Raw genomic sequence first — 287,142 nt, 5'->3', positions numbered from 1 at the left:
TTCTCCCCTCCGGATTGGGGTGAATGTCCTGAGAAACACGCCTGTGCCTGGAGCACAAGGGAAGAAGGGCCTGACCGTTCCTGCTGACGATCAGCCCCTCAGTGCCGGGAGCCAGGGCCGGAGCGCTGGGAAGCACTGGCCTCGCCCGCAGTGCCCGGGCTGTGACTGCGGGCCCCAGGCTGGGGGTGCCTCTGGGCCGGCCTAATGAGGAGCAGACTTTTGCACCCCAGCCTGGGGTGAGAGCCCTGCTCCTCACCTGGGGGTGCAGGCAGCGAGTTCCAGGAATACCTGCCGCACTCTTGCCCCAGCGCCCGTCCTCGGGTCCTGCCGAGGCGCCCGTGCACGCGGGTCTCTACCTTCCGTGGCCCTCGCGCTTCCATTCCCAGCTCAGCCGGAGCCAGGGCGGCCAACGCGGGCTGCGCCCCGGCTTAGAAAGAGGGGGACGTGGGGCGCGGCCGGGGGGGGGGGGGGGCGGCTGGGCAGCCGCTGCCCTGAGCTCCCGGGCCAGAGGGCAGATGAAGGTCACTCAGCAGCTCTCCATGCAGGTGCCAGGACGGCGCCTGGACATGCATCCCCTGTGCACGAGGGGAGCGCAAACCCTGCTCCCCCGCACGGGCTGTGAAATAAGCTGCTTTCTCAGATACCACAGTGCCAGCCACGCCGCTGCGTGAGCAACCAGCGTGTCGGGCACCGGGCGTGCCCTGTGGCGGTGGCCTGTGAGGTCGGGTGATCGAGTTCAGGTTACAGATGAGGAAACCGAGACTCAGAGAGGTCAAGCGATTTGTGCAAGGCTGCACAGCTGGTCTGTGACAACTGGGATGGAAGCCACGTCTTCCATGCGGCACGCCCTGCACTGCTTCGGCAATTCCGCACTCCCTCCCCGGCATCTCTGTGGCAGAAGTTTAAGTACTCTGGTCATCCACGCCCGTTTCTGGCAGCGGCCTTCAGGGAAAGCCTGGGTGCACCCCGGCTGGAGGAGCAGGAGGGAGAATGGCTCCCAGCCCCATGGGACCCCCGCAGCCTGTCCCCCAGGGCCTCTTCTGCCGGGCTGCCTCTGGACGCCAGCCGTTACCCGGGAAACCAGAGCCGGCTGCAGAGGGCAGGGCACCGCGCAAGGGAGCGGCCACCTGGGTTCGCCTGGGCAGGGCGACGTACAGAGAGGCGGCGCCCGAGGCTGCCTCGACGGCGGGTGTGGACTGGACTGTTCACTGAGCCCCGTTACAGGCGGAGCAGCCGTCGTGACCCCAGAGCGTGAAGAACGGAGCGCAGCCAGAGCACGCATTTCTGTGGTCCCAACATCTCGGCCTCCCCCACTGCTGCCCCCAAAGGCAGCCGCATGTGCGCACGTCCCCACCCCTCTAGAGCGCGTGCTCTCCCCTGCTGGGCCAGCCTGCAAAGGGGTGCTGACGCAAAGCACTAGAAGCGTGTTGGCTTTTAGGAAAGGTGCTTATGTGGGGTAGGAGCTTACAGAGCCAGGCCCTAAAGCATACGTCACTTCCCTCACCAAAGTCTATTTCCACATGTTGGAGCAAGATGGCTGCTGACATCTGCCAGGGTTCAGGCTTCCTGGGTTCCTCCCTTCCTGGGGTTCATTTCTCTCTGGGCTTAGCACCTCTGTTTTCTCCACAAAGCCAACTGTAGACGATCAGGCACACGGCTCTGTCTCTGCCTGGGGCCTCTGCTGTGTCTAAGGAGCTGTCTCTATTCCTCTGTGCTCTTCTCCTGTGTGTTCACTTCCTGGGCTCCAGCTCAAAACTCCAGCATCGAAAACTCCAACTCTCTTCTTCTGCCATGTCTTTTACCTGTGAGTCCCCACCACCTACCACGGGGTGGGGACTTATCGCCCTACTTACATGGCCCAATCAAAGCCCTAATCTTGATTTAATTAAGTGAATGTGACACTTCAGACAGACCAGTTTACAAATATAATCCAATATCTATTTTTGGAAGTCATAACGCTATCAAACTGCGACCCCTACCTGAAGGTAGGAAGACAGGACTTTGGCAGAGCCCCCTCCCAGGTGCTTCTGAGAAGCCCTGAGCCTGCTTACGTGTGTCTAAGAAGCAGGGCAGGAGGCTTCTCGCCAAATACTGCAGCTGCTGCCCGGGGCTCGAGGCCACCTTCTTGAGAAGAAGCAGCCCACGTGGCCTTGGTCCGGCACCGCTTCAGCACCGGGAGCTGGTGGGTGTGGTGACAGGCCTCTGTTAGGCGTACCTGGTTGGCGGGCACCTGCCTGGTCTCAGCTAGCGGTGCACCTGGAGTCACCGCCCTTAGCGCAGCCCGTGCTGAGGCTGGCTGACGCTCCACTCCTCTTTCTCTCAGGGATAACTCTATTTCAGGAAACCCATGGGTCCTCTTGACAGAACTGGCTTTTTCTGTTTTCCTGTCTGTCTATATGTAAACCTCATTAGTAAATAGGATTCAAGTCCTTTTGTCCCCCTTCCTAGTAGACTCTCCCACCCTCTTGCAAGTCAGTGGATAGAAATGGATATATGGGGAAAGGAATATTACCACTGTTTTTTTGTTTTTGTTTTCTGCCAGAAGCACCTGAAACAATAGTTTTTGCTCACCCAGGATCCCAAACACAAGAAAAAAGAACCAGTGCTTAGCCAAATGGGAAGCCTTTGATTAGAATCATAGATTTCTCTTTTTCAGGAGGGAACTTTCAGGGAACAATCAGTGGTTTTCAGCTTGGAAACACAGACCTGGGAGTCCGTGGACTATATCCCCCTAATCTAGAGGACGCCAAAGGCTGTCTACATTCTGGGTAAATGGTGCCCCTCCCACACACACAACACTATTTTTCAAGCCTGTATACCCCTGTTGAGATGAACAAACTATACATATACCTCAGAATAGTACCGAAGGCATGATAGTTTTTAGTTGCTATTTATTTTCTCCAACAACCAACGTGAAAATCATCTGCAATTATGTGGATGTCATTTAAGAAAATACTCGCTGTCCAAAAGGGCAGCCTCAAATTCAAAAGCATTTGTGAGGCTTTGCTCTCAGCCTGCATTTCCTAGAGCGAGGTCTTCGGGAAAATGGGTGGAAATCCCCTGGGAGTGCGTCTTAGTTTTGCTTGAGCTGCTAAAATAAGTACCACACGATAGGTTGGATTTAAAGAACGGGAATTTACTGTCTCACGTTTTCCGAGGATAGAAGGCCGGCTTTCTCCCAGAGTCTAGCCCTCCGTGCTGCTGCGGGCGGTCCTTGGCCTTCCTTGGCTGGGATCTCCGGTGTCTTCACATGGCGACGTCCTCTCCTTTCTCTTCCAGCTTCCCTCTGACTTCCCGCCTCTCCCCATGACCTTTTCTTCATAAAATCCTAGTCACAGGGCTAAGCACCATCCTGATTCCACTGGCCACAGCTTAACTAAAAGCAACATCTTATTTAACAGAGGTTATCTCCCACAGGATTGAGATTCAGATTATCACCATCTGGGGTACATAATTCACCCTGCCACAGGGTGCTTATAAAGTCTCTCCCGGATCGAGGAATCTGTGACCAACGGTGGGCCAAAGTGTAAACTGTAACGTAAACTGTATCCATGGTCAGTAGCAATGCTCCAATACGGCTTCATCAGTTGTAACAAATGTACCCCACTAACGACGGATGTCGTTAATGGGGGAAGGTTTGGGAGGGGCAGGGAGTGGGGCATATGGGAATGTCTGATATTTTTTATGTAACATTTATGTAATCTATATCTTCCTTAAACTAAAAAAACTTAATTATTAAAAAAAAAATTCCCACCCCGGGGAGTCCTGTTACATTCTCTGAGTGGCAAGAACCCCCGAGTACATGGGCAGTGCCTAATAAAAAGAAAACAGACCAATACGCCAAGCCCTTGAGAGTAACACTCCTACTTACGCACCTTATTCTTGTAAATTTGAAATGTAACTTAATAATATCCATTGTCCTAAGAGTTACCGCCTAAACACCTCCTTGTTACCGGAATAGAAGTGGGCTGACCAGAACGGAGGTCCTCACATTTCAGTGAGTAAAGCAGTCCCTGGAGACCCGACCTGAGGAAATAGCACCCTCTGACCACCTGAACACATACGCCACAGAGGTGCCCCGGGGCACCCCTCCCCACACATGCCCCGCCGCCGCCCCCCTGCACCAGCGATCCTCCCTGCCACGCTCAGGGCAACCTCGTAAGTGCACGATTCTTTCTGTTTTAATGACGAAAAAATGAGGTGCCCGTCGAATGTGACACGGGTGGCAAACCCAGGTTTGTGTTAAGTGCCCTTAACCACTGCCCATCATCACCGCCTCTGCTCTCGGACAGACTTGCTGTATCCAGAGTTTCCAAATCACTGGAGCTCAGGCTAGAGGATGAGGAGACACTAATGACAACCAGCAGATCTGGGGCAATTAGTGAATTTGTTGTCAGTAAGGGGGCTCAGGAATTACAAAACAACATCGGGCTCTGTGGGCCGGAGCCCCAAGCTCTCAGCCGGCTGTGCAGAGAGCCAGAGCTGGTCACTGATGAGGGGGTGGCGTGCTGACGTGCCTTCCCACCCATCCATCCTGGAGCCCCTTCTCCAAGGATGGTTCTGTGGCCAAGGCAGCGGGAAGGACTCGGATTTTTTTTTAAGCGTCCTCAGGGCTTCTCTGCCTGACTCACTGTGTGGTTTTGTGCCAGTGACTCACCAGCTGGTGACTTAGTTTTCACGTCCCACGCCGCGGGGCTCAGAGCCCGACTACCAAGCTCCTGGGAACGGGTTTCGAGGGAGGTGGTGTGAGGTGGTGAAGTGCCGGAGCCCCCGGCCACGCCTCTCTCCTGTGGCCCATGAGCGCCCCTGGGCCGAGATCGAGGCACCTGGAGGGCCCCCCCGCGGGGCCCCTCGTTTCTGATGACGCCGCCATGTGAAGGCCGGGTGGGGACCCTCCCCCCCTGCAGGGGCCTTCTATGGCCACGGGAGATCAGGGTGCAACTATGTTCTGTAGATGAAGAAATCCTCCAGGTGAAAATGGATTCACTTCAAACCTGTACATTCTCAGCGGCACCAAGAAGACTCATCCGGCTTCCTCGTCTCGATCCAGGCCCCCGGAAACCCCTCCCTGCCGCCTCCAGATGAACTCTGGGGTGAGAAAGTTCCCTTGGGATGTGAGCAAGGAACTCAGAGAATCAGCTGATGAGGACCACAGACTCAATCTTGGGAATAAAAGGACCTTCGAGGGTCCCACTCCTCTGCTTCCGAGTTAGGCCGTAGCTCAGCTGAGCCTCCTGGGAAGCGTCCTGTTCAGAATGGGCTGCCATGATCACGGGGCATAGCAGGGTGTTAGAATGGGGGTCTTCTTTCCACTAGACCAACAGAGACACAATATAAAGACATCAAGGTTCAAAACGGGAGGCGGACTTGGCCCAGTGGTTAGGGCATCCGTCTACCACATGGGAGGTCCAAGGTTCAAACCCCGGGCCTCCTTGACCCGTGTGGAGCTGGCCCATGCGCAGTGCTGATGCGCGCAAGGAGTGCCGTGCCATGCAGGGGTGTCCCCCGCGTAGGGGAGCCCCACGCGCAAGGAGTGCGCCCCATAAGGAGAGCCGCCCAGCGCAAAAGCAAGTGCAGCCTGCGCAGGAATGGCGCTGCACACACAGAGAGCTGACACAGCAAGATGACGCAACAAAAAGAAACACAGATTCCCAAGCCGCTGACGACAACAGAGGTGGACAAAGATGACACAGCAAATAGACACAGAACAGACAACAGGGGCAGATGGGGGAGGGAGAAAGGGGAGAGAAATAAATAAATGAATAAGTCTTTTAAAAAAAAGATTCAAAACGGAGTCTGACAGCACACCCACAAGCAGATTTTCACAGGAAAGCGCCCATGAACCTTCACTCCCGGGCCTCCACCAGACCAAGGGTAGATACAGCCGTCAGGGAGAGCAGGGTGTTGAGAAGATAAGAGATGTTGGAGAGAGCTGTGACCACGGGCTCTTCCTTGGGGTGCGGGCAGGGGAAGGTACTGTAGGAGAACATTACAAGGTATTCCTTGCAGGAGGGAGACACAGAGAATTAGTGCCTAAGTCACACCTGAGAAAGCAGCTGTGACTGCACCCAGCTCCTGCCCCAAGAGATGGAGGAAGACAGAGGAGTGACGTGCATCTTGGGGACAGGAGAGCACTGCTGGGGGGGGTGTGACTCCAGAGTCTTTCAGGGGAAGGGATGCAGTCGTGTGCTGTGCCCTAGAATCGTCAGGGGGTTGGGCCATCGTGCATCTTGCTAAAAGTGCCTCCTGGAGGAGTGAGGGGGTTGGGTCAGGAAGGCTGGAGATGGGCTGCCCCCGTGCCTCAAGTGGCACCATGAATAGAGATGCAGCTGTCAGGGTCAGAGAGGAAGGCAGAGGGGTCGAGAGGAGGACTTTGGGAGAACCCTCGACATGGCCCCAGGAGAAGGCAGTCCTCTCTTCGCCCACGCATGCTCCTTTCTTGGACCAAAGGCCAGGCTTGGGTCACAGCTGCCCTATCCCCCGCCTCACCTCCCTTGCATAGCTTTGATCACGATGGTTCTGAAACAGCAGAGAGAGAGGAGGAATAAAAACTAAAGTTGCGTTTTGATGATGCCACGAGTCATGCTTCTCCACGTTATTGATTTTACAACACAGAAAAGCTCCTGCCTGGGTTTTGTTTGTGTTTCTTTGCTCAGCTACAAATCAGCCTGGGCAGCCTCCTCTTGGAGCCTGACCTCACGGTCATCTTCCGTTCCTTATCTGCATATCTCATAGTATTTCACCGAGCCCTCTATCATAACACGCCGTCTCGTTGTCTAGCTGCCTGCCACTGTTTTTCACATTGACATGTGTGTTCCTTGGGGACAGCACCTGCATCTCATTGCTGTGACTATTCAGTGATGGCGTATGGCTGGTGCATAGTCAATTCTTGGTAAATAAATGGCTAAAGGAAGGACTGGGCCAAAGGGAGATCTGTTTGAACCTGTAGGAGTTCCTCCAATCCCACCAGCTGGACGGTCCCCAGGGCTCCCACTTGCAGCTCCTATCGTGTTCCCTGAAGATCTTTGGCCCATCTGGACGGCTGAGAGGAAGGACAGCTAGAGCCAGGAGACAGCGTGTCCCCGCGGCGGGACGGGGGTGCCGAAGAGAACAAGCGCCCATCAGGGCAAGTGAAAAAAGGGGACGGAGCCACGCCCGCCGGGTTCCAACAGAACCCCCTTGTACGGGCAACAGTGGCGAGATTGTTCCCCCGTCTCGTTCCTGATGGAGCTGTGCTGACGGCACCGGCCGTGTGGGCTTTGATTCCCTGCCCCGGCAGGGGCTTGGGCGGGAGGCGCGGGGCGGGCCTGTGCGGGGCGAGCCGGGCGCTGGGGAGCCTGGCGCTCCGTCCTCCTCAGCGAGGGACCCCTGGCGCCAGGCGCCCACCCAGCCCTCGCCCCGGGCTCCTCTGAGGACGCGGCTCCTCCTGGAGCCCCCACGTCCCGGGCAGAAGGACGCTCCGAGCGGGCCCGAGGGCCCGTGCCCCTGTCTTTGGCTCGGTTCCTTGGAAGGGGAAACAGAGGCCCCCGGGCTGTGACACTCAGGGATCAAGGGGCAGGCGGAACGAGCGGCGGAATGCACCGGACCCCGGGTCCTCTCCAAAAGGAGACCCCGGAGAGACCCCGGAAAAGGCACCGACGGAGCCAAAGCTGGGCCAGTTGCTGTCTCGAGGCTAATTTTAAAAAGGTCCTTTTCCCTTGGAATTCCATCCCGGTGACTCATCGCGCTGCAGGCCAAGATTCTGAAGCTCTGAGTCAGACGCGCCTGGGAGCAGGAGCCCAGGGGGGTTTTACCTAAATAAAGCCGCCCGGGGCCTGCTGCGAGCCGGCCTGGGGGGTGCTCAGTCAGCGGCCCGCGCCCTGGCACCTCGGCCGGTCCCGGGTGCCCTCCAGGTCCCGGGCTGCGGAGGGGCCCGGCTTCCCCTGGACCCGCCCCTTTGGCTTGACCCCTCCCTTGACCACGACCGTACCTCCCCTGCTAAGTGAGCCCCTTCCCCGCAATCCAGGCGGCCCTGCGAGGAGGTGCTTTTGGATACTTATGGCCGGATCAGGGGTGATGAGAAAGTGCCCATTGCAGAAGGGATCCCGGGCATGGCCCTTAAATTTGGATCTTGAAATATCAGAGCAGGAAGGGGCTTCAGCCCCTGCTGCCCACCCCCTCAGTACATAAACAAATGCTCCAGGACTGGGAGGCGTTGACAGCTCCCCAGGTGACGCGGCCAGCTAGGAAGAGGGTCCAGAAGCCCGGCAGCCCCCCAGGCCCTCGGCCACTCTGCCCCTGCTTGGGCCGATGGACCAGACTCCACAGCAGCCACGGCTGGCTCTCGGGGGAGGCGAGTCCTCGGCCCGGACGACAGGAGCGAGAGGGGAGCCGGCGCGCAGGTGCCCATGGGGCCCTCCACGTCGCCGGGATGTCTCGGTACCTGACGGGGCGGGCGACAGCCGGACCCGCGGCAGCAGAAGGCCTGGGCCGGGCCGCGGCGTGGAGCCACGGGGCTGGAGGCCGAGGCGGGCTCTTTACGGAGGGCCGGGCAGGCCACGCGGACCACAGCGGCGGCGACGGGGTCGGAGCCCGTGGGCATCTCCGGCGCCCGCGGTGGCTGCTTCTCCTAAACGAGGAAGGCCGCGCGGCGAGCTCCAGCGTGAGGCTGGGGCAGGCAGAGCGCTCTCAGTGGAGAGGGTGGCCCAGGCGACCGAGGCCGCCCGGGAACTCAAGGACAGACGGCCGCCATGGTACGGCAGGACCTCCTCAGGATGACAGCAGGACAGCCGGGGACCGTCCCGCTCTGCGACTGCGCCCCGCCCCCGGCGTCCCCCCTCCGGCTCTTCCTGCTCGCTGCTCCTCTGCATCGAGCCCCTCTGCCGCCTGCACTTCTCATGTCAGTGTGAACCTGGCCCGCACGCCCGCCCCTGTACCAGGCCCCCCTCGTGGCCACCAGAGTCGCTGCCTGTGCTTTCCCCTGGTTCTGAAACCACAACCGGGAGCCAAAGCGGCCCAGGTGGCACCGTCGAGATGGCAGGGCCCGCCGTCGGGCTGTGGCCGCCCGTGCTCCGCGGCCCTCGGGGCGGGCGTCCAGGCTGTGTCCCGCTGGCTGTGGCCACGGGGGCAGCATCTCCAGGCCACACCCAGCCCGCAAGGAGCAGCAGGGCAGACCGTGGAGGATGCGCCACGCTCAGGACTCCCAGAGAGAGGTTCCGGCTTTGCCTGAATTTGGGGAAGGGTCTTTACCCCCTGCGCCTCCGTTTCCTCATCTGCACAACGGGGGCGCAAGGCCCAGCTCACAAGGCTGTTGAGAAGATTAGACGGATGCAGGATGCCGCGCTCCCACCCCGTGCCTGTGTGTGGAAGTCCTCAGTGAGTGGATGCGGTTACCCTGAACTGCTTTCCCAGGACCAGACTCAGGCACATGAAGCACGTCCTGGCACGCGGGCTTTTGAACCTCTCTCTCTTTCGTCTTCCTTCCTTCAGAATCTTTTCTTTCCTCTCTTGATGCTTCTTAATTTCCCCCTTGTTGTCAGTGCCGTAACCCAAGGCTTGAGCATTTCACAACAGGAGGCTCTGAAGGCCATGTTTTCTCCTTGGATGTGACTTACGTACTCCGCACTGCTATTGCCAATGAGATGGAAGGGCTGGAGGGTGGGGTTTACTGCACTGAATAATGCCGTGATCTGTTTTGTTGAAAGCTGCTCCAACAAAGGAAGGAAGTTGTCTATGATGACACTGCTGGCTTTTATAACATAAATATGAAGCTCTGTGTTTTTGTTTGGCAAAAATCCCAAAATCTCCCTCCAAGAGCTCAGGACAAGTTGAGAACTAGCAACAGAATGCAGAGACACATTTAATAAAAGATGAAAATTGCTCCAGATGCCAGAAATTATTGTAAACAAATACTTTGCCAAACATACACAGCATTCTCTCTCTCCCTCTCTTTGGGTCCGCTCTCTGTACACATTGCAAAGCGGCCTGGAAGGCTGAGCGGGTGAAATGTGTCGATGGGTGAAATGTGTCGATGAGAGGGCCAGGTCTGATGATTGATGTGGGGTGGGGAGGGCAGGAGGTTAGTAGGGCCTTGGGAAATTAGAGACCAAGCTCCGAATGGGCAGAGGGTCACGAGGCTGAGGCCAGGTCCTTTCACAGCCGTGGCAAAAGCAAACCTGTTCCAGCTTAAGCAGGAAGGTGTGGTGCAAGAGCCCAGGGCAACTTTCTGGTGAAAATCTGTGTCATTCCAAAATTTCCAGTTAAAACTGGGTCTGCGTCACAGGCATCTGACCTCTCTCGTGTCATCAGGCCCTGTGCTGAGAAGGATTTCATACTCTGTTCTCACCTTCTTGAAATTCTTAATAATTTTTTGAAGAGACCCTACATTTTCATTTTCCTTTTTTCAGGAGGTACCAGGGATTGAACCCAGTACCTTGGACATTGGAAGCAGGTGCTTAACCACTGAGCTACATCCACTCACCAATGAGAGTTGGTGTTTTTGCTTTCTGTTTTTTAAGTTTTATTATTTTTTATTTTTTTAAAGATACTTAGATTGTATTGTTTTTAGGAGGTTCCAGGGATCAAACCCGGGACCTCGTTCGTGGGAAGTAGGCACTCAACCACTTAAGCTACATCCATTACCCTCTACATTTTAATTTTATATTGAGCCCTGAATATTATATAGCCGATTCTGGCCAGGGAAAATAGAAGCAAAGACTCATTTCCAGAATGAACTTGGAGGAAGAAGGAGAGAAGCAGGCAGGTGACCTCTCCTGGAATTCAGGGCAGGGATGCCATCAAATGATTGGGAGCCTGAAAGGACCAGGGAGAGGTCACTGACCCAGCGTGGACAAGTACAAGCTGCTGGGCAACGAGCCCCCTGGGAGCTGTGCCCGAGGGGTGCCTTGGGGGGCGGCCAGCTCCCAGCCCTGGCCTGCCCAGGGGATTGCCCTCATGCCAGCTATCGGTCCTGATCCAGCCAGCTGTGGTCACAGGGGCCAGGTCTCCAGGCCATGGCCAATCAGCAGGGAGAGAGAGAGAGCAGCACCTGCAAAGGAGGATTCTGGACTCACACAGACCCAGGTTCAGATTTCATCTTTTGCCGCCCACAGCCGTGTGGTTTTGGGTGAGGCTCCTTACTTCTCCCAGCCTTAGTTTCCTCATTTGTAAAATGAGGAAAACAATACCTACTTCACGAGTTGTGGGGAAGATTAGGTGGATGCAGTACATGAAGCTTCTACCAGGATGCCTGGCACATGTAAGTACTCAATACGCTGTTGCAGTTATCGATTAATACTGATTTAAGAGAACCACAGTGAAGAAAAGCAGGCTCTAAGCCCCCTGACATGGCATCTGACCTCGGGCAAACCGCTTCACAGCTCTGAGCCTCCTAAGTCACAGGGAGATAATAACCCAATGCCTAGGCCAGCGCCTTGCAATACTAGGTACTTAAAATATTTATCACGCGAACGGATGACGCATGCACCTGCCTTGCTGCCACGAGGGACTGAAGTCTATTTGCAAAGCTGCAAAGGGCTTTCTAACTAAAATATTATCTTTCTGTTGATTTCAGACAAGCAGAGTTATTACTTTTGGAATATAAGGACCAAACATGTTTGAAATCACTTCACCCTGAATATAAAAGGACTCTCCAAGCATTTGCCTGCTCGGGGATTTGGGTCAATCTTTTATTACCGGCATCAGTGCGTAGTTAACTAATCCAAATGCAACGAAACTGAGCTGGAAATTTTTTTTTGCATTGCTTTTTTAATTCCCCAAAGCTTTTCTTTCCAGTGCAAAGGGGAAATGCTGTTATCACATGGGTTACCACTAATCGAATAGCACAATGAACGACAAGACATTTAACATGCACGCATGCCTGGGGTGGATGTAGAGCGTGTCGTTCCTTTTCATTATAGCACATGAGGCATGAAGAGTGTTTAGGGAGGAAAAAAAGAGTCTCATTCATTAGCCTCAGTGATACCAAGAGGGAAAATGCCAAGTGTACGAATGTCATAAAACACATATTTTTCTTGTATTGAGTTTACATATCCCCTATGGATTCAAAGCAAACCCAAGTGTCACCACCACACCAAGAGCCTAGGGTGAGAGGAGTTCCAGGCTTCAGGGGTAAAATAACAGCCTGGACACTGGGGTCAAAGGTCAGCCTTAGCAAAGGGGTGTGACCTCGGGATCGAGTAGATTCTTAACGTTTTCCACCGGTTTCTGCATCGAATGAGGGCAGTGCAGTATGGTTCACAATTGCGACTGAGGCAGAACTCGCCAACCGAAAATCTGTTTTCCTCCTTCCGGGGTGTAGAGTTGTGGTTTCTCAGCCATGACCTGTTTTTTCCCAGGCCCCTTGCATTCGGTGTGGCCATAAGTGCCGGTCCTAGACAGTGACCGGAAGTGATGTGTGCCATTTCTATGCTCGGTGCATAAAAAGCTCCCTCCAAGGACTCCTTCATTTCTCTTGACCCTTTCCCAGGTGGATGGGGAGACCTCAGAGCCGTGTGCTGGACACCACAGAGGTTCTGCCAGCCTGGGTCCGCAGGTGACCGTGTGAGGAGAGTTGCCTGCCTCCTTCTTACAAGGAACAAATGCAATGAATTTAAGTGAGCGAGAAACAAACCCTAGGTGTTAAGCTGCTGACACGTTGGTGGTCTCTGTCTTACACCAGTTAGCTTCTCCTACCGCAGCTACCATATTTTGAACACTTACCACATACCAGCCTAAGCGTGATACGTATATTATTTAACCCTCATGGTTTTGGAGATGGGTAGTGTGGCAGCCATGACAAGGCCCTCCACAGACCTCCAACTAGGGGAGGTGCCGTTGACCAAGGGCTCCATGTGCTTAGCTTCAAAGTTTAACGCTTTCCTTGCTCAGAAGCCGTGCTCCCCACGGGCTGCTCACGGTCAATGACCGAGCACAGCCGGCTCTTAGGAGACCCACGACGCCTCTGACTGCTGACTTAGGCCAAGGACTCCCTGAGGCCTTAAAAGACTTCCTTTAGACCTTACCCCAGTCTGATACCCTCAGCCCAACTTTATCCTCTCTCCACCATACTCAGGGTCGGGGCTGCATGGGGGTTTGACAGCCTTCCCAGCATGTCTAGGCGCCATCCCCACTTTCTTTGCACCTTGATTCCATTTGATAGTCCATTTGATAGAGGAGCCTGACTAGTACAGGTAGGCTTTATCCTAATTTCACAGATGAGAAAGAAGGGCCGAGAGGTTAGGCGAGGTGCTTGAGGTCATATAGCTGCTAAAGAGTGAACGTAGCACTTTATTTCTGGTCTCCACAGGGTGCATTGCTGACGTCCGTGACCTTAACCATTACATTTCAGAGTGTGGGAGTTAGAGACACGGACCTGGTTGCAAATCCCGGCCCCATTATTTATTAGCCTTGAGAACTTGGGCCAGTGTCTAGTCCTCACCAGGCCTCGGTTTCCTCATCGGGAAAACCTGGGTAAGAACAGAGCCTCAGGTGATGGTTGTGAAGAACAAAGCAATCATGGAGGTGGCGCATTTTATGGACTATAAAGATATATGTACATGTAAGCTGTTTCCAATATCACTAAAATAAGTAATGTGCATACCTGCCTCCTTTCCTGAGCTTGTTAGGAGCTGAGGGCAGGACCTGGGCACCTCTGCATCTGTCCATGTTTCTAGCAGAGTGCCTGGTCCTTGGTGTGGCCTCCAAAGACATTTGTCAAAGGAATACATGAGTGAATAAATAAATGAATGAACTGAGGAAGTTTGCCCTGTTTCTTCATTTGCATAACAGGGAGAGTCAGAGAAACTAAAGTTAGAAGAGATCTTAAAGAATTAGACCCACCCCCTAACTTTCAAGATGGGAAATTTGAGGCCCAAAGTCACATGGATTCCTTTTCAAGTCAGGACCAGAATCTCTCATCTAGCCTTTCCAGCTGACTTTGTCAAAGGTGTAATCAAAACAGCCGCAAAAGGGGCGGTGGACTTGGCCCAGTGGTTAGGGCGTCCATCTACCACATGGGAGGTCCACAGTTCAAACCCCGGGCCTCCTTGACCCGTGTGGAGCTGGCCCATGCGCAGTGCTGATGCGCGCAAGGAATGCCTTGCCACGCAGGGGTGTCCCCCGCGTAAGGGAGCCCCACGCGCAAGGAGTACGCCCATAAGGAGAGCCGCCCAGCGCGAAAGAAAGTGCAGCCTGCCCAGGAATGGTGCCGCCCACACAGAGAGCTGACACAACAAGATGATGCAACAAAAAGAAACACAGATTCCCGTGCCTCTGACAACAACAAAAGCGGACAAAGACGACGCAGCAAATAGACACAGAGAACAGACAACCGGAGTTGGGGGAAAGGGGAGAGAAATAAATAAATAAATCTTAAAAAACAAAACAAACAAAAAACAGCCACAAAAGAAATCGCAAAGCCCTCAAGATTTACTTTGCAAAAACTCAGCTCAGCAGATTACTCTTTATGAGAGGTGCCCCCGCTAGGGGCAATAAACAAACAGAAATAGGTATAACTAACTAACTAAAGTGAATACTTAAATAGATTTTAAAAAGGAAATTCTGAGTCCAAACACTGAATTCAAACACCTCACATCCACTCTTTGAGTTCCACCCTGCACATGGGCAGATTAAAGCTGTGTAAATCATTAACCTCTTTATTCCCCAAATATTTTATCAGGGAAACCTGGTTTTTTTTCTCTCCATCCACATAGACCCTTTTCACTTTCTATGAAATTACTGTCCCATTTAACAAACTTTGGGAAACGCCATTCTAGTTTGTTGTAGAAATTGTAACTGGGTGTGCTCTTTCTTTATTGGCATTGATTAAAATTTTAGGTTTACCAATCCTTGTGCATTTGTCTCCTGCCAGGCATTAATGGAACTAAATAGCTGTAGGCAAAGCTCGTGCCCATGCGTTCCCCATCAGCAGTCTCAGGGCATCGCCACAAACGACACCTAAGAAATCAGCTGAAGTTTTGTTTCTTATCACCGAGGGCACACAGCTGGCGTTAGTTACTCATGTGGTCCTCTGGCATGTTTCATCTGTGGGTTGAAATCTACTCCCAACCCCAGGCTTTCCCTAATATTTTAATTCAAATAACACTAATTGAGCATTTACTGCAAGCTACTCACTTTCACAGGTGTTTTCTCACTGAGTTCTTTATGCCATTGACGTGTAATTGATACACCATACATTTCACTCTTCTGAAGTGTCCAAGTCAGTGTTTTTAGTATATTCACATCTACCACCTCTACATAATTCCAGAACGTTTTCATCACCCCAGTAAGAAACCCCACACCCACTAAGCAGTTGTTCCCAGCTGCCCCCTCCCCATAGCCCTCTGGCAACCACTAATCTATTTTCTGTCTCTTTGGATTTACCTATTGTGGACATTTCATATCAATGAAATTACACAGTGTCAGGCCTTTGGTCTGGCTTCTTGCACTTAGCACAGTGTTTTCAAGGCTCATCCATGCCATAGCATGTATCATTACTTCATTCCTTTTCACGACCATTATATGAATACACCACTTTTTAGTTGTCCATTCCTCAATTGGTGGGCATTAGGATTATTTCCACATTTTGCAATTATGAATAATGCTGCCATGAACAATTTGTGTGCAAGTTTTTGTCTGAACACACATTTTCATTTCTCTTAGAAATATACCTAGGAGTGGACCTGCTGGGACATGTCACAACACTATGTTTAACCTTTGGGGGAATGAACAAACTATTTCCCAAACAACTGCATCATTTTACATTCCCACCAGCAACATATGAGGATTCCAATAGCTCCACATCCTGGCCACCATTTATTATTGTCATGTTTTCTTTTGTTTTTAATATAGCCATCCTGGTGTGTATGAAGTGGTGTCTTGTGGCCTTGATTTGCGTTTTCCTAATGACTAATGATGCTGAGTATCTTTTCATGTACTTATTGGCCATTTGTATATCTTCTTTGGAAAGTTTCCTTTGCCTACTTAAGTTGAGTTATTCACCCTTTTTATTATTGAATTGTAATAGTTCTTTATATATTCTGGATACTAGCTCAAAGAAACACATTCCTTGAGGTCAGAAATATCTATATCCATAATACTCATTGCAATAAATAGTTAACATTTGTATACTATTATAGAATCTACTCTGTGCCATTTCTCATCTATTGTGCTATTTCATTTTCAACAAAATCCTGTGGAAAACTGGTACTTATGGATCTAGAAGCTTGGAAATGTTAATTCATGCACAGATAACAGCATTCATAGGAGGCAGATTACAAACATAACATCATGCACCTGATTCCAAATGCTGTGATTTCTGTTCAGCATATTTATCGTTACAGTGTAGGTGAAATGGAGCACTTTAAAAATAAGTATCATTCTTTCACTATGTGTTCAAAAATATTTATTTTCTGTTATGTGCCAGACATTGTGAAAAGTGCTAGTGATAAGTAGTGAGCAAAATTAGACCAGATCCTTCTGCTCATAGTTCTTGCAGTTTAGTGGGATACATGGATATTAGTCAAGTGGTAATACAAATAAATATAAAATGACAACGGTGTTAAGTAGTAGGAGAACTGCATCGTAAGGAGTGACTAACAAGGAGATCTGACTGGAGAGCGCGCTCAGGCAAGGCTTCCCAGGAAAGAGTGCGTCAGCTGCGATCTGAAGTAGGAGCTAGTAAGTGAAGAACGTGGAAGGCGCATCATTCCAAACAGAAACAACAGCCTGTGTAAAGATCCTTTTATCCAATCCAGGTGTTCTGTCTACTCCATTTGAAACATTGTAGTGCAAAACCAATGTGAAAAATCACAACCGAAGAGGAAAGCAATGCAATGTAAGAGAAAGGCAAAGTTAGTTCTAGCTTCTTCCAGGCCTGGGTTATCCACCACTCTGCTTACAGGCACCTCCATCAGACAAGGAAAGAATGAAAAAGAAGATACGATTTAGTAAACACAAATCTGTGCTTGTTACTCCTCTGCTTTTGATGGAAAAATTCTGCTAACTGATGGGGTGATGGTAGCACAACATTGTAAATAAAATTAACAGCCCTGAAATATATATTTGAAAGTGGTTAAAAGGGGGGAATTTTAGGTTGTATATATGGTACTAGAATAAAAAAAATTTTAAATCCTTGCAACTGTACAACACAAATAATGAACCCTAAATTAAACCATGGGCTATAGTTTATAGTGCAAGTATAAAAATATGCTTTGGTCAATTGTAAAAAATGTACCATACCAATGCAAGGTGTTAATAATAGAGTGGTAGGTGTCAATCCAGTATTTAAAAACAAGTCAAAACAAACAAAAACCCTTCATTTCTTTTTCACTCTCTCTTCATTGCCTACCACAAGGATTTTCTACATGAACAAGGTGGTTTTAGGTAGTAGAGGGCTGAACAATTCTAATTTTAATGGTAATAGTTTATTTTAACATGTAATAGAAATTACACTAGTGATTTCTCATACATCTTATACATTATTTCTTAGGGGGAAGCTCACATTGTTAATTCCATGGTGATTCACTTTACAAAGTTGACATGACTTGCTTATGCATTTTCTAGCCACAGCCAATAATATTTTTAAATGTTAATAACCAAACCTCTGCTCTACCGTTTGAGAGCATAGATTATACAGATGATCTGGCTTGCTAGTGTGGATTCTTACACCCTAAATTTCTGTGTGCATCATTATACTTTTTTTCAGTCTTACATCAAAATGTCTTTCCAGTGGTGCTAGAATAAGAGCCAACAGCTTTGACTTCTTGCCAGGCACCGTCATCAGCACTTGACACGGCACAGACTGAGTCCTCAAAACAGTCCTAGGAGGTATGATCTCCATTCTGCAAAGAGGAAACCAAGGCACAGAGAGGTCGGGGAATTTGTCCAAGGTTAGATTGCCAGTAAGTGGCAAGGCTGGAGCACATATCCGGCCTGCCAGCCCCAGCACCCCCATTCTTAACCATGAGAGAGAAGGCTAAAATGGAGCACAGTTGGGAAAACAGTAGAAAACCACAGAATGGAGTATAAATTCCTTCCCAGAGAACAGAAGCCCTCTTCGACCTTTCTAGCCTCATTTCCTGCCCTTCGTCTCATGCCCCTCTGGACTCCTCGCTTCTCTCCGCTGTGCAGCACCCACCCAGCCCGAGGGCTCCCTCCCTGGGGCTCTGTCCACCTTCAGGCTCTCAGCCCCGTGAAGACTCGACTCTGCCCTCCCACTCACTGGGCGTCAACAGTCTCCAACGCAGAGCTCCACACACGGAAAGCCTTGTCCAGTGCTTGTCGAACGAAAGAACGTTAGGGCCAGAAGAGACTTCAGAAGCCGTTCAGGCCCGTTCCATCACTTTTCAGGTCACAGGCAGGCGGGATGGGCTCCAGGAGCTTCTTCCCACGCCGAGAACGCCAGCTCTCAGGTATGATGCCGGCCGTGCCAGTGTTTGTCCTTTCCAGCATCACGAGGAAAACACCTTTTATCAAAAAAGAGCTGGAAGAGAGATAGCCAGGACGATGGGCACCTGTTTCAGTGCTTTTATCATCTTCCCCACACTCCCATGTATTTCAACATGTCCTGGAGACCCCAGGAGGGGCCTCGACGTCAGAGGACCCTGGGAACGCCGGCTCCCTGCTGCTGTGGGGCATCTCTTGGACTGAGTCACAGCAATGGCAGTATTTACACCTCCCAGCCCTTCATGAATGAATCCGTGAAGCATCCTGGGAGGACAAGAAAGGTTCGCTCATGCCAAGGAAAAAGTCTCCAGACTGAAAGCGGGTGGGAACTCACAGGCCGGAGATTAAGCCACAGGCACCCTCTAAACTGGCTGCACATGACGACCCACCAATCCAGCAGTGCAGCAGGGAAGACTGCTTTCAGGCGTTCACTATTCCTTCCTCCTCCAACACTCTGGCGCGACACCTGGTCTGCGCCAGGCCTGGGGAATCTGGACGCCTAAGCAGAAGATGGGAACACCTTCCCACAGCAACGCGAGTCCAGTGCCCGTGGGATCCTAGAGGAGGAAGTCGTTCTGGTGGAGGTCGCGTTTATCGGCTGGCTTGAACTCCTTCAATCCCACTTCCCGGCTCTGGGCCTTCGAGAAGTTACTTAGCAGCTCTAAGGCGCAGGTATCTCAACATCAAAACGGGAGGAGGGAATAACAGGATATACTGCGCCGGGTTGTTAGGAGGGTGAAAGAACACCCATACAGCTGCTGGAATCCTAGTGGGCTCATAAGTGCTCACTGAAGAATGTGTGGTTATCAGAGATGAACGTCTTCCTGGTCTACCTCAGCCATTTTACCCCAGCTGTCCTGCACCTCCTCTTCTCTAGGGAGCAGGATGTTCTACCAGAGGCCATCCTAGTCTTCAGCAAAGCAGCTAGCAGAAAGCCACTTTGGACTCACAGAGTATAGCCTCTTGTAGAGGAGTAGGAGTGGGGCACATTTGGGATTCTCCCTTGGAATAGAGTAGCATTTGACTCTCCACGACAGAGCTGTTTTAATACAAACGTGGCACGTTTTATCGCTGTTCACTAATATCTTGTTCCCTTCCCTGGGATGCTGACGCTTCCCTGTCTCCTTAAAGATATTCTTGGTGAAAGAATTTGTTTTGGTCCAAGGAGAGATGACTTGGTGCCACTTCCTAGCAGAAACTTATGAGCCCATTTGTTCGCTGTCATGCCACGGTCGCTGGCACTGTTCCCTCTGGTTCCAGCTCCATCAGACTTGCTCCCTGGGAGAGGACAACTACCCTGGGCAGAGCCTAGAGGGTGAGTGAAAAATAAATCTTTGATCTATAAGCCACTAAGATGTAGAGGCTGTTTGTTCCTTCAGTATAACCTTCACCAGCGATAGGTCAACTATAGCCCTTGGCCAGTGTTAGTCCCCAGTGTTACAATAAATGAAGTTTTCTTGGGCTAGAGCCACACCCATTCATTTACATCTTGCCTGTGGCTGCTTTTGAGCTAGGACAGTGGAGTCGGTTAGTTGCAGAAGTGACCACGTGGCCTGCAAGACGAAAACACTCTCTCTTGCCCTTACAGAAAATATTTGCTGACAACTGACCTAGACTGTTCTTTCTGATACAGTATATTTAAAGCTGTAGTTTTCCTTTTTATCTCTGCCTTCCCAACACCCCACAGACTTTGATTTGTAGTGCAATAATTATTATTCCTTTATAAATAGTTTGTAGTTCATTTTCATTCTATTTTAATTTGAAGGGTGGAATGAGTCTTCCCAGCTCCCCCTCCCCCTCCAAGAGCTCTAGCCTTTTGTTGCTAATAAAAATAAATGCTATTATACTGTGATCAGAGAGTGTGGTTTGTATGATTTCTATTTTTGGAATTTATTGAATTGTGACAAAATACATAGGCTATGTTTATAAACGATCCATATATATTTGAAAGGAATGCACATTCTCTTGTTAGATACTGAGCTTTTTCTCTGTCTCCGACTGTCTGGCTCTTTTTATATATATATTTAAAATCGTTAATAGTGTTATTCAGATCCATTTCACTCTTACTTGTTTTGTGACTAATTAATTTGGCTATTTTCAAGATAAATACTTTAAATTCATTTTTATAATTGTGAATTTGTTAATGCCTTCCTTAATTCTCTCATCTTTTCTTTAGATGTTTTGAAGCTATATCTTAGGTATGTAAGCTTGATGCCTATTATATCTTCTTGGTGACCTGTACCTTTAATGGCTATGAAGCATCTTTCTTTGTTCTCTTTATGCCTTTCTTTGATGCCTGGTATTAATACTGCTCTACCTGTTTTCATTTATTTAGTATTTGTTATGCTTCTTAAAACATGATAAACTTTTTTTTTTTTTTTAAAGATTTATTTTTATTTATTTAATTCCCCTCCCCTCCCCCGGTTGTCTGTTCTCTGTGTCCATTTGCTGCGTCTTGTTTCTTTGTCCGCTTCTGTTGTCGTCAGCGGCACAGGAAGTGTGGGCAGCACCATTCCTCGGCAGGCTGCTCCCTCCTTCGCGCTGGGCGGCTCTCCTTACGGGTGCACTCCTTGCGCGTGGGGCTCCCCTACGCGGGGGACACCCCTACGCGGGGGACACCCCTGCGTGGCAGGGCACTCCTTGCGCGCATCAGCACCGCGCTTGGGCCAGCTCCACACGGGTCAAGGAGGCCCGGGGCTTGAACCGCGGGCCTCCCATGTGGTAGACGGACGTCCTAACCACTGGGCCAAGTCCGTTTCCCAACATGATAAACTTTTAAATTTCTCTGGTTGCTGGTTGTTTGCTTATTTTAGGAGTGTCTTTGAATGGTGTATACTTGGACCTCTTTTTAAACCAAACTGGGAGTCTTTTAAAAAAGAATTATTCGAGTCACATTTGTTATTACAAATATGTTGGGGTTTGTTTTTTTATAGAGTTGTTCTCTGTTTATATTACTTTCTTTTTTCAGTGTTCTTTTCTGATTATACCGAGATTATTCAAGTTTTCTTCATTCCTTTTTCTTTTCTTCTAGTGTTTAGATTATATCTGATTCCAGTTCTATTTCTCTTAGTTATGGAAGTTAGAATGACACACCCCTTTTGAAGTGCATATGTCTCTATGAATCTAAGACCAAATGGGAAAATGGGACTTCCAGCTAATGCGCTGCTCAAAGTATTAATTAAAATTAGTAATTAATTAAACTAGTAAAAGTAAAAGAGATGTGATCAAATTTGTGCACCAAATTAATGGAAAGTTCTTTTTGCATATAAAATGGAGATAATAATCTTACCCGCTTTCCCTTTGTCACAGGAAAATAAAGAGATAAAAAGAGAAATGAAAGCCCAGTCTTTTCTGTTGCTGTTTGTTAGCTGGAATTGTATTATATTTAAACAAGTTACTGGAACTATCAAAGCCTTACCCTTACCTATTAGTTAGAAGTGATTAGATGAATTTCTAGTTCCAAGGATACACATAAACCTATCTTTAGAACAATATTGACTTTTCCATATTTGCAAAGTTTTTCTTTTTCTAAACAAAAGACCTCTGTGATGATAAAAATATGACAAGGTTAGCTAAAGGACAGAGTGTGGCTGCGTCCCTCGATGGCTCCAGGTATCTTTTCTAATGAAGACCCATGGGCAATCTCTGTGATTTCTTCTAAGTCAAAAGGGGAAAATCACACCTGTTTAACAGTGGCTTTAGGTTTTTGGTAACATTGCTCAAAATCTTATTTACGTAGCGGAGCTCTTCCCTTCTTCTCCTTTTCTTCTCTACTCATATCCAGTTTATTCTCTTTTCCTAATATCTCATCTCTCACATGTCTTTGATCGATGCATTTGCTCATTCATTTATACGGTCAAACCTTACTGAGTGCCTACAAAAATGGCAGATACTGGTGATCCAAAGATGAACAGAAGGTAATTCCTTCCCTCTAAGGTACAAGAGCAGGTCCTTAAAGGACGAATGGTTGACATTTGGTATAACTGGAAAGGAATGCCAGCAGAGAGAACGGTATGTACAGAACTCTTCTATCTCCATGGTTCTTTTCTTATGTGTCTGGGATGTCTGTGGGGTACTGGGTGATAGCAAGGGGAGATTCAGGAAGCTCCCCTACTGGGGAAATGGCAGGACATTCATCCATGAGCTGATCCTCAGTGTGGGAGAGAGCCCTCTGGGTTGGGTCATCTCCACAGATGGGCTGATGGTGCTGAAATCTGCATCAGAAGCATCAAAGAGGGTTAGGACAAAGGTGACAAGGAAGGGGGACAACCCTCAAACCAAACCGTTAGCTCCTGGCTCATCCAGAGAGGCTGAGCCACAGTCCTTTAAGCTCAACATTACTTTTTTATGCAGAGGTTAGACCAATTCATTTTGTGGAGCCTGATGATTATACAGTTTGGAGTGGTTTCTCTTTAAGAAAATGAAAACAAAATTACAAATCAAAAAGTAGAACCAAGGTTCTGGAAGGGGCTTGTGGCACGAGGAACCCTGATGCTTGACTTTATTCACTTTCCGGTTAATCTGCCTCTGTTCACAATTTTGTGCAAGGGAATGAGAGAAAACCCACGCTTGCCAGGAGCACCTGGGCTGTGAGGTCCCTGGGAATTGTCTTTCAGCATGCTTCACACCTTCATGTCATATCCTTTAGTATCACTCAACTCTATTGGGCATCCAAAGTTTTTGGAATCCTGGCCAATGCAATTGGTCAACAAGAGTGTTCGTTGAGTCTTACAGGGACTTCAAACCATGAGGCTCTTCTCTGGGCAAGTTGTTAGTTCCTGGAAGGACAGGCATCACCGTTCCCTCTGCGGTCTGAGAGGGCCCCGCAGACAGCACAGGAAGCTGCACAGACCTTCCCCGTCGGCAGAGCTGCCTCAAGGTCGGCCTGCCCTGCAGAGTGAGCCGCCTCACCTCTGTGGCGCCAGGCATGTTCCCACGCGTATCCGCGAGTTACCCAGCTCGAGTTCTGGAGCCCAGGCAGTGACTCACCTGCAAGACAGACTGTGCTGTTGGCACATGCAGGCACTTATGTGGCCAACTTGGAATCCAACCCTTTAAGAATTTAGAGGGGGAAAAAACTGACATATCGGAAGAAGGTGTCTGTCTCCCACCAATACCAAAACAAGATTAATCCTTATTAAGAAGGTACAGACCAACAATGGCAGGCAGCAAACGAATGTCTGGGGGCAAGAGCCATGAAGTGCTAATTTACTTAGTATCCTCACGCCCATTTTATTTCCTTCCTAACCTAGGAATATCTTGCCCGGGCTCTGTCATTTTGTCATGCTTGTCATGCAGCAGTCCAAGGCACTGTGAGTACCAAGCACGGATGAAGCTGGGGCTACCCGGACACCTAAGCTACCAGCCCGGCCATATAAGGAGGGGCCAGCAGAGCTGATCCTGAGATGTGCTTTAAAAATATCTATTTAAAATAGTAGGAGTGGATTAAATTAAATGAGCTCAGAGTGCAGGGAAGAGTGAAGACTAAAATTGTGGTTTTCCTACAAAGGACTCACATGCAAGCCTGAAGGGGCTCACCACAGAGTTTCTAACTTATCAGTGAAGGAATTAAAAAGTTTCTAAATTTACTAATAACAAACAAACAACTACACAAGTAAGGCCCAGAAAGATTGGGGATTTTTTTTTCCTCGTGTATCACTAGTCAAATGACTACAAAATTATAAGGTCATGGACTAGTCTTAGGAAAAGGAGAAAGTAATTTGGGTCAACTGACTAAAGCAAAACTTGCATTAATAATTATTACAGCTAACACTCACTGAATACATAATATATGCCAAATACTTGGTAAGCACTTTACTCGCTTTACCTTATAAAACCTTTGTCACAGCTCTATGGGTAGAACTCATATTAGCCTCCATTTTAAAGTTGAAGAAGCTGAGACTTAGTGAGGTGAAATAACTGTACATAATCCTGTCTGAATTCTAAACTAGGGAGTCAACATTTCTGATCTCTAAACGCAACGCAGGCTTCTGTGCATAACACAAATGCTTTCAAACAAAAGGTAAGAATGTAGACTGTTACAAATATTAACCTTCATACTGTGTGTGAGTTTGCATTGACTGCATATGGCGCTCTAAAGAGGTTTGCCAGCAATATGCTATATGCCAGTTTTGTCTACTAGTGATGGGACATAGTCCAAATGATCACATCAGTATCATTTCACAGTGTGGTAGACAGCTTTTGTTTTTAAGTAGCCACTGAGCACCACTATGGTAAGGGAATTCCAGAAAGAAAGAGGAAAACAACTAAGGAGACGTTTGGGTTTTTTGGGTTTTTTAAATTGGTTTGTTGTTTTTCATTAGGTGCTGCCTCCACACTCGAGAGATTCTTGCTACCCCTCTGTTTGAAAATGTAGCAGGACTCCCCAGAAGGTGAGATGAATATTTTCTTGTTTGTCGTGCACGTCTCCGCCCACTGAGATAACATACTACGACAAGATGAACGTATTCCTACTCCACAGAGGCATGCCCCAGGGCACCCTATCCGGCATAGCCTCCCCCCACCGACATCCTGCACCAGGGACCCTTCCCTGGCCCATTTGCCGAAAGAACATCCCACAATTGCAGTTTCAACCACAGAACTTCACCCCGCCCCCCGAGTTTATCCGCTCCTTCCTCCAGCCGCCCAACCCCAGTTCCAGTCCAACCCACTGCACCCAGCCCTGCTCACCCTCCCACTCCAGCACCATCGACCCCACCATATCACCCCCGTCCACTGCCAAACCACCCCCTTCCACCTTCTCATAGGTTCTGTCCAGATTGGGCACTGGCTCACCACGCTCTAGTAACCTATCTCCCAGACTCCAGCTCTGTGAGTCTCCTCAGTCTGCTCAGGTCCTAGCAGTGAGGTCCTGAAATATTTGTCTTCTAGTGACTGGCTTACTTCCTGCAACATAAGGTCTTACATCCATATTGTCACATGTGTCAAAGTATCATTCCTTCTTACGGCTGAGTAAGAACATATACAATACATATACAATATACACCATGTTTGGCTTATCCATTCATCTGTTGATGGACACTTGGATTGCTTCCAACTTTTGGCAATAGTGAATAATGTCACTATGAATATTGGTGTACATATATGTGTTCATGTTCCTGCTTTCAATTCTTCTGGGTATGTACTTAGTAGGAGGATTGCTAGAGCACATGACGAGTCTATACTCAGTTTCCTGAGGAACCGCCAAACCATCCTCCACAATGGCGGCACCATTTTCTCTTCCCACCAGCAGTGGATGAGGGTTCCCTTTCCTCCACATCCTCTCTAACACTTAAAGTTGTCTGGTTTTTTTTCTTTCTTAATAGCAGCCAGTCTAATAGGATTAAGATGCTGTCTGTATTGGTCAGCCAAAGGGGTGCTGATGCAAAATACCAGAAATTGGTTTGTTTTTATAAAGGGTATTTATTTAGGGTAGGAGCTTTCGTTTTCATTCATTTCAGGGTAGTTACTGATTTCTTTTGCAATTTCTTCCTTGACCTACTGATAGTTTATGAGTGTGTTGTTTAACTTCCATATATTTGTGCCTATTCTGATTCTCTACTGCTTATTAATTTCCAGCTTCATTCCACTGAGGTCAGAGAATTTCCTTTGTATAATTCAATCTTTCTAAATTCATTGAGACTTATTCTGTGATCTAGCATATAGTCTATCCTGGGGAATGATCCATTTAAACTTAAGAAGAATGTATATTCTTCTCATTTGAGTGTAATATTTGGTATATGTCTATTAGGTCTAGATTCTCTAACTTATTATTCAAGGTCTCTGTTTCTTTATTAGCCCTCTGTCAAGATGTGCTGTCTAGTGGTGATAATGTTATATTAAAGACCCCCACTATGATTGTAGAAGCATCTATTTCTCCCCTTAGTTTTGCTATTGTTTATCTTGTATATTTTGGAGCACCATGGTTAGGAACATAAACATTTATAATTGTTCTTTCTTCTTGACAGATTACCCCTTTTTAAAATATATAGTGTCTTTCTTTGTCTCTTACAATAGTTTTGTATTTAAAGTCTATTTTGTCTGATATTAGTATAGCTGCTCCTATTCCTTTTTTGGTTATTGTTTGCATGTAAAATCATTTCCAACCATTCATTTGTAACCTTCTTGCATCTGTAAGTCTAAGCTGAGTTTCTTGTAAACAGCATATAGATGAGTCATCTTTCCTTATCTACTCTGCCAATCTGTCTTGATTGGAGAGTTTAACCTATTAACACTCGATGTTATTATTGTCAAGGCAATACATAGACATTAGCCATTTTTTCTTTAGGTTTATATATGTCATATTTTGTTTTTATTTCTCTTTTTATCCTTTCAGTCACTCTTACTAACAGTTTTCCTTTCTACACTCTACTCCAACCCTCTCTCTCTTGTTTTTTCCTTTCAAGCTGCAGAACTCCATTTGGCATTTCTTTCAGGGCAGGACTCTTGTTGACAAACTCTCTCAATTTCTGTTTATCTGTTAATACTTTTAACTTTCCTTCATTTTTGAATGCCATTTTTGCCGGATACAGAATTCTTGGCTGGCAGTTTTTTTTCTTTTAGCAGCTTAATCATGCCATGCCACTGCCTTATTGCCTCCATGGTTTCAGATGAGAAATCAGCACTTAATTTTATCGAGCTTCCCTTATATGTGATGGATCTCTTTTCTCTTGTGACTTTCAGAATTCTCTTTGTCTTGGGCATTTGACAATCTGGTTAATATGTGTCTTGGGGTAGGTCTGTTAGGATTTATACAGTTTGGAGTGTGCTGCACTTCCTGGACATGTCCATTCATGTCTCTCCTATGAGTTGGGACATTTTCAGCCATTGTATCCTCCAACACTCCTTCTGCTCCCCTTCCTGTCTCTTCTCCCCCTGGAATGCCTAAAATGAGTATGTTTGTGTGTTTCATGTTGTCATTCAATTCTCCGAGGCCCTGGTGAGTTTTTTTCTATTTTAAAAATCTATCTGTTCTACTCTCTGTGTGATTTCAGGTGTTCTATCTTCAGTGTCACTAATTCTTTCCTCTGCCTATTCAAATCTGCTGTTATATGCTTCAAGTGTATTTTTAATTTCTTGCACTGTGATTTTCATCACCATCAGATCTGTTACTTTTTGTATATGTTTATGATTTCTTTTGTATATTCCCCCCAGTGTCTTCTTAATATCCTTTTTCTCTTCCTTTACTTCATTAAATTGATTCATGATATTTGTTAGGATATCCCTTATTAGTTGTTCCACATTCTGCATCTCCTCCTGCTTTTAATTTGTTCATTAGACTGAGCTATGTATTACTGTTTCTTAATATGGCTTGCAATTTTTTGCTGGTGTCTAGGCATCTCTTATCTAGATGAGCTTATTCAGTTGATTAGCTTTCTACTCTCAGGTTTTATTTTGTTTTGTGTTAAGGGTCCTCTTTGATACTTGGTTCCCCTTATTCTATATCCTTGTAGTTTTCTGTGTTCCTTCCTGCAGTTTCTGGAGAAGTGCCACCTGCCATTCTCTTACTCTGCCATCTTGGAACTCCTGCATCTTGGATCTCCTGCATCTTTTCTCATCTATAAAGTGATCCTTTTCTCATCCACCTGCTATCAAGCAGTCTTTTGGTAGAGACTAAGCTTTGTTTGAGTGTTCACCATCTCTTGGACTCGTGTGAAACAGACTTTTCCCCTCCTTGTGAGAACAATGGTAGGGTCAGGGAGAAGTTTTAAATTATGGATGACACAGCCAATACTAGTATAACACTATCAGTACATTATTAAATATTTACTATGTGCCCAACAATCTACTAGGTACTTGTCCTTATTGGGTTCAGGAACTTTCCCAAGAATCACAGCAACTAAGTATCAGAGCCAGGGTTCCAGCTTAGGTAGTGGCAGAAGAAGTTATATGAGCATCGATGGAGCATGTCTTGGGATGGGTGTGGTCAATTCAGTATGTTTATTTTGAATAAAGTATTTTAGGCCAGTTTCCCAGGGTTCATTGCTGCCCTATAAGAGAGGTCAGACATGAATCTAGAACCTCTGAGGGGCTCTGATTTTGACTTTGCACCACAAGAATTGCTGTATTTCCTGACCACAGAAAATGCAGGCTTTTGCAGCTCAGAGGCCCAGGGCTCAGAGCCACTTCCAAGAGTAGTTGCAAAGGACCAGAAAGTAAATAGTCCTGCAGAACGAAAGGGCAAATATAGCCAGAGGCATACGGAGGCTGGAAACTTTATTCAATACACAGAGCTAATGGCAAACACAGCAAAGCAAACATTACAAAGAGAAGAAAAGAGGAGGGTGGGGTGGAAAAAGCCTGCTGCTCACACACACACACTTGTGCACACACGTACATGCACAAATTTTATCAACCTGAACATCTGGTTCACTGTGAAGGGAGGCACCTGGGAGGCTGAGATCTGCCTCTTCCATACACTTACTGAACTAATTTTGGCTTAGCCTACAATTGGACAGTGAAAGCCATTTGGGGAGAGTTTTGTTTGGTCGTGTAAGTATTTGGCATCTAAGGTGACATCATCTTGAATGTTGACATTCTTCCCAGCTGGGTTAAAAACAAAAAGTCTAACACCAAATCAAGGTGCTCCTTACTGCTGAGACCCACAGGCAGTGTTCACGGTAACCTGCTCATTACCTGGACTAAGGAAAACGCTAGACGTTCCGTCCAGGAGAACTTCCTGGCACCAACTGTTAAAGGTACCAGAATATAGGTAAAGACTGCCTCCAGTAGTGGCACTATGAGTTGGGGAAAGGATATTCTCCCCACTGTTCACCCATGCACAATCTCCCAGAGATCTTCACACCCACTCAAACTGATAAAACTGTTAGTGCTCTGGAATGGCCTCTTCAGTGATGGTCAACCAACTGGTACTAAAATCTCGACTATAGTCTTGGTTGGTAAGAGATAGGACCCTCAATCCTACAGAATTCATGCTTACTAAAATAGAAAATGACATTGCCCATGGACTGGTCAATAACATTTTTGGCATACCTTTAAATGAAGATGAATGGTCAATACTACAAAAAGACTAATTATAAAAGTTACAAAGAGACAAGGTGAAGAACAATACACAAAACACTTTCTCACAGTGTTACCTGTCTCTTGGTCTGTGTTGAGAAGTAATAAGTCTCTAGGAAAGGGGAGTAACATGAATCTTTAGGAAGGGGGATAGGGGAAGTCAAGCATTTTGATGATATGTAAAATTGGACTTTAGGTACCCTGCCAGCTCAGAGATTCGGTTTTTCTAAATCTTTCTGAAAGCTTTCTTTTTTCTAATTTTTAATTCCCCCCCAAAATGGCTCCCCTATCTGTTTGCTCATTGTCTCCTCATTGTTGTCTGCTTGTTGTCTCTGTTCTTTGTGTCTGCTCATTCATCAGCTCGTTGTGTCAACTAGTTGCATCAGCTCATTGCATCTGCCCATCTTCTTTAGAAGGCATCAGGAACTGAACCTGAGACCTCCCATGTGGAAGGTGGGCACCCAACTGCTTGAGCCACATCTGCTTCCCTGAAATATTTCTTGAACTTTATGTTCAATTCATGGTGTTAGGTGCTGGGGGAATAAAGATGAAGACAAAATCTCTCCAGAAATGTACAGACTGGCTGGGGAGAAGACGTACACAAATGTGGATCCTTTCCATGTGGCATGCTCAACAGAAGAGTCTGCTTAGTCCAGGCTTGGGGGGAAGACAGGCGAGGGGGTCAGGAAGTGCCTCCTGGGAATGAGGTCTGAGCTGAGTCTTAAGGTATAAGTGGGAGATGGCCAAATGGAGATGGGAGGGAAGGTTTTTGGGCCAAGGAACAGCACGATCAAAGGCATAGAGACACATGAGAAGTGTATGGTCTTGCTGGACCAGGAGATGGGAGATTGGGGGGGCTGGTCTGGAAATGATGCCAGAGAGATAAGCAGGGACCAGGTCTTAGACAAGCATGTATGTAATACAGCTCATTGTGTCTGTTTTATAGATGACACAAGTAATGCTGGAAGAGGCTAGGTTAAATGCCTGGGCTTTAAAATCAGCCAGTCCTGAGTTCAAGTCCCGGGTCTTCAACTTAATCATTGATGGAACATCTGGCAAGTTGTTCATCATCCCAGAGACGATGAAATTACCCACCTTGTAGCGTCGTCATGAAGATCAATTAATCAGTGTATGCAAAGCACTGAACATGGTCTCTAGCCCAGAGTAAGCACTCAGTGATGATAGAAATTCAACTTAAAGAAAACATAAAATGGGCCACACAGTGTGGAGCTGATTCTGGGTCTGCAGTGGACGCTCGAGGCAGGGGTGGAAGACATCTTCCCTGGGTGTCAGCGAGGAGGGTGCACAAGACTGGTAGAGAATATAAAAACTAGAGTAAAACGGAATAAAACTCAGGCTGGTTTTTATTATTGCTAAGCATAGAGAATTCTAAACATCAGTAATAAAATACCCGTCCCCAGATACTTCTTGTTGAACTAAGAAGTTCTAAACAACTGCTGCATAATTACTGTTGAGTTTTTTTATCTGTTTTGTTTTTTGTGTTTTAGGAGGTACCAGGAATTGAACCCAGGACCTCACACCTGGGCAGCAGGCCCTCGACCACTGAGCTACGCCAGCTTCCCAACTGTTGAGTTTTAATGATGTATGTGAAAATGACCATCACTTCCCACACACATTGCAAACTAGAGCTTTCCCCTGGAGCACGTTCCGTTGAGCACAGTTCTCAAATGATCACTCTAGCTACTCTTTGTCCCTGTTTTAAATTTTAAACAGATAAAAATTCCAAATGCACACACAGATCGGCAGGCTTGAAGGGACTCTAGCTCTCTTTTTCCATCTTTTCAATGACCGTGTTATCACTGTTTATTCTGAATCTATTATTTTCACAAGGGAATATGTATTTCCAAAGGGCAACCAGAGGGTACTGGAAGGATTCTGAAACTTGGGAACATACAAGGAGTTCTCAGAATTAACTCCATGTGGGTGGGGGAGGTCTGTTAAGGGATAAGTAACAAAAATGGATTAATTGAAAGCTATTTACTGCAAATAATTTTTTGAATAGAAAAGGGTTTTATAAAATCATCGACTCGAGTGTAAAATATGCTCTTCTACCATGTTACCCCTAAGTTTACATTCCTCTTCCTTTGCCAGACAAGAGTCACACCACTCAAGTCTGCTGGTGCACCTGTGCTTGGTGCCCTCTTCTCCTCTGACTCCTGCAGGGCTCCAGCTGTCCCCACATCCCCAGATAAATAATATCTTAAAAAAAAGAGAGAGAGAGGTTTTGAGTGAAGTAGCCAAAACATTGTCAGCGGCATGCCTGTGATGTCTAGGCTCAGAGACCCTACACACCCTACTTGTTATAAGCCTGTGGGCGTGCCTGGCCTTCCAAGACTTGGATTTTAGGAAGAGCTTAATTAATGAAAGCTCACTGCATAGTGTACAGAACTACAGGGTACTTTTTTTTTTTAAGACTTATATTATTTATTTCTCCACCCCCCTCCACACACACATTGTTTGCACTCACTGTCTGCTTGTCTTCTTTTCTAGGAGGCACCAGGTGCCAAACCTGGGACCTTCCATGTGGAAGGGAAGTGCCCAATCGCTTGAGCTACATCCACTCCCTGCTTGTTGTGTCTCTCGTGTTTCCTCCTTAGGTCATTTCGTTGTGTTAGCTCACCGCACCAGCCGGTCACATCAGCTTCCTGTGTTGCTTTTCTTCTTTAGGAGGCACCAGAAACTGAACCCAAGTCCTTCCGTGTGGTAGGCAGGCCCCCAACAACTTGAGCCACATCCACATGCCTACAGTGTACTTTTGAGACGGTCAATACCACCTGCTCTTTTCACCGTCTCCTGATACAAACAGTTCCATCAATCAACCAGTCACTCTGTATTTGTTGAGAATTTACTTTGCTTCAGGAACTGTGCTTGACCCTGGGGATGAGGTTATGCAAAGAAAAACACAGTCCCTATCCTCATTAACATCTAGTGGTGGTGGCAGACCTTTAACCAATTGCATATAATAATAAATTAAATGATTGTGAGTGGGCAAAATGCTGTGAAGACGTACAGGGAGTCATGGGAGTGGATGGTCACTCTATCTTAGTTAGATTACAAAATGTTTGGCAAGGCAAGAGTAACACAAACTTAGAGGTAACATGGTAGAATCATACACCCACAAATGAAATTCCTCATGTTCACCAAGAATGGCTATGGAAAGCTCTTTGGCACTCTCAAACTAAAATATATTTAGGAGTAACACATAACTTTGTTTAGGAAACTCAACATTTTTTGATAGAAAGTAAATATCCAAATTGCACACGGGCAATCAATACACATGGCAGCAGCATGTGTGGTGGAAAAACCAACACTGGCCAAGACATTTTAATTAAGTACTAGCTAAAATTGGTGCTAGCCTAGGGGCCTAAGACCAGTCAAATTCATCTATGGTGAAGAAAGACAAGATGAGGGAAAAGACTTACCAGATCAGATAGAGGGGTGCTATTTCAGGGAAAGGATGGCAAGCAGCCTGGATCAACAACTTAGCACTTGAAAAATGGATACAACAAACTCAACAAATAATTGGGACAACATGCTAGAGGACAGAGATGGGCAAGAACTTGTACTAGAACTCAAGAAGGCTATTAAGGAGACTCATTTAAAGGGATGCCAAGGTAGCCTAAGGGAGTTGGCCAGGAATTTTGGCAACAGAAGCACAGGGAATAAATCTATGGGAAGCCTATCATTCCCCTAACCTGCAGCAAATCACAAACAGTGCATGCCATTTACATAGGGGTTCTTTTACTGCCAAGGCCCCCCACCTAAATAAAAATCAGATATACCCAATTACGCAGTTGGCAGGGTATAGGAGGTTTATTAAATTTGACTCAGTGTTGACCCCAAATGAAAGATGGAACTTAGATGAGAGAATGCTAGCTCTTTTTCCAGAAAAACCCAGATCCATCATACTTACCCTTCCTTCTTATCACTTTTCATAATCTGTGATTTTGTTTACTTTTTTCCTGTAAAATTCTTCCTGCTTTAGCATATTTCATGAAAACCAGGACCTTGCTTATCTTGTTCCCAGGTACAGCCCCAGCTTCTCACACAGCCCTTGGAGCAAAGCAGGCACATTGAAATAAGTATTTGAGGCATGAATGCATGAAATGACACCAAACCTGGGACATAATGAATGAACCAATTTGGCCAGACAAAAAGAAGCACATTCCAGGTAACTGATACAGTACGGAGACAAGTTTACTTTGCTCCAACCAGGGAAACTTCTCTTACTGAGCAAGGCCCACACTGCAGTTCTCAGGCTGAGCAAGCCCACATGCACGGGAGACGAACAAACATAACAGATGCTTCACCTTTGCAGAAAATACGCTGAACTTTACAGAAGACCAAAGAAAAGTCAGGAGTTGAGTTTTCAACAGGATAATTTTGAGATCGTCTATTGTCCATCCAGGTGTAGTTTATTAAGCAGGCAGTTAGATACACAAGCCTGGAGTTTAGGAAAAACGTTGTGTCTAGAGGTAAGATTTGAGAGCATCGATGACATTTAACTTAGCTAAACTGTAAGATCTGAGGAGGGGAGCAGTGGAAGCTAAATCTAGAAAGGTAGGTTAGGGACAACACATTAGAGGATCTTGAAAGGAAGGTACATCTAAGCCTTTTGGATGATGATGACAATGACGATTACAACAATATCAATGCATCAGGGATGATGACTTACCAGAACAGACATGAGGTCAGCACTTATGGTGTGGAGTAAGTGCCAGAGCCCCAGGCCTTCAGAGCTGGCATGTCCAAGCATGGGGACTCCTGCATGCCCACATAGCTGCCAACTCCCTCCCACTGCAACCCCTCTGATAGGAAAAGCACAGCGAGCAGCAGCAGTTCAATATGATAAAAAATGCCCAGACACATTCCCATGTAGGGTTGTCTCCTACGTGGAAGGGACTGAGTGTAAAATTAGTCATGTGAAAGCTCACACAGGTGCTCTTAAGGAGAGGAGACAACCTGTTTCTCAGTCCAAGTGAGGAGCTACAGGGCCCTGGTACCATTTTGTGTGCCTCCTGCTGTGACCAGATGCCAAGATAAATCAAGCATTGGAATTAGTGATTTCTTTGCTTCAGGTGTGGGTCAGATGTTGTTTGAGAAGTCAGATCACCAAGAATAATCTGCAGTGGTGGCACTGTCTCCAGAACTGCAGCAAAAAAATGATTCTGCAGCTGACTGAGAGCCTCCTAACGGGGCTAATTAAGCTGGTTCTGCGTGCCAGATCCTTCCTAAAAGGCATTGTTCTATTTGACTCCTATAACAAACATTTTCTGGTGGTAGAGACAGTAGATACACTTCAAATTAGAGTCACAACTCCATGAATGAACCTAAGGAGTACATCCTAAAAGGAGGACTCTAAGTTTCTATTTACAAAGGCTTAACATTTTTCCATTTAAAAAGTCATGTGTTTAAATTTATTGACAAAATCTAATCCTGCTGCTGATTCCATAACCCTAAAGTTTGCCTAAGTGACCCTTAAGTCTATGGAACAAAGAAATATGCATTTGAAGCTTCAGTGAAATAATTATAACCTTAAAGATGCACAAATGTTATTTTCATGATTTTTGACCCGCTTCTTCTTTGTGTGGGGGTAGAGAAGAACTGCGTGTTTTTAATCTTGTTGGAGTGCTAAGGAGTCTTCCTTTGATTCATCTGCTACACCACTAAAAAACTGGTTCTTATTTTAGTATATTTGTGAGAACTGAGCAAGCAGTATTTCTGACCAAGAACTTCCTCTTCTCTCTGTCTTGTGTATAATAGCAGTATTATAAGGAAAGAAGAATCTCATTGGTTTGCCATTTTAAATTTCATGATGGAACAAGGGCATGTCTGTTTCAGAGATGATCTTCTAAAAAGATGCAGGAGGGACGCGGATGTGGCTCAAGCAATAAGGCCTCTGCCTACCCTATGGGAGGACCTGGGTTCCATCCCTGGGGCTTTCTGGTGAAAAAGAAGAAGAGAAAGTCTGCCTGCCCGGCGAGCCAGTGCTGGCGCGGTGAGCCAAGTGTCCACGTTGAGTGCCCATGTGGTGAGCCAGTGTCCACACAGCGAGCCAGTGTCCACACAGCGAGCCAGTGCCCATGTGGTGAGCCGAGTGCCCACGCAGCAAGCCGAGTGCCCGCACAGTGAGCCAGTGCCTGCGCAAGTGAGTCACACAGCAAGATGATGACGAAAGAGAGACGAAGGGGAGAGTCCAGGAGAAGTGCAGCAGAGACCAGGAACTGAGGTGGCACAATTGACAAGGAACCTCTCTCCACATCAGAAGTCCCCAGGATCAAATCCGGGTGAATCCTAGAGGAGAAAGATGAGAAGAGAAGACAAAAAGAGAAGTAGTTACAGAAGATCACACAGCAAATGGACAAAGACAGCAAAAAATAGCAGGTCTGGGGAGGGGGAGAGAAAAGAAGAAAAAAAAAGACGTAGGAGTTTTAAACCCAGGCCCCAGGAAGGTCCATAAGCCTGTAAAATTGCACATGATACACTGTTTTTTTGTATAAGTACATTTTTCTAGGTTGAGTCCATCACTTGCACACGAGTCTCAAAGATGTTCTTGGTCCAACCAAAGGTTAAAATCACTGCTGTCCATAGAGTGCTCCAAAAAGCGGGGGAGTTACTATCAATAATCTTCAAGCTTGCTGCTCACGCACAGCAAAAGGTTTTAACTATCAGTTACAACTCCGGAAAATGGTCTTTGCACCCAAAAGGAGCTAGACTGCTCCATAATTGTGAGAAAGAAATCTGCTTTCTACAAGGGAAAATATAAATTGCATTTGCTATAACCAAAGTTCCTGCACTTTTCCACTCCAAATTGGAAGTGTCTAAGTCAGAAACCAAGAGAAAAAAACAGGAAAGATCAAGATGTCAGTGAGACTCTCTGTACCCGGTGAAAACTCCATGGTGGTTTCCTTCTCAGCAGAAAACATTTCTCTGGAAAAGACACCATTTTTTCTTAAAATAAAAAAATTTAATAGAGCTGATTGTCAGTTTTGTGTATTTACATGTACAAAGCAATTATATTTCAAAATTTTCTAATGTAATGTTGCCTTTTTTGAAATGTAAGAAATTAGTCATTGCATAACAAGAGACCATTTTTATAACTCCCTCTCTGCTCATAACACTGAAGCTCCAATTTGTATAAGAATTGACATCGAATTCCAAAGCTCCTAGCTGCTCTCAAAACTGATTCCCAGAGAAGCTTAGACATTTTTTTCTGAGCACTTCAAAAGTAGATCTGAACAAAAGTTTTAGTAAAAAGCGGCAGTTCTTCCAGACTTCAGACTTGCAGGATAGAGAGGAGCCACTATTATCAGAGTCCATTTTGCCAGCTGACACTGTGCTGTTGGGTTAATGTGTCAACTCAGCCAGGTAATTGGCCCAGTTGTTTGGTCAAGCAAGCACGGGGCTGATTGTAATTCAAGGGCATTTATGGATTTTAGTCACCAGTGAGTTTGCCGCCTAGATGGCTGATTACATCTACATCAACCAGGGAGATTGTCATCAGCAATGAGTGCCGCCTTATCCAATCAGTTGCAAGCCTTAAAAGGGGAAGTGATTCCAGCATTGAGAGAGAATTTCCCCAGCTCGTCTTTGGACAGCCAGCATCTCCCAGAACTTGTCAAGAACCTTCACTGGACTTTCAATGGAGCCCTGGTTTGCAGCCTGCCTGCAGCACCTGGACTTGTGCCTCCCCACAGTCACATGGGAGACTCTTATAAAATCTCATACTATTGACAGATAGGTCCAGTTGATTCTAGAGAACCTGACTAGTACAGTCACTAAGTGCAAAGAATTACTAGTGATTCTAAAATTCAACTATCAGACTTTTATCGTTCTATCAAGTTATTTATGTCACGCACACGAAAGCTTTTGACCTGTCCTATCCTTCTGATCCTGGAAACTCAAAAGACAAGACTCATTGATGTTGCCTGCTTTGGTTACCTATCTTTCTAACCATTAAAAAATATATATATGCCATACATGTGCCAAAAAAAAATCGATCACTGAAGAACTTTCTAGAGGCATAACTAACCAAAAATATGGGATAGAGAGACTCTCTCACTGTAGTCATTATATTTAACAATTGCTACACTCCTTGTACTCAAAAGAGTATGAAAGAAGTGACATGGTCCATGTGTCTTAGAAACTTTTTTTTTTTGTCTCTGAGGTTCTCTAAGTCCAGCCCTTTTTCCTAAATATGACCCTATCTACACCTTTTATATTATATAACAATGCTTTCTTTTGTTTGGTTCAATTGTGTGTAAAGGTGGCATTTTGATGTTTTCTCCCAATAGAGAGAACAGACTTCTTCCAACAAAACCACTCTCCCTTGTCAGTTCCCCCTGAATACCAGGAAGCAATTATTAGATTGCTGATCCTGCAGAACGATGGGTGTGTCCCTGAAAGTATCTGGGTGTACACATGATCGCTAATGTTGAAAAAATGCCTTCTATTTAACATTCAGTATGGAGCCCGTATAAATCTCAACTGCTGAGGGACTCCATCTTTGCATAGCCTCAAATTCAAAGAAATTCAGTCTTGCATTCAAAATACTGGAAGAGAAATGTACATTTTCACAGAAGTCTCTAGGAAGGCACTAAATGGGAAGAAATAAAAACACACATATTTAAAATTCTCTTTTCCTATCTCATGTGATTTCACCATCCTTCACTCATAGTACCTGCTCTAAAATATTTCTCCTTTTTGACTCCAAGCTCTCCAAAGTTTCCCCCAACTTTCATATTTCTTCCCTTCTCCCTATCTTAACTCTCTGTCATGTAGATCACTTAAATCTTCCTGGTTTCTTTCTTTTACTTGTTCTGTCATTACTCCAATTCTGCCACACACGCACACAAAAGCGGATCCAAAAGGCCTGGCTCCTCTGTGCAGGAAGAGAAGATAGAAATTTGCAGCTTGAATCATTTCTTTTATCCCTGACACCAGTGTAAAAAAAGATACCACATCATTTGAAATGTAAACTTAACTTCAATTTGGAGCTGTATCTTTCTAATTAGTTTGTGCAATTAAACTGTTCACACCTAGCTAATTGGGTAAAACAAACTGTTTACACACGTTGGTCAATACACAGTTACTTTGAATTACCCTCAACAAGAGAACATAGTTCTGTTTACTCACTGTACATCACACACACTACTCTTTTACTGTCTAGTTTTTCATTTTAATCAAATAGATCTCTCACTGTGAGTGCCTGTTTGAGAGCTTGATTCAGGAAGGAAGAGCTCTAAGCCCCAGGCAAATGGAAAGCCAATTTGCATAAAAGCATCTCTGCACCAGTGAAAGTTTGGCACATTCTAGATCCTGTAAGAATTTAGTCTCTCCTTTCTTTCACCATTAAACCTGGAAAACAGGCTCCAGGGGACACATCATGATGGGATGCGTGGAGCAAGGCAGGTCGGTAAATGTAAGTTTAAGGGGTAGTTTGTCTGTCTTTCCACAAGGAGCCCTTACATGCCACCTGACATGAGGCTGTGGACACACCAACACGTGGGCTTCAGAATGCGCCAGGCCAGCCTCCCAGAAGCCAGCGGTGGAAATCTAGTCCGCCCCTGTGGGTGCCGGGCCATTTGAGGCAGGCCCTTTGGACGAGGCTACTTCAGTTAAGGTGTGACTCACTGTCAGGGCTGTCCAGGGAATCAGAACCAACAGGAGGTATCTGCAAATATTTTCAGATCTTTATGCAATTGTCTCAGGCAACTGTGGGGATGCAGGAGTCCAAATTCCACAGGGCAGGCTGCAAGCTGGGAGCTCCAGCGAAGGTTTCCGATGAATTCCCCAGGAGAAGCTGGCTGAAGTAGAGACGGACATTCTCCCTTCTGCCTGCCGACATCATCACTTCTCCTTTCAAAGCCTTCAGCTGACTGGACGAGATGCCTCTCCTTGTTGAAGGCAGTCCTCTTGGTTGACTGTAGATGTAATTGCCCATAGATGCCATCAATTTACAGACGATTGAAGTCCACAAAATGTCCTCACAGCAACAGTTAGGCCAGTGCTTGCTTGACCAGAAAAAGGGCACCATTACCTGGCCAAGTTGACCCATGCCCCTAACCATCACACTCGCCTATTTCAGGATGGGACTTGATCCTATTACTGGAGTTCTTTCTAAATGGAATGGATACAGAGAGAGAAAGCCACGGGAGCAAGAAGCTGAAAGCCAGGACACCCAGAAGAGAGGGGAGAGACCAGCAGAGTGGCCACGTGCCTGGCCATGTGGCAGAGCGGCCCAGGATCGCTGGCAGCCGGTCTTCAGGAAGACAGCATCGCCTCCATGATGCCTTGATGGGGACATTCTCCTGGACTCTAGTCATGAGCAAATAATTCCTATTGTTTAAACCAAACCATTTCTTAGTATTGGCTGGAGCCGCCTAGCAAACCAGAACACGAGTAATTCCGGGAATGACTGACACCGGGCTGGGTTCAAAAGCAAGAAGAACTGCTAGGCCCATGGAACCCACAAATACCCTCTGGAAACCTCTGTCAGCAGTACAATGAACTGGAGATGTCGGTAGGGGCAGGGGGCTACTTGCTGGAAACCGTTGTCACCCATTGCCAACTGATCCCCATCACCCAGTCAGCGAGGGATTTTAGGGCACCGCGGAGAAAGCCACGGGGTCAAGGGAGAAGCAGCAGACTGGGAGCCGGAAGAGAACACTTTTCCTGGTTGGGTCAGCACTTACTTGTGTGGCTTTGACCTTGAAGATACTTCCAGCCCTAAGTCTCTGCCGCGAACACAGTCGTAACCCACTAATCAGAGCAAACGTATGAGCGAAAACTTTACGTTAGGGGGTGTGCCGTAAAGACAGTTCCTGGATCTGGGCATTGGATTCATTTGTAAAATGAGTGGGAGCAGAGGGGGAAACTAAATCATCTCTAAAGTGGCCTGTTTTCACGATGATGGAAGAGGTTGCTGATGTGGGAGGAGTGGGGCAGGGGGGCTGGGGGGTATACGGACCTCATATTTTTTAAATGTAAATTTTAAAAGAAAATAAAGGAAAAAAAATACCAAATGAATGGAAGAGTTAAGTTCTTTGTTTACAGGACTCCATCAACACCATAAAGATCTTAAAAATAAATAAATAAAATAAAGTGGCCTGTTTTTACAAATCACTATGTCAGAGCTTTGTGTAAAGAAACATTAAAACAAAACAAAAAAATAAGCGTCTGCCCACGGGGAGGTTCCAATATAGCTAGAGATAGAGATAGGGCATATGTGACAATCGAGTAATTTACAAACAATCATTTGAAACCTTGTACGCGTCCATATTAGCAAGTGTTTGATTGTTTGGAACAGGCTGCTCAAAATAACACGAGCATATTAAAAAGAGCTAAATGTGTAACAGAAACCAGGGTGAAAGACGGTAATCCTGGCGTGCCTTGCCTGGTTTTCCACCCTACTCTGCATCCGCTCTTCTTGAACTTTCTCAGGTGAATCCACATAGTCCTCACTCGCCTGTAGCCCCGAGCTCTGCAATACGTCCCCCTGGTTTAGGGAAATGTAAAATGCCATGGTGGTAGTTTAATTTTTCTCAAATGCTGCACGTCTTGCAACCCTGGACCCTGGACCTTGTACTGTCATTCATTCATTCAACAGACAAGCAAGACACTTTGTTAGGTGTTGGGAGTGCAAAGGAAAGTGAGTCTCAGTTTAAGTATCAACTACTCAAGGAGGCCAAAATGCATGACCGCTTGGTGTAGGCTTCCTCACCTCCCTGTGTCTCTCTTGAGGGCCATCCACCTTGTCTTGTGTATCAATGGGTTGTCCCTTTTTATTGCTGAGTGGTATTCCATGATATGGATGTTCCAGAGTTTGTTCAACCATTCTCACTGAATGACATTTGTGTTGTTTCCAGGTTGTTGTTTGTTGTTGTTGTTTTTTTGCGGTTATAAATAAAATGGCTATAAATATCCATGTACGGGTTTCTTGTGGGAAGAAAAACTTTCCTTTCTCTGGGATAAATTCCCAAGAACATGATTTCTAGGTTGTATGACAAATGTATGTTTAGTTTTGTAAAAAGCCAACAAAACAGTTTTCCAGAATTTTACATTCCCTCTAGCACAGTCTGGAAGATCTAATTTCTCTACATCCTTGCTGTGTCAACTCGGCCAGGTAATGGTGCCCCGTTGTTTGTCAAGCAAGCACTGGGCTAATTATAATACAAGGACATCTCATGGACTTTAATCATCAGGGAGTTGATAGCATAGATGGCTGGTTGCATCTACAGTCAACTGAGGAGATTGCCATCAGCAGTGAGTGACGTCTCATCCAATCAGTTGAAGGCCTTAAAAGGGGAAGTAGTTTCAGCCTTCAGGGAAAGGGTTCCCATCGCTCTTTAGACGGCCAGCATTTCCTGGGAACTCAGCGAGGACCTTCGTCAGAGCCCCCGGCTTGCAGCCTGCCCTGCTGAATTTGGACTTGTGCATCCCCATAGTCAATGTGAGACAATTTAATAAAATCTCATACTTTTTACATATACCTCCTGTTGGTTCTGTTTCCCTAGAGGACTCTGACTAATAAACTTGCTAACATTCAGCATTATCACTATTCTTTTATTTAATTTTAGAAGTTCTCATAGGTTTGTAGTGCTATTTCAATGTATTATAATTTAATTTACACTGCCCTAATAGTTGGTGGTTATGTTGGACATCATTCCACACACTTTTTTTTTTTTTTCCATTCATATCTCCTCTTTGGTGAAATATCTGTTCATGTCTTTTGCCCATTTTATAATTGGATAGTTTGGGTTTCTTTTACCTTCTGAGTTTTGAAAAAAAAATTTATATAGTCTATAAGGCCTTTGTCAGATAGGTGATTTGTGAATATTTTCTGTCAGTCTCTAGGTTCCTTTTCTTCCTCTATTAAGAGGACCTTTGCAGAACAAGGTTGTAATTTTGATGAATTCCAATTTATTAATTTTTGTTCTTTTATGGATCATGTTTTTGGTATCATGTCTAAGAATTCTTCACCTAGTCCTAGGTCCCAAAGATAGTCCCCTATGCTTTTTTTCCTAAAAGTTTTTAGCTTTACATTTAAATTCATGATTCATTTTAAGTTAATTTTTGTATACAAAATGTGATTTAGGTTAAGGTTCTTTTTGTCTTTTCCCCTAAGAATGTCCAGTTGTTCCATTTGTTGACAAGACCATCTTTCCTCCTTTAAATTGCCTTTGCACCAGCAATCGACATGTTTGGAAGCCGAGGGCATGCCCAAAGGGAGCTCGCAGCCTCCAGAGGGAAACAGCAGTAACCCCAGCACCTTTAGATAAAGGCAGAAGAGTGGGGTACACAGCGGGGGAACCTGAGGAGGCTCTGTCCTTGATGGATCGCCTCGACCTCCCTATGTCTGGGTGCCTGGGTCCCTGAAGTCTCTGCCTACACCTTCCGATATACGCGCCTACCTCTTCGGCTTTCCCTTTATATTACCAATATTACTACCTGTCTTGCCTCCCCTTTGGCCCATCCAATGTCACCTGAGCTACTGCATCCCAATGCATGTTTGGCATTGCCTGCCCAGACCAAGGATGTCAAAGACGGAAATGGAGGCTGACTCCAGATTAAGGAGACAATAGGAAGAGAAGGAGTATTTCTTACCAGACTGTACCTTCTCCTTTTGAGCTCATCCACCCTCAATGTGTTAAATGTAAAATAGTAGCAATAATAGTAAAAACACAAATCAATTGTGTGGCTTAAACTACCTGGAGTGCTGATTTATGTAGTTAATAAATTAGCTCCAGGACTATTTCATTCTCCCCATCTAGGGACATGTTGAGTTCTGGTTACATATAGTCATCTCTGCTTCACTACCTATGGCTGATCTCTGAATCAAAGTCCTTTAAGGAAACTCATCCTTGTAAAGACTACTGGTAGGAGCCCTGGCATGGAGAAGCTTCTCTTCTACAGCACAATGATGGTGAGGAATGCAGGGAAATGTGATTCATCAATTAAGGGCTAGATACACTGGCCTCTTTCATACCAAATTCTCAGAATGCTAATCAACCAGAATCATCCAATTTCCATGGCAGACTGGGCATATAGTCAAGACTTAAAAGGGAAATTCTGAATACAACCTGTTAACATTCATATAAGGTCTATCCATTAATGAAGTTTCTCTTGCCTTGGGGTGTGTACTAATTAGTCATAAATTAAAGAGTTAATCCCTGTTAAGGTAATGCTAGCAGCTATAACACATAAATTCCAAAATATTAATGGCTTAACAAAATGTACTTCTTTCTCAAAGTTCAAACAGATGTTCCTGCTTAATGGGTGATTCTGCTCCAAGTAGTAACTCAGAGACGCAAGCTCCTACCATCTTGGGGGTGTCACCTTTTCAATGTGTGACTTCTAAAATCATTGACTTGGGGGAAAGAGCATGGTAGATGGCAACTGGGTGTTTTTCTGGGTCTGCAAGTGGCTCAGATCATTTCTGCTCATATTCCATTGGCTAGAACTTTATTGCATGGCCATACTAAGAGTACCTGGAAAATGTGATAAACTCTGTGCCCAGGAGAAGAAGAAACAGATTTGGTGAATGCCTGGTCATGTCTGCTATACTCCCATCAATGATCTATAATCAGGTATGTAGTCCACAAAATACATGGTCCACTTCAGCGTAGCTTGCTGAACACAACAATGACAGTAGGGTTGCTGATGCAGCAGAATTCCTGAAGAGCCAGTGAGCTTACCACCAAAACCTGTTCAGTTGTTTTGCTTCTTTAAACCTGTATATGAGTGGATGTATATAAATTGATAAAATACCTTCCCTACCCTTGAAATTAAAGATGTGGTCATTAGCATAATCCTCATATCTTCACCCAGAATTAACACGCTGCCCATGAGTTAAGCAATTCTTTTCTTAGAGAGGGGATATAGTGCAGTGGCTACAAACAGTTTGAAATTATACCTGGGTAGGAGTTCTGGCTCTCTCATGTACTAGTGATATTAATAAAGGGTTTTAAATACAAGTAACAGGGAAACGGACTTTGGCCCAGTGGTTAGGGCGTCCGTCTACCACATGGGAGGTCCGCGGTTCAAACCCCGGGCCTCCTTGACCCGTGTGGAGCTGGCCCATGCGCAGTGCTGATGCGCGCAAGGAGTGCCCTGCCACGCAGGGGTGTCCCCCGCGTGGGGGAGCCCCACGCGCAAGGAGTGCGCCCATGAGGAAAGCCGCCCAGCGTGAAAAGAAAGTGCAGCCTGCCCAGGAATGGCGCCGCCCACACTTCCCCGTGCCGCTGACGACAACAGAAGCGGACAAAGAAACAAGACGCAACAAATAGACACCAAGAACAGACAACCAGGGGAGGGGGGGAAATTAAATAAATAAATAAATCTTTAAAAAAAAAAAAAAAAAAAAGAAACAATATGCAGCAAAAAGACACCAAGAACAGACAATCAGGGGGTGGGGGGAATTAAATAAATAAATAAATCTTTAAAATTAAAAATTAAAAAATAAATAAATAAATACAAGTAACAAACTTGAGCCAATTTATGCTTAAAAAGACAACTTACAATAAGAATATAGGATATCCCCTAGGACTTAGAGGCAGGAATATAGCTACAGCTCAAGATCAGATGGAAATCAGGGACTCTGTTCCTCACATCTGTTTCTTTGTAACTGCTTCCCATGCTTTTCCAACCACATTATTGGACTCTGCCTCCCCAAAGCTCTCAAGTCGACATGTTCCAGTTAGAAGTAGGGACTGGCCCTACTCTGAATCCCAATTTCAAATTTCTAGGAGAAAGAAGTAGATTGGCTCAGTTGGGTCGTGCATCAATCACTGGCCTTTGGAGAAAGAATCTGGTTGGCTCAGCTTCAGTCATATGTTCATCACTGGTCCTTGGAGAAGGAATCTGACTGGCTCAGCTCAGGCCATATGTTCTTCACTGGTCCTGAACAGTAGTGGCAGGGAGATAAGCTTCTATCCAGAAGTGTTTCCAGGGGCTGGATCCTGCGATGTGGGCTCATTTCCTGGGAGAGGGAGAGAAGGAACTCTGCTCACAAATTTCTGACCTCTCTGAGCTTCAGTTTCCTCATCTGTAAAATAGAGATAACACCACCTAATTCAAAGAGTTATTCTGAATGAGATGATACGTATAAAGCCCAGTATCTAGCACAAAGAAGATATTCAATAAATAACGCATGAGTGGAAGTATGTAAATTAACAATGCCACTCCATTTATCAGAGGCTACTGTTTGTATAAAAGCAGCATCAGGAGATAAAGCTGGATGAATAGGTAGAATTTTTGAGATAAAGTTTATTGGATTTCAGTTTTATGTAACCGCACGTTTCATATTGCAATCCTGAAAACCTGAGATTGTTGTGCATATACTATGAACATATTAGGGTCTTGAACCCTGAGATAGATTTGTAGCCTTGCCAAATTTCACATCTGAGCTTTTAAACAAGAAGTTATAGAAGCGTAAACAAGCTTATTAAAATAGGAAATTGTTATTACTAAGTCATATGATTTAATGTGCAGTGGATCAAGATGATGAAAGCTTTATAAAAACAATTCCTTCCCAGGCTTCCAACCTGCCACTTAGTTGCTAGTTCCTGCCCAGAGGCGGTCTTCTACGGACATGTTTATTACTCCGATCTTCAAGGCAAGCGCAAGGGGGTTTGAGGTGAAACTGGCTAATACTGTAGACATCCTAGACATTGCTCAGTGCCATTGGCTAAAACATGAGAGTTTCCTGGGGAAAATCAAAAGCAGTATCCTCCAAAACTATCCAAGCTTTGTTCACAGACATTCCTAAGTTATCCCTGCAGAGTTTTCAGGTTCATCATGCAATGTGAATGTGGAAAACACATTCCTCCCAAGAAATAACCGCTATCGTTCTTCCGTAAGAAGGTCAACTTTAAAGGTCACTTTCCAAGGCCTTTAAGGACGGTGCAAGCCATGGAAATGCCTTTATTGTGACTCCAGCCCCCAAGGAACTGGGGCTCGAAGTCTCACTTCCTTCCTACTTGCCTCCAACCTCCTCCAAAGAAGGTGCCTTCCTGCCAATGACACAACTGACACTATTTAAAATGAATAAATAAATGGGTTGGGGGGAGGGGAATTGCAGAATTCCAAAGAATTTATGTAGATTCTTCCCCCTCCAGGACGTGGAGCTTAATTTTCCGTCCTTTGAGAATGGAAGGTCTTAGTCACTCACCTCCAAAGAAGAGAAAGGAAAAAATAGTAACTTGACAATGGAGAAAGCTGTCCAGCCCTACCTTAGCCAAGATCAAGTTTAGCCTCCCCAAGGAGAAGGCATGTGGATATCTTCTTCCCCTGATGTGATGCCATGGAAAGGCCCCTCACCTCTGTGTGCCTCCAAAAGCTACAACTACAGTCTAAGGACAAGTTAAACATCAGACCTACCCAAACTGCAGAACACTCTACAAAATACCCGGTCAGTACCCTTCAGAACGTCAAGGTCCAAGGTCATCAGAAACCAGGAGAGACTGAGCAATGGTCACAAGTCCGAGTAGACTGAGGAGACATCATGATGAAATGCAATGTGGAATCGTGGACTGGATCCTGAAACCCCCATAAGCCTTCCTTCTGCAGAAAGACAGGAACTCCAAACCCCTTGGCTAGGCATTCCTGGCCTTTGGCAATCTGCTCCTGGGATATTTTTCTCATCTTCTTTCTTACAACTCTTCACTCAACTCCAGCAGGCTTCTTTCCATTTTCTAAACACTGTTCCACATTTGGACTTGACTGTTCTGCTCAGGCTTAACTTCCTGACTTAGACTATTCCACCTCCTTCTCCCTGTTTATGGGAATCTCATCCAGCTCATTTCAAACCTCAGTCTCTCCACAAGGCTTCCCGCGACCTTCTCAGATAGTAATTACCCTTCATCTGTCCAGACACTCATTATCTGCTGTGACAAATCAGTTGTTTGCATTAGCTTTAAACCTATTAAAATATTTAATATTATTAGAAGTTCACCATGTAATGAAAATGTCATTATACGTACTTGGATATGTTTATAGGGAAGGAAAATTCTGCAAGCCAGTGGCAAAATCCTAGTATGTTCTGTGGGGATACAAGACAATAAAACTTTGGACTAGAATATCTAAAAGGAATTGCAAAAGAAAGTTAGTTTGATGTTGGAGTTCTTATTTGCAATACCTGGTAGCTAGAAGAACAATATTTACAGACAAATTAGAAAAATATTATGACCCAAGAATCCTATGCTTATGAAGGTAGGGAGTACAAAAAAAAACAAAAACAAAACAACCCTGTTAGACATTCAGTGATTAAAAAGGTATACCACCTGTGTTAATCCAAGTGGGTTTTTTGGTTGTATTTAATTAATTAATTAATTTGTTCATTTATTTATCTATCTATCTAGCCCCCCACCCCACCGTTGTCTGCTCTCTGTGTCCATTCGCTGTTATGTTCCTCTGTGACCATTTCTGTCCTTATCAGCGGCACCAGGAATCTGTGTCTCCTTTTGTTGCGTCATCTTGTTGTGTCAGCTCTCTGTGTGTGCGGCCCCATTCCTGGGCAGGCTGCACTTTCTTTCGCGCTGGGCGGCTCTCCTTCCGGGGTGCACTCCTTGCGTGTGGGGCTCCCCTACGCGGGGGACACCCCTGCGTGGCAGGGCACTCCTTGCGCGCATCAGCACTGAGCATGGCCAGCTCCACACGGGTTAAGGAGGCCTGGGGTTTGACCTGCGGACCTCCCTTGTGGTAGATGGACGCCCGAACCACTGGGCCAAGTCCGCTTCCCTAATCCAAGTTTTAGTTGGATTTACAGAGAAACAACTAACATAATTCAGTGTCATGGATAAACTTCAGACATGGATCTAAAGGTTCCAGGATAACATCAGGTCTCTGTTTCATCATCTCCAAAACTATGTGCCAATAGATTTCTGTTGGTTTAAACCACCCCGTCTGTGGTGCTTTGTTACAACAGTCCTAAGACTCTAAGGCAGGCTGTTTATCAAAAACTAATTGTAGCAGTTTGATATTGTTCATGAATTCCAAAAATAGATACTGGATTATGTTTGTAAACTGGTCTGTACTGGGCATGATTAAATTATGATTAGGGCTTTGATCGGGCCACGTCAGTAGGGTGTTGAGTCCCTGTACCCTTGGTGGGTGGGAACTTGCAGATAAAACTACACGGCAGAGCACAGGAGTTAGTTCGAGTTTTGATGCTGGAGTTTTGAGCTGGAGCCCAGGAAGTGAACACAATGGAGAAGAACAAAGAGGAATAGAGACGACTTCTTAGACACAGCAGAAGTCCCAGGCAGAGAGACAGAGCCGGTCACCTGATAGTCTACAGCTGGCCTTGTGGAGAGAGGGAAAGCCTAGAGAGGGTCATAGTCTGCAGCTGACCTTGTGGAGGAAACAGAGCAGCTGAGCCCAGAGAGAAATGAGTCCCAGAAGAGAGGAACCCAGGAAGCCTGAACCCTGGTAGATGTCGGCTGCCATCTTGCTCCAACATGTGGAAATAGACTTTGGTGAGGGAAGAAACTTATGCTTTATGGCCTGGTATCTGTAAGCTTCTTCCCCAAATAAATACCCATTATAAAAAACAACCGATTTCTGGCATTTTGCATTAGCACGCCTTTGGCTGACTAATACACATATAAAAACAAAAATTCCAAAAAAGAACAATTTAGAAAACAATTAACAACTGATATGGCATGGGAATTGACCAATCAGAACAAATTTTCCTCATGAACAATTTTAACATAGCTGCATCAGTGAATATTAATTTCATATCAGCCTTGTCAAAGAAACATTGAAAAATGTATATGACATGAGAACCAAACAACAGAAAGGAGACAAATTTAATATCAGATAAAGTGTAATTGAATGCAAAAGATTCATAAGGCAGAATGGGATATTTTGAATGATAAGAAGATATAACTCCTATGTATCCTTAGTACTGAACAAAATAGGAATGAATTGTATAAGGCAAAAACTCTTCAAAATGGAAGGAGAATTTGACAAAATCACAATCAAAACCATATCAGTTTGTTTATCCATTCACCAGTTGATGGACATTGGGGTTCTTTTCCATTTGGGGCTATAATGAATAAATCTGCTGTGAACATTCAAGTAAATATCTTTGGGTGGACATATGCTTTTATTTATCTTGGGTAAATTAGAGTGGGATTTCTGATAACATGGTAAGTGTATGTTTAACTTCATGAGAAACTGCCAAACTATTTTCCAAAATGGTTGTGACATTTTGTATTCCCACCAGCCATGTATGAGTTTCAGTTTTTATGTTTAGTCAGTACTTGGTATTGTCAGCTTTTAAAATTTTAGCCATTCTGGTAAGTATAATGGCATCATGGAGTTTTTACAGATTTAATGAGATGTTTTTAAAGCATTTAGTGATATATCTGGCAAAATATGCACTCAATAAATATTAGCTAATAGAAGTATTATGTAGCAGGAAAAATGTTAATAGCCCTACAATGTAAAAAGTATCTATATATTATTAACAAAAGATAGCTCAGTGGAAAAATGGATCAATGAAGCAAACTGTTAATTTTTAGAAGAGAAATTACAAATAGATGATAAACATATAAAACCATTCCCATCCTCACTAGCGATGGGGATAGTAAAAGTGAAGACAATAATGATACATCATTTACCATCATCTTAACAAAAATAATGAAACAAAATATCAGAGTTTCATGGGTGTGGAAGGAAGGAAATCTGTTTGTATTCTATTGGTGGGAATGTAAATGGCTCTAACTTTGGGAACATAACTGGGCACTGTTTTCATTTCCTAGCTGCTAAAGCAAATGCCATGCCATTGGTAAACTTCAGTCACAGGAATTTATTGGTTCATGGTTTAGAGGTTAGGAGATACCCAAAACCAAGGCGTCAGCAAGTCACTGCTTTCTTCCAGAAGACTCTGGTGCTCTGGGACTGGCAGCTGGAGATCCCTGGTCTTTGGCTCTTCTGTCACATGGCAATGCACATGGTGGTGTCCTCCCTTCTCTCTCTTTGGTTGACTTCTGGGTTCTGGCTGCTACCCACGGCCAATTTCTGTCTGACTTTCACACTGCTCCTACAGGTCCCGTAATCCAGAGCAAAGCTCAACTGGTTCAGTCGGGCCACACCTTAACTCAGGGAACATCTTGAAGCGGTCTTATTTACAATGGGTCCATGTGCGCCAAGACCATGCGCGTGTGCAAACTGGGTGCACAATTCAATTCACCACGGGCGGTAACTATGAAACTTTTAAATGTGGACACATTTTAAATCAGCACTTCCCCTCCTAGGATTTGTATCATTTGGAAATAAAATCATGAGACCATCATAGTGTAATTTATAATAGCATACAATAAATCTCCTAGACGCCCATTATATTCGTTAGCCAAGAGGTGCTGATGAAAAATACAAGAAAACTGTTGGCTTTTCTAAAGGGTATTTACTCGGAGTAGAAGCTTACAGTCACATGGCCATAAAGTGTAAGTTGCTTCCCTCACCAAAGCCTGTTGCATGTGTTGGAGCAAGATGGCTGCCGAGGTCTGCCCGGGCTCAGCCTCCCTCTTCCTCCTAAGGCTCCGTGGTCCCAGCTTCTTCTGATCTCAGCTGTAGGCTGGGGTAAGGCTCCTCTCTCTCCCGGGGTTCGTTTCTCTTCGGGCCCAGCTGCTCTCCTCTCTCCACAAGGCCAGCTGTGAGCTTGCAGGTGAATGGCTAGTCTCTCTTCCTGGGGCCTCTGCTGTGTCCAATGGAACCGTCTCTCTTTCCTCACATATCTACTTCTCCTGCGTGTTTATTTCCTGGGCTCCAGGGTCAAAACCCCAACTCCTTTCTCTGTGGTGCAGTTTCTCTGTGAGTCCCTGCCCTAGGGGTGGGGACTCAACATCCTACTGATGTGGGTCAATCAAAGCCTTAATCATTATTTAATCAAGTAAGAGTGAAACCTCTGAATCCGAAACAATCTAACATGTCCAGGGGGACATATTACAAACATAATCCAATATCTATTTTTGGAATCCATAAACAATATCAAGCTGCTGCACCCACTTACGGTAGAATGGATGAATAAACTACGCCCAATCTTCCAGGGAATACTGTGTATACGGATTGTCCATCGACATTTATGTTACATATTGCTAAGCAAGTCACAGCGCAATATTTACAGTATGATCCCACTCAGCAGGAATCATCTTCATGGGTCACAAACTGAGTTGTGCAAAAAACATATATTGTCTTTATTTTTCGAATAGTGAATTTATGTTCAATCTTGAGTCCGCATGGTGATGATGATGAAAATGGAATCCTTTTTTTTTTTTTAATTAACTCATTTATTTATTTCTCTCCTTTTCCCCCCTTCTGCCCCGGTTGTCTGTTCTCTGTGTCTATTTGCTGCATCTTCTTTGTCCGCTTCTGTTGTTGTCAGCAGCATGGGGATCTGTGTTTCTTTTTGCTGCATCATCTTGCTGTGTCAACTCTCCGTGTGGGCGGCGCCATTCCTGGGCATGTTGCACTTTCTTTCGTGCTGGGCGGCTCTCCTTACGGGGCACACTCCTTGCGTGTGGGGCTCCCCTATGCGGGGGCACCCCTGCGTGGCAGGGCACTCCTTGCACACATCAGCACTGCGCATGGGCCAGCTCCACACGGGTCAAGGAGGTCCGGGGTTTGAACCGTGGACCTCCCATGTGGTAGAAGGACGCCCCAACCACTGGGCCAAGTCCACTTCCTGAAAATGGAATCCTAATCAATTAATTCAGAGTAAAGTCAGTCAATGCAGGTTCCCCCTCCTCTCTTCTCCCAGTTCCCTGGGGTAGGAGCAGAATTAAGGAGAATCAAGGCTTAGAAGGGTGCAACGGGGACAGGCACGGGTAACTGGTCCTTGGTCATCGCATGCTAGCCCTCCAGCTGTCAGAACTGCGTCCCCACTGACTGCAGTGCAAAGGGAAACATTCTGCTGTTCACTGGGAAACACTGAGGGACCTAAATCCCCTGTGGGGGCCCCTCAGGCCTGTCTGAAAACACCTCACACCGTTACTTCTAAGTCACTCTTCTCAACTCAGTTTCGACTGTGAGAGTCCATGAAACCAAACCACCTGCTGTGGAACAACCAAAAGAGCTGGGTAAATGTAAAAATCAACACAAACCTCTGTGTAGGCCTCAGAGAGCTCTAGGCAGCCGGCACTCAAAGGGAACGAGCAGGGAAACACGCTGGGGTGCGCCAGCGTACGCGCTGCCTTTCCTTTGCAGCATTTATTAGCTCGGAAGCAGCGAGTGTGAAAAAAGCTGAGCAGCAAACACCTAGAAGGCAGCAGGCTGGGTAGGTTTAGGAGGATCAAAAATTGGGTTAGGATTCCCAAAGCGCGCGGGGCTTGAGGGGCCGGGACCCTCGAGGGAAGGAAAGCTCGAGACGTGAACTCGGGGTTCTGCTCCTTCTTCCCCTTGAGACATTCGCCAGTTCCCACGTGGCCCCATCAGAACGCAGCTGACGGAAAGCCGAGCCGCCCCCAAGCCTCCTTGGGTGACAAATGAAAGACAAAAACAAGAGCTCGAGTCACTTTCAGGAGGGAGCCTGGGGACACTCGCTCCTCAGTTGAGGCCCCAAAGGGCTGTGTTCTAGGCAAAGGGTAAACTAGAAACAAGGTAGGCCTTTTTAAAAGGATGAAACTGGCCGCCGTCTTCTTTCTGATTTTCTTCTAGAACGCTGGGCCCAAGAATTTGTATCTTTTCTGTTGTGGTGAAACTTCACTTTGAAAGTATTCCTCCAAGGTTACTCTTTAGGTTTTAGGGAAAAGAACCATATTTTCTTGATTCTCTTTTCATTTCTGTCGCCATAACCTTACCCTGTGGACAACCTGCGCCAAAGATGTTTAAAGAGAAAAATTTGAGGAAGGGCACCACGTAAAGAGTTAAAATTGATTGTGGAGAAATATAAATTCATATGGGTTAAGTAAAAATGTTATCACAACACAGCACTCTTGGAAATAAAAAGCAAAACTATACAGCAAATATATTTTCTAGGTATGTGCAAAGAAAAAATGTTTTTAAAAATACACATCACATCATTGGTTACTTCAATGGGAGGAGATTTTGTAGGATGATGGGTAGGGAAAGATGATTAACTTTTACTTTATACACGTTTGAATTTTTTAAGTGTTGTAATGATTATAAAATACTTAAAACTGTTTTAAAGCTATTTGGGGGAAGTGGACGTGGCTCAAATAATGGAGCGTATGCCTACCAAATGGGAGGTCCAGCGTTCAAACCCATGTGGTGAGCTGACCCACATGCAGTGCTACCACATGCAAGAAGTGCCCTACCACGCAGGGGTGTCCCCTGCATAGGGTGCCTCCTGTGCAAAGAGAGCCACCCTGTGCGAAAAAAGCACAGCCCACCCAGGAGTGACACCACACACATGGATTGCTGACACAGCAAGATGACACAATCAGAAGAGACACAGATTCCCGGTGCTGCCAAGAATGCAAGTGGACACAGAAGAACACACAGCGAATGGACACAGAGAGCAGACTATGGGGAGGGGGAAGGGAAGAGAAATAAGTAAAATAAATCTTTAAAAAAAATAAATAAAGCTATTTGGAAGAAAAATAAAGTGATATGCTGCAGGTTAATGACCAAATCTTGGCATGTTTTGGGGATATCATTGAAAGAAATCAAACCGCTTCCAAATATAAATGTAGAAAAATATTTGAGAAGTCTTTCAGAAAATTATGCAGGACAAATTCCACGGTGAAGAAACAAGAGATCCATGTTCAGGTGCCTAAATGAGGCAGTGTAGTACAGTGGGTCTGTAGTGCAGCCATATAAACCTGGGTAGATTTGAGTCCAAATTCTGCCACTCACTTGCTGTGCGACCTTAAGCCAATTAATTTACCTTCCTAGACCTCACTTTAGCCTTTTCTATATGGGAAATATAATAATGATATCTCCATTAATATTGGGCAATGATTAAATAGTAGAATGCAAGTAAAATATTTACATTGATTAACTGCACAATTTAATAATTGATGCTCATCCTGTACACCCAGGAGAGAAGAAAAACTCTAAGCAGAATCACTAACTATGAAGCAGGGAGATCCATTTAGTACAGAGACACATTGACCCACACCTCTAAATAATACTTACTGAGCAACATTGTATTATGATCTAATGCCCTATCGAGATTAAAAATAAAAACCTCAACTACCAAGGAAAACTTAAATTATGTTCAGTATACTTTTAAAAGGAGAGCAGAAAAGTGTGTGTTATGTTGTTCAATATAGACTTCTCAAAATAGTTATAATTAGCAGTTCCCATGTTAAAATGATCTCCAGTTACATGGCAAACTCCTTTGCATAGAACTCTTCATCCCTGTTGATAGTGACTAAATAATCCTTGTTAAAATATTCTTTTCAAACCAAAAATGCCTACCGAGAGATGCTTAAACTCATCTATCCATAAGGAAAAACCAAAGAAAGTTTTCCAAAAATCATAAGAAAGATCTCAAGTCCATCTATTTTGCATTTAAAAAAAAAATCTAAATGTGACAGTCAACAATGAATTGATTCCAGAAGTATTTGATAGACTTGATCTATGATAAGATACACAGGAAGAAGTCAGGCTTTGGTTAAGCCTGTGTTCCCATTTTTTTCCTCTCAGGTATTTAATGATCTGAGAAGCCCACCTGTAGCAATTTGATATTATTGATGAATTCCAAAAAGGAGATACTGGATTATGTTTGCGAACTGATCTTTTCCTCTGGGCATATTTAGATTATATTGGATTCAGAGGTTTACTTGATTAAGTAATCAGGTCAACCTCTTGTGCTAATAGGGCATTGAGTCCCCACCCCTTGGTGGGTGGGGACTCACAGATAAAAAGCATAACGAAGGACAGAGTTGGGAGCTTTTAATGTTGGAGTTTTGATGCTGGAGTTTGATGCTGAAGCTGGAGCCCCAGGGAGAGAGAGACAGAGCCATTTGCCTGATAGTCTACAACTGACCTTGTGGAGAAAACAGAGGAGCTGAGCCCAGCGGAACCCAGGAAACTTGAACCCTCGCAGACATTGGCAGCCAGCTTGCTCCAACATGTGAAAAGGGACTTTGATGAGGGAAGTAAGTTATGCTTTATGGCCTGGTAACTGTAAGCTCCTACCCCAAATAAATACCCTGTATAAAAACCAGCCAATTTCCAGTATTTTGCATCGGCACCCCTTTGGCTGACTAATACACCACCTGATGTAAAAAAATGAATACCAAGATACTCTTAGCGTGGATGTTGAAGCTAGACAGACATGAATTGGGAACGTTGGACAAATCAGTTGACTATGTTTTCCCATCCATAAGATGGGAAGATTAAACCTGTGCAAAGCCTTTGGAAGATAGAGATAAGAAATATGTAGTGTCTAATTCAGTAACAGGCCCACAGTAGGATGGCAATAAATTACAACTCTTAGAATCCCCTCTTCGGTGGTGTTTCTATGACACTAAAGAGAGGCTGTGTTCTTCCCACACTCAGCCCAGTGCGTAGTTGGGAAGGCAGAGCACTAAAGGTGGCTCTAAAGCTTTCCCTTCAGCAGCTACTATTTGACATTGCTGATCTTAAACAGTTGTCTGTTGGCAATGTTTCCAGTAACCAGAACCTTCGAAGGTGCAGCAGAACTGAACAGAGCCGAGGTTGTGTAAAAGAATCGGTAAGGCTGGAGTTCCTCGTTTCTTCCTTGGCCTCCCCAGAACTTAGGGGTTTTCAGCAAGTAAAGCTGAAGGCTCCAAAGCTATTTTCAGCATTAAATAAAGCTTTGCAGAAACTGAATAGTTGCTTATCACAGCAGCTGAAATAAAAGGTCAGGTTCCTTTAGGCTGAAATAATATCAACACTGTGTTAACACCGCTTAGCTCATGCTCGTCGGGAGCTTTGATTGCTTGTTGATGACATTGTTGGAATTTCCAGGACACGATCAGTGGGTGGCATGTTATCACAGACAGCCTTTTGGTGATTTCAGTATTCCACCTGAACATGTCCAGGACAGGCACGACCCTGGACAAAAGTAGGGAGCAACAGCTGGCCCTAGGCCATTAACTGTCAACATCATGTTTTCCCTCGTTTTTATTATTAGTGCCAAAACCATATCAGGGACTCCTGTGACTGCAATTCACTACACTAAATAAAAACGGCATTATTGCTAGTTGCACAATAACTGTCCAAACAAAAAGCAGTGATAACACTGATTGAATAGATCAACTTTTTCTTGATAACTACTGGTGACCTGGGAGTTGCACTTCCTCAAAACATGAAATGTGTAGAACGGAGAAGGGGTCTTTGGGGGTGAAAATTGGGGAAATCACTGGCTTGAAACACAGAGCAAGGCCTTGAAAGATCCAGGGGTTCTGAGAGGAAAGAGGCACCTCCAGGCAAGGATTGAGGTAGGATGGCCTGTGAACTTGGCCTTTAAGAATGCTTATGATTTAGATAGCAGAGAGGAAAGGGTATTCCATGGGAGGTAACTGCTTGACTAAAGGTAAGGAGAGGCAATATGAGAGCATGGATGGGGAAATCCACGGTAGCAGTCCTCAGTTACAAACTGGGGGAGGCATTCCTGGTGTTCCTGCCTCAGAGAAGAAATGTTGAGAAATACATGTTCAACTACCCTTTCTTGTTGAATCTACTTTTCAGATGTCTTGAAAAATAACTGCAAAACTGTTAATGCCAAAGCAAGTAAAGAGTATATTATATTTCTTATTCTGTATCTTCTCTTTCTAAAGCACCAACTACTTTGGGCTGCTAATAATTTAAGATATACTTACAAGGAAACCAATAAAGAGGAGTAAAAATACATAACTTATTTATATATAATTTATTTATACATATTTAGATATGGTGTGTATATATAATTCTTAGTTTTTAAACACCTTGTTACCAAAGCATTGATGATTGTACTTGCTCAAAGAAAGAAGCAAGCTGTAATCCCACGTGATAGACATCCTTGGATTAAGTATTACCATTTGGTTTGGGTCTTTCTACCTAAGGTTGTATAACGTCCAAATTACCAAGTAACTGTTTGAATTTCTTAAAGAAGATCAGTGCTGTCCTCGATTTTCCAGCATAGAAAACCTTCCATTGCGGCAACCAAAGGTTTTAGCAGTGAGGCATTAAATGCTAGTCTCTTCTGCCTTACCATATTTGCATGGTATTGCATGTTGGCACTTATCACGTCCTGGCCGTATGTATCAGACAAGAGTCATGAACAGATCTGCTCTGGGCTCTCCAAGGAACCACGACTGCCTGGAAAAGGCTGAGCAGTCCAGGATTCTAGGCACCCAGTGGTTTTCATATCGCCACACGATGTTTCACCAGCAAGAGTGAGTCAAGAATCTCTGCCCTGGACATGCATTGTTGAACGTGATTCAAGCATGAGTCATATGTATAGGAAAACGTAATTTACATCTATGTCTCCCCTGCTCAACAGTCTTTCTTCATGCCCTGGTATCATGATGTAGTATGAAGGGAATGAATCTCAGATGCCTCCAGATTAAAACAATAGCTTTCACTTTCTTCAGAGTGGTTAATAAGTTAAGCCAAAGCTGTTGGGGTGACACCTCAAAACAGAGAGAAAGTTAGTAAGTCAGGCACTGTGACTTTCTAGTTCAGGTGGGTCATCTAATTAGTAGCACTCAGTCTGGGCTAAAATTCTCAGTCAGAAGGATGGCATTTGGTCCTTGGGAGACATACTTGATGCCTATGCTCCAATATTGCTTCATCCAGATATTTTTAAAAATATTCATTTTATTTATTTATTTCTCCCTCTGCCTCATTGTTTGTGCTCACTATCTGCTCCCTGTGTCCATTCATTGTGTTTGCTCTGTGTCTGCTCGTCTTCTTGTTAGGAGGAACTGGGAACCAAACCCTTTACATCCCATATGGGAGAGAGGCTCTCAATTGCTTGAGCCCCCTTCACTCCCTGCCTTGTTGAGTCTCTCATTGTGTTCCCTCTTTCCTCTTTGTGTCTCCTTGTTGCATCAGCTTGTCGCATCAGCTAGTTGTGTCAGCTTGCCAAGTCACCTTATCAAGTCAGCTGGCTGTCTTGCTCGTCTTCTCTAGGAGGCACCAGGAAATGAACCTGGGATCTCCCATGTGGTAGGTGGGCGCCCAAATGCTTGAGCCACATCTGCTTCCTTCATCTGGAATTTTGTGCATTGTGTATTAACCACTTCTTTGTCAGTTTTCCCTCTTACTAAATTCTCTGTGCCCTTCAACATCCTTCCCACCATACGCCCAAGTATCACTGAGAGGAAAGAAAAGGAGAATAGAGGTATTATTCCAAAAATAAGAGAATAGGGATAGCTGGACACCTGGATTCTTCCAGTTCACTCCAAGTTAAAATGGACCTTTTTAGGACTTCATGTCTTGTTGAAAGGGAATTAATCCACTTTTTTGTTTTTGCCTTGCAATAATCAAAAGTCATTAAATATGAAAGGAGATTGGGCAGAATGTGATAGAGTTCAGCCTTACTAGGTACTTTTTTTCTTGCTGACGCTGATATTGACTTGCTTTGTTGGCATTTCCCTTTCTTAAGAAGCTAATGCTGCAAAAGTTACTAAATGAGAATTCTCAGTATTAAGCTACTAGCTAATTGAATATTTGATCAGTGGTCACTGGCATACCACAGAGTTCTGTCCTTGAGCTGTCCTTTTGCACATTTCCATTAGGTAGTCCCAGAGGACAGTTTGCCACAGGTGTACGTGATACAAATCTATGGGTGAGAGTCATTTCATTGGCTAAGAAAGCCAACATTATGAAGACTGCAATAAACTGAAAATGAGCTGAAACGAACAAAACTACAATCCAAAGACAACAAGCAGTGAGGTATTTAGGTTAAATATTTTCCGTAATTGCAAACTAATCAGTTGTTCAAGGGCACAACTGCCTTCTCAGCAGTTCTTTTGACTTTAGGGGTTTCCATCGACAACAGTGCAACGTAGCCAGCAGTGTGACCGAGGTCTCAGAAATCTGGACTGGTATTAGGTTGCATTATTGGGGTTTTGTTTGCCTGAGGTAACTAATCATCCCACCATATTTTTCCAATCGGTCCACTTGAGGGTTGGTGGTCAGGCAGGTGGGGGTGAAGGTCTTGTAAGGAAAGGGTTAAGTTTAGTTTTCACAGGAAGGTGGAGGCTGGAGCCAGCTCTGCAGTTGGAGGAGGGAGGGAAAGGGGTCCTAGCGCTTTGGCGCCAAGAATTTGAAAAGTGGCGCCAAAGTGAGGGTGGGGCCAAAGCCAGGGCGGCCAATGGGGAGAAGTGAGGGTGGGGCCAAAGCCAGGGTGGCCAATGGTGAGAAGTGAGGGCGGGGCCAAAGCCAGGGCGGCCAATGGGGAGAAGTGAGGGTGGGGCCAAAGCCAGGGTGGCCAATGGTGAGAAGTGAGGGCGGGGCCAAAGCCAGGGCAGCCAATGGTGAGAGGTGAGGGCACAGCCAATAGTGACAGCGGTGCCAAGTTTGAAAAGCCCGGCCAGGAGTGAAAGTGGCTCCGAGCGGCAGGAATGTGGGAACGTGAGTGGTGACTCAGAGCAGGAAGGAGTAAGTTAGACCTCTTGGATAGGCTGTCACCTCTGAACTACCCAATCAACGGGGAGCAGGGGAGGGACCCGCGTGTGAGGTTAGGGTGTAAATGTCAGTGCTTCTCGCCATTTTATCCAGGTCTCACTCCCGTTCTTGCTAGATTGTTAATAAAATACTTTCCTCCTCCACAATCGGGTGAGCTTTTGTTCTCTTACAGGTGCAGCTTTCTTTCTAACAATCTGTTATTCAAAGAATTGCCCTTTTCACTTCTTCTCCTTCAGTGATTGGCATTTAGTACAATTTTATAGTTTGGATTTCCACGGATATTTGTCCCAAACAACTAAACCTTTCCTCATATGATATTCTCAAAGAACATACATTGATTAGCATGCTTCTCTTCTAAATTGTGCTTTTCTTATAAAAATACAGAGCTCTTATGTTAGAAAAGCATAAAGAACTAATATTAGTGGAAGACAGTATAGAGATAAATATTAATTGGATGTGCTGAGCTTATAGGATACAACAGGAAACCCCTGTTTTTTTGTCCCTTTTTCATCACTGCCTTCAATTATGCTTGGCCAGGACTCTCCTTTCAACCCCTTGATAAAATCTTATGTGGATCTCAAAACTTCAAAGTTACTTTCAGGTAATGAAAGTCTAGTGAAATGCAACTTAAACTTTCAATCTCTCATTCAATTCAAAATTTCTTCTCCCAAATTCAGGCCTATTTCACTTGGAGCAGGGATCGCTGGGTGGGAAGGGATACAGGCTAGTGCTTCCTTCTTTTTCCCCTTCACGCTGCTAATTCTGGTCCCTCTGGGATTGCAGGAGGGAAGGGGACTGCACACAAGAGGTACAGTGATTTGAATTATGACCCCCGAAAGACGCGTCCACACCCTAGTCCTCAGAATCTGTTGGATTCTTTTCCCTACTTGGGAAAAGAGTCTTTACAGTTGTAATTGTTAAGGATCTTGAGATGCAATCACCCTGGGTTATCTGGATGGACCCCAAAACTGATGATATATCCTTATAAGAGACACAAAGAGGAGGAGAGAAGGAGGAAGTGGGGAAACAGAGGCAGAGATTTGAGTGGCGCAGCCACGCTCCAAGGACCGCCTGGAGTTACCAGAAGCTGGCAAAGGCAAGGAACAGCCTGTTCCCCAGAATCTTTGGAGTGAAGCAGCCAGATGACACCTTGATTTTTGACTTCCTGTTGCCAGGACTGTGAGAGGATAAAATTCTGCTGTCTAAAGCCACCAAATTTATAGTAATTTGTTACGTAGCCCTAGGAAACAAACACAAGGGAGGAGAGAAAAATAAAAAGCTGCCGATGCTCTCCATGTGGTAAGTGTCCAAAGCTGGCTGTGTCATGTCACCAAAGGGCAGGTGTCCTCAAAGCCCCTAGAGGCACCTGACCTGGGGAAGAGTTCCCCGGCCGACTTCTTGTTGCTTTCCACTCAGTTCCTGACCCTGGGATAAACCCCACGGCCTCTTACTGCTACAGTGTCCTCCCCCCAAAAAACAGGCCGACCTCATGGATGTTGTAGCCTCCATGGCTCAAGCCCAGCTGTGTTCAGTGGTGCCCTTGGCCATCAGGAGACTCCCCTCCTTCTGGTCCTTGGGAAGAGTGGGGGTCACCCCACCGCACGACCGATCTCTCTCCTCTGCCCATCGTCACAGTCCACCTTCACTGCCCAGGCCCCCGGGCAGCCTCTCTCCCGAGCTGCCCCAAGGTGCTCTTCCGTGGTGTCCTCAGCCAGATGGCGGCTCGTGAAGCACCCACCCAGAGCCCGAGACACGAGCCCCCCTCCTTACGGCAGCCGTGCCCTCCACAGGGGGCTCCTGGGAGGCGCCACCAGCTCTTCTGAGACGCGAGCTCCAGCCTTGGGCTAATGGAGTGGTGGGGACGAGAGTCGGAGGAGCGTTTAGCCACTCCTTAGGGCACTGGTGGCTCCTTAGTTTCTTTGGGGACTAAGGGGACTGCCTACTATCCTTTGCTTGCGGCGCTAGCTGAAATCCCAAGGAAATAACAAAAATCCCATTCAATAGACTGTCGTGCAGTATATAAAACAGCAAGATTTAAGAAATGCAAACATATTATTCCAATTTGGTAACTTTTCTGCTAATTCACATCTATTATCAATCACTTCTTAGCCTCTCCAGGATTTATATCTTTATGGCTTGTTCAGAACTTTCAGTGCTTGCGATTAAATCAATAATTCCTAATTTAGAGTCTGTTAATTGCCATGAATTTTCTCTCTGTGCTAGCTCCATTGTTCGGCATCTGGATTATTTACCAAGCCAGTGAATAAAGGCTCTAAAATAAGCATTGATAAAAGCTGGAAAAAAGAGGGAAAAAATAAGGCTGCTGAGTCTGATCAGCCTTGTTTTAATCATAAGGGATGATTTTCCTTCTCGGAGGAAGGGTTTCCCCTATTTTACTGCTACCAGGTAGCTGAGTACCTTCTTGCATCCAGAAAATTCTTCCCAGGGAGCAAAGTTTCTATTCTTGGCTTAGACGATCTCTAAGGTCCCTTCTGACTAGAATTATGTAATTTTACATACTGTGTAATGAACAAGAATTCTAGAAATCTTCCCACTCAAGTGCAGTACTTCTCCTGATTTATAAAGAAACTCTCACTCCCCCTTCATTTCCGTCACACACGTCTTGTCAAAGCAAATGTTTTTAAAGCTCTGTGGCAGGGTGTCCTGCTGGATAGGAGCTCAGGCTCGGACGCAGGTCTGGTGAATTACACAGCTTCTTCCAGAGGTCCCCTGCGTGCTCTCACAAGACAAATGTCTTCAATGTCACAGGATGCTGTTTGGGCATGTCGCTGATTTGCCTGGGCCTGGAACCCCATGAAATCAAACATGAGCCTAGTTACAACTGGCGGATATACTTGTCTTTTAAACCTGATGGGCCTTGAAGCTGTGCTGCAGAAACGGAAAATACCTCCCATCTAGAAAAGGCGTATTAAACAAAGAGGCTTTGCAGGATTGTCTGGGTTGTGAAGCAGGGCTCAGGGCCAGGAGGGAGCAGAGGGTCCACGTAAGGCATGAGGTTGTCCTGGAATGCACTTTGCCTTCATCTTTCTCCCAGGAACATTTGTGTGCTCTGAGAAGGGGAGAGATGTGATCACTGGTATCCACAGCCCCATGCCCTTCTGCTGGGGAGCTGCCCTCTTCCAAGGCGGTGGTTAATAGGAAAGAACCATGTTGTTTTGAGACCTAGACCTTCACCTCTACCTCCCCTTGTCACCACCTAGAGAGCTAGACTCTAGAAGAGTCTCCAGCTGGAGAGAAAAAGTAGGAAAGCACAGAAATCCAGAGACAAGCAAAAAGAGCGAAGAGCTTCCAGCAGCTCCTGCTGAAAAAATTACCGCAGCGGCCTCGGAAGTTGCAGGGGTTGGTGCTTCTGCGTGGGGATCAGAGCACTTTCAGCAGTGCTCAGACGATAAAACCTTTCTCCCTGCTGGGCAGACTCCTCGATGTGCACACAGCTGGGGAGAGCAGAGGCGCTGACATTTGGCGGGCGGCGGGGAGGGACTGGGCTTAGAGCTAGCAATCATAAAGGCGTGGCACAAGGGAACTCACCTGTAGCACGAGCTCGGCGGGCCCGGGGGCCTTCATGGGGCTCCCATCTTCATGGAACCTGACATAGTATCGGAAGGGTTTATACTTAGAGTGTATATGTGTGTGCTAGGATAATTTAAATGTAACTAAAACTCAATGAATATTCAGCCTCTTCCTCTAGACAGTCCCTCCTTGGAGATATACCAACATTTCACTTTGGACCTTTGAAAACTAGAGCTTTGAAAATTCGGTTAAATTACATGTACAGAATTATTCGGTGGGAACGCAGAGGAAGTATTAAACTAAAGAATAGTTAATATTTATCAATGATTTACTGTGTGTTGGATATTTATTCCTCACGGCCACCTTATGATTTAAGTACTATTATTATCTCCATAGGAAAACTGAGGTTCAGAAAGATCAAGTAAATTCCCCAGGGTCACACCCTAGGGATGGCAGAACTGGGATCCAAATCCAGATTTATCTGACTCTGAAGAGAACACTCTCAGCCATTATACAAGAAACATGAAATTTATATTGGCAAAAACCTGAGATGATAATCCGAAGCAACACCCTCCATTTACGTGCTTAGTTTGTTGTGCAAACTGGAGTGTTAAACAAAAGGGTGATGGATCAGAAGCCTCAGAACCTGCTTTTAAACAGGAAGGCCAGGACTTTAAAAAAAGAAAAAGGTGGGGAAGGAATTATGATCCTGAAAAGCAAAAAAAAAAGTATTTCTCAAGTTCATACCACCTGGACGCTGTTTGATGAGTCTCCACTTCGACCCTTTGTAAGCCCGTGTTTTTGGACTTGATTGCAAGCTCAAAGTTCAAGCTAAGGAGAAATAAATCCATCTGCTCTCAGAAACGCCTTGTAGAGTCTAGAAGAGGTGTTGACCTGTAAGTGCCATATTCCCGATAGTGATTGGCCTTCGGGGAGCAATTGGTCGGACCTGCAAACATTCACAGCCGAGTGATAACATGCCATTACAGTAATGAACCACACAAGCTGAAGCTCTAAACTCCTAAATCCACAAAGGAAGCAAATTACATCTCACTGGGGGATGGCTCCATGAACCCAGGCAGAGGGATAAATGTAAGTTGAGGGGAGGGGGAGAGGGGCTAAATCTTGTGGGAAGAGAAAACCAAAGCCAGTGGAAGTGATAAAGAGGAGAGCCCGGATTCACCAGGAATAGCCCGTCTTATTTCATCAATGACACATCAGGGAAGCATGCTTTAAAACCCACTCAAAACAGCCCACACTCTAATGAAAACCTCAGGATTTCTCCAGAAAGCTGAAGAACTCTGTCCCGCTGAGCAATGAGACTGTCAGCAGGGAAAACAATATTTTTCCCTCTTATTGAAGTGCCCCGGGACCGTTGCAAAGTCAATTAGGAAGCGGGAGGATATGCTCGTTAGAGCTGAACGAGCCCGGAGCTGGGAAGGAGCCGGGAAGCAGGCGGTGGCAGGGGTCAGCTGGTCCAGGAGGACGCTGAATGGGCCAGATGCGCCGGCCACACCAGGGACAAAGAGTCTCCCCTTTCCCCGCTGGGCCACTGCCCCGACCTCCAGACAAACACCGGGGGCACAGATTCGTTCCCCTTATCAGCTGCTTAGCTCAGCAGCTGCTGCCACCCATTTCTCTTTGCACGTCTTGCCATTTCTAACAGTCGCCTTTTTGTCTAACTTCTGTATGAGGAGGGAGGAGGCCGCGGGGCTGGCAGCACAGTGGAGGGATGGCGCGGTGGCTGGAGGAGGACTGAGGGCTTGAGTAGAGTGTTTTAAGAGGGGCAGAAAATGGACTTTTCAACAACCTCTGGGAAAGTCAAGAGGCCTAGGAAGTACACCAGCAGTGCTGGGTACTCGTTCTCTCCAGGCTGGTCACTCTGATCGAGGACAACATTTTCTTCTCAGAACCCCTGTGGCCAGGCAGAAGAGGGGACATGTTTGGCATGGATTATAGGTTATTTGTGTTTAACCCAGCCATGAAAATAAGGACTGGCCCGCAGGCCAGGTCAGGGACGGAAGCTGGCCTGTTGAAAATTAGCCGCGGGATTCAACGCGCATCAGCCAGCGAGTCTGATGAGAAGTGCAATATGGAAACAATTACGCTTGGTACAGCAGCTACTTAATTAGAAGACCGAAGGAGTTTATAAGCAAAGATTTCAGTGTTTTTCTTGAAAACTCTCTATAGGGATAACTGAATCTGGTGGGCCACCTCCATGAGAAATGTGATGAGTTATAAGGCAATTATTTTCTTGAAAAAAGACCATGTAATTAAAAAATCAGGACTATGCAATCAGAAGAAGAGAAAAACAGAATGCAATGCAATAGAAAAATAGGGAATGAAAGATGTTTTCCTTCTGCTACCGAACTTAACTTCTGTGTCATTTTTCCCTGTGGCATTTTCAGAATGCCAGGGAACTCTTTATTCCCACGTAATAAATAGAAACACTGAAGCAAAAAGCTAAGATATAATGGCACAAGGCAAGGGTGGCAGAAAGATGGGAGAGGGATAAGAAGAGAGGAAGAGTCAGTTACTCTGGAAACAGCTCCAGGGAAGGGGGTCGGAGGGACAGGACGTGGAGGCTCTGCCCCCACTAACTACTCCACATCCTTTCCTAATCAAGCTCCTTCTATGCCACCTCATGCTCCCCTTTTCAGCTCAATAAAATTCAGTTCAGCAGGCATTTATTTAACATAACCCTGTTCTCAGCCTTGTGCAGGATGCAAGAGTGAAGAGTAACTGTGGGTGATGATGAGGATGACTGGACATGCAGAGCTCGCCACACTCCAGGATGGCTATGCCCTTGCGCATGGAACCCGTGGTGTCCTGCAGCCCAGCCTGGCCCCTGGAGCCTGGCCTTAAATCCCGGCCTGCCCCCTTCCCAGCTCTGTGACCTCAGATGAGTCCTGTAGCTCCTTGGTGTTTTGTTTCCTCATCTGTAAAATGGGGATCACAGATGTACCAGCCTGTTTCAGGGAGGACCCAGTCAAGAAAACAAAACCACAACCCTTATATCTCAATGTAATAGGGAGACCTGGTTTCACAGGCGCAGGACGGCTGGCTGAGAAGAGAGCGCGCACCAGGCGGTCGGTCACGCACAGCAGCTGGAGGATCCACCCTTCCCTCAGGCTGGAGAAGCAAAAGGAAGTGGCTGAGGCCACCTGAAACTGGACAGGGGAGGAAGCGAGCGGACCCCTGGGGAGGCAGGCGCTGGAGGTGGAAGGACGCAGGGGACTGGACTCAATGACCGATCCTGGGGAAAGGGCTGCTGTTGGGGTGTTGGCGACAGTGCCGGGCAGCAAGCCTTCTCCCCCATCCAGCCTCCCAGTCTCTCTCTAGTGTCCCCTCTTGGCATAAACTTACAGGAAGTCCCTGCCTAAGGAGGGCAGGCTTGCAGAGCTCATCTCCGGCCATCAACCAGAGGGCAGACGCCAGCACCCAGACGCCAGCGGGTCGTGCCCAGCTCAGGATTTTACAGGAGCAGCATGAGGTTAGGGGGTCGGTGCTTCCAGAGGGCTTAGCACAGTGCCTGGCGTGTGGGAAGTGCATTGTAAAGCTTCTGAAAGTAAGTAAATAAACCTGCCCCAAATCCCTCCGGGGAAGGCGTGTTCGGATCCCAGTTCTCCCGGGAGGTGGTGAAGCTTGCAGAGGGCACACGGAGTGACCACAGGCACACAGCTAGTCAGTGGGGAGGTCAAGACCGTCGAACGCCAAGCTCTTAGCTCCTGGATCCCCTTCGAGGCTCCGAATCTGAGAGAGGGGACGGGCACATCAATCAGCCACTGCACAGAGCCGCAGACTGCCAGAGTGCGTCGGAGAGACAGGTGCAGACGACGTAGCTGGAAGAGCCGGAGGGAGAGAGGGAGAGCTGCTAGCGGGGGACCTGGGGAGGCTTGCTCCAGGACGCGGTGTTTGAGCTGGGTTGTGAGGCGCAGGGCTTCAACCGGGAGCAGAGAGTTGGGGGCACATGTGAGGCGTGGAGGGTGGCGACTAAATAAAGGAAATGTTCCTTGCCATCGTTCTCTGCCATAAGAAAATAATAGAGTGGAAGTATCTGGAAATATTACTAGCAGCAATATGAATCAAAGAGTCCTTTCATGGCAATCATAAACATAACATGTTGCGTAGAATATTATAAATAAATTTGTGAAGAGGTGGCATTAGCTGAAAAATCATGAGTTATTAGCACACGTCCATATTTTAACCCATATAGAGGGTCAATAAAATCTGCGTCCAGAAGGCAAGTGATCTTGTTTCAAGATAGACTAAACTACAGATCGAATGAAGCACTTGGATACCCTTTTAACAATGTACCAATTTAATTTGAATCAGGAAGAGTATCATGAACAAATGTGATTCGCATCAATTTTATTTGACTGATGTGATTAATATGTGAAGTGATTGGCGTGATTGACTGTGCGAGGCACCGTCCCAGGTACAGGAGATGCAAGACTTGTAAGCGGGGGTTGCAGCCCGCAAGGAGCTCACGATTTAGTAGGGCAACAGCAGAAATGCAGGCTCTGGGATTGGAAGGGAAAAGCAGTGGGACTCAGTGCCCTGGGCCTACGGACACTCTAGCAGGGGGAGCCGGGGAAGCCTCTGGTCTTCTCTGGAAGCAGCGTTTCAACAACGGCAGAAGTGTCAGGGAGTGGATGTGAGGACAGAACAAATTATGGACACACCTTAGTTTTACCTAGTGCTGGACCACGGGGCTGGCGCGCTAAGGAAGGCAGAGTTCTACAGAACTGCGGACGTTCTGGAAAGTTTCTCATAGTTCTCGGTGTGGTCTCTGCAATCCCGTGCTCAACTCTAGAAGCAAGAAAGTTGCTGCGAAACCCAAACGGAAACCTCATGAGCCAGTAACAATCGCGAAGTCTCTGAGTACCTACTACAATGCATAGATGTATTTGCATCCATATAAAATGCATATTGTCTCTCGATGTCTAGTGACTAGTCCCCAGAAACCATTGTCTCTTTCCTCCTTTTGCTAACAGAGCTCTCTTCCCCACTGAGGTTTAATGTAGAGACAATATTTTCCCACCTTCCCTGTGACCTTGTGACATTCACCAACAGAATATGGGTAAAAGTAGTGTGCACTTTCCATGTTACTTCCCTAGAAGAGGATTTTGCCCCCCGATTGCTCTCCCCCTTCCCGCTGGCTGGGACACTGATGTCTTACTAGGGCTTCCCTGGGCAGCACAGCGGTAGGAGAGAGAGCATCTGGCTCCCTGCTCCATGCTGTGGAAAGAGAACTCACCCCTTCTCCCTACTCCTTTCTGCAGCGCACCCCGCCGGCCTGCCTCTAGCACCTCTCCTTGGCTCTGGCCAAAGAACACGTGTGCACACACGGGGTCGTTAGAATTATGGCTGGGTTAACCGAATACAGGCCACAGGTGAGGACAGGTGAGACTTTAGTATGTAAATGGTATGAGTTTTCATTGGATTTTTAAAAAGATTTGTGTTTTTTAAAAAATACATTTAATTGGATACATTATTTAAAAACTATATTTGCATGTTGGAAACCTTTGCTGTTTCCACCTGGCTTCTGGCTGAGTTTCAAATAACTGAGGTTACCTATTAAATGTCCTCCAGGTGAGGGAAAGGGCGCTGTATCAGCAAAGGAGACACCTTCAGCAAAATGCTTCCGAGAATTTGCTGGTGCCAAGCACCAAAGGTGTCAACGCACAAAGCCTGCCCTCAAAACGTCCACAGAACGGTCGCAAGATGTGCAGATACACAAAACATACAAAACAAGGTTAAAAGGAAAGTGCCAGTTAATACGCTTCTGGGAGAAGGCAATCGAAATCCTGACTCAGGCTGGTTTAAGGACAGGAAAACAAAAAAAGGTAGTTTATCGGCTTGTGTAAATCTACAGCCCAGGAGCAAACCTGCCTGCAGGTGTCTACACCGCCCTGAACTGGATGGGGCCTGGAAACCTGCGTTCTGCACACTCTCACCCCCCGCCACCCCCCACCTGAGAATTCCAATCCTTAGCCTGTTTTTGGAAAGAGTGCTTTTCATTTTTATTTTTCAAGGAATCAATTTTATTGCTACATATGAATAAAGCATAAATCCATCGAAAGTGGGCCATCAATGGTGTTGAGTACATCACACGGTTGTGCATTCATCGCTTCAATCATTTTTAGAGCATTTTCATTATTCCAGGACTACTACTACTACAAAACAAAAACCAGCCAAACAAACAAACAAGATCCTTCGCGTGGCCAAGTGGCAATTGACCGAAGAGGGGGAACTCATTTCCGAGGCAGATGAGGGATCCCTGGTCCCAGGCAGGGGCAGCCCCGAGCTCGTCATAGCCAGAGATGTCTGCTCTGTGCTGAGAACACTTGAGCGAAAAAAAAACATTTGCCAGTGTAACTTTTTAAAAGTTAATTATTATTATTAACAGCTGGTGCTCTATAAGCACTGCATCTAAACAGGGTCAGCTGCACAACTGGAACAATTGCTTCCCAAACGAAGGGAGGGCTTTTATCCCTCGTTTCAGACTCCCTTTGGACTCGAGACGGAAGCTGCGTATTTGAAGCTGAATTAAAAGGTCAAGAATGCCACCTGTGTATCTGCAGCCAGCCACACCAGCGGCGTGGCTCCTGTCCCTGCTGCGCCCAGGCCAGGGACCCACCTGGCGTCTCCTCCAGCGCCTGCAGCCTGCCCCCAAGTAGCAGAAGCAGCTCCACGACTGCAAGAATGCAGGAGGCTCGGGGCGAAGGCTCTGCCTGGGCCTGCCTGCCTGTGGCAGGGAGGGAGCGCGCCGACCTGTGTCACCAAAAAGAGTGGCCTGGGGGAAAAGGGGCGGAGACACGGCTTTCCCAGGGTTTCCAGGAGCTTCTTGCAGTACACTGGGGCACGTGAAACAAACTGGGGCTGGCAGCCCTCCAGCCCTGCATGACTCACCAGAGAGAGGCTGGCTGGGGACATGGCCGAGACCACCGCCCCAGCCCGCCCCACCCCAGCCCTTCTGACCCTGAGACCCGCAGCTGACGCTGCCTTTCTGGACCGCTGAGGACGCGGCTGGGGTGGGTGTGAAGGCGCATCAGGACATGGCTGTGCCATCTGCCTCGTGGTCCCAGGGCTGTCGCTGCCTTTCAATCCCTGAACAACTATTTATTGTGCAACTACGTACCAGGCGCTGAGCTGGGCAGGGACCACAGGCTCACAGGCAAAGAGCCTCTCAAGAAGCTTCCATTCTGGAGGAGAGACAGATGCTAAACAATAAACGATCAGGAAAACGAGCTGATTGCTGACTGCGTAAAGGTGTACGTACGGGGGGAAAAGCTCTGCTACGTCGCCATTAGCGGAGGTTGACATTGGATAGAGGGTAATGCCAAAGATAAACTGAGGCAATTAAAAAATAAGGGGGCGTGGGGTTATTCCTCTTGGGATAATGGAAACATTCTAAACCTGACTGAGGTGATGCCAGCACAACTCTGTGATGAAATGAGAGCCACTGAGTACACACTCTGGGTCCCTCACAGCATGGGACTGCATAACCCAGGGACTCCTGCGTGGAAGATGGGCTGTGGTTAGCCCAACAAATACGAGAGCACTCTCTTGTGAACTGTAACAAACATATATTCTAGTACAGGGCATTAATAAGTGGGTGAGTTGGGGGGAAAATGCACTAAATGTGAGATATGGGCTACAGTTAGTAATATTTTGACAATGCTCTTTCATAGTTTGTAACAAACGGTTCACAACAGTGTGAGGTGGTGGTGGGGAGACATGTGGAAGCCTTGCATGATATACATGTTTGTTTTATAAACTCACAACTTTTCCTACGCACTTGCTATTTGTGTATCTTAATGCATGAATATATACTTCAATAAAAAATGTTCTAAGTGAAAGAAAAAACCTTTTGTTAAAATTCATTTGGACAACAAACTGTGAATGGCCAGCACAAAACCAAAAGTGGTAAGGCACTCCCAGGAGGGCTGGGAAGGGAAGTCCGCATACAGCAAACGCCAGGCGAGTGACTGAGTGTTCTGATTGGCTGAGGTGACGTTTCCATTTTCTATGGGGCAGGGGCCTTACCAAGTGGGGAGCAGACATGCACCCATTACTATGGTTTTGAAGTGGGACCACTTCATAAGTCAGACACTTGGACACCCAGGAGGTATAAATTTAGAGAACCTTTATTTACGGCCGGGCACCGTCCACCACAAGTAGGTGAGGGGGCCCGGAACGCAGGGGAACTGGGGTTTTATAGGGGTCTACGCAGAGGGGAGGGGTCGTGTGCACGCCCTTAGAAGGAATTTTACTGGTTAAGTTTTGCTCTCTAATGGTGAGCAAGCAAGCAAGTCAAGCAAGTTACAGAAAGGAAACACTGGCAGTCAGCCGAGCTATAGGAGGCTAGGGTATTACAATCCAGCAAGTTACAAACGCAGTCAAGTTACAAAAGAGGAACACTGGCAGTCAGCCGAGCTATAGGAGGCTAGGGTATTACAATCCAGCAAGTTACAAACGCAGTCAAGTTACGAAAGTGGAACACTGGCAGTTAGCCGAGCTATAGGGGGTTAGGGTATTACAATCCAGCAAGTTACAAACGCAGTCAAGTTACGAAAGTGGAACACTGGCAGTCAGCCGAGCTATAGGGGGTTAGGGTGTTTGGGGGGGAGGGGGGAGTCTGGATGTATGTAGGGCTTTCAGATTGCAGGAATAGGCCCAGTTTTCTGTGTACTCTACTTTTTCTGCTTCAGATGTCCATTCTCACTGGCTCTCTCTTCTGGACCAGAACTAGTTTATCACTGGGTGCTGCTTATCCGCAGGGTGTGTTCCATTTTCTTGGCAAACCCATGTCTCTCCTGGAAAACCGTTTTCCAGAAAGGGGTCCAGCGGGCATTTTATTTTACCTGGTAGAAAAGGACTTCAGAGGACCGCTGCAAGGTCCCCGGCCAGGAGGGCGGCGCGCTTGGAGAGGCCGGGAGGAGCCAGGCGACGCGCCACTCGGGCCGCGAAAGGAGCTGGGCTCTCACTCATCACGCAGTGGAGTGGACGTCTGAAAAGGAATCTCCTGACTACCACGTGGAGAACATATGATTAAGTTCAGGGCTAAATGGACCTCAAGGTTCCCGCCTGGCTCGCACAACCCACGGCGAGCTCCACGGGGTCCCAGGAGCGTCCCCAGCACCTGCGGACTCTGTACCAGCACTGTCTGCTGGGACTTCAGGGAAATAAGGAAAAGCCATTAGCCACATTCGCTGCCGAACGTTTGAAATGGGGTTCCTGGGACTGAGGAGCGGAATGGTCGATATAATTTACGTTTAATTAATGTACACTGTCACAGGCGCTACCAGCTCTTGGACGGGACAGCGCAGCTCAACGCCGAGCCCTGGAAGCGGGGCGACTTGTCCTCCGAATCCCGGGCCAGGGCTTTCCCCCGACAGCGGCGAGGGTGCGGGGCATGCTGGCCGCGGGGACGCCCACCCCCGGCCCCCGCCCGGTGCTCAGGCCTGTCGAGACGCGGAGGCGCGGCAATCTGCCTCCTCTCCCGCTGGGGAGCCACGTGTCTGCGCTACGAGGCGACCCCCGCGCGTCCGCAGGGAAGGCCCGGCGCCGCGAGCCCGGGTTGCGGGACCGCTCCTTCCAGACCCAGCAGCCCCGCGCGCTCGCCGCCCCGGCGCGGGCCAGGCACGGGCGCGAGGGGAGCCGCGCCCCGCAGCGGAGCGCGCACACGCCAGCTCCGCGCGCAGCACAGGTGCGCCGGGCAGGAGGGGACCGAGGGGCCCCCCTCGAGCGGGACTGGGGGCTCGGGCAGCCCCGCCTCGCCGCCCGCCTCTCCCGGGCAGGCAGGTGGGCGGCGGTGGCGCGCGGCTGGCCCCCGCGCCCGATCTGCTTCCCGGGCCTGCTTTCGCTTTGCCCCCGGGCGCCGCCCGGCCTGGGCCCCGCAGCGGCGTCTCGGGCAGGTGGCCGCCGCGGAGGGGCGGGGGCGGGCCGCGCTCGCCGGCCGGGGCCTCCCCCGAGGACGCGCGTGGGCCCCGGCCGGCCGGAAGGCCACCGTGACCTTGGTCTCTCCCCGCCGCCAGGTCTGCGCGAGGACCATGGGCGCCGCGCTGCGCACGGGCGCGCGCCTGGCGGGGCTGCCGGGCCGGGCCTGCGGCGCCCTCCCGCGCCGGGCGCCCGCCGCCCAGCCCCGCGCCTGCCACGCCGAGGCCGGCGGGGCGCGCCCCGTGCTGCTGAAGAAGCGCGGGTACGACGTCACCAGGAACCCGCACCTGAACAAGGTAACGCGCCGGAGAGGCGAGCGCGGAGAGCGGGCTGGGCGGGTGCGCGCGCTCCGCCCCCTGGGCCCGGGCCCGTCCTGCCCTCCCGGCTTTGCCTTGCCACCCGCTCCGGGCGCCCGGGTCTGGCTCCCCCCCGCACCTCTCCTGGGAGAGGAGATCCGGAATGCCGGGAGCCTGGGGTCTGCTGCGGGAACCGCGCCTGGGGCCGTGGGTCTGAGATCAGGCACCCCCGCGGGTCTCACCAGGTCCCTCCAACCTTGGGCAGTTCCTTCAGCCTAAGTCCAAATTTCCTTATCTGTGAAAAAAGAGATGCTTGTCTCAGGGCTGTTCTGACCGTGTAAAGAGCTCATGCGGGTGTGAGAATAAATGTCCGCTAAGGTTATAATTATTATTATTACAGGGGAAAATTCATTTCAGAGCGGTACCAGGAAGGTCTGGAATTCTAGCACTTTCAGATGTTGGAAGGGCATCGGAGAGCCGAGGTCAGACCTCTCCGTTTACAGAGGAGCTAGGTAACAAAACAAAGGAGACCTGCCCAAGGTCACGGGCCCTGGCGCTGCCGCTGTGAGCCGGGCTTCAGTCAAGTTCAGCCCACGGGCAGGCCCCCCTGCGTTAACCTAAGAGCGCATGCATTTGTTTGCAGGCGGAGTTTAGTATCTTAGGTTCTGAGGATTAAGGTGGATAAAATTAAACCCAGAAAGCAAGAGACCTAGATTTGAGGCCAGCTTTTCCCCCAACCCACCCCAAGTTAACTTGGACATCTCATCTAACTTCAGGCTCAAGCTCTCCTGCCTAAAACGGATATTAAGATACATTCACCAACCCTACCTTGTTTGGTGACTGTGACAACTAAATGAACTATGGAATTTTAAACAATATTTAAAACTATATAAAGTGCTTGATAAATAGGTAATTACTGCAAAATAAAAATTTTAATAATTGCTTTGACTTGGGATTGTGAAAGTCAGGTAAGGCAATCTGTGTGGAAAAGGTTTGTTTTTTGTTTTGCTTCTTTTTTTTTGAGAAACAGGAATAACTATGTAGATACTGAGTGTTGTAGTTATTTTCTGCAGAATTAATAGAAGAAACTGGGGGAAAATCTTCCCACCTCCACTTATACTGATCCCCTGCCTTGCCCTAAAAAGACTCTAAATCCTTTGTACATTACTATTTTGGGTTATTTAGGTGTTTGTATTTTTTAAAAATTGCTTTGGTAGGAGAAAACTCAACTCTAACTGGTCTAAACAAAGGGCTCCTTTAAACTAAAAAAATCCAAAGGAAGGGCTGCAGGTGAGGCCTGACCCAGCAGCCCAAACCACCTCCCAAAGGGCACAGGCTCTCTGGCTCTCTGCTCTGCCCTTTTATTTTTTTTGAAATGAGAACATTCACTGATTTAAAATAAAAAAACAAAACCCAAAACAGTTTTATTCACATACCATACAATCCATTCACAGTGTCAATCAGTGGCTTTTGGTATAATCAGCGTTGTGTGTTCATTACCACAATCCATTTGAGAACATTCCCATTGCTTCAGATACCAAAAAACCCACACCCACACCCCTTACACCGCCCATTCCTGACCCTTAGCTTCGGTATGGGGCCCTTGTTACAAATGATGAAAGGAGGTTACCAGGTTACTATTACCTATAGTCTGCGGTTTGCTTTAGTTGTGTCTTTCCCCCTATCGCTCCCTCTTATTGACACCACGTACCACGTACCTTCGTTCTAGAATGAAAGGACATTCTTATATTAGTATTATTATCACAGTAATCATCCACACAGGGTTTCACTATGTCGTGGACCCATGCTTTATCCTCTAGTTTCCCTCTAGTGACAGACAAGACCCTCAGCTTGCCTTTCCAGCCTCAGCCACACCATAGTTCTGAGCTCTGCCTTGAGAAGGCAGCTGGGTCCTCAGGCTCTCCCTCAGGCTGCCACAGGCTCTCACCTCACCTTCTCCTACCATCCAGGGCGGGAGAGGCTTGTTTTTCTGAGGCGCTCCCGTGGAAATAGAAGTCTGCTTCTCTTTCTCTGAAGCCTCAGTGGCCACCCTTCTGTCTCACTGATTGAGTTCCCTTCCCATCCAACCCAAATGACCTCGAACAGAGGGCGCTGTCGTCTCCCCAAAGTAGAACCCGAGACTGTTGCCAGAGGCAGGGGGCACGGACGCCAGGAAGCAAAACAACCGGTTCCCACACAGGCTCCAAACGATTTTGGCAATATGGACTTAGAAGGACTGGCGTATTACCAGCCAGCATGAATTGCTTTGTGAGTAGCTGAGAAACTAAAAGGCGGCGTCAAAAGCCTTTTTTAAAACCCTAGACTTGTGGTCTCCTGAAAGCATTCTTGTCGTTGTCCCTTGCCCCTGGTGTAAATTTTTTCCCTCCCGAGTAATATAAATGGAATGTCATCCATAAGTCTAGGGGACCTGACCTTTCTGTGAGGATAAACAATCTTTTTAAATATCTCCCTGAAGTCAGTGATGCTGGATGGGGATGAAGGAACGTGTTTACAGTGATGCTGAGAGTTCCTTCTGGCAGCCTCCCCAGTCCACCGGCCGAGGGGAGGGGAAGCAACGAGCCAGGGCAGCACTGGCAGGGAGCGTCTGCGGATGCCCTTCCCTGCCCGCTGGAGTGCGACCCTCGTGCGCTCCTGCTGCCCTCCGGCGCCCGGCAGGAGGTCCAGGGAAGCCTCTCCGTCAGTCACCTGGGAGGCCTGCGCTGAGCTTGAGCAGAGCAGTGAGGGTATCGCTGAGCACGCAGCTTGGAAAGGGCCTCCGGTGCCGCCCACGGCGGGTCTGCCGGTGGATCTTTTCCTGCTAGACTACGAGCGGCTCCCGGGCAGGGACTGCTTTTCCTGCAGCCGAGGCTAGCACAGGGTAGATCCTGAAGAACCTGGCGAGGCCGTGCGTGTACAAATCAGCATGGAATGCTCGGAATGGGTTCACTAGATTTGCATCCCACTTTTGGCAGGTCAGGAGAGGCATTTAACTTGAAGCTCGGGGGCAGAGGGCGATCAGGAGGTGGACTTGGCTGAGTGAGGAGAACTGCCGAGCGGAGCAGGCATGGCCGCTCTCGCGCAGTGGCTGGCTCTGCTCCCTGCGCCGTCACGCCCGCGCCGTGGGACCTGTGGTGAATCTCATAGGCGCCTGGGCCATGTCACACCATTCTCGGGGGGCTCACGGGAGCTAGCGCTGTGAAGTCACTTGAAAATTGTAATGTGCTAAATATCAGGTGATCCCGTTGACGATTCCCAGAACCAGGGTCGGAAGGGATTACGATTATGAGTCCTGAACTGGGCCAGGAAATCAGGTTAGTGGGTCCAGGCAGCATCTTTTTAGAGAAATGAATTCAAATAGAATAGAAAAACATCAAATGCGTTGAAGTTAAATAAAAATGTTGGACTTGGTTACCATGTAAAATGCCTTTTTTCACAATGGGTTGCAGTAAAACAATGTTTTTGAAGAATGTTGTTCAAATCCAGCATCCTCGTTTTCAGAAGAAGACAGGCCGAGAAGGTCAGGGACTCCACAGAGATCCCGTTGCTTGTAGAGGGACAGAGGCAGCCTGGCTCCAGACTCGCAGTCCCCTGGGTAGAGATGATGGGTCTCAGTCACGTCCACTTTGACTGTTTAGGCATGTTCTTGTTGATGGCAACATTGGAACCAGACAAGGCCAAGTTCCCTTCTAAGAGTCTAGATTTTCTGACTGATGCAAATTCATCAATACATCAATTTCCACTCCTAGACATTTCTAGGAAGTTCTGTTTCTGTTTGTTTTATTTTTTAAGGATTTATTTATTTCTCTCCCCTCCCCCCCCCACCCCCACCCCAGTTGTCTGTTCTCTGTGTCTATTTGCTGTGTCTTCTTTGTCCGCTTCTGTTGTTGTCAGCAGCACGGGAATCTGTGTCTCTTTTTGTTGCATCATCTTGCTGTGTCAGCTCTCCATGTGTGCGGCCCCATTCCTGGGCAGGCTGCACTTCCTTTCGCGCTGGGCGGCTCTCCTTACGGGGCGCACTCCTTGCGCATGGGGCTCCCCTATGCGGGGGACACCCCTGCATGGCAGGGCACTCCTTGTGCACATCAGCACTGCGCATGGGCCAGCTCCACACGGGTCAAGGAGGCCCGGGGTTTGAACCGCGGACCTCCCATGTGGTAGGCGGACGCCCTAACCACTGGGCCAAGTCCGCCGTCTGTTTCTGTTTTTATTAATATTTGGGCTCTCTTCTAAAATTTACATGATGGCCTCTTTTATTGGCCTTGTAGGTTGTAGCCACAGCATACACATTGGATTACATCAGCCATCTTTATCTTTTTCATTTTTTTAAAAAGTCACTTTAGATATATAAATGTTATATCAAAAATATAGGAGATTCCTGTGTACCCCACCCCTACCCTTCCATACTTTCCCACATTAACAACATCTTTCATTAGTGAGGTGTATTTGTTACAATTAATGAACACACATTGAAGCATTATCCTAGCTAAGGACTATAGTTTACATGATAGTTTACACTTTGCCCCATGCAATTTTATAGGTTTTGACAAAATATGTAATGCCCTGTATCCGTCATTGCAATGTCATGCAAGACAATTCTAATATCTCAAAAATGTCCCCATGTTGCACCTATTTTTCCTTCTCCTTCCCCTCAGAAACTCTGGTGGTCACTGCCTTTATATCAACGATGCAAGTTCTTCTATTGCTAGAATAAACCTACTTCAGTCCATGGTTGCTTTCTACCCTTATGTTTGTTCATTCCTCAAACTTGAGGACTTTGGGATGGCAATGCCCATTCTGTCTCTGACTGAGAGAGGGCTTAGGTCCCATGGGGCAGATGGATAGAACTGTATTGCTTGCAGTTGCAAACACTCTTTGCTTTCTGGGATGGGTCTTGTCCATCATCATTCTTTTGTTAGTTGTCCTGGGTGAGTTGGATGAATTGGAGAGTAGGTGTTGCAACTCTGCTGAGATTCAAGGCTCAACCAGCATATATGAACAGACCAAAGATTTAAGTCTCTGGGACATATACTTAGCAAATATAGTGCTAATTATAGGTTCAAATAAAAGGGCCAGAAAAGCCATGCGTAGGGAAATTATAAATGAGTCAAACTCTGTTATATTGAGGAACATATATTCCAAAGTAAGGCCCAGTGACAGGGTGTTGACTTCCTGAGATAGTCTGCCGTGCCTAAAGTGTCTAGATGTCACTAGAGCTCTCAGGAACCCTGCTCTTTGAGGCACTGTTTACTGTGGCAGTCAATGAAATCCTGCTGATACATGCATAAGTATAACTTCTGGAATGACCTCCCAACTCACTTTGAAGTCTTAGCCATAAAAACTCATTTGTATTTAATATTTCCCCCTTTTGGTTATCACTCATCAGTGCTTGGTCATAATCCCTTGGTGCCAGGGAGGCTCATCCGTGGGAGTCATGTCCCATGTTGGGGGGAAGGTAGTACATTTATGGTGAGTTTGGCTCAGAGAGAGGCCACATTTGAGCAACAAGGAGAGCCATGTTTTACTTAAATTAAATAGGCAACTCACACCCCCATTTTATAGGGGTATTTCATCGGTAGGTATCATCCCCTTTTTATAATTATAGCGCATGGGCCCTTAAAATGTTTCTGGCTTCAGCTTACCTCTCACTTCCTTTTGGAAGAGCTGTCCTATTCCCCACCCCCCAAACAGGATTTGAGTCTCCTCCCACATATCTTATTGCTTTGGGTTTGCTTCCTTTTCTCACTGAGCACACTCTTGTAATGGCTGCTTGGTTTGTCTTCCTCACTGGACCTTGAGGGCCTTGAGGCCAGAGACTCTGCCTTGTCACATAGTATTCTCTGTGTCTGACTTGAAATGCACAGTAAATATTTGCTCTTTATTTATTTATTTTCCTCTCTATTTTTTTAAAATGTTACATTCAAAAAATATAAGAGGTCTCCATATACCCCCCACCCCCCTCACCCCACTCCTCCCAAATCCACAACCTCTTTCATCATCATGGGACATTCGTTTCATTTGGTGAGTACATTTTGGAGCGCTGCTGCACCACATGGATAATGGTTTACATTGCAGTTTACCCTCTCCCCCAGTCTACCCAGTGGGCCATGGCAGGACATACACTGTCCAGCATCTGTCCCTGCAGTACCACCCAGGACAACTCCAAGTCCTGAAAATACCCCCACATCATATCTCTTCTTCCCTCTCCCTACCCTCAGCGGCTACCATGACCACTCTTTAAATGTCAATTAAGGCATAATGCTTTCCTCTCAACTTTATCCTTGTTGCTCCTTCACAATTAGCCCAATGCTCTTATTGCCTAGAAAAATGCCTACATACGGCCTGTTTTGGAGGAAGTATACCTATTTGACCCTGACCTTCACAGACTTAAGGGCATTACACCAGAGAGGTGTGTTACTTCCTCGTGCCTCAGTTTCCCTGCTTGACCCTGCACCAACAGTATTTTTTGCCATAGTTCCACTGCCCCTTCACCAGCTTCTCTGCAGATGGTTTCTGGAGCTTGATGTTCAGGGAAAGGATGAACAAAAAGGGGACTTAGTCAAATCATTGTGATTCTGGATCTGCCTTCCCAATGGGCTTACTGAGTTTAAACCAAGGGCTTGGTGGCCAGCGCTTCAGCACTGGCTGAACATCTGGGGCTGCACAGGTTTCAGCTGAATCCTTTCTGATCTCAGTGCAGATTTATTAGACTCCCACTAGTCTAGGATTTGCCTTTGAATGAAGTGTTTCTTCGGTGCCAGCTGGGAACTTGATCCTGTTTCATTTTGGTGGGGCGAGTCTGTCACTGCAGACTTGGCTCATTAATCAATCAGGAGATGATTGTTGGGTTGTATAGAGAAGTAAGAGTTTATTGGTGAAGCTGTTTTCTGGCCTGAAGGCAGATAACATAATAAATCTTCCTGACACCTCTGGTTCCACTATGATGTGGAATTGGGCCCCTTTGATTTAAAGATAAGCAATGGGTTATTAAGTAAACAATAGTTCCATAAGCAGCAGTTTACTCTAGACCCGAGCTTTTTGTGACGTGACTCAGAGCATTGACTCTCAAATACTGTTCAGATATTTTAAGAACAAACAAGCAGAGGCAGACTGATCTTACATCCTTCCCTGTCTAGTAGAATCCAACCTTCACGGGCTGGTAATGATGGGCACTGGGATCTTGTGCTTGGGAACAGCTGAAAGAACGTGTTGGTTAGGCAATTTTAATAAAGCAAATCCAAACACAGAGACTTACACAAGACTCGTTCCTGAGAGAGAGATACACTTCTATCTTGTTGACATGTCTTTATTTAGAGTTCGCTTAGTTACAGTTGCTTTTGCTAAAATTCCACAATCTGGAAATTGCACATATCATTTCTACTCACATGCAGTTGGCCAAAACTTGGTCATATGCTGACCTAGCTGCAAGAGAACCTGAAAAATGTCATCTTTGGCTGGGCATCCATGTATTCAGCTATAAAATTTTCCAGTTTTGAAGAAAAAGAATGGCTATTAGAGAATTTGCCACAAAATATGGTTCTGAAACATTCGTTTTGTTAGTCTGTCACATTTTCCTTAACCTTTAAAATCCACCACTTGCGCTACATCCTCACTAACACCAGCCTTATTTATTCTGTCTTTTCATGTCTAGATTATGCAAGTGCCTCCTATTTGGTCTCCAAGCGTCTAGTCTCTTCTCTTTCAACCCACTCCTCCCCGTCCACGGATCACACCTTGAGAGCCCTGACTCAGGCTCAGACCTTGGACACGTCCTTGGCTCCTCTCTTTCTTTCAGACCCCATATCCCTTTTGCTACCCCTCCACCTTACTCTGCATCAACCCCCGGCCTCCCCGCTGTTCCTCGAACACTTACGGGAACACTTAGGCATGCCACGACCCGGAGTCTTTGCAAAAGGCTCTCCCCTCCTCCTAAAACTTTCCCCTAAAGTGATGAACTCTCTCACCTTCCTCAAGGCTTCTCACTTTTTAAAAAGACCTACACTGTCGTAAACAGTACTTTTGACTTTACTGGTCTCCATTAGCATGGTCTACTCGCACCCCCCACAGTATTTTATACTTCTTAACAGACTGTTTAATTTGCTACTTATTGTGTCTCGTTTTCTTGTTTGTGTTCATCCACCATAACGTAAGCCCCGTGGGGCAGGGAGTTTTGTCTGCATGCTCACTGGCATATCCCACTCCAAACGTTGCCCAGCTCGTAGCTGGCACTCCGTGAACGGTTATTCTCTCATTCCGAGAGACGTCCGAGAGGCTCCTTCATCTCCCCCTCCCTCCTCCTGCCCCTTGCCTCAGAGCCCTCATCTTTCATCCTGGGGCCGCTCTCTGCCCCATTTGTGGTGTTCAAAGACCCGAGATCCCCTCAGCTTGTCCCCGCAGCGTGGAGAGAAGCGCATCCCCCACCAGTCCTTGGCGTGCCCGGAGGCGCCGGTGGCTACGCAGGGTCAGAGTGAAGACACCAGTGGAGCACGGCCCAGAGGCCTCGACTCCCCGTCATCTCCAGCGTTCCCAGCACTAAGCAGAGCCTGGGAAGACAGCTCTGTTCAGAAGAAGCACGGGGGTGGGGCCGTGCTTGAGGCCCGTGGCAGAAACAAAGGAAGGGGACCGGGGGGCGGGGCCCGGCCACTGCCAGCTTCTCCCACGTCCTGGAACACCCAGCCCTCCACGTTGAGTCCTTGGGTCTCCCACGCCCGCTCTGAACCCCTCAGACCCTTATCCTGTAGCATCTCTGCCGAAGATAAGGAAAACCATCCCGGGAAGAGCCCTGTCTCTCAGGGGTCTGAAATTCAAGCGAGTGTAGGATGGGGTGTTAGGGGCACAGGAGAGGGATTTGCGGCTTCTGGAACCTGCAGTTAATACTCAAAAAGTGTTTTTTCATGAACCTGCTGTTATAAATGGTTGAGTTGTTCTACAAAGAAAGTCTCCTATTGGTTAAGTAAGCTTTTGGGTGATCGTTATGAAGACTCTTCAGAAATGCTGGCTTATGTTCATGAAAGTGTAATTCAAAATGCAAACTGCTAAATGGAATCTATGCCCATGAGTGTAACTACAAAAAGATGTGACCCTGCAATAGGACTGGAAGTAAATATATGAAAATGGTTACTCGACAGCAGTGGGGTAGTGTAAGACCTACATTCTTTTTATACAGTATCCTTTGATGTCCCATTGTCTTTTCAATCTTAAGTTACAGTTTCTCTTGAGAATTAAGTTTCCAGAGCCAGCTAAGCAACATTCAAGCTTACCTTTGGGACTTGACCTATCTGTAATATGTGGGTGGCATGCCTGTAGTGGAAATCCCTCTGTAACTGTCTTGTTTCAAGCTTTTCCCAGGTATAATTAGTTACCTCCTAGAGGCAATATGTTTAGTTTCATGTAATGACAAAGGGGAACTCAGGAAGCTGCTGCCTGTTCTAGAAACCAATGTAAACATCAATGTATAGCTGTGTAAGCAGCAATGCTGGAGGGGATCCCATACAGAAATGACATGCTGTCTGGTTCAGGCCTGCGCCAACTGGCGTATTAAGCTAGTCTAGATCTGGGCTCTATATCTGGAGTTTCTTGGGACAGTTTTTCAGACTCCTCTGTACTCGCCCTGTTTCCAGTTTCTCTTGGTCCTCTTTGGCCTATGTAAGCTCTGGGGTTTAGGGGTTTATTTTACTTTGCATTTTTGTCATTCCTACCAAAGGTCTCTTTAGTCATCTACTCTCTTCTTACCAAATGTCAGTCTTGTAGCGAGGAGGGAAAAGGCCTTTGGATGTGTAGGGGGTCATTGCAGAAAGATCGCTAATGTGCAGCACTTTTGTTTGCAAAAACATGAATTACAGTCCGCTTTAAAAAAAACCTTCACTTTGATGTATAAAAAGTGCATTGGAAAATCCTTTGGGGTGTTATCCGAAAGCCTCTTCGCTGTAGAGCACAAAAGCCGCTCTATGATTTTGCCATGAACATCTGACGGATGTCCTGCGACTGGGGGCCAGAGGCCAGTGGACAAACTCACGCGTTCATTCCGTGCCCACAGGGTTGCCTGGCAGCCTGGTTTAAACAAAGGCTTACACCAAAAGGATACAGTCAAGAGTAAAATATATCCATTTGAGAAGGATTTTTAATAGAAAGATCATCAGATTTTGAGGAATTTTAGTAAAGGAAAATCCAACTGCATTTTATTTTAACAGGGGTTATTAAAAGCAGGGGGACTGTAGGGTGAGTGTTGAATGGTTAGAAACTGAGAATATTATTATTTTACTAAGCATTTTGTCTATATTCTGTAGTTTTTGGCATAATTGGTCCTGAAACACACTCCCCTCTGGTGTAGAGCTCTGGCGAGGACGGGCTTTGCGGGCTCTGTTGTTTTGTTTAGCTTTGCTCTTTCAGGAAGCAGGAGCAGGGCGTCAGCATCTGCACAGACTAGGGTCTCTTCTGAGTTAAGGAGCTGCCCAGTGACTTCCCCAGCAGGAGAGAGGCCGTGGAGTCCCCAATGGCCAGTGTGGAGCAGTGTCTTCCACAGAGCAGACGGTCTCCCCAGGCTCCCCCTTCTCTAGATCCTGAAGGAGGCATCTGAGGAGCCCAGCCCACATGCCTGTTAAGCTGAATTTTTAAAATTTATTTTTAATTATTCTCCCCCCCCCCCCATTGTCTGCTCTCTGTCCATTCGCTGTGTGTTCTTCTGTGTCCGCTTGGATTCTTGTCAGCGGCACGGGAATCTGTGTCTCTTTGTTGCGTCATCTTGCTGTGTTAGCTCTCCGTGTGTGTGGCGCCACTCCTGGGCAGGCGGTGATTTTTTCACGTGGGGCGGCTCTCCTTGAGGGGTGCACTCCTTGTGCATGGGGCTCCCCTATGCAGGGGACACCCCTGCGGGCACAGCACTCCTTGCACGCATCAGTGCTGCGCGTGGGCCAGCTCCACACGGGTCAAGGAGGCCCTGGGTTTGAACCCTGGACCTCCTATGTGGCAGGCGGATGCTCTATCAGGTGAGCCAAATCGGCTTTCCTATGCTGAATTTCATTTAGCAGTGGAATGCCTTCTAGAGAAAAGGCAAGTAATCATTACAGTCGCTACCATTTTTTAGAATAAAATGCAATGTGCCAGGAATTTTTCTAAGCACCATATATATATATAAACCCATCTAATCCAATACCACAGCCTCTTCAGGCAGGCGTGCGGCACAGGCGCGCTGACGTGACTTGCCCGGGGCCATGCGGCTCATAGTGTCAGAAGCGGGTCTTGAGCTCAGGCCACCTGCTTAGGGCCCACACCCTCACTGACTCCTCGTGCCCGCTCACGGGGGCTTAGCGCGTGCAGTGTGACGCGCCATGCCCTAGCCAGGGTCCTCGCTCCCTGCTGTGGCCCCAGCCTGCCTGTCCTGCTTCTCTCACTGGGCGTTATCCCTTCATCTGGCTCTCAGAATCACAGTCTCAGAGTTTAGAAGGCACTCTGAAGATCACTGGATAGCGTCTCCTTGCCCTCTAAATATGCGTAATTCTCTTGTGATTTATTTGTTTATTAAATCTATTCAGCAGACATTCTCTGAGTTCCTGTTACGTTTTAGGCCGTGGAGACCCACTGGTGAATATGGTACTTCACCCACCTCTGGGGAGCTGACAGTATAGCAGAGTGGGGGCGGGCATCTGCCAGTAAGTGGGCCATTTCCCCTCGGTGGGTCCGTGCAATGGAGCTAGCTCAGCACAAGTGCTCCGGGAGCGCGGACGAGGAGGGGTGCGGGAAAGGCTGCCCGCCTGTGGTCAGAGCCGACGCCCCGCGGACGGGCCGGAGTTGGCGGGTGAAGGTGGGAGAGTAGCTTTCCAGATCAGACCATGAGAGAGAGTAGCATTTGCTTTGAGAATGGGCCACCCGTTACTTCAGTGGTTGAATGTGCCAGAAATTGAGCAATAGACCTATACTTTACAAGGTGCCCCATTTTCAAAAAGCTAAATAGCATTATAAAATCTGATTCCACAAATAGAGGTAATGGTGTATTTCCGGTGATTTTACACAGTTTGATTTTGTTGTTCTCCTTGCTTCTGTGTTGCCCAACTCCAGAGGGGCCATCCACCTTGGGCTCACTTCTGGGAAGCTTCAGCCTGCCTCTGCATCCAGCCTCTCCAGTGGCACCTCTGCCAGGCTGCCCTCCCTGATAATGCCCCGTGGAAGTGATTTCTTTATTCTTGACACTCCAATAGCATCTAGTTTATGTAGTTAACGTTTGGTGTCCGTGTGTGTGTCTGCTCCCATTATTTTAGGTCATCTTCAGAGCCAGGGCGCTGTCTTTTGCATCCCATAGCCAACACAGTGCCCCCGTCATGGTGCTCTCAATACACGTGAGCTGCATGGAGGACTTTCACATTCTTTCCTCCTGGACAGACCAGAAGCCACTATGGTGAAGACTGATTGTATACCAACCCCACTTCCCCTGTCTTCTGAGAACATGGCAAAAAGCTTGATGTGATCATATACATTATTTTGAGATTGCCTCATGGACTTGGAGAACTGTTAAAAGTCAAGAGAAACCTTTTATTCTAGCTGTTTAATAATGTACCCAGAATTTGGGAAAACATTTCTTCCACAGAGTTTCCTGTTCTGATGTCGTGCCAGGTACATGTCATCTAAGAATAGCACCTTTATGGTGAGATTATTTATTCTCAGCCTTGAGGCTATTTAAAGACATTAAGTTTAGACCTGCTGTAACTAGCAAAAGGTTAGAAGATTTGGGGGTGGGGTGGGTTGAGGAAAGTCGTCAGTTAGGATAAATTGTGATTCCCCAGAAGCACAAACCTGTGACCAGCTAATAGGCAGTAGAATACGTTGACAAAATCTAAGGATGTGGAGTCAGAAAAGCCCAACGTTCCAATCCCAGTTCTGCCATTCCCTATATGTGGGATCTTGGGAAGATCACTTCATTTCCCTAAGCCTCAGTTTCCTCATCTGTGAAATGGGGTGGTAATTAAAACTGTATCTAGGAGCATGTATAGCTTGGTGGTTGAGCACCTGCTTCACATACAGGGTCCCAGGTTCAATCCCCCGTACGTCCTAAAAAAAAATATATATATATATATATACACACACACACTTCATGTGTTGATAGAATGACTAAATGAAATAATGCATATAACGCACCTTTAAGTGTTCAGTAAATTCTCACATAAGTCACACCTGTAGTTTCTGTTCACTTCCTGGCATAGTATGAAGCCCTGTGTGGGCTGCAGGTCCTTGCCTGCTGAGCATCCAGTTCAGAAGGGGAGAGGAAGACTGTGGGCTCAGAGCTCCTTCTCCAGGGGCCTGGCCTACATCTGTTTCTTTCTTTTTTTTTTCAGGAGGTACCAGGGTTTGAACCCAGGATCTCACACATGGGAAACAGGTGCTCAACCACTGAGCTACATCCGCTCCCCAATGAGAGGTGGTTTTTTCGTTTGTTTTGTTTGTTTTTTGTTTTTAGGAGGTACCGGGGATGGAGCCTGGAACCTTGTACATGGGAAGCAGGCGCTCACCACTTGAGCTGTGCCTCTGCTCCTCTCCATCTGTTTTTAATTAATTAATTAATCAATTAATTTCTCTCCCCTCTCCCCCGTTGTCTGTTCTCTGTGTCCATTTTACTGTGTGTTCTTCTTTTTTTGTCCTCTTCCGTTGTTGTCAGCGGGACACGGGATCTGTGTTTTCTTTTTTTGTTGTTGCATCATCTTGTGTGTCAGTTCTCTGTGTGTGCGGCGCCATTCCTGGGCAGGCTGCACTTTCTTTCGTGGTGGGCGGCTCTCCTTACAGGGTGCACTCCTTGCGCGTGGGGCTCCCCTACGCGGGGGACACCCCTGCGCGCAGGGCACTCCTTGCGCGGCAGGGCACTCCTTGCACAGCAGGGCACTCCTTGCACACATCAGCACTGCGCGTGGGCCAGCTCCACATGGGTCAAGGAGGCCTGGGGTTTGAACCATGGACCTCCCATGTGGTAGACGGACGTCCTAACCACTGGGCCAAGTCCGCTTGCCTCCCTCGGCTTCCCTCCCTTCACCTGTTTTTGAAAGAGACTTGATAAGAGAGGAGAGTGCATCCCCTGAGGGGGAGGCAGCTGGCTGGAGACTTTCGTGCTACTTGCTCTACTTGGAGAGCTCAGGCCTGGCTGATCTGAGCCTCTGTCTGAAAGAACCTCAAAGACAAATGGCTCCTTACAGCAGAAAACTGGTATCGTTTGATGAGCTGGTGCTTCAGGAAATAATCCAGGAAATTGAGGCTGGTGCTGCCCAAAGTAGCTGCCGTCACCTTGCAGTTGCAGCCGTCTCAAAATTTTGTCCCAACGTTTTGGCACATTTTGACCAAGGTTTTGAAAACCAACTCTGAAAAAATAAATCCAAATTCAGCTGTGTGGCTGTCTGCCTGCCACCAACCTGCCGGTCACCACGGCATTCCCAGGGCCGTGAGATGATGTGAGCAAGACAAGAGGATGTCTGTTTGGGTAGTTTAGCATAAAAGTTAACACGCTGCTTCAGATCCAGTGAATGGGTCACGGTCAGGCCAAGCTCAGCAGACCGGCGGTCGGCTGCTAGGGGGGTTGAGATAGTCCTGCAATCTCCAGGCATGCTGCCGTGGGTAGTTAAAAGGTATTTTGAACATCTCTCCGCTGTTAGAACTCAGGGTGAGCATTCCCCCAAACACGACTAGGAGGGCAGCTTGACCAGCTTCGTCTCTGGACGTGCAGTGTCCAAACATGCCGGCCCGTACGGAGAAGAGGTCAGAGGCCCCTAGGGGTGGGACGTCCTGCCCGGGAAGGAGAGAGTAGAGGGTGGCTGGTACTGCCTGGGTGCTCGGTCTCCTGTACCGAACGCCTTTGAGAGTTCCCGTTGCCTGTGCTCCTGCAGTCGTGCCTCGCGGTAGACAGAGAGCTTGTGAGTCTGCGTGGAAGTGCCGCTCAGCGACTAACAGGGTCCTGTGCTGCCCGCCTGAGTACCTGCTGGTGTGGCGATTGCCGCCACTCCTCGGGAGGCTCTTTCTGATGAATGGATGTGCTCTCCGTGCCCACTTTCTTCGGGTTTTGTTTTTCCTTGCAGGAAGGTGATCTTGAGGACAGTCCACAAACTGTAGGACAGAGCGCTCGGCCCCCGGGTCACGCTCTCCCTGCTTATCGTTTGGTTTTATTTTTGGCCCTTTATTTGTTTTGACTGGTGAAATCCCCGAAGGCCTCACGGACAGGGGAGGGTAAGGCAGTGCTGCCGGGTGCGACAGGAGGAAAGGCGGGGCTGTGCAGAGAAGGCTGGGAGCGCCGATTTTAGAACAGGCTTTGCAGCCCGCCCGCCAGGGCTTCTGCAGCGTCCTCCCACTCCACGCGCTGGCAGGCCGGAGCCGCCTTTCCTTCCCGGCAGCCGCCTGCCGGGGCCCTGCGCCGCCTGGGCATTGACGTTCTGTGACCCTCTCCCCTCCCCCGGCGCAGGGGCAGCTGCGGCTCTGGGCCTGCAAGGGTTGGCGTGACAATACTAGAAAGAATCGTGGGGATGCTTCTGGAATGCCTGCCATGCCAAGACCCCCTGTGGGCGCTGGGCGTGTTTCCTCCAAGCAGAGGACACCTGGAAAGAAGTAGCCCTTGCCCGTAGTTCGCTGCGCCCTCTGCTTCCAGGGCCCCTTGGCCACAGATCTCTGTGCCAGGCTTGTCTCGAGGGTCTTCCTGGGACCCCTGGGCTGCCAGCCTAAGTGGACCTCTTCCCTTTCCTGGGCCCCACTTCCTGCCCTGGATCTCAGGGCTTCTTTATTCCTTCCCTGCATCTCCGTGCATCCATCTCTCCCTCCCTCCATCCTTCTGCTGGCCCAGCCGTCTACCCATCAGATCCTGGATGAGCACCTGCTGTCCACCAGGCACTGTGAGGTGCTAGGCATCACGTAGTAAACTTGACAGCTATGATCCGTCTCCTTACTCACATATGATCTAGTAGGAAAGGTAGTAGAGAAGTAAACAAAATAATAAAGATGGTTATTGGTGGTAGGGAAGAAATAAACTGGAGATAGGGAGAGCGTCACAGGGATCCACTTCCAATGCGAGCAAGGCCTTTCGAGGAGCTGGTACTTGAAAAGAGACCTCAAGAAAGAGGAGAAGCCGGGGCGTGAGTGTGCCTGGCAGACGAAACAGCTTGGACAGAGTCTGGAGGCACGAAGTAGCTTGGCATGGAAGGTTCTGGCTGCTGACCGTAGGCATCCACTAGGCATGTGATGGACATGGGGGAAATTGCATAAAGTCTGGTAGGAGGGCGCAAGGGGCTGGGCGTGCAGGCCTTGGCGTCTGGGGGGTGTGACTTGGGTTCCCCTCTCTGCAAAACAGGACAGTATCCAAGCGTTCTAGGCAAGGAGGTGACATGACCTGATTTACATTCATGAACAATCTCGCTGGCTGCTGCGTGGAGAACAGGTCAGAGGAGAGCAAGCGTGGGAGCCGAGAGGCCAGTTAGAGGCTGTTGCAGAAATGAGAGCAAGAGAGGGCGGTGGCTGGAAAGTGGAGAGAAGTCGTCGGGTTTGAAAGAGACTGTGAAGTAGAGTGGACAGGATGCCCCCCACGTCCTCTTTCAGATGCAGCGGAAGTCCAGCCGTGCCTTCCCTCCCAGTCCCCCACGGTTCCTGCCTCTGTTAGCTGCGGTCACTTCCCGTCCCTCCGCAGCAGGCCTAGTGGAAATGGAAGATCTGTGTTCTCTCTCTAGAGTTTCGGAAGCACTTCACAATGGCTTGTCTTTGTTGTGGAGGGAAGAGGAGACACGGGCAGAGGCTGAGGGGCCCGTGGCCTCCAGATAGCGGAGGGCAGCAGCAGGACCCAACAGCAGAGCCCCCATTCCTCCCCGACTTACACCAGCCATTTACTGAACAACTGTAGCGTTCCAGGTACTGTCCTAGAGATAAGGAGTGAGCCAGTCATGGCCCTCACTCTCAAGGAGCGTAGGGTCCAGAGGAAGAGCAGACACGCAAGCTTGTGAGTGTAAGGCGGTGTGATTGGCTTCCTCTTTAAAATGTGTTCTGGGAAGCAGCTGTGGCTCAAGAGATTGGGCTCCCGTCTACCATATGGAAGATCCTGGGTTCGTTTCAGGACCTCCTGGTGAAGGCGAGCTGGCCTGCTTGGTGAGCCGGCACAACAGAAAGAGACAAAGAGGGGAGACAATGAGAGACCCAACCAACCTTGGAGCTGAGGTGGTGCAAGCGACTGAGCGCCTCTCTCCCACATGGGAGGTCCCAGGACCGGTTCCCGGTGCCTCCTGAAGAGAAGACAGACAGAGAAAGCACACAGCGAGTGGACCCAGAGAGCAGACAGTGAGCACAGAAAACAAGGGGGGGGGGATAAATAAAATAAATCTTTAAAAAAACGTTCCAAATAATGTGTTGAAGTCATTTTTACCTTGTTGGGGAGAAAAGAGGGCAAGGAGTTTCTAAAGTGGATGCCCTTAAAAATACTTCCTTCTGTTAAATGTTAAAAATAACTTGCGGCACAAAATAAAAAGGAGCATCTCCTCTGCCCCCCACCCCTCCTCTCCTGAGGTGACTGCTTTCTTCTTGGCACACGTGGATGATAAGACTTAAAATACTTGCAGGGATTACGCAGGCAACAAGGTGGGGAAAGCGGCTCAAGCAAACAGAGCGAAATGGCGCAGAAGCGCAGGAGGGACGTGCGGGCACTTCTGCGCGGAGGGCGGACGGCAGTGCCCTGCGGGCTGGGGGCGAGGCAGGGGTCGGACGGGGGCGCTGCTGTCCGTGCCTGGCCGAAGAGGGTGACTTCAGTTTGGCAGGCGAGGGGAGCGCTGGAAGGTGGCACTGTGGGATCTGAGCGTTCGACAAATGGCTCTGACCCCAGGGAGGTGACCAGAGCAGAGGCAGGGAGACTAGTCAGAAAGGAGTTCCATTCCCAAGAGAGATGGGCAGGCCTGATGGGACGCGCGGCGGGGGGACACAGACGTGAGGAGTGAGGAAGCGGCCGTCTGCGTTCTTGCGGAACTCCCCGAGCTCTGCAGCAGCACGATGGGGTCATCGAGTTATTCTGAAGATTTCAAAAAACCTAATGGAAATCTTGTATTTATCCACCATACGACTATACACCTGAACCAGGATATATACTCCTGTGTCTTTGCCTGGCATGAAATAAAACTATTAATAGTGGCCATCTCATGCCCGTTGAAATCATGTGTGTCTTAAACATTGAAAAACACATTAATTATTAATAAATGCAAGATTTTCAAAACATGAAGTTCTTTAAGGGGTCCTTTGGGACTGGTGAAAATGTGAGGGATTACTTATTTGGGCCCTTTTTGAGAGTTTTAAGTGTGAACATTGGTGCCATTGGCCTTATCTAATGAACCCTATCCTTGCTCTGATTCTGTTCTCACAGAGCCACGCTCTGGTTATAACTTCCCCTCCCAAGGCATCAGTAGGACCTTAAGGAGAGAAGACCTGGCTCCTGAGCGCATGGTCTTTTTAGCGGGTAATTTGGTCATGTGGGGACGTTGCTCAACCTCACAGAGAGTAACTGGCATCACTGGCTCCCATCATGACAACACAGGAGAGGCAATATTTTAGCATCAGTAAGAGTTCAAGGCCCTTCCTTCCTTGGCTGTGTTTTCCCCCAGCCTTCTGTAAAAGTAATTCCTTACATTGAAAATAGAAAGAACGTTCATAGTTTGGAAAGTCTATTTTCCGGATTAGAATTTCCTTCTCTTTTTCTTTCCTTCTTTTTTTTGAGAAGACTTAGCTGCAATAAAAACAAGGATCTGGAGTTCATGCAATATGAACCCTTCGTGAGCAAAACATTGCCACTTTCTCCATTGGACTGAATATTAGCTTCCTTTCTCTTTTTTGGGTACCAGCTGTCCTTATGAACCATGAATCATGGAGAAGAAAAATAGAAGATCAGAAGCTTGCAGGAATGATTTACTTGCCTGGTTTGACCCAAAATCAGCCACATGGCTAAGTAAAAACCAGTTTAAAGATTTTTCTTAAGGGATGAAGTTTTAATAGAATCAGCAACAAGAGTATCATTGTAAGTCAACTCCTGTTTGTCATACTTTTTTGGATATCCTCTGGGCAAGGTGATCTGTCACATAATATGACTCTAATCATGAAGCAACGGACATCATGGAAAGTCCAGTGAGGAAAATGAATTTTCCAGACTGAAAACTTCTTGGGAGGCTAGTAGCCTTACAGTTCTTGCAAAATTACAACAGGTCTTTGATTTTAACCATGGATTTTTCAAAGCCTTTGGTTTTGGGGGACTCATTCTACGTAGTTTAACTGTAGTGTTTGTCTTTAATTCAACTCCTCTTCAAAAGAGTCCATTTTTATAATAGGTTCTAACACTGTAAACATTTCATCATATTGTAGCTTCAAAGAAGGAAGACTGTAAACACATTTGTATCCACTTAGCTGGTGGTTTCTAGATCCCAGGGACTCTTGAGTCCTTACTTTCCATGAGGGAAGCATTTGTTTCATTGGCTTTGCCTCTGAAGTGCTGTTTCCCCGTCAGCCCACTCAGAAAGTGCTACATTAGCATCTTTGGTCAAATAATCTGTGGGCTACTTCCCTTTGGTTTTGTGTTATAATTCCATTTCTGTCTTAAGTTATTTTGTTAATTTTGCTATTGTTTCATATTTTCCTTAACAAGTGAGTGAGAAGACTTTTCTCTTAATATCCTCTTTTTTGCTTGGTGTCAGGACATGGTATGTAGTCCAAAGAGTTGTTTAAGCGTTACTTAAAATGATACTTAGTTTAAATATGTGTTATGCATTCATTCTTTTGGGATCTATCCAAGTGTGCCTTTCAGTGACAACGTGGGTGGGACTTGAAGACGCCATGCTGAGTGAAATAAGCCAGACACGAAAGGACAAATACTGTATGATTTCACTTACATGAAATAACTAGAATATGCAACTTCATGGAGACAAGAGAGTGGAGCACAGGTTGCCAGGGACGGGGCTGGGCGGTGGGGTGGATCTCTTGCTTGATAGGTGAAGAATTTCTATTTTGGGGTGACAGAAAGGCATTAACAATGGACGGTGGTGATGGCAGCACAGCATTGTGAATTAATTAATACCACTGAATCGTATAGTTGAAAGTGGTTAAAGTGGGAAGTTTCATGTGTTCGTGTGCTACCACAATTTAAAAAAAGAAAGCTTTGAGCTCAGACCAGTAGAAAGCTGCGTTTCGGCAGTCGGCCCCGGGCCGCGGGTGGGAGTGCCTCGATGCGCGCTTTCAGAGCGGGACCTGGCTGGGCCCACGCGTGGGAGAGAGAAGCACTAGGACGAGGATTGGGGCGGGAGGTTTGTGTTGCAAGCCTCTGAGCACAAACTAACTAACACCGTTTAGTTTTCCTTTAATCCCTTTCTCTTCCTTCTCCTGTAAAATCCTGTGGAGGCAGATCATGTACAGTAGGGTGACTGGCATCCATATTCCCATTTGAAGAATTTACTTCTCCAGCTCCCTACTTTGGACTCAGGCGAGAACAGAAATCTTACTTTTTACAAAAATCTGGGGAAACCATTAACTGCTGAGGCGGGAGACCTCAGCCAGATGTCGGGAGGAGCGTGGCCGGGAGGAGAGACGACAGCAGGCTGCGCGCCCGCCCGGGCTCTGCGCAGGGTGAGCGGAGCGCGCCGAGCCGCGTTCTGGGATGACCTCTGAGGCCCTTCCAGGCGCACCTGCAGTGCGATACGAGGCGGGCACCCCGGCGGCGGCTCGGCAGCCAGCGCAGCCAGGCCCGGAGCCCCGCGGTCCTTTTCGATGAGGGGATGGCGGAGCAATGACATGTGAGGGGCTCAGTGCTGACGTCTGAGGCCCTGGGTCTGCCTCCTCGCCCTGCTACCTGCTGTGTGATCGGGGGAAGGCTGCTTCACCCCTGTGTCCCAGGCGCCTGTTTATGGAATGAGGCTGACAGGACCACCTCGCGGGGTCATTTTGTGGGTTTAGAGATTACAGGTACGTACGTGTTAACCTGCCTTTCTTGCTGGTTTACCATAGTACCTGGCACACGGTAGCTCCGCAGTCAGTGCTGGTCACTTCCCTCATCCTCCTGCCACGGTTGACATCACAGTGGCAAGAAGTCTGGAAATTTGCAATACAATGTCATCCACCCCTGTCCCTCACTGCACAACGGCTTTATCTTTCTTTCCCTGAGTAAGAGCTTCTGTTCGAACATGGGCACATTAAGCGGTAATGCCTTCCTTCGCTGTGTGCCGAGGGTTCTGAATTTTTTCATTTGTTGATACACATCGGTAGTAAGCGCCGATTCCCTCCCGCCTCGTTCGCCCCGACGGCCGTGCTGATTTAAAGGGATGACTGCGGAAACGACGGCCGCTCTCCGTCTGCGCTCCCGGGTGGGCTGTGTGGCCGCAGCGCTCCCTGGACCCACGTGGTCGAGGCGGACCTTTCCAGGACCTCAGCCTCCCGGCTCCGCTCGAGGTTGGTCTGGAGAGGAAAGTCCACTTGCGTTTTGCACAGCCTTGAAGGGGACAGGGCATAGCTGAGGTAGCCCGCTGGGGGCCGGAGCAGGTGGAGAGCTGCCTGCCCGCTGTGATTTGTGCCACGGAGCTCAGCAGACGCAGGGCCAGCTGTTCTGTGTGTGCGTCCACACACATGCGTCCTGTGCTCACTCACAGACTGAGCCACGTTCTTTCTCCGTCTGGAGCCAGGCCCTGCCGTCATCACTGATTCTGGGAGTGTAGGTGAGAGTTTCGTTTCCTGCCTGGACATTTTTAAATTTCCTTATCCCCAGGTTCTCCTATCGCTAACCCAACTTCTACTTTGCGACCAGCTGAAAATTCAAGGGCAAAGCCCCTCTCCTTCTCCAGGCTTCCTCGCGCCTCTAGTGCGGGGGTCAGAGCCTTAGCGCAGTGGGCAGGGCCTTGCGCCAGGGTGGCCTCGGTCTCCCCCCTCCAGCCTCCTCCTTGAGCCCTGCACAGGGCCTCCGTGCCCCGGCCCACCGCCCAGGTGGTGCACATGCACGCCGTGCCTCTTCCCCTCTCCGCGTCTTGTGCCTACCCTTCTCTCTGCTTCCCCTACTTCTGACAGCTCCGGTGTCACTTCCTCTGGAAATCCTCCCCTGACAGCTGCAGACCAAATATGGGCTTTTTCCATTGTCTTCTCCTTGTTTGTTCCACTCGTCAGTTGACACTGCTGTGATAAGGTTTTTGCTTTTATTTTTATCTCACCCACTGTCATCGGAAACTCCACTGGCAGAGGCTCCTCTGTTAATTTTTGTAGCCCCAAGAGCCTGGCTTGGTACTTTGTGCACCTAGTAAATGCTTCCTGAAAACCATGGATTGAATAAGTTAACGAAGACCCACTGGTGGTCATATGTAGGTATTAGTTGTATGTAAGATCCAGCACTGTTAGTCTTGGAACCCATTAGGGGTTCTGGACACAGATATCATTAGTGATTTGTTTATTTGTGCCTCTGTTTTATACTTCTTTTACTCCTTCCATAGATCCAAGAACGGTGGTAGGCAAAGCAGCACATCCTGGACACACCGTGTTCAGATCTCTAGCTTCTCCCTCTCTCTTGCATCCACTCCTGTGGCCTCACAGCATCGAAACATCTAGATTTTTATGCCCCACTCTGCTGGTTACCAGTTACCAGCTGCTGGGCAACTGTGAGCAACGCACTTACAGAAAAATCTAACGCAGCATTTTATGGACCCCTTCACACAGCCCTCCACACCCTGGGAGGTAGTCATTGTCACTTCATTTTTCACAGGGCAAAGAACCCGAGGATCAGAGAAGCTCAGTAACTTCTCCAAGATCACACACACAGCTGTGGAGAAGCCAGAGCGCAGGGCTCTGATTCCAGACCTTGGCATTTTCCCCCTTGACTGCTTTATCCTCTCTGAACCTCAGTTTACCCGTCTGCCTCACAGGATCGTGGGAGGGGCACACGAGGAACGCTGCTGTGCACCTGCTCTGCGGGTGTCACACGCTGTCCGTGGGTGGGGTGCATCGCCACCCTGTCCTCCCGCCTGGCCCCTCCAGCTCCTGTGCCAGGCCTTGTCCTGCGAGCACTCCACAGCCTCTATCTCATCTTACACTTCACAGAACCAAAGGGGCAAATGTAGACCTTAGCCCCATGTGGTGGATTGAAATGCTGAGGCATAGAGGGTGGAAGCAGTACCTTCCAATCTTACCCGAGATGGATTGCAGAAGCTCTCGGGTCGGACGTCCGTTAGCCTGTCCTGGAACTCTCTCCCCCGCCCCGGGAGCCTCCTCCTGTTCCTCCCACCCTGGGGAGCTCCAGGCTCCTGCCAGCTCTCCTCTCTGGGGCCCTGGGGTGTGGCAAGGGGCTCTGCACCTCTGCCTGACGCTCTGTAAACGCTGGCCCCCAGCCGTCCCAGGACACGGGGGGACTGTGCCCCAGAGAGCAGCCCCGAGAGAAGCAGGGAGGGAAAGAGGTGGAAAGCCAGGCTCCTCCTGGTAAACGCTACCACGGGGTGCCCCGTGGGGACATCGTGTTGAATGAAAAGCCAGAGGCAACAAGGCAGACACCGTGCGGGCTCACTTACGCGGCATACCTAGAATACGCCAGTCAGAGAGGCAGACGGCAGGCTTGGGGGTGGAGACGGGGGGAGTGGCTGCTGAATGGATGCAGGGTTTCTGTTGAGGGGATGAAAACTTGGAAAGATGGATGTTGGAGATGGGAGCACAGTATTGGGAATGTCATTAATATCACTGAATTGTGTACCTGACAGTGGTTTTTAAAATGAAACATTTTTTAGGAGGTACTGGGGATCGAACCCAGGACCTCATACACGGGAAGTGGGCGCCCAACCCCTGAGCTATATCCGCTCCCCAATGGCAGGTGGTTTTTTCATTTGTTTGTTTTGTATTCAGGAGGTACCCAGGATTGAACCCGGGACCTCGTACATGGGAAGCAGGCACTCAGCCACTTGAGCTACATCCACTCCCAAATGGAACATTTTGAGTTGCGCATATGTTACTACAATTAAACATGAAAAGGCCAGGTTTTAATCCTGACTGCCGTTTAGCTAGCTTGTGCTAATCACTCGACCTCAGTGGGTTGGTTTCTTTATCTGTAAGATGGGCTAATCGCATCGCTGACTCGTTCAGGGCAGGGACGCTGGTTGGGTGCTCTGTCAAGCCTCTGCCTTGGCCGTGTTTGTTGTCAGGATGGTAATGAGGAGGACAAAGCGGCGGGGGCTGTCACTCGGAGAGGGCAGGCCTTCCGGCTTGGAGGATAGAAGAGGGGTCGCTGCGACGCTCTCGTGCTTCATGCCCATGCGCAGGTCCTAGTGTTTGAAAAGCACCTGGTGACAACCAGGACGGAGCAGTGATGCAGGCTCACCCCCCAAGAATTGCCATTTGAGGGTTGTTTTCTTTTTAGTCCCATGGGAAAAAAAAACAATCAATAAAAATGAAGAATTCTGCCTCAATGACCTTTCCTTGATCCTTATCATCAACTGCAGTTTGTCGCGGGAGAGCAAGCCAAGGCCACTGTTCAAAGGAGCCTGCGGAAGGGTTTCCCAGAGGGACACAGTAGACAAACCAGCTGCTCTCTCTGCCCTTTCACTTCAGAAGAAGAACCCCAGAACTGTGTTCCAGCGTGCGAATGGCATCCTCTCTCCAGCCTGCACCTTCACGCACAGGAGACGGTCCCTGGGGCTGGCCCTGAGAAGCCACCAGTCCTCCTTTGTCCTCTGGACAGTTTCCTTTCGGAGGTACCAAGTGTCTTTCCCTCCACAAGCCACAGCTGTCCCGAGGCAGGTCGCTCGCGGGCCTGCTGGTGAAGTGAGCAAGCTGGGAATTGGGGGGCCGCGGGAGCTGGCTCGGCGTCGCCTTCGGATGTAGGCTGGGGCCTCGGGGCTGCTCAGGATGCTGGGCAGCGGGCGGCAGGAGGAGGTGTCCTGGCAGGGATGTGGACACCCCAGGTCGAGGCGTGTCCCCGGCCCTGCCCCTTCTCCCCGGCTCAGGCACTCAGGGACCCCACCTGCCTGACGGTGGCCACTCCGCTGGCCGCCTCCCCCAGGCTCCCCCATCCCCCTGCCCCTTCGTCCTCTGCCCCCTCCCCTCCTCGTGCCCTGGACACGTCTAGGTGGCAGGTCCCTGAACAGCTCCAGCCTCAGTTTCCCTCGATGGCGAGGACAGAACCACAGCACATCACCACGATGATCCAATCAGGCAGAAACGAACACAGCTCGAGGGGCTGAGTTGCCACCGGCGTGAATAATCCTCGGAACATCCCAGAGCCCATTCCCTGTGCCGAGGACTGTTCTATGCGCTTCCCCGTACAGTAGCTCTTTCGTGTCTCATAACAACTCTTGGAGGTGGGTACTAGTATTAAACCCACTTTACAGGTGGTGAGACTGAGGCACAGCGTGGTGAGGCACCTCGTGCCAAGGCCCCTGCCTGGCGGAGGGGGAAGCTGGGATTTGGACTGGAGCGTGGTAGCTGCAGAGTCTTTGTCCTTGCGCACCCTTCTGTGAACTGCGTCCACAGTCTACAAGGAGAAGGTGGGGGCCCTGGGAGCCAGTGCCTGCGTCCCGTCCTTGCCCTACGTGGACTCCCTTTGCCCACACACCTCTCTCCTGGGCGCTACCTGGTCCACCGAGGGGCTGGCACCTGCCCAGCTCCAGGGTCTCAGCCTTCGAAAGGAGACGTCACCTCCTCCCTGCCTGAAGCCCAGACGCCCAGGGCCGGTGGCTCGGAGCCGTCCGCTCCTGGCCCCTGTCTGCCCCACAGTTCTGTGGATTCTTCTTCTCGAGTCTGTGTCCTGCTTGGAGACTGCTGGTGTCACCCCCCCGCCCAGGCCTCGCTGCCTGTGGCCCTCAGCCCCCTGCCCGCCGCTCGGCTCCCCCTCCAGTCCACCGCACACCCTGTCCAAGACGGCCCCTGCAGGCCCTGCTCTGTCCAGGACCGCCCTGCCCAGCGAGGGTCAGCAGCGACCACTGCCTAGCCAGCAAGGCGCAGCCTCCTCGGCCTATCCTTCTGCGTCTCTCCACCCTGGCTCCCTGCGGCCCTCGGCAGCCCGAGACTCAGGACACCAGGACGCCTGGCTCCTGCTCGAAAATGCCATCGACCTTCTTGCCTCTTGGCCTGCTCTGCAGCCATTTCACCTCCCGGGAGGAGCTCTGCGCACTGCTAACCGCGCCCGTCTTTATTTCTGTAAGAAACCTTGGATCCTTGTGACTTCCGAGCCCTGTCACGTCTGCACCCAGCAGGCCTTCACTCTCCCTCCCTGGGCCTCTGGCCCCGTCCTCTGTCGCCGGCGCACTTGGGGAGGAGCAGGCGTTTGGGCGTGCGAGCAGCCTGCACTTGCACCCCAGAAATCCCGTGCCAGTACTTTCCTCTCCCTCACTCCCGTCCCGTCCGGGGCAACCCGGCCTCCATGTCCTCTCCGGTCCCCTCCCATTGCTCTTACTGTGTTTCTTCTCCGTGTCCTTATTCTCTGTTCTTTTCACTAGGCAGTGGAACAGGACGTTTAAGGGCGAGGTCTCTAGAACCAGAATTCCCCGGGCTCAGCTGTGCTTCCCCTCCTGTGGCCTTGGGCCGGTTTCCTAAGGCCGTGCGCACTCCCTAATCCAGGAGAGGGTGCTGGTGGCAGCGCCCCCTGTGGGTCGTGGGGAGGACGGCGTCCGCGTGCCGAGTGCCCCGGCGTCGGGCTGGCCCCGCGCAGCGGGCTGGTCCTGGCTCCCGTCTCTTGGCCAGCTGCCGGGGCTGGAGAGCAGCCCTCTGGTTCCTGTGGTCAAAGCGGTGAGACCCAGCCCCGGGGAGGCCGCACGGCTGTGCCTGGCGGCGACGCGTGGTCAGGCGAGGGCGCGCCGGGACCCGCAAGCGTTTTCCTAAGGGAACGCGACATCCTGGCTCCGGGTGCCGGGGGTGGTGGGCGCTGAGGGGCAGTGACTAAGTGTGGCCGTTGGTGTGGTGACTGACTCACGCGTGGGAGGGCGGGGGCGCCCAGTCTGCGAGGCCACGCCGCCTCGGGCACGGCCTGCCCAGCAGCTCCTCCCCGGGCAGGGCCCAGGGCCGGGTGGGGTGCGTGCCGGCCGGGGCTCGTGGGACCCGGGCTCACCCCCAAGGAAGGCGCTGCCGCACACGCCTCCTGTGCCCGCCCCAGGCCAGGGAGGCCGTTCTGCCCCTTTGCTCTCCCCGGACCCTTGTCCACGGTGGGTCAGCAGGCGAGCCAGACCTGTCCAGGGCCTCAGGGTGCGGGGCTGGTGGACCCCTGGGGGGCAGGGCGGGTCAGCAAGCGGGCGCAGACCTGGCCAGGGCATCCTGGTGCGGGGCTGGCAGACCCCTGGGGGGGGTGAATTGTGCATCAGCGTATGCGGGGCTGATGGACCCCTGGGGCGCAGGGTGCTCCTTGGTCTTGCAGGCTTGGAAGCCGCTGCTGGAGGAGGGAGGACGGCCAGCAGCGCGGGCGTGTGCTGCGTCCTCGGGGTTCTTTGTAGGAAGCCCTGTTAAAGTGAAAGAACTTGCCGTCCTGGCTCCGGGCTGAGGGACAGGCAGAAACAGGCGCGGGCAGTGGGTTCCAGGTCCGCAGCTCTGCAGAGCCCGCCACCCGGCTCCGCGGGGCCGCCCGAGCCGGTCCAGTACTCACCTCCAGTACTCACCTCCAGTCCAGTACTCACCTCCAGTCGGCTGCACGTCCTTGAAGAGACGGGAAGTGCCGTGGCTTCCCCAGCAGCATGTGGGCGTGAAACTGCCCTTCCAGAGGCGTCCTGCGGCTGCAGGCTCTTGCTCCCGACAACTGTCGAACACACCGCTCCATGGGGTGTCCCAGCCGCGCCCCGTGACCTTGGAGCCAGGGGTGTCCCAGCCGCGCCCCGTGACCTTGGAGCCGGGCACACCTGAGCCGGCATCTCCGCAGCTTTGTAGCCCTGGATGAGATCCTTAGCCTCTGTGGGCTTCAGTTCCTCACCTGCCGTTTGTCCAGCCAAGGCTCAGTGAAACCATGCCCACCTGCTCCTCAGAACCAGCTTTGGAATCGGTGTGCAGCCCACCAGCGGTGCCTGGGGTGTGGCAGTGTCACCTGTTACCTGGAAGACTTCCTCCGCTTGTCTTGATGCCTCTGGCATCACCAGCAGTAGTTCTGGACGTTTTTTTGAAGTCCACCTGGAGATTCTGACACTCGTTTGGATTTGGCACCACCAAACCCTCTTGTTGTCCACGGTCTCCCCACCTGGAGTGCTGCGCTAGTCCTTTCACAAGTGTGCGTTGCTTACAAATTAAAAATTAAACGCAGCTCCGTAGATGGACCGGCCTCAGCTTTGGGAAATCCTGAGTGAGGTCTCTAATTTATTACCCTTCTTAAGGAGCTACATCCCACCTAGACTTAGATGTGCAGAGAAGCGACGCTCTTCGCGACAGGCAGTAGCGCACGGGGAGGGCGAACACCGGGCTTTGGGATTGGAGATCCCTGTGTTTGAATCCAGGCTCCGTCGTTTACCAGCTGGGTGACCTTAGGAGGGTGACAATCTCCCAAGCCAAGCTCCAGGCTGTTCTAATGCGATTCAGCACCTAGCATCCGTCCCCCGGGCTGGCTGTTCCCTGGACCCTGTTCCGCAGGGCGCTAGGCCCTGGACTGGGCTCCCCTGTGCCTGGCCCTCCTTCTCCGCCTCTGCCGCCCCTGTTGGCACTAAGGCCCCAACGAGAACAGCACCTCTCGCCCTGCTCCTCCCTGGGTTCCTGGGGGTCCCAGATCAGGCTCCTCTGGGGGCTCCTGGTTGACCTTTGCTTCCTCTCAAACCCCTGCTCCCTCCCCAGTACCCTCAAGCTCGGCACAGACCGCCCAGGTGCCAACTTGGCCTTCGGAAATCTCCACTCAGGTCTCTAATTTATTCACGAGGAATAACTGCACTCTCTGAGGAGCCATGCTGGAGGTCAGCATTCCAAGAAGATGCCAAGAAGTGTGCTTTCTCCTCCTCTGATCACATCTGCTTCGTCTGGTTGCTTTCTCTTGGCATTTGGACGCAGCTGAGGCAAGCATGACACGAGGATTTGTTTCTCCCTGAAATCACAATTTTGCTTTTGGGCTTAGAAGCTCGTGTGTGAAGAACCAAGTCTCCTAAGCCAAGATAAGGCTGGAAACCATTCCAGGAGGCCTGTTTCAGTAGAACCTGGAGACAGCCCAAACGTTAACATGATGCAGGCCATGGGAGGCCACTGGAGGTCAGAGGCCTGCCCCGGCCACTGAGCCTGCAAAGCCCGGCTGTGTGTGTCACACACCAGAGTGCGTGCTTCTGCCGCCGGGTTGGCGTTTTTAATTGACAACAGAGGTGAGTTGAGATGGCACAAACCTTCTGTTCCCAAGCCCTCAGCATGGCCTGCAGTCTCCTCTGCAAAAGAGCTCGCTGGGGAAACCCTGTGCATGAAAACGATAAAGACACAGACGGCTTTGTTCAGGTAATTTAATCCTCCGGTCACTGTGGAACCGCGGAAGTCCCACAGGTTTCGGGGCCTGGAAACAAGTGCCTGGGTGGGTGTTGTCACGCCGTGCTTCCTGCTGCCTCGCTGTTGTGATGCAGGGTGCGCAGAATTAAACCCCAGCAGTTCAAACTGAGGTCGTCTGTTCCCTTCCTGCTTCTGTCACACCCATCGAAGCGGGCAGAGGCAGGTGAGGGTCAGGCCCACCCAAGGGCCAGGTCCGCAAGCCTCCTCATGAGGCGGGAACGGCGGCTTTGCTGGAAACGTCGCATGCCCGCGGCCGGAGCCGGGGGGGCCAGGTTTGGCCCCTGGAAGCCAACACGGGAACTCTAGGACTTAGAGCAGAGAGTCAGGACTGAGTGCGCCGCGGAGGACGGCGCAGACCGGCTGGCACGTCTTCTGTCAGCGCGGAAAACTACAGCTTTGCGTGGTTTCATCTTCACGCAGCACCGAAGGCTGCAAGTGACGGGGGAGCCCTGGTGGGTGACTGGCCGGCGGCCGCCCTGTACCCTCGGAGGGCGCAGAGGAGGGACGAGAGCTCTTAGCCAGAGCTGGGACTTTTTTTTTTTAGCCAAAGAGAATGTTTCCTCCCTTTATTAAAAAAAAATTGCTTTCCAAAGCTTTTTAAAGAAAACAAATAAATGAATACAAGCCCTGCATCTTTCCCTGAAAATGTGTTTTGAAGCCCCACGGACAAAGCGATGCCTCTGGGAAAAGCCCCAGCTGCTCTCAGTGTTATGACAAAGGAATACGCGTTCGGGGACATGAACCCGAGATGCTGGATGTTCTCATGACCCCCGGGAGAGAGATAGGAGCGCTCCGGTTTCCAGGCAGGGGCCTTCTTTCCCAGAAGACAGTCCTCAGCCGGGCCTGTGGAATTCTCCGTATCACCAGTCCCCTTGCACCGTCTCTCTTTGCAGAGACTGTTTCATTGCGTGTGTTAATGCAGCGAGGAAGAAAAGGGCACTCTCAGCTCACCCGCTGGCCGCCATGGTCATCCCAAATTCGCTGTTGGATCTAGAAGCTTCTCTCCACATGGAGTTTTTCCTATGGCCTTCCAGTCCTCTCTGTCAGTAGGACTGTGAACCTGAGACTCAGCCGTCCCTTCATTTAGTCGAGGTCCACGCAGCGGAGGGGTTGGAACCCTGCTCTGCCTACACCCCAAAGTCCGTATTTCCATTTCCTCATCTCCTTGCCTAAAAAGGAGCCGGCGTTCCAGTCTCATGACCCGAGCAGAGGCCCCGAAAGCTGCCAGGTGGGACTCAGTGGTTGAATCAAGGAATCTGGACCCAGTATCCATCGTTCACAAGGTCAGGGGCAGACCCACTGTGGGATAGTGGTTCTCAGCCTCGGCTGCACTTGATAATATCTAAGGAATTACCCCCCAAAAATGCTAATGACAGGTCCTGTCTTCAGTGTCTGGTAAAATTGGGCTGGGGTATGGTCTGAGCATCAGAATTTTTAAAGGGATTCAAATGAGCAGCTAAAATGGAGAACTACCGCCTAGAAAACGCGGAAGCTGTGCCCTCGAATGCAGGGCTGGAGCCTCTGAAATACACGCGACCCCGGGGCAGGGCCCGGCGGGGGTCCAACAGCCCCCGTGGTGGGGGGGGAGGCGGGGGCCGGGCGGGCAGCGGGGCTCGGCCCGGCCTGGGGGGCCCCGCTCCTCCACCACCTGCCCACAGCGCACCACCTGCCGCGGGCGGCCTCTTCGCTTGTAACTCTCCAAGTGGATCTGAAGCTCCTGCGGAGTCTGAGGTGCCGAGGGCCAGCCCGAGCTGCCGAGCCAGGCTGCCCCCACCGAGCTCTGCACTGCCGGGGGCAGGCGCTGTGGTTCTTCCTTACGCCCTCCCCGGTGCACCGCACGTGGTGTCCAGATGTGGGGGCGCTTTAGCCGAAGGCGTGGCCATCCCTGCACAGGGCCACCTTTTCATGCTCCTTCATCCCACATGCCCTTCTGCGCTCATGGGTGCAGCTGGGAACGTGCTTGCCCTGGGTCACCCCCTTCTCCCTTTCCTTGGGATCGCGGGCCCCTCCTCCCTTTCCTTGGGATCGCGGGCCCCTTGCCCCCAGTCCAGCCTCCAGCTCGTTCCCTCCGCGCAGGTGGGTGGGCTCCTGCCGCACAGGCCTGCTCTGCAGCTGCCCCGGTGAGATTTGACTGGAGGAGCTCAAGCAGGTCCCCTGGCCCCCCGGCACGGTGATTTTGAGGCTGATGCTACATCCTGCAGAGTGAGGAGAGCCGGCGGCTTCCTGAGTCAGCAGAAAAGCTGCCGAGGGCGTGCTGGCCGGAGGGCTGTGCGCGCCAGCCTCGGGACCTCAGTCGTTTCCCTGTGAGTCGGATCGCCAGCGACTTCTGCTTGTGGTCTCGGGCAAGGCACGGCTGAAACAAATCATGCAGCAAGTATTTGTGTGTGTGCGGGCAGAGGCTTTCCCGGTTCAAAAAAGTTGTCCTTCCAGAGCTGAAAATCACAAATGGCAAGCAAATTTGGTTGCGGTTTTTTCTGAAATCCCCCAACAGTTCTTGTGGGCACGGCACAGAAAGAGAGGAGACGTAGGGAATGGAAATTTGTTGAGCAGGTAAATGCTTGGTTTTGTGAATGTCAGGTCCTTTAATCCTTGTCACAAGGCCACCTCCTGTGAAGATATTATCGCCATACAAGTAGGACTGTATCATCCTTCCGCTTAGAGACTCTCAGAGGCTTGCCAGGTTTTTTTAGGATAGAAAACAGCTCCTTGACGTGCCCCTGCTACCTGAGGCCTTGTCTGCTCTGTCCACAGCAGTTTCTGTTTGTTTGTTTTGTTTTGTTGAGGTACCGGGGCTGGGGATGGAACCCCGGACCTTGTATGTGGGGAGCCGGGGCTGAACCACTGAGCCACGTCGGCTCCTCGGAGCTGGTTTTGTCGTTTGTCTTTTTGTGTTTAGGAGACTCTGGGAACCGAACCCGGGACCTCCCGTGTGAAAAGCAGGCGCTCGGCCGCTTGAGCCGCATCCGCGCCCCACAGCAGTTCTTGGGGGATCCCACTGCAGGGCACTGTTACCTGCACTTCCTCCTCCTGGAACACGGCTCTTCCCCCCGCCCCAGATACCCTCAAGAGCTCTTCACCTAACTAGGTCCACTCTTCCCGCAGATCTCAGCTCCTTGCCACTTCCCAAGAAAAGTTTATCAGTCAGCGTCCAGTTATTTGAACAGAGAGGATATACTATGAGGAATCGTTAAAGAAGTACAAATTTATTAACTAGGTGGCTGAAATAGTGCAAGGAAAACTCTAAGGCAGGGGTCTGCAAACTATGGCCAAGTCCAGCCCACGGCCTGTTCTCGTACTACTAGAGAGATAAAAATATTTTTCACATTTTTAAAAGGTGGTTTTATACATATAAATGCAACAGAAATCGCTTGTGGCCAGTAAGTCAGCAATATTTACTATCCGGTCCCTTCCCAGAAAGAGTTTGCCAACCCCTGCTCTAAGACACCACAGAAATAGCAATTGTGGGAAGTGGCAACCACCTCTAGGAGTGTGGCAACAAAAGGGAAAGAAAGGCTGGAATTACGAGCATGTGGAAATTTGGAGAAGGGGTCAGAGCCTGCCATCCAGCCGCTGAGAAGGGGGCCGCTGGCTGCGCGGGCACCTCTGAGGTGGGGCGTGAGGCAGCTGGTTCTCTGAGCGGCGGGGGAACTGCGCACAGGAAGGCACTGCCCTGCCCAGGGGACGACGCGGTGCCTGCGTGCCACCCGGGTACGGGGAGCCTGTGGCCGTCACTTGGAGTAGGAGGAGCCCGTGCCCTCTCCTCCAGCCCGGTGGCTCCCTCTTTCGCCCACTCTTCTCAAAGCAAAATGAGATCTGCAGAGTCCTGGCCCTAGCACCACAGAACAGTGTCCAGAGGGGTAGGTCGGGGACTGAGAAATAATCTGAACTGGCACGAAAAGCCTTCCCTGACGTTCCCATATCTTTATTGCACAACAGAGCTTTTCTTCACGCACTCACTGTTAAGGATAGTAACAACAAACCCTATGAACCAGCGCAGTTGTTAGCCTCCCACAGCCCTTTGGAGAGGCTCACATTCTCTCCATCTGGGTGAGTGACTTCCTCCAGGTTCCCGTCAGCTGCCGCGTAGGGGCACCCGGTTTTGAGTCCGGGCGGTTTTGTTCCAGGGTCCGTTGCGTGACCCTGCTCTGCTGGGTCTGTGACTGGTTCCCCAGACCCTCAGCAGCAGTCTCCCCGCGTGTGTGAATCTGGGCTCAGGGTCTGTCTCCCCGTCTGGGGGGCTTTGTGAGGGGAGGGCTGCATCTCTTTCTGCTGGCTGTCCCTGTGCCCACCACAGGCTCTGACGCGCAGAAGGCTCTCGATGAGTCGTTGAGTGGAGGCTCCGAGACTCAGAAAGGCTAAGCCCACAGTTACTGCCGGAGCTGGGATTCGAACCAGGTCCGCCTGGCCCCGAGCCCCTGTCCTTCCCCGTGAGGTGCCAGAGCAGCTCCCCGAGCTTTCCAGCCTGTGCCGTCCGGTGTGCCTGGGGACGGGCTTGAGGCTTCGCGGTTCTGTCCCCTTCCCTGTGTTCGGAACGAATGGTGGTGTCCTGTGGTCTGCGGGTTACCCAGAGCGCGTGAGCCCTAGGTCTCTCTCCCCTTACCATACTGCGTGAGGAAGCGCTGCGCTCCGTAAGGACAGCCGCCGGACCCGGGGAACGTTCTCAGACACGCGCGCTTAGCTCGGGCTGTGTCTGCTGAGGAGTTTGGCAATGGAGACACGGATTCTTGAACTTTTTATTGCACATTCCGTTAAAATATTTGAATTTTTTTGCAATAAGCATATCAAAGGAAAACAGTTTATTTAAAATACTGAAAAAAATAAATGTTCCTTCTAACAAATGATCGTCAGTGGTGCTCTGTCCTTTCCGGGCAAAGGTCTTGCCCCTCACCATGCCACCTTCTGCTTCCCGCTTGCCTCTTTGGCCTCCAACACCTCCCTCCCATTTACTCAGATGCTTGCAGCGCTCCGCATGCCGCCTCTTCTCTTTCCTTTTTTTTTTTTTTTTAAGATTTATTTTTATTTATTTAATTCCCCCCCTCCCCTGGTTGTCTGTTCTTGGTGTCTATTTGCCGCGTCTTGTTTCTTTGTCCGCTTCTGTTGTCATCAGCAGCACGGGAAGTGTGGGCAGCGCCATTCCTGGGCAGGCTGCACTTTCTTTCACGCTGGGCGGCTCTCCTTACGGGGCGCACTCTTTGAGTGTGGGGCTCCCCTATGCGGGGGACACCCCTGCATGGCAGGGCACTCCTTGCGCGCATCAGCACTGCGCATGGCCAGCTCCACATGGGTCAAGGAGGCCCGGGGCTTGAACCGCGGGCCTCCCATGTGGTAGACGGACGCCCTAACCACTGGGCCAAAGTCCGCTTCCCTCTTCTCTTTCCTATGTGCCTTGTGCAATGCTGCTCCTGCACTTCGAAGGGCTTCCTCTCCCCCTATTTCCACAACGTCTAATACCCTTTTTTTTTTTTAAGATTTATTTTATTCATTAATTACTGCCTGCTCCCCCCCCCCCCCCCCGACCTGTTGGTCATGCTCACTGTCTGCCCTCTGTGTCTGCTTGTTTTCTTTTTACTTTAGGAGGTACCGGGAACTGAAACCAGGACCTCCCACGTGGGAGGGAGGCAGCTAATCACTTGAACCAATCCACTCCCTGCTTGTTGTCTCTCATTGTGTTTTCTCGTTGTGTCCACTCTCCGCACCAGCTCATCGCGCTGGCCTATTGTGCCAGGCCACCATATCAGCTTGCTGTCTTGCTCATCTTCTTTAGGAGGTACTAGGAACCAAACCCAGAAATTCCCTTGTGGTAGGCAGGGGCTCCACTACTTCAGTCACATCTGCTTCCCTCTAACATCCATTTTAACATCTGTCAAGGCTTAGCTCAGGTATTACCTCCTCCGGGAAGTCTTCCCTGACTCTAGACTTTCTCTGGAATCTCAGAGGAGTCTGAGTTTCTGTGGTAACTAGTTCTAGAATGGTCCCCAGGGATCTTTACCTCCTGGCAGCCATGCCTTGTCTACTCCCCTTCCACAGAGTAGGGCTGCAGGATATTATGGAAAGGATAGCATGTGGCATCCAAGGCTAGATCAGAAAAGAAATTGTGAAAGCGGACTTGGCCCAGTGGTTAGGGCGTCCGTCTACCACATGGGAGGTCCGTGGTTCAAACCCCGGCCTCCTTGACCCGTGTGGAGCTGGCCCATGCGCAGTGCTGATGCGCGCAAGGAGTGCCCTGCCACACAGGGGTGTCCCCTGCGTAGGGGAGCCCCACGCGCAAGGAGTGCACCCCGTAAGGAGAGCCGCCCCACACGAAAGAAAGTGCAGCCTGCCCAGGAATGGCACCGCACACACAGAGAGCTGACACAGCAAGATGACGCAACTAAAAGAAACACAGATTCCAGTGCCGCTGACAACAACAGAAGCAGACAAAGAAGAACGTGCAGCAAATAGACACAGAGAGCAGACAACCGGGGTGGGGGTGGGGAGGAAGGGGAGAGAAATAAATAAGTAAATAAATCTTTTAAAAAAAGAAAAGAAAAGGAAAGAAAAGAAAAGAAAAGAAAAGAAAAGAAAAGAAAAAAATTGTGGCTTCCCTCTTGCCCTCTCTTAGATCACTTGTTCTGAGAGAAAACGTGCTGCCATGTTATGAGGATTCAGATAATCCTGTAGAGAGGTCCACGTAGCAGGGAACTGTGCCTCCTGCCAGCATCCAGAGAAGACCTGGGGGCTCCTGCCCACAGCCACGAGCCACAGAATTGCATGGACCAGTGAGACTTGTATGCCTCCTGCTTCCCCCCTTTGGAACAGGAGTTTCTCTGGCTGTCAGCCTGTACCTATCCCACATGGCATGCTGGGATTGTGGGCAGGCGGGCGGACAGGCAGTTGGTCTCTGTGGTTTGCAGAAGGTGTACTCAAAGACATTGACCTACGAACTGGGCCAGAGGACCCTCATCCACAGATGGACCTGAGTCAGTTGATGAGAGTTGGGGCTTTGAGCTGACATTCGAGTGCAAGGAGACTGAGGGTCTTGTGAAGGAATGCTTTTTTTTTCATGTGGGAGAGATTTGAATCACCAGGGGCTAGAGCGCACTCTGATAACGGGCCTCCAAAATAGCTCGCAGTATTCCCCCTCCTGGTATTTGCATACTTATGAGTCCTCTCCAACAAAGAGGGCTAATCAGTAGGATCTCATGGAAATAACTGAGACTGACTCCCAGGCTAGCTTCAGAAGACCCTGTGGCTTCTGCCTTGCCCTGGTAGGTCGGCTCTCTGCAGCCCAAGCAGCCCTAGGGACAGGCACTTGTGGCAAGGGACTGAGGCCCCCAGCCAACAGCCATGCGCGTGCGTCTTGGCAGTGGCACCCCACCCCAGTCAAGCCATCGGATGATGGCAACTTGACTCCATCCTCCTGAGGGACCTCAGCCCCAGCTGCTCAGCTAAGCTTCTCTCCTGTTCCACAGAAACTGTGGGCAATGTTAAATGTTCTTATTGTTTTAAGCCGCTACGTTTTGCAGTGATTTGTTATGCTGCATTGGTTAACTAATACCCTTTCTTATACCAAAGCACTTATCACATTGGGTTGGAATTGGCTATTTACTTACGTGGCTTCCCTATTGACAGTAGTTCCTTGAGGACATTGAATCTGGAAACCCAGTGCCTGCCACATGCTGCCACTTAATATATGATTGTCAGATGAACAAATAAATGAATGAAAAGTGCCCTCATTTTCATAATTAAGGATGCTGTCCTCTTGGTTAGAACATAGCCTCTCGGACTCTCCATTTGCTACTCTGTGACGTGGTACTGAAATCCCTGTCCTGCCAACCTCATGGGCTTGGAATGCAGATTAATAAAAAGAATCCGCATGGAAACACATTTTACACTTTAGAGTGTAATGCATTTGTCACTTTTATAAGGCTATATGCACGTAAAGGAAATAAAAGACGTGAGCAGGGGCTGACCTCAGATACTGACAGCCTCATTAGCATTCCTGCACATTAGGGCCCTGGGCTGTAGGAAGGTTTTGCGTTTATTTTTTTATTTTATTTTATTTACTTTGTAATAATATTACATTAAAAATATATATATATGAGGTCCCATTGAACCCTACCTCCCCCACCCCACCTCTCCCCCCCCTCAGCAACACTCCCTCCCATCATCATGACACAGCCATTGCATTTGGCAAGTATATCTTTGGGCACCCCCGCACCCCATGGTCAACGGTTCACACCATGGCCCACACTCTCCCCCATTCCATCCAGTGGGCCCTGTGAGGATTTACAATGTCCGGTGATTGCCCCTGAAGCACTATCCAGGGCAGCTCCATGTCCCAAAGACGCCTCCACCTCTCATCTCTTCCTGCCTTTCTCCATACCCATCAGCCATCATGTCCTTTTCTATGTGGACATTGGATTGGTTGTGTCCTTTGCATCTCTATGTCAAGAGGAGGCTCAGATTCCACCTGGATGCTGGATGCAATCCTCCCACTTTCAGTTGTAATCACTCTAGGCTCCATGGTGTGGTGGTTGTCCTTCTTCAACTGCATCTTAGCTGAGTGTGGTGAGCCCAATAAGTCAGATTGTAGGTGCTGGAGTCTTTGCGTTTAAATTGCCTGTTCCTTTCGGTGTCTGCTCTTAGGCCACCCCGTTGATGAGACCTTCCCTGGCAGCTGTTACCACACACTACACCCCCTGGCTCTGCTTAATTTTTTCCAAGACACCTTTCAGCATCTAACTTATTACGTATATATAATACCTAGCATGCAAATATTTGTTTCGAATATTGTCTCTCTTTCCATTAGACTGTAATCTCCCTGAGGGCAGTGATTTTTGTCTGCTGTGTTCATGGCTCTAACCCTATCACCAAGAATAATCCCTGATGTACGTGCTCAATAAATACTCACTGAAGGAATAAAGGACTGGATAAACGCCAGCCTCATGGCAAGCCCTCCCTCGTGTGAGCACCTGTCTACATGTAAAACCATCCGGGCTGATGGTGATGCATGGATTTGGAGCCTGAGCTTTCTCACCCTTATGTGCCTCGGAGCAGCGCCCATGTGCCCTTGCCCCTCTCCTCTAACGCTAAAGTAGAAACTCAGAGGAATTGGAAGGGAAAACAGAAGTAGGCTGAGAGCAGTTACATTTCTGCAAACATTCCTTGTCAGTCAACCTTCTCACCGACCAATGAAGTATAATCACACCATGGTATAATCATCTGAGGCGTCCATGTGGGCTATTTTAAAACAAATGAAATCAGTCCCAGAGAGTGCTCTGTGACCAATTATCCCAGACGTTCCTGTGAACAGTGGCAGTTCCAGCCATTCTATCAAGCAGAGATGAAGGCAATGATCAGGTTGGATGGGATGTTATCGACAGGGGGAAGAGGAGAGTGGTCTTAAGCTGCATTTACATAGTAAACATATTGTTTTTACTTGATTCTGTGTTTGTTGGGTTGGAGGGATTTGTCAGAGAATCCCTTTTCACTGGTAGTGAAAGTAGATAAGTATCTTCTGGTTTAAACCAGAACTAAGCTTGACCTAGATTAAGAAAAACAGAGAATAGAAGGTTTTAGGGGTGTGTTGGGGGTTGAATCATTCCCCCACAAAAGGCATGTTCAGGTCCCAGTGTGGGCCCTGTGAGAGTGAACCCATCTGTAAATAGGACCTTGGAAGGTGTTACTAGTTAAGTGTGCCCAAACTGGGTGAGGGGGGCCTTACTCCATTATGGCTGAAGGCTTAATAAGCAAAGGAAATTGGAAATGAAATGAGAAGCCATGGAGGAAGCAAGAAGCTGGAAGTTAAAGGATCCCAAAAGCTGGAAGACAAAGAACCTCAAGAGAAAGGAAAAGACACCACCATATGCATTACCATGTGACAGAAAAGCCAAGGATCCCCAAAGATTGCCAGACAACCAGAAGATACCGACTGCATTAGTCAGCCAAAGGGTTGCTGATGCAACATACCAGAAATTGGTTGGTTTTTATAAAGGGTATTTATTTGGGGTAGGAGCTTACAGATACCAGGCCATAAAACATAAGTTACTTCCCTCACCAAAGTTTATCTGGAGCAAGATGGCTGCCGAAATCCGCGAGGGTTCAGGCTTCCTGGGTTCCTACGTTCCTGGGCTTGCTTTTCTCTGGGTTCACGGTTCCTCTCTTCCTGGGGCTGGCTTCTCTTTCCTCTGCGTGCTGACTTCCTGGGGCTCCAGTTTAAATCTTCAGCATCAAGCTCCAACATCAGAAACCCTCAACTCTGTTCTTTGCCGTGCCTTTTATCTGTGGGTGGGGACTCCACACCCTAATCATAACTCAGTCATGCCCAGGTACAGATCCGATTACAAGCAGAATCCAGTATTTCTTTTTGGAATTCATCAGTTGTATCAAACTGCTGCACCGACCCTGGGAGGAAGCAAGCCTTCTGAGAAGCTTCTGAAACCAGGAGCCAGTAAATTCCTGTTGTTAAGCCAATCCATTATAGGGTATTTGTTTTAGCAGCTGGGAAATTAAAACAGAGTATCTGACACACCCAATCACTGGAATTCAAGTAAGCCCACAGGGGAAATGTGTAACAGATTTTTAAATGACTCTCATTTGATAGGAAGATCTAAAGTGAGAATCCAGGTTGCTGACCTTTCCTTCTAGTTTTGACATAAACCAGCAGTGTGATCATTAGAGGTTACTTAATTTCTCTGGAGTCTAAGACTTCTCCTCTGTCAAGGCTGTCAGTTAGAATAGATCGGTGAAATGGATCTGGAACACATCCTTGCACACATGCCTTTCCACATGTCCTGTAACCCCCACGTCCTTTCCTGACCGTGGCATTGCTAACCAGCCCCTTCTGAGCCATGGTGTGGCTCCCCATCTTTCTAACATGGTGGCCCCAAGTGCCCACTGCCAACTACCTGAAGTCGGCTCTCAGTTGAAACTTGTCTGTAGATTAGGTGATCCACAAAGCAATTAAAAACTTCATAGGTCTCTTAAGGGAAAAAAAATAAATCCTGTTTCTTGCTTTAAAGAGTTGATGTTCATTTATATAAAAATCCATTCAATAAAATATTTTACTCTTCTGACTTTTTGGTCTCGTGCTGACCCTCCCTCTTCCCATTATTCTAATTTGAATGTGATTATGGTTTGAACGTTGCTTGTCCTGAAAACCCTTTAAATCTTCACTATTAAATTATGCTAAAATATTGGACTGACTTGACATTGAACTTGTGTTTTAGGTCAGCTTGAATTTAAAGACAGCGCCATTCACAAAAACAAATCTAAAGTTTGGGAATTTGCTACTTAAAAAGAAAGCCCTGCATTTAAGAGTTCTTTATGAAAAATTCATAAATAAAAACTCTGTGGTTTTTATTGTACCACACCAATGCAAAGTGCTAATAATAGGGTGGTATATGGAAATCCAGTATATTATGCATGATTGTTCTATGAAACGACAACTTCTCTAATAAAAACAAACAAACTTTCTGATTTGCTGAAACCAGACCTGTTGATTACCCATGAGAAGTTCTAAGGCTGATTTTAAATAGGTCAGAGTTCTGCATTTTTGTTTAAGAATTCTGAGAATCCTTCTTCAAATTAGCCATGATTAAGAAAAAAAAGTTTTTAAAATGTGATGTAGTATACCCTATCGTTTTTTTTTGTCTTTATTTTTTTTAATGTTACATTCAGAACATGAGTTCCCCCATATACCCCCAGCCCCCTCATCCCACTCCTCCCATAACCCTATTGTTCTTAAGTCCCATAAATTCTGTGCCAATAAAAACATTGTTTTTCTTTCCATTGGCCTTAGATCTGGCTCAAATTTGCTGAAAATGGTGATTTACATTGTGTCAGGGCGGGAAATGAATACTTGAAGTAGGCAAACAGTATTCCCAAAGCAATTATGGAGAAATGTGAAGCTGGCATGAGTAGGTGGGTTTTGATTTTCTGAGTTGGGCTCAAAACAGAAACGTTTTGGTTCTGGACACGTCGTTGTGAGGCCTGGACGTGAACTGTCCCTCAGGATCCAAACCCAGACCTCACTTCTGCGGAGGTCCCTGCGGGAGCTGGGATCCTGTTTGCATTATGTAACCAGTCCCAGGCAGGGGAAACCTCACAGTCTGCGGAGGAAGTAGCCTGGATCAGAGGGGGCCCATTTTGTAAAAGCTCAAGTCATTGGACTGGAGACCATGGAGGAAAAGGGAGAGCAGCAGAATGAGCAAAATGTTGGCAGTTTAAAATATTTGACCAGAAAATGAAGACGTTTTACATTAAAGACACACTCCTCAAAGAGAGTTACCTGGTAGAGGTGCCTGCATCTTCTTTAAGGAATGCAGCTAAGCTGCAGAATCAATGTGCAAATAAATCATGCGACGAAGTTCCTCAAAATGGTTGCTCCCTCTCACGTGATCAGCGTTCTCTCTGCGACCGTGGGGGCGTGTTGGAAAGAAGACAGCATTTGTGACCCAAAGATCCGGGTTCAGAAGCCAGCTTGGCCCTCCCTCAGTGAGACACCAGGTGTCGGGTCTCGAGGTGGCTCATCTGCAAGATGGCGGCCGTGCCCTCTGCCCAGCGACCACACAAGGAAGAGCAGTGGCCCAGGGCCGTGCCTGCCCGCGCTTTCCCCCTCGCCACGCTGACCTCATCCTCCGAGTCTTCCACCCCCGGCACGTTGGCCTCCTTGCTGCCCTGTTCTGGCTGAGCAGGCTTGGCTTTCCCCTTGCCTGGTCCTCCCGGGTAGCTGCTCGGCAGATTCCCTCACCTACTTCAAGTCTCGCCTTGAAGGTCCACCTTGGCCACCTTTTTAAATGCCATGACCTGCCCTCCCACCCCATGCCACCCCCGGAGTTTCCATATCCCACTGAACTCTTCTCTTAGCACTTATCACTCTCTAACACACCTCTTCTAGCTCATTATATTTATTGCTTACTATCTATCTCCCAGCCACCACTAGAATATCCTTTAAGGCAAGACTTTGTGTCTATTTTTTTTTCACTGATGTTACACCTAAAACGGTGGCTGGCACACACAAAAAGAGGCATTCAATACATTTTTTTTTTAAGATTTATTTATTTATATTTCTTTTCCCCCCCACTCCCCCACCCCGGTTGTCTGTTCTCTATGTCTATTTTGATGCATGTTCTTTGTCCGCTTCTGTTGTCAGCCGCACGGGAATCTGTGTTTCTTTTTGTTGCATCATCTTGCTGTGTCAGCTCTCCGTGTGGGCGGCGCCATTCCTGGGCAGGCTGCACTTTCTTTCGCGCTGGGCGGCTCTCCTTACGGGGTGCACTCCTTGTGCGTGGGGCTCCCCTACGCGGGGACACCCCTGCGTGGCAGGGCACTCCTGGCGCGCATCAGCACTGCGCGTGGGCCAGCCCCACACGGGTCAAGGAGGCCCGGGGTTTGAACCGCGGACCTCCCATGTGGTAGACGGACGCCCTAACCACTAGGCCAAGTCTGCTGCCCCAATAAATAGTTTTTATGAATGAATCTAAGAAAAGCCTCAAAGCAACCTCAGAGCCCATGCAACACAGTCAGGTGCTCTTCTCCTGGGGCAGCCCTAAGTCCTTGCATCAAGCCTATGGCTCTTACTTGAGGTCTTATCCTAGCTCATCGGCTCTCTGGTTTCCCAGTTCACAACATATTAGAAAAGAGAAGATCCTAAGAGGAGACAAATGCCCATAGCTAGCTTGTTCACTGGTATCTTCGCAACAAGAGAGGAGATTGAAAACCAGAAAGCGAAATCTGGAAGAATTAGAAGATCACACGTCTGGGGCCATTCTGTGAAGGTGAAAAGCCTCCGAGTGCTTCTGTCACGTGCAACGATACTGTGCTTGGAATAACAATTGTCGCCACTAGAATAAGTTAGGATCATGTTCATTAAACTCTGGTAGGTAGGGAATTATGTCCACAGCCACTCGCCAGCGGAAAGAAAGGGGTCAGGAAGGAGGGGTCTGTACCATGGCTCACACAAAGCAGACTCCTGCAAATCCACCCACCGTAAAGCGCCCAGGAAGCAGCCGGCTCCCAAAGCTGCTGGCCAGAGTGCGCCTCTCCTGGAGGGGTGAGGAGAGCGCACGGCTGGCGGCCCAGTGCTGTTACCCTTGTGCAGTTAGACGTTATCAGAAGCCCACCGAACCTCGGAGTCGCAAACGTCCCTTCAGCATCTGGTGCAAGAAACTGCTCAGGCCTTCACAACAGATCTGCACTCCCGCACACAGCTCTGGTGCTTTGCAGGAAGCAAGGGAGGCCTCCCTTTGAAGACACCACACCGTGTGTGCTCCATGCCAGACGCATAACGATTGTGCCAAAGGACATGCAGCTGGCACGCTGCAGACGTGGAGAACGTGCCCACGACTCCACTGGGATGGGCAACATTTCATTCTAAAAAAAATTTACTTTTCTCTTCTTCCTGTCGTTAGTTCTGAATGTTACTTCTTTCCATGGGGTCAAAGGTATATAAGTATGTGATTGTGAATGGAAAAATAGGGGACAGACATGAGATATTGGCAGCTTTTCCATTTTTATTTGTGTGTGAATTTTTAATATAAATGTGGGACAAATAGCATTAATGCAAGTCGAAATGTTTCAGTGAGCAAGTTTTAACAGGTCAACTGTATGACAATTATAAATAAACCTGCTAAATTTTTCTGGGGAAAAAAGAGACGGTAAGAATATGTAGGGAAGTGAATGTGGCTCAAGTGTTTGGGCTCCCGTCTACCATATGGGAGGTCCAGAGTTCGATGCCCAGGGCCTCCTGGTGAAGGCGAGCTGGCCTGACGAGCAAGCTAGCCCGAGCAGAGAGCTGGCCCACGCGGAGTGCTGGCTGGCGCGGCGAGCTGGCCTGTACAGAGAGCTGGCCCGAGTGGAGAGCTGGCGCAGCAAGATGACGGAACAAAAAGAGACACAGAGAATAAATAAATAGATCTTTTAAGAAGAAAAAGAAAGAATATGTGTCATACACTTCAGTTTATTGAAAGATTTACTGAACATCTTAGTACTGTGATCAGAAGCTAAAGATTCAAGAAAAGGTCAGATATATGTTGGCAGTCTGGAGGATGAGACACTTCATACTTTTGTCCAAAAATATTGAAGTTTAGCACTTAAAGGGATAAGATAAATTACTTTGGAAAATTTACTTACATGGAAAAGCTCAATTCCCTGGATTAATGGTTTCTTGTGAATTATAGTGAATTCAACATTGGAAAGAGCTTTAGTCAAGTCATGCATCTCACACCTAATGGGTGCATTTGCTCCCCTAGTTAATAAATGGTATTAATCCAAACTTCTCCATCTCTTCATTTCCAAAAGTTATTGTGTTCGTACGTGAGCTTGAATTTGGCAGCCACGGGAAAGTTGAAGTTAGCTGCTACTGTATTTCAATACTCAATTTAATACTTTATTATTCACAGTTTTAGTATTATTCTATAATTTTTTCAAGTGAGTAATTGATTTTCCATCAATAAGATTGCAAATTCTTGGGAAACGGACTTGGCCCAGTGGTTAGGGCGTCCGTCTACCACATGGGAGGTCCGCGGTTCAAACCCCAGGCCTCCTTGACCCGTGTGGAGCTGGCCCATGTGCAGTGCTGATGCGCGCAAGGAGTGCCGTGCCATGCAGGGGTGTCTCCCATGTAAGGGAGCCCCACGCGCAAGGAGTGCGCCCGTAAGGAAAGCCTCCCAGCGGGAAAGAAAGTGCAGCCTGCCCAGGAATGGCGCCGCCCACACTTCCCGTGCCGCTGACGACAACAGAAGCGGACAAAGAAACAAGACGCGGCAAATAGACACAAAGAACAGACAACCAGGGGAGGGGGGGAAATTAAATAAATAAATAAATCTTTTTTAAAAAAAAAAGAAGATTGCAAATTCCTTGATATTAGAAAGAAGACCTTATATGTGACTAGCTCTGCACTAGGTAAATCTGTACTTAGATTAAGCTAATAATTATTCTTTGCCTCTGTGTGCTGGCTCTGTCTAGGTATTTTTTATCTCATTTAATCCTTATAATATCTCTGCAAGCAGCCAGTGATGTAGATAATGAAGCAAGACGGTTACTTTAGGTGATTTGTAAGGCTACATCTAGGAAGTGGATTTGAACTCAGGTCCTTGATTCCAGGTCCAGCGGTGTTGAATAATGGTTTTAGCCAGGCCCATTCTTAGTCTTCTCCTGCAGTTTAATATCATCTCAGAATAGTTTGAGATTTGGGGTCATTTATTTTTTCCATCATCATTTAGACTCTAGCTAGTAGATCAGGTTTCACATCAGTGCTACAGTTTAGCACCCAAAAAAGTAATTTTATATATAAAAGAGCCAGGGTGTATTTTTCTTTATCCTTTGGTTATTTTTCCTTTCCTACTCACATAGTTTGTGGTTCCATTATTTTCCTCTATACTAAAATAATTTGCCTTTGAATTGAGGCCAAGTACAGACCATTTTCAAGTCTCTACAAGACTATTTTTCTAAGAAGCTCAAATAAAAGAATTTCCACATCTTACAATGGGCTTTTGTAAATTGCTTATTTTGGGCAATCAATATTAGAATGTAGAGTCTCCTTTCAAAACTTTGAATCTTCTCATTATACCTACACATAGGAAACGACCTGTTAACTACGCAGAAAAGAGCAACGATGCCAAAATCCCACACCAGTTACCATTTCTAGATTCATGTAAGAGTTTGTCTCCTTTAGGTTGAGTCAAAAATTTTAAGGAGACTTTTAATTTTCCAATTTTTACATAGCTATGCAATTCTGTTTTATAAAGTTCCTTTTCACTTTAGAGGAAGCTAAGAATTGGAAAGAAGAACCCTTGAAATAAAATAATATTGGCTTACATTTATTGAGTATTCACTTTGTGCCAGGAATGATGCTGTTTTATATGCATTATTATAGTTAAGACCTAAAAGCCCCTGCAGTAGATAATATTTCTCATCTATAATAGATGAAGTAGAGAAATAGCATGATTTGATCAAGGTCACCCAGCTGTAATAATCAGCAGATCCAGGACTAAAGAACAAGTCAGACTGGCTCCAGAACTGTTGTATTTTTTTTAAAAACATAAACTTTTGTTTTGGAATCATTTTAGATTTACAGAAAAATTACAAAGACAGTACAGAGGGGAGTCACTGTTAGACCCCTCACCCTGTGTCCTCATTATTATTGTATTACATTTCCATGATACACTTGTGAAGACTAAGGAAAAGATAGGGCTCCTTCACTATTAACAAAACTCCAGACTTTATTCAGATTCTACCAGTCTTTCCTCTCATGTACCTTTCCTGTTCCAGAATCCTATCAGGGGTATCACATGCCATGTCCAGTTTTCATGGACATTTCTGTCTTTCCTGATTCTTTAAGACTTGGACAGCCTTGAGGAGTGCTGGTCATGTGTCCTGGAGAGCAACCCCATGCCTGGGGTTTGTCTCATGTTTTATTCAGGCATTGACTTGGATTAGAGTTTTGGAAGGAGTGTCACAGGGGTCAGTTCTTAACCTCTTCCTGATACTGTGTCCCTGTCAGACATGCCTATATCATACGTGGGTCAAGTATTTCTATTTGCCATTCTACTGAAAAGTGCGCCCTAGCTGTGATGGTCAATTTCACGTGTCACCTTGGCTAGGTTATGGTGTCCAGTTGCTTGGCCAAGCAAATACTGGCCTGATTGCTACTCTGCGGTGTTTCATAGATTTTAATCCTGAGTTGGTTGCATCTATTGCTGATTACGTCTATAATGAACAAAACCCGCCTATTCGTGCCAACTTTCTTAACTGAAGTAACCACATCAAAAGGTCCTGCTTACCATGGGTCGACACCCACAGGAATGGACTATTGAATTTAAGACCATGTTTTCCTGGAGTACATTCCGTTTCAAACCACCACATGTGTAAAGTACTTAGACGAGGCCCTTGAACAGTACTCGGTGAATGAGTGGCGGCCTGTGTAAATAGCTAATTTCTCTTCAGGCATTTGAGAACCCTTGACTAAATGACTTCTCAGGTGACGTCCAACTCTAAAATGCCAGATTCCAATGATCTGGAGGCTACAGCTCCTCCAACTGTCACCTGGAAGAGTGCGTGAGGGCCAGGTGGGGCCAGAAGCCCAGGCCCCTGTGTTCATGCAGAAGAACAGTTCATAAATTCCTCTTGGGGTTTTTGAAAGTCAGAAAGGCTTGTCCCAGTCAAGATCTCCACCTGAAGGCCAAAGCGTATAGTTTTTCTTACTGGATCATATAAAAGAAGAATTTGGTTCTGCCAGAATGGGGGTATTCTTACAACCCCAAAAAGAAAAGTTCGGTTGCAGCCATATGTGCCATGATTTAACACTTTAGACATCGATAAACAAGTAGCTCATTAATTGATTTGAACTGGGAGTTCCAAGCTCTTAATACTTAATATAGTATTAAGAATAAAACCAGCATCGCAGGAGTGACTTGACCTGTTTTTAGGCCAGTGAGATACAGAGAAGGTATTGAAAAGCTTAATTTCCAGAGCACTTAACTCAGTTTCTGGAGCTCTTTGGCAAACGAAGCAAATATTTGGGGCCTGGAGGCTACAAAAATACATTCTTAGACACCTGGGTGGTGACCATTGCCAAAAGCTGAGAAGCCAGTCAATACGGGGGTCCAAGGCAGGGGCCCCACCCTGGAAGTGAGCGACCTGAGTTGCCCCATGAACAGGGAGCCTGTACTATCTGACTCGGCCAACGGAGATTCCAGACAGTGAGGAAAGCAGGTTCCTGTGGAGCGCAAGGGGCTTGGACTCACGAGGGTGCAATCCAGCCTGTGTCTTGTGTTTCCATGAATCCCCAGTTAGGTCAGTCCTGGAGAGGCTGTTCTAACCTGGTGGAGTTTTGAACTTGTAGGTGAATGGTGAAAATAACTTTTTAGAAGGGCTTTGCGAGAGCCAGCTCTACCTGGGGTCATGGTCAAGTTCGGGAGGACGTCCCTGCCCTTGGCTGCGCCCTGTTTTCTTTGCCGTGCACGACTGGAACAGGAAATCTCGCTCCTCCAACACAGCCCATCAGTGAGAAAGCTGCTCCCAGCCCGGAGAGGTGGAGCAGGGTGGCTTCCCAGGATGCCAGGAGCATGGGGCCCCACCCGTCCGAGAGGCGCTGGCCCCGTGGGAGGAGCTGCACACGCGCTCTGCCCTCAGGAGCCCTGCTGTGCAGCGAGAACCAGGAGTGGCCCGCGTTCTTTCTGGGGACCTTACCTGCTACGCTGAAAGCTGTAACGGGGAGGCTGTGGGTAAAACATTTTGTAACTTTAGGGGAAAATAGAATATGCTGATAAATTATTGATTGGTACAGGCAAGAAAAATTAAAGATTTTAAAATAAGATAAACGCTATCAATAATGTTCTTTTGAAATGGATGTGGAATGGATGGAACAAAGGTAAATAAGGGGGAAAAAGAGGAGTTATGTGAGAGTACACGAGGATGAATATAAAACAGCTAATATTACACCAAAAACATATAGGGGACGACAGACTAATAATGAAAACCATAAGACAAAACATAGGATAACTAAAAAATTTAGAAAACTGTACAGCCTAAAATATGGACCACATAGTAAGCACAAATGTCACCTTGTTTGAAAACTATAGTGTTAGAATCTGTACATCAGTTTCAGGAAATATGATATGAATAAGTTAAAAGATTATTGCTGTGGAAGGGAAAAGGTTTTATGGTGGATCTGGGGAAATACTGTATATTGTATATATGAATTTCGGTGATCTAAGACTCTTCTGAAGCTGACATTATGTTGGGATTCACTTTACGGGAAGTTTTGGATCACAGAGTGGTTCAACAATGGCAGCGGAGGAATACTGATATGGGATGTTATTGACAGGATATATATGGTTGACAGGGAGTTATACAGGGCATATGCCCAGGGTATATGGTAATGTCTATATATAGTCATAGTGGAAACAAAAACAACAGCTGGGGGGGTACTGGGCTCCTGGCCGGGGGGTCACTGTTGTGGGCCCTGGGAGAGCAGCGGCAATCCTCCAGGTGCAACGGCAAGAACCAGGAAGGAAGGAGGGCCCAACAGTGGGCTCGTGATACTAATGGTTACACTTTTGAGCCTATACACCTGCAATAAGAACAAGGCCTAGAGTAGCATTGTGCCTGGGGGTTTCCTCCTGACAGCCTGCATGTTACTCAAATGTGGCCACTCTCACAGCCAAACTCAGCGTGTAGATGCGATGCATTCCCCCCAGCGTGGGACATGACACCCGGGGATGAGCCTCCCTGGCACCGAGGGATCACTACCACATACCAGCTGAAGAAGCAACTAGAAAATGACCTTGAATTAAAGATTCAATGCGGAACAGCAGAATATACCTGTCTACATATAATGACATGACTTCGGGAAGCTGTTTGACCTAATGTAAGGGGGAAATGGAAAGGAGAAATGAGATTATAAGGCTGTGAGTCTCTAAAAAAGAGTCTGGAGGTTGTCAGAAGGAATACCCCTATGTACAACTGAACAGAGTCTAAGAGACAGATAAGGTAGATACAACCCCAGGTATTGGTTCTTTTGAGGGATAAAGAGACCCACGGGTTCTATGGTCATGGCAGAAGGGGTTCACTGCCATGACAGATAGCCCTTCTTTGGAGCTGGTGTTTCTGCGTGATGGAATTGGACTCAGAGGGGATCTCTTTTCAAAAGACTTGCATGCTACTTTATTGGAATTGTAGTCGGTGCTGGGTTTAAGATATATGTAGGGGATTTGAATCTCTGGACTGATAATATGACACCCAGGCCCAGAGCCTCAACAGACTTCAGCTCCTACACTTTGATTTATTGGACTTACTCCACTCAGCTAACATGGAGTTGAAGAAGGTCAACCACCACAACATGGAGCCTAGAGTGTCTACAACTGGAAGCAGGAGGAGTGCATCCAGTACCCATATGGAATCTAAGCCCTCACTTGACATAGATGTGCAATGGACACAACCAATCCAATGTCCACAGAGAAAATGTGGAATGGGTGTGGGAACGGTAGCCATGGTGGCTGCTGGGTGTGGGGAACGGGAGGAAGAGATGAGATGTGGAGGCGTTTTCGGGACGTGGAGTTGTCCTGGATAGTGCTTCACGGACAATTACGGGACATTATAGATCCCCCCAGGGCCCACTGGATGGAACGTGAGAGAGTCTGGGCTATGATGTGGACCATTGACTATGGGGTGCAGTGATGCTCAGAGATGAACTTATCAGGTGCAATGGATGTGTCATGATGATGGGAGAGAGTGTTGCTGTGGGGGGAGTGGGGGGCGGGGGCAGTGGGGTTGAATGGGACCTCATATTTTTCATAATGTAATTTTAAAAAATAAATAAATAATTAAAAAAAAAATGTTCTTTTGATTAAAAAAGAAGGCATCGGGAGCCTGAAAAAAAAGAGTGCTCTGCAATCTGCATGTGATACAATAAGCTTTGCAGCCAGACAGACCTGGATTGGAATCCCCCCCTTCACAATTTATTAGCAATATGATTGGGGCAGATGAAGTGAGTGGTCAATTCCCCAGGTCCCTCATTGGTAAAATGGACTCGGTAATCCCTGCTTCTTGGCGTGCTGGGAAGATGAAGTGATACCCTGTTTTACGGCTCTGAGCCTAGAGCCCTAGTATATTGTGAACACCCCACAACTATGGGAGCCGTTGATAGACTGTCTTTCTTTCTTTGGGCTGGTGGCCATTATTACTGCCCCGTCCCCATTTTTTTTTTTTTTACAGGTGAGGAAACTAAGGCTTAGGGAGACCAAGAGGTTTGTCCAAGGTCAGACACACAGGTCCAGATCGCCTCTCCAGACGTAACTCACAGACCTTCCTGTTGCATGACCCAGCAGAGCCTTCCCTCGAGGGCAACACTGACCAGATTCTCTTTTCTATACGTCCAACGATTGCTCTTGAGCAGCTCCTTGCTCCTTGAAGCGTGCAGTTGAGAATCAAGCCAGCCCTCGTGCCCCCGGGGGCTTGGCCGAGTGGTCCGGGCTCTGAGTTGAACCACCATAGAGCTTCTGACCAGGCCAGGAGAAGTCGGGCAGCCAGTGAGCAGCGCACGGCAGTGGGGCCCGGCGTGGCGCGTGCCTGTGGGTGGAGAAGAAGAGCCTGAGGCCCAAGTTCCCGCCCGTAGCTGGGAAGTCAGCTTGGCAATGGGCGCGGGGCTGTGGACTCCACGGGGGCTCCCGGTAACCGAGAGGCTTCTGGGTCTTGGCCTCTCAGGCTAACAGCTGGTTCCGTTTTGTTCAGTAAAGCAGACTTATCCCCTGTAGGCAGGGTCTGGGTTCGAGGTGCAGCAAGGCCTCTCAAAACCCAAAAGCAGACGCCCCGTCAACCTGCCTCTGCGGCGCCCCTGAAAGAGAACCTCAGGTGGCCCTCAGATCCCCGCAGTCGCAGCCACCCCCTGGCGGAGACCCTGGGGCTCCCAGTTCCCCAGCCCCAGCCTCCGAGAGGAGCCAGTGCAGCCCCAGACCGGGGCCCCCCGTTCCTGGGCCATGGGGCGGAGCGTGGGGTCGCCTCCTGCCTACCTAAAGCCTGCCGTGCGTCCACCGTGGCGCCCCGGGCGTATGCGCTGACGCCCGCGCCTGCCGCCCCTACCCACAGATTACAGACCCCTTTCTCCAGCTCTGCCAGGAGCGGGCATTCTTCCTTGTGAGCCCTCGAGTTATTTCCAGCGGATTGCTTCTAGGTAACTATCCTTGTTATGAACTATTTCAGCCATAGAAGACCGAGTGGAGACCTTATAGGGCATACTCTGTACCCAGGTATCTACATTGAGAAATGAACGTTGTAAGGACAATTAATGTGCCCCCTCTTCCCCCCTCCAGCCACACCCCCGCCTTCCCCCAGATCCAGGGTAACCACCGTCATCAACTTGGTGTTTAAAGGTTCCTATGAATGGTTTCATACTTGACTACATACGGAGGTGTTCTTAAATTAGAGTCGTTTTCAGTATGTTTTCATTTTTGTCAATTGTATCCAACGTAGGTGTCCTTCATCGTGCTTATTTGTAGGATGGGTTTGAGGATGATATCTACCGTCAAGGGGCTGTTGTGAGGACTAAATGAGTTACTACCTGCGAAGCGTAAGGAGTCGTGCTGACACACGTAGGTGTTAAATAAGTGTTAGCTCTCACTGTTTGTTCACTAGTTATTGTGATACTCATAGCTCTAAACCATTCATTTTAATGGCTCTACAGCATTCCATTGTATCAGGAAACTGAAATTCCCTTACTTATCCATACAGCTGTTGATGAACATTTAGATTGCTCCAATTTTTACTATTACAATTTTGCAATCATTTTCTTGTACATGTTTCCTTATAAAGGTATGACTTTTTCTAGGTTAGAAAGGTGTGGAATTGCTGGGTTCAAAGGCAGTGCAGCTTTGCTTGGTGTATCTTCACTCACGTCTGCCTGGTATAATTCCTTTGGGTTTTGTCAGTATGGGGCGGGTGTGTGTATGTGTGTGTTAGTCTGGGTTCTCGACAGAAACGGAATCAGCAGGAGAGCTATATGTGTGTATGTGTGTATGTATGTAATTAAAATATTGTGAGATTTTTATAGGAATTGTCTCACATGACGGTGGGGATGGGCAAGTCCAAATTCCATAGGGCAGGCTGCGAGCTGGGAACTTCTCAAGCCTTCAGCTAACTGGGCATGACTTCTCTCATTGTTGAAGGTGACCTCCCTGGTTAATTGTAGGTGTAATCATCCATGGATGCAATCAACTCACTGATGATTTAAGTCCATGAAATGTCCTCACAGTAACCATCGGGCCAGTGCTGGCTTGACCAAACAACTGCACATCAAAACCTGGCCAGGCTGACGTATGAACCTACCCGCTACAGTGCACGTGCAAACACAAATTCTAACGTTCCTAGTAGATTGTGAGCTCTTTGAAGACAGGCCTAATGGCGTTCAATCATTCATTGATTCATTTAGCAGATATTTATCCAGCCTTCTGCACAGATCTAGGTGAAAAGATTCATAGATTAAACGATGTGGATCAGAAAGGTGGTCGTTCCATAGAAAAGGGGGACTGGTTTTCCTCGAATGTTCACGATGGACCGGACATTGTATATACACTCTCAGTTGACACCTGCATGAAGGGTTCCACTTGCTAGTCATGCCCCTGGGATAGACAGGTGATCTTGCTAAGCCCAGTTTCCTCAAATGAGAAAACACTGTTGTGTTGTGTTGAAGAGCACAAACCTGAGTTCAAATCCTGGTGTCACCTCATGTTAACTGCATGACCTCATAGGAAAGATTTAACTCCTCTAAGGCCCTGCTTCCCCATAGGCAAAATGATGGTAGTAATACTCGCTCTTTAAAAGGGGGCTTGTGAAGATGACACAACAACCTGCAAGGAGACTGTTTAGCACAGAGCCTGGCAAATGCTCAGCAATTGATGGCCACGGTGAAGATCGTGTTGGCTCCTTCAACTGGTAGACGAAAGCTGCTTGCCTTTTTAGAAGGCAGCACGGCCAGGAAGTCATGATGGAGTTTTGGCTTTCTTCATTGCACCATGGGTGCAAGGTCTGTTACGTAATTTGACCTTTTAAATTAGTAATCATTAATACCGCTTCGGTGTGAATGTGTGTTCGCAATGTATTTGATCACAGCGCTGCTTTATTTAGAGAAGGGAGAAGTTTTGATTTATTTTTTTCAACCAACAGATTTGGCTGTAACTTAAAAAGAGAACTGATGGCTTCTTGCTCTCAGCTTGGCTCATCTTTGGAGCCTGGTCCAGGCCTCCCAGCTCCTGGTCTCTGTTGACTGCCGCACACTTCAACCTCCAGGGGGAGCTTAGAGGGCCTCTGAGCCCGTCGCTGCCTCCTGGCAAAACTGCATTTAAACCAGTCCCCAAAGCGTCACTATTAGCATGGATTCCAAGAAAAAATCCAGGATAATTTCCTAAAATAGATTCAGACACTGCCCGGATTGATTTCTATCACGTGCGTACTTAATTTTACTGAAACCGGGTTTCCCTGCCAAGCGGTCTCCAGCTCCCCAACCGCGGCCTCTCCTAGAAATGTTTCCCTAAATTAAGCAAATATTTGTGGACTCTGGGAGATACAGAGTCTTTATCTCTTGGCTGCATCTTTGTTCCTCTGCAAGAAACAAGCATAACACAATCACTGAGCTGCAGCTGAACTTTAATCCTCCAGATCCACTGGTAAAGTTTTGGAGCCTTTCCTGTATCTTGAAGAACGACACTGTTAGTAAAAAAAAAAAAAAAAAGCATTTGTAGCCTAATATTTAAAGAATGTGCTGATTTATGCTTAGGTTAATCATTACTGGGATAAAATGTACTTACTCTCCCCTCCAGCCACAGCCGGGAACCTGTTCGCAGGGAGAGTAGTGGCACAGGCCCCTCATGAACGTGCCAGAAGGAACGTGCCAGAAGGAACGTGCTGGGGTCCCTTTCTCTTCGTGGGGGACAGAAGGTAGATGAGAGCCTCCTCAGCTACCTGCAGGGACAGTGACAGTAGATGGGGAGTACATCATTACTCTGCCTGGCTCCAAAGGGCCGACCAAGGGCATGTACGTAGAAAATGTAATGAGGTCAACTTTTGCTATAATCAAGTCAATATGAAGAAAAACTTCTAGAAGTCACTGACTTCCCCATCTCGAGAAGCACTCAGTTGGAAACTGAAAAACCATCTATCAAACCTACTGTCGATAGGGGTGGGAAGACCTTTTTGGATCTCTTCCAGCTCCACATTTCTCTAAATCCATTATGGCAAGCACTTGCTCTCCCACTCCGCCTTTTCTCTCTAGTAAAGGCAGGATGATATAGACTCGGCACTTTATGGGTTGCTCAGCTCACGGTGTGTACGCGGTATTAGGGAACCCTAGAGGGTGCGATGCCCGCCGTGGTGCGTGGTAGAAGAGGGCTGGGTCGGCGAGGGCTGCACGGAAAGCCTGGGAGCAGTGGAGGGTGAGAGGAGCTGGCTGAGCCGGGGCCTTGCCGAGGTAAACAGGCCCGTCTACTCAGGGCAGGATGGGTTCTGTGCTGCTACCGGCTTAGCGCCCTAAGGGCAGGGGCAGAAGAGGAGGTTGGTAAGGAGCGGCAATATTCAAAATACCTGGTACCAGCATGGCATGCCTCTAAACCCATCGGAATGGAGGCCAGCCGGGGGCGGTCCTGCTGGCTTACCAAGTAGATCTCAGCCCTGCCAAAAGCCTGAAGAGTAACCGAGGGCCAGAAGACCCCAAGTAGGGACTAGCATGATCACATTGGCAAGTTAGAAGGGTCTCCGTGGCTAGACCCCTTAACGTCAGTGCATCGTTCAGGTGATAAAATTAGCCCAGCCAGTCGTTTCACGAAGCAGTGCTCTCTTTAACCCGGCTGTGAACATCAGCCCAGGCCTCCACCCAGAACCACACACGACACCCACAGTAAGCCACAAAGAAAGTCAGGCCGTCAGTTTACAAGAAGCATTACCCTTTGCTCACGTTGTCAGCGCCACGCTGGTTTTCGGGCAGAGCCTCGTGGGGCATGGATTACTGAGTGAATTTGCTTGGAACGACAACCTCACATGTTTACATTTCTTTCTCCTGGGCGACACATGGATTAGAAAAAGAAGCTGAGGTGACCAAGACAGGAAAGGAAGCATCAGTGAATCCAAAGTCAGATTTTCCAGACAAAGGGTTTCCACGTCAGAATCAGGCAACCAAAATGGCCACGTCACGCCACTGAAATGCCCCCACTTCTCTGTATAAGGAACGTCATCAGCACCGCAGGTGATCTTCCCAGCGGGTATTGGGGGATTTTTCTGTTATCGCCAGGTGAGAACACGAGGCCTGAGCAATGTCTGGTGAACGTCAATCTTTGTCAGGGATATTTCAGGGGAGAGCCCTGGAAGGGCCCTGAAAATAGTTTCAATAAGGCAGGCCTGTTACCCTCTTTTGTTCCACGGACCCCTTTGCCAGGCAGGAGAAAACCATGGACCCTGTACTGAGCCCACATTGATTTCAGTTCAAGCTCATGGACCCCTTTTAGGAACCTCTGATCTCCAGACAGGCCACTGACTCGTTCTTTAGGGCTAAGGCGGTGCTCTTTCTGAGGGCATTTGTGTATATATTACAGCTACAAGTGACCGCAATCCCCCTTTCCATTGCTGCCCATAAAGAGAACCTGGCGAGGCTTGTCCTTGAGATGTTTCCCCGAACTGCAAGTCAGCAAAGGCGTCAGAGGCCCAGGGGGGAGATGGTGTACTTGGAGGCAGGTCTGTTACCATGAGTCAGTGCCCCCTCTGAGCCTCAGTCTCTCTTGTGAAAATTAATCCTATGGAATTGCCATGGCAGTCCCATAAGATAATAGATAGCAATGGCTAAGTTGCCTCCACCTACCCTCAGCGTTCATTACTCTTACTGAGCAGCAGCAAGGGAGGCTGGGATATATATGGGATCACATGGAATCTTTGTCTATCGTACTAGCCTGGGAGGATTTAAGGAGCTGAAGCCCAGAAGCTCACTAGTGGTTCTTCCCCTACCTCATAGTCTTGTTCCTTGAGACTGACTTGCACATTCCAGTTTCAGTCCCAATTACTTGGACCCCTGTGGCCAGATCCCTGCTTTGGCATGTACCTCGGTTCTTACAGTCTAAGTCCTGCCCCTGAAAGGCGGTCTGTGGCTTGGGTTCCTGCCACCTGCTGCCTACCTGGTCTGCTTACTGCACCTCTCTGCTTTCCCTAATGCCGGGCTCCCCTCTGCACAGCTCGCCCGTCTTCCTGGACCTCCGCCTTCTGCTAGACTCCTCAGCCAAACTTCTGCTGGATGCCTACTGCCAGACCTCCCCTCTGCTGACCGCCCTCCCCTGGTAAATTGGACTGGTCTCCACAGACTTGTCCACTCTGGTTCTGGCAGAGGAAATGGAAAATGTAGAGAGAAAGTAGGGAAAGTGCAAAGAAGGAAAGCACGAGAGAGAGAGAGAGAGGCATGTAATGAATGACCGTTAAGCTCAGAATGAGGTTGAAATCTAAACTCTGCCACTTCCTACCTCTGTGACCTTGGCCAAAGAGAAACCTTTCTGAAACTTGAGTTTCCACCGCTCTGAGATGAGAGGTATACCAGATGATCACTGAGGTCTCTTCCTACTCTGGCGCCTTATAGCTCTATATGTTGGCAAGAAACCGTCTGAAAGTCGCTTGGGCTCATTTGAGAGGAAAGGAGAAGGAAACCAGACCACAACTCTGGGAGGGGTTTTGGACTGACTTTGGAGTGGAAACTACTTAAGAGTATCCATCCTTCTGGTTAAGCATTTTGCTAGGCTTTACTGAGTAAAACTTGAAACATGTACTTCCAAAATGCAGGGAGTTTGGTTTTAAATATATTTCAACTGACCATGGTAAAAGTATTAAAATTGCGCAAGTGGGAAATTTATAGCGCATTTTACATTCTGTTCATTTTTGCACTGGCCAGAAAAGACTGAAATTCAGTATGTTCTCAAATTAGCCAAAGAAACCCCTTGTCAAAGACCCCTCAATCCATCTGGTTATCATTACTAAAGCATTATAGTGCCTGGGTGTTTTCCATAGGAAAAAAAAATGAATAATCCCTTCAAATATGTAATTTCATAGGTTTTTAAATATGAAGGCAACCGTTCAGGGAGCTATCAAAGCAGTCTGAAGTGTGGTGTGAGTAGTCAGGGGAAAAACATGTAAGAATTTTCAATAACTGAAGGTTCAAGTCATTCCAATGCCAAGGCCTGGAATAAAGACTGTTGTTCATCGTGTGACGGCACCTGAGCCCGCAAGGTAAATTCTGAGCCACCTGGACCCATTAGAGGGTCTAGGGCCCCGCAAGGTGAAGAGGGGCCTGCCCAGAAGCGCCCTGTGCAAGAGGTGCCTGCTGAAGGCGCAGCGTGGCTGAGGACTGCTCTTCTAGGGTGGCCCCTGGTTCCAAGAACACCTTGTCCTGTGCCAGACTTGCCTCTTCCACACCGACCCCGGTGAGAAAACATTTCCCTCGAGCAAGATGTAGTAGAAAGAGTGAGGGCTTGGGCCTGGGCCAGATCTGAGCTCCCACTCACGACCTTTGTGACTTTGGTCCAGCACAGAACTTGCCTCGTAGAAGAATCTACTAAGTCTCTCTTAGCCCAGACTGTTGAGCCAGGGCAATTAATTATTTAGTCTGATCTTTTTATAGGATAGTGTTGAAGAGCACACATTTTAAAGGCCAAATCTTAGCTTTTCAGGTACTTAACCTTTCTATGCTCAGTTTCTTCATCTATCAAATGGAGGGAATAACAATATCTCCCTCATAAGCTTATTATGGTGACAAAAGGAGTTGATAATTTGGAAGTGTTTAAAACAGTGCCTGATACATAGTTAAACACTATAGATGTGTTTGTAAAAGAGTCTTTTGAAAAAATGTTACCCCCTGAGATGGCTCCCATGTCTGTCTGCTCTTTGTCTCTTCATTGTGTCTGCTCGTTGTCTCTGCTCATTGTGTCTGCTTGTCTTCTTTAGGAGGCTCCAGGCACCGAACCCAGACCTCCCATGAGGGAGGCAGGTGCCCAGCTCCTCAAGCCAGATCCACTCCCTGCTCATTGTGCTTTTCATTTATCAGTTCATTGTGTCAGCTCACTGCATCTACTCATCTTCTCAGCAGTTGGGAGGCAGGCACCCAACTGCTTGAGCCACATCTGCTCCCATGAACATTTTTAATGCATGATGATCTCTCCAAAGAATGACAATCACACATACTATATGAATGTTTTTTACTTATTTTCATTTTTACTTTGTTGTTATTTTGTTTATTTGTATATATTTATTCCCTTTCTCTCTTTTTAAGCCCCTTTAAAAGTCTTCAGCGTTCTGCTCTAGCCTCCATGGGAAGAACAAAACTCTTTTACTGTTCAGTGCTTTAGAGTGTACCGAGTACTTTCATGAAAGGACCCCACTTGATCCTGACCCCAGCCCTCCCCGCAGAAAACCCACTTGGCTTCCCTTGGCTTGCCCCTCCCCAAGGAGGCGCGCATACGGCTGAAGAGGCCTGCTTGTCTCCCAGACCTGCCAGTTCCAACAGGACACAGATTTGCCTTCATCGTTTCCTGCTGTCTTAGGAACTCCCTTGCAGAGGTAGGAGGTGACCTCACTGTTGCCATCCCTGGATTTTGGGCTGGGATTGTCTTCCTATCGGAGAAAAACAAAGAACCTTTGAAATTTGCCATTTAGACAGCAAACTTTGGAATAGAGTTTAAAAGTCCCTTCACTTGCGTTTTGTGAATACATGGGATGGAGAAGGCGAGGAAAAGATCCTAAGGAATGCAACATGCTGTAAACATTATAAAATTGGCAAAAGCCTTTTTTTTTATGCGTAAGGCAGCAAAGTAAGCACTTCTAGTGGGATGGTAAATTACTTCCGCCAAGAGCCATTTGGCAACATGTAAAGAGTCTTAAAACTGTACATGTCTCTCTACAACTTAAGCTTCACCAAGGCAGGGATATTTTGTCTCTTTTCTACTTTCTTGCTTATTTCTGTGTTACCAGTCTAGAATGGTATCCAGCATAGAGTGATGCTCATTAACTATTTGTTAAATGAAGGAAGGAAGGAATCATCAAGTTCATAACTCCACTTAGAGTAGTTTATTCTAAAGAAAGATCAGAAGTGCAAACAAAGTTTCATGGGTATTCATTACAGCTGAATTTTTAATATAGAAAGCTTGGAAACAATGATAAGATACAGCATAAAGGAATTCGCTATATTATAGAATATTAATCAGTTGGAGTAGTCTGCAATTGTTTAAGATGATGTTTTGGGTAGAATTTTTAGAATGTGTGAAAATTCTTACATAATTCTAAGTGTAAAATTTTACCTATAGTACGACCTCAACTTTGTTTAAATAAATTTTAAAGTTTTTAAACATAGAAACAGGGTTGGAAGAAAATAGACCAAAACAGTACAGTGTTTTTGCTGGGTGATGAGGATAAGAGCGATTTAAGTCTTTTTTCCTTTACTTTTCTGCGTGTAATAAGCATATGTTACTTTAGAAATCAGAAGGGAAAAAAAAAAAACGATTCCCTGTTAAATCTAGAGTCCACTGAAAACCAGACTTGTACCAGCTCTGTAACCCGTCGGTTGTGGCGGAGGTTTCCAAAGACTTTGTGGGCTCACGTGATACATATAATAGTGTTGCTTTGCAACATGTTAAGCTTAAAGCGAATGTCGGAAACAGTAGCTGTTGGGTAGTTCTTACTGCAATAGTGTCCCTTTGGGGAAAGTGTCCCGCGTGTCCTGAGACCCTCTGTGAGGTGGACTAAAACTCCCGACAGGTTGGGAAGGACGGTGTCAGCGGCGGTGGGAGGAACCTGTCTGTCTGGTGTAGCACAGGACCTGGCCTATGCAGGTGATTGCTCACCTGTGCTGCTTGAGTGAAGGAAGGCTGAGGAATTGCTGGCTCTCCGCCGTCGTCTGTTAAGGCAACAATGAGCCGAAACCCTGGTGCACAGAAATGACTCATTTCCTGGCACGGAGCCGAGTCACCGCCCTCACCTCCAGGCGGATTCTTTGTTCTTTCCTACTTGGTCACGATGAATGCTCCTAACAACCCTGTCTAGAGGGTTCTTTCATTAGGCCAGGTTTGTGGATGAGAACGCTGAGGCCACTGGGTCACATAGCTGGCCCAAGGGCCCATACTTAGCACCCAGGGGAGCCAGGGGTCAAGTGCGGGTCTGCCTGGCTCCTAATCCTTGTGCCGTCCCACCCCTGTGGTGCCGTTTTCCACAGGCGGGACTGGAGATTATATTCCCCCCACCTTCCTGAATTTGGGGGCTCCTAAAATAGTCCAGACGCTGCTCTGAACTGATGTTTTCTCTCTTTTTTGTTGTGGCTGACCGGAAGCAAGAAGCGCTGGCATCCTCAAATCTGGGTGGGAGTGGGGTGAAATGCTCCTTTGTTTCAGATAGATGGCTCATCTCAGAGGAAGAAGAGTGACCCAGCCAGAGCCAGCACCTGGCCAAGGCCACGTCTTCCCATTGGCTGCATGAGGTGCCCCAGCCGCTCTCTGTGTCTGCCTAATGAAGCACACGCCGCACTCTTCTCGGTTCCTGGAGTTAGGAGTTAAGTCAGCACAGCGGGAAGGCATCAGGTTTCCCAGGACGTACCCCTGACCCCTTCGACAGCCTCTGCCGCTGCGAAAGATAGGCTCCATTGCTGTGGTCTTGCAAGTGGCCTTTTGTCCATGGAGCTCAATAGTCTTTGGGGTTTCAACGGACTCGCCCCTCACAAGGCCTGATTGGAGCATGTGCCGGGAGCAGGGCCGCTGTGACCTCGTGACCCAGTTGACGGCTCCTTAGAAAGGCCGCAGCAGCCAGCTGTCGCTCCCCAGGGCCATGCCCCTGGCTCGCCTGCCCTGCTGACCTGGCGCCCAGGAACGTGGTGATGGCATCCCCTGGTGGGCAAGCAGGGCCAGCTGGAGAGGCCCAGGCAGGGAGACGGTGCGGTCCCAGCCGCGGCTCCCCCTGCCCAGGTGGCTCCATCCAGCTGCAGGACCAGGCAGAGGTGGACCCGGGGGCAGGTTTTGTCCCCGGGATCCTGGAGGGACGGTGCTGCCACCTCCAGACCTGGTGTCAGTGCCGCCCCGACACCGGAGCTGCTGGTCTGACCCTCGGACCGTGACCCTCGGCCACGTCGAGCCTCCGAGCCCCCCGTCGGACGGCGAGTCGGTGCTGGGGAGGGCTAGGCTTCGGGGCTGCACCCTCGAGCCCCCCATTGGACGGCGAGGCGGTGCTGGGGCAGCGCGGGGAGGGCCAGGCTTCAGCCGCAGCCCCCGAGCCCGCGTGTCAGCTCTCCCCCCCAGCACACAGCGAGGAGGCGTGCCCGCCTGTCTCTCCCTGAAATGCGTCTTGACTCCCCCTGCACCCGTGCGCCCCGCCCTCGCTCAGCACGGCGTCCTCTCGCCCACGGAGCGTGGCGGCACCTGCTCTGGCTCGCAGCCTCCAGCCTCGGCCCTCCCCTGCTCTTGAGAGTGAAAACTGGGTCGTTGCTCGCCTGCTTCGCGGCCTTCCCCCTGCCTTCAGGAGAACGAGCAGCTCGGTATCGAGGCCGTGCTCCAAACCCTTCCGTGGCTCCCCACTGCCTCCAGAGTAGTACCTAAGCGGCAAACCTCGCAGGGCCGCGTCGGCCCTGCCTGACCTACCCCTCCGGCCTCACTCCCCGTCGGCCCCCACCCTAGACGGCCCAGCCCCCCGGGACCACCCCTCCTTCCCCGAGGTGGCCCTCGGCCAGGGGCCTCCGTGCCTCTGCTGCTCTCCTTCTCCTGCTCCAAGCTTGACAGCTGCCCCCATCCAAGAGCCAACCGAAATGCCTTTTTTTCCCTGAAGCCTTCCCCACTGCCCCCCGCAATTCCCAAGGAGAATTATTCTCTCTCCCCTGAAATCCCACAGCGCTGGATGCCTTTCTCTTGTCCACCTTCATCATCTCGTGTCCTACTGTTTTCGTAACTCTGTCATCTCCAGGCCGTGAGCTCCATGTTCCCGTATCCACCCTCTGTGCCCAGGGGTGGACAAGGGCTACGTCGATACAGACGCAGGCTCCTCTCCGGAGCATCGCCTTGCTGCAGGGTGGCCGTGTTTGATGGCGTCTGTCTGCACATTTGAGTAGCTGAGACCCCTGGGCCGTGTCTGTGGCCGCCATCTCCTGGGCGTTTCAGCGCTCCTTGGGCAGTTCCCTCCCCGGTCCAGTGCTCGCTTTGGGACAGCTGGCAGAAGGGCTGACAAGGGCTGTGTAGGTTGGCATCAAATCAGATGTGAGAAAATGCGACGAACAACATCTAGCCCCGTATTTTATTTTTAAACACTTCTTTTAGCTCCAGAACATTTTGGTCAAACAAAATCTGGAATAAGGAGAGCCCGGTGTGTGAGGCAGATGCCATCACAGACGCCAGGTTAAACTGCGGTGGGAAGCGAGCCGGCCCCCTTCCCGTGACACACTTCCCGCCACCACCCGCCACCTCGGAGGGACCTCTGAGGACCCCCTCGATTCTCTGACGTCCCGACTGGCGTCTCCTGATCTCGTTGTCCGACCCTGGAAACTGATATGCCTTCATCCGTTCATAGTCCAGCCCCCACGCCCCTCAAAATTTATTAAGCTCCTACTACAAGTCAGGCACTAGGGTGAAAATAAAAAAGACATAACACCTGCCGCAAGGAAATGCCAGTGTCTACGTGGGGAGGATTTGTCAACAAATACTTGCAGTCAATCTGACGACTATTCTTAGAGCTGGCGGGCCAAAGGCAGGAGCGTGTGCCGGTGACGGCGAGGCTAGCAGGAGAGAAGCAGGCACTAGATGGTCCTGAATTCCCAGGCCAGTGGGATTTTCTCCAAATCCTGCTGCTGCTAAAGGAATAAAAGAGGGGGCTTTCCTAAGTGCCACTGCACACGTCCCAGCCTCCCGGCTCAGCCAGTGTCCCAGCTGAGTGACTGGGAGGTGAGGGGGGACAGGGGCAGGAATTCTCTCTCCAGCACTGGGGACACACAGCTGCCACCACACAATGCACAGGGCCAGCACCTCAGCTCTGTCCTTTTGTCCCAGACCCCTGGGGAGTTAGGGCGGGCTTTGTGCCCAGAGATCTTTAAATAACATTGTCATTCGAGAGTAAACCTTGGGGAAGCCCAGTCTTCCTTTCACCAGAAGCGAAGGAGCCCTCACAGGGGAAAGGGCCCTCTGGCCCTATTTCAGTGGCTGCAGGGCCATGGAGAGGGCAGCCCCCGTGCCCGGCTGCCGCCCTCCAGGGCCCACTTGGGACTGGCATTCCAGCCTCCCCTGGCCCACGTCCCGGGCAGGCGGCTCACCCTCGAGCCTGCTCTTCCTGCTCCATGAGGTCGGACTGTGGCTCGATGCTGTCGTTTTCTGCCAGGCTTCCTCTTGAACCAGGAGCCTCGAGAAGGAGTGAATTCTGAATTTGGGGGGTGGCCTGAGACAGTCCCTCCTTAAAACGAAGGAGCGCCACCGAAACCGCTGAAGCACGCCGTGCCCCGTCGCGTCCACGGGCAACCTGCCCTCCTTGCATCACCCTGGGTGGACCTACGGAAGGAAGGGAGCTGCCACGCATGACGGGTGCCTTCCCGACCGGGCGCTGTGTGGGCTAGTACAGGGCAGTGGGTCGAGGCGCGGTTTGTGTGAAGTCTCTCCGAGAGGGCAGGGACCGTCCGCCTCGGGCACTGCCTTCGCCCCTGCCCCGGACATTCTTGTTGAATGAATACGCACGTGGTCTTTTTTTTTTTTTAAAGATTTATTTATTTCTTTCCCCCCTTCCCCTCCTCCTGCCCTGCTGTTTTTGCTGTCTGTGTTGTCTTCTCTCCTCATTTTCTCTCCTCTAGGATTCACTGGGATTCCAGCCTGGGGACCTCTGATATGGAGAGAGGTTCCCTGTCAATTGCACCACCTCAGTACCTGGTCTCTGCTGTGCTTCACCTTGACTCTCCCTTATCTCTCTTTTTATTTATTTCTTTATTTTTAAGATTTATTCCGCCCTTCCCCCCTGTTTTGATGCGTCATCATCTTGCTGCGTGACTCCCTCGTGCGGGCGCTGGCTCACCACGTGGGCACTCGTGCGGGCGCTGGCTCACCGCTCAGACCCACTTTCTCTTCTTCTTTTTCCCAGGAGGCCCCAGGGATCGAACCCGGGTCTTTCCGTATGGTAGGCGGAAGCTCTATCACTCGAGGCACATCCACTTCCCGCACGTGATCTTGTATAAACCTTCTGTTGACCTTGTAGAACAGGTATCATTAGTCCATTTTACAAGTGAAGAAACTGAGGCTCTAAGGAGTTGAGTAATTTTCCTAAGGCCACACATTCACTGAAACAGTGCGAACCCAGGGCTGTTGCACAGAACTCGTCTATACTTAAATTTTCAAAAGCATTCATGTTTTGGCCACAAGATGGAAAAGAGAAGAAATACTTTTTCCAGGGCTCCAAGCAAAGCTCTTGTTCTGTCTGCTCTCCCGTGGTCTCGTGGCGCCCCAGCCCTCCCCAGCACAGGCCGCGAGGACGCGCGATGACACGGTGGGAGGGACTGCGCCCTCGAGGTCTGCTCCGCAGGGAGAGATTCAGAGCCTGAGGGGGAAGCCTGGGGCTGGGGGTGGAAGGATCTATGGGGGGGGGGGGGAGCGGTGGCCAGGGGACGGCAGGAACTGGGATCACAACTCAGCTGCTCTCAAGGAGCCACAGGGGGGAAGTGGACTTGGCCCAGTGGTCAGGGTGTCCGTCTACCACATGGGAGGTCCACGGTTCACACCCCGGGCCTCCTTGACCCGTGTGCGGCTGGCCCATGCACAGTGCTGATGCGCGCAAGGAGTGCCCTGCCACGCAGGGGTGTCCCCTGCATAGGGGAGCCCCACGTGCAAGGAGTGCGCCCTGTAAGGAGAGTCGCCCAGCGCGAAAGAAAGCGCAGCCTGCCCAGGAATGGCGCCGCCCACACGGAGAGCTGACACAGCAAGATGACGCAACAAAAAGAAACACAGATTCCCGGTGCCGCTGATAAGGACAGAAGCAGTCACAGAAGGACACACAGCGAATGGACGCAGAGAGCAGACAACTGGGGCCAGGGTGGGGGGAGAAATAAATGAAAAATAAATCTTAAAAAAAAAAAGCCACAGGGGCACTGAGCTGCGAGGCTCCCGCCACCAAAGCGCTCCCCGCCTGGCCCCACCTGGGCCTGCGCCCGCCCGGGCCCACCTCCCGCCGCTGCCACCCTCAGCAGGCGGCCCTGGCTCGGGTGCGGGGCCCCCCGGGCAAGCTGAGCCCTCACCTGGAGCGCGTCCCCTTCCTGCCATGGGGCAGAACGTCCGCTCGCTTCAGTTCAGACACGGCCCCCTGGCGAGGCCTCCGCCCCGCCCCTCGGAGCCCCCGCGCACATCCCAGCTCCTCTGCTGTCTGCTCATCTCGCCATCGCGTTGGAGGGTGAGGCCTCCCTGCCCCTGGCCCAGCCTCCAGGCCCCACACCCCAGCACCCAGCCTTCCACGGCGACAGCTCCCCCGTGGGCTCTCAGTGCCCCTCCCCGGGCATCTCTCCCCGTCTGTTAAGTCCTCTCTGGAGGCGGCTGCTGCTTCCACGTCCCTTTCCACGTTCCCGTTCCTCATCCCCCCTGGTCAAGGCTTTGATCCCTCCAGACCCAAACGAACAGCCACCCCCCCACGAAAGCCCGCCTCGCTGCTGCCTTGGGGCCACGCTGGCGTTTTCCCCTCCTCCTCGCTGTCGCTGGCCTCCTGTCCTTCTCTGGGGACCTTGGCACCGGTCTGCAGACTTGCTCCCTCCCGTCTTGCCCTTGTTCTGGGCGACTCCGACCTCCCAGCCCCTCCCCATGGAGCGCTTGTCCTCTGCCTTCCAGCCCAGCTACTTCCAGCGTCACGCCTGGACCTGGGGTCATGTGCAACTCCCGAGTCGGGCGTCAGTGCTGCCCTGGCCACGCGCTCTGCCGGGGGTGCTGCGCTCAGCCGCGCCCTCAGAGCTCACCCTGAGCCCGGTTCAGCCTCCAGCCCCGCCATCCCTTGTCCTGGTCCTCGCTCCCATCCCTTAACGGAATCCAGGCCAGCATGGATTGGATTTCCACTCTTCCCGGTAATACCTTCACTTTTTGCCCCTGTTTCATTTTGTTGCAATCTTTTGAAAAAAATCACAACCCTGAATAAACCCAAATTTTGCTTTTCCGTGCCAGGCTGTGCTAGAGGAAACTACACACCACAGCAGGTTGTAGGATTCTGCGTCGATGGTCACCACCCTCCTCTTACCAGTGCCCAGACAGCCTGCGCCTCTCTGAGCGCTGTGCTCTCCACAACCACAGTTCTCTCTTCAGCCTTCTGTACTCTCCCCCATCTCTGACCCTCACTCCCAGCACACAACCTGATTTCCCCATCCAGGCTTCTAACACCCAGCAGCTGAGCTTGTCCAGACTTCCTTCCGTCTCTAAGCCTGGGTGCTCCGCTGGGGCGTGGGCTCCTTCTCTCCCCTGCTCGAGGAGCCCACGCTGTAGCACTTACACATGTGTGTGTCTCCGCCGTGGGCCCCTCTCCTTCAGCAGCCTGCCTTCTGGAAGGGGTGTCTGCATTCGTTTGATTCCTCCTCCCCTGCTCACTCTTCCAGCTGTCCCGGTGTCGCTGCGTCAGCTGCTCACTGGGATTGCGAGGTACCTCCACTGTGCTAAATCCAGTGGTTGACTTTCAGACCTCCTATTATGGGGCCTTTTGGAGAAGTCCAGGACTTCCCGACACCCTCTCCCCCTTGGCCCTCTCTCTGGTTCTCCTTCTACCTTGTGCCTAGTCCTTCCCAGGTTCCTGGGCTGGCTTATCTTCCTTTATCCAGCCTTTAAAATGCTGGAGTTAAAAAAAAAAAAAGGGGAGCCAGTGTGGCTCAAGTTTTTGATTGCCAGCTTCCCTCATAAGAGGTCCCGGGTTCAATCCCTGGCCCCCGTTACCTTAAAAAACCAGAAAGAAAGAAAAGGCTAGAGTTTCTCAAAGCTCAGACCTGGACTCGTCTCACTCTAAATGCCCTTGGCAGGGTGATCCTGCAAATCCATCTGTGGCATCAGTTACCGTCTGTGCGCTGACGGTTTTCGAAGCAATCCTCTGGCTTGCGCTCTCTCTAAGGTCCACCTACTTTCTTGACATCTGCAAAGGAGTGTCTCAAAGACAGTCAAACTCAATGTATGTAAAGTGAAACTTGAGGTTAGCTCCTCTCCTTTTCCTGTCCCACTCTCCCCAAAAGAAACCCTGCAGTGTCCCATCTCAGTGCAAGCCACCACCATGCATACAGGTACAAAAATTTAAAAACCTGGCAAGGGTCCTTGACCCCTCCCACTCACTCACGCCCCAAATCCCACCCACCGCCAGGTCCTGTGCATCCTGTGTCCCCGGTACCAGCTCCTCCTCTGCTCCACCCCGTAGTCCAGGCAGCCCTTACCTCCTCCTAGCCTGCCCAGGACCTTCCTGACTCATCCGTGCACTCGGGCCTCCTCCCCGGATTCTACCACAACCAAACCGACCTTCAACAGATGGACACACACACACACAGCTGATTTTGTCTCTTCTGTTTAAACCTTTCCATGATTTCCCATCTCTTGGAGACCGAAACCCCGAGTCCTGAGCTAAGTCGCCCACACGGGCGCACTCTCGGTCCTGCTTCCCTGCGCGCCTCCGTCCCTGGCAGCCTTTGAGCGTGCTGTTCCTTCTCCACCTGGAATGCGTCTTCCTCCTCCCTGCCCCAGGTCCACCCTGCCCTTGGCACGTGAGGCCTCTCCTAACCGACCCTCCCCGCAAGAGGACTCCGTCAGGACCCCCCGTTCTTTACGCTATCCGAGCAGCCTCTGCATCCGTTCAGTGGTGTGCCCTATAATGAAATAATTACCTGGGCCGTTATTTAATCGCTGTCTTCCTGCTAGGAGGTGAGCGTCTCTTTTTCACGGCTGTGTCGCCTGTGCTCCGTCTTGCACAAAGTAGGCGTTCCGTCCGCGGTTGTCCAATGAATGCCTCCCTTGGTTGTGTTGCCAGGTAGGAATGAGTGGCGGGTCACTTTGACTTGGATCCTGGGATGTAAAAAATAGGGCTTTTTCGTCTCTCTTTCTCCCACACCTGACATGGTGCTCGTCACACAGGCTGGGCCAGTGAATGAATGAAGGGCAGGAAGGGTGGGCTACAGGGGTGGGCCGGATGGGGCTCAGCTCCTCAGAGACAGCAGAGACGAGCAGTTCCAGCGTCCTCATCTGCAGGCCTTGGGAGCGCTGACTGGCCTTCCCTTTCAGCCCCCAGGCTCTGCTCCAGAGACTTGTTCCCTATAAAAAGCCTGCCTCTGATCCTGGCTTCTCACCAAGGTCCAACCGCCCCTTAAGCCCAGATACTTAACTTGAAGCTTCTTTTGTGCGTGTGCTTTTCCTTACTGTGGAAAATAACAGAGAAGGCCCTTTGTTTCCAACTGGTGGAAGCAACTCTGTCTTCTCTGCAGGCACAGCAGGTGGTTTTCTCGCTTGTAAACTTACCCAGAGCCAGAACTCTAATTGGTGTTTTCTAGTAGGGACAAAGGGAGCTCTTCTACAGCAATGGGCCATGACCAGTACCATCTTTGTGCTTCCGCAGTATGCCGTTGTCATCATTTTAAGGAGTAACACTAACATATAATGACATTAAACAGCAGTTTTTTCCTTCATGTCATTGCTGCTCATTAAAAAAAGACTTATCTTTTCTAATAAATCTGCCCCCATCTCCCCCTTAGGAAATGCTCCAAAGTGGATCTCTATTGAGGTATTTCCCAAGGCCACGGTGCTCACCTTTCCTCCTGAATTTCTGTGTTGTGAATTAGAGTTGGTGCAAAGCCTCGATCTTTCCTTCTTGCGCAGTATCCCGTGAGCACCAGGGGTGCTGGGTGAACGTCCTGGCGCTGCAGGAATCGACTCACGGGTAGGAGCCCAGGTCTTGAATTTCAAACCAGCAGCCCAGGTGCCCGTGATGCACAGCGGATTTTGAGAATCGGCACATTATTTAATTGTAAGTTTGAATCAAACCCTGTTAATCCTTTAATACTCCAGTGATCCGCGGCCGGGCTTTCCCGGCGGAGGCAGCGGCACATGCAGACACAGGGGCGTGCCTCCTTCCTCTGGAAACGGTCAAGTCGTTTGCTTTGTTGAAGCTATGGTGAAGGCAGAGCAAGAGATGAAGCCAAAACGTGATGCCCGCCTCAGGAAGAGCCTCCCAAGCTTTGCTAAAGGTGTTGTAAGTTAGAAAATGAAATGACCGATTTTGGGTCAGATTGGCAGAAGTTCTGAAAGGTGTGTTCTAGGGGAGCCGTGGGCCCGCGGGAGGTACTGGACTTAGTATGAACGTGTATATGGGTTGACTTTGACAGCAGGAAAGCCAGGATGGCTCTTAAGCCTCTCCTGGGAGCTGGGTCACCGGTGGCACTGCTGGTGGGCAGGGAATGCAGGAGGAGAAGGCTGGGCAGGGAGGAGGAGTGGGTTTGGGACCTGTGGGGTTTGCCATGCCTATAGGGCGTGTGGGTGGGGACGCCCAGGAAGCAGAGTCTAGAATTAACATGATTCTGGTGATAGAAAGCAGGTCATTGCTCTCACCATCAGCTTCATTTACAACAAGAGCTGGCATGTATTTAGTGAGTCCTTCCTCAGCTCCAGGCATGGTGTGGTCCATTTTACACACATTATGAGGGAGGTACTGGAAGCATCTCTGTTTCACAGGGGAGGAAACAGAAGCTTGAAAAAGGTAATGAGGAAAGCGGACTTGGCTCAGTGGTTAGGGCGTCCGTCTACCACATGGGAGGTCCGTGGTTCACACCCCGGGCCTCCTCGACCCGTGTGGAGCTGGCCCATGCGCAGCGCTGATGCATGCAAGGAGTGCCCTGCCACGCAGGGGTGTCCCCCGCATAGGGGAGCCCCACACACAAGGAGTGCACCCCATAAAGAGAGCCACTCAGCGCAAAAGAAAGTGCAGCCTGCCCAAGAATGGTGCCGCACACACGGAGAGCTGACACAGGAAGATGATGCAACAAAAAGAAACAGATTCCCATACTGCTGACAACAACAGAAGCAGGCAAAGAAAACGCAGCAAATAGACACAGAGAACAGACAACCGAGGTGGGGGGGAGAAGGGGAGAGAAATAAATAAATAAATCTTAAAAAAAAAAAAGTAAACGGTAATGAGAAAAGCGGATTTGGCCCAACGGATAGAGTGTCTGCCTACCACATGCGAGGTCCAGGGTTCAAACCCCGGGCCTCCTTGACCCGTGTGGAGCTGGCCCATGTGCAGTGCTGATGCACGCAAGGAGTGCTGTGCCACGAGGGGTGTCCCCCACGTAGGGGAGCCCCACGCGCAAGGAGTGCGCCCCGTAAGGACAGCCACCAAGCACGAAAAAAATGCAGCCTGCCCAGGAGTGGCGCTGCACATATGCAGAGCTAACACAGCAGGACAACACAACAAAAAGAGATACAGATTCCCAGTGCTGCTGACAAAAATACAAACGGACACAGAAGAACACACAGTGATGGACACAGAGCAGACATTGGGGGGGAGGGGCAGGGAAGGGGAGAGAAATAAATAAAAATAAATCTTAAAAAAAAAAGAAAGGTGAGGGAAGCGGATGTGGTTCAACTGACTGAGCTCCTGCCTACCACATAGGAGGTCCCAGATTCAGTTCCTGGTGCCTCCTGGAGAAGATAAGCAAGACAGTGAGCTGGCACAATGGAGAGGCACACTGAGCTGATGCAACAAGGTGACATAACCAGTAGACACAAAGAGGAAAGACGATGAGAGACACAACAAAGCAGGGAGCTGAGGTGGCTCAAGCGACTGAGCACCTCCCGCCCACATGGGAGGCCCCAAGTTCAGTTCCCAGTGCCTCCTCGAGAGAGGATGAGCACACAACATATGGACGCGGAGAGCAGACAATGAATGCAAACAACAAGGGGGGGGTTAAATTAAAATAAATCCTAAAAAAAAAAGGTACCGAACATATCCAGGCCACGCATCTAGTCACAGTCACAGTTAGCAGTCTGACTCCATTAGTCTTTTTTTTTTTTTAACTTTATTTCAACTTCAAAAACTTAAAATAACAGACAAAAAGCAGCTTAACAAATTATGGATGGATTTTTTTAAAAAGTCCTGTCCTGGCACATTTATCTTATGTAACCCTAAAAACAATCTCAGTTGCTTCTCCAATGTTCCGAAAGATGAATAAACGAGCACAGACTGGCTAAGTGACAGGACCAAGGTTTCCTTGTTAGTGAAGAAAATGAAAAAAAAAAAAGCCTTGATGCACATATCCAGGCCATGTATCTCATACCTTCTTTGCCTTTCCCACAAAAATACTATATTACTGTTAACTGTAGTCTGTAAGTTACATTAGTTGTATTTTTCCCCACTCACAATTAAGCAAATATGCTTACCCTTACTAAATGTGATGCAACCTTCTATCATATATTCAAGTCTATATAATTTTTTAAATGTTGGTTGCTCCCTGCTGAACTGATTTCACAGCCTATTAATGGTCAAAGTGTGTGACTGAGTTCGACAAGCACTGCTGTATTTTATTGTTTGGGGAAGAATGTCTCATTTCTATTTCTAGCACCAGTCATTCCCCCACTTTGGGGAAGAAAACATGAAATGTTGCTGCCTTCTTCTCCCCTGTCATCTAAAGAAGGTATTAGAGGTGAAAAAAAAAGGGCTGGGAAAAGGCCAGCCAGGAAGCACTTACTTAAGTAGACTGATCAAACCCGTCTCTAATGTGGCTGGATGTCCCAAAACACTCAGAATCACCACAAAGACTGTAATGCGAAAAAGTTGGGACAGAATATTAATAATGGATATGGACTTAAGCAGCACACAGATATGAGTTCATATTCCAGCTCTCCAATTTATTAACTTGGATAGGTTTTCTGTTTCGTATGTATGTGGTTGTAGCAGTTTAATATTATTGATGAATTCCAAAAAGAAATACTGGATTATGTTTGTAAACTGATCTTCTCCTCTAGGCATATGAGGTTATATTGAGTTGATTACTTGATTCCTTAATCAAGTAAACCTCTTGTGTCAGTAGGACGTTGAGTCCCTGCCCTTTGGTGGGTGGAGACTCACAGATAAAAAGCATGGCAAAGGACAGAGTTGAGGGTTTTCGATGTTGGAGTTTTGATGTTGGAGTTTGATGCTGAAGCCTTGAGCTGGAGCCCTGGAACCCAGGAAGCCTGAACCCTCACAGACGTTGGCAGCCGTCTTGCTCCAACATGTGAATATAAACTTTGGTGAAGGAAGTAACTTATAGATAACTTTATCTATAAGCTCCTACCCCAAATAAATACCCTTTATAAAATCCAACCAATTTCTGGTATTCTGCATCAGCACCCCTTTGGCTGACTAATACAGAATTTGGTACCGGAAGTGGGGTAGTGCTTTTGCAATTACCAAAATGCTGGAACAGTTTTATAAATGGTTAAGGTGTACTTTTTGGAGGAATTGTGAGATGCTTGATGGAAAAGGCCTGAATTGCTTTGTAGAGACTGTTGGTAGCAATATGGAGCCTAAAGTTGTTTGTTATAGGGCCTTAGAAGGAAATAATTATGAGATGGAATCCTGAAGAGACTTTTTATGATGCTTTAGAAGTAAATAATGAAACTGTTATTGGAAACTAGAGGAAAGGTGATCTGTGTTTTAAAGTTGCAGGGAACTTAACAAGATTAATTCCTGGTGTTTTAAGGAAGGCAGCATTTGAAAATGGTGAGCCTGGGCAGTTAGCTATAGAAATTTCCAAAGTAAACCCAGAGAATGCGGCTTGGCTTGTGCTTGCAGCTGACAGCAAAATGCTAGACGAAAGACATAAGCTGTGGACTGGACTGTTGGGCAAAAAGAAAATAGAAACTGATTCCAGAAATTAAAAGCCTTTGGAAATCAAGCTCCCAGATGAAAGTGACCCATTGGAGGACTTAACTAAACTTGGAACTGGTAAATCAAGATTGAAGATGCAGTTATCTAGGAGAGACTTGTGGGAAGTCTTACTGTCTGATGGCTTGAACCCCTGCTTCTTGCATGCTAAACCAACAAGGTTTTTGAGAGAACTGTACGAACAAAACCACTGTCAGCCTGGAATAAAAGGGACATAGAAAGGAGAGATTGAAGGGGAAATGACTTCAAGAGGAAAACCATGGAAGCTGAGATCTGGAATTAAGACAGTGCCTGGGGCCAAGAGAGGAACCCCACCCATGTGTACAGAGAGGACCAGTTTGCCCCAGCAGTTGAAGAGGGTAGAGGTTCCCATTTGATGTTCGGGAGAGTTTTGCCACCCCAGGGTACAGAGAGGATGGAGCACATTCCCCGAGGATTAGGGCGGTTGAAGTCAAAACCCCATAGGCCTGAGAGGGGTGGATCTGTCCCCCATGGATTAGGGAAGGCCAGGTGGTCAACTCATTGCTCTGAGAGGGCTGTGCCTACATGCCAAAGGTTAGGGGGAATGTTGTTTTCACATTACTGTATGAGGGGGGCTTAAGACTCTAACCCAAAGATTGGGTAAGGGGCGGGGGCAATCACCCCAACACTCTTGGAGGAAGAGGTCTGGAGCTTGGTTGACACCCAGATGCTTAATAAGGATGGAACCAAGAAAATGCCATTGGGCAAGCCTGTGGAAGGGGTGGGTTCCCATCAGACACCAAGGAGAAGAAACCATCATCTTAAGAATGACTCTCAGATTGAAATCAGATGGAGGTTGTCCTGCATGTTTACTAAATTATAGAGAACCCTTGACTCATGTTTCCCTCCCAGTTTCTCCTTATTGTAATGAAAATGTTTATCCTTTGTCCATTTGTGTATTGAAAACAGATAAATTGCTTTGTAACTTTGGGAGGTCTATAGCAGACCGGACTTTGCCCCCAAGACAAACTATATTTCTTTAAAATGATTATGATATGATTTAGTACTTGAATTGTTCCTGATTTAAAGTTTTTCAAATATTGTAATGTCTTTTTGTAATTCAGAGGGTGGAGTGTAGCAGTTTAATATTATTGATAAATTCCAAAAGGAAATATCGGATTATGTTTGTAAACTGATCTTTTCCTCTGGGCATATGAATTATGCCCAATTATATTGAGTTGATTACTTGATTCCTTAATCAAGTAAACCTGTTGGGTCAGTAGGATGTTGAGTTGCTGCCCTTTGGTGGGTGGGGACTCACAGATAAAAGGCATGGCAAAGGACAGAGTTGAGGGTTTTTGGTGTTGGAGTTTGATACTGAAACCTTAAGCTCACAGGCGTCGGCAGCCATCTTGCTCCAACATGTGAAAATAGACTTTGGTGAGGGAAGTAACTTATGCTTTATGGCCTGGTATCTGTACGCTCCTACCCCAAATAAATGCCCTTTATAAAAACCAACCCATTTCTGACATTTTGCACCAGCACCTCTTTGGCTGACTAATACAATAGTGGAAAGATCACATTGAAATAACCCATTTGGTTCGTTCAAAACTTACTACAAGCCAGTCTCATAGTAGGCACTGAAAAAATACTATTATTATTAATTTAATGTATTTTAAAATGTAGACACACACAAATTGAATATTCATCTGGAAAAGCAAATTAAACATCCCGACTCTTCAATGATGATCTAATCGATCATTCAGTGATGTATGTAGTCAATGAGTATTAATTTAGAACAAGCTATTAGCGAGTTATTTAAAGGCAACTTTCTTTTTTTTTTTTAATTGATTTTGTAAAAATATTACATTAAAAAAATATATATGAGGACCCCTTCAACCCCACCACCCCTCCCCCCCCAGCAACACTCATTCCCATCATCATGACACATCCATTGCATTTGGTAAGTACATCTCTGGGCATCTCTGCACCTCATGGTCAATGGTCCATATCATGGCCCACACTCTCCCCCATTCCATCCAGTGGGCCCTGGGAGGATCTACAATGTCCGGTGACTGCCCCTGAAGCACCATCCAGGGCAGCTCCAAGTCCCTAAGGCGCCTCCACATCTCGTCTCTTCCTGCCATTCCCCATACTCATTAGCCACCATGTCCACTTTTCCCACTCCAATGCCACCTTTTCTCTGTGGACATTGGATTGGTTGTGTCCATTGCACCTCTTTCAATACCGCCTTTCCTCATCACAGGATACAGGCTTTCGTGAGCCTGGTAGCAGGGCGGGGGATGGAGGCGTTTCTTTGGCGGCATTTGGAGCAATTCACCGTGCAGGTCTCCGAACGCCAGCATCAGTTCCTGCAGCACGGGCCACGGCAGGCTACACAGCCCAGGCACCGTGCAGGAATTCCCGTGACCTCTCAGGAAATCATCAACAGGAGAGGGATTTGATTAGGTATACGTAGTCCCGAAATATACAGATCCCAGAGCTAATCATGCTCATGAAATGAGAAGTGTTCTTAGAAAGACTCTCCAGCTCATTACCTGCGAGGATTAGATTGCCTCTCAGGAGGGAATAAAGGAACAACTCAATGCTGATTGCATATGGGAGCCCTGGGAAGGAGGAAAGCTCCCGTGCTTTGAGGCTCCATTTCTCTTTTTCCTTTGTTTTTGTTTTTTTTATTTCTCCCTTCCCACAACCAGTAAAAGAACAGTCAATGCAAGTACAGAGATTCCATTTTAAAAAATCACCGGAGTGCCAAGAGGGCTCTGCCCGTGTTTGCCTTAGCTATCTCAGTGCGTGCCGTGGGCATGGCTGCGGCGGCCTGTTTCAACATTACAAAATCTACAACGTGGTGTTTCTCTTCTTCGCTCTTCTTACATTTCATAGAAGCACCTGCCCCATTTCCAAATGAAAGTACTCACTCTAAAACAAACCACACTGGCTATTTACTATAGAAGTTCTGAAAAATGCTGTACATGGGCATGGCTGTAATATAGAAAGTATTTCAGTGGATTTGTTTGGGAACTGCTGTCTACACAGAGAAGGTTAGGGAGGGTTCAGTTTGGTATCCCACCTGTTAGGATGGTGGATAAACTAGCATGGAGGAGGACAAGGTCTTGGCGCATAGTTGCAAAAACTCTGGAGTGGATGTGGCTCGAGCAGTTGAGCGCCTGCTTCCCACAGGGAGGTCCCGGGTTCCGTCCCCCAGTGCCTCCTAAAAACAAAAAAAACAACAAGCAAACCAGTGAAAAAACCAGCTCAGGGGAGCCGATGTGGCTCAGTGGTTGAGTGCCAGCCTCCCACGTACGAGGTCCTGGTCCCATCCCTGGCCCCGGTACCTCAAAAAAAAAATTTAACTAAAAACAATGGAAATGTAGTTCAACGCGCTTTCCCAGTGTCCTTGAACTTCTAACTTTCAGTCCATCCAGTCCCCTTCAAGTTTCTCTTATTAATTTTAGATGTGCATTAGGTCACCATTGCCGGCTAAAATGGATTGAGCACCGACCTAAAATTACAAATGAACAGTGTCCCAACCTAGAGAACCAAGGAAGAGGGAGAGACGGACTGAGCAGAGCTCAGGGAGGAGAGAGGAAGTAGAAAAAGAGGCTGCCGTGCCTCTTGGGCGCTCAGGGGTGGCAGTCCTTGAGTGCTTCCCCGTGCTCAGCCTCTGCTCAGCAGCTGGTGTTTGCTGATGTGCCAGCCACTGAGCCGTGCACCTCACACAGGATGTCTCAGTCCTCCCAGCAATCTTGAGAACAGGTATTACTCTCTCCGCTCTATAGCTGAGGAAATTGAGGATCAGAGAAGTTAAGAAAGTTGTCCGTGATCACACAGCCGGTCGGTGGTAGAATCACAGTTGAATTCAGGACCAAACCCCGGTCTCCCCTCTCTGTGACCCGCCGCCTCTCACGGCAGGTCTGCACGCACATATAGACTCAAGGAAAAATACCTCTTCTTCTATTTTGCTGAGCACCCCAATCTGCCAGGCAATAAACCAGCCTCTGTATTCCAAGTAATTCCAAAATACAAACATGTGGAAAGGACACTGGTTTGAATGAAGAGATCACCACCCTGAAACTCCTTGAAAGCAGGGGCCACAGATATTTTGTCTGTCACTGTACGTGGTTCATGACTGGTACCCAAAACATGTTTGTTAAATAGATGATTATACAGATGAATTAATGAGCCAACAAGTCGAAAGGACCTCAAGATTCAAGTCCCATTTCCACAGCTTGCTGGGGCCACGATTTTAGGCAACTTGCTCAACTCTCTTTATCTCAGTTTTCCCATCTGCAAAATGGAAATAATACTTTTGCGGCCCTCCTCGTTAAGGCAACGGTTCCCAAGCTTTGCTACGCAGTAGTACCACCTGAGGGCCTTTTAAAAAAAACCGTCTATTTCCAATCTGATGTACTAGGTGGGGGATGTGACTTGGGCGTTTTTTCAGAAGCTCCCCAGGTGGTAGCAAAAGTTTGCCCACCACATCGTAGGGTTTTTGTTTTCGTTTGGGGGCATAGTCAAATATAACGAAGGACATAAACCCGCCTCGTAAACTCTAAAGAGCCAGGTGCATGTAAACAGTTGTTATAAAGTCCACCTAAGACAGGGGGGCTTCACCTCTTCACGTTCCACGGGCCCCTTGCTAAGTCCACTCCACACCGTGGATTGTTTAGTAAATAGGTGACACCCGCACTAACACGTCCCCGCAAGAATGGCTTTTTAAGAAATTCCCATTCAAGCTCACGGAGCCCTTGTTAAGAGCCCCTGGACTCAGATGTCTGTGGGCCTGAGAGCTCGTGCCTTCTGGTGTCCCCACAGAGAGAGCCCGGAGATGCTGAACTGTCGTGTGCCTGGTCATCTGCCTCCGGGGCCAAGCGCCCTGCCTGGCTCCCCTGTCGGGAAGCAGAGTCGGGCCAAGGCCCGGGAGAGGGCGGGCTGGTCCCGGGCAGGGCTGACCCACGTGCGTTGCCCGGCGGAGCCGCTTGTCCCCGGCCTGCCTCACGCCCGGCCCCGCCGCTCGCCCCGCGCACGGGCAAGTGTGCCCGGTACCCGCGCAGAGACGCCCGGAGCAGCCCGTGGCTTCGTTCCTCTGGTCGTGGGTCCCTTATAGACCCACTTCCTCCAGGCTGGGCTCTTGTGTCGCTGGAGGGAGGGAGCCGTGTCCCTGGTTCTCAGCGGCTCCCTGCCCGTTCCCTTCCCCCGTCGTTCCCCTGCTGAGGCTCAGCCCAAGTAGAGGGCCGTCGGGGGGCTGAGAACGGTGTCATTTGGATTTTAAATCATAGTCTCTGGGGACGAGAAGGCCATGAAGCCTTCAAACTGCCACTGGGATTTTTCCACCCGTTTCCTTGTTCAGGTGGGACAAAATCCTAGAGTCCCCAAGTATTTCAGGAGCAGATTCTGCTGCTTCTCTGCCGTGAAGGGCCTTGTCTGACAAGTTTGCATAAACTCGCCTTGCGATGGCAGAGCCACTGAAATAGCCATTATTCTCCCCTGCTTTGGGAGGCGCTTACTAGCACATGCCCTTGGCACGCCACTGACCATCGGAGCCTTGATGTTCTCTTCTGTAAATGGGGATAATAACCCCTGCCCTGTCTCGTGTCCACATTTTTTTTTTTTGGGTCAGGATCAACTGAGCTAAAGCATATGAGAGCATTTTGGAAACCATAAAGCAGGGGGAAAAAAGAAAAAAGGCAAGGCATTCCTATCACGCGTGAAGATACTGGGCAAAATAGACAGTGGCTTTCATTTTTATGAAACATTTGAATAAATAATATGGAACGTAAACTATTGCAACAGTCTCTTCAAAGGCATCTAGGCCTTTTCTATCTGGCCCCTCACAGTTCTTCCCACCTCTTCTCATCAGCCAATCACAAAACCTTTCTAGCATTTTTGGTATTCGCAATAGCCGCATCCCATTTCTGGTTGCGGAATCTGTTTCAGTTTGCTCAGCTGCCGAATGCAGAAATGCATCGGCTTTATCTGTTGGAGTTGATTAGCTTACACGCTTACAGTCTTGAAGTTGTGCAAATGTCCACACCCAGGCATCATCAAGACTGTGTTTTGCCCCCGAGGACCAGCTGCCGGTGATCCTGGACTCCCCTGCCGCAGGGCAAGGCGCTTGGTGGCATCTGCTGGTCTCTCCCTTCTCCTCCGAGCTTTGTTGCTTCCAGCTTCTTGCTTCTACGGCTTTCTCTCTCTTTGTCCTTTCTCTGAGAAAGGACTCCAGTAAGAGGATTCAGACCCACCCCGAATGAGCTGGGTTGCATCTTAAGATCCTACTCACCAAAAGGTCCTACTCACAATGGGTCCACGCCCACAGGCATGGGTTAACTTTAAGAACATACTTTTCTGGGCTTCCTATATCTTCACACCATCAGAGTTAACTTTTGTAAAAATTAAGACTCTTTCCACTTTCGCAGCAATGAGAAACTCGCTGTGATTAATATCCTGCGAGGCTCCACCGTGTTGGTACAAACCCTGCCCTGAGTGAGGTGTGAGGCTGTTGGGGACAGCGTGGCAGCCCCAGCACCCAGCACGGTCCCCGGCTCAGCAGGTGCCCCACGCTGACTGAATGAACGAACAGCCCCTGAAGCGGGGACTCTTAACCTTTTATGTTCCAAGGACCCCTTTGCCAGTCAGGTGAAAACCACAGACCCCTTACTAAGTCCGCACGACACTGTGTATTATTTAATAAACAGAGCACACCCGCACCGCCCTGTCCCCACAAGAGTAGTGTGTTTTTGAATTTCAGCTCACGGACCCCGGTTAAGAGCCTCTGCCCTGACCCTTTTCCTATCTCCAGGGAGGAAGGCAGCCCGAGCCCCCCGAGTCTGGAATCAGGCGCAGCCTCTCACCTGGCTCAGCGGGGAACGGTGTGGCACGGCGCTCGGTGGGCCCCTGCGGCCCTCGCCAGCGTCACTTACCTGCTCGCCTCGCCGTGCAGCCTCTTGGGCAGCGACCTGGAGGAAAGTGGACTCAGAGCTGCCTTCCTGCCTCATTTCTCCGCCCAACTCCTGGGGCTGTCGCTCATGTCAAAAGCACAAACCTGTTCAGGGGTTCAGGGGAGGCTAAAACAGCCTCTCGAATGGGGCAGGGTTGGGGGTGCCAGTGCCCGGGTAGTGGGGACAAGGGGCGTTCCAGCTCGTTCTACGTCAGCGGGCAGCCAGGGCAGCTGGCCGCGGATTTGCAGGGAACGATGGCAGAATTGGGCCCCGAGCTGGGAATTTGGGTCAAGAGACCCAGCCCTGCAGTGGTCCACACTGAACAGTTATCGGAACCACCGAGGGCGGGCTAAAGTATACAGGATCCCAGACCCGGACTTCCTGCCAGGCCTGGGGCCTTGGAGAAGCTTCAGTGTGCTTCTGATGACCTGGCTGCCCGCAGGGAGCCGAGGAGGGGAGCAGAAGCCACCGCGAGTCGAGAGCCCCGAGGGAGAGGTGCGGGAGCAGGGCTGCGGGGGTCAGCTCCAGGCAGGGCCTGCCTCGAGGGGCACGTGGCAGGTGGGGCGAGCCACAGAGGAGAGCGAGCCTCTCAGCAGGGCCCGCTGTGTAACAGAGGAGGGGACACCGCGCGCTAAGCCCGCCCCGCTGGGGAGAAGGCAAGCGCCGCTCTGCGCCTTGGCAGGAAGCTGGAGCCAGGGGCACTGCCCGAGCCCGGCTCCGTGGTTGCCGCCGCGTGCGGCGCTGGAAAGGAGTGTGCGTGGAAGGGAGCAGGCAGCCGGGGCGCCCAGGGTACCCCAGCCTCTCGCCTTCCCCCGTGGCCTCCTCTGTAGAGCACGTGGGAGGCGTGCAGCAGGGGAGCCGGGCGGCTGCGGGGAAGGCAGTCGTCATCGGGCTCGGGGCACAGTTTTGGAGCAGGCTGGTGAGACAGGGAATCCACAGACGGATCTGGAACCCGGCAGAGAGTCCATGTGGACGTCAGCGACCCCAGGATGGCTGCTGGAGGACCCTCCCAGGGTCCTGCCACTCAGAAGAAGACTTCCTCCAGAAGCCGGGAGAAGCCCGGACATCCCCGAGGACTTTATCACTGGGCCCTCCTGGGGGACTGATGGGTCGGGTGATCAATCCAAACAGCAAAGAGCTGCAACCCCTCCCCTGCCATTAGCAAAGGGGGGGAATAATAAATGGTTCAAAAACTGGGTGCCAGGCTGAGTTCACTCTCTTGCCTCTGGACCCCGACTCTGGCTGCCTTCTCCCCAGCTTGGATCGCTACGCAAGTAAACCTGGGGATGTAGAACCTATAACGGGGAAGTGTCGCCTGTAAATCAGCCCCCTTTATCACTTCTCAGCCCCTTCCTCTCTCCCTGGGACCCCTGATTTGTTATTTTCTCCCATTTCTCATCCCTCCCTGCCTGAACAAATGACTGACCTAACTCACCCGACGGTGCTCTTGAAATTCGTTTCTGCAGGGTAGTCAAGGACAGAGACAGAATCCCGTAGTGGTTTCTCTCGCCCCCTCTGCCCGTCCCCGGCTCTGCACAGCCTCCGCCCGCCGCCTCCTCCCTCCACCCACCATAAGCATCTCGCAGAGCTGCTCGTCCCCTTCTCTATCTGTTAAAGAATGAGTGATGAGGCTAGCTGCCTCTTTAAAAAAATCTATTTTATTATTACATATTAATAAAGCAAACAATTCATTCAAAGTGTACGATCAGTGGTATTTGCTATAATCACACAGTTGTGCATCCATCACTTCGTTCATTATTAGACCATTTTCATTCTTTCAAATAATGAAACAAAAAAACCGACAAACAAGAGAATTCCCACCTCTCAATCCCTCTGTTTCCCCTGCTGTACATAGCTGCCATTTAAGGAGGTCCTACTGGGTGCTAAGCCCTTGAGATACCCTTTTACATATAATCCTTACTGGCCAGCATTTGAGGCAGATATTATTACTATTTTTTCAGTGAAGAAACTGCTGTTCAAGGAGTTAAATACCATGCCCAATGTCACAAAGCTACTAAGAAACAGACTTTCCAATCCAGAGCTACCTGATTCTTTTTTCTTTCCATTAAAAAAAAATTATTTAAGTGTATTATTCATACAGGAACATATGTAAACAATAAGTATATAGAAACCTTGTGAACTTACAAAACAAACCTGCATATCCTCATACAGGGTTCCCATATGTCACCCAACACCTTGCATTGTTGTGAAACTTTTGTTACAAACTATGGAAGAGCATCCTCAAAATATTGCTACTAACTATAGCCCATGTCTTACATTTGGTCCATTTTTCCCCCAACCCACCCGATTATGAACAGCTGTGTTCATATTATATATTTGTTCTAGCTCCTGAGAGAATGCTCTCACATTTGTCCTGTTAACACAGTTCATCTTCCAACCCTGGATTCTGTGTTATATGGTCGCATGCTTTGTACAATCCATTCAAAGTGTACACTCAGTGGCTTTCAATTTAGTCACAGATTTGCGCTGTCATCTTCTCAATTTCAGAACATTTTCATTACTTCAAAAGGAAAAATCCCATACCTCCTTATAGCCCCCTATTGTTGTCTTTTAGAATTGATATATCTTCTTTGTCATTGCTGCAAAAATATTACAATGGTATTACCTATCATCCATAAATTACATTAGTTGTAACTTTCCAGTGAATCACCCTATTTTTAAACACCTTATAAAAGAAGAATGTTCCTCTATTTCTACTCTTAACCACACTCTTCATCCACTACCAAAATCAGTGTTATACAGCCCCTAGATTATTCTCTAACTTTCTTTCAATTGACATTTATGTCCACAGACTACCCCTTTCAGCCACAATCATATTCATAAATCAGTAGTGTTAGTTATACTCATTATAATGTGTTACTGTAAAAATTCTATTCATTTCCACACTTTTAGAAAACAGTTTATTAAAAATTACACATACAGTAAGCCTCAGCTCCCATTCTCAACCCACATTCCAGGTCCTCCATGAGTTTAGCCATCTGTAGTTCACATTAGTGAGGCCACACAGTATTTGCCCTTTTGTGCCTGGCTTAGTCCACGCAGCATAGTGTCCTCAGGGTTCATCCATGTTGTCGTATACATCCCGACTTCACTGCTTACAGCTGCTAGTGTTCCATCGTATGCAGAGACCACATTTTGTGAATCCATTCATCGGTTGATGGACACTTGGGCTAGTTCCCTGTTTAGCAGTGGCACAATGCTGCTAGAACATTGGTGTGCAAATGTCAGTCTGCATCCGTGCTTTCCAAATATATTCCCAGGAAGGGGATGGCTGGATCCCATGGCACAGAACGCCCAATTCTGAAGCCCAGTCCTTCCCCCCTGCTTCACGTAGCATTTCATAAACTACCAGGTATCCTCTCCCCAAGCTTGCTTAAGGGGAGTCTATTCTCCCTGTCCTCTGTTCATTCATCCGGCACACGTACGTGTGCCTGTTGGGGGTCAGGCTTTGAGTTAGGTGTTGGGCTGCAGAGATGATTACGACCGCCTCTGTCCTCGGAAGACGGACTCGCACAGATGGCCGTGGGGCAGTGCGTCGAAGCCCGAGTGAGAGGCAGGCACGGGGCTCCGCGGGGCCGAGGCACCCCTGGGAGGAGGGGTGTCTTAGTCAGTCAAGGGGTGCCGATGCAAAATACCAGAAAGGGGTTGGTTTTTATAAGGGTATTTATTTGGGGTAGGAGCTTAAAGATACCAGACCATAAAGCATAAGTTACTTCCTCACCAAAGTCTATTTTCACGTGTTGGAGCAAGATGGCTGCCGACGTCTGCCAGGGTTCAGCTTCCTGGGTTCCTCCCTTCCAGGGTCTTGCTTCTCTCTGGGTTCAAGGTTCCTCTGTTCCCAGGGCTTGCTTCTTCCTGGGCTCAGGGTTCCTCTCTTCCTGGGGCTGGCTTCTCTTTCCTCTGTGTGCTTACTTCCCGGGGCTCCAGCCTAAGGCTTCAGCATCAAACTCCAACATCAAAACTCCAACAACAGAAACCCTCAACTCTGTCCTTTGCCATGTCTTTTATCTGTGAGTCCCCACCCACCAAGGGGTGGGAACTCAACGCCCTAATGACGTAGCCCAATCAAAGCCCAAATCATAACTCAGTCACACCCAGGTACAGACCAGATTACAAACATAATCCAGTATCTATTTTTGGAATTCATAACCATATCAAACTGCTACAAGGGGAAAGGAGGTCTCCTCTAAAAGTGCCCATTGCCTCTGAAAAGCAATTGCTAACCCAGCCGCACATCTGCTCTTCCCCTGGAAGAGAGGACCAAGGAAGCTGCGTTAGTTAGTTCTGCTATTATTCTCAGCTTTACTATTTGTATTCGAAAGCACTGCCCTGCACATTGTCTTTGCTGATCATTGAATATCCTCGTGAAGTGGATGAGAAAAGTCTTAGCCCCGTTTCTCAGATGAGGAAAACCAAGGCCTGGAGAAGTGACTTGCTTGCATCCTATGATAAGGGGGTTAAGAAAAATGACCTAAAGCGAGCACCTCCTCAGCGCAGACTTGGGGCCAGACGCTTGGCGAGGGCGGGTGACAGCAGGGGATCCACCACTTGAGCACTTTTCTGTTTGGTCCGTTGGCTCGACAGTTACTGAAAGCACGTTTAAAAGACGGTAGAGGGGGTGGCGTGAGAGCGAGACCTGGAGAGTCGTTTCCGGGGAGCCCTTTTGCTCGGCTTGCTCCCACCCACGGCAAGCACAGCCGCGCCACACCTCGGCTTGCCTCGTCGGGGAACCAGCTCGGCCGCTGCTCCGGGGACACCGCGGGGGTCGCACACTGCCAGGCGTCTTCAGGGACGGGGGTGGACATCCTTGGAACCCCGATACCTCAAGTGAGGGCGGATGGAAGCACAGCCCGCTTTAGGTGGGATCTTCTCCGAGGCTCAGGGGCTTGTAGAGAAGGCATTTCTAGCAGCCCTTGTATAGGTGTTTATTGACTTTGCTTATTCCCCTTAGCTCTTCTTCCCAGGGCTGTACTCCAGTTCAAGACTTACCCACCAGGCTGCAGACTGTCTCCAAACCTTTCTGCAGAGCTGGTATTCACTGGAAGCCACAAAGCCCCCCGCGAGACGCCTCCCTTGTCTCCAGGATTGGCAGAGCGTGCCCACAAAGGCTGGTGGGAGGAAAGCTTTGTTCTTTGTTCAAGCTCTCACGTGAATCCCCTCCCCCACCGCCCGGTGTAGTCTGTCTGTTTAAGAGAAGTTTTGGGTTTACAGAACAATCGTGCATACAATACAGGGTTCCCATATACCACGCTGTTAGTAACACCTAGCATTGGTGTGGTACATTTGTTACAACTGATGAAAGTACATTTTTGTAAGTGTGCTGTTAACTATGGTCTAGCAACGGCACCTTATAGCATTCGTTTCCTTTCTTCTTTCTTTTTCCTGCAAGACAAGTAGTTTGGTGTGGGCAGGAGTCCCTGTCTAAAGGAACTGAGTGCCCCTCTCGCTTAGCACAGTAACTGGCCCAGGGTAAACATGCCGTAAACTCATGCATGCATGGATGCATGGATGGAAGGAGGGATGGAGGGGTGGAGGGATGGAGGGATGGGTTCACTCACTCATTCTTTCAACGAGAAATTGTAAGTGTCCCCTACGATCTGTACTAACAGCACCGATCATTCCCACAGTGGTGGTCAGCCCCTGCCTCGCCTAGTGGGAAGCAGAGGGGCTGAAGAATCAGAAGCCTCTGCAGCTGGGCTGGGGCCCTGCACCTCGATGCAGCTCTGTGCTTCCTGTGAAATGGAGAGGGCAGCGCTCAAGGAATAACGGCCGGCGGCCTGGGCAAACTTCACGGCTGGGAAGCGCGGGGGCGGTGGCCGCACCTGGGAGCTGGGTGGCCGCACGCGGCGGGTACCTGCCTGGGCAGCCCAGCTCCACGGAGAAAGGAGACAATGAGGCTGGGAGGGCTTGGGAAACTTTCCAAAGGGGGAGCACATCTTGCACAATGAGTGTTTTATAAAAACCAAGGACGAAGAAACAACGTAGGAAAGAAAATCTGAACGCAAAATAGATGCAAATAAAACCTACATTGGCTACTAGTTTTAAAAAAATGGAAAATGGCAAGTGCTGGAAAGGATGTGGAGAAATAGGCGCATTCATTCACTGCGGGTGGGAACGTAAGGTGGGGCAGCCGCTGTGGAAGCAGCTTGGTGGTTCCTCAGAAAGCTAAGTGTACAATTACCGCATGACCCAGCAACTCCACTTCTAGTTCCATCCCCCAAAGAGCTGAAAGCAGGCACTCGAACAGACGCTTGCACCCCGGCATTCACAGCAGCAGCATTCACAATTGCCAAAAGATGGAAGCAACCCAAGTGTTCATCAACCGAGGAATGGATAAACAAAACATGTATACATCGTATATCTACACAATGGGCTACAGAGCTGTTTAAAGCAACGAAGCTCTGATACATGCACAGTAAGCATGGCCCTTGAGGGCATCACACTGAGTGAAATAAGCCAGACACGAAGGACCAAAATTGTGTGAAGTAACTAATAGGAGATAATGAGAATAAGCAAACCCATAAAGCCAGAATCTAGAGTATAGGTTACCAGGGGACTGGGTGGTAGGGAAAAGGGAGTTAAGGCTTAAAAGGTACAGAGTTTCTATTTGGGACTATAGAAAAATTTTCGTAATAGATGGTGGTCGCGGCAGCACAGCATTGTGAATGCAGTTAACAGCACTGAATTAGAGAGGTTTGAAGCTACAGTGGTCACAGCAATTTTACCTTTGTACCACTTCTTTTCAAAGACCTTTCACATCCATGTCCTCCATTTGATGGACACAACAACCCAGGAAAGTCGGCAGACCGAGAGAGTAAAGTCACTCCCCCCAGGGCCGCACAAGCAGGAAGCGGAGAAACCAGGCGCAGAGCCTTGCCTTCCAGCTCCCTTCTCTCACCCCACGCTCCTGTGACGTGGCGCCTCTGCGTCCTGTTATCCCGGGAAAGGGGCTGGAACTGTGCCTCCCACCTAGAATCAGACTTCTGCGTACATCACAGATGGAGGTTCCCGCAGCCTCAGAGCCCGGTCTTGGCGCCCCGGGAGGGGTGAGGGTTGGTTGTGGGCAGGAATAAGCGGTGTATCTTCTACTCCCTTTCCAGGAATTTCTGATGTGCTTCTGGATCTGTAGTTTTGCCCCTGATCACAGAAGTGGGTCTGGGAGGAAGGCCATGCTCTCTGTGTGCTGAGATGCCTGACGCTTGTTTCTGAGGCCCCATAGATCCCTCCCAGGGGGTGCTCAGGGGCCTCCTCAACCTGGGGCTGGGTGAGAGGCGGCAGCCGCGGTAATCCCCCTGCCCGTCTCCGGCAGAGCCCACGTCACCCTAGCCCATAAAAGCCCCACGTAGAGGCGTGCAGCAATAGGCAGAGAGAGGGGGAGGTGCCCCGGTCCCGGCAGCCTGGAGCTGCTCGCCCCAGCTCTTACCCGGGCCTGGCTGCCCTGCGCGTTGCAGCTGGTGGGTGGAGGAAGCTGGTTCCAGCTCAGGGGGGTGCCGTGATGACGTCACGACGTACGGAGCCCTCACGCACCTGCCGATCCTTCCGGCAAGGTGGGTGGGCAGAGGGCACAGCCACGTGGGTGCCGGGGTAGGCACCTGAACGCAGGGGCACGGGCACACCTATTTGCAGACGGGCTGACTGGCCTGGTGCAAACACAGGGGACCCTCAGCAGCCGCTGAAACCGTCACGGCCACGGGTTTCATTTGCAGGAACAGAATACTCCCAAATAAAAGCCGGTTCATCGGCTGCTGGTTTAATCTGTCAACCTTCAGGAACAGCTGAGTAGATCAGAGACAAGAGGATGACCTTTGCAAGAGAACGGACCCTGATTCTACTGGTTCTTCAGTGACCGGCTGTGTGACCTTGGGCAAGTGACTTAGCTCTCTGGCCTCAGTTTCCCCATCTACACAACAGGGGTGGGAATCACAGTACCCTCCCTCCAGCGCCGCTGTGAAGATTAAATGCGATGACAGGTGTGAAGTGGCCCTCTCAGCGTCAATAAAGGGCCATTGTTGTTGTTACTGATGATTCTATTTTGCCCCAGCCCTGTGTTAGCTGCTGTGAAGCTCCTGCTCCCCACCGCCCCGCCTTACAATCTAGGAAGTAAACACTCAGGAAATAAAACAGAAAACACTCTACATGTGCTAAACCAAATGACACTGACTGGAGAGAAGGGGGAGCTCGGGAACCGGGGCCAGGGTAGGCCGCTCTGGAGAAGGCGGCCTTGCCCGTGGACAGGAAGATGGAGGAGGGGAGAGGTCGGAGCACAGGGGCAGGGCTGCTGGGACGAGCCAGAGTGCCCCCGCCAGAACGGGGGTGCCTGATGGGGCGGACGGGACCTCCCGGGACCTGCAGAGGCAGGCCTGCCTGGACTAGCCTCCCCCAGACCGCGGAGGAGTGACCCTGGAGGTGGATGTCACTTCAGCCCCTGCTCCTCCCGCCGCTCAAGGCGTCTCCAAAAATACAAGTAATAGGAGACGATGGAGAGCAGCTGGTGCTTGCGGAGCACCTGCGAAGCCCCGGGATCTGCGCTAAGCTTTTCACGAGCCTCACAGCATTTAATCCCCAAACCCCATGAAATGGTCAGCGCTCCGTTTTGTAGGTCAGAGAAGTGGCTTGTCCACGGCCGAAGCCCGGGACGGCCGTTCTGTGCTCCCCCGTCTCATCCGTAGACGCCTGAGGGCAGGGACCAAGGCCCCCGGTGCCTGACACGCGGGCCTGGCCCCAAGGAGGGCTTCAGTAAGTCCCTGTGGAACGGACAAGAGGAGCCTGTCGAGTGTAGGGCAGGGTTCTGGGGCCAGAGGACCAGAGGCTGTGGCAGATCACCAAGCGAGACCAGGAGACGGAGGCTCCGAAAGGCTCGGGAACGGGCCTGGGCCCAGAAAGGCTTGGGTCTCTGCAGGAGGCAGGAGGCACGACCGGCAGCAGCCTGCCTTGGGCCCTACCGTCTGAGGGCAGGGTCTATCCAGATGCCTTCTCTAGAATGCCAGTAAGAGCTGTCCTGGGAACCTGGGCGGAGTGGCCTTCAGGGCTGGGCTGGAGCTGGCCATTCAAGGAAGACGGAAAAACAGGTAGTCCGGCACGGTGTTCTGAAGACTCGCAGCTGGTACGGCGCAGGCGCTGGTCAGCTGAGACTGTCACGGGGCATCTGCTTTGAAAGTCATGAGCCCACTGGAGGCTGGATCTCGGGGAGGCCCAGAGGTTCCCCGAGAGAAAGAAGCGAGCAGGGAGGAAGTTACACTTGGCTGCTGTAGGAAGGGAAGCGTGTGCAGAGCAGTGGCTCGGTGACAGAACATTTCAAAATAACGACAAACGCTAGTTCTCTGCCCGTGTGGCCTGGGTGGATATGAGGCTGAAATATAGGTAAGAGAGTCAGCCACTTTTCAAAAGCCACTTGTCCTTTTTTAAGGGTTTTGTTAAAATGCAATAATATAATCCACAAATCTATTTACCTAGACACGTTGAAACTAATTTCTCCAAGTGGTAAGAGTGAGTGGGGCCCTGCTGTCAGCTCCTCCGCAGTGTACAACCCCCATTCTCACCTGACAGGCATGTGACTCTTCACTTACAGACCAGAGGCTGAGTGCCACTTAGCAAAGCTTATTTCTTTTGTAGAGAAAGTTAAGTTCTAATGCTTTTTCCTTGCACACAAGTGAATCATCTTGTGTCTGTCTTAGTTTGGAGGCCTGTGCGATGAAAGTGCCTCCATTTACCAACTTGTAAATCTGAGGCCTGCATTCACATTAGCTTCAGGACAACAAGAAGCTTCCAGAAGTGTTTTTTTTTTAATCCATGAAATTACCAGTTGCTTAAACAGTTATGCTTTTTCTCCAAATATTAAAGAAGTGAGTGGCAGTCGGCCAAGAGAAACACAGCCTTGCAGAGAGAGGTGGCCTGTTGGAAAGCCACAGCGGTCATTAACAAAGATGATGTCATAGTTAACTGCCGGGCCTCCTGGGATCCCCGGGGCCCAGGAGGGCGATGACGGTGTCTAGCACGCCAGCCACAGTCACCTGTCTGACGGTGTTTGGTGAACGTGCACAGTCGCCAAGGCCCCGCGTGGTTTCCTGCAGAAGGATCCGGGGCCTCTGCGTTGAACCTCGCGGGCCCATGGCCAACACGGGGGGTTTACGGACCGGGGCCTTTGGGCTTTGAGGAAGGGCAAGCCTGAGTTTTTATGTGCAGAGAGTACTTTGAGAAGTCTCTGTGAGTCAAACTTCCAAACAGAGTAGAGTCTATCATTGGACAGATTTTTCTTGCAGTTATAGCAGTTTCTTCTGGGTGTCACTGCGTCTAGGTCCTCTTATCTGACAGCAAGAAAATATGTGTGTGCATACTAACCCATGTGTATTAGTGAGTCAAAGGGGTGCTGATGCAAAATACCAGAAATGGGTTGGTTTTTATAAAGGGTATTTATTTGGGGTAGGAGCTTACAGATGCCAGGCCATAAAGCGTAAGTTACTTCCCTCACCAAAGTCTATTTTTACGTGTTGGAGCAAGATGGCTGCCGACGTCTGCCAGGGTTCAGGCTTCCTGGGTTCCTCTCTTCCCAGAACTTTCTTCTGTCTGGGTTCAAGCTTCCTTCCTTCCCAGGGCTTGCTTCTTCCTGGGCTCAGGGTGCCTCTCTTCCTGGGGCTGGCTTCTCTTTGCTCTGTGGGCTTACTTCCTGGGGTTCCCACTTAAGCCTTCAGTATCAGACTCCAATATCAAAAATCTTCCAACTCTTCCTTTGCCATGTCTTTTATCTGAGAGTCCCCACCCACCAAGGGGCAGGGACTCAATGCCCTAATGATGTGGCCCAATCAAAGCCCTAATCATAACTCAATCACACCCAGGTACAGACCAGATTACAAACATAATCCAATATCTATTTTTGGAATTCATAACCATATTGAACTGCTCTACCATGTATCACATATCTATAAATATTCCTATATGTAACCATCCATATCCATGTTAAGCTAACCATAAGTTTATACCAACGTCTCCAACTCTAATCCGTTACCTCATGGATCATTCTAGCCTCCTCCCCTGGCCTACCTGAAAAGCTTCCCTCTCCACCACGGGCTCCCATCACTCACCATCAACTTATTTCATTGTTCAGTTCCAGTGCACCTGTATAGCAGTATTAAAATTGTTAGCCCATACCCAGGTGAGAAACAACTTTATATACTAGAATATGGTGCCTCTGTGCAGCTCCTTTTGACTTGTCATAGCCAAGATGTCCAAGAAGACAGAACTAGTAAATGTAATTGTAATCCTAGATTGGATCCTGGCACACAAAAAGGACATTAGGCAAAAACTAAGGAAATTTGAATAAACTATGGACCGTATTTACAATATTGGTTTGTTAATTGCAGCAAGTATCGCATACTAATAGAAGATGTTAGTAATGGGAAATGGGGTGAGGGGATATCTGGGAGCTCTGTACTATTCTTCTCAATTTTTTTCCTTTAAATCTAAAACTGTTCTTTAAAAAGTCTTAAAAAAACAAAAACAAAAAATACAACAATACTGATATTTTCCCCATCTTTCCAACAAGGAAACTGAGGCTGAGTCAAGTCACAGCGACTGCCCCCAAGGTGGCCTGGCTATGCCAGTGGCAGCGGTGGGCTTTGGCTCCAGGGCCTTTCTTTCTGATTCCACTGACTTCTGCCTGCCTGAGACGGACCCTCTCTGTGCCTCGGCTTCCTGCACCTCCATGTGTGTTTCTTTCTTTCTTGTGCTCAGGGGATGGCCTTCACCCTTGAAGAAAGGCTGCAGCTTGGAATCCACGGCCTCATCCCGCCCTGCTTCCTGAGCCAGGACGTTCAGCTCCTCCGCATCATGAGATACTATGAGCGGCAGCCGAGCGACCTCGACAAGTCAGTGCCTCGAGCCCGCTCTCTCCCTGCCCCCTGGGCCGCCACACCTCCCGTTTCCTCTGGTTCCCCCCGTTCCGGGCCAGAAACCTCGAGAGCCGAGAAATCCCAGACCCAGCTCTGCCTTCAAAGGGGGTGGTGGTCTCCCAAGAGATGGGTCTTGTCACGGTCAGGGCACGGTCGTGTCCCAGGAGAACTGGGAAAGCAATTCAACTGAACACTGAATTTCAGTCCTGGGAATCCGGAAGGGCATCTGGGTCGGCCCTAGAAGGGCTGATGGGACTTGAGCCGTCGGCCGTGGGGGACAGGGAGGGCATTTCACTCCGAGAGGAGGAGGTAGAGCCAAGGCACGGAGTCATGAGTGCTAAGGACGTGGTACGTGAGCCAGGTGCCTGGGATAAGGGCCACGCAAGGGAGAGGAGAGAGGGACAGCCTGGGAAGGACCTGGCATGTCATGGGTTGGGGGCTCATGGGTAGCAGTTAGTAAACCTGCCTCCCCGCTAAGTGCTCCACAGTGGGGGCTGAGACACGAGGAGCCGAGTGGGAGTCACAGCTGTACTTAAGCAGGTTCCTCCCAGTCCACATGGCGATGACCTGGCAGCGTCAAGATCTGAACGCACATCATCTGGCCCCAAAGTCGGAACGTTTAGCCTCGCGGCTATGCCTCTGAGGGGCAACGGAGTCTAATGGCTATAAAATGAGTTCAAACGCTCTTGCTGCCACTTAATAGCAAAACTTACTTAGCCTTCTTGGGTCACGGTTTTCCCATCTGTACGATGAAGATATGGATGGTACCAAAGAGGGCTGTTGTGAGGATTAAATACATGAGCATTTGTGACGTGCTTAGAGCAGTGCCTGGCACGCAGTAGACAACATGTAAGAGTTGTCAAATAAATGCATCAGCTGTATGGGCCCTATAGCAAGACATGTGGGGAGAAGATACGAGTTTCCCAAGAGAGCGGCCGACCACCTCGGAGCAGAGCTTAGCAGCACGTCGTGGCCCCCTGACCCACAGTCCTTTAATTCCCCCACACCATCCTTGGCTTCCGAGCTAACTTCTGCCTTTCCCGAGCCCTAAGGGCCAAGGATATTATTCACATTAAACCCAATGCCTGCTGCAGTCCAGGACAAAAATTCTCTCCCTCTCGTATATCCCACCCAGATTGGGTCCAGCCATGTCAACCTGAAGAGCAAACCAGAAATGGCACAATGAACCCAATGAACCCCACCGTTAAAAGAGTCTAAACCTCCCCTTTGGTTAAACTCTCCAGGAAGAATTGAAGTGCAAAGTGAAATCCTATTTCCTAAAGCTGTTAAACTCTACAAGTTAAAGTCTAGAAGCCTTCCCACCCCCGTTCCCTCTAGCTAGACAGGCTTTGCTCTTACGCCTGGGAAAACATGCCAGGCTCAGGGACAAGGGAAGCACGTCCATTCCCAGGAATTCCAGAGGGCTTGCTCCAGGCACCGTATCGACTGCTTGGACCCACTCATTCCGGGGAGTCCTCACTTCAGCAGGTGCTTGAGGAAATGCTAAGGGGGCTTCCCAGATTGTTTTGCTGACAAATGTTTAATACCTAGCTCTTCAGGGGGAAAAAAAAAAAGCCCTGATTGGTAGCATTTGCCAATTTCCATGGTGTAAATATTTCCACCATGGCTGATTTCAAGTCACTAACTTGCCATCACTGGAACGAGACCTGGGTAAGGAAGTCCTGGCTGCACTGAGTGCACATCCTCCCTTCCTGTGGCACTTTCCAGAACACAGCTTTTAGTCCTAGACCAGTGCCTTTGGTGGGAGAGGAGGAGGTTGAGGCTTTCCCTAAAGTCCCACAGCTGGCAAATGGGAGAGCCAAGATTCAAACCCGTCACCTGAAGCCATCCAGGGGCACTGCCCCTATCGCACGTCTCCATCAACCCCCCCAGGGCAGAGCCCCAAGGCCTCGTAACTCTCCAACGTGTTCTCCAGGAAGGTCGGCTTTCCATCAGTTACACCTCCACCCTGGGTTTCTGCAGTTCTAGGAGTTTGAAAGGCTCTTTCACTGACTCAGTGATTTCAGGCTTCAGGGAATAAGGGAGAGAGAGATTCTTTTGGAGTCCTGAGATGGCTTGGTACTAAGCCACGTGTGAACTCTGCTTGTGACATTCACCAGCCCCGCGTGGTGGCAAAGACCAGTTCACACAGCTCGGAGGCTGAGCGTTCTCCTTGGCCCCACTCCACCCCCAGAGTGTTGTTATTCTCCTGACATCCACAATAGCCATATAATAATAATAGAACTAACAGCTTCGCTCAGGAGCTGAGAGCATCGATTCCACGTCAAACTGCGTTTGTCCAAATCCTGAACCTGCCTTGCGGCCTTGGGCGAGTCATTTAATTTCTGTGTGCCCTGGGCCCCTAGTCTATGAAACACAAGAGTTACAGTCCCTACCTTACGGGTAGTGGGGAGTCTTAAATTAGTTCGTAACTGTGGAATGTTCAGAGAAGGACCTTGGAGGGCTGCCAAAGCCCTTTCCCAGCCGGGCAAGGCAGGTGCTGCCCTCTGCGGTGCGTAGATGCCGCAGCCCGGGCTCAGGGGAGGTGGCGCTCGGCCGGAGGGCAGGCGCCGAGGGAAGGGGCCGGGGCCTCTTCTGCACTGCGCAGCTCCCGTCCTCTCTCCACCAGCCAGCTACGTGCCGTGGGCTCAGCTTGGCTTCTCCTCGCCTCTCTTCAAGGTACATCATCCTCATGACGCTGCAAGACCGGAACGAGAAGCTCTTCTACCGCGTGCTGACGTCGGACGTGGAGAAGTTCCTGCCGGTGGTCTACACACCCACCGTGGGGCTGGCCTGCCAGCAGTACGGCCTCACCTTCCGCAGGCCCCGGTGAGCGGCCCTGGGGGCTCGGGCGGGGGCGCCCCGGGGACGGGCAGGCCCTTCCTGCTGCGCTCGCATCCCGGGCCTGGCTAGGGCAGAGCCCCATGACGAGAGCTTGGATGGTCAGCATTTGCCCGGGAAGGTGACCCCCTAAGAGAGAAAGGAGCGGACCGCGAGGGGCTGGCAGCGCTCCTGCACCCCCAAATGGTGCACACCCAGCGTATCACCCAGAGCCGGCCTGAGGGTCCATCGGGCGGCTTTTCCCTCGTCGTCCACCGACACCCCCCTTCTCTGGTCCTCTCTAAGGTGTGGGCAGCTCTCCTGCCAACTCAGGCCCGTGAATAACGGAATGTTTGACACCAAAGACTCAGCCTTTTGTTGACTCAAAGAACCAGTATCCCTTCCCTTTGGGCTTGACTCAGATTCCACTTAAAATGTCATTTTATTAGGCAAAAATTTGGCACTGCATTTTCTTTCCCAGAGCCAAGGAATTCCAGGGCAGCGTTCTAAAGAGATCCCTTGTCTTTTTTTTTCCTTGCAAGGATTTCCAAAGGGTCCTCAGTGCAAGGTTCCTGGGAAGTATAAATGCGCAGTCCTGGCACTGATGCTTACCGAGCTGTCTGGGCTGATTATCTGGAATGTAACTTTGTGTTGGTCTGGGTTGGGATATGTAAATATACCATGCGCGTGCGCTGTGGTAATTTACATCGATAGGGAGTTCGTAAATCTGTGTTGACAGATCATGCATTGTACAAGCAACGTGTACGCACGGACCTAGAACAGCTTTTGTTAATTTGGGAAAGCCAGCTTCCTTCTGAAGCCAGTTGTTTGCGGCGAGCGCTGAGGCCGGGCCCGGGGAGCCCGTGCTCCTCTCCTCGCCAGGTCCTGCTGATGCCGCCCGCGGAGCGGAGCGCAGCAAACCTCGTCGTGGTGGGGGGTCCGGGTGCTGAGGCGGACACCGCCCCCTCCCTCAGGACAGCCCCCCCGTGGCCGCCCCCCCCACCAAGGCCCCGGGCAGTTCAGGTCCTCAGCCTGCCACTGGCAACGGGAAGGAGACCGCGTCCTCTCCACCCTGATACCAGTGCACGTTGAGCCCCGGGGAGCGACGTGTGCCTCTGAAAGGGACAGGGCCCTTCGTCCCCCTAGATCCTTGGCAGAATTGTCCCTCCAGTTCTCCCTGCTGCACGGGGCAGGGCAGCTCCTGCCATCTCCCGCCTCCAAGGCTTCCAGAAGCCTCCTGGGGCCTGGAGAGGGAAATGCAGCCCCTGGCAGAGCGTTGGAAGCCCGTCGCCCCAGCTCACACTCTGGGGTCCCCAACCGCAGCCGCACTCACCGTTTTCCTCCGCGGTGGCCTGGCTCGCCTGTCCCCTCCACTTCAGGTGCCCTGCCCCACCTGTCAACATTCCAGTCACCCTTCCAGCCCCCAGGTGCCAGCTTCGCTGTGGGGTCCTCCCTGCCCCCCAGGCAGAACCACTCACTCCCTCCTCTGCAGACCCACAGGCCATTACTCGGCGTCTCCTGTGCAGTTGTTTTCCAGGCCTTGTGTCTTTAATGATCTGTGTCCCAACCTTTCCTATGAGACGATAGATTCCTTGAGGGGGCAGGGAGCACGTCCTAGCCCTCGGGGTAGTCAAGATGGGCTCTTGGCAAGTGGCCGACACTCAGCTGGGAAGCAGCATTGCGTGTTGCGTGGGAAAAACGGAGTCTTTGCAGACACCTGAATTTTAATCCCCTCGACCTGGGCAAGGCGCTCATTCTCTCAGCTTTAATTGCCACGTTTATGAGATGGAGGTAATACTACCACCTGCCCCAGATAATCACGGTGAGGGTAAGATGAGACGATGTGGGGAAGGTACCTGGCACAGAATCAGACCTGGGTAAGCGTCGGTGTTTATTTTCCTTCAGTTACTGTTGTAGAAGGAAGGAAGAACTGATCAATGCAGAATTATAGGATCGTAGGTACTTTGCAATTTATACCAAGGTCTGCGTCACTGAACATGGAACACTTTTCACAGCCGAGGTAAACCAAACCCAGTATTACGCAGCCAGCTGACTTGGCTCTTCCAGGAGCCTGTTTCCTGAAGCATGGGCGCCTGGCTCGCTCCCTCCGCCGCCTGCAGCTGTGCGCTCCGGAGCTGGGAACCCACCCCACCCCCCGACTCTGTGGACCAGCCTTTGGCTTTTGGCTCCAGATACACTATTACCAGGGTCAGGACTCCGCACGTGCAACACGTCATGGAAACAGAGTGCCCTCAGCGCCCGTTCCAGAACCCGGGACTACACCACGGTGGAACACGCGTGACCGGACATCTGCAGAGCCACCGCTGGCTGCCAGGTTTCGCGTCAGGCCTGGGGGGTTGCCGCAAAGAGCAAAATGCGGTTCCTGACCTCAGGCAGTGCAGCCGTCCAGCGGGACACGAGCAGGCGCCTAAGTGCCCATGATAAAACGAGAGGCTTCACTGAGGCAGAGCATGGCAGAGCACAGGGGAGAAGAGCACTTATTTCCCCGAGGTGACAGGGGAGCTGGCCGTCCCAGGCTGAGCAGAGCGCCTCAGGTGGGGAGAGGGCGCGTTCCGGGGAAGAGCTTGATCTAACAGGCTTGTAGGTCCCAGGCGGTCGGCTCGCTGGGTGTCTCCCCTCCCCCTATGCCCAGCAAGGACGGGAAGGGGAGGGGAGCTAGGCCGTGGTATCGGTTGGCTCATGGACCCAGTGGTAAGGCTACGTGGATGCCAGCACCCCCATTTTACAGATGAGGGCCGAGGAGGCCAGAATGACTCAGCTGACATCAGAGGTGGGGGTGGCCAGAATGCTGGCTGTGGCCATCAATGAAGGCCTCACCAGAGAGGGGCCTTTGAGCTAGGCCATGGAAGAGGAATGCAAGTAACTGAGGGAGAAAAGCATCTGTCTACAATGCCCCAAGCCTATCCCCCCCACTGCTGGAATCTGTGGCCTCTGGAGCCTCGTGGTGGGTGACAGCAGGAGAGTGAAGGGCTGGAGCAGGCCAAGTGACCGGTGGTTCTGCCCAGCGAAGGGCAGGCCACCGATCTTCTCACCCCCCAGGGGGGCTGGGTCAGTGGGCAGCCGTTTCAGACTCGGGAGCCGGGCCCCCCGGAAGGGCCCACCAGGGGGATCTGATAGGCAGGGGCCCGCTGTAGAGCTGCGGGTCCGTGGGGTGGACACAGGGCCCCACCAACTGCCTGAGCCCAGGGAACCCGCCCGCCCTGGGCGGGGCTAGAAGTGTGGAAAACAGGCCTGCAGCCGTCCCGGCAGGTAACTCCAGGTGAACTGGACCCAGAAGAAAATCACACCACCAAGAGCTGACTGCAGGCCAGGTGTTCCTCCAGAGTCTTTCCATGGAGTAACTCATTTTCATTATCTGAGCCACCTGGGAGGTACCAGGCTCATCACATTTGCAGGCGAGAAAACGGAGGCCCACGGAAATGACGTGCCTAAAGTCGCACAGGTGATAACTGGCAGAGCCGGGACTCACACCCTCTCACCTGGGCAGGTAACCGTGTGCATTTGGTCGGCAAGCGGGCAGTGTCCTTGTGGTGCCAGCAGGGTTTGCACCGGGAGCTCAGGCAGCTGCTGTTTCCGGAGCTGCTCCGGGAGCCCTCAGCCTGCCCGCAGGGTGAGGATGGCCTGGGGCGTCAGACAGGTGCAAGCCGGGAAGGCCCCGGGCCGGTGGGTGGCTGGGGCCGCGGCGGGGCAGGCTGGCCTGGCCTCCGGAATCAGTCCCTCACACTCCTGGTACAAATGTCCCACAAGTGTTCTGCACGAATCCTTCTCAGACGACGGCCTCCTTAAGGCTGTGACGTGGGACCTGCGGAGGTGCTGCTCCAGGTTTCCGGGTGGCTGCTTTCCAGGTGTCGATTCCACAGCTGCCTTGCTCCTGAGGGAACAGAAAGCTCAGGCTCCACGCAGCCCTCTGCTTCTCAGAGGCCTGGAAGGGCCCTGTCTGAAGGCAGGACAGCCCCAAGGCCCAAAGGGAGAGAGCCGGGTCCTTCCCAGCTTCTGGAATGATGAGCATTCCTGCCAGGATCCCTGGAAAGGACCCTGTGAGAGAACCTGGCCCCACCAAAGCTAGGTAGGTCCAGCTGAGGCTGGAACGGAACGCTCACCATGCCCGGGGCTCTACTACCTCCCAACCCAGAAGGAGACGCCAACGTGCTCAGGGACACTGCCCTGAGCAGCTGAGACGCCGCAGAGGGTTCCGGGCTCTGCCGACGTCGCCCCTGCCCCACCCTGCCTCTCCCCTGGCACATCCTGTGCCACGTGCCGCCACGGGGCTTGGCTTCCCTGGCTTGAAGAAATGCCCCAGAAGAGGTGAAGGCGAGAGCTGAGGCGGGGCAGAAAGGAGGGGGTGTGCGGGGAGCGGCTCTGCAGTGCACCGAGCGCTCTCCCTGCCCCGGCCCTGCTGCACTCTCCTCAGCGCCTTGGGTCCAAGCCATGTGCACACCCCTGTGGGGGCCCACCTGTGCTGGAGACGGAGCGCTCGCTTGTGCGCAGTGGAAGGAGCGTGGGCCTGCAGGCCGGGCAGGACTGGTCTCGAGTCTTAGCTCTTGGATGACTTTTGACAAGTAATGTACCATCCCCTCGGTCATTTGTGAACTGGAGATCATGCCTTCCCGCGTGGCTGGTTGTGCGGGTTCAGTGAGAACTACTTGTACAGAGCCTGGCCCTAGGAGGAGCTCTGCTGCTAGTACCTGGCCCACCCCACCCTCCACCTGACCTCAGCCACCCTACCAAGAGTACAGACTAAGCCCACCTCGGGCATCAGTGCTCCACCACTCTGTCGTTTGACGCAGGCCTTAAATTACCTGTACTTGCACTTAACCGGCAAATCTTATCAGCAGGTGCCTGTGAGGAATTAGAGAGCAGGCTTTGACGAGATAGGAAGGCAAGGGAAGGAAGCAGGACTTGGTTTTACGTAGCCAAAGGCGCTGTGGGGGACACCCGAAGACCGATTTGAATTTGGACAAAGGTGGCAGCCCTTGGCCCTGAGCCAGGCTGCTCTCCTACTGTGTGCAAGCAGGCAGGCTTCTGCACAGGCCAGTGTCGTTTACGCGGGTCCCTGGGCGGGTCCTCCGCTTACATTCTCTCTAAGCCCTACAGCAGCCCACGAGATGCCCGTTATTTCACCAAGGTGAAAACCGAGGCTCATTGGTCAACGGCGTCACACTGGCCCAGAGCCCATCCCTGTGGTTTTCGGTCCAGCATCTCGAGGGCCCTGGTAAACAGGACTGACTGCTCAGGTCTGCACACACACACCCCGGGAAGTGGCAGTGCACCCCAGTGGGCAGAGCACAGGCCTGGAGTCCAGAGGACGGGGCCAGGGCTCCCAGTGGTAAACCATGAGCCCCTCGAGCTCGGCCCTCTGCCTCCCAAGCTCGGTCACAGGGACGTCCACCTCATGTGGTCACCGTGAAGACCTGGTGAGCTGAAGGGGGGTGAGTGCTTTAAAGTTCCTCACAAGCCTAAAGGCTGTGGCTTTCCATCCCTGCTGCTCCTGCACCCCAGGCCCCACAAAAGGATGTGGTTAAGGCTCACCCTCACCTGCCTGGGATTTTCTGCTTCCCGCTCGAACTCCGCTGGCTTTTATAAAGAGTATTTATTTGGGATAGAGGCTCACAGTCACAAGGCCCTAAAGAGTCCAACTCAAGGTACCTTAAGAAGTACCTCCTCACCTAACTGTGTTGCTACATGTTGGAGCGAGACGGCGGGCGACGTCTGCGAGGGTTCAGCCTCCCTCTTCCCTCCGTGGTCCCAGCTCCTTCCAATCTCAGCTGTAGGCTGGCATCATAAGGCTCATCTCTCTCCCTGAGGCTCGTTTCTTTCCTGGCTCAGCTGCTCTGGTCTCTTCACAAGGTCAGCTGTGAACTATCAGGCTCATCTCTCCTCCCGGGACCTCTGCCCTGTCTAATGAGCTGTCTCTCTTCCTCTATGTTCTTCTCTATGTGAGTGTCCACCAGCCACGGGGGTGGAAACTCAACGCCCTACTGACATGGCCGAATCAAAGCCCTAATCTTAATTTAATCAAGGGAATGTAACCTTTGAATTTAATACAATCAAAAGTTATCACACCCAGGGGAACCAACCAGTTTTCAACCATAATATCTCTTTTTAGAATTCATCAGTAACATGAAACTGCCACACATGCACACAGGGGCCCCCTCCTGGGACACACATCACACATCTCTGCTTCTGAAATGCCAGGGGCTTCTAACGGGCAGAGCTGGTTTCTAGCCATTGCAGGAGCTCTTCTCCCTTGAGCGATGGGCGTCAACGCCTTGAGCAAAACCGCCCTAGAACGCAGAGCCCACCTTAACCAGCAGCTGGGAAGCCCTGGCGTCCAGGCACATCTCCGAGCACATTCCAGTCTTGATCCCAGTCCCCAAGAACCCCCGGCCCTGTGTCCCCCGGCCCCCGCCTCCCACTCAGCGAGAGCCGAGGCCAAAAGCCGGGGCTGGCATCGTCAGCCTCGTCCGCAGGGCGCCGAGAGCTCTGCTGCCTTCGACCAAGCTACGGCACGTGCAGGTACACCCAGAGCCTGCCGTGCTGGGTCAGCGTGCCTCTGGGACAGGTCCCTCGAGGACAGCGAGCCCAGGACCTGCCCCTGGGCTCAGCTCCTCATCTGGCCCCTCTGGCCGTCCAGCCACGGGTGCTGTGGGATGAGCACTGGGAAGGGAGTTGGGGCGGCGGGTTCTTGCCCTGACCCCACCCCTCCTGGGCTCTGACTCCTCAGGCAAGTCCTTGATCCGCAGTAAAAGTGGCAGGGCTGAATGCCATGGCCTCTGCGATCCCTTCCTGCTCTAGCAATTCATGATCTAATACCCCAAACTCTGTAATCAAGCTAGACGTGAATGCCTGGAGTGAGCCGTGCTCATGGGATGGCGCCACGCCGAGGTCCCCGCCTGCCAAGGTAATGGGGTTGCGTTAGAGCAGCGGTTCTCAAACCTGGCTCTGCAGACACAGTTTCTGAGGAGCTTTTAAAAAGTACCACTGCCCTATCCCAGGTCAGTTACATCAGAATCCCTGAGTGGCTGAGCATTAGCTTTCCAGAACGCTCCAGCTGATTCTGATGGACAGGCAGGGCAGAGGTCCCAGAGGTTCCCTCCAGCTCAGACCTTGGGACTCGCAGGGACTTGTAAGTGCTGCCCATATTTTCCAGCCCTCCCCGGCTCTGTACATAAGGATTAGGGTCATGATCACGTGACAGAATACTCGTCGCCAACTCAAACCCTGGGCAAGCCCGGTCATTGACCCTCACTGCCCTCTTGTCCCGTTCGCAGGGCTGCTGGAGGAGAGGGAGAGGAAATCTCTCTTTCCTCCCCTCTCCCCTAATTTCCTCCTGAAGTTCTGGTCACTCCCCAGAAGTCACCTCTTAGTCCCAAGCTGCATGCATCCTTGTCCCCTGCCCCGTAGTGAGACCAGCTGCCCGCCCCTCCCGTGTCAGTGGCGGGCTGGACAGGAGCAGGCGTCGCTCAAGGACGTCCGGTCATTGGGGTGGGAATGTGACCTCTGGCCTAGGGAGCCTGTCTCAAAAAGATGCGCTGCCCCGGGTGAACTCCCTTTCAGGAATTTGGATTGAGACATGGAAATGTTTATGTGGAAGGAATTTTTCCAGTTAGGAGGGGAAATTAAGGCCAGTAGGATGCTAAGGTTTAGCTCTAAACTTTACCGGCAGGGCACTGTGGACCAGAGGCAGATGCAGGCTGTGAAGGGAGAGAAAAAAGAGCAGCAGGTGAGGAAACAGGGTGGGGAGAGAACAGGCAGGTGGGGGAGAAACCGAGGCAAACACGCGGAGGCAGAGCGCACGATGCGGCCTGGAGCTGCTTCGTTCCCGACGGCTTTTCACTTCCAGTTCCTGCTCACAGATTTGCAATAAACCCTCTTTCTCCAGAGGTGCCTGAAGTGAACCTGAAAAGCCAACCTGAAATAGTCACTGGAATCAGATGAATCTGATTTATGCCCTGATCTCCTATCTACTAGAGTAAACGGCTCATAGATTAATAACTAATAGATTTAAATTATGTTTCCATAGATATAATGAATCGATCATTGATAACAGATGAAAATGGCTAATAGATTAATCTGTTAGTAGCGAACAGATGAACGCTGTGATTATCAGCCTTGTTAAAACGCAGGCTCGGCAGTCAGGGATGGGGCCAGAGAATTTACGTATCTCACAAGTTCCCAGGCGAGGCTGACGCTCTGGTGCAGGCGCAGAGCCTGAGAACCCCTGGATTAAAGCACAAATGCGCAGAGACCGTCTGAAGGACGCAGGAGAAGAGCCCCCCAGGCCCCCACCGTGCAGCGTTAGTGGAAAGAGCAGGGAGCCACGAGGCAGGGATTCTCGTCCCGCTTTTTGTCACCAACTGGTAGTGGGACCCTCAGTATATCTCTTCTCCCTTCTAGACCCCAATTTGCTCACCTGTAACACAAGAGGATTTTACTAGGCGATCCCCGCGCTCCTTCCTTCCACCCCTGAGGGTCTCTCATTTTTTGTGGACCTAAACGGAGCAGGTTAGAGCATTTGGGCAATCACTTTGCCTCTAAGGTTTCTGGTCTTTAAGGGAGAACGTGCAAAAGCAGATGAAAACCCATGCCTCCCGTTACCTGACAAGAAAACGCTTGCAGGGTTATCTGCAGAAGCGCAGCTCTCGCGGGGAGCCCCGCATCACCCGTGGGCGCCTTCCCAGCAGCAGCAGCAGCAGTGCAGGGCCTGGCGTGGACTGCATGCTGCCGTGACTGGGGACCGACGCTCGAGTGGGTCTCATGACTGCAGCCAGGAGCCCTTCCACGCATGAGGAGGTGTGGCTGTTTGGCATTAGGGCCAGGTGAAGTCAGTTCAGTTGTCTCTGGATCTCACCTCCAAAAAGCTTTGGGACCAGGTGGGGGGTGAGAAGGATCCTTTACTTTTGATGCCTGAATTACATGGATTTCAATCACGGAGGGAATTGGCTTATTCTTTTTGTAGAGGAAGGTTTGAGATTTACATTCCCACAAAAGGGAGTTTATACTCCATTGGCGGCATGTGCCCTGCCTGGGACTCTAGCATCTAGAGGGAGCCGCGTGCTCAGCGGGAAGAGTGGGGGGCGTCCTCGGCCATCGTGAGTTTGGGTTTGAGGCGCTGAGAGTGGAGGCGGCTGTGGTCGCGCTGCCCCACCTATGTGCACAGGATTGTATTTGCCTTCCCCAAGTGGGAGGCAGATGAGCTTTATTAACTGGAACAGGATGTTCTGGAGTTAATTCCTTTTAGTTAGAGGCAGATTTCCCTGGTGATTTAAACAAACCCAACTTTGTTTCTTTTTTCTCTCTCCTTGTGTTATCTCTTTAATCTCTACCCTTTTTCTTTTTCTGTCCCTGGCAGTGGCAACATCGGTGATCAAAAGAGTAGGTGTGGGAAGAAATTCCTTACCCTGGGCAGGAAGTGCGTGCGCACAGGCAGGGGCTGAGGAGCCCTTCCTCCCACCGGCTTGAGCTCTGATTAACCTGCAAAATGCACTCGAGGATGTGGTTAGCCCAGAGTGGCTTCTGAAGAGAAGCTGCAGGCAGTGCAAAGGTTTTGAAAGGTCCTGGGCTAAAGGAAGAGTAAAGGATAGGATCGTCGTCGTAGTATTTTTGAAGAAGGAGCTGCTAGAAAAGGACTCACCACAACTGGCCGGCCCCTAAAATCCATTTTATTCATGTTCTCGCATCTTCAGGAATCGCCCCCTTAAAGCCCCCACGTGTCCTGAATGGGTAACACTGAAAACTTTATCTCTGCACCAGCTTCTTAGAAACTCTTAAGCCAGCATTTCCGAAGGCCTTAGGAATTAGGACTCGGGCAGGGTAGGTTTGGTGCGAGCGAGAGAGAGGTAAGAGGGAACAAATCAGGAAGGACCTATCTGGGGTGCTGGAAAGGGAAACGAAGCTCAGGCAGGGTGTCCCAAGGAAATGTTGTCAATATGAGGTTACCGGAGGGGAACAAGGAGAAAGATTAGAACGACAGAAAGGAACATGTGTGCTAGAAGATGGACTCTTCCAACTTCAAAAAATTTGTATGCGCTCTTCTCCTGGAACACAAGCTCCAGGGAGAAGGGCCTGTGTCTTACTCTTCCTTGCATCTGCCGTGGTGCTGAGCATAGTGTCTTTAAGCACCTACCATGGAAAGCTCTTGATTACTGTAGAGAACACTGAGTAAGCAGCATCTTCACAGCAGGTCCCCACCAGTGCATGGCATTCCAAGGGGAATGAGGAGGGAGACTCACGGCCCGTGTTCTTGAGGGGTTCACAGCCCACTGGGAAGAGAACGATTCTAGGGCAACATAAGCCAATGAGCGAAGTGTAGCACGCATTGCCTAATTTATTTTGTTCAGTGTTAATTCATTATGATAAGAAACCTCTTGGGTTCATGTTGGGAAGATGGCCCGGCACAGTCTTGGCATAGAGACACCAACAGAGATATGACGGATGAGTTTCCAGGCAGGAGGACGTAAGCAAGGGGTGTGGGTTGGACAAGACAAGAAGCAGAGCCTCTCAGGGTTGACTGGGAATGCAGGAGAAACCGCTCGTTGCCAATTCCGCACCCTTCCTCCCCTTACAGAACCTCAAGTTTCTTTGTGGTTTTTTTTTTCAGTTATCCTTCTTCCCCCAAGAGGCCGTATGCTTTGAGGGAGTCATTTCTCAGCACTACGCAGCTGGTCCTAAGTAATCTTGGCCAATCATAGGTCCAGCTGCTTTGCCAGTGGTTGATTTAGGCATAGATATGGGACCCAGTTCTGGCCAAAGACATGAGGCGACTCTGCCAGAGGGCTTTGGGAAAAGAATGTTCACATCAAAAGAGGGTCCCTCCTCTTCCCTAGGGTTCCCTGTCCTCCTGGGGCTGTAACAGGTATCCCGCCGCCAGCAGGGAAACAGCCCGAGCTCCAAGCCTATGAGGCCAGGGACGGGAAAGCGGAAACCTGGAGGCCTGGTCCTCGGCGACACCGTTGAGTCACCACACTAACAAACCCTGGACCCACCTGCCTCTGGCCTTCCTGTGCTGCGAAGTAAATTTCCTGGTTTCCACCAGTTGAGTCCAGGCTTTCTGTTACTCACAGCTGAAATCAGTTCCCTTCCTCGTGGGATGCCTGAATCACCGCTGTCACGGAACAGTAACTCGCGTTTATTTATTCAGAGCTTCCGGCGACTGTTCTAGGTGCTTTGCTCATTTCCTCTCAAACCGTCCCCTTGAAGTGATAGTTTTAGTTTGCCAGGGCTACTGTAACATACCACAGACAGGCTAGCCTAAACCATTGGAATTTATTGTCGCACGATGCTGGGGCTGGAAGTCCAAAGTCACGCCGTGGGCAGCCCTGCTTTCTCGGGAGTCGGCAGCTCTCTGGTGGGGTGTGCTGGCAGTTCTCAGCTCAGTCCCCGCGTCACATGTCCGTCTGCTCCTGGCAGCCCAAATGTCCTCTGGTTATAAGGACCCAAGTCAGACTAGATTGAGGCAGTGTGGCCTCGTCTAATAGCATCGTCAGAGACTCTAAATGGGTTCACCACCACGGGACAGGTGGACTTGAACATGACTATTATTAAGCCCATCTTAGTGATGTGGAAACCGAGGCCCTGGGAGGTACAGTAGCGGGAAGCAGGCGCGTGCTATTCCCGGGAAGAGTCGCCCGTCCAGACGTGGTAGAGCCACGACTCATTGCCCGCGTCCCGAGCCCGCGCGCATCTGTGCGCCCAGCGCGTCCTGGGCCTCGTCCGCCTGGGGACCGAGCCTCTCCACGGCAGGGACGCCCGTCAGCCCACAGGACAGCGGCGTGCTGGGAGATCACCCCTGCCGCGGGTGGCAAGCTGGGGCGGGAGCAGTTTGCCCTGGGTGCCACCGCGGTACAGTTTTGGGTGGAGGACGGTGACGACAACGTTTCCCAAGGGGATGATTCTCAGAGCACTAGAGAGAGCCCCCGGGGAACTACTGGGTTAACTGACGCAGGAGGTGAGAAGAGCCTGGCAGAAAGCAAGAGGGAAAACCAAAAGGCAGAGACAGGGGCGTGCCCACGCCGAGACCAGCTGGCGCAGGAGGCGCCGTGAGCGGCGGCAGCGGCAGATGGGCGTCGTGTGCCGGCGTCGCGGAGGGCCGGGCCCGCTCGGGCTGGCCTTGACAGTCGCGGTGGCTGCGGCTGCGGCTGCCTTTCCTGGAGCGGCCAGGGCCGTGACAGTCAGGTCACTTTACCACCTGGGAGCCTTGGGACAGCCCGAGGTGGGCAGAGGGTAATCCTATCCCCACTTTGCAGACGGGGCTCTGAAGGTCAGCAGTGGGGTCCTGCCTAAAGCCGCTGCTCAGTGGCAGGCTTCAAATCCGCACCTGCCTGTTCCAAGAGCTCTCCCCGCTTCCAGCCTGCAGCCCTCCCCATCCGCAGCCCCCCTGCGTCACTAAACTCAGCGCTTCCGGACCCTGTGTGTGCCCACCCACAGGCCGCTCACCCCAAAGTCCCGTTTCTTAGACTGAATGAGATTAGCAGCCAGTGTGCTGTAGGGGCCCACATGCACCGGTTCTCGGACTGGAGCCCCTGCAGGAGAGCGGGTGGAGGGGGGCTGTGGACTGAGTGCCCAGAGGGCCCCCCTTAGAGGGCTGGGGAAGAGAGCCAGGGCCAGCGCTCAGGCAGGGACCCCCACCCAGCCACAGCCTTGTAGGCAGGTAGCGGGCTGCCCAAGCACCGCCCGGGGCTCCTGGGGTGCTCCTGGAGCTGGCGTCAGGATAGCCTCAGGCCTCCACGTTCTCATCAACCCACCCCCATGGCCCGGTACCTGTGTGCCCCCTGCAGTCCACTCCAGGGCCCTCCCACCCACTCCTGCCCTGAATCCCAATCAGGCCCAGATATTTGCCTCCTCCCTTGAAAACAGAGTTGTGTCTAGCCAGTAAGCTTAGGTGGGGTCCTGTGTGGGAAGAAATGGATGGAAGAGGGCAGGGCAGTCCTCTTTTCAGCTGAGGAAATAGAGGTTTCAAGAGGTTGTGGGGAGTGGATGTGGTTCAAGCGGTTGAGCGCCTGCCTCCCACACAGGAGGACCCGGGTTCAGTTCCTGGTGTCTCCTGAAAAAAAAAAAACAAGCAAAACAAACCAAAAAAAGACCACTTCAGGGGAGTCTAAGTGGCTCAGTGGTTGAGCTTCAGCTTCCCATATACAAGGTCCCAGGTTCAATCCCTAGCCCCTGGTACCTAAAAAAAAAAAAAAAAAAAAGAGGCTGTGACACCCTAAAGCCATATGGATAGTCAGAACTCAGCCTAGAGTTTGGAGCTCTCTGTTTGCCATCCTGGACTCTTTCTCCTACTGGACTGTAAGCTTCCGATGGGCAGGGATCATATTTGTTTTGCTCATTCTTATATACCCAGCACCCAACACAGGGCCCACATGGTACTAGTTAGATGGTTGGAAGCACGGAAGGATGGATGGATGGATGAATGGAAGTGTGGATGGAAGGGTGGAAGGGTGGAAGGGTGGATGGATGAGTGGGTGGATGGCTGGATGGATGGAAACTTGGAGTCTTATTTTCCTGTTGACTTCTAATAGAACCGTAGAGATCGTAAAGACAAAGCATTATAACCTTATACCTTTGTTTAGAATGCTTTCTGTCTTTAACTTTTTTTTAATGTTCACGTAAAAAGATATTTAATTCCTTTGAGAATCCTTAGCAAAAGGACTTGCACAGGGCCTGGAACATAGCGGGCACTCAACAGATGTTTCTGGAATTTATTTAAGTTTAAAAGCAAGGCTGTGGGGATAAAAGAAATTGGCAAAAAGTTTCTAGGTTACTAAGATAAGGAAAGAATAGACTTTATCCGTTTTCTGCAAAATAAGTGTATTCCCAAAGCCAGGCCAATCAGTTGTGCAGAAATCAACAGCTTGAGTGCAATGAGACCATAGCCTTCACTTCCAGAATTCCCAGCTCTCGAGGATTAATGACAATGTCCATCCCTCCTCACCAGTGAGGTTCGAGAGGTTTCCCTGGCCTGCCAGGACAGGAAGGGCCTGCGTGAGCCAACAGTGCTGCTCATGTGCAGCCGAGGAGAGGGCACAGACACGAGGCTGCCATGGTAACTTTACAGCCGGAAGAACAGAAGGAGCTAGAGCGAGCCTCCTCGGGTTGTATGGAGGTGGGAGTAGGCGTATGGCAAAGAGCATGGAAATTCTCTCTTCCTGGACAAAGAATGTTCTGGAAATATGGATTCAGGGACTAGTAGAACAAATTCAGGTAAGGCGCTGCCTCATATAATTCAGGTAAATAGGTAGTTAAGTGATTTTGATTCTAAAACTTGGAGGGCAGTGTTTTGAGAGTAATCCTCTACCTGGGCCAGTGATTTTAAACTTTCGTACGTGGGAAAGCCTACTTACTAAAAGGACAGACTCCAGCTCCCCTTTCCCAAGATCCTGATTCACTGTGTCAGAACAAGGCCCCAGGATTCTCCGTTTTAATAGAGCCCCAACGGATTCCCCTGCAAGAGGTTTATAGAGCAGTGAGGTTGTCTATGGACCATATTTCCATAAGTCTACTGCCCTGGATAAGCACAGAGCACCAGAGAGCTGACACAATATTCTCACCTTAAGGAAAACTTAGGGAGAGTAGAGGCAATTTTCTAATTAGACCTACTCTCAAAACAAAAAACAAAGCAAAAACAGTTTAATCGGTGACTGCTAACAGCTGAGTTTCTCAAATAAGCTATATTAGCTTATATCCTATACTTGCTTTTTATCTGCTGCTCCTTTTGAAAACTCCATCTCAAATGTCTTCTTTTGCCATTCCTTAGTCTCTATCCTGCCTCCCCTGCTTGCAGAATTCTCTGCTCCCTCTTGCATTCTCTGTCCACAGAACCCTCTGTTAATACCTCTACTATAGAATTAAGTGCATTTTTGTACAGTCGTTATTTACAGATCTGCTACATCAGTGAGCGTATCAGACGGCGTGTCGTATTCTTGTCCGCATCTTTGTCCTTTCCCTTAACTCCTGGTGTAGCGGTTGCCATCTAGTAGAATGAATGAATGAATGAAGTGTATGTAAGCTCCATGAAGGTAGGATTTCTGTCTCTCTTGTTCACCGATATATCCTAAATACCTAGAATGGTGTCTGTTACATAGAGGTGTTTAATAAACACTGTGGAATTAATGAATGAATGTATGATTTCGCTTACATAAGCCATTAGAAAAGAAAGAATTGGCCTGCTATGTGTCTCAGAATAGTAGTTAAAATATTTCATAGTGGCACCAATATTGTCTCAGGATCCTGAGCAGATTAAGATGGACCCTGAGAGCCCATTTTGAGATCCTGTTTGATATTTCTGTCATTGAATACTTTGGGGTCTAGCTAGAGAGACTGTGAACAGAGTCTAACAGAGAAAGAATGGTACTGTTGCCGGCATACAGCACATAGCCACATAATTCAGATCAACTCTTTTTTTGGCCTTGCTCATTACATTCCTCTATTGATGGTAAACCTAGGATGAAAAGGATTCTCTGGGATAGTTTACCCAGAATATTAGTAAAAGTAGCTGCCATCGTGTCAGGCATTATGCCAGTTGCTTCCACTCTATTATCCCTCTTACTTGTCACAACTTCGTTGGAAATATTTTATTTTAAAGACAGGGAAACTGAGGCTCCCATTTAGTCATTTGCCAAAGTCACTGAGCTAACCAGAAGACCTAGAATTTGGGTCTAATCTGTCCAAGCCTCTGCTCTTAAGCTGCACAGTAATATCTGCGTTTTGCAAATCGGAGTGGGTCTGGCTGGGGCTTATCCAAAGCAGCAGATCGCCTTCCCAGTCATTTCAGAGGGAACACTTGGTTGGCCTTGAACATTCCTGAACTTGAGTTTAATGAGACATCTTCCTTTAAAGATACATTGTTTGGAGGTTAAACTCAGTCAAAAAACTTCAAATTAGACCAAGCGTGTCCTCCCCCAGCTTCCGGGCTTGATTACATCCAACAAGGGGCCCATCAGACATTTGGTTCCCGCCGCTTCGCTTAGAGTTCTTCCAGTGGCCAGGGTCCCGGATGGCTCAACATACATTCTCCCGGTGAACTTCTGTCCTCTCCAACGACTGCATTCTGCTCTCCCTTCCTGAATTCCAGCTTTCATGACTAATACGCAGTGATCGCTCCAGAAATGTTTATGCGATAAATTAAAGCGGGCGGGGTCTTCCGCTTACAAATTGCTTCAAGACAGAACTCAGATGCCTGGCCAAAGAATGGCCTCACAAACACTAGCAGAAAATGGATTTGAGCTTTTGCAATTTCAGTTTGGCCTTGGTTTAGAGGCCCGTTGTTTTGGTGGGCCGGGATAGGCTTCTTAGTTCCTGGCCAATTTCTGAAACGGAGAGTGCACAGATTGATGACTCAGTGGAAAAAATTATGTGTGACAACTTCTTAAACCTGCTTTGGAAGAGCAAACAGATGGAGTGTCTTTCTCCCCGTATCACGCGCACCCATGTAAACAAGTGACTCACGGGCAGCACCTCTGAGTCAAGGGCGTCAGCGATTTCAGAACCTCAGGTTTGATGATTTGCTGTGAGTGTATCAGAAGTTCGTGTTAGAACAGAGCCCCGTTCCAGAAACCGTATTGCCCAGAGAGCATAGTACGTTGAGGCCTTCTAGATGGCAGGGAGTGTTTGTTTTACAGAGTGGAGCCATGTGTGGGTCTGTGCCACGTTCATAGCCATGAAAGAAAGTGGAGCGTGTTAAGTGGGACTTCTCAGGGAACAGGCGGCCTGAGGCCTCTGTGATTATTATTCTTGGAGGAGTAAATATTTTAGGAGGAAAAGGAACTCCTTGGTACCAACTCTCTTTGAGTTTCTTGGCCCACTTTAATATTTTCAAGTAACAGCTGAAACCACATTAGCCTTCCCTGTCTAATTGGAAGCATCTGTGAGTCACAAAATTAGAATTTTCAGATTCTGAAGTGATTTGCTATTTGGACAGGGATGTCATTTCAGCTGAAATTACATCTATGTGGTCTTGTTTTCTTCTAATTATAAACTGTTCAGTCCGCTAAAGATGTAATGGACAGGCAGGGCACTCTTCAGCCATTTTTCCGTGGACTCGTGCTTTTTAATGAAAACTGCACTTACCTCTTCAGCTATTTGTACACCTTATCGGGATCCTCCCTTCTCAAAGAGAACGGATGGGGAAATCTGCCCCCCCACCCCCAGGCCTTGGAAGTCAACTCCAACAATTTTGTCCTGCCAAAAAGCATCTCACCCTCACCGAAGACACTAGTGCAAGATACGTATTTGCAAATTCCAGGAAGAAAAAGAAAATTAGCACAAACAATTAGAAACCTATTCCAATTTTTTCTCTATGTTAATATGAACCTGTCTTATGAAAAGCTTAGTGTTGACAACTATTTCCTGAAACTCAAACGAGACATACAGTGATGCACAAAAAAACACTTTTTGTGCTGGTGTATTACCTCACTGAGCCTCAACCTCTGTTGTAAATGAGAATAATACCTGCCTCCTAGACATGTGAAGTGGGTAAATAATGTCGCATGTGTAAAATAGGCCCAACTGGAGCTCAGTAAAAGTTGGCTTGTTTTCTTTCCCTCCTTCCCACTTTTCTTTTGTGGAAAACAAGGTAACAATGATGCGACCTACCTGAGGCTAGAGATCACGCCCTCGAGGAGCCAACACGAGACTAGAAATGTGCTGATCAAATACCTGTCGGGCTCATCCCTTTTCTGTGTTCCAATCAACTCTGCAGAGCTTGACACAGTATATTGTAGACCAAAAAGTCCTGGAGAGAAAAAGATTTGGGATGATAAAAGCTATGTGGCAAATGCTATGTGTTGGTACTGTGATTATAATTAATAGCCACGTGGAGACAAGATTCAAAACAAAACTACTAAAAGGACAAGCTTGACTTTCCCTAGTAGCCACCAGTAAGTGTTTGTACGATTGAGCTTAATAGACTGAACCTGCAGGTCAGTGAATTTTTGAGCGTGGACCAGAAAACAAATAATAATTGTTCTCAAGACAGCCAGAAAGTGAGCCTGGCCTGGCAAGGCATGACGTGTGGTCTCCCAGTCCGTGAACATGGCCCGACGTTCTCTGCCTCTCGGGTGGCATTCGTTCTTTGGGCAGACAGCTCTTAAACTCCAACCTGAGATGTCCTGAGGCTCCACCTTGCGCCTGACATTGTACACCAGGGGCTCTTAACCTTTCTTGTCCCACGGCCCCCTTTGCCAATCAGGTGAAAACCCCAGACCCCTTACTAAGGCCACACTATACAGTGTTTTTATTTAATAAATATATCACACCTGCACCCACATGTCCCCACAAGAACAATGTTTTTTTGAATTTTCGGTTCAAGCTCACAGACCCCCTGAATTCAGGTTAAGAACCCTTGTTGTACATGTGTTGTTTCATTTAATGCTCACACCTTCTTAAGATGGATTTAATTACTACAACTCTATTTGGTGAGCAACTGAGACTCAGTGAGGTCAGGTAATTGCCAAGTTTGCATAGCTAATAAGGGTTGGATCTGGGATTTGAACCCAGGTCAGTCTAGCTTCAAATCTGTGCTCTTCCAGCTCTTCCATGGCTACCTGTGAGCTTTGACACATTATAGTCATAGAGTGTTGGTTTTAGGACTCAGAAGGACTTTGGAGGTTATCTGGTCTACCTTCTCCATTTACAGATGGGGAAACAGGCTCGGAGAGGTTTGGTAACCTTCCCAAATTCACAAAGTGAGGTATGGTAGAGGAAAACTTCCACTGCTCTTGACCTAACTCCTCCATTCCCACTCTCAAGGAAGGAGAGGGAAGCGGACTTGGCCCAGAGGTTAGGGCGTCCGTCTGCCACATGGGAGGTGCGCGGTTCAAACCCCGGGCCTCCTTGATCCGTGTGGAGCTGGCCCATGCGCAGTGCTGATGCGCGCAAGGAGTGCCCTGCCACGCAGGGGTGTCCCCCACATAGGGGAGCCCCATGAACAAGGGTGCACCCCATAAGGAGAGCAGCTCAGTGCGAAAGAAAGTGCAGCCTTCCCAGGAATGGCGCCGCATACACGGAGAGCTGACACAGCAAGATGACACAACAAAAAGAGATACAGATTTCCATGCTGCTGACAACAGCAGAAGCGGACAAAGAAAACCATTCACCAAATGGACACAGAGAACAGACAACTGCACGGGGTGGGGGTAGGGGGGGGAAGGGGAGAGAAATAAATAAAAAAAAAAAAGCTACCAGTCAAAAAAAAAAAGGAGGGAGAGAAAAGAACCGACCATGCATTGAGAAAGCCCTTTCCGAGGCAAATGCTGTGGTCATAGGGCCATATGCAGGAACCCATGGAAATTAGTGAAAATGGGGGCGTGGGCCCGCCCTTCGGGTGCTGCCAGCCTACTTGGGGTGAATCACTCCACAGCAGCAAGAGGGCGGAGAATGGAGGGACTAAAGGTCCTACAGTGAGGACCCAGCCCTGCCACCCCTCACTCCAGAGGTTAGCCGTTCTGCACCCACGCCCTCTGGTTCTCCTTGGCGCCCCCACAACGTCCGTCTACCCCGCTGTCCTATGTTTTCTCTACTCCGCCTAGATCGCCGGAAGCGGGGAGATCAGATGACCTCCTTCATCCTTGGAGTCCTAGCACTCTACCCTCCTCAGTCCCCTGGACCAGAGAGGAGGCATGCCCATCCTTGTTTCCCACGTGCCCAGCACGAGGCCTGGAGCAGAGCGGACGAAGGAAGCCCGGGCAGCCGGCGAGGCACCGGACAGCCTCAGGCACACGGGCTCGGGCCGTCCTGCTGAGGGGTCACCGCGGAGCCCCCAAAGACAGGCACCCTTTTCATGCACTTGTCTGGGAGTGTCAGGCAGGGCCACAAACCCACTCTCCATTGGGACCCCGCCTCAGAGTGAAGCAAAACGGAAACGGGATGGGACTGTCCACAGCACCGGAAACCACCCCAGTGGCCGGGTCATGATAATCAAAAGTGCCCCTCAAGACAGAATATAAAACAAAACCAAACAAAAAAGGATGGTGGGAGACCTACCACTGCCGTGTTCTATGGACACCCCCTTTTAGTCACACGACCCTGAGGACATATTGCCCAACGCAGTGAAGAAGGTGATTTTTACATTCTCCAGGGCATGGGCAGTTGCTTTCCTGGGCCTCCCTGGACTTTGCCTCACCAGGTCCTCCACTGGCAGAGGCCCTAGTCCGAGGAGGCCCTGGAAGGAACCGTCCTGGGCTTTTTAAAATTATTATTTTATTTTTTTATTTTTTGAGGTACTGGGGCCAGAGTTTGAACCCAGGACCTCATGTGTGGGAAACTGGCACTCAACCACCGAGGCACATCGGCTTTCCTGAGTTGATTTTTTCGTTTGTTCTGCTCGTTGTTTGTTTGTTTCTACGAGGCACCGGGGATGGAGCCCAGGACCTGCCCTGCGGGAGGCAGGCACTCAACCACTCGAGCCACATCTGCTCCCCTCGTCCCGGGCCTTCTGGTCCGCTTTCTTCTGCGGTGCTCCTGACTCCAGGAGAGTGCTGCTGGACTTTAAGGACAGCCTCTTGCAGTTTTCGGAGGGCAGGTTCCCTTCCTGCCAAAAATGCGTGGAAGGGTGGTTTCACGGGCAACAGTGAGCCTTTGTTGCAAAGTAGAAAGCGCACGTCCCTCCTGCTGAGCCAGACTGCGGTGCTTTGCTAATGCCACTGACCCTGTTTTAATTAAGTCCTTTTGTGTTGGATTCGGTGCCAAGAAGCCTAAATGAATGTTGTCTATTTGAGTGGGGGTTTTTTTTCTCCCAATTCTAATTTAAGAAACTTCCAAGGGTAGCAACTCTGTAAGCTGAGATAAGGGTTAAGAATCTTTTTCTCAAGAAATAACATTCTCCTAAGTGAACATTATCTCTGTTTTTCTTTCTCTCTCGTGTAACTGAATTCTAAAATTCAGGAGGATTTCTCTGGCTCCTGGTGGAAACTGGAGATGGCGATGTAATTTACAGGCCTTTGTTGGATGGGGAAAACTTCACCTGCACTGGCCCTTGGCGAAATCCCAGCAGACCCTTGAGTTTTTAAAAAATGTACAGGGAAGGGCTTGTGATGGCAACTGTCCATGGCTACTACCTCAAGAAATGGATACTTGGCTTGGAATGCGCTCCCACCCGGAAAATATGTGGCCGTGGCAGTGCGCTCCAGCAGAAGTGGCCGCTGTCGGCTACCCCGCAGGGAGAACTCGGCGCACGCCAAGCACAGGCCGGGGCCCGGGTCTGTCATGTCATTTCATCCGCGCAGGAGCCTCTCGTGGTGGGTGTGACTACGTGCCCCGGTTGATGGCTGAGGAAGTAAAGGCCAGGGCCTTCTCATGTCAGCGCCCCTGCTCGTGACCGCCAGGCACGGCAGCGCAGACCAAACGCTCGCGCCGTTTAGGGGGCGCCGGCGCTGTGCGAGGACCTGGGGTTCCAGCAGGGGTAGGCCAGTGCCAGCCTGCCCTCGCGGAGCCTCCGGTCTAGTGGACACACAGTGAAGTTTAATTCCCCAATAAGCGAGTCGAATACCAAAGGCTTTTTTCCCCCCATGCCGTCGTTCCCCGAGGGCTCTGGCAGGAGCTGGGCTTGCCGAGGTGAGAGCGGGGTGCAGGGGCCCCGAGGAGCCTGGCCAGGCCGGCTGCAGCGCTTCGTCCTGCTGGCCGGGCGTCTTGGAAAGATCTAGGGGGGCAGCGCGCGCCGTGGCCGCTTATGCTGCGGAGCCAAAGGCCCTGCAGGCGCCACGCGTACAACAGTCGCTTCCTGCCCCGCGCACAGGCCTCGGGGCGGCTGGCGCGCTCGGGCGTCCCCGTTCCGGGCCCGGGCTAAGGGCGCAGCCCGCTCTGCAACGCGGCCTGTGCCGGGAGGAGACGGCCCGTGAGCCGTCCGTGGTGGGGGGACCCAGGGCTTCCGCGCACGGTGGGGAAGGGGCCGCCCGTCCCGGGACAGCAGCCCCGACGGGCGTCCGCCTGGGTGTACCGTGGGGCGCAGGACCTCGGTCCCCGCCGAGCCACTTCCCCGCCGCGCTCCCCCGGCAAGTGCGCCCCCCGGGCTCGGCCCCCCTCCCCGCGGCGGCTCGCGGGACCCCGCGGCGCCAGGGCGAGCCCGCTGGTGCCTCCAGGCCGCGGAAGCAGGGAGGCCAAGCCTGCACTCGCTCTCAGGGGTGGCAGGGCACGTGCTGGCCCGTTTCTCGCTCGGCCCTGACAGCCGCCGCCTGCGGCCTAACGCAGCGTCGCGTTAGATGGGGCGATTCTGTTTCCTCCGTTCTTCTGGAACAGGGCCTCGTTCACGCTCGGCTGCACGCTCTGTAAAGCAGGGCAGGTATTTCAACCCCGGATTCCGTGGATTGGCAGCTTGCCATATTTTTTATGTATATGTTTTTTCCCCCTCCCACAGGTTCCAAAATTGTTTCTCTGCGGTAAAGTAAACAGGAAAACTTGGGAGACGCTAGAATTATTTTTGTTTGTTTTTTCCTGGCCCAGTCATGGCTGTACCCGGGGAGGGTCCCGGGCGCGCCTCTGTCCCCAGCGCCCACCCCTGCGGCCCGAGCAGGACGTTCTGCTCCGAGGGCTCAGGGGAGCCGCGGGCCCTGACAGCGCGCAGGTGACGTGAGCTCCCCGCCACCGGCCGCGCCTTGGGAGTCCCCGGCAGCCCTGGGTTCCCGTCCGCTGGAAGCTGGCCCGCGGAGCCCCCCTTCCCGCCTCCGAGCAGGCCCGCATCTCCCCGGGGGGACGGCGGTCACAGGCCGGGCAAGGCCGCGCCTCGGGGCAGCCTGTATCCCTGGGTTTGGCTCCTTCCCGAGGAGCCGTCCAAACAGGCCCGGCTGTGCAGGGCCCCGGCTCCTGAACTCCTGCCCTCCTCACCCAGGAAACTTCAGGCGTGCCTGTGGGGGGTCTCGTCTAACACCCCCTCAGACAGACCATAGTGGACAAGGCCAGACAGAGGGTAAGACTCACGTTTGTGCAGATCTTTACGGTCTGAAGAGTCTCCAGGACCACACTTTCTTTTTTGGGGGGGTGCTAGAGGCGGGGATTGAACCCAGGACCTCATATGTGGGAAGCTGGCACTCAGCCACTGACCACATCAGCTTCCCTGGGGCATTCCGTTTGTTTTGCTTGTTTGCTTGTTTTTGTTTTTTCGGGAGGCACTGGGAACTGAACCCGGGACCTCCCATGTGGGAAGCAGGCGCTCAACCGCTTGAGCCACTCTTGACCATACCTTGTTTGACCTTCAGTCACTCTGTAATGGAGAAGCCACTGTCCCCCCATTTTACTGGTGAGAAAACTCAGGCCCAGAGAGGCGAAGGAACTTGCCCCAAATCACACACATGCAGGTAGGTGCCAGGTTTCTAGGAGCCAAGAGACCTGTGTTTGGAGCCCACCTCTGCCTTCACGTCCCTACCTCCTGCTCTCCTCCACAAAATGATGACAATGCTCACCTGATACTGTTACATGAGAATGAAGGTGCTGTGCAAAAATGCCCATAAATACACATACCCGACAGGGTCCCCGGAACAGAAAGGCTCAATAAAGCTTGTTGACTGGGTGAGTGAGTGAATGAATGACTATTGCCTTCTTGTTATTTTCAGGCTGCCCTTGATCACTCTCTTGCAGGGAGCATCCCCAAAGACCCTTTTATTTTGCCCCCACTCCCGTGACTCACATGACAAAAGAGTTTCCACTCAACCTTATTTAGGACTGGCTGCCAAAGGCACTTGTAACCATCAGCCATGGCTCCTGACAAACACGCACGCTGACTTGATAGACTCCCAGTTAAAAACTAGTTTACAATTAGCTACTGAGATTTGCCAAGCACTCCCTGTGAGCCAGGTACCCCAGCGGGCATTTTGCCACCATTTGAACCCAGGGGGTCTGCCTCGCTAACCTGTGCTCCGAGCCCCTGCCCTAAATCGACACCACTAAGAGCCACCGTTGGCCGAGTGCTCGCTCGGGCACTCTGCTGAGCTCTTTAAACATGCCTCGTCTTGGTTCATCCTCGTGATGAAGCTAGTGGGAACAGGTGGTGTCATTTCCTCCATTTGACAAGTGAGGAACCAGGGCTTGAGAAGCAGTAACTTGCCCGCAGCCGGAGCCGGTGAGAAGCAGGGCCCGGCCTCGAGCCCAGATGCTGTGGCTGTGCGGTGTGTGCATTTAACCCTCAGCCCGCTACCAGCCCTCTGACGTTTCTCCGAAACCTCACTCGAGTCACTTGCATCCTCGTAGCTCGCCGGTGCTTTGTGTTGTTGGAAATCACTTGCCTGCCCCCAATCTGGCCTCAGGGACTCCCGTAGGGTCTTGGGTCTCCCGGTGGGACTAGACACTGACCCCGAGGGACATGCTTGTCCGCCCTTCTCAGGTTAGAACCCCGTGGAAGCAGAGATAAAGCCAACCCCGTCACCAGTGACTCCTGGAGTAGAGTCTCTCCCGAGTGAAAGATTGCTAAGCTGAAAGCAGGTGGCTAAGATACGGGCCTTTAAAGGCCTTCTTCCCTGGGGGTGTCGTCTTCTGAGCTGGCGTGGAGGCGGCTCTGCCCAGCAGTGGGTGGCGAGGCTAGGAGACCCCGGGCACCCTGCCAGGGCTCGCACCCGTTTGTTTACATCCTCCCTCACCACCATGCGCCCAAGGATCCCTTGTAGGTTCCTGAGCCCGGTGCGCTCCCCTGCGCCTCGGGGTCGCTGTCGGGAACCGGGGCCCCAGGGGGAGCAGGCAGTCTGGGCCGGTGGGAGGCACTCTGGGCTCAGGGCCCTGGCTCCAGCAGGTCCTGTCGCTGATGAGCTGGGTGACCTCACACGAGCCACTTCGTCCCCCTGGGCTTCAGTGTCCTCGTTCATAAAACGAGGCGTCTGGACTAGACATCCCAAAGTTCCCGTCCAGGGAAATCCTGGGATAGATAAAAGATGGAAACGCACTTTGTAAAGCCGTTAAAAGCTCTTACCAAATTTCAAAAGGCGTTGTTGCTGCCGTATAATCTTAGACCATGGAATTATACCTGCCAAAAAAAAAAAAAAAAACCAAGAGGAAAAGGATCTTTGGGAATTTTAATAGCTTGAGCTTATTTAATAGAAAAATAGTCGTGGTAAGGATGCTTCTTCCCATCCTTCTTATCATCACCAGAGAAGGCCTAGTCTAAGGTGCGCTCATTTTTGTAATCACACTCGTCCCTGTGTTTAGAATTAACTACACCAGAGCTTCGGGAAGTTCTAAAATATTGCCTGGCTCTTGCCTCTTAGTGGTGAGCTTTCCTCTGAGGACGATTACGGAGCCTCTGGGGGCACGGGGAGTATCGACAGCCAGGGTTTGGGTGAGGGCGGTCTCCAGGACAGGGCCAAGTGAAGAGCACGGAGGCGGCAGCGCGTCATCGGAATTAATCAGTGTGGGTTAAACGACTTCCCCAAGGTCGCTCGGTGCGTCACCGTGAGCTGGGAGCTGGGCCTTGCTTCTCCAACTGGGAAAGAATTGGCCTCTTGTGAGCAAGATTCCCCTGTGACTGCCCTCCGGGGGAAGTGACTTACGGATGGCGGCAGCTCTGGAAAAACAGAGAGGGACTGGGGAGGTCCACCCCTAATGAGACTTCCTCAGGCCCTGCCCGAGGGGAGACGGCCCAGCCCAGTGGTTCTTTAAAAGGTTCCAGGGTTACCGGCCCAGCCTGCGCCATTTACCCCGCCGCCCCCAAGGTCGTTGCCCCTGCTCGACCTTCAGGATGCCTGCGGGTTACTCCCTTCCTCGTGCTTGAGGTGCACTGTAAAGGACAAAGTGTGCTTCTCCAAACCTGTTTCCTAGAGAGGAGCCTTAGAAACGAGTTCTGCGAATCTAAAGCTACACTTGGTTTTTGTGTTGGAAGATACGACCGAGAGCCCACCCCCACCCCCGCCCCGTCCTTTCCTGAAGCAATGAGGGAATCAGATATTAACCTACTAGTGAGAAGTCCACGTGTGAAGGGACAGGGTTCGGACAGAGTCTACAGCAGGGAGCCCTACCTTGAGAGGGTCGTCATCAGAAGGAGAACTGAGCCAAGAGCGAGGGGAGGCAGGGTGCTCCAGGCGGAGCAGGTGGGGGCCTGCCCCAGGCAAGAAGAGCGTGCCCATTGGAGGACTGGCAAGAAGGGCGGTGGCTGGCGACTGGAGAACCAGAGCAGAGTGACGCAAGACGAAGCGGAGAAGGTGGCGGGGCCGGGCCGCGCAGGACCCGTAGGCCGGGGTAGGGGCTCGGTCTTTCTCCCAGGAGCAATGGGATGACGCTGAAGGGACCTGAATGGTGGTGGCACAAGCAGACCTTCATTTCCAGAACACCACTCTGCTGTCGTAGAGAAAATAGACTGAGGGGGCAGGAGGGATGCTCCAAAGGCATTTGGTACTTTAGGCAAGAGACAGTGGAAGCTTGGACCAGAGAGCTATGGCAGGTGAAAGAAGCGCACTGTCCAGGAGCTATTCAGAAAGGAGACTTGGAGGACTGAGCAACTGGTTGTTTCAGAGGGAAGAGGGGAGTGTCGAGGGTGATTCCAAGGATTTGGGATTGTTAAATCAGATGTGTGCGGGTAATAATCGCTGACAAAGCTCCCCAAGTGTATTAGCCAGCCGAAGGGGAACTGATGCAAAGTACCAGAAATGGGTTGGCTTTTATACAGGGTATTTATTTGGCAGGAGCTTACAGTTGCCAGGCTATGAAGCGTAAGTTACTTCCCCCACCAAAGTCTGTGGCCACGTGTTGGGGCAAGATGGCTGCCGACGTCTGCCAGGGTTCAGGTTTCCTGGGTTCCTCTCTTCCCGGGGCTTTTCTCTCTGGGCTCAGCTGCCCTGCTCTCTCCACAAGGCCAGCTGTAGACTATCAAGCAAATGGCTCTGTCTCTGCAGATTCTAAGGAGCCATCTCTATTCCTCTGTGTTCTTCTCCTGTGTATTTACTTCCCGGGCTCCAGTATCAAAACTCCCACCTCCCTTCTCTGCGCTGTGGTTTTACTGTGAGTCCCAGCCCACCAAGGGGGCGGGGACTCAATGTCCTACTGACGTGGCCCAATCAAAGCCTTCATCATTATTTAATCAAGTAAACCTCTGAATCCAATGTACTCTAATATGCCCAGAGGAATTTGGTAATATCACACTGCTTCCCAAGGGCAGAGAACCAGATTTGTTTGGGGGATTTGGTTTGTCTTTGAGCCATAGTGGTAGAAGATGAGCTCATGAATTGGGTTTTGGACATCTTAAGTTCAGAGTACTTTGAAGCCATGTTGGTGGTATAATGGTGAGCACAGCTGCCTTCCTAAGTATTTGAGACGTGCGAGGGGGAGATTTCAGGTAGGCAGTTAAACGGAAATTTCTAGAGCGGTGGTTCTCCGGTGACTGTGACCCCCGGGGGACAGTCGGCAACGTCTGGAGACATTTTTGGTTGCCACAGTGGAGTGGGAAGGAGGTGCTGTCACCCAGGTAGCAGTCAGGGGCGCTGCTAAACGTTTTGCCATGCACAGGACACCCCCTCCCCAGCAACAAAATGTCAGTAGCGCCAATAGTGAGAAACTCTGGTTTACAGATAGAAATTTGGGAGTCATTGGCCAAAAGCGATAGGCGTTTGTGAGAGCGTGTAGAGCAAGAACAGGAGTAAGGAGAGTGGGAATGGCGCAGATTTTGAGGGTCTTTAGGGCTTAATCGCTGGACAACCAGGGCTAGGGACTACAAAGGAGCAGCCAGAGCCGTAGGAGGAAAGCTCCGAGAGTCCCATCGAAAAGCCAAACCTTGGGTGGGGAGTGATTGAAAGTGTCGAATGCTGCTGAGACCAAGGAGATAAGGGCTGGAAAGTGCCCGTTGCATTTGGGTACGTGACGGTCTTTGGTAGCTCAGCAAGAGCGTTTCCAGTGGCAAGGTGGTGAGGGAAGGCACTTGGCTTAAGGGTAAGTGGAGGTGAGAAAGTAGAGGCAACCCTTTTTGGAGGTTTGGCTGTAGAAGGGAAGAGAGAGAACAGTTCTGCAAATGTAGGACTCAAGAATATTGGGGGCTTAGCAGTGTTTTTGTTGTTTTATTTTCTAATTTCTTATTATGGAAAAGTCCTTGCACTTATTAAATGGAATATTAGAGTGAACCTCTGTGCACCCTGGATTCTATGTACTGTAGATTCAGTTTGTTCCTCTAAAGAGAAATTTTTGTCCTAGGCGGCAGTTAACTTGACTGGACTCAAATTCCAAACTCTGTCTCTCCCTGATTGGTGGCAACTGAAATCTCTGCTCAGTTCTTTCAGCCTCCAGCTACTGCTTTTTTTGCCAGACCCCCTGCGCCTGCGTAGTTTAATGGTCTGCCAATGATTTGGCAGGTTTTGTGCTCAGATTTGGTGTTTCGTCCCCTCTGCAGCTCTTTCCCTTCTGAATTCCCCTTTTACTCTCTGACTACCTACCATGCCAGCCCCAGCTATATTCTCTGACATCTCAAGCTACTAAGGCTTTGGCTCTCTACTGCCCAGTCACTTGCATATTGCACTGCCCTGAGGCCAAAAGCCACAAACTTGCAAATCTTGCTAGGTACAATTTCTGTCTTTCATAGGTATATACCCTCCAGTTTTTGCCTGCTTTGACCAATCTTCGTTGCTTAAAAAAGTTTATTATATGCGCATGTGTGTGTGTGTATATATATGTACACACACACACAGATTTTATAATTGTTCTGTTCAGGAACACTAGTTATTCTGACCAAGCTACTCTGTCATTACCAAAAGCTAAAAGTCCTGTTCTGTTGTTAAGATGATAAAGACTTGGGCGTGATTTAGGACTGATGGGAAATTGATGGGAAATCCAGGGGGAGAGAGCAAGAAAGAAGGGATACTCAACACGGTAAGGCTCTGGAACATTCACTGGAACAAGAAGAGCAAAGGGCTGCAGGTGCACAAGCCTGGGGTTTGGTGGGGGGATGCTGACAGGGGTCTCATTTAATGCCTTCTGTTTTCTCTGGGCCGTCAGAGGCAACGTCATCAAGCAAATGATGGGGAAGGTGAGGCAGTTGGAAGTTTGAGGAGAACAGAGACATTTTAAAACATTCATTGCAAGGACTGGAAATAGTGACTGTGAGAACCAAGACTGGTCCGTGCTGGGAGTCCACTTGGGTTGACACAGAGAAGCTTATGATGGCACCAAACAGCTGCGCCATAGCCGGATTTTCCCAGCTGCCTTCTGCTGCCTCCGAGGAGGTGCACAGAGAGCAGAAAGTGGGTTTCTCCAGGGTGTTGCAAGAGTGGTGACACCAAAAAGCAGGGCCAGGGGTTGACAGTGTTAACTAGAGCAGGGTTCAGGTAAAGGGTCACGAACGCCAAGCACCTCGTGAAGTCCTCTCCGCTTCCCAAGAGCAGTCAGAGCCACGAGGGAAACTGATTGGCCCATGCAGCCCTGGCCCAGTCACGCTGGCAAAGCAAATGCAGCCTCTGCCCCTGGGCGCTCCGCAAGCACGGGAGCCTCTCTCGTGTGCACTGGACGAAAGAGGAGAGAAGCGAGTGGCGCGAGCGCCCCGCTTCCTCGGCAGGCCCCCCTTCCCAGCGCCTCCCTCGTGGGCACTGCCCCCTCCCCGATCCCAGGGTGGAAGCCTCGGGACCCGGCCCCTGCCCGCACGAAGGCAGCCGGGAACGGAGGTGCGGTTAGAGCCTCTTGGCGGTTTCCGAGCCCACCTCCAGGGGCTGGTTCCCAGGGGAAAATCAGAGAAGGAAAGGCGGTTCCTTCACACAGCCTGTAGGCTCAGAAAGTAGGTGGGGGTTACGTGGGGGTGGGGGGGTGGAGAGTGACTGCTGAGGGGTGCAGGATTTCTTTCTGGGGTGGTGAAAATGGGAAATTTGATTGTGGTGACGATTGCACAACACTTGTGAGCGCGCTAAAACCAGGGAACTGCACATTTTAAATGGGTGCATCATATGGTGTGTGAATGATACCTCAATAAAACTGTTTAACAAGAAAAAAGGGAAAAGAAGCTGCGCCTATGGCGGGGTGGGCCCTGCCGCCCGCCCGCCCGTGACCCAGCCCCGGTTGTGCTTTGTCCTCGCCCTGTCCCCTGCACCGCCCTCGGATGGGTACTTCCCGAGAGACGGGTGTTGCTGGCTCCGGCGCTGCTGAGCCACGGGAGCGCAGCTCTTAGTGACGCAGCGCCTCTTCTTGCTTAGAGAGGGCAGTTGGGAACACCAGCAACCGAAACGTCGTTGTGGCCAGGTTTTCCTGAGCAGAATAAGCGATCACCAATTTACTTATTTCACACGGTATTTCTAAAGCCAAGCATATTCAAAGCAAGTAGCTTCTGCGTGCCTTTTTCCAAGGCGAGGCCATGGTAAAGCTACCCACACGGGGCGCGTACTGGCTGGGGAGCGAGGTGGGGCGGGCCCGGTCTTCACCAGCCAGGGAGTGACTTGTGGAAATCAGCGGCGCTTCTGGCTTCTTCCTCTGTTCAACGGGGGGTGAGGGTGGTACCTGGAACCCTCAGGACCACCCAGACCAAGCCCCCCCCCCCCCCCCCCCGTCCCGCATCTCCTGGCCTGTCTGGGAGGGAGACGGAGAGCACCCGCCACACCTCCAGACGTCAGCCGTGGGAGGGCGAGGCAGGGCCCGGCAGAGGACAGAGCTGGCGCCTCCTCGACCACTCGGCGCGCGCGGGCCCGGGAGGTGCCGTGCACGCTTTAGCCCACTTGGTTCTCATAACTCTCCTGTGAGGTGGGGTGTTTTGGTTCCTGTTTTACAGAGGGAGAAACTGAGGCTCAGAGAGGTTAAGTAGTTTTCCCAAGGGCAGAAGATCACGAGAGGTGGATCCAGGATTAAAGCCCGGGTCCTTGTGGCTCTCGAGCTCAGGCTTCTCTCCTCCACCCTTCCACCGGGACACAGAGGAGGGGCTTAGGCTGAAGGGAAAGTCCGCCTCCCTCGAGCATGCCATGGGCTGAGGACCCAGCACGGCCCTGCAGCAGCAGGTGCTGCTGCCTCAAATGGTCTGGTCCCTGGATGTGGAGCCCCCCCGCGTGCTGGGGTCTCCCGGAGGGCCACGGCAGCAGCCTCCACGCTGCTCTGTGCTAAAGAGAAGGGACAGGCTACCGGGCCGCCCTGCTGTGCTCAGGGCCTGGGGCAGAAGACGATGGAGCTCCTTAGCTCAGCTCTGAGCATTACGATGCTACGTCCAGCTAATACGCCGTTAAATAAAATACGGCCCGTCCTTCTTTTACTCCAAGATGCTCTGGAAGGCCAGGTCTGCATTTGGAGCTCCCGACTCTGGTGGCACGGAGACGCTGGCTCACAGCCTGCAGCCCCCTCCTCAAACCATCCCCAGGCCCACCTCCCACCACAAGGCGCCTCCTGCGTGTGGACACCCCTGCCCACATGTCCCCGTTCCAGCCACAGCCCCCAGGTCGAGAGGTCCACCACCAGCAGTGAGGTCTGGGGCTTGGACCTGAGAACGAAGGCAACACCGTCCCTAGAAGCAGGCTTAGGGCCATTTGGACAGGGAATTCCTGAGGTCCTGGGTGCCTGGACTGTGGTCTAGAGCAGGAAAGAGAGGACACGGGCGCCCATGAGCACAGGTACCAGGTGGGGATGGGCGGCAGCTGAGCACAGGCTCCAGGTGAACACAAACGCCAGGTGAGCACAGGTTCCAAGTGGGCACAGGTGGGCACAGGTGGCAAGTGGGCACAGGTTCCAGGGGGGCACAGGTGGGCTCAGGTGCCAGGTGAGCACAGGTTCCAGGTGGGCACAGGTGCACACAGGTGGCAGGTGGGCACAGGTTCCAGGTGAGCGCAGGTGGGCACAGGTGGGCACACCATTGGCCCTGCGGGGCCCATGCCTGGTGCAGAACAGCTGTCGGAGGAGGTGCAGAGCAGGAACCTGTAACTAGCGGGGCCTGGGCAGGGACCCCGCCCCAGGCGTGTGGGTGCAGTGGATGATGCGGCGATCGGCAGCGCTTGGGCTCTTCGCCCTGCCCCCAGTCTCACGGCCTGGCTCTGTGTGTGTGTTTCGTCTCTCCTAGGGGGCTGTTTATTACCATTCATGACAAGGGCCACCTTGCCACAATGCTGAACTCTTGGCCAGAAGACAACATTAAGGTACGATCCTGTTTTTGTGGGTGCTGCTCCATTTGGGGTGAATTTTTTCCACCTGAGCCAGAGTCATTCCCAGCTATAAGATGGACATAATGAGCCTCTCCCAGTGCCAGGTCATAGACCTCTTACCGCCGGGCACAGACACGCCCCCGAGCCGAGGCTGGCCTTTGCCAGGCCCCATGTGAAATCACTCGTTACTTGGCGAGGGGTTGAAGGGTGGGGTCTAAAAATATGCCCGGCATGTGTTGAGCACCTACTATGTGCATGGCGCTGGTTTCCCTGGTGGATATGGGGAGAGATCAAGAAGCTGATGGATCGTGAGGGAAATTAGAGACACAAGACTAACAAGGTGGAACAAGATCAAAGATAAATGAGGTTCACAGGAGGAGCTGACGCTGTTCAAGAGACAGAGGTGGCTTTGACCTGAGAAGAAATCAGGGAAGACTTCACGGGGGAGGTGACATTATTGCTGGCCTTGAATTGAGAGATGGCTTTGGGGCAGTTGGACCCTGGGAAGACGAGGATGTAGGATGGGGACCTTGTGGTCCGGGAAATAAAGCGTATGATGAACGAGGCTGTCACGCTTGGGTGCGTGAGCTCCCGGCGCTGGAGATGTATATGTAGCAGTGACAGAAAAAACTGGAGTATAATTTCACTTAGAAACTTTAGGGAGAAACCATTTTCATGTAATAAACATGCTCTCTTAGGGAAGGCAATATTCTGCCTAGTATTTAGTACAAAACATGCCGCATTGCAGGAATTTTTTCACCCCTGGCTGCAGTGCAGCATTCCTCCCGCTGTCGGGACTTCTTTGGAAGAGTTGGAGGGCTTCTGCAGACACAAAGGGTGAAGCCCAAAATGCCAGGCGTCTGCTGGCTGCCTGGCGAGGCCCCTTCTGGCACGGGAACCGGGGAGCGGGTCGGAGTAGGCAGGACGTGGCGTGAGGAGCTCTCAGGGCGGCAAGTGGACGCGGCAGTGCTGGCCCCACGCCGCCCTGCCCCGGGACCGTGCCAGCCTGCCGGGGTGCTCCCCGGGACCTCCCTCAGGCACCCCCTCCCCACCCGCCCCCTGGGTGCGACACAGCTTCTCCCAGTTCACTGCCCTCCGCTCCTCTGGCCCTCTCACAGGCGGGCCAGCATTCAGAAGCAGAGGCGGGGGCGGCCCTGGCTCTCAGGCCCCAGGCGCTCGTCCAGCCTCGGGCTTCGGTCCTGGCCGCGATGAACAGCCCTGTTGTACACCTCGCCCGGGTGCGACCCTGCCCTGGCCTTCTCCTGCCTGCTCGGCTGCTCAGAATCCAGCAATGCGGGGTCTTGGCCCTGCAGGGGTGGGTCTTGGTCCCAGAAGAGGCAGGTTTCCAGGGCATGTCTAGATGCAGCTGCAATAGCCTCCTGGGGATACGAGGGGAGCCAGCTCACTCCAGGGGGACGTCCGCTGCACGCTGGCCTCCGTGGGCTTGCTTTGGAGGCCCTGCAAATCAGTATTTTCCCCATTCCTGGACAGTTCAACAGCGGTGGAACTTTGTGAGCAGTTGGTGCTCAGTAGATGCTCGCTGAATCGCACGAGCTCGGTCAGCAAACGTGTGGAGTATCCTCCGTGTCCCGGGCACTGTGCCAGCGGTCTCCACCGGCACATATGGTGCCTTGTGCAAATTGCAGGGAATTAGAAAGAACGATGAAAAGGCATCCGTACCTCCAGGCTGGCTTTGGGGCTCGGTGAGGAGCTCAGGGGCCGCATTTCATCCCAATTGTTCTTCCTGTCAAGGGGTGTGGTGGTTTGAAGCCGTCTGTACCCCAGAAAAAATTCCATTCTTAATTCTAATCCATTCCTGGGGGTGTAGCCCATGGTAGGTAGACTTGTGAGGAGGCTACTTCCGGTAAGGTGTGGCCTGCTCATCAGGATGGCTCTTAACATTATTGCTAGAATCATTTCTAAGAGAATGCAACTCAGACAGAGAGAGAAAGCCACAAAAGCCAGCAGCTCCAGCAGCAGAACCAGGATGGGGCGGGGAGAGGACGGGAGACCCTGCCCCGTACCTCGCCGTGGCCGGAGGAGCCAGGGGTCACCAGCAGGCGGCCCTGGAACGCCACAGTCTTTGGGCAAAAGGCCTCACCTGGGTGGGGCCCTGATTTGGAGTTTCTTTTAGCCTCAAAACCATTAGCTAATAAAGTCCCATTTTTGAAGCCAAGCCATTTCACGATATTTGCTTGAGCAGCCCAAGAAACTAAAACAGAGGGCCGCTGAGAACACCGTCCCTGGGGCCCTGCTGCAAAAGACAGCAAAATGAGCCAAACACGGGGCCCGCCCCCAAGTTGTCTTCTCTAGCGGGGAAACGAAGGTAGGAATTCGAAATGGACTCTTAGGAGCTAACTCTGCAATGGTTTCCACAAACATCTTTTGAGAACCTTCTAAAATACTGAGTGCTCCTTACCAGAGAGCTGGAGGCAGCGCTTGTGGTTTTAGAGGAGGAGGGAGAAAGATGGGGGGCTTTGGGGTCGCCCTGAAAGAGGGGGGATGTTAAGAGACTTCAGAGAGACTGAGCCCGTTTCTAATGACAGCGTGGGTTTGTGAGCAGATCTGGGCTGGTGGCCTCTAATCCGGTTGCATTCCACACCCACTGAGTCACCACCTGCTCCGTAGAGGTCCCTGGAGGGCAGGGGTAAAGCAGGCGCGCAGGCGGCACCTCCAGGCCGTAGCAGTCTGCTTAGGGGCTGACCTGGGCAATCACAGCACCCCGTGCAGGTGCTGCCAGGTGAGGAGCCAGGCGGGGGGCGGGCCGAGGGGAGAGCCCCCGAGAGGAGAGGACGGTGAGCGACCTGGGCCGCCCGCCCCTCCCCCTCCGTTCCTGTCTCATTTTGGAGAAACCTGGAGGCCAGTTGCAGGCCGGACACAGCTCCGGCTCCAGTCTTGACTCTTCCGCCTGCCTGCGGGGCTAGATAGCCTCTCTGAGCTTTGTTTTCCCCTCGGGACGGTTAACTAGGGGTTTCACTCTAATGTGAAGCTTGGACGGGTGCTAGACTGGTCACCATCATTAGTGGAGATGGAGGAGGAGGCGGTGGCAGGCGGGAAGGGGTGGCGGGCCAGCTGATGGGCCCCTAGACGTTGTTTATGGGCTCTTTACCGCACCGCAGGCGTGATTCAGCCCTCGGTGGTCTTTGAAAACTTGGAATTTGAGGGCAGCATTTTTACATCAGGAGACATCATTGAAAACCAAACACAGGGAGCAGATGGCGTTCAAGTACTTGCGCACCGGCTTCCCACATACAAGATCCCGGGTTCGATCCCCAGTACCTCCTGAAAACAAAACAAACAAACATGAAAAGCCATTTCTCATCGAAGAGTGGCTGTAGCTCAGTGGCTGAGTGACTGCTTCCCGTGTATAAGGTCCTGGGTTCAAACCCCAGAAACTCCTGGAAAAAAAAAGTCTGGATTTCTGTTTTCTAGGGAGAACTCAGAGGCTCCGAATACTGGGTCTATGTAAACAAGTCCTCTAGAGCTGCTGGGGCTGCCCCCAGCCTACCCCAGCCCCCACCCCACCCCACTCACTGGCCTTTCCCCCAACTGCCAGGGCTGCTCTCCCAGAGGCTTAGAATGTTCCGAGCTGTAGTTGTGTTTTCTCCAGTTGCCTTCAAAAGAGGAGAGGCTCCGACCTAGCGCTTTGGAGCTAAAGAGGACCCCCTTGGCTGGTCCACTCAGTTCTCAGTCACCAGGCTCAGAATGGAGCAAAGAAGGGGTGCTTCTGAGGCCCCCAAGTCTGATCTAGGAGAGCGAGTGGCAGGGCGTCTCTCACAGCACATGGCCAAGCTGAGGCTGTGACTGGCCGAGGTCTCCCCCACATCAGCATCGATGCCCCGACCAGGGCCCTGTTGAGTGCCCACTCCCCCGGCCACCGAGGGACCCCTGATGTCGTTGGCGCTCCGGCTCTAGGAGACGGGTGGCTCAGAGGAGAGCTTCTGAATCATCGGAAGTCAGAAACGAGTGTGGTTTCCCAGCCTGCAAGCCGAGCGGGAAGCTGAGACGGAAGAGTGGTAGCTGCGAGGGAGGTGAGGCCAGAGCCCGAGGATGGGGGGGCCAGGAGGGTCCAGGGCCCGCCCCATCGGGCAGGAGGGCCGGGCCGCCCAGGGCGTCCATCACAGGAGGGCGAGAACCGCCCTCCTGCCTCCTTCCCACAGCCACCTTGCCACAGCCAGGAGGAAGGCTCAGGCGAGAGCAGCCCCCTCCCCTGCGGCTTTCCCAAGCTCCTGAACCTCCCTCCTTCAGGGCGGGCTGAGAGGCAGCGGGTAGTGGGGCCAAGGGCCCCGTGCTCTGCCGCGGGCAGCGGCCACCCCGCCCTGTAAAGGTGGGCAGGTCGCCAGGGCCAAGCGCCCACCTGCCGCGCACACCCCACCGCGCACTAAGCCCCGTGTGCCGGTGTCAGGGCTTGGGTTTCTCCCAGCCGCGAGGACAGAGGCTGGCAATGAGAAGTCTATTCGGGGGTGCCATTGGGATGAACTCCTGGGCAAGGGGAGGAAGCAGGGGGGGCTGGGGGAGGGCTGAGCTGCAGCAGATCTCAGGGAAGACTCAGCTCAGCCCAGGAGGGAGCTCTGGAGCTGGGATGGCCCTTCGAAGCCCACCCCAGTTGGGGATGGCCCTTTACACCCCTACATTGCCCAGTCCTGGTTGCAGCTGCCCCTTGATTTTGGACAAGGTGGCTCTCTTTATTCAAGGCAATTCCCAAAGTGTGCTGATAGCTGAGAGTGCAGCCAGCAGCTGCGCAAATCCTTGCTTCCCAAGGCGGGTCTGGGCAGGGCATCTCAGTATCCCCCTCAGGCAGCACTTACCCTGAGAACTTTACAGAGATTTAACTCCTTGAATTCTCCCAGCGGCTCTATGAGAGGTGGGGACTTTTATTACCGCCGTTTTATAGACAAGGAAGCTGAGAGGTTAGGTTCTCTGCTAAGGAGTAAGGAGCAGGTGGAGGAAGACAGGAAGGATGGGAGGGGAGGAGGAAACAAAAGGATGAGGAAGGAGAAGGATGCCACGTGTGTGGTGTGGGCAGCCACGACCACAGGTTCAAGTCCAAGGAGGCCAGAGCAGAGCAAGCAAGAACTCGTGATCTGTGGGTCAGTCTTGGGTCAGCCCAACTGGATCCACCGAGGCCAAGGGGCGTGGGAAATAAGCCATAAAAGTCCATGGGTCTGAGCTAAGTGGGCCGAGGAAGAACGTGGCACACTGTCCCCAATCTCCCTTTAGTCATCCGAAGTGCAGAGGAGTTAGGAGTTGTAAAACCCCTCCGAACAAGGAAAATGTAGACCCGTAGTTCACTGAAAATCGTTGCTGCTCTTTAAAAGCCAAGGATGCTCCTTGAGTTTGCCCTCTATTACCCCTACTCCCAGCATTAGTGCCACTGAGGTCATGAGCAGCATTCCTCTCTGAACCATATTAAATCTACACCAGGTCTGATTTCAGTCCACTGGAGAAGACATCTGTGTCCTGTATTAGTCAGGGCTCTCCAGAGAAACAGAACCAACAGCACTGTGTGCATGTGTGTTTATAGAGAACTACAGAGAGAGAGAGAGGTTGATTTATTTTAATTGGCTCGTGCAGCCATGAGAGATGGCAAGTCCAAACTCTGTAGTCTGGAAACTCCAGTAAAGGTGATATTGAAGTCCTTAGTCCAAACTCTTCAGGAGAAACTGGCTGGCTGAAAATTCCAGCAAGAGCCAAGTGTTGCAGTTGAGGCAATAATCTTCTTTAACCTCTGAAACTCTTTGTCACTTTTAAGACCTCCAGTTGATTGGATGAAGACATTGTTGATGGAAATCTCCTTTGTTGATTGTAGATGCATTCAACTAATTGTAGATGCAAATTCCATCTTCAGAATACCCTCACAATAACAAGTAGGCCAATATTTGACCAAGCAACCAGCTACCATAACCTAACCAAGTTAACACATGGTATTAGCCATCACATGCTCTATGATGGATCCATCAAAGGGTCCACTGAACATTTATTGACTATATATCACATTGCAGGCATGCACTAAGTGCTAGAGAATCAAAGATGACAAGCCTTACTGTCCTTAAAGACCTTAAAGATAATATGAAAGGCAAGAAAATGTATAGAACTATAATAAAAGGAAGAAAGTGATAAATGCTATGGAAGGGAAAGGCTTTGGGAATTCAGAGGATGGAGTAGTACCTTCCAGAAGGGAAAACCTTTTGGAGAAGGTTGTTTTTTTTTTAACTAGTTCTTGAAATATATAAGGATGCTAGGATTTGGCTTAAGCAAGTAAAGGGATTGAGGAGTAAAATGCAATATAGTCAAGAAGATACCAACCTTGTCCAAGATTGAAAGTATTTTAGTTTTAATGGACCATATAATGGGTGGAAGAAACTCAAAGAGGAGATTGGGCCTAGATCGTGGAAGACACTGAATGCCAGTGTGAGACATTTGGGCTTTAGAGGCAGCGGGAACCACTGGAGGTTTGAGGAGCAAGAAAGTGATCAATCTGGGTATGCTTCAGAAATATGAAATGGAGCGAGGGAGAAAGCAAGAGTAGATGGGCCAGTCAGGAGACCCCTGAGTGGCTCCAGCAAGAGGTGAATGGACTGACCCAAAGGGGTAGCAGTGGGATGAAGCTCATGGAAGAGATGCGAAAAATGTGGGGAAAGTAAAATCAGTAGAACTAGGTGACCGATTGACTATGGTTAACTAATGACAGTGAGGAGTCAAAGGAGACTGGATCATTTGGAACTTAGGAGACACAGAAAAACAGAGGGAGGGAAGGAAGCAGGAGTAAAAGATCTGGAAAAAAGAGGAATCATTTGGTATGGAACTTGTGGCGCTTGAAAGAACTGTGGGAAACTCCAGCGTCAATGTCCAGCGGTCAGCCAGCTGTGAGTATATTCTCCTTAGAGAGGGCGGTAGACGCCACTGGGATAGGTGAGCATGCACTCACGTGTGCTGCACTCACGTGGCCTCCTTTCTTAAAACTTGCATTTCCCAAGGTCTTCCCTTGGTTTCCCTTTCATTTAATCATTTACCAGATAATTACTGCATGGTACTTCTGTGCTGAAATAGAGACCTATGAAACAATTAAAAAGATATCATCTTCTCCCCAAATAAGCAGTATCATATGACCTAAGTGCAGTGGCCTTTTACTGATCATTGACTCCATACAAGAAACCAGACAACATAACTCATATATTATTTCATTTAATTTTTACAACACCCTCATGAGCGAGATGTTGTTATTATCCCATATCATGGAAAATTGCTGCTCAGAGAAGTTCTGTGTTTACCCAAGTTTACATAAGATCTCTCCTCAAGGAGCCTACGTTCAGATACTAGTTATCAGACCCCAAAACCTCTGCTTTTAATCTCCAGGCTCTTTAGCAAGATAAAGTGTGCATTTAAAATATGTTAAATAAGAAATCAAATGCTATCAACCATCAGATGATTACATGGCATCTTGTGCAGGATTTGGCATGCAGCAGGTACATAATAAAAGAGAAGACAGGAAGGGTGAGTAGGCTAGGTGATGGCAGGTCTAACAAGGGCTACTAGTTCAGAGGAAGGAAAAATCATTATATTATGATGGGCAGGATTTGTACTGCTGGAGAAAGAGAAGAACTGAGAGGTGAGAGATTAGAGGTCATTCCGAGGGTAGCGGAAGGAGCGAGGAGGCAATTTGGTTCGAGCAGGAAATTGTGTGAAGATGTGTAGCAGAAGATACATTTCAGAAGGTTCAGATCATTCAAGGGTTAAGCTGTTTGGATTTTATTCTACGGACAGTTAGAAACCACTGAAGGTTTCTGAGCCCGGAAGCGGCCTGATGAAAAGGGGCTTTCGATAGGACGGATCTGACCTGACGTTGGTTGGCTATTGCAGCAACCCAGGCAAAGCGCAGTAGCACTGAGGACAGATGGCTGGGAGGTGAGACAGTCCACATGGCAGGAAGAGCTCCTCGCAGAGGGGGGACCTTGCAGCAGTGCCCTCGAGCCCCTGCAGGCTGGGAGGCTAGCAGAGCCCCGGGCACCTTCTGGAAAGTCCCGGCGTTGTGTGGATAACGCCCTGAAGAGCTGGTTCTGCCGTTTAGCTCCTTGCCACTCGCCGTCTCTCAGTAGAGAGGAGGGTTTTGAGGGGGTGGGCACCCGATGAGGAGAGGTGGTAGGGAACCGCCCAGAGTCTGGGCAGCCAGGGGCAGCGTGAGGGCGCAGGCTCCAGCAGGGAGACCTGCCGAGAGGAGATCAAGGGTCGGCTGCGGAGAGGCCAGCGCCGAGACTGGTGGACCCTCGCCAAGAGCACAAGTGCTTTAACCCAGCTGGAGGGAGCGGTGAAAAGAGCCCTGACCCGGGAACCCCGAGCCTGACTGGCCTCCCAGCCTGCCCTGTGCACCAGCAAGGTGACCTTGGGACGTCATCTAAGTCATCTACTCTTTCCAAGAACAGCGATTTGAAACCGTCCAGCCCAGTGCCTGGCATATGGCTGAGACTGAACAAACGTGTAGAGCACCAAGGTTTTGGAGCTTCTCGCACCTGCCAGGCTCCCCGGGCTGTGACGAGGGTAAGGCGAGATGCGGGCTGTGAGCCCCTTTCGTAGACCGTCCTCGGGGGGATAACGATCTGCACGGGCCTGCCGTCCTCTCCGGAGCCCTGTCTTCAGAAGTGCAGGGATGTTTTTAGGACTCTCTAGATGTCTTCCTACAAAAAGGCAGTGTCAGCCCGCGTGCGGTCTCGCCCGTGGAGGGATGCAGAACAGAAGCGAGAAGGCACCACGGACCCGTTGTGCACGGCGTCACCCTCGCCTCCGGGGCAAGCGCGGGCCGTCAGCTCTTCATCTCAGTGCCCAGTGCTGTGCCTGCATGGAGCGAACCACGCGGAGCTCTTGGGCACCACGCTTGGGCCAAAAACCAGGACTTGGATGGCTCCAAGCTGGTCCTAAGTCCTCACCCAAAGCCAGGCTGCCCTGATGGGCAGGGTGGTCCCGTACACGTAACTGCACTCAGGGATGGGGGGAGCAGTGATGGCCAGCAGGCTGACGTTGATCTTCCCTAACAGCGACCTACAGACACCTTCCCTGTCACCCCTGGGGCTCTCTTTGGGCTGGCATTCAAGGCCCTCACAGTCCGACTCCTGCCTGACTTCCCGTTCTTCTCTTCCGTGTTCCCCTGACACGCCCTAAATCCTCCCCACACCGGCTCCCCTGCCCTGGACCTGAATTGCCTCTTACATCGAACGTCTTTCTCCCCATCTGCGCCCCACAACCTTCACCTGTCCAAGGTCTGCCATGCGTCTCCCCACCCACGTGCCTGGCAGGAAATACCTCTCCTCTCCATCCTCATGCTGTTCTCTGTGCTCATGCTTTCCTCTCAGAACCACAAATACTAGTACATGTGCTGTCTCCCTCCTTTCAGCCCATTAGTTCTCTAAGGGCTGGGTCCATGCACACTTGTTTTCACAGAGGAGCAAACTGAAGCTCTTTGCCCCAGAATCTGGAACAATGTCTTACGCAAAGTAGATGCTCAGTAAATATCTGTTAAACGAATATAAGTGAATGATCATAATTACTTCTGCCATCACCACCAACTTTGTGAGCATCTATTAATTCACAGTAGGTGCCTTGAACAGTGTCTCGTGCAGAGTAGCTCCTCGGTGATTATTTGCCAAAACACAGAAGGCAATGCTGGTGAACCCTCCTGATTTCAGCCCATGTCACAAGGTACTCTTGTTCTTTGGAAGTTGGATTTATTGGACCCAGGGAATAGACCAGAGGACACTTACACTGATCTCTATAGCATCAGTGTGAGCACTTGTTGTTGATAATCTCCTTTTATGATATCCTTTCTCTCCCTCCCCCATTTCAGGTTGAGAGTGTCTGCTTATTTTCTGTAGCTGTGGTTTCCCTCTTGCTCCTTTTAGACCCCCTGCCTCCCAACCTCAGAATGCAGGGCAGCAGGGAGTGGATGTGGCTCACGCAGTTGGGTGCCTGCCTCCCACATAGGAGGTCCTGGATTCGGTTCCTGGTGCCTCCTAAAGAAGACAGACAAGCAACAAGCAGAAATCAAGCAAAAAAAGAACAAAAAAACAAGTGAACATTGAGCAAAAACAATGAGCAGACAAAGAGCAGAAACAATGAGCAGGGCAGCGAGCAAAAACAAAACGAGCAGGGAGCAGATGTGGCTCAAGCAGTTGGGCGCCCGTCTCCCACATGGAAGGCCCCAAGTTTGGTTCCCAGTGCCTCCTAAAAGAAAAAACAAACAGACCGCAAGCCGGCAATGAGGAAAAACAAGGAGCAAACAGACGAGGGGGCCACCTGGGGGGCGGGGCAGAAGGCAGGCGGGCGTCTTTCTGCCGTCCCTCCTGTGCGGGGCTCCCGCCAGCTCGCAGGGAGGGGCAGGATGGCCGCAGGAGTCCTCTGGCCCCGTCCCCGGCGAGCTGCCGCGCCCCGGGCTGCGCAGCGGGTGGGCTGTCCAGGCTCCCTCGCTCCCGCGGCAGGAGGGCGGCTTTGGCCGAGACGGCGCCCCTGCGTGTCTTCCAGGCCGTGGTGGTGACGGACGGCGAGCGCGTCCTGGGGCTGGGCGACCTGGGCTGCTACGGCATGGGCATCCCCGTAGGCAAGCTGGCCCTGTACACGGCGTGCGGCGGCGTGGACCCGCAGCAGTGCCTGCCCGTCCTGCTCGACGTCGGCACCAACAACGAGGTAAGCCGCGCCGGCCGGGGACACGGGCGGGGGCCCCCGGGCAGGGTCGCGGTCCTTCCCAGCGGCCCCTCGCCCAGCGCTTCCCCTACAGAGCGTGACGCAGAGGCCCCTTCTCCTCCCTGGGCTCCGGCCGTCTTCCCAGCCCCGTCCTTCCCCCTTCCCGGGCGCAGGCGTCCTTCTTCTCCTCGCCTGGGCGCTGCTCGGGTCACGCGCCCCGACGTGTCCCCTCCCCTCGAGGCCGCTCTGGCAGCAGGATCGCGGGGCAGTGACTGCTGGGCTGGGTTCGCTCCAGCACCGTGAGGTCAGCGGCTTCGGTGGACGGATTAGTTAGACCTCAAGGGCCCTCTCCTTGCGCCTGGCCACCAGCCGAGGAGCCGGGGGAGGCCGGGGGTGGCCCAGGCCCGGCCACCTGCTCCGCCAGCCGGGTGTCCTCTCGCGGCCAGGGGTCTTGATCGACGGTCCTTGGGCCTCAAAGAGTGCGTCTCTGCAAAGGGCGCGCCCAGCTTCGATTTGGTTTTTCTCCCCGTCCAGCCCCTCCTGCCACGTTCCAAGGAGGCTTAGTCCCTCCCTGTCCTGAGAGCAGGCTCCAGACGAGAAGCGGAGCAGCCCGAGCTGGAGTCCCAGGCCACCAGGTCCCTGCCCGGGCGTCGGCCGCCCCTGCCCGGCGCCTTGGGCTCCGCTGTCCTGGAAGGCCCAGCGCCCAGAAATGAGGCGCAGAGGCTCGCGGCTGGCCCCGAGCGGAGATAAACCCACCGGGGAGGATGCGGGGAGACCCCCGGGCACCGGGCAGGCGTCTTCCACCAGCACCCTGTGTGGGCCTTCCCGTGACCCTGCAGGGGGCATCCGCTGCAACCCCCTCTTTACGCCCAGGCCACAGATCCTGGCCCAAAGGGGTCTGCCCAAGAGGCGGGCTGGGCCCTGACCCACTGGGCTCCCTCCACACCCCACCGTGGGGCCTGCGCCGTAAGCAAAGATACATTCTCGATCTTTAGAATTTTTATTATTAAAGTAACCGTGAAACACTCAAACTGTTAAAAGGGGAACGGGGATACGGCCCGCAGGGCGCCTCATTTGTGTTGCCTGGCAGTCGCTGTTACTTCCTTGTCATCCCAATAAGCCCGTAATTTTGCGCTAATTTTCCAATGAAGATTATCTTGTGGACACTTTCTCTTCCCCTATTTAACACAAGTTTATTGAGTGTTTACTAGGTGCCACGAGGAGAGGAATTACAGCCAGACCTGGGCGGAACGTTCTAGACGGCGGGTTTCCACTCTGTCGCCTGGTTTATCATTTAAATGGCCGAGGTGTTCCATCTGGTCAGATCGCCTGCTTCCCCCAGGGCTTTCGGGGTCTGGGATCACGTCTCCCTCCCGGGCGTGGAACCAGGAGTGCCTCCCCTCGGCCGCCCGCTCCTGTCAGGGCCGCCGTCCCACAGGGTCCCCAGCTGAGGGGACGGAACGCGCTGTGGAGAGCACGAAGAGCGGTTGTCCCCCAGCGCAGCGAGAGCAACGCCAGCCGCCATTTAGTAAGACCCTGCCATGGGCCGGGCATAGTCCGAGGCCTTTATAGCAGTTGATCTCATTTAATCCTCGCAACGCCTGCACGTCTGCGGAAGCGCTCGTCCCGTCTTACAGCTGTGGGAACGGAGACGGGAGCCTGGGGACGACTTAGCTCCCGCGACTCCAAGTGTCGGAGCTGGGATTTGAACCCAGGTCTCCCTGGCCCCACGGCTGCCTTGTTTCCGCCGTGACGCTGTTCCAAGGGATCAGGTGTGTGTTTGTGTTATAGCCTAGGTAACTAAGACCGACAAAGCCGGTGTTTCACGCAGCCGGGGTCCCCGGGCCCTCCGGAGCAAGTCAGAGTGCGCTCAGTGGTATTTATACTGTCCTCCCCTCGAAGAAAGGTGAGCCCTTCCAGACAATTCAAGAAACCCGGGACACAAAAACCCAAACCGATGTGGCCAAAAATAGGAAAGCAGGGATTTCTCTCTCTTCAAACGAGTTCACTATGTGAACTCCCACAGCACAGTTCATTTAAAAAAAAAAAAAGTCAGTTTACAAGAGTTGTTTCCCCAGAAGTCTTTGGACACATGTATTGCTCAGAGCTGGAGGAGAGCAAGTCAGAGCTGGAGGAGAGGGCCTCTCACAGCCTCGCGGCTTTCATCTCACGTGTCGGTGCAGGGAGGGTGCCGTCGTGAGGGTTTTCAGTGTCAGAATAACTAAACCATCTGTGTTTCTGTCTCTATGAAAACTCCTGAGGTAAGAAGAGCTTTAATCAGAGTCAAAGAAAACACCCCTCCAGGTTTCCTGTTGAAGGAAAACATCTGCCGTCTACAGCCCTGAAAACTCTGAGTCACGTTTACCTGCCGGTACCAAGGGGGGTTTGGAAAAATAAGTATGTGCGGCAGTGATAGCACGAGAAGGGACATCCCATGACTAAGCTCCGGAACCAAGGGGGCAGGAGAAGGTAGCCCCCACCACCCGGGTACAAGGGGGCCCGCCCTGGACCTTCCCTCCAAGCTGTGCCTTCTCTGTTCCGGCGCAGCCCGACGGAGTCACAGACGGTCTGAGCTGGAAGAGACCTGAAACGCTGGCTCATTCAACGACCTCGTTTTCCACAGGAAAAGACAAGCGCCAGAGTGGAAGTGGCTTCCCCCCGGCTTGACTCCACGCCCAGTGCTCTTCTCACCCTGTGCTAGCAGCTCTGTCAGGCAGCCCGAAGTGCTTGGCTTAAAACGGCCCTCTGAGCCTTTGAGATCTTCCCTGGCGCCCAGCTCCCGAGATGTCATGGGAGAGTCTCTTTGGAACCAACGAGCAGGAGGCCACGTCTGCTTGGGGAGACGAGCGCGAGAACGGGTCATCCGCAGCGCCTGGTGCACGGCGCCTCGGGGTGTCGTGGCCTGCTGAGGAAGCAGGGTGTCGGTGATAGAGCTGGGCGTTGGGGGTCACACGCACCTCGCAGGAGGACTGATGCTGCGAGTAATAACCGCCCAGCCCCCTTACTCCTGCGCACGTGCGGCCCACGAGGGCGCCCTTGCTAGGACCTCGTCGCTCACTGCCGAGGTGACCTGAGTCTCCCACGGCACGCGTGTTCGGCCTGACTCGCCGTGGTGGGGAAACAGAGCTGTCTGTGCCCACGGCACGAGTCCGTGGCCTGCCGAGGCCCCAGACGCTCTCGGAGGAGCATGTCAGGTGCCTGTTGCCAGGCAAGGCAAATATTCTTCTGGGCCACAGGGTGCCTCTGTCCTCCAGCCTAAATCCAGTTCGCAGTGATGCGGCAGATGAAGAGCAGGGAACCATTTCGTTGTCCGTGACAGTTTATCTCCAAGGAAAACCTTACGGAGGCAGAGCTGGGCCAGCAGCCGGGGAGGGCACGCGTTCAGCTCTCTCACACCCACGGCAGCGGAGAAAGCTCCGGCTCCCCTGCTTTGGATAAACGTCTTAGCCTAAAAATGCAGTCACAGACTTCCTCAGTGCCAAAGGCAAGGTAGGAACTAACAGGGACGAGATGGCCTTTCAGCCACCGTTGCCGAGCCAGGCACCCAGCGTTCAGGAACGCAGAGGTGAGTGAGCCTGGCCCGCGCTCCGGGAAGAGCCCTGGTCTAGAAGCCGTGGTTTCCACCCGGTTGCTTTGTGACCCTGGGCAGCTCAAGGGACCCAGAGCCTCACCAGGAGGAGGCGGAACCAAGGGATTCCTAAGACCTTCCTAGTTTTCAATTCTGCGCCTCTTTAGTCCAGCCCTTGGCTCACGCGGCTCACATCAAGAACGGCGCCTTGAGAGTCTACCGTGTTGGGCACTCGACAGACGGGTGGGAAGACAAAGATGAGTCAGGAGCAGATCCTTTCCTCCAAGAGCTTGCAGTATGAGCTAGAAATCATTGTTATCCCAGTTTGACAGAGAAGAGAAACGAAACGCCTTACCCAAAGCCACAGAGCTAGTTAAGTGACAGGCCTGGAATTCAAACCCTGGACTGATCCCAAACCCAAAAAAGACCCTTCTGATTCTGAAGCCGGGCCACGCTGAGGATACAGGCTCAGTGGCGAGCGTGTCGCCAGGCCATCCCGTGCCCTTTCCTCGACTACAGCCTGCCTCCCAAATCTGAAGTTCCTTCTGCCCCTGCTGTTAGGGTTGCCAGATTTAGCAACTAAAATTACAGGATACCCACGCACGTTTGAATTTCAGATAAACAGTGAATCAATTTTTAGCGGCCTGTTCCATGCAATATCTGGGACAGCCACTGAAAAACGATTCCTGGTTACCTGAAATGCAGATCTAACCGGGAGACTTGTGTCCTATCGGCAAGCCTAACTGCTGAAAACTTCTCTCCTAAATGACTGTACGAGGAAGTCAGGGAAGAGGAGGGCTGCGAGGAGAGGTCCACACCTCGCTCTGCTGAATCACTGCGCAGGACACTGGACGAGGTGCAGCCTTCCTCGGCCGAGTGTTGCCAGCACAGCGTGGGGAGTCCGCCTGCAAACGCCTGTTGGAGCAGCCCCTTCGCTCCTGCCAAGGAGGACGCAGCGGGCTGGAGCCGTGGACGCGGCGGCCCCAGCCTGCATCTGGTTCCCCTGCTCAGCCTGGACCTCAGGCAGCACAGCAGAGCGCTCGCCTGGGGCTCAAGCAGAGGGCGAGGGGCCCTGACCCGCATAAGGGCACGGCCGGGGACGCAGAGGGCACGGCCGCGAGAACCCAGCCCACGCAAGGCTCAGGCCCACCTCGGCCTCTCTCTGGCCGTGCGAGGTTGGGCAGTTTATTTAAACCCTTGAACTCCAACTTCCCTGCCTGTGAAGCAGGGACTAGACTGTGGAAGATTGTTAGAAGGCTCAAAAGAGTGAATGACTCACGAGCATGATACAAACATAAGATGCTGGTTTTTTTAGGATCAACTCCGTATAGGAACTTGTTTCCCGGTTTTGTTTTAGTGTGTGTATCAAGATTTGAAGTACATGCGGCGTAAAACATTTTATTGTAAAAGTAGAATATAAGGACTTTTTAAAACGTCGGGGCTTTTTAAAAGCTTTTTATCATTCCTCTAATATTTCAGCAGCACCACGTTGTAGTTGCCATTTACCCAAAGTCGCACAGCGAGTGCTGCAGGTGAGACTTGACACTTAGTCCCTGAGTGCACCGCCCACGGTGTCCTTATCACTGTATCTATATAACAGTTCAGATAGAGGTAAAACCCAAAACCTCGTCCTCAAGGACCTCATATTTTAATGGTGAGTCAAGACACAAAAATAGATAATTCCCTGAGACCCTGATACGTGGAATTACTGTTTCCCAAACACGTTGTGTACTTTTTCCTCCTCTTACCTCCAGCCCCCAACCTTTCTTTCCTTCTACCTTCTGCACTCATCCAAACCCGCCCATCTTTTAGCACTTAACCAGTTCCTCCATGGCACAATGTCCATCTGCCCCACAATGGGAACAGCTCCATTCTACCTCTGTGCATCCACGTCCAAGCCTTGTCCCCAGAGCCGTGTGCTGTGCCCTGTAGCAGCTAGAGGTTTATACTCTGCCACCCACAATAGGTTGGGAGCCCCTGGTTTTTTACTCATCTATAAGTTCCCTACTGGACCAGAGTCAGCAGTGGCAGAGGGTCAGTAAATGAGGCATGCGTGACGATGTCCTGTGTGGCAGCGGAGGGTGCCAGGTTCTGGGCTACGTCACATAAAGGCGTTGAAGGATGCACCATATCTTAAGCAAGTAAAGAGTTCACTGAGAAAAAGAGAAGCGAGAATGCCCACTGCGCCTGGGTGCCGGCGTGCTCACGGGGGGTGCACTGTGTTGGCCTCTCCCCCGGGGAGGCGTCTGGGCTCTTTGCTGTCCTGACTGGTGGCTCTTCGGCCGCCCTGCTGGGTTATGCCCTGGACCCTCAGGCTGGGGGCCAGTGGGGGGCCCTCCTGTTGTAATGGTCCAGGGCCGTTTTGAGCACGGGAGTTTCAAACACGGCTCGTGCGCAGGCGGGCTGCTCAGCTGTGGCGGGTACGGCTGTTCTCCAGCAGGCCGGCTTCCCGCGGTTCCCTGCACCTGCCTCACCTGAGTCGGGTCACAGCGTTTGGGGTGGGTATTGAAGAGGTGGAGCTGGTTGTTCAGAGCAAGGCAGGTGCAGAGGCTGGCCCCATGGCGCGACCGCCAGAGGGGGAGAGCCGCGGGTGCAGAGGCTGGCCACGGGGCGCGACCGCTGGAGGGGGAGAGCCGCGGGTGCAGAGGCTGGCCACGGGGCGCGACCGCTGGAGGGGGAGAGCCGCGGGTGCAGAGGCTGGCCACGGGGCGCGACCGCTGGAGGGGGAGAGCCGCGGGTGCAGAGGCTGGCCACGGGGCGCGCGACCGCTGGAGGGGGAGAGCTGTGGGAGGTGAAGCTGGGTCCTTCCCACAGGCTGGGCCGTAGGGCAGACAGATTCCAGGACCGAACTTTCTGGTTGTGTCCTCCTGTCCCTGTACCCCCAGCTAGCACAGGGCCAGTAACATGGTAGGACTTCACTGAACGAGGGAGGGAGGGAATGAATGAAGTGCCATCTGACTTTAGTCCAGGGCAGTGGCTTTGGACAAGACCTAACACCTCCGCCCGGATGCCGTCCTGACTGGTTACCACCCAGGGGCAGTTTTGCCCTGCCAGGGACACTCAGCAGCATTTGGGGAGACTTTGCTTGTCACACCTGGGGCCACTGCAAGCGTCTTGTGGGCAGGGGCTCAACGTCCTCCAGTGCACAGGACAGTGCCGCCCATCAAAAAGATGGCAAGAATGCCACTGTGAGACCCCTGAGCACACCCAGAGCCCATGGCCAGGGCATGAAGGCTGGACCTGACCACGGCCGCTGCGGGCAGCCTGGGGTCCTAGACGGGCAGGCCCCCGGCAGTCCCCGGGCCGATGAGCCACTCAGCCGCCTGGCCCTTGCAAGAGGACAGCCGGCGCCCGGCCAGCCCTCCCCGCCTGGGCCTCCCTGCGCAGCCCCTCGAGGAAGCTGTGCTGAGAGGCCGGGGGCGCGGGGAAGCGGGCGCAGGCCGGGTGACGCTCCCCTCTGTTCCAGGAGCTGCTCAGAGACCCGCTGTACATCGGCCTGAAGCACCGGCGCGTGCGCGGGCAGGAGTACGACGACCTGCTGGACGAGTTCATGCGGGCCGTGACGGACAAGTAAGTGGATCGGGGTGTGCCCTGTGAGGTGGCGTGGCTACAGCCGACACCGGTGGTCACGGGCGCACGGGCAGGGGGCGGCAGGGGCATGCCTTTCCGAGCGGTCCAGAAATTCAGACTTGACAGTCTCTGATCGGAAGACTGGAAACCAGGGCGGGAGGCCCTTTGGGAGCAGAGGAGAGGGAGAGGGTTCACGGCCGATGTTCTGTGCCCTGGAGCTGGTTGGGGGGCTGTCGGACCAGGAGCGCCCCTCGGCCTGAGCCCGCCTGGGTCCTCGCGCGCGCAGGGAGCTGCAGGGTGCGCGTGGGGGAAGGAGGGCTGGGCAGGCAGCTTGCCGTGCCACGCACCGCTGCCCACCGCGGTGAAAAGCAGGCGGGTTAATGAGCCGCCGCAGCAGGCCCACGGCCCGGCCCCCGAGATTCAGGGGGTGTCATCTCCGCACGGGAGCACGCAATATTGCGGCTTGCACCCCGTCCTGCCCCACGGTCCGCCGTCCCGGCCCCCCACTCGCCTGCCGAGGCCGGCGTGCTGCTGGGCTGCGGGTTTCAGCAGCTCCGTGGGGCCCCGCAGTGGAGCAAGGTCTCTGCTCACTTGAAAGCCTCCAGCCCTTCCGCTGTCACGGGAGCACTGTGACAGCTGGCAGGTGTGGGCAGAGCTGGGCCGCCTGTCCTCCGCCAAGTGCTGCCCTGCCTGAGCTCAGCCACCCGCCCCGGAGCAGCGGGCGCGAGAGAGAGCCGCTCTGGCCTCAGCAGCCCAGGAAGCCCACGGAACCCCACTTGGGTGGGCTTTGGGGGGTGGGAAAACTGGGTGTGACTCCCGACCTCGCCACTTCCCAGGTATGTGCTTCGGGCAGTTTCCCGCACTTTTCTAAGTCTGGGTTTCTTTGTCTGGGGATAAGAAGCGTGGGCTTTGTTGTCGAGGTTTTTGTACATGTTCCTGTTTTCAAGATGAGAGAGAATAATACTGTGCTTGTTGGCTGATGGAAATGATCCTGCACAAAACAGGAATTGGATACTGGAGTGGGAGGGGGGCGAAAGGCCTTGACCGAGCAAGGGGCAAGGATCCAGGGCACACCTGGGGAGTTTAGCCTGGAAGGTCATCCGTAGGGGCCGAGGGAGGCAGGCACTGGCAGGGCTGCAGGCGGACGGGGCGGTGTGGCAGTGGAGCGGTGGGGAACCCCTGCTGGCTGGAGCAGGGCCGTCAGCTGAGATGACGGCCGAGGAGGACCGGGTGGAGGCGTAAGGATGGAGGAGGTGACGAGATCGTTACCTCGGACAGTGGGGAGCGACCAGGCGGAGAAGTAGAGTGTGATTGCGGGCGGTGCTAAGGGCCCACTCGAGTTACTGGGGGTGGATTTAAATTAGATTAGTTCACCTGTTTTGCTAGCCAGTTTCAAACATCTGGGTGCAGGACAGGGAGAGGAAGAGAGTTGGATTTAATCGGGGCTGCAGTTTTGGCAGGTGAGAATGACAAAGGGAGAGAGAAGGCTGAGAGGTGTTCAAGGCAGTGATTGTAACGACGTGTCATGAAACCTAGGCTGGATAAGAGGGAAAATGAGGATGTGGTGGAGCGGAGGAGTAAGGGGCACTGAGAAGATGGTGGGACCGATGGTGAGGGCTAAGGATTGCTGAGCTGGTACCAGATGGGTAAGCTGGAAAGGAGGGCGATCAACATGAGCTGCCAGAAGCTGAGATTATGGAGGAAGTGCTGCTGCTGGGACATGACCACCAAAGAAGCTAATTCAGGGGTCGGCTGCATTAATAGAAGCATAGCATCCGTAACAAGGGAGGTGAATGTCCCCCTTCATCTTCCTCCTTCCGGATCCGCCTGAAAACGCCCTTCAATTCTGGACAAGATTCTTTGAGAGTCACACATTACCTACAGCACCGCCAAAGACCGATGGCCAAGGTAAGAGAGGGAGGCGAAGATGTGGGGACGAGAAGACTCAGGGACAGTGCTGTCAGTGTGAGGGACACGGGACCGGCTCCAGATATGCGAAAGCTCTGCGTCCACGTGGCGCGGGACCGTCGGCAGACGCCAGAGGAGGCGGCTTCCAGGCTGAACTCGCTCAGCGCAGCTCTCGGGCCCCGGTCTCCCTGTGAAATGAGTTCCTCCATGGAAGGAGCCCAAGAGCAGGTTGCATAGCTTATTAGTGGAGATTGACAGGAGGGAATGCAGGCACCAGGCACCCTACAAGATGCCCTCCCACCCCGATATTCCATCCTGACCCCTTAAGAGCCCTGTGTGGGGAGCGGATGTGGCTCGTGCGGTTGAGTACCTGCCTCCCACTTGGGAGGTCCTGGGTTTGATTTCTAGCGCAAGCAAAACAAACGAAGAAACTGAGTCAGGGGAGGCGATCTAGCTCTGTGGTTGAGCACCTGCTTCTCACATACAAGGTTCTGGGCTCAATCTCATACTTAAAAAAAAAAACACCCTGTGTGGCCGGCAGGATAGGAATTATTATTCTCATCTTAAGGAAGGGGAAACTGAGGCGCTGAGAGGTCGAGGGACCTATCCCGGGTCACCCAGTACCTGGCAGGACGACTGGGTCTGCAGACCAGGCTGCCTTCTAAGTACTGAGCTACCTGTGCATGACAAGAGAAGGGGATGCAATGGCCGGCTTCCTGTTCCCAGGGCGCACTGCGTATCTACCGAGTCAGGAGTCGTTCCACCATCCCCCACAGACAGGTCTTGCTGTTCGTGTGAGGACGTAAGAGGCTCTTCGGATTACCGTCAAAACCAGTCCACGGTTTCCCAGGCCCAGGGACTGTCCCCCAAGAGGAAGGAATCCTCGGGCTCCAAGGTTGAGGTAGTGACGATTGTTTTGTCTTACAAATCGGCTGCAGCAGATGTTTCTGGTGGATACTGTAGGTGGGGAAGGGGCTGGGGATGTGGCAGCCCTAGCCCAAAGCCCACGCGGAGCTGAGTCAGAAGCCCTGAAGCTGAACACAGAGTATTTTAAGAAAGGACCTTGGAAAAGCTTGCCTCCTGCCTCCAACATCCTTGCGTCCGTCCAAACATCCTGCTAATAAAAAGCTGCCCCTTCTTGCCCCTACTCATTACTCAGGCAGTGACGAAGATTTGTGGGCCTGAGAAAAAAGCTCCCAGGGGAGGGCCGGTCAGCAGAGGGAATCTCCATTTGAGTAGGGAATGAACCACAGCAACAGGTAACTGGGGGCGTCCTCCAAGGTGACAGAGGTGGATTTTCCGGGGGCCGCACGGGTGGCCCGTGGTGAAGACAGCCATTCCCTTCTTCCTGCTCTCGCCCTGCCGTTCGGGGACCCGGCGCGTTGCTCCCCAGCACCTCATCCCTTTGGCTTCCTCCAGCGCTGCTCATTTCTGGTGCGTGCAGTGAATGCATGGGCATCAGCGCTCCAGTTTGCACCTGCAGCGCTGGTTCTCCTGTATTCAGCCTGGCCTAGACAGGCGTTTGCTGCCAACAGCAGCTGCAGCATTTAGCCAGGTCAGGAAAGAAAATCACCCCCTTTTACTCTAGCTCCACAAATCCTAGATTTAGAGATTCCTAAGCTGCGAAGACAAAAAAAGAAGGGAAATAGTTAAAGAAGACTGGCTTTTAAAAAAAGGTCATCTACTTCTTTTTTAGGAGATACCAGGGATTGAACGCAGGACCTCATACATGGGAAGCAGGTGCTCAGCCACTGAACTACACCCGCTCCCCTCATCTACTTTTCTGCTCCAAAAATTTCGTTCTTTCTGAGTCTCTCTATGGTTCTCTCTGGTTTCCTATTTATCTTTCTCTGTCTCTCTCTGGTCCCTGTATGTCTGTTGATTTAACTGTCTGTCTCTTTGTCTCTCTCTCTCTCTCTCTCACACACACACACACACACACACACACACACACGGCGTCCTAGCATCCTTGTGTGCCTGCTGAGGTTGCACCCCGGTGGGAATTCCTATGAGCCGTCTTTGTTAAATGTCCAGTGTGAGCCTCTGCCCTTCCTGAACCAGCCCGTGTGCTGAGCCAGCCCACAGGTGATTCCCTTCGTTCCATCTCCCCTTATTTCTGCCCCTGTGTTTGAGGGTGTCCCTAAAGGTTTCCATTTACATACATGAACAATACAGCTCAATTACCTCGGACGTTCCCTGCTCAGATCGACAGGGAACAAACGAGCTGGTGTTTGACCAGCCCTCCTGCAAAGCACAGCCCCAAAAGCTTAAGGCTAGCAGCAAAGGGGGAAGCGTCCCCCACTGTCCCCTGCACCCTTGGTCGATAGTGTCAAAGCTCGTCCCCGCCTCCCCCGTTTCGGTTATCCACAGCTGTGGAACAAACCACCCTAAATCCCAGGGGCTTGAAACATTCTGCTCTTATCATTCTCACGCTGCGCTGACTCCAATGGTGGCTCTTCTGCTGGACTTGACAGCGGTCATTTGTGGCTGCTCTCGGCTGGCAGATCACTTGGGGCTGGGCTCAGCTGGGACATGGAAGGGATGATCGCTCTCTGTGTCCGTGTAGTCTGGAGGCCTCTCCAGATGTTCTCCTCTCAGCAGGATAGCCAGGCATTTTACACGGCCGACCAGGGGTCCAGGAGCACAGAAGTGGAAGCTGCCAGACCTTCTTAAGGATGAAGCCTAGAACTTCCATCACACATTCCTGCTTAAAACATCACAGGTGCATCCCAGATTCCAAGGGAGGAGATAACACGAAGATGTGAATACCAGGAGACGTTGTCCATTGGGGCCAACATTACAGATTAACCCACTCATCCATCCTAGGAGTAGCAGGGCATGGGGCGGTCAGCGTAAGAGGAAGACGTAACCTGGAAATGTTTTCCCAAGCAGGGCAGGGAAAGGGGAATGTAAAAGCAGGGAAATATACCACGTAAAATCAATAGGCGTTTACTTAGCATCAGCTACATACCAGACACTGTGAATATAGTGGGAAATCCAGAGAGAAATAAGAAACCGTCCTGTCCTCAAGAAGCTTTTCATTCAAAAGACATGTTTCATAGATCTCCCAGAGTTTAGACAGCCTGACATCTAAGGTTTCTTAGCCTCTGGGTCTGTATGTAAATCTGGAGCTCAAGAAGTGTTCTAAGGTGGAAATATAAAGTTATGATTTGTCAGCTCATAGATGGATTTTAAAGTCAAGGGCATGACAGAGTTCCCCTAGGGAGAGGTCCAAAGAGAAGAGACTGGCTCACCACTGTCCTCTGCACGGTGCCCTGTGGGTAACTGCAATTCACAGTTCTCAACAAAATTTACGATTGGGCAATCAGGCTAGGATATTTTGGATAGTAATGGCAAGGAGGTTAAAAGGTTTCATCCCACGTGCCAGCTCCGATTGCTAGGATTCTAAGGCCTTTCTAGGTCAACCAGGAAGTGTGTCAGGATTGATTAATATAATGCACCACATTAATAAAATGAAGGGAAGAAGGAGGCACGTGCTCATCTCAATTGACACATACAGGGCATTTGACAAAACCCAGCACCCCTCCTCGATAAAATCACTTAGAAAACTAGGAATGGATGACACTTCCTCGATATGATAAGCAGCATATATGAAAAACCCACAGCTAACATTTTAAGCAATGGTGAAAGACTGATAGTGTTCCCTCTAAGATCAGGAACAAGGCAAGGATGCCATGGTCACCACTTTTATTCATCATTGTACTGGAAGTTCTAGCCAGAGCAGTTTGGCAAGAAAAAGAAATAAAAAGCATCCATTAAATTAAAAAAAAAAAATTTTAATGTGAAGGGACAAAAAAAGCATCCAAATTGGAAAGGAAGAAGTAAAACTTGCCCTATTTGCAGATGACATGATCCTATATACAGAAAATCCTGAAAACTCCACAACAAAGCTCCTAGAGTTTATAAGCAAACTCATTGAAGTGGTTCCATTTACTACAGAATTTTGAAGTTCTCAACAAATTCATTAAAGTGTGTGTTCATCAACACACAAAAATCAATAGTGTTTCTATACACTAGTAATAAACAATCTGAAGAAGCAGTCAAGAAAAAAATCCATTTACTATAGCAAATAAAAGAATTAAATATTTAGGAATAAATTTAACCAATGATATAAGACTTGAACAGAGAAAACTACAAAATATTGCCAGTAAAATCAAAGATCTTAATAAACAGGAAAGACATTCCAAGTTCATGGATTAGAAGACCAAATATTGTTAAGATGCCAGTTCCACCCAAAGCAATTGACGTAGTCAACACAGTTCCCCATCAAAATCCCAACAGCCTTCTTTGCAGAAATGGTAAAGCCAATGATCAAATTAAAACTGAAGTGTAAGAGGCCCTGAAAAACCAAAATCACCTTGAAAAAGAATAATGCTGGAGGATTAACACTTCCCTATTTTAAAACTTACTACAAAGCTACAGTTATCAAAGCAACATGGTACTGGCACAAGGACATACATATAGACCAACAGAATTGAATTGAGAGTCAGGAATAGACCCTCACATCTATGGCCAATTCACTTCTGACAAGCCTGCCAAGTCCACTCAGTGGGTAAAGAATAGTCTCTTCAACAATGGTGCTGGGCAAACTGGATATCTGTATGCAAAAGAATGAAGGTGGACCCCTACCTCGCAGCATATACAAAAATCAACTCAGGGAAGCAGATGTGGCTCAACTGATAGAGCTTCTGCCTACCGTATGGGAGGACCTGGGTTCCATCCCTGGGGCCTCCTGGTGAAAAAGAAGAAGAGAAAGCGTGCCCGCATGACAAGCCAGTGCCCACACTCGTGCCCGCATGGTGAGCCGGTGCCCACAGGGGTGCCCACGCAAATCCCCACGTGGTGAGCCAGTGCCCTGCGCAAGCGAGTCACGCAGCAAGATGATGACGCATCAAAAGAGAGACAAGGAAGAGTCAAGGTGAAGCACAGCAGAAACCAGGAACTGAGGTGGCGCAATTGACAGGGAACCTCTCTCCTTATCAGAGGTCCCCAGGATTGAATCCTGGTGAATCCTAGAGGAGAGAAAATGAGAAGACAACACAGACAGCAAAAACAGCAGGGCTCCTTATCAGAGGTCCCCAGGATTGAATCCTGGTGAATCCTAGAGGAGAGAAAATGAGAAGACAACACAGACAGCAAAAACAGCAGGGCGGGAGGAGGGGATGGAGGGAAAATAAATAAAAATAAATCTTAAAACAATTAACTCACGTGGATCAAAGACGTAAATATAAGAACCAAAACTGGGTGGACTTGGCCCAGTGGATAGGGCGTCCGTCTACCACATGGGAGGTCTGTGGTTCAAGCCCCGGGCCTCCTTGACCTACGTGGAGATGGCCCACGCGCAGTGCTGATGTGTGCAAGGAATGCCCTGCCACGCAGGGGTGTCCCCCGCGTAGGGAAGCCCCACGTGCAAGGAGTGCGCCCTGTAAGGAGAGCTGCCCAGCGCAAAAGAAAGTGCAGCCTGCCCAGGAATGGTGCTGCGCACACAGAGAGCTGACACAAGATGATGCAACAAAAAGAAACACAGATTCCCGTGCTGCTGTCAACAACAGAAGCAGAGAAAGAAGACTGCAGCAAATAGACACAGAGAACAGACAACCAGGGTGGGAGGGAGGGGAAATAAATAAATAAATAAATCTTTTAAAAAAAAGAACCAAAACTGTAAAACTCCTGGACGAGAACACAGGGAAGCATTTTTAGGACCTTGTGTTAGGTGATGGTTTCTTAGACTTCATACCAAAAAGCAAAAGCAACAAAAGAAAAAATAGATAAATGGGACCTCCTCAAAATTAAAAACTTTTGTGCATCAAAGACTTTACCATGAAAGTAAAAAGACAACATATAGAATGGGAGAAAGTATTTGAAAACCACTGATCCAGTAAGGATTTTTTTCCCAACTAACAAAATTTAATTATATTTCTATAAACTGCAAATAATCTGAAAAAAAATTATGAAAGCAATTCCATTTAATAAAACATGAAAAATAATTATATACTTAGGAATAAATGTAGACAAGGAGTTGAAAGATATGTATACTGAAAGCTACAAAACATGGCTGGAAGTAATTCAAGAAGACTTAAATAAATAGACATCCTGAACTCATGGATTAGAATATTTCATAATGTTAAGAGGCAATGCTACTGATTTATGTATTTAGTGACTCCCCATCAAAATCCCAATGGCCTTTGTAAAGAAATGTTAGAAAACATGATCCAAAAATATATATGAATTTTAAGGGACACCAAATAGCCAATACAGTCTTGAAACAGAATAACAAAGTTGGTGAACCCACATCTCCCTATTTCAAAATATTTTACAAAGCAACACTAACCAACACAAGATAGTATTTACGTAAGGATAAATACAGAATATAGAACAAAAGATTAGAATTTAGAGTCCAGAAATAAACCCATGCATGCATATTCAAATGATTTTTAATATATAAACTTTCTTTTTAAAGAGGGTTTAGATTACAGAAAAGATACAGCAAAAGTATAAAGGGTTCCCATATACCCCACCCATTCCCCTCTAATGCTTTCCCCTATTCATAACATCTTACAATTGTGTAGAACATTTGTTAAAATAGATGAATAAATATTGGAGCACTGCTACTCACCAAGGTGTATAGTTTGCATTGTGGTTTGCACTTAATTCCAATGTCCTAATATGCCCTATGTTCCACCTATTATTCCCTCCCCTCAGAACCTCTGGTAACCACTATCTTTATATCAGTGTTACATGTGCTTCTGTTACTACAATATTAATAAGTTTACTTTGTCCATGGTTGCATTGACCCCTTATGTTTTCTCATTTCTCCACCTTGAGGATCAATAAGGATTTAATATTCAGAATATGTAATATAAAGAAACCCTACAATTCAACATCAAAAAATTCAAACAACCCAATTAAAAAATGGGCAAGAGTTGAATTGACATTTCTCCAAAGAAGATATACGAATATCCAATAAGTACATGAAAAAATGCTCAACATCAGTAGCTGTTAGGGAAGTACAGATGAAAGCCACAAAGGGAAACCATTTCACACCCCCTAGAATGAGTACTATTAAAAACATGGTAAATAAGTATTGGAGAGGATGCGGAGAAATAGGAACTCTCATTGTTGGTGGGTATATAAAATGTGGCCACTGTGGAAAACAGTTTGGCAGTTCCCCATCAAGTTAAGTGTAGAATTACTCTATGAACCAGCAATCCCACTTCTAGGTACATGCCTAAAAGAACTGAAAGCAGGCACTTCAGCAGGCATTTGCACGCTGATGTTTATAGCAGCATTACAGTTGCCAAAAAGGTGGAAGCAACTCACATGTCCTCAATCAATGAACAGATGAAAAAAGAAATGTGATATACATACATAGATTGATGTATATATAGATATATATACACACACAATGGAATATTATTCAACCATAAAAAGGAATGACATTCTAATACTTGTGACAACATGGATTTTCATCAAGATATTGTATTGAATGAAATAGGCCAAACACAAGATAGCAAATATTGTATAATCTCACTGATCTGAGATCATCAGAATAAGGAAATTTTTCTTTTAAGATTTATTTCTCCCCCCCACCCCCCCCCCCACCCCGCCCCATTGTCTGCTCTCTGTGTCTCTTCACTGTGTGTGCCTCTGTGTCTGCTTGCATTCTCATTAGGCGGCTCTGGGAACCAATCATGGGACCTTCCGGAGTTGGAGAGAGGCCATCATTCCCTTGCATCACCTCAGCTTCCTCATCTGCTGCATCTCTTATTGTCTCTCCTCTATGTCTCTTTTTGTTGCGTCATCTTGCTGCACCAGCTCTCGGCATGGGCCAGCACTCCTGTGTGGGGCAGTACTCCACACGGGCCAGCGCTCCGCGCAGGCCAGCACTGCACATGGGCCAGCTTGCAACACGAGCCAGCTTGCCTTCACCAGGAGGCCCCAGGAATCAAATCCTGAACCTCTTATATGGTAGATGGGAGCCCAATTGCTTAAGCCACATCCGCTTCCCATAAGTAAATTTATAGAGTCAGAAATTAGAATACAGATCACCAGTGCCCAGGGTGTCGGTAGGGAATAGAGATTAATTGGCTTAATTGGTACAGAGTTTCTGTTTGGAGTAATGGAGTTTCGATAATGATAGCAGAACATTATGACTATAACTAACACTATTGAATCACATATTTCAATGTGGTCGACAGGTGATATTTTAAGTTATATATATATGTTACTAGAATAAAATATTTTTTAAAAATAGGACTGTACAACACAAAAGTTAAACCCTAATATAAACTATGGGCTATAGTTAATAGCATAATTATGACAATATTGGTTCATCATTTTTTACAGAGGTACTACACTGATGTAAAGTTTTAATGATAGGGAAAAGTGTGTAGTGAGGGGTAGTTCTATGGGAAGTCTGAATTTGCTGCATGTTTTTTCTGTACAGTCTCTCTAATAAAGAAGAATTAAGGAAGACTGAATGTAAAAGGATGGAACTACATTCACCAGGTTATCTCTGAGGCAAGTTAGAATTTAAAGCAAAAAGCATTATTAGGGATGAAGAGGACCCATGAATGAGCAATAAAACGTGCAGTCTGCCAAAGAAGACTTTTTCTGAAGTATAAAGGTATACATTTAAAGTATAAAGAACAAAAGTTAAAGAATTAAACGAGAAATTAGTATACATGATGATCATTCCAGGAGGTTTCAACAAGCATTTCTCAGTAATACCAAAAACAGACAAAAACAGTGAGGGTTAGAAGACACAAACAGCTTGATTAACAAGCTTCGTCTAATATGCCTGAATAAAACTCTGCCCCACAGTTAGAAAATGCACATTCTCCTCAAGATTACATGGAACATTTACAAAAGTTGATCACTTGCTAAGACATAAAGCAAGTCTCAATAAATTTCAAATACAGTATTACACAAACTGTGTTTTCTAATCATGCTGCAGTTACACTGGAAAAAAACTACAAGATATTTCACAAATCCATACATTTGAGAATCTAAAAATTCATCTCAAAACAACTCAAAAAAATCGTAGTAGAATTTGGAAATTCTTTTATAAAATACTTAGAACTGAACAATAATGTAATTATTTCATAGCAAATCTACTAGGTAAAAGAACATTTACCACCTTAAATGCTTTTAATAGAAAACAAGAATGTCTGCCTGAAAATTAATGACATAACCTGCAAGCTAATAAGTTAGGGAAATAGAATAAATCCTAAAAAGTAGAAGGAAAGAGATAGGAAAGATAAGAGCAGAAATTAAATTACAGAACAAAGATAAAACAGTGAGAATCAATAATGACAGAAAAATGTGTCTTTTTAAAGATTAATTTAAGTAGACAAAACTCTGAAAAAATTGAGTAGGAGAAAAAGGGGAAGACAAAAATAAACAGTAACAAGCATGGAAATGGGATATAACTTCAAATACAGCTTAATATTTTAGAGACGATAATTTGAACAACATTATGCCAATAAATCTGAAGCTTAGATGAAATGAGTTAAGTCCTAGAAAAATATAAATTGCCAAAACGGACTTCAGAAAAACTAGAAAACTTGAATAGACATATATAACCATTAAAGAAATCGATAAAGTAATTTTAAATCTACATACACAGACCAGATTAAACCCACATGATTTTATAAACAAGTTTTACGAAAATTTTGAAGAAACAAGTCCCATCTTGTATGAACTCTTCAAGAGAACAAAAGGAGAGAGAAAACTTTGCAACTATGTAACTTTGCAACATAGTTAGTAGGTTATCTAGTATAAGCTGGATATAAAAAATAAAATTAAAAAAGTACTCACACACACACACAAAAGAACATTACCAGAAAGAAAAGTACATCCAATCTCATTCATGAAGATAAATATAGGGAAATGGATGTAGTGCAAACGACTGGGCTCCCGTCTACCATATCGGAGGTCCAGGGTTCAATTCCCAGGGCCTCCTGGTGAGGGCAAGCTGGCCTGTGCAGCAAGCTGGCCCACATGGAGTGCTGGCCTGCAGGGCAAGCTGGCCGGAGCAGAAATCCGGCACAGCAAGATGACACAGCAAAAGAGACACAGAGGAGAGACAATAAGAGACACAGCCGATCAGGGAGCTGAGGTGGTACAAGAGATTGAGTGCCTCTCCTATTCCGGAAGGTCGCAGGATCAGTTCCCAGTGCCCTCTAAAGAGAAGACAAGCAGACACAGAAGAACACACAGTGAATGGACACAGACAGCAGACAGCAAGTGCAAAACAACGAGGGGGTGGGGGATAAATAAAGCTTTTTTTAAAAAGATAAATATAAAACTCTTTTGCAAAATGTGGCACACTGAGTCCAACAGTGTATAAAAGGATGCTAATAATCCATCACAGCCAAACCAAATTTACCCAGCATTGCAATAATAGCAACATTAAAAGACATTTAACATAGTTCAATGTATTAACAGGTAAGGAAAAAAATTATGTGGTCATCTCAATAGATGCAAAAATAGCATTTGATAAACTTCACTTTCATCATTTTAGTTTCTAAATTCAGGAAATTTGGAAGTAATGGTACCTTTCTTTAGTTGATAAAGAATATCTCAAGAAATAAATACCCAGAACAAACATCATCCTTCATGGTAAAACATAAGCCTTTTCAGTAATAACACTGAACGTTAATGGATTGAACACCCCGATCAAAAGACACAGACTGATAGACTGGATAAAAAAAATATGAGCCGCCTGTATGTTGTCTACAAGACACTTCAGACAATAAGGAGACAACCAGGGTAAAAGTGAAAATTTGTAGAAGGTATACCATGAAAACAGTAACCAAAAAAGAGCCGGAGTAGACCAGATAAATGTAAAATAACAATATTATAGTATAAGAACAATCATTATTCAATGTGGGGCAGGCTAGATCAGGGAATAAAGAGAGGAATCTGGGACCTAGCAGAAAAACGCCGCCATGAAACACGTGGCGGTGGAAACCGCCCCCTGCAGGACGACCCTACAAGACGGCGGCTGGAGGAACCTCGCGAGAATTCCCCGTTTCCAACGGGGTTTCCTCCGCCATCAAGGAAAAGCTCCAGATGTTCTCAAGGAGCGCTGCCATTGGGCCTCCCCCAGGGAATTGATGGGTGGGGTAACCAATCAAAACAGCAAGCAGCTGGGGTTCCTCCCCTGAACATTAAAAAGGGGCAGAATAATTAATGGCTTAAAAAGCAAGTCCAGAAGTTGACTATTCGGCACTGTTTGCCCTTTCTCCCCTGCCCAGATTAACATGCAAATAGACCTGGGATTTGTGATCTGGAATGTAATCTATAAATCAGCCCTTTTTACCCCTTTCCAGCCCTTTTCCCCTCTTCCTGGGACCCATAATCTGCTATTTTCTCCCATTTCTCTTCTCTAATTTTCCTAATAAACTACTGGCCTCACTGGAAAAAAAAGATTCCCACTGATATCTGGAGGGTAAGGTGACTCACTCTGACTTCTATTCTAGTACTAGAGACCCTAACTAGTGCAGAAAAACCAGAAAAGAAATAGAAATGAAGAAACAGAACTATCACTATTCATAGACTACACAGAATTCCCAGACATGAGACAGTTTATAGACCCAAGACCCATGGGGTGGCGGGAAGGCCAGGCCCCTTGGGAAGGAACCTACTGCACTGCCAAAAACGCATCCTGTCCCCCCTCCTCCCAGCTGCCCTGAATGCCAGTAGGGTCCACCCATCAGAGCAGGGGCTTATGGGGCAGGTGGTCAATGGAGTTTTAGCTCAGGTCCACTCATAATGGGGGCAGTGGGCTCCCAAGCTTCTTCGCGGCCGTTTCCCCAGGTCTAGAATATGCGATTGGAATAGACACACCCAAGGACTAGCAGAATCCCCATGTATAAAGTTGGGTAACAACTCACAAAAATTATTTTAAAAAATGATTCCATCCGAATGAGTTATGCAAGGGAAAAAATATCTGTATGTATATACACCAAACTGTTAACAATGATTCCATTTCAGGGATGGAATTGGCAGGCTTTTTGTTTTCTAAGGCACTCATTTCTATAATTTTGTTTCTGTGCAGGCGTTTCTTTTGTAATTAGATGGGGAAATCAGTGAATTATATATATAGTGAATTAAGTAGCAATTCTTACTCAGAGTTCCTGCCAACGGTTGCATTTAAAAATAAATAAATAAACATTAGCAAGGATCCCATCCTTCCACATCTGATGAATTTGGGGCTAGGCTGACCTGGGCTGCTATGGACAGTAAAGCAATTCATAGACATTAAATCATTTAACCCACACAACAATCCTATTAAATTGGCACAATTATTGTCCTCTCCCACTAAAACCTGAGTTCCAGGAAGGGATCTTTGTCTATTCTGCTCACTGCTGTATCTCAGGTATTTAGAACAACACCGAGGCAGAGTGAGTTCTCAGTAAATATTTATCAAATGAACCCGCCTGTCACAGATGAGAAAGATTAGGGACCTTGCTCAAGGTCACACATTTAGTGAACCTTGGAGCCAGATTGTGAACCCAGGGAGTCTCACTACAGAACCCACCCTTTAAATTAGATACTCACTATCTTTGTTCTTTTGTATGAACAAAGATAGTGCAAGGGGATGGGGAAATTATTGCTTAACTAGTGCAGAGTTTCTCTTTGAAGTGATGAAAAAGTCTGGGTAATGGATGTTGGTGATGGGAGCACAATACTGTGAATATGATTAATACCACTGAATTGTACACTTGAAAGTGGTTTAAATGAGATATTAGGTGTTTTATAGATGTTACTTCAATGAAGAGTTTAAAAAAAGATGGCCCAGCCTGTCCCAGACACCCTAGTGAAACAGGAGGCCAGGGGCACACATGGGAGGAGGAGCCTCGGAAAGCTGCTCTACTCCACGTTCTCACGTCCTCTCTCCAGCAGAGAAGGCAAGATCAGTGCCCACCCGTCCTCACCACAGGGAGTCACCAGCTCCCGTTGTCAAAGCTCTCTAGCTTCTGGCAGCAAAGGAAGCATCCTCTTAATTTGCCAAGGTCCTGGTCAGTGCCTTGGCTGTGCCTTTTAAACCACCTTGAGGCCAGCTCTCCTGTGGCCCCATCGTAAACCAGAGCTGGGCGCCTCCTGCAGGCCTCTCAAAGAGCTGCAAGCCCCAGCCAGCTCAGCAGACCCCCAGGGGAAGAGTTCACACTCTGGCTCCAAGCTTCTCCTGCTGGTTTTAAAACGGTATCAACAGAAGAAAGCCCCTAGGCTCCTGGCATCCAGACCACAAAGAGAGTTCAAGGGTTTTATTTTAATTGAAAACGGCTGTGTGTGGTGAGCAATACACTGTCCCTGGAAGCCCTGATTGTAATGACTCGAGGGTGTGTTTAGATTCTGAGCCCCTCTCGGCGTTTTCATACACACTGAATTTTAGGGATTCCTTCTGTGGTTCATTCTGTATCTGACCATTCACGTTTTCCCAGCTGTCCGTCTCTGTGGGTGCAATCTCACAGTCTTAAATTCATGAGCAAGGAAGAACCTGATCATTTGATCCAAATCCCTCCCTTTATAGACGGGGAGCAGAGACCAACAGAGAAAATTATTTCCCCAAGGTTGTGCCTCTGGTTAGTGGCCAGACATTGTAGATAATGAGGAAATAGTAGGAAATTAAGGAGAATCAATCCAGTTGTTTATTCTTACTCACAAAATACATGAAAATTAACTCCAAGTTTCCTTCAGCTTGTATTTATCATGTGCCTTCTCTGCCTGCCGCGAAAAATGCAGTTGTCCCTGAGATTATATAATATGGACACATGAGATAATAGAGACTAGTTGAGGACAGCATCCAGGCATTTGTTTACTCATTCATGTATTCATTCATTCATTGGACAAGTATTTATTGAGCATAGCAATAACCGGAAATAGTCCTTGCCCTCAAGTAGCTGGCAATCTACTAGGGGGAGAAAACGGATGCTCAAATAATTTCTGCAGGTCTTGGGGGTTGGATTACATGCCTAGTTAATGACCCTACCTGGATTGGGGGTTGGATTACATGCCTAGTTAATGACCCTACCTGGAGTTTCTATCAAGGCTTATTGGAGAAATCAGGTGGTCAATGGACGTGGGACATTTAGTTGATTTTTAAAAGTCATGACCTTCAGGAAAGAGCTGGCAAACTCATTTTTACAAATCACCTACTCCATGCTCCATGCTGGGTGCTTTATCTTTAATTATCACAGAAACCCTTAGAGATCAAGCAACTCAGGTTCAGAGAGGTCAAATGAATTATCCCGAGTCACCCAGCTAGAAATTGGAGGAGTCTGGACATGCCCTAACTCCTGATCCCAAAAGCTATGCATTTCTTTTTCTTTTTATCTTTTTTTCTTTTTTTAGTACAGATACTGCGAAGGACCTGCTTTCCCACCCTCGCTGGGAAAACACTCCCGGCAGCTGGTGCTCATTCATGAATCCTGGGGGTGAGAGAGGAGCGGTCAGTTCAGTGAGATGAAGATAACTGCCTAGGGAGGAGCCCATGGCGCCACAGGGAGCTGCGAATGGCTTACTGGACTGGGCATGCCCACGAGGGGGCCGTTCTCTGGCCTCTGTTTGCTCATGCATTCATCTGTGCAAAAAATATTACTGAGCCTGCCAAAGCTTAGGGCACCGGGTATATAGCAGGGAAGAGGGTAAAGCCTGTTTGGTCCTCCATCACGGGGCTCTGAAGCCTATGTGCCCAGAGCAGGGGCAAGAGGGCATCAGTTGAAGCTCATCTTCAGGCCTTCCTGAGTTCCAGGACCTGCCTGTAATGGTAAGACACAGCCCCAGGGGAGCGGATGTGGCTCAAGAGGTTGAGCACCTGCCTACCACATGAGTTCCCTTCCCAGTGCCTCCTGAAAAAGGAAAAAACAAACTAACTAAAAAACAAGCAAAAGAAATGATAAAACCAACTCAGGGGAGCCAATATGACTCAGTGGTTGAACGACAGCTACCCACATAGAAGGACCCCAATTCCTGGTCCCCATACCTCAGAAAATAAGTAAATAGCGCAGCCCCAGCTTTCAGCAGCTTCTGGTCTAGTGCTTACTCTGATCCAGTCCATCACCCGCATGGGCCGGTCTTTTTCCTTCTCCCTTCTCTACCTTTGGCTCACTCGGATCTGGAAAGCCCCAAACTTAGACTGGTTGCCACCCAACCTCTCCCTCTCCCCCTACCCCCAGACTCACGGTGATAACTCAAGGTAGACTTAGCCAGTTCTAGGAGAGAGGGGCAGCTCGAGGTGGGATTAAATGACAGACTGACTGGTCCAAATACCACAGCAGTATCCTCGAACAGATCGACCCTAATGCACCAAACTAAGCAGGGAAGCTGCCGGAGGACGCCGTGGCGGCGGCGGCTTGACAAGTGCCCTCCACGGCCATGCAGGCGCCACACAGGCGGGAGGCCCCGCGCCAGCCCGGGGGTCGGCGGCTGGGAGAAGTGCCCGACTCGGAGAGCAGGAGCCCGAGGCTGAGGCCGCGTGCCCGGGGGCAGCCTCAGCGCGACCCTGCGAGGTCAGGGGTCGGCGGGTCGCGCCCTGCTCTTCCCGCCCTGGGACGCCGGCGCCATGCGCGTGCTCGCCCGCGAGCTCAGCAAACGGGGAGTTCCGGGGGAAATCCTCGCCATCCCTCAAGCGTCTTCAGCGTGACTGGGCTGGCCCTTCCGGGCAGGGGCCGAGGAAGGGCCGCGCTCTCCTGACCCCCGCCTCAGCCGGCGCCGCTTCCTGTCACCCTGCTGGGGAGGATGGCGCTTCCCCTCAGGCCAGCGTGCAGGCGCCGCGCCCGCGGCCCGCCAGGCGGCACGGCCGCGCATCTCCCGGCCTGGAGCAGGGAAGGCCCCCGGGCCCGCGCTCACGCCGCCCAGGCCCGCGCTCACGACACCCCAGGCCCACGCTCAGGCCACCCAGGCCCGCGCTCACGGCCCCCCTCCAGGCCCGCGCTCACGCCGCCGAGGCCTGCGCTCACGGCCCCCCTCCAGGCCCGCGCTCACGCCGCCCAGGCCCGCGCTCACGGCCCCCCTCCAGGCCCGCGCTCACGACACCCCAGGCCCGCGCTCACGACACCCCCAGGCCCGCGCTCACGGCCTCACCCCCCCCCCCCCCGCTCGCCCTCACGGCCCCCCCCAGGCCCACGCTCACAGCCCCGAGGCTCACGACCCCCCCCAGACCCACCTTCACGCCCCTCCACAGGCCCGCCCTCACGGCCCCCCCCAGGCCCGCCTTCACGCCCCCCCCCAGGCCCACCTTCACGCCCCCCCCCCAGGCCCGCCCTCACAGCCCCGAGGCTCACGACCCCCCCAGGCCCACCTTCACGCCCCCCCCAGGCCCGCCTTCACGGCCCCCCCCAGGCCCGCCTTCACGCCCCCCCCCCAGGCCCACCTTCACGCCCCCCTCAGGCCCGCCCTCACAGCCCCGAGGCTCACGACCCCCCCAGGCCCACCTTCACGCCCCCCCCAGGCCCGCCTTCACGGCCCCCCCCAGGCCCGCCTTCACGCCCCCCCCCCAGGCCCACCTTCACGCCCCCCCCAGGCCCGCCCTCACAGCCCCGAGGCTAACGACCCCCCCAGGCCCACCTTCACGCCCCCCCACAGGCCCGCCTTCACGCCCCCCCACAGGCCCGCCTTCACGGCCCCCCCCAGGCCCGCCCTCACGGCCCCCCCCAGGCCCACCTTCACGCCCCCCCCCCAGGCCCGCCCTCACGGCTGGCACCCTCCCACGGCTTCCGCGCGCAGCATCGCTCCCGCGGCCACGAGTCCCCTCCGGTGCGCGCAGCCTCTCCCCGTCGGGCGCCTGGAGCCTCCGCCTTCTGTGGCGCTGCAGTCTGTGTGCTTGGAGCTTCGCCCGCGCCCCGCTGTGTTCCTCGAGGCCACGCAGAACAAGCCAGTCCCGCGGAACTGGCTGGGTGTGTGCGAAGGGACTCAGGGCGCCCCATCCCCGGCCTTCACGCGGGCTCAGGATGCCCGCGCGCTCCAATCCACGGTTTCCAGTGTCCCCACCCAAAGGAGAGTCTCCTGGCGTCCCCATGACTTCCCTGACCCCCGACCTCCCCCACTTCCCACCCTCAGCAGCCGGCGTCGGCGTCGCTGCGTCCCACTCGTCGGGGTGGAGCTGCGGGCTGAGCCCTCGTGGCCGGCCCCCCCAGGCCGGGAGCCCCGAGGAGAGCACCGCGTGGTCTCCACATCCCCGGCCAGCTCCCCGTGCCCCTCATACCTCCCGCCTCCACACCCGCTCCCGACCGCAGGGCACACCTGTCATCTCTAAACCAACGCGTCAGTGCTGCATCCCGCAGCGGCTGTCAGCCCCCCGCCCCTATGGCCAGGTGTCCACAGCCAAGTCACCACTGCCACCCCTGCCCCCTCGTTTCTACATACCCCCTGCCCTAGGGCTCTGCCACACCGCTTAGCAGCAAGTAGTCCTCGAGGATCACAGATGACCTTCTTTTCTTCTTTTTAAAATTTATTTCTCTCCCCTTCCCCCTACCCCCGTTGTCTGCTCTCTGTGTCCATTCGCCGTGTGTTCTTCTGTGTCCACTTGCATTATCTGGTGGCACTAGGAAACTGCGTCTCTCTTTTTGTTGCATCATCCTGTTGTGTCAGCTCTCCATGTGTGCGGCGCCATTCCTGGGCAGGCTGCGCTTTCTTTCGCGCTGGGCGACTCTCCTTATGGGGCGCACTCCTTGTGCGTGGGGCTCCCCTACGCGGGGGACACCCCTGCATGGCACGGCACTCCTTGCACGCATCAGCACTGCACGTGGGCCAGCTCAGCACACAAGCCAAGAGGCCCGGGGTTTGAACCCTGAACCCTCCGTATGGTAGGCGGATGCTCTATCAGTTGAGCCCCAACCGCTCCCCTCCACTGGCCTTCTAAACACTAACTCCAGCATACGGTTGACCACGGCTGCTCTGGAGGCTCCCCTTGCAGCCCAGGTCCCCTGCTCACCTTCCTGTGCTGGACTCCTCTGCACCCCGGTCCTGGGCAGTGGGTGTCCCCCGGGCTGGGTCCTTGCCGCGCTCCCCTCTCACTCCACGCGCTGTCCCTGCAGACGCCCTCGGCTCCTGGCAGCGCCCTGAGCGTCTTGGGGAATCCAGCGTGTTCATCAGGTGTGCCCAGCCCCGGAGACCCCGCGTGCCCGAGCCCGCCTTACCTAGCCAGCATGCTTCCCTTCCCCCTGCGAATCGCGGGGAGTAGCGGGCACCCTCCACCCACCCGGGCGCCTCCTCCCTCACCTTGCACGTGGTAATCATAGCCCCAGGCGGGCAGTGCCCACCACCTGCCAGGCTTTTTTTGTGCATCAGGCGTTCATTTCTCACAACAGGGTGTGAGAGCGGCAGTTCCCCCGCTCCGTTACCCGCGAAGGAGGGAGGACGGGGGCTAAGCAGCCCCCCTGCGATCACGATCCCGCCTCGCCCAGTGGCAGGGCCGCACGGCCTGATCCCGGGCGCTCTCCTCTCCACACGCCCCCGTTCCTCCACACCGGCTGTTCTCTCCCTAAAACCTTTTCACCCAGCCCCTGCTCTCCCTCAGGTCCCCCTCACCCTGCCCCAGGACGTCGTGATGCCTTGCTGGGTCGCATGCCTCCTTGTGCCCAGGACGGCCTCCCAGCTGTCCATCCACTCACCCGCTTGGCTGCCGGAACGTTCCAAAATGCACGCTGCTTTCCTGCCCAAGCCCCGCGGTGGTCCGCCTGCCTCCAGACCGTCCAGGCTCCCTGTGCCTGGACACGCGGGCTCTAAAGGTTTGGCCCCTGGACTCCCGCACAGCCATGCCCTTCCCACCGCCTCCCGTTTCCACCCCCCACCCAGGCTCCAGCTCTCCTTACTTCCCTGCAGCTCCAGGAAGGCCCCGTGCTCCCTCATGCACAGGACACGCCGTCCCCTCTGCTGAGGGGCCCTCTCCCTCCCCCAGGCCCTCCCACACAGGCTGCCCGTGAACTGTGCTCATCCTCCAAGGCCCTTCTCTCCGAGGCTCATCGCTGGTTCTGTGCTGCGCAAAGGTGTCTGCCTCTCAGAGGCCTCCAGTGACGGAGCATGTGCCTCTGATATCCTTGTCACGCTGCTTTTTTACTTTCTGTGTCCCCATTGGACTGAGATCCTGGTAGTGTTTTCTGTGCAGTGAAGACAGTGCCTTGTTCAAAGCAGACTTAGAAATGCTTGTTGAATTTTTGTATCATACCTGGAGTTATTCCTGGCACAAAGAGGATATGCTGCCCAATACTTTTCTTTATTGAATTTGAAACAGAGATGTGCATAAATAATTGGGATACAGTGTGATAAGTGCTAGTATAAGGTCTGCCCAGAATATCACGGGACCTCAGAAAAGAGTTAGTACTATCCAGAGGATAGGGAAGGAGATAGTCATGGAAGGCTTCCTAGAAGAGGCAGCATCTGAGCCCACCTTGCAGTGTGAGTAGGAGTTGGCCTGGGAAAGACGGGACTTCTGGGCCAGTAAGTTGAGCAAAGACCCAGGGCAGTGCAAGGGCCCACAGCAGTGGGGAAGCAGCAAAATGTGCCTAGAGTGTTGGAAGACATGGGAGGGATGTTGAGGGGTAAGGCTGGGGCCACAGAGCTTGGACAGAATCCCAGAAGCCCCAGAGCCCTCTGAAGATTTTCAGGAAATGAGCGGCCTGCCCAGATTGGTGTTTAGGAGATGTGGAGGATAGATTGGAGGAGGGAGGGGAACCTGGGGAGGTAAGAGCACTCTCCATGGAATCCTGGCCAGAAGTGATAACAGAAATCCCAGCAAGAGATGGCCTGACTCCGAATCCACCTGTCCCGCCTGGTACAAAGTTCCTTCTGCAGAGCTGTGTCTCTCAAAGTGTGCTCCACCCTAGGAGGGGAGGGCGGGCTGCAGCAGGTAAAGTCCCTGGTCAAATAAATTTAGAAAATGCTTAGTTCCCTGTAATGCAGGACTTTTCAGAGCCTTTCATCTGCATTGCATGTGTAATATGCAAAGTTTCCCAAATTCTTTCTGAGAGCACCTAAGGGGACTCGATTTTAGTGGACTATGCAAAGTAGAAGCAGAAACCTAGAGCTTTCACGATTCTGTCAACTCCAGTTCCTGGAAAGAAAACATAAACGAAATGGCTTTCCATTGAGTTACAACCAGCATTCTCCCTGAATCCTCTGCTCTGGGAGTCTTGTGCGGGTGTTCTCACTTGGGACAACAGAGTGGACTCGCATGGAAATGTGAGTGGAAACTTTTAGTCATTCTTTTTGCACCTGCTCTTCCCAGCTTGCTCATGTTTGTTCAGGCCTGAAAGAGGTCAGACCCAGGTGTTTGAAAGAATGGCAGTTCCTGCCCTGTGAAACAGAAAACAGGTCTGCAGCCTCTGGAATGTTCTGTGTCACCGACGTCCCTCTGGCTACACACGGTCCTGGGGAAGGGCAGACAGCCACCCTGACCCTTCTTACCCTGGGAAGCCTGGAGCCCAGGTGGCAGCGGCCACTTCGTTGGCCCTCCTGAGGTTCCTCACCTGCCGTGCACAGCTCCCCAGAGCTCCGGGTGCAGGTCAGCCCGTGCAAGCCTCCCCTTGCCTGAGCACGAGGGAAACGTACTCCTCTGTCTCCCCATCAGCCTGGTGACTCCCGGTGAGCCCTGGCCTTGGGGTGCTTTCCCTGGCAGATCCCGGGTTGCTTCCCAGCTGAGTCCCCAAGGTCGAGAGTCCAGGCGTGGGGAGGTACCTCTTTCTCCCCTGCAGGAATTCTCCCCTGGAGGAGCCTCAGATGTTCCTCGGCCACTGCCAGGGCTTCAGGGGGAGGAGTTCCAAAGGGCAGGAGGGGACAGAGCAGGAGCTTCCCCAGCACGGGGCAGGAGGGCGGCAACGAGCTGTCAGCACCAGCACCAGGAAACCACACACTGCCCCGAGCTGTGGGCCCTGAGCCGGGACCCTTCCATCCTGCTCCCTCTGCTCGACTGGTTTGTTTAAGCTCAAAGGACCTGGAAACACTGACTGTCCAAAATTTCCCATCACAGGGTGCCCTTCCTAGGACGGTCAGACCTCACTGCTCTGGACTAGTGGAGATACCTGAGCTAAGCTGGCCGCGTATCTAGTCCAGCCCCCTTAATTAAGCAGCTCCTGCTGCAACCACAGTCCTCCCAGAGCGGGAAACTGAGTCCCAGCGAGGGACAGGAGATTCCCGCAGGACTTGTGCTTAGCTGTGGCAGACAGAGAAAAAGAACAAAGTTTTCCTGTCTCCCCGTCCAGCTTTTTTTTCTTTAACCACACAGTATTGTCTTTCCCAATGGGGGGGGGGGGCGCAGCTTTATTGCTCATTTAGTTTTCTCTTTTTCTTTGTTAATTTTTATTCTTGTACATATATATGACCTATGTTTTCCCTTTGAAACCACTTCCAAATATACAGTTCAGTGCTGTTACTTACAACCACAGTGTTGTGCTACCGTCACCACATGTATTACCAAAACTTTTCCATCAAACTCGGTACAGTTTAAGCCTTAACTCCCTATTACAAGTCCATGTTACCATTAAAACTAAACTAAGGCAGGTTCTGGAGTCAGAGAGAGCCGGGTTCAGATTCCAGCTCCAGCACGCTTCCTAGGGTGGAATAAATAGTCCAGGGCGAATAACAACATCCGCAGCTCCGGTTTCCCTCTCTGAAAATAGCGCCTGTTTCATCAGGTGGTGTGAAGACAAATTGAGCTAATGTAAGAGTTCACTGCGATGCCCAGTGTTCTCAGTTGAAGCTTAGCTATTTTTGTTGTTGTTTGTGGTAGTGTCTTAATGAATAGGCTATTAATAATTAGCATTGGAATTCATGTTATGGTCAAGGTTCATTACTTGTATATGTATGTACATGAATGAGTTGAAGGTAATTTATGGAGTTTGAGAAAGTTTTTTTCTACCTCAGCCATTTACATTTTCACTTTGAAATTTTGTTTTTGTTCCTAATTGGCTCTTAATTAGTTCAACAAGTTGGCAGGCAAACTCACAACACTAAATTTCCACCAGCTCCTCCATTTATCCACCCTTTCCTGAAACATTTATTGAACAACCACAGTATCAGCACACCGGAGGAGCTTAATAGATGCTTTCGGATGGATGGATGGATAGATGGATGGATGGATGGATGGATGGATGGATGGATGGATGGATGGATGGATGGGTGGATGAAACTAAAAGAGTGATTGAAGTGATCACCATTGGTTCAGACTGAATAGTAATCTGACTTTGTGAAAAGCCCTGTGGGAGGAAACCAAGGAGCTGGGAGAAGGCGGTGAAGAACCCAGAGTTCTTGATACAGACAAAGAACCCTGGAAGTGAGGGGCAGCAGGAGAGCCTGGGGCCAGAGGCTGGCACAGGGCAGTGAAACCTTAGAGTAGGAGCAGCTCCTGGCGGTGACAGGTCCGTGGAGCAGCTATGAGGACGGTGTTCAAGGTGAAAAGGAGGCCCCTGTATCCAAGGAGGTCTAGGAATTCTGAGTCAGGTTGCTGGATGGGTCATCCACAGAGCCTTTTATGCAATTCCGAGTTAGCAATAAAGGAACTGATTTAATGAGGTTATACTCTAGAGCATTTCAAAACTGCTCCATGGAAAGTGCCCGAAAGGGCATTATTGGAACATATGAAAAAATTGAAGTATAGACTGCAAGCTTTATATCAATGTTAAGTTTATTGAACTTGATAACTGCAATTAAGGTGGCTACATAAGGGAGTACTCTTTTTTTTCATATCATAAACTTTAAAGAAGTTTTAAATTACAGAAAAGTTACATCAAAAGTGGAGAGGAGGGAAGCGGATGTGGCTCAGGTAGCGGAGCCCTCCTGAGAGATCTAAGTAGTGGTGGGGGCCGAGGGGGGGGGCCCGGGCTGGGGACCGCCCCTCACCACACTATGCACACTCACAGATGTATCTGTAGAGCCTTACACGTCTTATACAGAAAATACATATTTATACTACACACAGGCAGTAATGCCGCGGGGGTTCAGGCACCCGACACGGGTGTGGGCACCGGGCCAGGGGAGTGTCACGCCAGGAGGCAGCGCTGCGAGAGGCGCCTGGACCATCCACCTTCCCGTAAACCCTTGGGAGGCGTGTTCCCTGTTAGAGGCTTGCCATAATTAACACGCTGGAGCTCAGGTCCCCTGATATGCACTGGGGAAAGGCAGCCCCCGTCCTGCATAAGCCTACATGTCTGAGGGCAGGCACTTCCCCGAAGGTTGAACAAAGAAACCACGTGGAGACAAGAGTAAAGGGAGATGGAGACCTTCACTACCTGCATATCAAAGGGAGATTTTAAAAAACCCTTTACTCCCTACAGGTCAAAGGAACTCCCGCTCCCCCAGCATTCCAAGAAAACCTAACTCCTCAACCCACCACCCTCTGGCCAAACAAGGGAAAGTTTTCACCTCTGGGGCTTCCTATTGGCCCCTGCACCTCACTTGGACCCTCCACCCCCTCCCACTGACTGTCATTTCCCCACCTAGGAAAGTTCTGTATGAATTCACGTCCCCCCCTCAGGAGTGAAGTCTGTTCTCGAGACCCCCTCTCTTGGGAGAGCTTCTCAATAAATCCTCTGCCTGTGCCCATACCAGTCTCCGTGTCCCAGTGAGCGCCGTTTTTCTCCAACATTCCCCTTTGCACTCTTTAGAGAATCACAGGGGTCTGGGGACAAGGTTGAGAGGCCTCCCAGGGGTAACAAGTGGGGGCTCTTGGTTACAGGGGAGAAGCCTGGGCCCCTGAGTCTTTAAAGACCAAATCTCTCCAGGACAGATGGAGAGAGGAGATGAGGCCGGGCCGTTCCATCCCACCTGGAGCTGACCAGGGGCCACTCGGACAAGACTACCTGTGATCTGTCACGGGCTCGAGCGTCACCCAGGAAGGCAGGCGACCCGGGTCCCGACCCCCCAGCTCTGCGCTGTGGCCTTGAACCAGTCACCGCCCTCCTGCCAGGCTCTACTGTCTCTGAGGGTTCTTGCAGCTCTAAACTCATGTGGCTTTCTGGACCCTCTCTTTTGCTTGATGGGGGGCGTCAAGCAAAATGTTTGTTCATTCCTCAATCTCGAGGATCTGAGGCGGGTGGTGCCCTCTCTGCTTCAGATTAGAGGGGGCCGAGATCTTACGGGGCAGATGGAAGGGACTGTCTTGCTTGCAATTGTAGGTGCTCTCTGCGTTTGGGGTGGAGGTTGTCCATCATCATGTTTTGTTAGTGGTCCTGGGTGAGTGCGATGAACTGGAGAGCGGGTGTTGGCAAGTCTTACTGTTAATAAATGTGTCAGTGTTCAAGGAAGATGACATATACATCATTCTCTCAAATGCTTGTTTAAAAAAAAAAGATAGAAGGGAGGGAGGTAAAAGAGGTGAAATGAGACAGCATGTGTGGCAAACTTTAAAAGCCGGTAGACCTGGTTACCTGGGGAGGGTGGAGTTCTCTGTATGGGGTTTGAATTATTTCTGCAACCATCCTCTACATGTAAAATAATTTAGAAGTAAAAAGTTAAAAAAAAAATTTGCCTATGGAGGTGGGGATCTCATAGAAAAATTGGATTTAATATGAAATAATAATAGTGTACTAAAAAATTTATTTATAGTCCTTGCCTCTTTTTTTTTAACCTCAGCAAATGAGCAGTGGTGTTGCTTGACAGTTGTGTGTGTGTTTATAGGAGTGGAGAGCACGTGCGTCACGCTGTTTTGTTGTCTGACCTTTTCAGTGTTTGGCTCCAGGGCAGCTGCACAGAAACACTGTGATTCTTGTGAGGATTATTCACAGCAAAATGTCACCAGTCACCAGAGATGTGCCGCTCTCCCCTCCCGATCCAAATACATAAAATTCACACCCTGAACAACAATTCACAGTCAGCGTTGGCCCGGCGAGCGTGGCACTGTATCTGTGCGCAGGAGGTTGGGTTTGTCATTTCTATTCATAGCACTGGGAGAAGAGGGCCGGTGGTGGACTCAGGGGACTCAGCAAGTCCCCACCCCACCGGCCGGCACTTGCTCTGTAACCGTGAATAAGAACTGTGCCCGAGAAGGCCTGTGGTTGGCACTTCACAGTTTGAAAAAATCACCCTCAGCATTTAATCTTCACAACAGCTCACAGACGCTGGCCAGGCAGATATCGTTGTGACCGCTGACAGGTGGGAAACTGAGTCAGATTAGAGAAGAGAGGTGACGTGGGCAAGGTCACTCAGTTATATGTGGCAGGGCCTGGTCCAGCCTGGAAGGCGCCTGACCCAAGCCTGGCGCTCTTGGGACTGGATGTGGCAAGGCTCTGCTCTCCATTTCTGCCCCCAGTACATGGACTGGTTTCCAGGTTCCCCCACCAAGAGCTCCGACAAGCTAAGGCTCTGAAGGGACCACGGCAGGAGCAGGTATTTGCCTGCCCACTGGCCTTTCTCGGGAATAGGTTCAGCCGGGCACAAAATCATGAGGTTGAACGATGTTTTCTGGGGCCCTTCGGTGCTACTCAGTCCCTTCTTGACCATCATCAAGAAGATGCCCCCAGTAGCCCAGGAGGCCCACCAAGTGTGTGTGCCACCCGCCTTGTCTAGCAAGGGAGTAAGCTTTCCCTTCCCCGGCTGGTCCCCAGCTGGTCCCAGGCCCCAGGTCACACAGGCGGGCAGGGCAGCTACACAGTAGCCAGGCCACTTCTCCGTACCACTGATCAGAGCATGACCTCAATTACTATTCCTCGGTCACAATGGACTCTTGAGGTGAAACCTATTTCTTGTCCAGGCATTCAGTATTTTTTAAATAATTCACACCACATTTGCTTCCAGAAAGACTCCACTAAGAGACACGATGCAACCAAATAGCAGAAGCGGGATGAAAGAACAAGAATGGAGTAGAGGGGAAGGCTGGGCTGAGAGAGTCTACTGCAAATGAGCAGTAAGCAGAGCTCTCCCTTAGAGGCAAGGTAAAAAGGAAAAACAGACGCTACGACTCTAACGAACCCAGGCATTTTTTAGGAAATAAACTTTTTCCTGACCTTGACCTCTAGGAAGCATTTCTAGCCTAGATCTTGAGCGAGATGTATCAAGCAGCTCAATGGGCGTTGTCTTCAGCCTCCAAACCAGGTTTCCCAAAGTTCTCTCCAGGCTGTAGGAATCAGCCCCGCCTAGGACGCTTGTTAAATATGTCGATTCCTGAGCCCTGCCCAAACTCACAGGAGAATCACTGGTGTGGCCCAGGAATCTGCATTTTATTCATGTTCACTGACTGACTCTTCTATATCCTCGAGTTGGAGAACAACCTCACCAAGATGTTAGTAGGTGACAGCCTATGTCTAGTGACCTTTCCCAAACGTATCTGCGTCTTATCAGGGAACAGTGCTTGAACCAGAGGTGTCTCTAGTGAACGGCAGGCTTCCGGGCTTAAGAAGGAGGCCACGAGGCTTCCCAGGCCCCTGCGAATGGGGGACCCGGTTCTCTGCATGCACTTGGGTTTGGCATGAGCTGCTGGGATTTCAGGCCCCATCGTGGTCCTCCCAGCACCCCCAGGATCTGCCATCTGCAGCCCGTAGGAGCCACCAGCCCATAACAGAGGCAGCGCCCTAATCCCTCTCTTCCCCAAGAGCCCAGGAGCGGAGCGGGTGGCGAAAGCCCCAGGGAAAGCAGCCACGCCCCCTGCACCCTCCACCCCTGGCCCGCACCTCCCCGCTGCCCGCGCAGGCTGGGATCTGCCAGCGACGTGCTTCTGGGAGGCGGTCGTGCATCCTTTCCTCTGCTTCCCACAGGTTCGGAATCAATTGCCTCATCCAGTTTGAAGACTTTGCCAATGCGAACGCCTTCCGCCTGCTCAGCAAATACCGCCACAAGTACTGCATGTTCAACGATGACATCCAGGGTAGGTCCCGCCCGCCGGCAAGGCCGGCCCGACGCTTTTCATTTCATCGGGCTCCCCCGGTGCCCAAGGAGCGCCTCAGAGCCCGCGGCTGGCGGCGGCTGTGCAGGGATCCCGGCGTCCACGCCCCCTGGGCTAGTTTTTAGCTCCGTGACCTTGAAAAAGCCCCTTCCCTTTGTTAAGCCCGGTCTCCTCATCTAAAAAGATTTAGAGATGGGTAGGAATTATACGATCGTAGCATATGTCAGAAACTCGAAACAGTGTTGTAATTTACTAGCCTGGTGAACGAGGGCAAGTCATTTCTCTGAGCCTCAGTTTCATCATCTCTTCAATGGAGAGGATAGTAACTGCCTGAAGGGATTACTGTGGAAATGCAAAGAGCTACTCTATGGCAAGTCCTAGCACACAGGAGTCATCAGGCCACAGAAACGGCCTTCACCCAGCGGCGCTAACAGGTGCCAGTGAATGCAGAGTTGAGAAATGAACCCAATCTGGGCTCTAAATGCAAAGCTCATAACCACTCACCCCCACTGGTCCCAGACCTTAAACTCGTATTACAAAACCCAACGCCTCTTCTTCCCTAATGGGCCACGTTATAGGTTATAAGAAATACGATAAATGTCCTAAGTTTTTCAGGAGGCGGATAGCACAGTTGCAGCCTAGTATTAGATCATGAAGATAAAAAGAGCTGACTTCGTTGCCCAAAGAGTGGGTGCCCATAGAGAGGGGTGACCCAGAAAGGAGAAGGTAGGGTGGGGTGCCCCCAGCCTATCACCGCCACCCGCCTCCCAGCCCTGAGGTGTGGGCCTGGACGGGCGGTGGCTGTGCCAGGCCAGCTGAGCACCTCTGCACGGCCAGGGCGGCGCAGCCCAGGAAGCACAGCCACCTCGCCGCCGGCCCAGCGGGCAGGGGCGCACCAGCGGCCCCCGAGGAACCCCTGCTGGCTGCCTCTGGCCAGCTCCGCTGCCGGTCACTCACCCGCGAGTCGGCAGCAGGGCTCGCCTCGGCATGCCGAGGCGGGGGGTGACAGAGGACCACAGGGCCACGTGGATGGCACACCTGGTGCGCAGGCTCCCAGGCGTTACACACCCACCCGTGTGTCCCTCCTCCCAAACGTGCAGGAGCACCTCCGGGGCCCCCAGCCCATCCGCCCCCACCCTGCCGCCAGAATGAGCCTCTGAAACGGAGCAGGACTCGCCTGCCCCTCTCCAGGAGAAGGCTCACACTCCTTCACTGGAAATGCAAGGCCCCAGGGTCTGCTGGCCTGCACGACCCCCCAGCCCATCTCTTTCTGTCCTCTGACCCACCCTCCGCTTAACTTTTTTACATAGTATTCTGCCTCCCCCAAGATGGTTCCCTCGTCTGTTTGCTCGTTTCTTTTTCTCATTGTTTGCGCTCTTTGTCTGCTCGTTGTTTTCCCTTTTTTTTGCTTGTTGCCTGCTCAGGCAACAGGCAAACCAAACCTGGGACCTCCCATGCGGAAGGCAGGTGCTCGACTGTGTCAGCCACATCCATTTCCTGCTCTTTTTGGTTTTTTGCTCGATGTCTGCTAGTTGTTTGTCTTCTTTAGGAGGCTCTGGGAACCGAACCCAGTACCTCCCCTGTGGGAGACAGGCACTCAACCACTTGAGCCACAGCCACTCCCCCGCCCTTCCTGTTATTGTCACCTCCTTATCAGTCATTCCTCTCTGAATGTGGAGGTTCTGCCTCTCTGCTCAGGACATGCATTCCCGTCATCTCTCCCTGAGTAGCTCCTCTTTGCCCTTCAAGACTTAGCCAAGGGTCTCCTGCCCCGGGAGGGTCCCCAGTCCAGCCCCTGCCCCCCAGCCGGGTTTGAGTGCCCACCGAGGTGTTCCCCCAGCCCTCTGTGCTCCCCTCTCTCAGCACCCTTACCACACTGTCCCCCGCACGCCTGTGTGCTGTCTCCACCCACCGTAAGCTTCTGGAAGCTTCCACCTGATCCCTCCCGGGGCAGCCCTGTCCACAGCCCAGCCCCACACTGTGGGCGAACAGGAGGGAATGTAACTGAAGCCTCAGGAGCGCCCCCAGCCGGGCCCCCCGGGCAGGGCCGTGGCTGGCACGGAGCCCGCGCCCCGCTGCGGTGTCGCCAGCCCGTTCCACCACACCACGGTGCCGAGGCCGACCTCGGCTCTGGAGAGGACAAGCAGCTCCCGGGGCTGCCGATTTGTCTCGCCCGCTCCCCACCCAGCCGAGAGCCGTGCGTGGCGGGGCCAGTCCTCGGCAGGTGCGGTGCCGCCCCACTGCCGCACGCAGGGAGGCTCTGCAGGGATTCTGGAAAAGGCAGGGGGCTCGGGTGACGTTGCTGGTCTCAGCTGGGACCGGGGGGCTCCCCTGCTCTTGAGAAAGGACAGAGGCCCCGGGCAGGGAAGGGCGGTGGGAGTGGCTGTGCTGGGGCCCGGTGGCCGCCGCCTCCCCGTGCCCTGCTGGCCCAGCCGCTCCTGAGCCCCCCGCCCCCGAGCCCCCAGCCCGGCCTGCCCCGCACCTGCCCCGCTCCAGAAGCCAGGAGGCGCCTTAGCGTGCCCGTGTGCCCCGTCAGCTCCTCATCACCCCCTCGCCTTGGGAAGCTTGGACCTGCGAGTGCTCAGTGGTCAGGCGTGGCGCCGCGACAAGCCGGGTCTGCCTCCCTCCTCACCTGCCTGTGACGTGGGCTTCCGTTCTCGGGCCTCCTCTTCCTCCTCTGTAAAACGGACGTAGCGGTAGTGACAGCACGTCCACCAGGAGGGCAAGACGCTGTCAAGGCCAGCATCCCTTCTGGCTGCCCGCAGCCCAGGCCAGTTCATTCGGAGGTATTTCCAGCATCGCCCATTTGTGGCATGGGAAAGGACTGAGGCGGGTGTGGGCAGGATCAGGTGCAGTGCTGGGTGCGCAGTGCTGGGTGCACAGTGCTGGGTGTGCAGTGCTGGGTGCGTAGTGCTGGGTGCTGGGTGCACAGTGCTGGGTGCATAGTGCTGGGTGCACAGTACTGGGTGCTGGGTGCATAGTGCTGGGTGCGCAGTACTGGGTGCGCAGTGCTGGGCACGCAGTGCCTGTTGCTGAGCGCCTGGCCCCTGTGCGGGAGACAGAGAAAGGAGGGACATGGCGGGTGCGTCACCCAGTGGAGAGCAGGCCCTGGAGCGGGGGAAGGTTTGAGGGAGGTGAGCAGCTGAGCACTGGCAGGGCTGCCCGAGGAGCCGGGCCGCAGCCTCCGCCCTCCGCTTCCGCGCCTGCCCCGTTCCTCCAGCCCAAGGAGTTGCCCCCTGTCCTGTGAATACGCCAGGTTTCTGGCCCCTCCGTGACTGGGAGCCACCTGGTCCTTCTCTCTGGAACTCGCTTCGCCCCTTGGCTCATTTCCGTTTGTCCTCGGGGACTCGAGCGCTCCCTCCCCAGGCCCTGCACTAGGGGCCAAGCCCCTTCCCCACCGTGGACCGTGGCTGCCCACGCTGCAGAGTCCCCTGGGGGGCAACCAGCGCAGCCTCTCTGATGACTGCCTGCTGGCTGATCCTGGTCACGGGATCCTCCCCGCCCGCCACGGCCACCTCAGCAGCAGCTCCAGCCTTTCCTTTCTCTTGCCTGCTGTCCTCAGACTCGTTTCTTCCAGGACCCCAAAGCCTCCCGGTGTCCCAGGCTCCTCCCTGCAGGGCCCTCCCCCTCCCCGAGTCCACATGGGCCTCTTGCTTCTGATTCTGGCTCCCCTGAGAACCACTTTTTAGCCCCTTGAGACGCCAAAGAAGCCAAGAGGATGGTAATTATGCTCTCTGCTTCCTTCCCAAGTGTGGCAGAATAGGCCAAATCCTACCTTCTCCAAGGGCCAGGAACCGCTTCAGAGCCCAAGGGCGCCGGAAAATTCTCCCTCGTGCCACAGACAGGGGACTGAAGTAAGGGAGAAGGTCGGGCCTTGGCTTGGTGTCCACTGAGGGACTTGAAGTTCCGGAGTATTTATGCGGGTGACTCCTTGAGAACAGGACTGTTCTGTCCATCTTTATATAGCCAAGGCCTGGCCAGGGGAGGCCCAGAGTGGGCACTCGGTCCTTGTGTGGTGGATGGAAGGGGGCACCCCATGGAAAGCATGCTCTCAGCCCTGACCACCTTCCCGGGGCGGGAAACCACCTGTAAGTGGAGTCTTTGAGTAGGTCAAGGTGAGTCGGGGCAGGGACTCGTTGGTGATGAGGCTCATCGAAGGTCCTACGTACACCAGTGGCCAACTGGATCAGAGCGGGTCTTAATCCACATGACCGAAGGCTCTGTAAGGAGAGGAGCTGGAAGCTGGAAGTCGGAGGAGACCCACGGGGGGAGAGGACTCGCCACGTGACAGGGCAGAGGTGCCGGTCGAGGTGCCGCAAGGACCGTGGCAAGCCCTCACCAGCACGCTGGACTGGGGGAGGAAGCGCTGCCTTGCTGAGGTCTTGATTTTGGGCTGGTAGCCTTCCAAACCATGAGCCGATACATTACGGTTGGTGAGCCCGCCCTTTGCCTGGTATTTGTACAGCAGCCTGGCAAACTCAGACCACCTGCTAATGACTAAATGAGCGGGCCGGCTGCTGTGGGGTGGGCAGTCTTGCGGATCACGGACGCATGCCTGGCCTTGTGGCAGATGTCCAGCCAGGCCTGCCATGGCCCAGGTGTCGGCAGGCCTTCGAAGCCACCTGGGCCAAACTCTCTGTCCTTTCCACTGCCTGGGACGGCAGTCTTGCTCTCACCAGATAAAGCAGTTAATTCCTTCCCTTTCCCCCGATATTGATTGTTCAGCATGGAAACACCTTTACTTTGTCAAATGTGACTATTAAAAGCAGAATAGAAACTGTATTTTCAGCTTGTCCTTTTCGGCAATTTGCTGAACTTACAACCTGAAGTACTCAGTTTGCAGGAAGTGAAATTATGGAAAGCTCACTCTGAAATGGAAAACTTGTTTTTCTTTCACGGTGACTAGGGAGCCACCAGTCACGCTGTGAGTCACCCTTTGAGCTGACCGTGGCATTTATGGGCACAAGCCATATTCCAACACATGCCTGGAGCCCCAGGCTGCTCAGAGCAGCTTCCTCTCCTCGCCATTCCTAAATCCCTAGCACCTCCCCTGAGAGCGCCCCAAAAATGAGAACTAATGATGGGGATCATTTTGTTTGCTAAACTTTATCATTTGAGACTTAAGAGCTGCTGTTTTTCCTCTTGAGCTTTGGGCTGTAATTAGGGTAACTTACCACCCCAGAGAGTGGCCTCGAGGAAGAGCGCAGGAAGGTACCAAGAGGATGTGGGCAGTGAGGTAGCCCATGAATGGGGTCCCAAGAGCCCAGCGCAGGAAGGGAAGGAATGAGCAACAGTGTCCCAGCTGCTGAGAGGGCACGCAGGACGAGGGCAGAGGACTGACCGCTGAATTCGGGGGTGTGGGGGCTCTTGGTGACTTTAAGAAGAGGGAGGGACAGGAGCTTGATTCCGGGAATCTTCAGGGAGACTAGAAGGAAGGAAATGGCGGCAGTGAGTAGACTCAATTCCGTAGAAGAGTTTGGCCAGAAAAGGAAGTAAGAAAGAGGGTGGCAGCCAAATAGGCTCAAGGGAGAGCTGTTTTAAGTTGGGAGCTTTAAGGCACATTTACATGCTGATGAGAATGATCCAGAAGAGAGGGAGAAATTGGGGATTCCGGAAAAGGGGGAGAAAATTATAGGAAGAAATTCCTTTTCTAGGCAAAAACGGTGGAATCAACACTCAGGTGGAGGAGGACATATATATACATGTCTCCTGATAATAGGAGATATATGACACAGAGGCAGAGGGTGGTGAGTGAATTCTGACGTTCTCTCCTGAGTTCTATTTTCATTGAGTCTCATTTTCCACGTTTGGGGGGGGGAATGGAATAATAGAACCTACTTCATCCATCATAGAGGATTAAATGAGAAAATGCAGGTGAGCACAGAGCACAGAGCCAAGGTCACCATGAGCCCTCCATAAAAGGCATTGCCCTTGTATCCTTTCATTGAAATCTGTGAGCCTTTTCTATCAGATTCCCCACTGTTTGTTTCCGCCACCCCTTCCAGAATCCCAGCAGCATTCACTGCCTCCCTTCACTTCCCTCTGCCTCCCAAATCACCCGCCGCTCAGTTCTTCCCAGGGGAACCCCAGGGTGCCGCTCCAGCTGCCTTCAGCTCTAAGCTACAGACAGGAAAGGAGTGGAAACCCCGTCCCTGCTTCCTCTCCAGCTGGGTGACGGATCTGGGAAGCCATTGCCCCTCTCTGGCCTCAGTTTCTTCATCTGTACAATTGGAGTGCTGGGAGTCATGTTCTCCAGTCCCATCCAGGGCTTAATTCCTGTGGGTACGCCCAATTATTCAGCCACCGAGTTCTAAGCCCAAAAGATTTTTGATATCCAAGGAAAGTCCCTTCTCCGGTCTGGTGTCCTTGGTTGCTTTTCTGGTGGAATAGCTTCAGCGCCACCTAGCGGCCCTGTGCTTTGGACTGCTCCACCTTTCAGGAAGTAGGAAGTCTGTCCTTAAGATGAGCAGAAAACTCTATCCAATGGAACTTAGTATTTTAAACAGAGAAGCCATCTAGTACAAATTTTAATGGGCAACAAATCATCGAGGAATCTTTTGAAGTGAAGATCCTGGTTCAGTAAAGCTAAAACAAAAGTTGGTTTTGGAGGGGAGGACAGAGAAAGGATGAGATAGAATTTGTGGGAAGACAGAGAAATGAGGAGTTGCTCCTTTAATAAGTGGACTTTGAAGAAGATGATGTAAAAAGGGTATCTGGATACCTGCTCTATTTTGTTACAGATTGTATCTTCATACCCCAGAGTCTTGTACATAATTGATGCTCAATAAATAAATGAGTGCAACCACTTCCAAACAGTGACCTGAAAAATGGGGATGATGATAGTGAGGCTTAAATTAATTAAGACATATAAAACACTTTGAACAATACCTGATGTAATTTTCTAGCTTCATAGCATTTTCCATGTAATTGCATGATCTTCATAATGATCATTTCTAACGGCTACAAAATATTCCCCTGAGTGTCCACAGTAACCAGTTTACTTAACCTTACTCCTTTGTTAGGTGGTTAGGTCACTGCCAGTCATTCTGCATTATAAATAACCCCGTCATAAATATCCTAGGGCATATATTTTGGATCTTTCCATACATAGATCCCCAGGAGTATGAGGTCAAAGGCCAAAAACACTGTATGCCTTTGGTCTATATTGGGAAATCGTTTTCCAAAAGGAGTTGTAGTACTTCAAAATGTCACCAAGACTGTAGGCTGGAAATTTTTACCTTTCTCTGCTCCCTTACCAACTCTCCATAGCATCTTTTAAAAAATTAAAAAATTAAAAAAACTTGTGCCAATTTATTAAGCCATGAGTAGTACCATTTTGATTTCCCTTTCTTCGACCACAGTGGAGACTTAACATGGCCAGTTGTGATTACTTTATGGTGAACTCTATCGGTCAGGGTTCAGTCAGGGGCTGCATTATTTATTTAAACAGAGAGAAGCTAATGTAAAGAATTGTTAATTCTGTGTTAGAGAAGTGAAAGGGCAAAAAGAAGCATGAGGCATCAGCAAGGTGTCTGCCACCACCCCTGAGGCTGGGGGAACGAAGGGAGGAGGGCTGAGCTATTAAAACCTAGAAACTTGGAGGCTGGAGGCGGGGCCCTGCAGGGCTGACACGCAGACTTGAGCAGCCGGTGCTGCTTGGGGGTTGGTGTCTCTGTGCTTAGAGGAGCGGCCCCGGGACCGGACCTCTGCGGAGGGGCTGCTGGCTGGGGCTCCCACCTGAGGGTGCTGTGGCTAGTTCTGTAACTGAGGGTGAAAACACAAATGGGATTCAGCTGCTGCTTCTCCACAGCTGCTCTTGTGGGGGTGAAGAACCCAGGGTTTGGGGTTGCCAGATTTAGCAAAAACAAAATACAGGGCACCCAGATCATCTGAATTTCAGATAAATAACAACTTTTGAGTACAAGGATATCCCATACAATATTTGGGACATATTTACACTTAAAAAAAATTATCAGTTGTTTACCTGCAATTTAAATTTAACTGAGTGTTCTGTATTTTATTTAGCAGTCCTACAAGACTGGGGTGATGCGACAAGTAGAGGAGAAAAGTGTCTCGCCCCCCTCCTCCAGCTTTTCGGGGTCCCCCTAATTAGCAGAGCCTAGCACGGAGCCAGCTGGCCAAGTGGGAAAGTGGTTTGCAGACTCCCAGATCCTAATCCCAAAGCCTCCATCCTTGCCACCATGGCTGTTTTGTATATCTTACCAGCCCACTGAGCAAACACTGGGTGGCTGGGGAAAGATGCTAACTGGCATACACAGAATATGCCATTCCATCCACCTGTTTACTGACAGACTTTTTAATATCTCCTTTGGTGGGCTTTCATATGGGCCATAAACATCTCCACACTCTGTTCCTATTCAAAGAGGTCCATCCAAGATCTTACTATTTTGTTCCTCCCAAGTCCCTGATCATCCAGCTAAGCCATGGCAACTGCCCGTGAGTCAGTGTTGATCTAGCCATCTCTTGGTCCAAACCAAGTGGAAATGCAATGTCCCACTTGAAGTATGTCCCCTGGGAAGGTTCCTTCACCACTGCCTTTCAGGGCTACTACCTGTCATTGGAACTGTGGAGCTGTAGCCATCCACTGCTGGTGCCAGCATATTATCTAGAACAATTTCCAAATCAATCCCGAGGTTTTTTTCCTCCTTGGCCAGCTAGTAGTCATGAGGAATTCTTGTAGGTGTGGATTGAAGGAGAGGAAGTTTCACAGCAGGAATAGGTGTTGAAGGAGTCTGAGCCACCTGCTCATGCAACTTGTACCTTCTGGTTATGGTCAAGCCATTTGATGCTGGAATGCTACTGGATACCGCCACCCTTATGGCTGGGGGGATAAGATGGGCATGCGATCACTCGATGTCTCATGCTTAGGTTGTGGTCTCATTTTTAACTTTTTAAAAAAATATATCCCTTAAATCATTTCTCTGAAGCACACACCTCTTGGAGCCTATTAAATTTGTCCTCATCATTGCATTTATGAATGTTGATGGTAGCAGTACTTGGCAAAAAGTTAATATTCCTCTCTCCCGGGATCCTGGAGCTATTTCTCAAAAGGAAAATATGTACCTGCAAAAGCCCATGGATTTGCTCCAAAACCTACATGCCTACAGGATTAACTTCGGCAAGGGCTAAGGAAAGCTGCGCTGCTTGTCCCCCCGCCCCAGGTCCGAGGTACGGGGGCCTCTGCCAAGGCTGTTCTCTGGAGTATGGGGGCCGGGGGCCAGAAGTTGATGCCAACCCACTCTGTCATAGGCACAGCCTCCGTTGCCGTGGCGGGGATCCTAGCTGCTCTGAGAATCACCAAGAATAAGCTCTCCAACCACGTGTTTGTTTTCCAAGGTGCAGGCGAGGTAGGTGCCATCTGGGGGAGTGGTTGTCTGCTTTGTTGTTCCAGAAGGAGACTAAGGATGAGTGGAGAGTAACTAATGCAAGGTGTTAATAACCAGGTGGTATTGGGGAACTCTGCATTTTATGCATGATTTTATGCACAACGTCTCTGATGAAGAAAAAAGGATGGGTGGAGAGGAATCAAAGAGGGGCAGTATCGTGGGGTTATTAGACGAGGAAGCACCTAGGCATATCGTGAAAATTTCAGCCACCTGGGTCCCAACATTTGGGTGCCTCAAGGCAAGGACTAACGGGTCTCCTGGGTGTGGAGGGTGGCCAGGAAGAAAGGGGCTCCTCTTTGGGAGGCGCCTGCTCGAAGCTGGCGCTGCTTCCTGTGTCTGAACCTCTGTCTCCGGGTCTCTCCAGGCAGCCATGGGCATCGCCCACCTCCTCGTCATGGCCCTGGAGAAAGAAGGCATCCCCAAGGCAGAGGCGACGAAGAAGATCTGGATGGTGGACTCCAAAGGACTCATTGTCAAGGTATCGTGGGTCTGCAGATGTGGAGGCTTCCTGACACCTACAGTTCCTGGAAACTGGCCTGAAAGAGGGCTCCAAGGGGCAGACTGCTCAGAGAGAAGAGGGAGCGAAAAAATGGCAACAGCATACACTTCAGAGCCAAAGACGCTCCACAAAGTAGCCTCCGTTGCTCTTGTCCTAACTTTGGATATGTGGGAGGAAATGACCCTTTTGCTGCTCCATGTGGAGCCAGACTGCTGCTGGAAGGTACCGAAGCCTGGGGAGTCCCCTCCCACCCCAGGTCCTTCCAAGAGGCCAGGGGACTCATCAGAAATGTCTGCACCCACCGACTAGTGCTCAGGCCAGTCTCCCCCTGCCTGACTGCCACTTAGAGAAGTGAAAGCCATGCCAAGCCTGTCCTGGGGCTCAGCTGAGCAGTGCTGGCAAGAAGGCTAATGTCCCTTGTAAAATACATTCCGATTAGCGACCTAACCCCAGGTGCTCGGGCCCTAACCCTGAGCCGGCCTGGCTGCTGGACACTAAGGGCCTTGGTCAGACTCGGGCATTGTCCTGGGCCAGTAAGCCATGACCCCAGCAACTCAAAGAAATGGTTTTTGGATTCTCCAGAAGTGTTAAAGCACAAATACACAACACACACAAACACGCATATTAAGAACCCTCAGGTTCCAACAGGAAATCTGATCATAAGGACTCATACACCAAGGCTTCCAACTACTCGGGCCAAAGCGTGGTGCTCGGCAGGGAGTCCCCTCCGAGTCTCCAAGTGCATCTGCGCCCGCTGCCCGGCCACTTCATGCTCCTTCTCTCCCTGCAGGGGCGGAGCCACCTGAACCAGGAGAAGGAGGTGTTTGCCCAGGACCACCCTCAAGTGCGGTCCCTGGAGGAGGTGGTGAGGCTGGTGAAGCCCACGGCCATCATAGGTAGGCGGGAGGGCCCTTCTAGCCGGTCCAGCTAACGTTCTTGCTTTGCAGATGGAGAGACCGAGGCTCAGCCAGGGGGCGTGAGGAACCCAGGGAAGCACAGCCCTTTCCCCTTTCCCGTGTCCAGTTCAATGCCACAAACAGTGATTGAGGGACTAGCGTATAGGAACCATAGAAACATGGCGCCAGGGCCGGGGCTCAGAGGTGCGGAATCCCACCGCGCAGGGGGCGGAGGCCAGGGAGAAGTGAGCACTCCGCCCCGGCGTGGCCCTGGGCCCCGAGGACGTGGCCCGCTCTGACTGCCCTGCCCACGACTCTCCTTCGCGGGGGCATCCTCCTCGGCAGGGCCGTGAAGCAGTCCCTAAGTAATCAGGAGGTCTCAGGCAGGAAGCCCCTCCCCCTGCTCTCGCAGTCACTAGGTCCCACGCCATCCCCAGGATTCCTGGCCAGTCTCCGGTGTCCCCCCAGCACCACCAGGAGAGGCACAGGTGGTTTATGGAGTCGGCATCCCACTACCCTGCTTTTCCCTGTAGGTGTCGCCGCCATCGCAGGAGCCTTCACGGAGCAGATCCTGAGGGACATGGCCTCCTTCCACGAGCACCCTATCATCTTTGCCCTGAGCAACCCCACCAGCAAGGCCGAGTGCACGGCCGAGAAGTGCTACCGGGTCACCGAGGTCAGCAGGGAGTCCTTCCTTCCCTGGGCCGAGGGAGCACAGTGACGGTGACTACAAGTAGCACCGCGTGGGTGAAAACAGCCCCGGCATCACTGAGGAGCTAACCGAGGCTCCAGAGACGAAGCCGGCTGCCTGAGGCCGCAGAGCTGGCCCTTGCCCTGAGGCTGGCCAGAGCCCCTGCGCTCGCTGATTACACTGGGCTATGCAAGGCTCCTCCTCAATAACACAGCTTTGGCCAGACCCAAGGACCTGGGGACTCCAGGCTGCTTTCATATTGGCCTTGCCCAGAGGTGGCTCTTCCAGGAAGTGAAGGTTACAAAGCCAATGTGGCTCAGTGGCTGAGCGCCAGCTTCCCACATACAAGGTCCAGGGTTCAATCCCCGGCCTGGTACCTCAAAAAAAAAAAAAAAAGGTACAGTGAACCCATCACCTTTCAGAGATTTCTTGGCTGCCAGGTAGGTAATTCAGGTGGGGAGCAAGCGCTCCAGTCAAGCGAGGTTTGTGCACCTGCCATGTTCTCAGCACGATGCTGAGCATTTGGGAAAAGAGGAAGGGGCCTCCTGTTGGGGAGATAAGATTAGAACACCGGTAGCTGCTCGAAACATCTCTAAGGTCCACACCTGGTCTCCCCGCCTGCAGGGCCGAGGCATCTTTGCGAGCGGAAGTCCTTTTGAGAGCGTGACGCTGGAGGACGGCAGGACCTTCATCCCCGGGCAGGGAAACAACGCCTACGTCTTCCCTGGGGTGGCGCTGGGAGTCATCGCCGGGGGGATCCGGCACATTCCGGACGAGATCTTCCTGCTGACAGCAGAGGTATCCCTGCCCCGCTCCCTCCCCTGCTCCCAGCCGGGCGCCTGCTCTATGCTGTGTCCTGCACCAGGGCCCCACGTACTCCTCCTCTGCTCTCTCCTACCCTCCTGCCTCCAGTGCTGGCAAAGGATCCCCAAGGCCTGAAGCTCCAGCTTCTCTCAGTTCACGTTGAGACCTGACCTTCTCCCAGATCACACACAGAAATGGATGGGGGCGTGGGGGCCGGGAGGGAGGCGCTGGGGGGAGGCAGGGGCAATGGGGGCCTGTGAGCGCCCCTCCCTGCCTCCAGCAGGGCCCTTCTAGACGCCTCCACAGACAAGATGGCACTGGTGGGGCATGGCGGGTGGTGGAGTCTCCCGGGCACGGGCCTGGCCACACGGTAGGGTAACTGGAGGTGGGGTGAGGTCCACCAGGACAGCCTTCTGTGAGGGAGGGGTGGGTGGCGGCCTGGCTTGGCCTCCTCCCAGCGCCTGACGCCCAAGCAGACTGAGGGAGGGGGGAGACACGCCTCCTCCAGGTCTCTAACTAGAAAAGCTTCCAGAAGGTTCTTCACTGGATGCTGTGAGGACAATGGAGGCATCTGTGGAGAATGACGGTCCAGGGGCTGGCGTTGATCACGTGCCCACTAAGCGGGAGGCCCTTCGCACTTCCTCTTACTCTGCTGGGAGGTTAAGTTAATCAGAGCTATATACAGATGTTCGATATATTTATGCCCCCGCGCCACAGGCTCGACGGTGGTTTCTGACATCCTCGTGCGCTTCTCCCTCGCCACGGCCCTGGTGGCAGCTGGAGACGTCGCGCGCAGGCTGGCTTCCGGGCAGCCGCGATGGCAGCCGCTCTGGAGCGTCCGGGTCTCTGCTGAGCACCGGCTCCTCGCGGCCACGCAAAGAACGTCTCGGCGCCTGCGCACTCGCGCTGCGGCTCTCGCCCGAGCGTTCTGTGTTTCCATTTCCGCTTCTGCAATTGGTGTGCTTGGTGTCCTGAGGCTGCGGGCAGGGCTGTTTAAAACTCCCACTGGGTAAGAAGAGTCACTTCCCAGTTGGAGTCAGTCTGAAAACCAGTTCTCCAGGTGTGCAGAAATAACACTAGCTCCAGTCCTTCCTTTGCAACCACGAAAAAACCTCCCCGGGCCCTGCCCCACTCCTGCGGGAGAGTTCTGCTCCATCATCTCACGAACAGTCTCCTGACCAAAACAAACCAACAAAAACAGACAGCAGCCTCGCCTCCATCTCCTTATGAAGCACCTGCCATGAGCAGGGCAAGGCCTCTGCCCGCTGAGATGGACAGGCTGGTCTTCCAATTCTTGGCAAGTTCTGTGTCTGGAAAGGATGCTTTTAGTTAAGACAACTTAAGTGGAATCTGATTTTTCCTATGGGAGAAAAAGGCTGATTCAAGTTTTAGGAGATTCACAAGCATTATCTCATTTCACTTTAACAATTCTGCAAAATAGATCTAGTGGTTATTCCTGTTTTTAAGGACAAGGGATGTGAGGCAGGGGGAGTTTACCGAACTTGCCGGGGGTCACTCGGCCACAGTGGCTGCGGGCGATTACCAGAGTGACCACACATGCAATGACGTGATGTCGTAGCCCCTAGTTCTCCAGTGTCGTCTCTCTCGAGGCAGATCTCACATGGAAACCCTGCTTCCCTCTAGTCTCTTCATCCTCTACACCTCTCCAAAGAGAATCCTTCTAAACACACAGGCTACACCTCTCCCCTTATTTCAGACCTTTTTGTGACAGCTCCTCAGACTAAGCAACTCAGCATGGTGTGCACCCCAGGCCCTGCCTCGCCCGCCCTGCTCTCCACTCCAGCCCCACCTCTCCATACCGTTACCCTTTCCAGTGTGCTTTTTTCAACCTCAGGCTTGCAATCTCTTCATTCTCTCTCACCTCCTAGCATTTGCCTGTGCTAGTCCTTCTACCATTTTCAGGTAATTCATGCTTTGTCCTGCAGGAGTCAGCTTCTGTCACTTCTTCTGGGAAACCTCTCCCAATTACAGCAGACTAAGCCTGTCTTCTTCTATGCCAGGGGTTCTTAACCTTTTTTGTCCCACAGCCCCCTTGGCCAATGAGGTGAAAACCACAGACTCCTCACTAAGTCCATACTACACTGTGTATTATTTAATAAATACATCACACCTGCACCAACACGTCCACACAAGAATAATGTTTTCTTGAATTTCAGTTCAAGCTCACAGACCCCTGGTTAAGAACCCCTGCCTCTATGCCCATATGCCCCTCTCGATGCATGCACCTCACCATGATTTCTTGCCAATTGTCCATTTACACTAGTCTCCAGGAGGGAAAAGACTGGCTGCTTCTTACACACAAATGTCATAGAGCTCAGTGCCTATTTGACTGAATGAATGGTGAGAGATGGCCATGAGAATGGGGCAGAGAAGGAGAGGCCAGCTTCCCTAATGCCTGCCAGATTCCATTGTCGGACATACAATTCTCAAAGAGCACTGGGGACTTTTCCCAAAATTTAAGTGTGACACCAGAAGATTGGGTGGGGGTGGACGCAGAGGAGGCTGATGTGAGAGGCTGGCTGAGCACCAGCCCTGGAGCTGGGGTGAGGCTCTGAGCCAGGGAGGGAAGCCCTGGGAGGTGCTGTTCCCTGAATGCTGTGCGCAGGGTGTTTATTCAGATAACACAGGAGGCCCATTGGTGGTGTCACTCGCTGGGGGAGGGGCCTTTCCTCAGAACGGGCCCAGGGCTCGAGGAGCCCTGAGTATGTGGGCACCCAAGGTCACGGTTTACCAAGCATGTGGAAGGAGGCTGGGACCAGGAAGTGAGGGACTCGGAGACCCCAGTGCAGCATGCTGGACAAGGAGAGCTCCTGGTGTCTCTGCTTAGGAGGCCACAAGGTTACTCATCCCTGGTCTTAGGATTGTCCTTTAAAATTCAGAGGGACTCTTGTTGCTTTTTTTTAAGCATCAGCCAGCCTCATGATACAAAAAAAAAAGAAGTGCCCTGGCTTAATCCCAAGCATTGAGCCTGTAGCTCCACATGGCAGCAGACAGTGGTGGGAAATGCAGCGACTCCCTGTGGGGGTCGGAAGGGCAGCGTGAGTCTCTGGCGTAAAGGTTGGGCTTATCGTGGGAGGACAAAAACTCACCTCATTCTTCTTGGTTCTGTCCCTCTCTCCAGCAAATCGCCCAGGAGGTCTCTGAGCAGCATCTGTCCCAGGGGAGACTGTACCCACCACTCAGTACCATCCGAGATGTGTCTCTGAGAATTGCCATCAAAGTAAGGGACATCTTACTCCTCAGTATGGGTAGTGAAGCTCAACCATGTTCTTCCTCTGCAACTCCAGGGAGCTAAGGAGAGGGCATCTGTGGAGCCATCCTGTGCTCCTTGAGCTGCATTGCATGTTACCCAAAGGCTGGGGGAGAAACTCCTGCCCGCAACTCGTGCCCCACCCTCTACACCCACCCAGGCCAATTCTGGGGAAGCTCCTGGCTCTCTCCTCAGACGCCAAGCAGAAATGTCATCAAAAGCCCATGGTCTTGTGGACAGAAATGGGGGTGGAATTCAAACAGAACGAGCCACAAGTGCCCATTCGTGCAGAAAGGTCGGCCTGCACAGCATACGGATGCAGCCGGGCTTCAGGGCCCTGCTCTGCCTCTCAGCAGCAGAGCCGCCTTGGGCCGATCACTTCATCTCCCTGCGCCTCAGTTTCTTCCTTTCCTAAAGGGGCCGGTAATCTTTCTCTCTCAGAGTTCTGGAGAAGACTGAAAGAGAACAGTGAGAAAGCTCCTTACCCAGTCACCCAGTGCCTTTCTGGCTAGAAAAGATGTTCATTCCTCTCCTTTCTCTCAGAAGGGCTAGGTCATAGGGTGATCAGGCTCACGGAATATTCCAGGTTTTAAGAAAAGGCCACCTTGGAGACCATGCGAGATGGTAGTTTTTCAAAGAATCAGAAAATGGTGCACTAAAGCCTGACCCAGCCTTAATAAATGTGGAAGCTGGGGGATGGATAGGTGGGCATTTATTTTCTATATTCTGCTAGCATATATACCTTACATTTTCTCTAACAAAAAGGTTCTTAAAATAATTGAAGAAAACCCAGTGCTTGCTCGCTCCTCCCATGAGTTGTCTGGGGCAGGATCCATGATCCATCCTCAAGGCCAACAGTTCAGCTCATATTCCAGCACCGCCCTGTCTAGTTCCTTCCTTTCGGGGATATTTAACTCACAGCTTTTTTGAAGCCAAAGCTAGGCAACAGTTTCCAGGCTTCTCATCCAAGTCAACCCACATTCAAGGAAAAGAAAGTCTTATGTATATATCCCCCTGGACACTTTTGTCCCATTATCTAACTTTATCCTTACACCACTCCAGAGAAAGGTGTCATTATCCCCTTTTCCAGATGAGGAAACTGAGGCTCAGTTTCAGATAATGGAACCCCCGGGGACCCACAGGCAGTTGGAGGAAGAGCCAGATGTAGGCTGTGGCCTCTGGGCTCTGGCCCAGTGTTTGTCAGCTCTGTCAAAGCTTTCTGCCCGGGCGCAGAGCTCAAACCCCTTCCTGTGCTGAGGAACCAGGCAAGGGCTTCTCCGGATCCCATTTTCAGCTGTTCGTGTCTCTCCGCAGGTCCTCGGCTACGCGTACCAACACGGCCTGGCCTCCTACTACCCGGAGCCCAAGGACAAGGAGGCCTTCGTGAGGTCCCTGGTCTACACCCCAGACTATGACTCATTTACTCTGGACAGCTACACTTGGCCCAAGGAAGCCATGAATGTTCAGACAATCTGACGTGGTCTCCGTGATGACGGGGGCTGGAGGAAGCCCCCAGGAGCACTGGCAATATAAACGGATTTCAAAATGGCCACCCTTGGTCCTGTGTTTCTTCTTTGCACCTTCCAGTGTGAGAGGAGATGCCCAAGTGTATGGTATGCCAAGTGTATGACGGCCTTTCCTCTGAAGGCCCTGGCCCTTCACTTTTCTGTAACCCTCCTCTGCATTCCTTCCCAAGCATTTCTTCATCCCTTAGTTGCCAGCTATGCGCTAGGCCTTATGGGAAACCCAGAATCCGGCCTGGAATCCTGCCTTGACGGAGCCCACAGGAGATAAGGACACGCTTCATTTCATGATCAGGGAGAAAGTCCAGGAAAAGAGTGCAGAGAGGGGAGCTTGAAAGAGAAGGCACTCCACGGAGGGAAAAGAGACTTCCTCGGAGGGCATCAGAGAAGGCTCGAGGTGCAGCAGGGTTTGCGCTGAGTCCCGGGAGCGGAGGCTGGGCAGGAGTCACAGGGAGGCGGGAATCTGAGGCCAGGCCCTGGCCAGAAAGCACAGCCCACCCCTTAGGGAGTTCAGTCCCTGCTGCAGGAACACACACCCTTCCAGGCTCAGCAGGGTGAGAGGGCCGAACGGCTGGAGGCAGCTCGCTAGCTAGTCAGCAATGGTTAGCGCGCCAGGGCTTGTGGAGTACTAGGCATTCCTCTTTGGTTAGTACTAGAAGGACATCTAGAGAAATGAGGGTGAGGAAGGTCAGCACGCCAGCAAGTGAGGAGGCAGGGAGCCAGTGAGCGGGAGAGCACCACGAGGAGGCCTAGGAGCCTTGATTTCATTGTCCCGGCTCTGGAACACTTTCTCTTCCATCCTTCAGTGTCCTCTGGTGGAATCCAGCAGCTCCGAGCAGCCTCCCTGTGGATGTGATGTCAGACTGTCCTGGGTATTTCTTAGGCCAGATTCAGCCCTAGTCTTCACCTCCCTCATATCCAGCAGATATGAGGGAGGAGGAGGGTAAAGAGTCTGCAGGCCCTTACAAAGACCCCACTAAACTGCCAAGACCTGTTGTGATGGCAGCTTCCTTAATCCTTGGAGTTCAAATGCAATTGCCTCTGTGAAGTCTACCCTGACGCCTCCAAAGAGAGTTAATAATCGCTCCCTCAGTGACTGAGCTTTTGCCAGTCAGAGTAAAAGCTCTTGAGAGCTATTCCCCACTCTACCTCCCAGGCAAGCACAGTGTCTACCACTAGTAAGGATTTGAGAAATACTTGCGGATGTAAAGAAGGGAGAGAGAGAAAGGGATAGAGGTTCAATAAATTCTTGGGAAAGAAGTAAAAGAAAGGAAAAAAGAAAGGGAGGGAAGGAGGAACAGTTGAGTGTTAGGAGTTCAGTAAATACTTGAAAAATGAAGGGAAGGAGAGAAGTCAAAAGAAGGAAAGGTACATGGAACATTCAGTATGACCATGTGAAAATATCAACAAACCTCTCACCATAAAGCTAGTCAAAATTGGGAAAAAATACATTTCAGCACTCTAAAAACCAATCAAAGGCATAGAACAGTATGAAAAGAATACCCTTGTAAAATCAACTGAACTTCGGGGAAGAACAGTGGGATTCTATGGCTTTCTGGACTGGGCTACTCCCATCTGCACACACCCTGTATTAGTCAGCCAAAGGGGTGCTGATGTAAGATACCAGAAATTGGTTGGTTTATATAAAGGGTATTTATCTGGAGTAGGAGCTTATAGATACCAGGCCATAAAGCATAAATTACTTCCCTCACCAAAGTCTATTTACATGTGTTGGAGCAAGATGGCTGCCGATGTCGGTGAGGGTTCAGGCTTCCTGGGTCCCTCCCTTCCTGTGGCTTGCTTCTTCCTGGGCGCAGCGTTCCTCTCTTCCTGGGGCTTGCTTCTCTTTCCTCTGTGAGCTTACTTCCTGGGGCTCCAGCTTAAGGCTTCAGCATCAAACTCCAACATCAAAAGCCCCTAGAGTCAAAAAGCTTCAATTCTGTCCTTTGCTATGCCTTTTATCTGTGTGTCCCCACCCCTTGGTGGGTGAGGACTCAACACCCTAATAACAAGGCCCAATCAAAGCCCTAATCATAACCTCATCACACCCAGGTACAGACCAGATGACAAACATATTCCAGTATCTATTTTTGGAATTCATAACAATATCAAATTGCTACACACCCCAATTCTGCCCAATATGGAGGTTCTGCTAGAACGGGATAGACCAGGAGGATCAGCAGTTTCTCTGTGATGCCCACACCCGACAGTATTGTTGGAAGTAGTTATGATCTCAGAGGAGGAAAAGCAAAGAAGACAAATGGCTCTATTGGTCTGAGGTTGCCATCATGGCTAGGGAAAGCAGCTTCCTGGCTAAAGGCACATAAGCGTGTAGTAGAGTCCAGAGAGGGCCCACACCAGCTATATAATCTTGTTTCACTCTGGTGGTCATGCAAATGTGCATAGGAAACACAAAAAGGCCCATAAGAAAATAAAAGCCAGAGCAGATTTGAAAATGGCCTGAACTTTGTGTTCCCCTTCCTCCACACAGATCCATCGGCACTGAACAGAGCTTTACTAGCTCGAGGTGTATTAGCACAATCTATATCCAATCTTTGATTAACCACTAAGCTACACACACAGAAATGACCACTAGGAAGTTCAGCTTAGAGATAAAAACAAAAATACATATATTAAAACTTAGAGATATCAGTGGCCAAGGGACACTGCAGGGGAGACAGGTTTCACAGATTTGGCCCAGATGAGTTACTGAACAAAGAAATAGACAAACAAATCCGTAATAAAATCAACCTGCAAAAGGAAAAAAATGAATCAAAAACCATAGTTGTCACAATATATTATTTTAAAGGCTTAGTTTTCTTTGAAAAAAAATGAGGCATATAAAGATACAGAAACAGGATTTAGCAAAGACTTCAAAGCAGCTATTAAAAATATATTCAAAGAACTAATGGAAACCATATTTAAAGAATTAAAGAAAGATATAATAACAATGAATTAACAAAAAGATCTTCAAAAAGGAGATAAATATTATAAAAAATAAGTCAATTGGAAATGTTGGCCTTGCAAAGTGCAATAACTGAAATGAAAGGTTTACTAGAAAGACTCAACAGCAGATTCAACATGGCAGAAGAATTAGCAAATTTGGTATAAGATCAATAGAAATTATCCAACCTGAAAAACAGGGAAACAAATATAGACAAAAAATGAATAGAGCCTTAGAGACCTGTGGAGTACCATCAAGCACACCAACACATATATAATAGGAGTCCCAGAAGGAAAAGAAAGAGAGAAAGAAAAAAATTTGAAGAAATAATGGCCAGAAACTTCTCAATTTTGATGAAAAATATTAAACTAAAGATCCAAGAAATTCAACAAACCTGAGGTAGGATAAATACAAAGAAATCCACACTTTGACACATCATACTCAAACTGGCTAAAGGCAAAGGCAAAGAGAAAAATCTTGAAAGCAGAATAAAGAAGAGTCATATACAGGAAACTATCAGTACAATTAAAGGATGAATTTTCATCAGAAACAGTAAAGGCCAAAAGACAGTAGAATGACATATTCAAAGTGCTGACGGAAAAAATATGTCAGTCACAAATTCTATGTACATAAAACTACCCCTCAAATGAAGGCAAAATAAGGACATTTTCAGATAAACAAAGACTAAAAGAATTTGTTGTTAAAAGAACTTCTTTACAAGAAATACTAAATAAAGAACTTCAGGTTGAAAGGAAATAACACCAGATGGTGACTGGAATGCAGAGGAAAGAATGAAAAGCACCAGTAATGATATATATATAAGTTAACATAAAAGGCTCTATATTTTTCTCCTTTATTCTCTTACAGTCTCTAAAATGAAAATAGGTTGTATAAATCAATAATATTACCACTGTTTCGTTTAATAACATATATAGATACACCATATGTCAACAAAAGTACAGAGGGAATGTAGCTATAATAGAGCAGAATTTCCAGAAGTTATTTAAGTTAAGTTATTACTACTCTGAAGTAGAATGTGTTAAAAGCAGATGTATATTGTAATCGTAGAGCAACAATTGGAAATAACACACCTACACGCATGCAAATAGCTTTAAAAAAACTCCAGCCAAAAGAATCTACAGAGGAATTTAAATAATACACTAAAAAAATACTAACAAAAAAGAAAACAATAAAGAAGGAACAGAACAACAACAAAAACAGGAAACAGAAAATAAATAGCATGATCATTAAATGTAAACCAAACATACAAATAAATACGCTATGAATACACACCAGTAAAAAGGCAGAAACTGTCAACTTGTTACAAAGTAGTTGTTTTTTTTTAATGATAGAAAATGCTTTATCCATAGCGATGTTCCTAAGAGTTATTAATAACAATATCGGCAGAAATGAAAGCAACTTAAATATCCAAAATCAGGACAATAACTAAGTAAACAATGCATTCATAAGATAGAATATTTTGCAATCATTGAGAATGTTGCACAGAACTTTAAATGATGTTAAACATGGCTATGGCAAATCATTAAATGAGAATAGGGTGCAAAATTGTATTTTACCATTTTATAAAATAAATTATAATAGAATAACTCCCCACAAATGTGTTGCAACACTGCAAGGCACTGATGGTAGGACGATGCATGGGAATCCTGTATGATATGTGTGTCTGTTCTGCAAACCCACAACTTCTCAAAAAAAGCAAAACAAAACAAAAAAATAACTCCCCATGCACAGGAAAATTTTGGAATACACTGAAACTCATAACAGGCATGTTACTATGAGTATCTGAGTTTTTTCTGTTTTTTGGAGTTTGGAATTTTTCAGTCTTTTCTGTTTTTTAAAAATATATATATAAATTTAATAGTAAACATTAAGGTCAGGCTGTGTATTAAGGAGGCAACCACATACACAAATTTGGCTATAGAAATGTTTGCAAATCGAACTCCATGTGATCTAAAAGGACCATGGATAATGTCAAAATTGGACACCTGTACATGTTGTAAAAAGTTAAACTAGTTAGTCTAAATCATTCTAGAGTTTTACATACATCTAGGACCACATATCTAATTTTCTTTCAAAAATTTTCTTTAAAAAAATGATGTGTTGAGATAATTTTTTTAAAGTATGTGACAATTATGAATGGCCCCCAGTTTTACAAAATGTGACTTCCAGAGTATGAAAACTGAAACAAAATTCAGCTCTTCAGAGTGTTCATTTTATAATGGACATATTTTATATAAAATAGATTGTGGTGGGTTTTTTTAGGAGGTACTGGAGATTGAACCCAAGGCCTCGTACATAGGAAGCAGGTGCTCAAACCACTGAGCTGCACCCACTCCCTTGTGTTATTTTTTTAAATAGATGAAACTGGGAAAGGAAGCTGAACGCCAGTGGCAAAAATCAGATATATATCTTCTTTGAATAATAGTGAAGAGTGACATATAGTTATTTTTTTAAAATGTTTTTTATCTGAAGTTCTCTATTCATTGTATAAAGATAGTTTTTACAATTGTAATTTTGGGTGCTGAAAATGCTGCGCCTCTGATTCCAGGCGGCTGGGTCTCAGGAGGAAGAACTCTGACCTCCTAATGCAATGATCAGTGTGCATTTGGGAAGGGCTGGGAGTGAGGAGTGGGGGTCAGGAACACTCTCCAAGGTATGGCGATATTGCCTTGCAAACATTCTGTTGAGAGGCAATCTGGAGCCACATTTCACCACTGCAGTGTTTTCAGCTGACAAAATAAACTTTTAAGACAAGAAATATTATTAGGAAAAAAATAAGAAGGGCATTTTATTTTTACAAAAAGTTCTGCACATCAGGAACACATAATATATAAATATATACACACTTAAAAGGAGACCCTCAAAATACATGAAGCAAAATCTGTCAGAACTGGAAGGAAAAATGAACAATTTAACAATAATAATTGGAAATTTCAATATTCTCAGTATTTGACAAAACAACTGGAAGTTTTCATCACCAAGGATAAAACTATTGAACAACATTATCAATTGTATCAGTTTGGTACTGTTCATGAATTCCAAAAATAGATATTGGATTATGTTTATAAACTGGGCTGTTCCTCTGGGCATATTAGATTAGATTAGATTCAGAGGTTTCACTTTTACTTGATAAATAATGATTAAGGCTTTGATTGGGCCAGGTCAGTAGGACATTGCATCCCCACGCCCTTGGTGGGCAGGGACTCACAGAGAATAGGCATGGCAGAGAACAGTTTCAAGTTTTGATCCTGGAGGCCAGGAACTAAGCACACAGACAAGCAGATATGTGAGGAAAGTGGGAAGGTTCCATTAGACGTGACAGAGGCCCCTGGAGAGACAAGACTTGTCCCAGCCTACAGCTGATATTGGAAGAAGCTGGGAACAATGGAGCCTTAATAGGAAGAGGAAGCCTGAACCCTTGCAGATGTCAGCAGCCATCTTACTGCAACACATGGCAACAGACTTTGATGAGGAAAGTAACTTACGCTTTATGGTCTGGTAACTGTAAGCTTCTACCCCAAATAAATATCCCTTATAAAACCCAACAGATTTCTGAATTTTTGCATCAGCACTCCTTTGGCTGATTAAATTATCAACCAACTCAATCTAACTGATGTATAGAAACAATCTATCCAATGAAGGCAGAATACACATTCTTTACAAGTGCACATGGAACATTCTCCAGGTTAGATCACATGTTGGTCATAAAACAAATACCATTAAATTTAAGAGAACTGAAATCATACAAAATATGTCCTCTGCCAATAACAAATTAGAAATCAACAGCAGAAAAAAAAGAGAGAAAATCCAAATATTTAGAAATCAAACAATACTTTTCTAAATAACCCAAGAATGAAAGAAAACATAACAAGAAAATTTAAATAGATCCATGTTTTGATACATTTATTTATTCTGTATATATTAACACATATTATGTATATATTAATAAATATATACTGAGATAAATGAAAAAACACAACATATAAAAATTAATTAGATGTAGCTAAAGCAGAACTTAGAGGGAAACCTTATAGCTTTAAAGGCCTATATCAGAAAAAAAAAAAAGTCTCAAATCAATAACCTAAGCCTCTACCTTAAGAAACTAGAAAATTTTTAAAGTCAAGAAGGAAAGGGGGAACATCACTGTAAAACTGTGCAGAAATTAAAATGATTATAAGGGAGTATCAGGAACAACTTAGCTGAAATGAATAAAACCCTAGAAAGCCACAACTTACCAAAATTGACTCAAGAAGACAGAAAATTTTGATAGACCTATAAGAATTAAAGAAATTGAACTGGTAAATAAAAATCTTCCCAAAAAGAAAAGAGTTCATTGGTGAATTTTATCAACTCATTTAAATTTCATCAATTTATTTAAAGAAATAATTCCAGTCCTTCACAAACTCTTTCAGAAAACAAAGGAGAGAACATTTCCCATATCATTCTATGACACTGATATTATCCTGATAGTAAAGCCAGACAAAGATGTCACAAGAAAAGAAAACTACAGACCAATATCCTTCATGAGCCTGATGCAAAAATCTAGCAAATGAAATCCAGCAATATTTTTTAAAAATTAAACACAATGAAAAAGTAGGAGTTATTCCTAAGAATGCAAGGTTATTTTAACATGATCCATCTCAATAATGCGGGAATAGTATTTGACAAAACTCACAACCCATTTACAATAAAACTCCCAACAAACTAGGAATAGAACGTCTTCAACCTGATAAAGGGCATTTATAAGGAACAAAGAGCTAACAGCATAATAGTGAAGGAATAAATACTTTTCTCCCTAAGTTCAGGACCAAGGTAAGATGTTGTTTTCACCATCAGTCAATGTTGATTGGAGTCAACATTGTACTGGAGATTCTACCCAGTGTAATAAGGCAAGAAAAAGAAATTAACAGCATCCAGATTGGAAAGGGAGAGTAAAACTGCCTTTGTGCATAGATGACATTATTAGCATGTAGAAAATGTCAAAGAATACACACACATACATACACATCACTGAAACTAATAAATGAGTTTAGCGAGATCACAGAATAAAGGATCAATATACAAAATCAATGAATATTTACTAACTGCAAACAATGTAAAAATAAGGAAAACAATACCATTCACAATGGCACCAAAAAGAATATTTAGAAATAAATTTAATGAAAGAAGTATAAGTCTTATATACTGAAAACTACAAAACATTATTGATAGAAATTAAAGAAGATATAATGTTCCATGTTCATGGATTTGAAAATCAATAGGGTCAAGATTGCAATTCTCCCCCAAACAGGTATATAAATTCAACACTATACCTCACAAAACCCCTGCAATGTCTTTTTTTGTAGAAATTGACAGTTTGATCCTAAAACTTATATGGAAATGCAAAGGACCTAAAATAGTCAAACACCTTTTAAAAGGAAGAACAAAGTACATTACCCAATTTCAAAACATAAAGTTACAATGATCAATACAGTGTGGTCCTATAGATGAATGGAATAGAATTAATAGTTCAGAAATAAATCTTTCCATTTAGGGTCAGTTGACATGCAACAAAGCTCTCAAGGCAATTCAGTGGGGGAAGGGATAGGCTTTTCAACAAATGATGCTGGGGCAATTGGATATCCATATGCAAAAACAAAAGGTTTAGACACTTCATATCATAAACTCAAAAAATTAACTCAAAATGGGTCATGAACTTAAATATGAGGGAAGCAGATGTGCCTCAACTGAAAGAGCATCCACCTACCACATAGGAGGTCCAGGGTTTGGTATCCAGGGCCTCCTGGCCCATGTGGTGAGCTGGTCCATGCGCAGTGCTGCTGTGCGCAAGGAGTGCCGTGCCACACAGCAGTGTCCCCCACGTAGGGGTGCCCCATGCACAAGGAGTGTGACCTGCAAGGTGAGCCACCCCACACGAAAAAAGCGCAGCTCTCCCAGGAGCAGCACTGTACACACGGAGAGCTGACACAGCAAGATGATGCAACAAAGAGACACAGATTACCAGTGCTGCCTGACAAAAGTGCAAGCAGACACAGAAGAACACACAGTGAATGGACACAAAGAGCAGACAATATGGAGGGGGAGTGGGGGAGAAGGGGAGAGAAATAAAAATAAATCTTTAATTAAAAAAAACTAAATATGAGCGAAAACTATAAAACTCTAAGAATATAGCAGAAAATCTTTGCAAATTAAGTTGAGCAGAGTTCTTACAGTTATGAAAAACATGATTCATGAAAGAAAACTTGAATATACGTCATCAAAATTTTAAGCTTTTGTATTTCAACACACTCTATTAAGAAAAAAACATATTGGGAGAAAATATTTATGAAACATCTATCCAATAAAGGCCTTGGATCCAGAATACAGTAATAAGAAAAACAACCCAAGCCTGATCCTTAGTCTAGGTCCAGAATCAGTAAATGCCCCCAGACAGCAGCTTACCTCAGGAAGGCTCCTCCCTTTATGGAATTCATATTCACCTAGTCCTTATTTTCTTAAGTTTCACATGTCTTTAAACTATGACTTTTGTAATTTATCCAGATTTTTCTGGTTGTTGCAGAGAGATTTTTCTAGAAGTGGAAGCCTCTAGACACAGATTTTTTAAATTCTAAATTTATCAACTTTTTTCCTAACTTAATTGATTTTGTGATCAGAGATGTTGTTGTGCATTGTATTTAAAAATCACAAGGTTCTAATAAAATATTTAATAACTTCCTCCCATTCAGTTCTCAGGCCCTCCCTGTTAAGTTTTACCTCAAAGTGCAAATATTAAATTAACTATAAGGCTTTTTGTGCTGGAGATATTAAACACAGGTACTTTTTTTTTAATTAAGTTTTTAAATTTATTTCTCACCCCTTCTCCACCTCCTCCCCTCCCCAGTTGTCTGCTCTGTGTCCATTCACTGTGTGTTCTTCTATGCCCGCTCGTATTCTTGTCAGTGGCACCCAGAATCTGTGTTTCTTTTCGTTGCGTCATCTTGTTGTGTCAGCTCTCCACGTATGCGGCGCCATTCCTGGGCAGGCTGCACTTTTTTCACACTGGGTGGCTCTCCTTATGGGGCACACTCCTTGCGTGTGGGGCTCCCCTATACAGGGGACACCTCTGTGTGGCACAGCACTCCTTGCACACATCAGCACTGCGTGTGGGCCAGCTCATCATACGGTCAGGAGGCCCTGGGTTTGAACCTTGGACCTCCCATGTGGTAGGGAATGCCCTACCCATTGGGCCAAATCTGTTTCCCCACATGTGCTTTTATACAACATGGACTTTACATGAACTTTCAACCATTTGAGTTTTCAAAATGGAGGTTTTTCAAAACATCACAAAATGAGATTCAAATAAAGACATTAAACACATACAACTTGGTAAGAATCCTAAAAAAAATCAATTGTTACATAAAACTGATGTATACTAATATGAATATAGGAATGGTAAACATATGAAGCAGAGAAGTAACCATTCAGACCCTACTTGCAGTATTTGAAATGACTGAATAAACCATATAAGGTCTAGAGTATTGTTCATAGTTCCTAGGATTTTAATTGTTTGATATTAAAAGTACACAAGTATTGTTCTTGGTATTTTACTACCCAATCTCTCTAAATTTCTTATGTATTGGTTAAGTTTCTGGCATGGAAATATATGTGAAGAATATTTATAACTCAATACTGCATAATTTCAGGTAAGGTCAATTGATACAAATGATACACAATTTTAAATATCAAACAGCAAGAATCCCTCACCAAGTGTCCAAATGGGTTGGAAGCAACCTAAACCCAAACATAGAGGCTGCAATTCTGTGAAGCTTGTGGCTTTTCAATGTTCCTATGGAGGCTTCATTAGACTTATCACTCGCTAAGCCTACATTTTGGCAAACATGTATGATAAATTAAGTCCTGTCCCAAGTTCCACTTCCACGGCAATAGCATCAGGCACCCAAGTTTCACTGAATGCAACAGTTGTTTCTATGATCACTACAGTCTTTGAAGCGCAGCCGCATTTTAGAATATTTTTCCAAATACAAAAGTTGCTTGCTATTGAAAGCTCCCTGCCACTTATGTCTTATAAATACTACTGCATCTTCATTTTTCATTCCACCTTCAATTAATGCTAAGGCAACAAGCACTGGAGTTCTCCCAAGACCTGCAACACAGTGAACAGCGATACAACAACCAGGCTCTTCACGAAATTTAATGTTTACACGACTTAACTAGTCATCAACAATCTGTTTGGATCGTGGTGAACCATCCTCAAAAGGCCAGTCCAGAACCTGGAAGGCCTTCTTTCTCCACAAGAGCAGTGTCGTAAGTTGCTGCACATACTCTTACTATTGTGATAACTCCATATTTCTTGAGCTCCTCTATAAATCTGTTTAAAGTCGCACTGGTTGGATTGTGAGCAATAAGAAATCTCATATTCCTATATGTGATTTCCACAGGAGCTGGTCGGTTCATTGGAGCCATGTTAATTTCGTTGAAAAACACTCAATAGGATTATTAAATACTTTAAATGTTTGCATACAGACATGATAAAGAAACTTTAGTCTGCTCCTATACTTCAGTTGAAATGCCCAGTGCTTTGAATATGAAGTTGAGAGTAGTGGGAAATGAACTCCTAACAGGAAGCAGGACCTCCTCAATCCAGTGACCCTGAGACAGTAGACAGGAAGTGCACTTAAGTTTACCCCCATCAGGTCAGAACTCTTGTAAAATGCTCTGATGATTTCAATTCAACACTTCGGCCTCCAGGTTAACGGTTCTTACGGGGGCTCCTTGGTGGAGGAGTAAACAATTTTTAGTTAATTCGTCTTCATAAAAGGCATGCTGTGCCTGACAGTACTCTCCACGGCCCTTCAAAACCGCCATAAGTGTGTGACCAAGAGCACCACAGAAAGGTCTATCTTTACTCATTAAAGACTGTGCCCTAAGGCGGTACGGGCGGCTGCAGGTAAGATGCCGTAGTGGTCCTCGAAGGGCGGCGGCGGCAGCGGCAGCGGCAGCGCCGGAAGCCGGCTTCACGGTGCAGCCAACGACGGGGAGGAAACCGCCGCGACGAAGCCCGCCCGCTGGCGCGGAGGCGCCCTTGTGGCATAAACCCTGCTTTTTATACCGGCGCGCCTGCGCGCGCATCCCTCACCAATCGCAGCCTGAGGAGAGGCGAGCGCCCAAGAGAGAGCGCGGGAGGCCCGCCCCCCAGTCAACGTCATCGCGCCCCGCGGATGACGTCGCAGCGCCCTCACGGATGACGTCATCGAGCCCCCACGGATGACGTCTTCGCGCCCCCCCACGGATGACGTCACCGCGGCGCGGTGCCCGCCTGTGAAAATGCCGAGTAGGGGTGGAGCGCTGGAGCCTGAGCTTTCGCCCTCCTGCTGCAGAGGGAAGAGGTCGAGGAGGTTCGCGAGGTGCACGAGGCCTGGGAGAGGCCCAGGAGGGGCGTGGGGTGCGCCGGACCTGGGAGCCGAGAAGGGTCCCGTCCGTTTCCTCCGACAGCTCTAGCTTTCTGCGTCTGCCCCACGTTTTAGTTCAATCCCTTAGTTGTCGCTAGACTTTTATCTTCTATCTTTCTTCTGTTTTCTAGCTTTCTTTTACCTAAAGAACTCAGTTTGTTTACATTATTGCTAAATTTGGACTTATTTTTGTCCTCTCAGTTTGTGCTATTTGACCCATGTTTCTATATTTCTTCTTTACCCTTTCTTGATTTCTTAGGATTAGGGTTTCCCTCCCCTCCCCCTCTCCCATCCATATTTTCTCTCTTGTTTTGAAAGCTCTAATTGTGGTTAATGTGTCTTAGCACTTATTATAGTTTCGGTAGTTTAAATATCTTTAAGTAAACTTACATAGTACACTATGAACTAGATACCAATATTATTTATTTTGCCCTGACAGAAAAACCAAAAAAAAAAAGGTTAAGATGGACTGTGGTTAACAGTACAAATATGAGTGGTCTTTCATGAAGTATAACAAATGTGCAATACAAATACCTGGTGTTAATAATAGGAAGGTGTATATGGAAAAAATATATACCAAATGTAAGCTGTGAACCATACTTAGTGGTAACAGGCTAATGATGTTCTTTCATCATCTATAACAAATATTCCAGAACAATGGAAGGTGTTGGTGGAAGGGTGATGTATGGGAATTCTGCACATTACACGATTGTTTTGTAAGTTCACAACTTCTCCAATAAAAAATATTTTTGAAAAGGTTAAGTAATTTGCACAAGGTCACTCAGTGACTTAGCCTGGGCTGAGATTTTAATACAGGAATTTGGCCTGGAGTATACCTCTATAATGATATATTACATATCCAATTTTTTTCTTTTCCTGATTAACTTGGAAAAATCAAACATTACTCAAAACCTTTACCCACCTCTTGAAAAAACAGGGAACTCGGCATGCTTTAACTATTAATGTTAAGTATTAACTATATAAATTACTATGAATTTTTTTAGCCTCACAAATTAGACATTAGTAAAATCAATGTTTGCTTCAATGTGCCAAAAATGTTATAAAATTTCTTTGCTCACTTTCTTTCTCACATCTGTACCCTTCTAAGATTATTTTCCTTTATCCCAGTACATCTTTCAGAGGTTCCTTTAATTCCTAGAATATGACCAGCTTATATATTTTATGGAAGCTTGGAGCTATGCATTCTCTCACTGTTGAAAGTATTTACCTTATTAATGATAAACGGTTTCTCTTTGTTTTATTTGAATAACCTTTCTTTCTAAAATTCTTTTATTTTGCCTATATTCTTAAAAATTTTGCTTACAACAAAATTCTACTTAGAGGTTTTTTGTTTTTTTTGTTTTGTTTTTTTTTTTAGCCCTTGAAGGTGATATTTTATCTTCAGGTTTTCTGATAGCTTTTGGAATTTTCTAAAATGTCTAGGCTTTGTTTTCTGGCCTATGAATGGTCCTTAACAATAAAGTCCTCTTCCTTTCTTCCATAACCTTCCTCCTTCACTCTTCTTTTTTCCTTCTTCTTTTTTTCTTTGATAATTTAGTCCACTAGATGGAGTCAAGTAAGGTAATTGTCTGTGCAAGAGATGGGAGGAGAGGCAGCAACACAGGACATCACAGTCTACGGGGAATGAGGACATCCAAGCAGCCATGGGGGGTTGGGTGGCACCAGCCTGGTACAAGGTGCCAGAGCCTAGCAGAGTGGCAAGGGCTCAAGGGGACAGCCGAAGTGATCAGAGATTACATAAAAGTTTATCCAATAGTACAATGAGGGTAATAGGAGTCCGGTTTCCCACTGTCAAAGGATTACAGACGTGGAAAGGGATAATATTTTTGGGTTTGAATTGGTGGTTTCATTGTGCTCATCATTTTCAATATAGAGAGATAGCTATAGAAATAGATATAGATGTAAACGTGTGAGAAAGAAAGTGAGATCCATACCTCAATCTACAGAGAGCAGAGAGTGGCTGAAGCAGTGACACATCAATAGCAATGAGCATATCTAGTTCCCATACCATGCTTTCTTAATACCATTCTTCATTAAAAGGAACCAAACTCCCTGGAGAAATGGCTGATTCCATGCTGGGGCAGGGGAAAGAAAAGAGCAACCTGGAACACCTTTTTAGGTCAGAAAGTAAAGAAGTATTAAGAGACTGATGAGATAATGTCAAAAGGACATAGAACACAGACCAGGGGAGGGTAAGGAGATATGACACTAGATGTAATGTGGTGTCCTAGGTGGCATCTTGGAACAGTAAAATGACACTAGAGAAAAACTAGTGCAACCTGAATAAACTGAATAAAGTGTGGACATTAGTTAATAATAAAGTACCAGTGTTGGTTCCTTACTTGTAACAAATGCATCATAGTAATGTAAGATATTTACAATAGGGGAAACTGGGTGAACAGTATGCTGTAACTTCTTTTGCTACCTTTGCTTCTTTTGTATAAATCTAGAACTATTCTAAAATAAGTTTATTTCAAAGCCCTGCCCGGATCAAGGTGGCAGAGTGAGAAACTTCAGGGCTCCATCCCCCTGACAGAAGCTTTGAACAAAAGCAAGAACTGACAGAAATATCTTTCCCAAAGCTCCAGAAAACAGTAAAAGGGCTGCAGTAACAGAGTGAGGGCCAAATCAAGAAAAAGGCTACTTAAATGCAGTAGGTTCTCATGTCATCATGGCCAGCCCCTTCCCAAAGCTTCATCAGTTGGCACAGGGCTGGCCCACACTCCCTGTGCAGAGCCCTGGTCCCAGTTTAGTGGTAGAAGAGTGACCCTTGTGCACATACTGGGAGCATGTATGTCTGGTCCAGTCTCTCTGGTAGGCGCCTGAGGGACTTGGCATCCCATAACTTGCCCTACCATACAAGGCAGTTCACAGGGCTCCCCTGTAGAATGATGTGGAAGAGCCGTCAAGAGGCCACCTGGGGCAAGGGATTGCTGGCTGTAGGATATTCAGTGCAGGACCCAGGACTTTGAGGAAACTGTTGCTTAGGAAGGAGGAAACTCTGAACCTTGTAAACAGAATTCCTAGGGCCAAATGTGGATGCCCAACACAAGACACATGCACAGAAAGGACAGGGCTGCTCCTACACTTTGGCCTGGAACTATTCTCTAAACTCACTGTGTAGACAAGCTCTGAAAGAGAACAGTAGCATGGGTCAATCTGAAAGTCTGGGAAAGGTGTTTTCTCTTTTTCCTTTTTTTTTTTTTTTTTTTGTTGTTGTTGTTGGCTCCTGGCATTCAAGGACAGCTGTTTCATAATTCTTACTGAATACAAGCTAAGGAATAGATATGTCTGACTCTAAATTCCAACAATAATACATTATAGTAGCAAAATGTCAAGACAAAAGATTACAGAACATACAAAGAAATAGGAAGCAATGGGCCAGACCAAGGAGAGGACTAGGCATTAGAAAACATCAGTGGGCAGAACCAGAACTGGGACATACCAGACAAACACTTTTCAAAAATGGTCCTAAATATGCTGAAAGACCTAAAGGACTACGTGGTCAAACAACTAATAGAAATCAGGAAATGAGTAGACTAACATAAAGAGAGTATCAGTAAAGATACATTATAAACAGGAACCAAACAGAGCTGAAGACCACAGTAACAGAAATTTAAAATTCCTTAGCAGGGTTCAACAGCATATTGGAGTTAGCAAAAAAAAGAATCACTTAACTTGAAGGTAAGACAATTGAAATCATCCAGCCTGAGGAGCAGAAACTACAGTCTTACCTTCATACTCAGCTGCTTTGAAAAGCTTCAAATTTGCAAAAATTTTGTCCCAGTACTCATCATTTGTTTGGTACTTGATGCACAAGCTAGAACTTGTCAGAGTCACTTGGCTCATGACTCGCTACCCTTTCCAGCTGAAAAAGGAGCCACACATTGGTCACACAGTAGCTCTTGCCCTGTGCACATCCTACTGTGGTCTTAGCTTCTGTGGTCATTGTGTATTTTTGCATTTTTTCTCATCATGAGTCCTAAGAAAATATAGCACTGAGCAGAAAAAGAAATTACTTCGCACCACCATTGAGGAAAAAAAAAAGTAAATATGAGAGCGGTATTCGCATTATTGATCTTGCCAAGGAATGTGGTATGCCTAGAAAAACGGTCTCCACCATCATTAAGAGTAAAGAAGCAATAAAAAAGGGAAGTGGACATGGCTCAACTGATGGAGTGTCCATCTACCATATGGAGGGTCCAGGGTTTGATCTCCAGGGCCTTCTGACCCATGTGGTAAGCTGGCCCACGCTCATTGCTGCCGTGCACAAGGAGTGCCGTGCCACGCAGGGGCACCCCCACGTAGGGGTGTCCCCGTGAAAGGAGTGCGCCCCACAAAGACAGCCACCCCATGTGAAAAAAGCGCAGCCTGCCCAGGAATGGCGCCACACACTGAGAGCTGACACAGCAAGATGACGCAACAAAAAGACGCAGTTTCCCGGTTCTGCCAGATAATGCAGGCAGACGCAGAAGAACACACAGTAAATGGACATAGAGAGCAGACAAGGCGGGGGAAGGGAAGAGAAATGAATAAAAATAAATCTTAAAAAAAAAAGGCTGATATTGCAAAAGGAGTTAAAGTAGTAACAAAGCAGCATTCCCAAACACTTAAGGAAGTTGAAAAGCTGTTATTAATTTGGGTAAATAAGAAGCAGTTAGCAGGCAACAGTGTATTGAAAGCCATGATATGTGAAAAAGCTAAAGTGTCACATGCCAATCTTGAAAAACAAACCAAAACTGAATGATGAGAGTGTTGAAGTTTTTACAGCCAGCCACAGCTGGTTTGATAGTTTTTAAAAGAGGACCAGCAAGAATCCAGCAAGTAAGAATTTGTGGCCAGAAGCTGTGACTCAGACTTTGAAGGGTTTGAAGATGACCTCAAACCTTCAGGTACAGAGGGTCCAGTTGTGCAGGACATTGTATCTTTGGGCCTATCCATGGGTCTGGAGGTCAGTGCTGCTGATGTTGAGTTAGTGGAGGAACATTGTGAAGAGCTCAGCACTGAGGAGCTGCAGGACCTACAGAAGGAGCAGCAACAAGAGGTGGCTGAAGAGATTTCTTCAGGTGAGGAGGAGATAAGGGAGGATGTCCCCAGTTCCTTGATAAAAGAAATGTGTGCAAAATGGGCAGAAGTTCAAAACCTTGTGGAGAAGTACCATCTGTACAAAGCTCTGACAAACAGAAATGTGAATTTATTGAATGACCAAACAATTTCACAGTTTCAAGGAATTCTGAAAGAAGCAGTCCTCATTGGATAAGTTTTTAGTAAAGGTGACAAAGAGTGTGTCAACCTGTGGGGCAAGTTGAAAAAAGGCAGAAAAGAGAAAGAACACAGTGCCAAGAGTACAATGTTCTATTGAAGGGGGACTCTCCTTCCATGTAACCTCTCTCCTCACCACTCTTCTCCCACTATCCCATCAGAGCATAGACTCTTTTTAATACAGGTAAAGTGAGGGTTTTTATTTTATTTTATCTAAGTATTAATTTTTAGGTTTATTTATCATGTAAAGTAATATATGCAACCATTTACATTATTCCTTACAGGAAAAATTTGCTTGGTATCAGTTTTTGGTACTTGTTGCACCTCCTGGAACCAGTTAATGATGAGTATCAAGGTACCACTATACCAATATGCATTGTAGGAGCCCCAGAAGGAGAAGAAAGATGGGTCAGATAGAATATTCAAAGAAATAATGGCTGAAAACTTCCCAAATTTAACAAAAGACATAAATACACATATTCAAAATGCTCAGCAAACTCCAAATGGGATAAACCCAAAAAGACCTGCACTGCAGTGTATTATAATCAAACTATCAAATGCCAAAGATAGAGAAATCTGAAAGTGGCAAGGAAAGCAATATGTCACATGTAAGAGCACCTCAATAAGATTAAGTGCCGGTTTCTAGTCAGTAACCATGGAGGCAAGAAGGCAGTGGGATACTGACATATTTAATGCACTGAAAGCAAAAAAAAACAACCAAGAATTCTAAATCCTGCATAAACAATTTAGAGAACTTTGAGGAAACTGTCTCCTAGAAAGGAGAAACATTCTGAACCATGTAAATGGGAATTCTAGGGCCAAATGTGGGTGCCCAAGTCAAGACACATGCACAGTAAGGACATCTTTTAAAAACATGGGAGGGATTAAGAACCTGGCAATATATTGGGCTTCCTTTTTGAAGAAATTTTGGACTACAGAGAAGTTCAACTATGGCGGTGGAGGAGCACTTGTATGGGGTGTTATTGGTGGGGGGCACATGGTTGGGAGGGAGTTCTCCAGGATATGTATACAGGGTACATAGAAAGGTTTGGATATTTTCATAGTGGTTTCAGTTGGAAATGACAGCTGAGAGAGTGCTGAGTTCCTGACCAGGGGAGCTCTATCACATTCCCCAATGGAACAGCAACAGTCCCCCAAGTGCTATGGCAAAGACCAACAAAGATGGATGGTCCAACGATGAGCCCTTGATACTAATGGCCCCAATTATGATCCTGTGTGCCTGAAATGTGAACTAGGCCAAGAGCTGCAGGGTGCCTAAGAGTTACCTCCTGAGAGCCTCCATGTTGCTCAAATGTGGCCAGTCTCTAAGCCAAACTCAGCCTGTAGATGCATTGCCTTCCCCCCAGTGTGGGACATGACTCCCAGGGATGAGCCTCCCTGGCACTGAGGGATTACTGCCAAGTACCAGTTGATGATGTAACTAGAAAAAGACCTTGAATAAAGGGGTCAACTCAGACCGGCAGAATATCTCAGCCTTTGGCGGCGGACTTGGCCCAGTGGTTAGGGCATCTGTCTACCACATGGGAGGTCTGCGGTTCAAACCCTGGGCCTCCTTGACCCATGTGCAGCTGGCCCATGCGCAGTGCTTATACGCGCAAAGAATGCCCTGCCACACAGGGGTGTCTCCCGGGTAGGGGAGCCCCATGCGCAAGGAGTATGCCCCGTAAGGAGAGCCGCCCAGCGCAAAAGAGAGTGCAGCCTGCCCAGGAATGGTGCTGCACACACGGAGAGCTGACACAACAAGATGACGCAACAAAAAGAAACACAGATTCCCATGCCGCTGACAACAACAGAAGCGGTCAAAGAAGATGCAGCAAATAGACACAGAGAACAGACAACCGGGGTGGGGTGGGGGAAGGGGAGAGAAATAAATAAATCTTAGAAAATAAAAATAAAAACAAAAAAAAACTGCCCTTTGACTTTGGATAAAAGGGGGAAATGGAAAGGACAAGTGAGTTTATATGGCTATGAGTCTTCAAAAGAGTCAGGAGTTCATCAGAGGGGTGATGGTTATGCACGCCTCAGCAAGGTACCAGAGACAGCCAAGGTAGATGGAAACCCAGGTGCTGGTTCTCCTGAGGGCTGTAGAGACCCACAGGTTGTATGGTCATAGCAGATGGCTCTGGAGTTCAGGGCCATGTCAGTTGGCCCTACTTTGGAGTTTGTGTTCCTGAGTGTGATGGAGTTGGACTCAGATATGACCTTCTACACACTCCTCTTCTGTTACTTTTACCAGACCTGTGGTTGGCATTTGGGTTGGTGTAAACTCAGGAGACCTGAATCTCTGGACTGTCCATGTGACGGCCAGGCTCTGGGCCTCAGCAGACTTGTGGCTTCTATCCTCTGGTTTGTTGGACTTACCCTGGCCATCTGACAGGGAGGTGAAAAGGGTCAGCCACCACACCAGAGAGCCAAGAGTGCCTACAGCCAGCAGGAGAATTGCATCCATTATCCATGTGGAATCTAAGCCCTCTCTTGATGTAGAGGGGGACTGGACATAACCATCCCAGGGTCCACAGGCTGGAGGAATAGGGTATGGCCACGGTGGCTGCTCATGGTAGGGAGACGGAAGAAGAGATATGGTGTGGGGGCATTTTCAGGATTTGGAGTTGTTCTGGGTGGTGCTGCAGGGATGGATGCTGGATGTTATGTGTCCTGCTGTGGCCCACTGGGTGAACTGGGGGAGAGTGTGGACTACAATGTGGACCACAGTCCATGTGGTGCAGTGGTGCTCCAGAATGTATTCTCCAGGTACAGTGGATGTGCTGCAATGATGGAAGAGGTTGTTGATGTGGGACGGGTGTGGTGGGTGGAGTGGGGGCTATATGGGGACCTCATATTTTTTTAATATAACATTTAAAAGAAAAGAAAGAAGAAGAAGGGGGAAAAAAGACATTCCCAGAGAAACAAAAGCTGAGGGACTTCCTCAACAATAGGCCAGCCCTACAAAAGATGTTAAATAGAGTTCTGCAGGGTAAAAGCAAAGAAAAATCGACAGTAGATCAAAGATGCATTGAAGGGGGAGCAGATGTGACTCAGGCCGTTGGGCATTCACCTCCCATGTGGGAGACCTGGGGTCAGTTCCCAGTGCCTCCTGGAGAAGGCGAGAAAACAATGAGCAGACAGACGAGAAAACCATCTGGGGGAGGAGGAGAATAAATAAATATAAAGTAAAATAAGTAAATCATTTTTAAAAAAGATGCATAAAGAAATAAAGATCTCTGGTGAGGGCAACTAGATGGGTAAATATAAATGCCAGTACTATTGTATTTTTGGTTTGTAAATCCACTTTTTACTACCTACAGGATCTAAAAGACAAATGCATAAAATGTAATGAGGTAATATGGGGGCATTTTCGGGACTTGGAAATCGTCTTGAATGACATTGCAACAACAGATACAGGCCATTATATATCCTGCCATAACCTACAGAATTGTGTGGGAGGAAGTGTAAACTACAATGTAAAATAATCCATGCTTATGGCAGTACTCCAAAATGTGTTCATCAGTTGTAATGAATGTACCACACAAATGAAGGATATTATTAATGTGGGAAAATGTAGGTGGTGTGGGGAGGGGCATTGAGAATCCCATATATTTTTTTAATGTAACATTTATGCAATCTAAGTAATTTTAAAAAAAAATTTTAAATAAAAAAAAATTGTGTGGCCTTATTTCCTTCAAAAGCCTTCTCCCACTGTGCCAGCCTGAGCTGACTACACACCCAATACCTATATTTAACCTTGTGGTAATGAGGCTTCCTATCTACATCCCACCTTTCCACTAGATCATATGCTCCCTGAAAACAGACAGGGACTGATGTGGTCTTAATCTCCAGCTCATCAAAAATTAGCATAGTGCCTGGCACCGAGTGTAAGTATTACTACCAATAATAGTATACTATAAATTCAGTTCCTTTAGTAAAAAAATTTTATGAAATTCTTTTCGCCCGAACATAGTTGCCTAAATTCTTTTTTGTTTCACAAAACAGTCTATACTTATCAAAAATATTAATACAACATTATTAAAGGAATGTATTATATATTGAAGACAGGGAAATACTGCAATGGTGCAGCAGGTGTGGACTTGAGGCAGGTTAGCCAGTCCTGAGGAAGGGGTATTGTTTAAAATATATCGATGATTGGACATCCATGAGGAAATGCAATAGAGGTGGCAAGGTAGGAAGATTGGGGAGAATTCCTGAGAATTGCAGTCATCAGCAGACATACTTGTTGCCACAGAAAAAGGCATCATTAGCACAAAATTTGCCCAGTATCAGTTGTCTGAATATTTTCCTGTATTCAGGGCTCAACACATTTCCTATTTTGCATTTGGTAGGGGGAAAAAAGTTTAAATATTCCAAATGTCTCCTCCACATATGCTCTACTTCCTTTTCTAAGGGAAGGATATAGCAGGCAGAAAGCAAATAGTTTAAGACACTTTATTCCAAGCTTTTGGGTTTCAAATTTGTGCAGAATTTCTGTTCGAGTTGATTGTAAATGTTTGGAGATGTACAGAGGTGATTGTAGCACCTTAGTGTGAGTTTAATTAACAGTGCTGAATTATGCACGTGAATGTGGT

At 49.8% G+C, this 287,142-nt stretch overlaps 1 protein-coding gene and 1 pseudogene across 1 annotated transcript; one reads left to right on the top strand and one right to left on the bottom strand.

Moving 5' to 3' along the window:
• Positions 1-73,589: 73,589 nt before the first annotated feature.
• On the top strand, positions 73,590-264,873 carry ME3 (malic enzyme 3). The gene is made up of 14 exons (XM_004455255.3): positions 73,590-73,787; positions 166,211-166,344; positions 169,048-169,197; positions 201,119-201,194; positions 211,710-211,871; positions 218,903-219,006; positions 247,626-247,735; positions 257,024-257,121; positions 257,525-257,638; positions 258,450-258,555; positions 259,089-259,231; positions 259,871-260,044; positions 263,193-263,291; positions 264,636-264,873. The coding sequence occupies exons 1-14, from the start codon at positions 73,605-73,607 to the stop codon at positions 264,795-264,797; spliced, it is 1,815 nt and encodes a 604-aa protein (XP_004455312.2). The 5' UTR covers positions 73,590-73,604; the 3' UTR covers positions 264,798-264,873.
• Positions 264,874-275,356: 10,483 nt separating this feature from the next.
• LOC101438813 (protein tyrosine phosphatase type IVA 1 pseudogene) lies at positions 275,357-276,698 on the bottom strand (annotated as a pseudogene).
• Positions 276,699-287,142: the final 10,444 nt, after the last annotated feature.

This window comes from Dasypus novemcinctus, chromosome 10 (assembly GCF_030445035.2).
Source record: "Dasypus novemcinctus isolate mDasNov1 chromosome 10, mDasNov1.1.hap2, whole genome shotgun sequence".
Taxonomy (NCBI): domain Eukaryota; kingdom Metazoa; phylum Chordata; class Mammalia; order Cingulata; family Dasypodidae; genus Dasypus; species Dasypus novemcinctus.
The sequence above is the reverse complement of the archived record's forward strand: the minus strand, read 5'-3'. Positions and strand labels throughout refer to the sequence as shown.

What these genes read in the sequence shown, in the direction of transcription:
- ME3 (XM_004455255.3), top strand. Translation starts at nt 73,605, where the DNA reads ATGGGCGCCGCGCTGCGCACGGGCGCGCGCCTGGCGGGGCTGCCGGGC. An exon ending in CTCACCTTCCGCAGGCCCCG is followed by an intron (nt 169,198 to 201,118) that starts GTGAGCGGCCCT and finishes CGTCTCTCCTAG; the next exon opens with GGGGCTGTTTATTACCATTC. An exon ending in AGTGCTACCGGGTCACCGAG is followed by an intron (nt 259,232 to 259,870) that starts GTCAGCAGGGAG and finishes CCCCGCCTGCAG; the next exon opens with GGCCGAGGCATCTTTGCGAG.